The following is a 288,358-nucleotide window of genomic DNA, read 5'->3' as shown; positions in this document are numbered from 1 at the left end:
ATGGACTTTCATTTTCATCATCTGAAGACACTAATATTAGGCTACACTGCATTTATCGCGAATAATCCATAAACACGTGAAAAGCTCAGTTTCGCGAAGATTCGTGCCAATTATTCCATATACTCTATACGTACAATGTACCACAATGACGACTTTAACCTGTCGCATCTTAATCTCAAATATGTAGCCGTGAAATATCAGGACCTACCATCGTCCTACAAATACATAATATCCACTTAAAAGTGTCTCGATGATTAATTACATCCAATTAATTATCACATGCTTCCAATGCACATGTTCACATTAAATTCTCACATAGAATTCGGACTCAATATCCCGATGACACGTTGTCTCAGACACGAGGTACAAGTAGAAGTTCAAATACAAGGAAAATATAGAAAATACGGACGAAATAATCCTCTTCCTGTACGAATCTAAGATGTGCCCGTCCTAGCTAGTCATCGAACACGAGACACCCCAGGGGTGCTCAGTTCGGTGGCTGTAGGCTTATAAAATAAATGAATGTGGCAGGATTATCATAGGGTTCATCAAATGAGTGCGTTCCAAGTAGAAAACAAATATGACACTTTTATTCAATTTAATGCAGTATTGGCCATCCTGAAATCTATGATTATGATTATGATCGTTACGTTAAGGAATTTTATCTGGCTCTTGATGTAACAAACCTAGGCACACACAAATGGGATGGTACACGGCAGTTGTTTCCCTGACATTCTAACAGAGTATTTACATTGTAAAAAAAAATTTTTTTTATCGTCTTCAAAGTTATTAAGTTATTTGTTTAAAGTTGAATTAAAAATTTTCATTCAGAAAAATGAGGTCTGGGCCAAGCCTTCATCGATAATCTGGAAAAAATGCAGTAATTGTAAGAACGAATTTAGTAAAGAAATAACCAAGATTCAAAAAGTTAACACTTATGACAAAATAATAAAATTTACAGTCGTTATCTTAACGATAAAATGAAAAGTTGAATTTGCCTTGGTTTTCTCTAAGTTAATCCGAGACGTCGGATATACCTGTTCACGTCGTCTCACATCTCCTTTCGTGAGAATTTGTATTGAACGTTAAGTATTTGACCAATGATTAAACTAAATAAAACGCCTCTCGGGCTTGCAAACGTAAATAAATGGGGATAATACCATCCATGTGGAGGTCCTGTCCACTATCAATCGATAATATCAGTGTCACATGTTTCAGAATAGAACACATAAAAGAATAACCCTCTAAATACTAATAAATCACTACTTCTACAGCTAACTACGGAAATTGGTAAGAAGACTGTGAGTACTAAGAAGAAAATATCTACATTATGTACATGTCGACGAGTGTCGATCAACCGCTTTACTCTCCTATTAACAAATTTATTGAGTCACAGCAAGATTGAGTTATCACATGAGAGTAAAATTTACATCAACGAATGAGCTGGTATAATCACGAATCAGACATTATTTAGATATTTCGTCGAAGACTTGTTCTTTAGACCTAAGGCCTTCTCGAACATTCCTCTGTACCTTGAGATTGAAATTACTGGATTACTTGAGAAAATTTGGGATATTCCCACGAATTAAAAGTACATCGATAAACATGGACTTTCATTTTCATCATCTGAAGACACTAATATTAGGCTACACTGCATTTATCGCGAATAATCCATAAACACGTGAAAAGCTCAGTTTCGCGAAGATTCGTGCCAATTATTCCATATACTCTATACGTACAATGTACCACAATGACGACTTTAACCTGTCGCATCTTAATCTCAAATATGTAGCCGTGAAATATCAGGACCTACCATCGTCCTACAAATACATAATATCCACTTAAAAGTGTCTCGATGATTAATTACATCCAATTAATTATCACATGCTTCCAATGCACATGTTCACATTAAATTCTCACATAGAATTCGGACTCAATATCCCGATGACACGTTGTCTCAGACACGAGGTACAAGTAGAAGTTCAAATACAAGGAAAATATAGAAAATACGGACGAAATATCCTACCATTAAATCCATCAAACATAAACTAATTCATATTCGTGACGAAATTTACTCAATAAGCAAAGATGGTGTCGATAACACATGGATAACTCTATCAGAACCCTCACTGTCAAATTCATGGCCACATGGTCATTAAATAATCACCTGTGTCAGTTTTATGACGTATTCGAGCAAATAAATTGCCATAAAAAAGTGTCAAAATAGCTTACTGAGAAAAAGAAAAGGATAGAACAAAACTACATAGAACAGATATAAATGAGACGTAATCGACTTAACTTATAGATGAATCTTCATGTCTGGAAGTCTGGGTTCTCAATCAGCCATGCCAGGAAAAAAGAATCTGCATCCCGGCGCCGCCAACGATGGTCAAAGGTTTAGAACCTCATGGTGAAGCACTGATAATCCATGAAGTGAGATTCCGTCCTCTTCTGGAATTTATTCACGTCCACGTCTTCCGCGTCCACTCGTAAGAAAGCTGAAACTTACACAAAATGTTTTAGAGTAGGCTCCAAGCACACACGTAACAGTATTTTAGAAATGACACGTACTTTAAGGGATTAATGTCTGCACATTCGGCGTCTGATCACAGCACTGTTCTAAATTATATCCAATTTTCAGACGTGTAGAGCACAGGAGTGAAGCGACGTTCCACGCTGAGCGACTGAAGGTGATAGTCCAAGACACGCCAGAGGGTGTGTGAGAACGAGTATTCGTATCACATGACTTAAATATCATGACTGGTGCACCTGCACGGAAGTAAAGTCAATTGAGGGGCTAAATTCTTCTACTGTAGTAATCTACAACTTCATCACCATCTTAGCCACAAGGTCGTGCAAATTATTCCATAATTTCAGTTTTTAATTTATATCCTCCAAATGTGCTATTCTTTTATCCAGTTTATTTTACTTTAGTCCTTGAGCCTTCCGTAAATTATGCACGTCGCCACCAAAGATATTACAAGTATTTCATTCATATCATTCCTCGCAATTATAAGTGACACGCGCTGGCCTCCTTCTTCCAGTCACCAACCTTCATTTTTTTATTTTTATTCCGTTAGCCAGTCAGCCGCTCTCTGCACAAAAAAACTCGTTCTCGCCCCTGTGCAAGGTCGCGCGCACCCCATCTCGCCGACACGCAGACACAAGCCGCACCAACACCTGTTCTTTCATTTGTGGCCTGACGGTCACAATACCACGCTTTACATCAATAACTGCAGGATAAAACAGTAAATATATGGATAGATTTTTACCGAACAGACGGTATGGTTGCAAAATGTTTTAGAGACTTCGGGCTGTCTTAAGGCAGCGGTTCCAAACAGGTAGCAGGTAGCAGTGAGCTCGCAATTGCGATCAACAGTATTCTGTAAGAAGGAAGTCAGCTCCCGGACTAAACTGTATTTACATTGGTCTGTTTTCAGATCAAATTTGCTTTATGGGAGTGAAAGCTGGGTGGACTCAGGTTATCTTATCCATAAGCTAGAAGTAATAGACACGAAAGTAGCGAGAATGATCGCTGGTACAAACAGGGGTGAGAACAATGGCAGGAGGATGCTTGGAATGAGGAAATAAAGGCTAAGCCAGGAATGAACTCGATGGATGAAGCTGTACGCATAAACCGACTTCGGTGGTGGGATCATGTGAGGCGAATGATGGAGGATAGGTTACCTAGGAAAATAATGAACTCTGTTATGGAGGATAAGAGAAGTAGAGGGAGACCAAGACGACGACGGTTAGACTCAGTTTCCAACGATTTAAAGATAATTTATAGAACTAAACAATGCCACCGAACTAGTTACAAATAGAGGATTGTGGCGGCGATTAGTAAATTTACAGAGGCTTGCAGACTGAACGCTGAAAGGCATAACAGTCTATAATGAAGTATTTATGTAACCAGAATATTCTAGCCTTCTTAATAAAGCGTTTTGTTTTATATGCCAACACGAGATTATATAATTAAACATTACTCTGGTCCCATATTTCAAAGGATCATATTCTTGTGCAATAACCGTTTGTTTGAACAGGTGGCACAAGATTTAAATTGGTCTTATTTATTTATTTATTTATTTATTTATTTATTTATTTATTTATTTATTTATTTATTTATTTATTTAATATATTAACAGTTTGAACCCTATTGTACATAGCTTCAATCAGTTATTTTAATTATTGGTCCTTGACACAAAATTAGGAAACTACATTATTGAAGATGTGGTGAATGAACTCAAGGAACTGTTTGTAGCAGCAGGATGTCCTAAACAGGTGGTATAACGTCTTTGAAAAGTTCCATATTACAATTGTGTAGATGGCATTCAAGTTCGAATCTTGTTCTTCCAAACATGGCACAGTCGAACAAACAGTAAATGGTCCACTGTTTGTGACGATCCACAAAAGCACGAGTAATCGCTTGCTATGTTAATTTTGAAGCGTTCAATGTAGCACTTTTATTTGTGCATATTAATGATACAATAAAATAATACAATGTGAGTAGCTAGAATAAAGGGGATTTAAAACTGGTAAAGGTGGGATAGTATGATGAATGTATAAGTAACGGGTGCTAGAGGGAGGAGGGTTAAATACGTTATTTATAGCCCTGATTTGCAAAATATATTAGAGACTTCGGGCTGTCTTAAGGCAGCGGTTCCAAACAGGTAGCAGATGCACTGCATAAGATGAACATGAACCAGAGAATGATAGTTGTTAACATAGTTTCTGGCAAGACATTAGTTAGCTTATTCAAAAATCCTACAACTGGTGATTATGTTTTGCAGAGCACACTAATCATGTGATGATCGCACTTATGATATTGATTCAAATCTTCACCCAGATACTTAAACACATTTATCACGGTACGCCTTTGCTGGCGGGATTTAGTGTTTACAGTGCACTATGTCTTCTGGTATGAGCTAGAATAAATGTGTTACTTTCATTGAAATGTCTCAGTCTCATCCTTGGCTTTGACAATATGAATGTGACCGAGGTATGAGCGATTCTAGTAATACCGTTCCTTATGCAGCCAGTCCCTGTTATGAACGGTGTGAAAATATTGCTCATAGTGTCGGTTGGTGCATGCATTTCAGTGGGCTTGGCAGACTGATATGTAATAGCAACTTCTGGCTCAGTGAGGAAAGCAACAGGAAACTACCTCACTCCTCATTTCCTAGTATGCTTCTTCAGTGACACCTAGGCTATCTATGACAGCTGTTAGTGGACCTGTAGAGGATCAAACCAGCCTTCGGCCTGAATACCCAACATACACACCGAGGATATTTTTGATGCGGAGATAAAAGTGATTTGTGTGCTGTAGGAAAAGAAGTCAGCATACTCAGTTTTACTGCCATTAATATACATCATATTCGAGGACAAACATTTTCCTAGCAATCTTATTAATTTTTGCATAACTATTAGTAACTTTTCGGCAGTATCACTACAATATATATGTATCATGGGCATAAAGGACAGCTTTATTCTATAAATATATGTTTCTAAAGTCATTAGTGTAAATCATAAAGAAGATGAGAGATAACATTGGTCACTGACGGTCTCAACGAACAATATTAAGACCATTACTGTTACAGCCCTAAGAGGTGTGGTTAGCGCAAGGAATTAATTACTGGACTTTTACTAGACGATCGAGGTTCGAATCCTGGTGATCCCTACAGTGGAATTTTTACCTGAAAAATCACATTGTGTCAGGAAGATCATCCCACCTTAAAACTCCAGACAAATCCAAAAGGAGCCCCAGCGACCCAGGAAATGGCTCGGATAAACAGAAGGAAGTTTTGTTAATCACTGTCCCAAACCAGCAAGGATACGCGCCGTATTTTCTTTCCAAGCAAATTATGAACGGATTTTTCTGCCAGCTCTTCAGTTATATTACTCCTGTTTAATTCAAATGATGAGTTAATACATAATATTATGCATTTCCTGATTTCTTATACATTTTCGAAATGAAGATTATATAATGCTACACTTTTAATTTTATATACTATAAAGCCCATAGGGTGGAAGAGGGGACGGTTTGATTAGCTTAATGGCTTATATTTATTATTATTATTATTATTATTATTATTATTATTATTATTATTATTATTATTATTATTACCGTGATCGTTAAGGCATGAAGTCTATATGATTTGGCACCGTAGTTAGTCAGTTCGAGTCCCGTTGGTCGTTTTTTTTATTTTTTTATTTTCCTTTACGTCGCGCCGACACAGGTAGGTCTTATGGCGTCGATGGGATAGGATAGATCTAGGAGTGGGAAGGAAGCGACCATGGCCTTAATTAAGGTACACTTCCCTGGTGTGAAAATGGGAAACCACGGAAAACCATCTTCAGGGCTGCCGATAATGGGGTTCGAACACCCTATCTCCTGAATGCAAGCTTACAGCTGCTCGACCATATCCGCACGGCCAATGCACTCGATGAAAAACTTTTCACCATCAGAATGTAAGCCGACTGTGTAGGAGAGGTGGTGATATAGTCTACAATAATTTATAATCACTAGATGTCGTCTAGCGTGCCAAAAGCCTGGATACATTTCTGTAAACCTCTCTGGAGTGTTCATGTGGAGTGAGTGCATATGATGCTGTTGATGGTGATTCATCCGTCGTATGGAGACGTTAAGCCTTGAGCACACCCCTTGGTGCTATTCGACAGGAGCAGGCTACGTGCCGTCACCGGGGTTCGCCATTTCCTTTCCTGCTATCATATATCACGTCATTCATTTCAACTCATCGACTCTTCTGATGAGGTTGACAGTCAGGGAGAGCATCCGATCGTAAAAATTGGCTACGAAGATTCGTCTCACCCAACCCCGTAGAGAAACGGAACAAGGGTTGGACACACACACACATTATTATTATTATTATTATTATTATTATTATTATTATTATTATTATTATTATTATTATTATTATTATTATTATTATTATTATAGCGAAACAAGTTTTGCTCAAGATCTAACTACTATTGTAAATGCAAAATTTGCAATGGGCCAAATATAGGTACTTACAAAAGCAAAACTGTCCCTGTAAAAGTCATGAATGACTGGGCGAGTTGGCCGTGCGGTTAGGGGCGCGCGGCTGTGAGCTTGCATCCGGGAGAGAGTAGTTCGAACCCCACTGTCGGCAGCCCTGAAGATGATTTTCAGTGGTTTCCCATTTTCACAGCAGGCAAATGCTGGGGCTGTATCTTAATGAAGGCCACGGCCGCTTCCTTCCCACTCCTAGGCCTTTCCTATCTCATCGTCGTCTAAGACCTATCTGTGTTGGTGCGACGTAAAACAAATAGCAAAAGAAAAGTCATGAATGCCTTTGGAGGAGTGATATGTACGTAATCTTGTCGCTAAGTGGGATAATTGCCTTTGCTCATGAGACCTAGTGTTCATAGCGCACTATCTTCTGTTATGGCTAGAAACAAAAAATGTTAATTTCATTCAGCCCGTCTCAGCCTTATCCTTCGCTTCAATATGAAAATGACTGAGGTATGAGTGATGCTAGTAATCCCATTCCTTATACAGCAAGTCCTTGCTATGAATGGTGTTGAAATGTTGCACATAGGGTCGGTTGGTGCGTGTCAGTGGACTTGGCAGACTGATATGCAATAACAACGTCTGGCACGGCGAAAAAAGCAACGGGAAACTATCTCACTCCTCATTTCCCTTGTTCACTTCTTCAGCGACCCTTAGGCTATCAATGACAGCTGATGGTGGAGCTGTTGAGGATCCAACCAGCGTTTGGGCTGAGTACTCAACATACACATTCTCATTTTTGTTGTAGGCTGAGTGAACCTCAGAGCCATGTGCCTCTTCAGAAGCAGAAGTCTCGTTTCTAAACGTGTCGACTTTCTGGCAGGGAATCGAATCCACGCTCTGAACTGAGGATGCTTCTGCAGTCTCGTCTATACTTTATACTTACAGATACAGGAAATGCGTTCAATAGCAAACCAAGCTGGGCGTCTAGTGTTGAGGAAAGCAGTTCTTGGTGCATCTTAAAAATGCTGAGAATCTCTAGGGAATAGCGGCAAAAGAACTACGCTCTCAAACCGAACTGGGCATCCCTGGTGGAGAGAAGCGGCTTTGTTCCAGATCGGACCTCTGTTGTTTATGCAAAAATTCACATCTTGGTTAAATCTGTACAAGCAGGCTGAAAATAGCCGCTTACACTGGACGAGACCTACAGGAGGGTCACGTGGGCTGTGAACCACTTAGTGTAGGAACTCTAATGTATCCGCGCTAACCGGACTGTTGTTAGAAGGCAGGAATCTTCTCTTTTTAGGTAAGTGTCTCTTAAGAGGGAAATAATCTTAGCATGTGTCCGTCGCCTTCTCTTCATTCTAATTACATTTTATCGAGTGCACTTTAACGCGTAATCTGTGACGTCAGTCGGTGCAAGTTCAGTGTCTACCACGGTTCTGCTTAATCTCATTTTGACAAGCCACGCCTTAATCAGGGCAACTCGTAGTTGATTTCTACATGTTGGCATCACTTGCATTAATATGTTCGGTTCTTCAACATCATTTTCCGTAAGATCAGTACAGTCAATGATGAGATAATAATAATTATCATAAAAACGAACTATTTACGAACATTATATCGAGTACAAGTCTGTACTGAGTAAGTGTACTCGATAGCATGTTTGCTGTTAGAATGCTATTTTATTATTTTTATCACTTTTTATTGTTTCACAAAATCTATTTATGTATCGTAGTCCAAGCATTCATCTCCTTTTTTTGGCAATAGATAAGAGCAGCATTTGTTCGGTATTTCTGTTGTAGAATTAACTAATGTGCTATCGTTTTACGTAGTTGGTAGTTTCTATTAAAATTACTTCGGCTAATAAAATTGTGGTGAAAATTTCACGATCAGTATGAATGTATCTGGAGTCCGATATTTCCCATCCGAAACAACGGCAGGTGGCAGTGACGGATCTTAAATCCCAAATACATTTATTGTGAAGAAAAATGAGTTAATGATCCTGATTTATTCATTTCATTGGGCTTCAGACGTCCTTCATTCATTCGTTTATTGATGTCCTAAATGTCGATGCAACTATGGTTCTCTATCTGCACCTTCTGATACTCGTTTTATCATCTTGAAACTTTCACCGCTGAAGTCTCTTGCAGCTGACTTCCAAATACTTTTCACTTTCAGGGGATGACAGGAGGTTGCGTACAAAAAGATGGTTTAAAGAATTAATGATTTAATAATAATAATAATAATAATAATAATAATATGTTATTGGCTTTACTTCCCACTAACTACTTTTTTCGGAGACGCCAAAGTGCCGGAATTTTTTCTAGCAGGAGTTCTTCTACGTGCCAGTAAATCTACCGACATGAGGCTGACGTATTAGAGCACCTTCAGATACCACCGGACTGACCCAGGATCGAACCAGCCAAGTTGGGGATCAGAAGGCCAGCGCCTCAACCGTCTGAACCACTCAGCCCGGAAAATTAACGGTTTAAAAAGACAAACGTCCGCCTCTGTGCTGTAGTGGTTAGTGTGATTAGCTGCCATCCCCAGAGGCCCGGGTTCGTTTCCCGGCTCTGCCACGAAATTTGAAAAGTGGTACGAGGGCTGGAACGGGGTCCAATCAGCCTCGTGAGGTCAACTGAGTAGAGGGGGGTTCGATTTCCTCCTCCGCCATCCTCGAAGTGATTTTCCCTGGTTTCCTACTTCTCCTCCAGGAAAATGCAGAGATGGTACCTGACTTACGGCCACGGCCGCCTCCTTCCCCCTTCCTTGTCTATCCCTTCCAATCTTCCCATCCCCCACAATGCCCCTGCTCAGCATAATAGGTGAGGCCGCCTGGGCGAGGTACTGGTCTTCCTCCCCAGTTGTATCCCAAGACCCAGAGTCTCACAATCCAGGACACTGCCCTTGAGGCGGAAGAGGTGGGATCTCTCGCTGAGTTCGAGGGAAAAGCCAACCCTAGAGAGTAAAGAGATTAAGAAGAAGAAGAAGAAGAAAAGACAAACAATAAGGGCAGAAATTAACAGCGAGAGAACACGGGCAGATTTGTTAAAGTAAGTAAAAATATAGTAAGCTTCATTTTCTAGTGGTTTAACGTCGCCCTAACACATCAAACGATTTTGGCGACACACGGATCGAAAAGGGCTAGGATAGGGAAGGTAGCGGCCGTGGTATGTTATTAAGAGCCCCAGCATTCGCCTGGTGTCAAAATGGGAATGCACGAAAAACCATGTTCAGGTCTGCCGACGGTGGGATTCGAACCCATCATCTCTCGAATGCAAGCTCACAGTTACGCGACCCTCACTACACGGCCAACTCGCTCAGAAATATGACAGGCAAGACTGACACGTTCACTTTAAGAAAATGAGAGGGATGGTAGTAATAATAATAATAATAATGATGATAATAATAATAATAATAATAATAATAATAATAATAATAATAATAATAATAATAATAATAATAATAATAATAATAATAATAATGTCCGCCTCTGTGGTGTAGTGGTTAGTGTGATTAGCTGCCACCAACGGAGGCCCGGGTTCGATTCCCGGCTCTGCCACAAAATTTGAAAAGTGGTACGAGGGCTGGAACGGGGTTCACTCAGCCTCGGGAGGTCAACTGAGTATAGGTAGGTTTGATTCCCACCTCAGCCATTCTGGAAGTGGTTTTCCGTGGTTTCCCACTTCTCATCCAGGCAAATGCCGGGATGGTACCTAACTTAAGGCCACGGCCGATTCCTTCCCTCTTCCTTATCTATCCCTTCTAATCTTCCCATCCCCCCGCAAGGCCCCTGTTCAGCATAGCAGGTGTGGCCGCCTGGGCGAGGTACTGGTCATCCTCCCCAGTTGTATCCTCCGGCCCAAAGTCTGAAGCTCCATGATACTGCCCTTGAGGTGGTAGAGGTGGAATCCCTCGCTGAGTCCGAGGGAAAAACCAACCCTGGAGGATAAACGGATTAAGAAATAATAATAATAATAATAATAATAATAATAATAATAATAATAATAATAATAATAATAATAATAATAATAATAATAATAATAATCGCATGGCCTCTGCTACCGTGTGCAGACATTTCAATTTGACGCCATCTGGCTCTCTGCTTGTCAATTTCGACGTTCCGTTTTACTCTAGGCTCACTAGATGGCGGACCGAGTAAACCGAAACTCTCTTGGGCGGCTGTGGCTGAGATTTAATTAATTTTGTCACCAGAGATCTTTTATATGCTGACATCATACGACATGGAGTGTCGAATGGACTTATCTCCACCTTTCAAAATTCCGACTGCCTCTGCCGTGTTTGAACCCGCTATCTTGCGATCCGGAGGCCGACATTCTTCCACTGACCCACAGAGGCAGCTTGAGATGGATAATTTGTTGGTTGATAGGAGCATATAAGAATAAAAACCGTAAGAAAAGAGCATAAGGAAAACTAATGAATTTTATGTAATACAGATGTGGAAATGACATACGGACTAAGACTGAAAAGAAACAAGGAAAACATACAGAAGAGAAAAGGATAGGCTATGTAAAAACTGAAAATGAGCTTGAATTTTACTATCCTATTTTACTATTTTACTAAACAAAGAATGCTGGAAACGAGAGAGAACAGCAATAGTATGTAATGTGGGAAAAGAAATCTAAGGAAGGTGAAAACAGAGAAGATGCATGTGACTGGCACTAAGGGTATACATGAGAAAATATCCTAGACTTAGTTAAGGTGTAGGAAGTATCTGAAAAATCTAAGTTTGATTAATTATTGGAGATACCCTTCGGGTAATTATTGGGCGGAGGGGGGGGGGGCATGATTAACATGAACACAGCCATGTGAAATGAGGAACAACTAATGCAAACATTCCTATGTAATAACAATATTCATAAACAGAACAATGATAGAGCTTGTTTCTCAAATACATTTTTGAACGAGTCTTACAGTATGTCGGAGTTTTCGATAATATTCACAAGTAAATAGAAAAACAGAACTTGATTCATTAATAAATATTTTGAAGGAATGTTTTAGGCACAAAGCTATAAAAATAATCTTCTTCTCCTTTATCTGTTTACCCTCCAGGGTCGGATTTTCCTCGGGCTCAGCGAGGGATCCCACCTCTACCACCTCTACCGCCTCAAGGGCAGTGCCCTGGAGCTTCAGACTCTGGGTCGGAGGATACAACTGGGGAGGATGACCAGTACCTCGCCCAGGCGGCCTCACCTGCTATACTGAACAGGGGCCTTGCTGGGGGATGGGAAGATTGGAAGGGATAGACAAGGAAGAGGGAAGGAAGCGGCCGTGGCCTTAAGTTAGGTACCATCCCGACATTTGCCTGGAAGTAAAATGGGAAACCACGGAAAACCACTTCCAGGATGGCTGATGAGGCAATCGAACTCACCTCTACTCAGTTGACCTCCCGAGGCTGAGTGGACCCCGTTCCAGCCCTCGTACCACATTTCAAATTTCGTGGCAGAGCCGGGAATCGAATCCGTGCCTCCGGGGGTGACAGCTAATCACACTAACCAGAGGCGGACAAAAAAATCACAAGTAAAAAAATTAGAACTTGCTTCATAAATACATTTTCTTAATAAATGTTCTTAAAACTCTACCACCAGATGCACCGCCTGAACAGTCTCCATTGGGAAATATAGTTCTCTGAAGGAATGCCGGCTTTCTAATCTAATTTCTTGATATAAAACCATCTACAAACGTCACCAGATTTAACGCCATAGCAGCCTCCGAAACTAGCAAGCTCCACGTTTTACGGGGAGTTACCATCTGGGAGGATTTTTTTTTTCGAGTGGGGGTAAAATGGCACTCTGCTCCCTAAGACTATTTTTGGAGGCAGAACATACCTTGCCCCCCCACCACCCACCCCCCCACCCCCCTCCCCAAGTCGGCACCACTGCCCACTTTCCATTTCCTCTACCAACTACTCTCCTTCTTTAATTTCCTTACTAGATCTAGAGTAGTTTTTTGTTCTGTCCAGCTCGTTCATGCCATTTTCCACCATATCATCATTTCTGTTGCTTCGAAACGGGTTTTCTTCCAATTTTCGTAGTGTCCGGTTTTCGCTTCCACAGAGTAGTGTGCACCAAACGAACAATTCTGCAAGCTATTTTCTAAACTCTATACTGATATGCTTAATATCTTTCTCCTTTTCCCACAATCCGGTAGGGCCCGAGTGCAATCCGTTGAGCATAAGTTGGCTCGACCCAGTATTACGGCTGGGTGCCCTTCCTAACGCTAACCCTATGTGAAGGAATGTATTCAACTATTACGTGTTTCTATGGCTGTTGACACTGTGATGTGCCATGTGCAAATACAGAGAAGTGTGTTAACACGAACACTCAATGTGCGAGTCAGAGAAATTAACCAGATTAATCGGGGGGAGGGGGCTGTCGGTCGGTCGGTCGGTCGGTCGGTCCCCACAATCAGGACCCACTGATATAAAACGTATTTTATTTTCCACATTTCCAGTTTCAGTGCCTGTTTTTACATATTTGGGGAAAATTCACATATATTTACATACTGAAATTTAACATTTTCTTTTAAATATCTTCCATATTTTACGGTTCCAGAGGTAGTCTTCCCAGAAAAAAATTAAAATTTATTTAACTAGCATCTGTATTCAAAGCTTCATTGTGGTCAATGCTATGAAATATGGAAAGAAAGTTCTGCTCTATGTACATTCTTTTCTTTCTTGTTGGCTTTGGTCTTGTCACTCAATCCGATGTGACACGTATCAAAAAGGTTACACTTACACTCTTGTTGTGTGTCTTGCCTTTTATTTCAATTCCTATTTTTGTGACTTTCATGTTTGAAAACAATAGATATTTTAACTGTAGGCTACTCTTTGTATAAGTATTCAAATTTGTGAATGCATAGATATCCATCACATTATTGTTCACCTTTTTAAATTACACTGACTGACAGAGCAAATGCAACACCAAGAAGGAGTGGTCAGAACTTTATGCCAATTGCAGGGTAGACTGACGTCACTGAGGTATGCTCATGGTGTGAAATGCGCCGCTGTGCTGCGCACGTAGCGAACGATAAATGGGACACGGCGTTGGCGAAGGCCCACTTCGTACCGTGATTTCTCAGCCGACAGTCATTGTAGAACGTGTTGTCGTGTGCCACAGGACACGTGTATAGCTAAGAATGCCAGGCCGCCGTCAACGGAGGCATTTCCAGCAGACAGACGACTTTACGAGGGGTATGGTGATCGGGCTGAGAAGGGCAGGTTGGTCGCTTCGTCAAATCGCAGCCGATACCCATAGGGATGTGTCCACGGTGCAGCGCCTGTGGCGAAGATGGTTGGCGCAGGGACATGTGGCACGTGCGAGGGGTCCAGGCGCAGCCCGAGTGACGTCAGCACGCGAGGATCGGCGCATCCGCCGCCAAGCAGTGGCAGCCCCGCATGCCACGTCAACCGCCATTCTTCAGCATGTGCAAGACACCCTGGCTGTTCCAATATCGACCAGAACAATTTCCCGTCGATTGGTTGAAGGAGGCCTGCGCTCCCGGCGTCCGCTCAGAAGACTACCATTGACTCCACAGCATAGACGTGCACGCCTGGCATGGTGCCGGGCTAGAGCGACTTGGTTGAGGGAATGGCGGAACGTCGTGTTCTCCGATGAGTCACGCTTCTGTTCTGTCAGTGATAGTCACCGCAGACGAGTGTGGCGTCGGCGTGGAGAAAGGTCAAATCCGGCAGTAACTATGGAGCGCCCTATCGGTAGACAACGCGGCATCATGGTTTGGGGCGCTATTGCGTATGATTCCACGTCACCTCTAGTGCGTATTCAAGGCACGTTAAATGCCCACCGCTACGTGCAGCATGTGCTGCGGCCGGTGGCACTCCCGTACCTTCAGGGGCTGCCCAATGCTCTGTTTCAGCAGGATAATGCCCGCCCACACACTGCTCGCATCTCCCAACAGGCTCTACGAGGTGTACAGATGCTTCCGTGGCCAGCGTACTCTCCGGATCTCTCACCAATCGAACACGTGTGGGATCTCATTGGACGCCGTTTGCAAACTCTGCCCCAGCCTCGTACGGACGACCAACTGTGGCAAATGGTTGACAGAGAATGGAGAACCATCCCTCAGGACACCATCCGCACTCTTATTGACTCTGTACCTCGACGTGTTTCTGCGTGCATCGCCGCTCGCGGCGGTCCTACATCCTACTGAGTCGATGCCGTGCGCATTGTGTAACCTGCATATCGGTTTGAAATAAACATCAATTATTCATCCGTGCCGTCTCTGTTTTTTCCCCAACTTTCATCCCTTTCGAACCACTCCTCCTTGGTGTTGCATTGTCACTGTCAGTCAGTGTAAAAATTAGGCCATATTTCACTCCATATTTTGCATTTGTTAGCCCATACGTATGATTTAGCCATTTTATTACATATAAATCCTACCCTGGGTAATAATATTTGGTAAATAAATCAGTTCTGATCTCTAAACAAAATGAAATTATAATTTTGTCGGTGTTCTCCAATTATAATATATTATAATACAATAATTATATTATTATTATTATTATTATTATTATTATTATTATTATTATTATTATATGATCTCAGCAACCGTATGTGGTCATTTTAATTTGACGTCATTCAGGCTGCCTGCCTGAAAGTTTTGACGTTCCGGTTTACTCTACCAGATAGCAGGAAAACCGTACCGGTACTCTATTGAGCGACTTATGGCCGAGCTTTTTTTTTTTCGAGTAAATATCAAATATATCACCAGAAATCTTTACATATCAACATCATATGGCATGGAGTATCGAATGGATTTATTTCCTCCCTTCAAACATCCTACTACCTTAGCCAGGTTTGAGCCTGCTATCTTGCATTCCGGAGACCGACACTCAACCACTGATCCACGGAAGTAGCTACTGGTAGAGAAGTAAATAAAGTCAATAAAGGCGACTTGTTATATAACTGACAAACAACCTTTGTTACTTTTAATTAAGCTTTTGTCAGTTATTTAAACAAATCACCCTTTCCTTTCCTTTTCTTTCTTTCTTTCTTTCTTTCTTTCTTTCTTAGTCTGTTTACCGTCCAGTGTTAGTTTTTTCCCCGGACTCAGCAAGGGATTCCATCTCTACCGTCTCTAGGGTAGTGTCCTGGAGCGTGAGACATTTGATTGGGATAGAACCGGGAAGGAGGACCAGTACATCGTCCAGGCGGCCTCACCTGTTATGTTGAACAGGGACCTTGTTGGGGGGATAGGAGGACTGGAAGGGACAGGCAAGAAAGAGGGAAGGAAGCGGCCGTGGACTTAAGTTAGGTACTATCCCGGCATTTCCCTGGAGAAGAAGCGGAAAACTACGGAAAACCACTTCGTGGATGGTTGGGGCGGGAATCGAACCCCTTCTACTCATTAGACCTCCCGAGGCTGGAATCGAACCCGAACCTTCAGGGGTGGCAGTTAATCACACTAACCACTACAATAATTATTGCTTTTATAATCTAAATTGATCACTTGTCATTTGGAGACTGCCGCTTGACTGAAGAGATGACGTGTAGAACTCACCACAATGTGATGTAAACGTGAAGTCGTTTGATGGCGGAGTGCCCACCAACAGGACATGGGCACTCCTCCAGTCGCTCCCCACGCACATTGTTAATTAACTGCAAAGGTCTAACAGCGGGTCATGTTATAACATGGTCGAGCCAGACAGTTGTATAGCAAACAGGTGTACATGCGCTAAATAGCCCTTGTTTTAACTGTACGACTTGCAGAACAGTGGTAACTTGTAGCTACCGTAGCATCTAGAGTGTGGAAGAAGAAATGAGGCGTTGAGTATACAAAAGGATATTTTGCGGGGTTCTTTCTTTCATTCTGATGACTTGGCCCTCTTCTTCATAACCACGTATTTCACACTTGGTCCTCATACATTTTCTTGCTGTTGAGGATCCAACCAGCCTTCAGGCTAAGGACTGAACATACGCATACATACCTTTTTACCCTCCAGGGTTGGTTTTTCTCTCGGACTCAGCAAGGCATTCCACCTCTACCACCCCGTCCGGCTCCATGGCTTAATGGTTAGCATGCTGGCCTTTCGTCACAGGGGTCCCGGGTTCGATTCCCGGCAGGGTCTGGAATTTAGACCATCATTGGTTAATTTCGCTGGCACTGGGGCTGTGTGTACAGTATGTGTCGTCTTCATAATCATTTCATCCTCATCATGATGCGCAGGTCGCCTACGGGTGTCAGTTCAAAAGACCTGCACCTGGCGAGCCGAACATGTCCTCAGACACTCCCGGCACTAAAAGCCATACGCCATTTCATTTCTACCACCCCAAGAGAGTGTCCTGGAGCATGAGATATTTGGTCGGGGATACAACTGGGCAGGAGGACCAGTACATCGCCCAGGTGGCCTTACTTGCTATGCTGAACAGGGACATTGTGGGGGCAGGGGGGGATGGGGAGATTGCAAGGGATGGGCAAGGAAGAGCGAACGAAGCGGCCGCGGCCTTAACTTAGGTGACTAAGAAAACGGAAAACCACTTCGAGCGTGGCTGAGGTGGAAATCGAACCCCCTCTACTCAGATAACCTCCCGAGGCGGAGTAGACCCCGTTCCAGTTCTCGTACCACTTTTCAAATTTCGTGGCAGAGCCGGGAATTGAACCCGAACCTCCAGGGGTGGTAGTTAATCACAATAAACACTACACCACAGAGAAGGACGATTACCTTTTAACTTCATCAAATGAAAGTCAAACAGTATCAGGTTTTCTACCAGTCGCATTGAACTATTCAGCTCAACGTACCCAAAGGCCAAAGTACAACAAATAGCATTCTGCCACTAAAATTCATGAACTGCTCCTGCTCCCTGCTTCACAGCCTACACCACTGTAGAGAGAGCAAACGAATATCGATATATCGGAAATATCGATGTTTTGAGATGGATATATCGATATATCGACATCGATTTTTGAGGTCCGATATATTGTCGATATCGATATTTTGTGCCCAATATATCGATATTTCTGTCTAATTTAATACTTTTGGCTACGATTTTATTATTTTTCAGACCTTTTCAATATTTGCACGCTACAGTTAGGAAATTTGAATTATCATTTCTCAGTTCACTTCGGTGAATCCAGTAATAAATGAAATGGCGTATGGCTTTTAGTGCCGGGAGATCCCAGGACGGGTTCGGCTCGCCAGGTGCAGGTCTTTTGATTTGACACCCGTAGGCGACCTGCGCGTCGTGATGAGGACGAAATGATGATGAAGACAACACATACACCCAGCCCCCGTGCCAGGGAAATTGACCAATGATGGTTAAAATTCCCGACCCTGCCGGGAATCGAACCCGGGACCCCTGTGACCAAAGACCAGCACGCTAACCATTTAGTCATGGAGCCGGAGAATACAGTGATAATATCACAACTCATTCATCGTGCATACCTTGTATGCATAGCTTTAAATGTTAGTTAAGCAATACTTGAGCATTATAGCGACCTGTCCCATCAGAGAGACTGTTTTCAAAGGCCGGTAACACCATCAGGGAAAAGAGAAACTGATTAAATGGCAAACTGTTCTTTCTAAATGGCTTACCTAACAGGTATTGGAAATTGACCGAAGATCATTATCATGGTTCTTTCACGAACAAATGGAATTGCAGTGCTGAGGAAGAAGTTGAGAAGAAAATGTTTTATTATTTTATAGAGCTCTCAGAATTATCAGATATAGACCCTACTTCGTACACAAATTATACGTTTGTAGTTTTTTCATATGGTTTTTAGCTCCTTAGTAGACACCTTACATATACTGTTTTCCCATGTGTTACGGAGTTATCCGTGGTAGGCGGAGGTGAAAGAAGGTGCGGGCTGGAATGGGTCTAACTACAAGTGCGAAAGATGAATTTAAAAGTTAAATAAAAGTTATATTTTCAATAGACAACAAGAGTTAACAAAATTGTACATAGAATTTGAAAACTTAACAAGTCAACGACAAGCCAAAATCAGGTACAAGGAAATCACACTGTTTAGGGGGTTATTACAAGATCTTGGCTTCGAGCCCCAAGTATAATTTCTGAGCTCTCAGCTCACAAACACAAAATACCAAAGGGCAGAAAACCCTTAATTACATGGAGCATTAGCTCCCGACTTTACATCTCAAGCCTCGCTAAGGCACTTTTACCACAACACCATAAAGAGCTGACCAGCTCTCGATCTTTCAAGCCTATTTAAGAGGCCATAAACTAACTTTACACTAACTGCCCTCAAGGCACACTTACAGCGAAACAGGGGTATCTTGTACCCAACCTACAGGGCCTTCGCATGAAGAAAAAGAAAAAAACAACAGGTTAAGTTACTGGCCCAAAGTACAGAGAGAACTGGAGGCGTGAACTTGCACTCCTAAATACACATTTTAAAACCTAAGTGGCGCTAGGCCGATCACACAGGGGCTAATCCCAATCTATGGAGGTGACTAGTATACAAGATAAATTTAACACATTAAGAAGGAAGAGAAAAACGGTTATGAAAACATAGTCACCTCAAATTCAAAATGAAGAGGAGCTCGAGAGGGTAAAGCACTCTCTATCCCCGAATTAAAGTTCAAGAAAACTGAAGTTTACCAGGAAAAGGGTTTACATGTTTAATAGGTTACATATTAAAGGTTTTGAACCCTCCCCGAGAGTTAGACTGCTGTGCTAGCAAGTAATAAAGATGCTAAAAGGCCATTACCTTGTTGAAGATCTGCTGTCTGAAGAACGAGGAGCTTCCCGCCCCCTGCTACATATTCACACACTGAGTTAGATGTTATACTAGTGGCCCAGAGACAAGAAAATCAGCAGTTTTATACCCTCGTGGAAAATTCGAGACCTCTGAAGAATGAGTAGCCACACCCCCTCAACTTTTTTGGATAGCTTAGAGCTACATATCCATATCGAAGAAGACATACATGATTGGCTGAGAATTAATTAAAGAAATTCGCTGTTGGCTAAGTTCAAACCTGGCGGAAGGAAGGATTAATATTGCCAACCCAAAAATAAAAGAACAAAATTTAGTAAAGACAACAACTTTTGAATACAAAATTTCTTCAAGAAGGTTCATTCCTTTGCACCAGAGTGCATGATCATAGTTTTTGGTAGAGACATCTGTTAGAGAATGTCCACACTTCTTGATCAATGATAAACAAAAACACATCAAAATTCACACAAAGCCATCTTCGGAGAAACTGTTGAGTTAATACAGTTTTTTAAAGTTCAGGCTTTCTCCTGTAGAGGAGTTTCAATTGGCGCAATATTTGAACTAGCGGCGTGGAGGTGTACCGCCCGGTACAATATGTATCATAACTTCTTTTGGCTGTAAATGTTTTTATACTATGTCATTGTAGTGAAAAAGTCATGTTACTTGGTCATTGTTTTAAACTTGTTTTCTGATGTGTGTCAAGATTTATTAAACCTAATAAATCCTTTAATCAGTGTGTTAAATGTAAAACTAGACTTACAATAATGGATAATAGTACCAATATTTTAAAAACATGTATATATCGGCGATGTATCGATATTTTGAAGACCGATATTTCAATTACATCGATATTTTAATACCGATGTATCGAAAAACCGATATATCAATACTTTGAAAAGCTTTGCTCACTATACACCAGCATTTGGAAGGGGATGGATGTACAGTACACATTCTGCAGGGGATTACACCATTCTGAAGGGGGTTCCCTTCTAATAGGAATTCCCATTTCGGAGGAGATTTGTCAAGGTATAGTTCGTTACTCATTGGGTTAATGTGAGCAGACTATTGAGTGATTTAAATGGGCTAATTCTGCAGTAACATAAAACAGTTAAGTTCTAGCAGTAATTAGAATTACATATCGCTAAAAATAACCAGATGGTTAATTTAAATAATGCTCGCTAACGCAATCATACACAGCTAAAATTCCCAGTCCGGCCGTGAATGGAACACGAGGCCCTCTAAACGAAAGGTCACTGCACTTAACGTTCAACCAGAGCGCCAGACTAGGGTATACAGTAATATTCTGGGAGAGATTTTCGTAAGCAAAATCGACTAGAATCAATGGAATTATAGAATTTCGATCTCAATATCATACAAATCGGATAACCCTTTCCCATCTGACCCACACAATCGTGAAAACTAGACTTTAAAAAGTATAGTGCACTAACGAGTAGCTTTTACGGGGTCATCCCGGACTGCAATTACTGCGAATGTTCGCAGAATATGTTTCTATTGTTTCTATTATTATAGTTGGGCAGCAGGTGCCAGACATAGAATTTGTCGATAAAAAAGTAGAACCAAAACTCGCTGTGTAAACTGTAATGTCAACCTGCAACTCTCCAACGAAAACAACCGTTTAAAATGTTCATCACACGCGTGTAGTATTAAGAAATGGCCTGCTAGAACCAGGTTAAAAAGAACACGACAGGATACTTTTCATATATTTATTTATTTACTTATTCATTTATTTTTAATCCGTTAACCCTCCAGGGTTGTTTCTTTTCTCTCGGACTCAGCGAGGGATTCAACCTCTACCACCTCAAGGGCAGTGTTCTGGAGTGAGACATTTGGTGGGAGATACAGCTGGGGAGGAGGATACAGAGGCAGATATTTTTCATATGAATGCCTCCAATAATGTTTAGAAGTGTCAGCACTAAAATTTGTTGTCAGTGGAATTCCCTCCCCCAAGTATTAAAATTATTAATATATTTCATCCTTTTGTGTCAGATAATGGGAATCTTGCTCAATGAATACGCAACAAGCAGGACTGTGCTGGTACCTTTCCGGAACACGTATGGCCGGCAGATTTTAAAAAAAGTATTTTTGTCTCTTCCGAACATTGTACTGTTGATCGCAACTGCGAACTCACTGCATTAGCTTTGCTGCACCTTAATTCAATCTCACATACTATACTACTGTCCTGAGAGAATACACACCCTAAATACTTGAAATGATCTACCTGTTCCAGCTTTGTATTCCCTACCTGGCATTCAATTCTCTTAGGTGTCTTACCTACTGTTATCACTGTAGTCTTGCAAAGGCTAACTTTCATATCATACTCATTGCACCATTTTCCAAGTTCCAAGATATTAGACTCTGGGTTTCAGCACAATCTACCATTACGACCAAGTCGATGCAGTTTTTAAAGAAAAAGATCAGCTAAATGTTTTTCAAATGGAAAAAGAATAGGACTTGCACACGGTTGTGGATGAGACTTTGAGAGGGACGAAATATGCTTTTTCGGATTTGTACTGGAGGTAGTCTATGTTATATCACATGGACAGGTAATTCTATTCCAAACATACTCTAAGCATGACGCCATTGATAGTGGTATACGGCAAGAGTTAATGAGTAAATTCTCTGCTTCATCATTTCCAGGAAAACATGGATGAGACGTTAGAAGAAGAAGGTCCGTTCCAGGTGGAGCATTCTGACACTCTTGGAAGGTAAGGATTGCCCGTTTTAGTCAAGATTGTATTCTGTTGCTCGTACCATTGTCGATAAGCATATCTCCTACGTGTGCATGATATAAGCTCAGATGTAGTATTTTACAGTCCCGAATATCCCAATAGTAACTGACTCCAGCTGAGCCTAGTACTGAAAGGACACAATATTTTTTTTCTTAAGTACAGTAACTAACACAAGGAGAGCCAATTATCTCCGAAACGCATGCGCAGTGATAATTTCATAGGGAGACAGCTAGGGATATTCACTTTGTTGCGAGGGGCAATAGCGGCGATTAGGCAATAAATAAATAAATAATAAATAAATAAATAAATAAATAAATAAATAAATAAATAAATAAATAAATAAATAAATAAATAAATAAATAAATAACTGGTACCCTTCCTCACAGCACATGAAAATTCTCGACTCCTTGTTATGGTTCTATACAAATCTGTTAGCCGCAACAAACAACATTTCGTGCGTGTTTCCACTTTGTGAATGAAACATATTTTTATTCCACTTTAGCCGGCTGGAACTCGGAATTATTAAAAAAAAAAGAAGAAGCAATATGTACAAGCCCCGTTGTCTTATCAGCTAATATTTCCTTTATTTTCTTCTTCTTTGTCGTTTAGGCCTACTGAGGACCACGGGGCTCGTATCTACTCTTGGGTAAAGTTGTTGCTTTCTTCTTCTTCCAATACTCCTTCATTTGCTGACTATGAGCCAGCTTTCTCTCCTCAGTCCACTTAGTTCCTGTAGTCTTCTTACTTGTAAGGGACGTTGGGAAAACTCCGTGTCGGATGGCTTGACGGAACAGTAGTCGGTCATGACTTTGTCCCGGTGGGATATCTAGTTGTTCCATATCTGACTTAACTGACGTGATCCATTTGTTCTTAGAAGCCTTGCCTCTTCCTGTTTCTGTGAATATCCTTTTGGTGAGTCTTTCGGAATCCAGACGGGCCAAGTGTCCATAAAAGGTCAGGCGCCTTTTCCTTATAGACGTGACGATGTCCTCCTGGTGTTCATACAGTTCATTATTATGGCGGATTCTGTAAGTGCCTCCTTCCTCTCTGATTGGTCCTAATATCCTCCTCAGGATCTTCCTCTCTTTTAACTCCAGCTTTCTGAGTGGGCCCTTCCTAGCCATTACAAGGCACTCAGAAGCATACAGAACAGATGGTTTGACTACCGAGTTGTAGTGTCTGAGCTTGAGGTTCTTGGAGAGGCACTTAGATGAATAGATACGGTACTACGACACGAGTGATAAGCCCTTTCAAACTTGGTACATCTGGCATCTATGGCTGGGTTCTCGCTCTGATTCGCAGAGATCCATTCTCCCAAGTACTTAACCGCAGGTACTTTTCGTATGGTAGCGTCTGTGAGAGGAATTGTAGAAGGGGCCTCCTTGATATTGGTCATAAATTCAGTCTTCTGGATGCTGATTTTCAGACCAGTCTTAACTGCTACACAATAAAGACTCTGTAAGTTGTAGGTAGCCTCCTCTATATTGTTTGCCAGTAGAATGAGGTCATCGTCAAAGGCTAGGCACGGGACAATGAGATTGTCTCTCTTGTACCCAAGCTTCAGTCCAGCTCCCGGTGGTAGCATAGTTCTCCATTCTCTAATGATCTTTTCCAGGACACAGTTGAAGAGAATGCAGGAGAGACCATCACCCTGTCTAACTCCTGTTCTGATTGGAAAGCTTTCAGATAGTTCACCTCTGAACCTGACCTTGGACGTCGTGTTCCTCAGAGTGGCTTGAATCAATCGTAGGGTCTTCCCATCCAGACCAAGTTCCCATAGTATGGAGAAAAGGGTGTCTCTGTCCACAGAGTCATAAGCTTTCTGAAAATCTACTAGGACCACCACCCAGGGATGTCCACCTCGGCTTTTGTAATTGAGAACTGTCTTAAGATTGTGTATCTGTTCTGGACAAGATCTAGTCTTACGGAAACCAGCTTGGTATTCACCTAACTGTGAGTCTAGCTGTGTGGTGACTCTATTAAGCAGGGCTACAGAGAGGATCTTGTAGGTAATTTGTAACAAGGAAATACCTCTATAATTGTTGAGATCTGTCTTACTTCCCTTCTTGTGGAGGGGGTGAATCACGGCAGACGTCCATCCTTCGGGTAGGGACTCTGTTGTCCATATGTCCTTTATGATTTGATGGATGCTCTCCAAAGACTGGTCATCTGCATGTTTCCACATCTCGGCAACTATGCCGTCTTCACCTGAAGCCTTGTTGTTCTTGAGACCAGCGATGATGTCCTTTATTTCTTCTCTCGTAGGTGGTTGAGAATCAGGGTTCCTGTGTGAAGGCTCATGGAAAATAAGCTTTTCTTTAGGTTCCTCTGCGTTTAGTAGCTTCTGGAAATAATCTGCAAGAGTTTTGGTGCAGTCTTTATTGTTCAGTTGAAGTTTTCCATCTGGCCCGTGGAGGATGAGGGTAGGAGCTGTGTACTGGGTCGTTTGCTTCTTAAGTCCTTTGTACAGGTCTCTTGAGTTGTTTCTCTGAAAATTATTTTCAGCCTCTTGCATTAGGCTCCTGAGGTAATTTCTCTTGGCACTGCGGATGGTGTTAGCTGTAGCTTTTCTTTGCATGAGGAAGGCTTCATAATTGGCTTCAGTTTTATGTTGGTTCCACCTAGTCCAGGCTTTACGCCTTTCTTCTATAGCCTCATCACACTTTGAACTCCACCATGGGTGTTTGCCTTTGGTTGATGAGGCAGGGATAGTTTCTTGAGCGGCATCCAGCAACGCCTTTTGTAAGGCAGGCCATCCTTCTTTCTCTGTATTCTTCCTGAGGGTATCCTGAAAATCACAATCCTCATCGTGCAGTCGCAGAGTGTTGAACCTGGGTATCTTACGACTACTTTGGAGAATTGGTATTTTTCTAAAGGGTTGCATATTAATCTTAACAAGTGAAAGGTAGTGATCAGAATCTATGTTGGCTCCTCGTAATACCTTGACGTTCTGTATGTCTGTATGATGTTGCCGTGACTCAGGCGGCAACACGCCGGCCTCTCACCGCTGGGTTCCATGGTCACTCCATATTAGATTTGTGCTGGACAGAGCGGAGGTGGGACAGGTTTTTCTCCGGTTACTCCGGTTTTCCCTGTCATATTTCATTCCAGCAACACTCTCCAATGTCATTTCATTTCACCTGTCAGTCATTAACCATTCCCCCAGAGGAGTGCGACAAGCTTCCGTAGCCGGCACAATTCCCATCCTCGCCGCTAGATGGGGCTTCATTTATTACATTCCTGGCTCGGTTAAATGACTGGAAACAGGCTGTGGATTTTCATTATCATAGTTATTAGCGGAAATACGCACAAAATGTCGTTCGTCGCGGCTAACCGATTTGTATAGAGTCATAGCAAGTAGTGGAGAATTTGCATGTGCTGTAAGGAAGGATACCATGTTGTTGTTTTTCTTCTTTTTTTTCTGCGAAGGTCATGGACGCTGAGGTATGATTCACCTACTTGATTCACGCGCATTCGTCAGTCTGGCAGTCTCTTTAGTGTCTGTTACTTTTTTTTTTTTTTTTTTAATCACTACTGATCTGCATTTAGGGCAGTCGCCCAGGTGGCAGATTTCCTATCTGTTGTTTTCCTAGCCTTTTCTTAAATGATTGCAAAGAAATTGGAAATGTATTGAACATTTCCAATTAGTGTGTAGTCAAATGCTGAATGATTTTTAACTCTATATAATTGTAATACGTGAGTAATATTGTTCCTTTGGTGAAAGTTTTATTGTATAACTAGCAAGATATCCGTGCTTCGCTACGGTATTATACTGAAATTTATAATTTAATGCTTATTGTTTTAGATATATAATCCGCGAAAATTCGCGATCTGACTCGTTTTCTGCGAGAATCCACCAAAATTCCCGATCTGACTCGTTTTCTATTATTTTACAACACGTTTCCTCCCATTTTTCAATCTTCCTTTCCAGCAATCGATTTCGTACTTCCCGCGCTATGCTCAGGTATTCCTCCTGGTCAGTCGGATTCGTAAATCTTTGCCATCTTTTCCTTTAATCATTTTTAATATGGATAAAATCCTTCAGGAGATCCGGCGTGGTGTCATATTGGGTGCCTTGGCGGCACTGAACCCGCGGCCGGACTGTATTCTTAGGCATTACCCGTCCAGGAGCCGTTACCAGCGCGGTCCGAACATTTGACGACGGTCCGGAACATTATTATTATTATTATTATTATTATTATTACTATTATGTCTTGCTAGAATGGCTGATGACAGGGAAAACCGGAGTATCCGGGGAAAAACCTGTCCTGCCTCCGTTTTGTCCAGCACGAATGTCACATGGAGTGACCGGGATTTGAACCACGGAACCCAGCTGTGAGAGGCCGGCGCGCTGCCGCCTGAGCAACGGAGGATCCTTATAAGTACATTAATAACAGTAAAATCAATTGGTCTCACCTCCTTTTACACCCCACCGCCGTTAAGTTTATTTACCGCCACCCCCCCCCCCCCCCAAAAAAAATTAAAAGAAGGCTTGTTTATTTATGTTTAAGGGAGATTCCAAACACCAATGTTCACGTCTATTACCTTCAGTTTTGAGATATAAGTTTCCCCATAAAAGTAATTTACTTTTTTCACTTCATTTCACAGTACTCCCCCCCCCCCCCCTAAGTGAACTTTCCCACAAAAAATACTTGTTTCTTTAATAGTAAAGGATCTTCTAAATACCAATTATCACGACTCTAACTTCTTCAGTTTTTGATTCATGTGTCCTCATGAAAGGAATTCAACTCCTTTACACTCCCGCCCTCCAAGATGGTTTCCCGCCCAAAACCCCGTTTTTCTTTGTTTTTAAAGGAGATCCAAATGCGAATTTTCACGTCTGTAACAACTTTAGTTTTTATTAGATGTATGTATTCTCATACAATTAAGCCAATTAATTTTTCAATTCTTTCACACACACACACACACACACACACACACACACACCGCTTCATAGGAATTTAAGAGAATACGTGTTTCTTTACTTTTAAAGCAGATTGAAAATATCAAATTTCACGTCTGTAACATCTTCATTTTTGATATATCAGTAGCCTAATTAAAAGACTTCAACACCATTTTCAGTCACTTTTACCCCCCACCACCACCACCAACACCACCACCACCACCACCACCACCACCCAAGTGATATTTCCGAAAACTAAAAATACACGTTTCTTTATGTTTTATAGAGATAAAAAATACCATTCTTCACTTCTGTAACATGTTAATTTTTTTTAGATATACTGTAAAAATTCTCATTTAAAAATTTCACCCCTTTTGAGTTCCCCTTAAGTGAAGTTTCCAAAAACAAATCACCTATGTTTCTTTACATTTACAGGAGATTCCAAACACCCACATTTTACGTCTGTAACATTTTACGTTTCCGAGATATTCTGTAGATATAGTCTTTCAAAAAATTCACCCCAATTTGTCACTCCTGTTTAACCGCCATTAATTGGATTTTCCAAAAACTAAAAAATACGTGTTTCTTTATTTTTAAAGGAGATCCCATATACAAATTTTCAGTTCTGTAATATCTTTCGTTTCTGACATATATGTATCCTCATTAAAGGCATGCAACCCATTTTTCACCCTTTTACACCCCTCCTATTGGGATTTACAGGAAACAAAAAAAAACGTGTTCCTTTATTTTTAGAGGAGATTCTAACTACCAATTTTTACATCTGTAAATTTTAAAGTTTTAAGATGTAGACACACTCATTTTAAAAAATTCACCCCCCTTTTCACCCCCCAATATTTGGATTTTCCAAAAACGAAAAAATACGCGTTTCTTTACTTTTAAAGTAGATCACAAATACCAATTTTCAGGTCTGTAATATCTTCAGGTTCTGAAATATAAGTAGCCTCGTTAAAGGCATTCAACTCATTATTCACCCTTTTACACCCTTCCTATTGGGATTTTCCGAAAACAAAAAATACGTGTTTCTTTATTTTCAAAGGAGATTCTAAATACCAATTTTCACATCTATAACCTTTAAAAGTTTTGAGATATAGATACACTCATTTTAAAATATTACCCCCTTTTCACCCCCTTCCCTTAATTGGATTTTCCAGAAACAAAAAAATACGTGTTTCTTTATTTTTAAAGGAGATCAAAAACACCGATTTTCAGGTCTGTAATATCTACAGTTTCTGAGATATAAGTAGCCTCATTAAAGGCATTCAACCCTTTTTCCACCCCTTTTCACTCTTCCTATTGCGATTTTCCGAAAACAAAAAAATACGTGTTTCTTTATTTTTAATGAAGATACTAAATACCAGTTTTTACATCTGCAAACTTTAAAAGTGTGGAGATATAGATTCACTCATTTTAAAAATTCACCCCCTTTTCACCCTCTCATTAATTGGATTTTCCAAAAACAAAAAAATACGTGTTTCTTTATTTTTAAAAGAGATCAAAATTACCAATTTTCATGTCTGTAATATCTTCAGTTTCTGAGATATAAGTACCGGTATCCTGATTGAAGGCATTCAACTCATTTTTCCCTATTTTCACCCTTTTTCACCCCTCCTATTGGGGTTTTCAGAAAAAAAAGATACGTGTATCGTTATTTTAAAAGAAGATTCTAAATACCAATTTTTACATCTGTAAACTTTTAAAGTTTTGAGATATAGATACACTCTTTTTAAAATTTCAACCCCCTTTTCACCCCCTTAGCGACGGAATATCGAAAAATCCTCTCTTAGCGAGCACCTACATCTTAATATGAATATATTCCCAAAACTTCATTTCTTTATGTCCAGTAGTTTTGTCTCGGCGATGATGAATCAGTCAGTCAGTCAGTCAGTCAGTCAGGACAAGTTATTATATATATATAGATGTTGAATCAAAATCTCAAAAACTACCATTATTACCGAACTTAAGTTGGAAAACTGTCAAACTTTATCTCTCTGTCAAAATTTGCTCAGAGGGCATCAAAAAACTTACCATTTTGTAGCTTTTTTTCTTTCGGTTTCCATGTGTATACCCCCCGCCCGCTATATCCCACAAACCCGGGTAATTTTTTGTTGCCTACATTCCCCCCTCCCCACTTCTAATTCCCAATCGCCGCTACTGGTGAGGGGTCTTCCGGCACTACACTTCAGGGATAAGTCTATAGAGACTCCTATGTTTCTTGCTTTGAATTTTTGGTGATGTTTTCTTCTTGGAGCTTCCAGATCTCGGTGATAATACCATCTTCTCCTGCTGCTCTGTTATTTTTCGTTTGTTTTATGATTTCCTCTATCTCTTCTATTGTGGGTGGATTAGAATCGGGTTGGATGTAGTTTTTGAAATGTTAGTTTCTTGCAATTGAGAAGTTTATCAAAGTAATGTTTGAGAATTTTACAGTTTCCTTTCGTGTTTGTTTCCAGGGATCCATCTGTTGTTCGGAAGCAGAGGCCAGGAGGTTGATAGCCCTTAATATTTTCTTTGAAAGTTCTCTAAAAATTTATTGTGTTATTTCTCTTGAAACCTTCCTCAATTTCTTTTGGTCTGTTGTTGTCGTATGCTCGTTTTTCTCTTCTGATTTCCTTCGATGATTGTTTCTGAACTAAGTGAAATTTCTTCCATGTTTCTGATGTTCTGTTACTGCTGAACTTCTCCCAACGGCTTGATCACAAATTACGTTCCACCATCTACGTTTTCGTTTTCTAGGAGGTTGTCCGCAGCGCATTGCCTTCTGAACTGTCTTCGCAAGATCTGTCCAAGTGCCTGTTAAATGCCTATGAATTTCTTCAACTTTTTTTTTTTTTTTTTACGTCGCTTCAACGATTTTATCCCTGTTTATCTTCAAGTTTTCCGGATCAGGTTTGACTATTTTGTTTTGCGCTGTCTTTTTCTGTCTTGGGATTGGCCAAATCTTAACTTGTAGTAAATAATGATCAGACTGGAAGAATCCTTTACACGTTCTGACATTTAAAATTTCCCGCGTATTTTTCTTGGAAATGGCCACATGATCAATCTGGAATTCTCCCCGCACTGTGTTGGGTGCTTTCCATGTTGTAAGTTTTCGTCTTGGCTGTAGTGTTTATTGTGATTAATTACCACCCCTGGAGGTTCGGGTTCAATTCCCGGCTCTGCCACGAAATTTGAAAAGTGGTACGAGAACTGGAGCGGGGTCTACTCCGCCTCGGGAGGTTATCTGAGTAGAGGGGGTTCGATTTCCACCTCAGCCACCCTCGAAGTGGTTTTCCGTTTTCTTAGTCACCTAAGTTAAGGCCGCGGTCGCTTCGTTCCCTCTTCCTTGCCCATCCCCCCTGCCCCCACAATGTCCCTGTTCAGCATAGCAAGTGATTGTGATTTAATATATTCTAGTGAGTACGTTAATATAAAAATACAGATGCTTATAAAATGTACTGCATGATTTTTTCCTATTCCATAAAAAATAATGGCAGAAAAGTTAAAATGTCCGATACCTCCAGACATTCCCCTAATAATAATAATAATAATAATAATAATAATAATAATAATAATAATAATAATAATAATAATAATAATAATAATAATAATGGCGGAGGTAGACAGTCGTCTGTAGATTTGGTGCATCGTACCTCTATTTGTGGATGGGAACTGTACTGTATTTGTGCCTTCCTGACAGTGTTTGTGACGATGTGGCATGTGTTGAGTGTAAGTTGATGTTATCTGATGGATCTGAGATCATTTAGTGTTGGGTTTTGGTACAAATGTTTTGTACCTTTTGTGCCCTGAGTGTCAGCCATCTTGCTTTGCCGACAGTCCATAGACAACAATACTTAGAGAGAAACTCGAGACGGACTTATTCTAGCTCGTTGGTATACTATATTTGCCCTAAGTGTCAGCCATCTTGTTTTACTTGCAATCCCAGCCATGGAAACCATGAAGAAGACAGGCACTCTACATCACTCACCAGCGTTGCATTGTCATGGAATTTAAACGTCTCGGTGCCATTATAATGGACGTAATGATTTGATAATGCATTCATCCGCATTCATATGGTCAATGTTCTGTCAAATTTATTGTAGTGTAACTTTATCAAGACCAAGATTTGCATTGTAGTGTAGATTTTATCGAGCATTTTTCTACGTATATTATTATTATTCAACATCAAGACTCAGCACACATTCGCACAAACAAAAATGGGGTACACCTCATAAAATATTATCAAAATTTTAACCCCGAAATTAAATCAACGCAATTGCAAAAGCCAAGACGAAAACCTACAACATGGAAAGCACCCAACACAGTGCGGGGATAATTCCAGATTGATCACGTGGCCATTTCCAAGAAAAATACGCGGGAAATTTTAAATGTCAGAACGTGTAAAGGATTCTTCCAGTCTGATCATTATTTACTACAAGTTAAGATTTGGCCAATCCCAAGACAGAAAAAGACAGCGCAAAACAACATCGTCAAACCTGATCCGGAAAACTTGAAGATAAACAGGGATAAAATCGTTGAAGCGACGTAAACATACATACATACATACATACATACATACATACATACATACATACATACATACATACATACATACATACATAGATTCATTATCATTATCGACTGTTATGCCTTTCAGCGTTCAGTCTGCAAGCCTCTTGAATTTACTAAACGTCGCCAAAATCCTCGATTTGCAACTAGTGTTGTGGCCTCATTTAGTTCGATACCTCTTATCTTTAAATCGTTAGAAACCGAGTCTAACCATCGTCGTCTTGGTCTACCTCTACTTCTCTTACCCTCCATAACAGAGACCATTATTCTCCTAGGTAACCTATCCTACTCCATTCGCCTCACATGACCACACCACCGAAGCCGGTTTATGCGTACAGCTTCATCCATCGTGTTCATTCCTAAATTAGCCTTTATCTCCTCATTCCGAGTACCCTCCTGCCATTGTTCCCACCTGTTTGTACCAGCAATCATTCTTGCTACTTTCATGTCTGTTACTTCTAACTTATGAATAAGATATCCTGAGTCCACCCAGCTTTCGCTCCCGTAAAGCAAAGTTGATCTGAAAACAGACCGATGTAAAGATAGTTTTGTCTGGGAGCTCACTTCCTTCTTAGAGAATACTGTTGATCGCAACTGCGAGCTCACTGCATTAGCTTTACGACATCTTGATTCAATCTCACTTATATTATCAACCTGAGAGAACACACAACCTAAATACTTGAAATTATCGACCTGTTCTAGCTTTGTATCACCAATCTGACATTCAATTCTGCTGAATTTCTTACCTACTGACATCAATTTAGTCTTCGAGAGGCTAATTTTAATACCATACTCATTGCACCTATTTTCAAGTTCCAAGATATTAGACTACAGGCTTTCGGCACAATCTGCCATTAAGACCAAGTCGTCAGCATAGGCCAGACTGCTTACTACATTTCCACCTACCTGAATCCCTCCCTGCCATTTTATCTTTCAGCAGATGATCCATGTAAACTACGAACAGTAAAGGTGAAAGATTACAGCCTTGTCTATCCCCTGTAAGTACCCTGAACCAAGAACTCATTCTACCATCAATTCTCACTGAAGCCCAATTGTCAACATAAATGCCTTTGATTGCTTTTAATAATCTACCTTTAATTCCATAGTCCCCCAGTATGGCGAACATCTTTTCCCTCGGTACCCTGTCATATGCTTTCTCTAGATCTACGAAACATAAACACAACTGCCTATTCCTCTCGTAGCATTTTTCAATTACCTGGCGCATACTGAAAATCAGATCCTGACAGCCTCTCTGTGGTCTGAAACCACACTGGGTTTCATCCAACTTCCTCTCAACTACTGATCGCACCCTCCCTTCCAAGATGCCAGTGAATACTTTGCCTGGTATACTAATCAATGAGATACCTCGATAGTTGTTGCAATCCTTCCTGTTCCCTTGCTTATAGATAGGTGCAATTACTGCTTTTGCCCAATCTGAAGGTACCTTACCAACACTCCATGCCAATTTTACTAGTCTATGAAGCCATTTCATCCCTGCCTTCCCACTATACTTCACCATTTCAGGTCTAATTTCATCTATTCCTGCTGCCTTATGAAAATGGAGTTTATTTACCATACTTTCCATTTCCTCAAGGATAATTTTACCAACATCATTTTCCTCCTCCCCATGAGCTTGGCTGTTCACAAAACCACCAGGATGATTTCCTTTTACAATGAGAAGATGTTCAAAATATTCCATCCACCTCTCCAGTGATTCCCTGGGATCTATTATGAGTTCACCTGAATTACTCAAAACACTGTTCATTTCCTTTTTCCCTCCCTTCCTAAGATTCTTTATTACTGTCCAGAAAGGTTTCCCTGCTGCTTGACCTAGCCTTTCCAGGTTGTTACCAAAATCTTCCCATGACTTCTTTTTGGATTCAACAACTATTTGTTTTGCTCTGTTTCTTTCATCTACATACCAATCCTTGTCTGCCTCGGCCCTTGTTTGGAGCCATTTCTGATAAGCCTTCTTTTTACCTTTATTAGCTGCTCTCACTTCATCATTCCACCAAGATGTTCGCCTTTTCCCATCTTTACACACAGTTGTTCCTAGGCATTCCCTTGCTGTTTCTACTACAGCTTCCCTGTATGCCACCCATTCACTTTCTATATCCTGAACATGCTTACTGTCTACTGTTCGAAACTTCTCACTAATCATATCCATGTACTTCTGTCTAATTTCCTCGTCCTGGAGATTTTCTACCCTTATTCGTTTGCAGACAGATTTCACTTTCTCTACCCTAGGCCTAGAGATACTTAGTTCACTACAGATCAAATAGTGGTCTGCATCATCGAAAAATCCCCGGAAAACTCGTACATTCCTAACAGATTTCCTGAATTCGAAATCTGTTAAGATATAGTCTATTATGGATCTGGTACCCCTAGCCTCCCATGTGTAGCGGTGAATAGCCTTATGCTTGAAGAATGTATTCGTAACAGCTAAACCCATACTAGCACAGAAGTTCAGCAAACACTTCCCATTCCCATTAGCTTCCATATCTTCCCCACATTTACCAATCACCCTTTCGTATCCTTCAGTTCTATTCCCAACTCTCGCATTGAAATCGCCCATTAGCACTATTCTATCCTTGCTGTTGACCCTGACCACGATGTCACTCAATGCTTCATAAAACTTGTCAACATCCTCATCTGCACCCTCACATGGTGAATACACGGACACAATTCTAGTCCTAATTCCTCCAACTGACAAATCTATCCATATCATTCGCTCATTAACATGCCTAACAGAAATTATGTTGCGTGCAATGGTATTCCTGATAAAGAGCCCTACCCCAGACTCTGCCCTTCCCTTTCTAACACCCGTCAAGTACACTTTATAATCTCCTATCTCTTCCTCGTTATCTCCCCTTACTCGAATACCACTTACAACTAGCATATCCAGTTGCATCCTCTTTGCTGACTCAGCCAGTTCTGCTTTCTTTCTTCCATAAGCTCCATTAATATTGATAGCTCCCCATCGAATTCCATTTCGTTCGCCAAGTTGTTGCCAAGGAGTCCCTCGCCTGTCAAATGGGAGTGGGACTCCGTTACTCCCATAGGTCCGAGGCTTGCTTAAAATGTTCTGAGCTCGGTAAATTCATGGAGCAGGATGCTATCCTACTTGCACATAGTCCAAGTGAGGATCTCTCCTCTAATGGGTTATGGACCACGGTGGATTGTATAGTCCTAGCCGCGTGAGCACAAAGAGGACCAGGACTCAGAATATGTCCGAGATGCCCACTCCCATTCCATAGCAACTGGTATCCCGACTCTCAGGACCACTTACTAGGCTACTCAGCCGTTGCCCATGGTTCACGAACTAGGACGTGACTACAGTAACCCACAAACATGATCCATGACGTAAAGCAAATAGCAAACAAAAAAATCGTTGAAGAAATTCATAGGCATTCAACAGACACTTGGACAGATCTTGCGAAGACAGTTCAGAAGGCAATGCGCTGGGGACAACCTCCTAGAAAACGAAAACATAGATGGTGGAACGTAATTTGTGATCAAGCCATTGGGAGAAGTTCAGCAGTAACAGAACATCAGAAACATGGAAGGAATTTCACTTAGTTCAGAAACAATCATCGAAGGAAATCAGAAGAGAAAAACGAGCATACGACAACAACAGACCAAAAGAAATTGAGGAAGGTTTCAAGAGAAATAACACAATAAAATTTACAGAACTTTCAAAGAAAATATTAAGGGCTATCAACCTCCTGGCCACTGCTTCCGAAGAACAGATGGATCCCTGGTAACAAACACGAAAGGAAACTGTAAAATTCTCAAATATTACTTTGATAAACTTCTCAATTGCAAGAAACTAACATTTCAAAAACTACATCCAACCCCGATTCTAATCCACCCACAATAGAAGAGATAGAGGAAATCATAAAACAAACGAAAAATAACAGAGCAGCAGCAGAAGATGGTATTATCGCCGAGATCTGGAAGCTCCAAGAAGAAAACATCACCAAAAAATCCATAAGATTATCACAGAAATTTGTGTCAGAAAAAGTGTCAGAGGAATGGAAATGTGCATTAATCCATCCATTACATAAAAAGGGTGATAATTCTGATCCAAATAATTACAGAGATATTTCGCTGGTACCAGTTACGTACAAAATTTTATCTAAAGTGCTATTAAACAGGCTAGAACCACAAGCAGATCCACAAATAGGGGAATACCAGACAGGCTTCAGAAAATGATCATGTATAGAACAGATCTGGAATTTGAGAACACTTTTGAAAGTCAGACATGCAAGAAACACTGTTGTTACCTTTGTGGACTTTGAAAAAGCGTTCGACTCCATAGACAGACAGAGGCTCTTTGACGTACTGGAAGAATATGGCGTTTACATAAAAACCAGAGCACTTATACAACAGACGCTTACAGACACCACCTCCAAGATCAAGTTCATGGGAGAAATTTCGGAACCCTTCCAGATACATACAGGTGTCCGACAAGGAGACAGGCTCTCACCAATCTTGTTCAACATGGTGTTAGACCAAATTATCAAGCAGTGGGAGGAACAAGTTAACAGAATACAGCTGGGAAGAACACGTGAAACAAAAACAATCATAAAATGTCTGGCATTTGCAGATGACATAGCCATACTCAGCAATAATACAGAGGAGGCAAAGGAAGCACTGGGACGCTTGCATGAAATAGCTGTCGAAACAAGTCTACAGATATATTACGAGAAGATCCAATACATGGAACGGCAGAACAACAATGTGCACACCATGCATACTGTATATGGATTCTTAAAAACAGTCGAAAATTTAAATATTCGGGGGAATACATACAAATAGGAGGATCAAACAAGACGTCTAACATAGAACGAAGGGAAAGCCTCCAGAAAGTATACAAACTCACATGGTCACATTATAATAACAGCACATCAAGACAGGCCAAACTTAGACACTACAAAACAGTCGTACTACCAGAAGCATTGTATGCGTCAGATACGACCACAATTTGAGCATCAGGCATCATAGACAGAACAAATAAAACGTAAAATTCTCAGGAATATTTGGACCAATACACAGAGATGGCATATGGATGAAACTACCTACCGAAAAGCTGTACCACCACACTGACAGACTCACAGACATGATCAGGAAACTGTTCAAGCAAGAAAACAAATTGGTATCATGAAATAGAGGAAGACTTAAGGCAGGTGGGGATCAACAGGCAAATGATAGGAGACAGAAAAGAATTCAAAAACAAAATTAGGAATACAACATTTATAGTAAATGAGAAGAATAAGAAGAAGACAGGAGCATTGTGGACAGAACAAAAGAAACAGGAGCACAGCCAAAGGATGAAGGGAATTTGGGAAGAGAAGAGGAAGAAGGAAAAGAAGTGAAAATTGTGTCATCATGAGATATTCGAGTTCAAACACTATTCAAAAGGGCGAAAATTATATGAATGAATAATAATAATAATAATAGACGTAAACAACTTCATAGCCACACCTCACAAGTAATAATAATAATAATAATAATAATAATAATAATAATAATAATAATAATAATAATAATAATAATAATAATAATAATAATAATAATAATAATAATAATAATAATAATAATAATAACACCTACTAATCGAGCTCGATATTATCAATTTTTACCCATGAGTTTAGAGAATTGTTTCCAAGTTATACTAATCCATTACACACTTGCATCAGCTGTTAATAGTTTACTTCATCTGACATTTATGATATCTAAAATCGGGACTTCTGGCATCCCGAGGGAAAGTTAACCGGGACATGGAACTTCATCGGGTAACCCCGGACAGTTGTTCACCTAGGAGAGACTCAGGTATACTGCCAATGACACTTTTATAGCCCATCAGTGTTTTAGGCCCACCTTTATAGCACAGTATGTACATTAGACTAGAATTGGAGAAGGCGGCTTAGTCTTATCATACTGCAGAATTAAAACGGATAATCCGTGAAAGACTAGTCCGCCTGGTGGTCATGATCGTTACGGCGTCAAGTATATACAATCTGAGACTGTGGTTACCCGGTTCGAGTTCTGTTGGTCGAAAACATTTTCCTATCAGAATGTTGGCCGGCAGGGTAGGCGAGGTGGTGGTGAACAATTTCTAATCACTAGATTGCGTACCTAAAGCATGGATTCAATTCCAAAGCTCTCCGCAGTGTTCATATGAAGTGAGGGCATATGACGCTGATGGTGATTAATCCGTCGGATGGATACATTAAGCCTTTAGCAGAGCCGCTGGTGCTACTCGGCAGGAATAGGCTAAGTAGCGGCACCGGCTTTCGCCGTCTCCCTTCCTACTACTACATATTACGTCATTCATTTCATCTCATTAAACTCCTGTGATGAGGTTGACGCTAAGAAGGGCATCCAGGCGTAAAAACTCGCTACGAAGATTCATTTAACTTCATACCCGATCCCGTAGAGAAACAGGACAAGGCTTGGACACGCAGAATATGTAATAATAATAATAATAATAATAATAATAATAATAATAATAATAATAATAATAATAATAATAATAATAATAATAATAATAATAATACCATTACTGACAACCAAAGGGCAGCCAGGTCCGACAGAATGAAGGAGTTCTGGGAGCGGAAGAAGAAGCTGAAAATATGACTCTTTTTAATACTATTAGATTTTAATGTATATGACTGATTAAACTATGTAAAATAATAATAATAATACTAATAATAATAATAGTTATTGACTTTACGTCCCACTTATTACTTTTACGGTTTTCAGAGACGCCGAGGTGCCGGAATTTAGTCCCGCGGGAGTTCTTTTACTTCTACCGACACGAGGCTGACGTATTTGAGCACGATTAGATGCCACCGGACTGAGCCAGGATCGAAACTGCCAAGTTGGGGTCAGAAGGCCAACACCACAACCCGTCTCAGGCTCTCAGCCCGGCCACGGTCTGTGAAAGACTGTTTCATGACTTTCATGACCACTTTCATGATTCAGTCCTGATCAGAAGTCGATTTGGCAATAACAACCCATTCTATATTCCCGGAAACCATTCCAATACTGTACTGACATTTCGGCACTGCACTGATGTTTTGGCACACAATTGGCTACTTTCCTAGGTTTACCCGTACGTCCCATTAATAAAAGTTCTCTCCTCATATCGCTAGTCACGTTATCATAGGACTATTACGACTTACGAGCTTAATCTCATGTCAGCCTGATGTAATTCCTGCAAGCTTCGAGATAAGATAACACGTAAGCAAGCTGTACTCCGACATGACGTCTCGTATATCGTGTGCTGTAACAGCCTATTTAGAGAGCTGAGTAATCACAAGAAGATGCTGATGACACCGAACAAGATTTGCTCTTTGGTCGTGAGATAAACAGTATTTTTCCCTCAGCATTATACAGTTTTCAAAGAGTATTGCCTATCTGGAACTATTTGCATCAAATTTAATGTTTTAAAATTTCATTTGGAGCCAATGTTGGTCAAATATATTAGTTATAATTATGCCCCGAATCAACACCTTCTCGGGCCCTCGGCAGGAACGGAATTATGAAGTCCCCTTGTCATATTTCCTAATGTTTAGTAATAATATTAATGTTTGTTTGTTCGCCCAACCATTGTCCCGTTTCTCTACGAGGTAGGGTAGGAGGTGAGATGAATCTGCCGTGGCGGGTCGGGTTTTTGTGACCGGATGCCCTTCCTGACGTCAACCTCATCAGATGAGTTAATGAGATGAAACGAATGACGTAATATATTATAGTAGGAAGGGAGAGGGTGAAACCCGGTGCCGGTACATAGCCTACTCCTGTCGAATAGCACCAAAAGGTATGCTCAAGGCACAAAGTCACCATCCGAGTGACGAATCACCATTAACAGCGTCATATGCCCTCACTCCATATGAGTACTGAGGAGAGGTTTGGAATGTAATCCAGTCCTTTGGCACGCAATCTACTAAAGGTTCTATTAGTGATTAGAAATTGTTTAGCACCACCTCCCCTACCCAGCCAGCCAACATTGTGAGGTGAATTTTCGAACAACGGGACTCGAACCGGCTAACCACGTTGTCAGACCGTTTAGACTTCAACGCCTCAACGATCATAGCCACCAGTCGGGCTTTTAATAATAATAATTGTGTATTGAAGGAAGTTGTTCGCGAATGGGAAGAACAACATTCCAATAAAGGCGTATTAGCAATACTGTCCAGAAACAAGGAACAGATAAATATACTCAAGAAACAAGCAGGAATGGCAGAGCTCCGGATTTCCTTTGAGAAAACAAAGTTCATAACAAACATCGAAACTTCACCCCATCACCTAAAGACTAGGTGTGGTAGGATTGAGAGAGTTGAGAACTTTAGATACCTCGGTGAGATTGTCCAAAATGAAAACATGTGAAAGCCAAGCCAACAGCAGGCGAGAAAATGTGGCCACTGCTTTTCGTATAACTCACTACCTCTATAAGAAGAAAACTATCGCATTACAGGCGAAGATCAGACAATACAACACTGTGAACGGGATTTCTACATGCCAGTGAGTGCCTCTGAATGACTGGGAAGGCTGGTGTAAAGGCCCCCATACATGATCAAACAATTTGCGCAACAAAGGGTTTGTGCAACGTCCTGTTTGTGCAAACTTTGGAACATACACGTTGCAATGGTTTGTGCAAACTTTGGAACATACACGTTGCAATGGTTTGTGCAAACCTCAGTTCATTTTTGAAATTTAAATGCTTACATTTTCATTAATTTTCTCCATTTCTATATCATCTTCATCGACATTGTGGATGTTCCCTGCATTTGAGTCTGCTGGTCCCTCAGAAAATCTATATCGGTGGAATATCATAAATTGGGTGCATACACATCTTTACTTCCTGGACCGAATTTTTTGCTGCTATTGAGTTTCTTAAGTTATCCACGGTAGGAAGTACTGTACGAAGGGTATTAATTTCGATACGCACTAGGGGCCTATCTGTTTTGGGATCTATCTCCTTCACCAGTTTCTCATACACCGCATCCTTCATATTCCTATTTTTATACATCTCACTCTTCACTTTCCACAGTTCAGGCAACTCGCAATAAACTGAGATGAACTCTCGCCAGAATTTTTTATTAACGTTTTTTGTTGACGCCATATTAAACCGGACTCGGGTAAATACAGAAAAGGTCTTCACACGGTCAACTGTCGTCAAACACTGCCATAGATGTTCAAACCGCTTGTCAAGCAGAGAGTGTTGCGCAAATTATTTCGGTCTCTCCCGATTTGTTTCATACAGTTGTTGCAGTTAGTCAATGCGTGTCATACAACATCAAAATGTTTGTGCAAACACTTTGTTGCGCAAATTACTTGATCGTATATGGGGCCTCAAGAGACGCTGAGAAGGTTGAGGGAAAAATTATTCGCAAGATAAATGATCCAAAAATTGTAAATGGGCATTGTAAGAGGACATGAAGAGCTGTACAGAGAAAAATGAACGACTGTTGGAGACTATTAGGAAAAGAAGACTGACATTCTATGGACACCTCTTCAGAGTGGATGGAAAGTGATTGTCAAAACAAATCTTTCAGACATTTGATAGTATACGTAAAGTTTCTGACGAGTGGTTCCAGGAGGTGAGGAAGGACTTCAACAGGCTGGACTAAGACGAAAAGACATCTCAAATCGAGCACAGTACCGGTTACAAATCAACAACTTCTAAGGCTTCCATGAAGAACAAAAGCAGAGCAATGGTTGAACGACGGAAAGATGGCAGTCTGCAATCAATACAATCAATCACTACTGATCTGCATTTAGGGCAGTCGCCCAAGTGGCAGATTCCCTATTTGTTGTTTTCCTAGCCTTTTCTTAAATGATTGCAAAGAAATTGGAAATTTATTGAACATCTCCCTTGGTAAGTTATTCCAATCCCTAACTCCCCTTCCTATAAACGAATATTTGCCCCCAATTTATCCTCTTGGACAGGGAAAGAAAGCAGAGATTCTGGGTTGCAAAAAAAAAAAAAAAAAGTCTTCCCAAAATGTGTAACCGTTTTTTAACGTGGTCGTTATTGGTTGTGTGTTGTTGAATATGAAGAGGAAAGTGTTGGGACAAACAGAAACACAGTCCCCGAGCTATAAGAATTAATCATATGTGATTAAAACCCCCAGACCCAGCTGGTAATCGAACCCGGAACCCTATGGATCAAAGGCCTCAATGCTGATAATTCAGCCAAAGAGTCGGACTGAAAATTGACTTTATTCTTAATATATTTTTCCTTTCATTTCTGTTTCTTTTTTTAATTTTAAAAATATTCGAAGGATATTATTTGCCTTTTTTATAACTTACCAAAGGTTTTTCGTACTGCATTTTATGTGTACGAGTGTTTTCCTTGTACAATGGTTAGTGTTTTTCTTTATTTTTTTCTTTTTTTTTTTTTTACAGCAAATGTCAAAACATCGACAGTTTTTACTCGGGAACCGCGGAAAGACTGTTATTAGTCAGGGGAGCCATGGGTTCGATTAATAATGCAATGCTTTCTTTTTTCAGGGAGTTAAGGTGCCGGTACTCACCATGTTGGTGCCTATTAGAGCAACTTCCACACTTTTAACACACACTCCGATATACCTTCGTCGTCACCATCCACTCCTTTCTCTCGCAGAAGTTTGTTGTTGTTGTTGTTGTTGTTGTTGATGTTGTTGTTGTTGTTGTTGTTGTTGATGTTGTTGATGTTGTTGTTGTTGTTGTTGTTGTTATTGTTATTATTGTTGTTGTTGTTGGAAAGTGTCCAACGATCTGGCCAGTCACTATCAGACTCTATTTCCTTTTGACCCCGAGAATCTTCGGTCTTTGTTTTGTGATCCTCTTCACAACATGTATTTTCTGTACTAGTTTTGTGTTTTAGAGGATCACAAGTAGATTTGACAGTTTCTACTTCTTCAGTCTTCCTTATTTTGCTCACTGATTAAAAGTAACTACTTATTTTACCCATTCTTAACAATATTTGCACTGATTTAAGTTAGTGTAGACTTATTCAAAACTCGCATGAACATCTGAATGTTGCAGACCGGATATAGAACTGATAGTCTGAAATTGGGAAAAACTGGAAAGTAAACACAACTTCGTGTTTCGGCTCCGTTAACAAAGTATGAAGCCTATGAAGTATGTAAGGATGGTACCAACTTGTGAGAATCACAACTGAAAATTCAATTCGTAAAAACAGTACCGTCTGCTGGAATATGTATAATAAATTGCTCTATCAATGAATTGCGGTTCTTAAAAAGAATGACACTGCCACGCCCACCAGTACATATAAAAAGAAACTTGAATTTTCTGAGGTAGAATTTATTGACGAAGAAGCAAGTATAAATAAGTTAGATTATGTTCTGGTGGACTTGGACAGGACTCTGGTAATGATGATTATAAAGCAGGCTGTTTTAGGTGCTGACTTAACTGAATGTGTTATTGAACATTGTGGCTTAATTTGAACTCAATTTCTGAAAATTGGCTTTTTATTTTCACGTGTTTTACCTGATATCTCAGAAACTATATCAGATAAACATGCATTGGGCCTAATCGCCTGTTATGTTTAAATACATACTGTACTATAATATACTATATCAGATAAACAGTTCATTGTTTGCAGATAGTTAATTTGTGTCACGACCTAGAAAGGAGTATTTCCCCTTGCTTAGTTTCTAACATAGATATATGTTTAATGGCATTTTAAATTAATAATTTGAGCTTATAAGAAAATGAATATACAGTATTTACAATTGTTCATTCAAACCAATCTGTTCTACTACAGTATTTATGGAAAGAGTGTGTTTAGCAGTAGTAAGACTTTCCAAGTTCTAACCTTAATAACTCCTGAGGTAATGAGGTAGGTTTTTCTATCTTTTCTGCCAAATGAACATTGTCAAGACAGGGCTTCCCGACACCCTTTGATTTAATTTCCAATTTTATATTTATTTGGAAGATTATTTTCCTGACCCCAGGCATGTATGTAATGATTTTGTACCGGTTGCAAATCCTACTCTCCTTCTTGTGCAGGTATCTGACAGCCAAAAGCGACCTGAAACCTGGCGAGGTACTGCTGAAGGAAAAGCCCCTCGTCCTCGGACCAAGGATAGGATCCACTCCACTTTGTTTGAGCTGCTATGTTCCGCTACCAGTTCCAGTGTCAATCTGCTCACAGTGTAAAGTAGCTCCTGTTTGTGGAGCGGTTTGTGAACGTTGCGGAGACCACTCCGAGGCTGAGTGTGAGGCTTTTCGGCGCGGCACCGCTTTCGACTTGACGGCTTACTGGCAAGTGGTTATGCCGTTAAGATGTCTTCTGCTGCGACGAGCAGGTAAACCTGCCTGGGACAACCTCATCAGCCTTGAATCCCACATTGAAGAGCGTCGTAACCTGCCTATCTGGATGGAACACCAGTTCAATGTTGTACAGGTAAGATACAAATGTTGCGTTGCATGAAACCACAGTCTAATTATTTGGTAGTGAAGCATAATTTGCAAGACACCAGTGACTGGTATGAAAGTTGGACAGTATACGTAGTTGGATATGCGACTACCGCACAGTGGCTAGAAAGAATGTCCATCGTCATTTACATGGTGCCTGCGACAGCAAAACAGACGATGGTGGACGAACTGGCGTCCAGCTCAATCTTGCCAAAATGTCCGAGTAGGGAGAAGGTTTAATTTAAAAGGCAGTCAGATATTTTGTTTTTTGTATTGTGTGAGGAATTGTTGGCATTGTTGTTCGAGGAGAGAAAGGGAAAGGGACAAAGAATGTGCGTACGGTACGAGACCGGATTCATAAAAGGAACGCTGGGACCTTCCGCAAGTATCGTAAGAGAGCTATATTATCAACATCAGAAGGAGTAGTTATGATTAAGCTTTAACCAGCCCAATTTGAGGAATTATTTAGTTTAACGATGCCAGTTACCACACTCTCTGATTTTGAGATTCACGATTTATTGCCAACAAGTGAAGGCAGAGATTACGTTTGCTTTCCTAGCTTCAGGAACCAATTTTTGAATGCTTTCAGTGTTTTTTCGTGTCTCCAAATCCTCAATCAATTGTAATTCCTGCTCTGTGTGATGGCATCCACTACGTCATAAAGGATTTCACGAAAGTTAAGTAATCTCAAATACTGTTGAAAGTTAAGGGTGTTTGTACGAGGCCAGTCACTAGTTTGGGCTTCGGGATCAGTGGTGAGGGGGACGACAGTTGCCAGTCAATTCAAACATGTTTGATTTTTGCACAGCAGACAGTGTGACTTTATCAGTTTTCTAAAGCCACATATAGCAGATAAAACATGAAAACATAATGGTATAACGTTCACTGCGAGTGAAATCGTAAGCTGGTTAGATTATTATTATATTACCGAGCTCGATAGCTGCAGTCGCTTCAGTGCGGCCAGTATCCAGTATTCGGGAGATAGTGGGTTCGAATCCCACTGTCGGCAGCCCTGAAAATGGTTTTCCGTAGTTTCCCATTTTCACACCAGGCAAATGCTGGGGCTGTACCTTAATTAAGGCCATGGCCGTTTCCTTCCCACTCCTAGCCCTTTCCTCTCCCATCGTCGCCATAAAACCTACCTGTGTCGGTGCGACGTAAAGCAAATTGCAAAGATTATTATCGCATGGTACAATCGCAAAACGGGACCAGACTGAAGCTGTGTAGACTGCCCAGGAAACAGCAGTGACAGAAGCATGTTGCCAACTTAGCGTTTTTCCCACTAAATCTAGCTTATTTCATCCAACATTTAGCGGCAAAAGAGCAATATTCCCGCCGTAGCTTTTTCCCTGCTAAATCTGGCTTATTTCATCCGACGTGCCTCATGTGATTTGGCATTTTGGTCCCGCCAGTACGAACCCTCTCTCTCCCTCCCTCTCTCCTTGTATGATGTGGTATCAACAGTGAAACTAGTTATGATCATGGTACGTGGTGCACTACTGGTCCAGCGGGAGCATGGAATGTGCCTTTATGATGTAATATTATGACATCCCTTCTCATACTTCAGTTTTACTATCGTCTCATGACCCCACAAAACTTCCTTTCTTGTGCCAGCCTCCTTGCTTTTGTCTATCTTATCCTACCTCCTTTGGTCAACTCTTGGTCTTTCCGACCCCGGCGGTATTTGGTCATGAGGCCTGTCACGCCCTTCGTGGCCCATGTCTTTCTTTGGCCGATATCTTCATTTCTCAAAGTGTAGAACCCCTTCCATTTTCACTCTGATTAGCGTTTTATAGAGAATGGTTGCCCAGTTGTACTTCCTCTTAAAACAATAATCACCACCACAAACACTTTTCGGGACTAGCTCAGTGTACGAAATTAAATATCCATGGTTTGCGGTTGTAGTAGTCTGCTAATTGAACATTACAAAGAGCAATTTCATTCCCTACCCGGTGAGCAGTTCTATAAATATTTGGCTTAGTTTTTAACTTTTTCTAGTTCTGATTTAGCTTTTCCTAGCGTATATTGGATGATGATCTAGCTTAGTAAATGAAAACAGGGTTGGCAACACTGGGAAGCCCATCGTACCTCGAACGGGAAGTTGATGTGTTTACAGTACGGGAACCTTTTCTTAATACAAGGTCTTATGGGGGTGAGGAGTAAGGAGGGAGCTCTCCCGGTTCCGGTTATACTGCCAACTGAATGGAAATGAAATCTGGATTGAATCGATAGTATGATCGATCGATGGGAATTTTCTGAAACTTTTATTATCCTAAGCCAACAGCTGTGTCACACACACATTATATGACATTATACAACTTTTGTCGATGCGAATCTTGTTCCTAGCATGAGCATGAGAGCATAAACTGTGTTGCAGGACTGAGATATTGTGTGAAGAGTTCACAATTTTTCCCAAGAAGTAGATTACATTTAATCCGTGTAGGCCAGGGCCTTCCAGGGTGCATGCACCAGTGCATTGCACTGTGCACGGTATAAAAGACTACTTCGCTTGGTTGACCAGAGTACAGACCCCCCACTCCTCGATTTGGAGCAATAGCGCTGTCTCTCTCTTTCCCCATGCCTGTCTCGCTCGCTCCGCCTGTCTCCATCTTCCTCACTTGCTCCGTAGCGCTCCAAATCCGAGCCGAGTTGAACCGAGCTTAGCCGAGTAGCCCAGAGACGAAGCGTTGGTCCGAGCCGAGCCGAGGGGGACCGATGCACTGGGCACGGGAACTCGGCACCTCAGTTTGCACGCGTGAGATTTTGGGCGTTTGAGAGGCCCTGGTGTAGGCAATACTTGTATTTCTTTGCTCATTTGGTTATGCGACCTCCCATTCTTTCGTGTACGTGTGAATATCAGTGCTTTCATGTATTTGGAGCGAGTGAAATGGGTCATAATATCGTACTATAAAACACGTTTTGTGACTGGGCGACACGTAAAGAGCCCATAACTTTCCAGAAGAAAGAAGAAAAGAACAGTAGTATCGTCTTGTAGTGTGTCGTACTAACTTCGACATGGTTTTCAGGTAAGCGTCCAAAGTGTAACTTCATTGCATCAGCCAAATAGTTGCATTATATTCTTTATACAACTTCGAAGTTAAAATTATTTCGCAGTGATGTTTGAATGAAGTGATAGTGGGTACCTTGAATCCTACTGAAACCAATACGAACTGCTTGCAAAAAATCTGCGTGAACAATAGAATATTATTTTTACAGAATGGCTCCTGACATTTCACATCCTGGTGTCTTTGACGTATGGATGGGGCAATCGTCAACAACGTGATCTGAGGTGATATTAGCGTATGTGACTGTTGCGTTAGGTTTTGTTGAATTGCCTAAAAGTCCATCAAACAAGACGTTTCTCTGCAAATTGAATGTTAAATGGAGAATAGTAGAAAGACATCGCGAACGTATTTTAAAGGATAATGCGTTATGACTACAACACAAATTAACTTTTCCCGATAATGTGGTGCAATCCGTGCCTGGTCCCTCAAGTACTGCAGCAGGTCTAATCAGAAACTGGTAGGTCGGAGAAGGCGTTTGAAGATTGTGCTCCAAAAGTGCAAACACGAAAACATAAATTTCAGTCGGCTTGTATTGGGGAGCTATAGGCGGCCAGCGCAGCTACACTAAAAAGAAACGCAGGAAAACGCTATTCTGCAACGATCGTTCAAGAGCTGTCTAATGCTTCTCCCATGTGGGGGGGTACCACGATCAAAAAAGCCCGAAACTCATCCCACGCGCCGTCGAGCGAATTTATCAACGGATCAACCTTTGGCTCTAATGGTTGATCCGAATCTTCCGACAAATCAGTACAAAGTTTTGCGTAATCAGGCGAAACAAGAAAACTGCAATATTCCAATAAGGTCAAACAAGCGAAGCAACTATGCGGCTTTGTGAAGCTCATGATGATGTCCTACAAACCTTGTCCGATGATAACAATACGAGTACTGTGGTTAGGTAGGTACCGATAGAAATTTTTGGATGAAAAGTCCACAGATGAAACATTGTTCAGTATTTCTCTTGTACCTATACTGTTGTAAGAGACGACTAAAAGGGGCCCCAGGGGATATGAACTTGGGAGCGTGAGTTGGCGATCAAGGGGTCCGTAGCTGAGTCCTGGCATTCCTTACACATACTTGTGCCAGGCTACTGACTTTCATCTATCCTGTCCGACCTCCCTTGATCAATTCTTTTTCTTTCCCGATCCCGACGGTATTAGAGCACTCAAGGCCTAGGGAGTCTTTCATTTTCACGCCCTTCGTGGCCCTTGTCTTCCTTTAGCCGATACCTTCATTTTTCGAAGTGTCGGATCCATTCCATTTTTCTCTCTGAGTAGTGTTGTATAGAGGATGGTTGCCTCGTTGTACTTCCTCATAAAACAATAATCACCACCACCACCACTTCGTGCCGCACCCCGGCCCTTGTGGTGCGGGCAGTACGCGCTGCAGCCATAGACAAAAGCTTCTCGAAGGGTCCATTGTCCTCATGACTGAGATTGGACTGGATGTGCAAAGATAGGCCGCGAAGCGGTACATTGTTTCCTTTACAGGTTACATTTAGTAGTCTTTTCATTGTGCGTAGGTTGGTAACCGAATGTATTTGTACTGAATGCTGGGAATGACGTCATATCCCATTACATGTCAGCCAAAGAGAATGCTAGTGGGTGCTTGAGCAATGGAGAATGGCGCGTACTACATTCAATTAGGTTATAAAAGTAAATGTTCTGAGGGGTTGGCGGGTGGGTCCCTGGCTGTCGCAATGGACAAATCTCTCCTCTACAAGATATCCCACATAAGATTCGCATCGTTTCAACTCCATTAGTATGCTATAGCACTTCCGCAGTACGTTCCAAATTTCTACCAGAACCATATTCATTACACACTATGTAAAAAATGTAATTTGCTTGAGGATGTTTTGGATGAACTGCTGTAAAAGATCCTCACTGGAGAAAAGACTATTTTTATGAAAAAAGTGGTTACGCCGATTACAAGTCAAGGGAGACTGGAAGAGATTTTTCTCTAAAGTTGTTCTGTGGACCTTTAGTCCAGTCAAGTTAAACATGAAAAGGGGGTCGTGCTTGCAAAAGGTCCAGTCGTTCTGAATTTTGTATATGTTGTTAGGACCTAAACCAATATTAAAAAACCAGATTTGCAATTTCCAAAGTGCTGTGCGAGCGGCGGTGTACCCAAAAAACCATGAAATTTTCGGACTTTTTTCAGGTTTTGCTCAATATCTTAGTGAAGGAAGGGTCTGGTTTTTTATTATTGGTTTAGGTCCTAACAACATATAAAAAATTCAGAACGACTGGACCTTTTGCAAGCACGGATGTACATCTTAACAAAATATTTGTGTAGATGTCAATGTGGAACTAATGAGTTTGATGTAGTGACCGAGTAGAATGCTTCTTCTTAATAATCGTATTAAATTAATTCTTTCAAAGAATTTTGTATACATATTATTAATGCCAATACGGAACAGAAAAATAAGTTTATAAGTTGTAAGATCATAAATACGCCGAAACAAGAAGCTGGCAACACGAATGACGGCAATACAGCACGAAAGGTTTTTAGGAATGCTGAAATATCAGCCGAGAAAACTGGAGTAACTATAGAAGTAGTAAAGAGATTGTGTGTGACATTAGAATGCCTGAATAGCGGTTTCTCAGTTGACGTTTACAAATTTGCTGAATACACTCGGGGTACTTTAGAATTATACTTGAGAGTGGTGGTGGTGATTACTGTTTTAAGAGGAAGTACAACTAGGCAACCATCCTGTATATAACACTAATCCGAGAGAAAAAATGGAAGGGATCCTACACTTCGAAAAATGTAGATATCTGTCAAAGAAAGACAAGGGCCACAAAGGGTGTGAAAATGAAAGACTCGCTAGTACCGTCGGGGTCGAAAGAGAACAAGAGTTGACTAAGAGTGGTCGGATAGGATCGATGAAAGTGATGAGCCTGGCACAACTAATTGGTAGTAATGCCAGGACTCAGGTAAGGGCTCCGTGGTCGCCAGCCCACGCTCTCAAGTTAAGACCCTTTGGATCCCCTTTTAGTCGTCTCTTACGACGTACAGGAGATACCGTGGGTGTTGTTCTACCGCCCCCACCCACAGAGGGATTATACTTGAGAGACTATTCTTGGTACACTATGCCCGTAAGTGTTCATAACGTATCATTCGGTGGTAGAGATATCGTAGCCAGTAGTTTTTTTCCAGTCAGTCTGATGTTAATCTGCAAAGGGAGAAACGTTTTCGGCTAGGTCAGTAGCGATGTTCATATGGCAACAACCGAGTGAGGAAAGCTGTCACCCATTAATAGTCTCACCTCGTACTAGTAAACTCGTCAGCGTTAGCAATATTTATATTACAGAGATCTGTATAGCTCAAGAGTTTATAACGATGCATCAACACCACTAAAATACGCAGAACGCGTGCGCTGAAAAACATAAGAAGTGACGGCATCGGAGGAGGACGTGGGTGGACCAAGAACTTATCTACCCACCCCGAATGCAATACCAAACATTTATACATGGATACTAAGTGAAATAATGAAGTTCTTTCTTTAAATGTCGCCGGCCACGCGGTGCAGGTATATGGTGCCTCCCTCTTACCCGAATGCCTCAGGTTCGATTCCCGGCCGGGTCAGGTTTTTTACCTGTATCTGGGGGCTGGTTCGAGGTCCACTCAGCCTACGTGATTACAACTGAGGAGCTATCTGGCGGTGAGGTGGCGGCCCCGGTCTAGAAAGCCAAGAATAACGGCCGAGAAGATTCGCCGTGCTGACCACACGACACCTCATAATCTGCAGGGGTTCGTGCTGAGCAGCGGTCGTTTGTTAGGCCATAGCCCTTCGGGGCTGTTATATAGGTGTTGATGGTACCCAACTTAAGGCCACAGCCGCTTCCTTCCTCTTCCTTTCTTTGTCTGGAGGACAAGTGGGAAACCACGGAAAACCACTTCCAGGATGGCTGAGGAGGGAATCGAAGCCCCTCTACTCAGTTGACCTCCCGAGGCTGAGTGGACCCCGCTCCAGCCCTCGTACCACTTCAAATTTCTTGGCAGAGGCGGGAATCGAACCCGGGCCTCCGGGGGGTGGCAGCTAATCATGCTAACCACTATTCCACAGGGGCTGACTAATGTTATAATTAATTGGTGAGAAGTAGCTTGGCGCCTCGGATTTGTTTAGCTGACGACGACGTTCTATTTTTCAAAGTTACACAAACCGAGTGAGTTGGCTACGTAGATTGGGTCACGTAGATGTGAGCTTGCATTCGGGAGATAATGAGTTCGACCGCACTGTAGGCAACCCTGAATATGGGTTTCCGTGGTTTCCCATTTTCATCCTATGCTGTACCCTAATTTAAGCCTAACTTACACTATGCCACTCTATGCATTTGTGGTGAAGTTTGCATTGGGCAGACCTCAAGATCGGTTTCTACATGCATCAAAGAACATGACAGATGCATTCGACTTTAACCAAATAGATCGGCATTAACGGATCATGCCTTGTCAGTCGCCACGACGTCATATTCAGAGATACCGAAGTACTGATCCTAGTGAAACATAATTTTTCTAGGATTGTAAGACAAGCATTAGAAATACGAAACCCTCATCGTAATTCCAATGGAGATGTAAGTTACATCCTTAGCATGGCTTGGTTCCCGGTAATTGCTTCGCTTAGAGATCAACAATCTGGCTTCGAATATTCGAATAGTCCGCAGCACAGAGAGCACATCTTGACGACCAGTGCTATTTCGTTCGTCAGTTGTCTTGATGAAGATTGATATAGGTCAAACGCAATATTAAACTCTCTCTGTGCATCAGTGGTAGAGTGTTGGTCCCCGATCCGAAGATAACGGGTTCAAACCCGGCGGAGGTAGTCGGATACTTGAAGGGCGGATAAAAGTTCTTTCAAAACACCACGTCGTACGACGTCGGCATGTAAAACATCTCTGGTGACACATTTAGTGTTTAACCGACAAAATTCATTAAAATTCAGCTATAGACGCCCAAGAGAGATTCGGTTTAATAAATAATGTTATTAGCTTTACGTCCCAATAACTACTTTTACACTTTTCGGAGACGCCAAGGTGCTGGAATTTAGTCCCACAGGAGTTATCTTACGTGCCAGTAAATCTACCGACATGGGGCTGATGTATTTGAGCATCTCCAAATACCACCGGACTGAGCTAGGATAGAACCTGCCAAATTGGGGTCAGAAGACCAGTTCCTCAACCGTCTGAGCCACTCAGCCCGGCGACTTAGATTCGGTTTGCTCTGCCGTCTAGTAGGCCTAGAGTAAAACGGAACTTCGAAATTGACGAGCAAACAGACAGATGGCGTCCAATTAAAATGCTTTCACACTGTAGTTGAGATTATTATTATTATTATTATTATTATTATTATTATTATTATTATTATTATTATTATTATTATTATTATTTATAGAAACATTGACGCCTTCTCTTTCATATTTTGAGGAATTTCTTCCACACGATGTAGCCCAAAAATAATATGTGAAAGCTTTAAATATTTGCGTGAACTGTATACTTTATTTAACACTATTTAAACCACGCATGTGCAATACATAGGGTAACGTTTACATATACAAGAAATTAAACATAAACGTTCAGGTCATTTTTAACAACTACAAATCGTACGTATATATCTATGCTCAGAGCGATATATTATCGGAGAAAATTATAATCTACTTAGGCTAGAACTTAACATAGTTCATATTACACAATATACTGTATGCAAAAACAAAAAACAAAATCCACGAAATGACCACAGCATTGTGCATACAGTTTGTGTTGAAATAAGAAAGTCATATTTTAATCATTCTGAATCAGTGGTATTAGACTGTTCTCGATCTTCTTTCTTTCTTTCTTTCTTTCTTTCTTTCTTTCTTAATCTGCTTACCCTCCAAGGGTTGGCTTTTCCCTCGGACTCAGCGAGGGACCCCACCTCTACCGCCTCAAGGGCAATGTCCTGGAGAGTGAGACATTGGGTCGGGGGATACAACTGGGGAGGATGACCAGTACCTCGCCCAGGCGGCCTCACCTGCTATGCTGAACAGGGGCCTGGGTGGGAGATGGGAAGATTGGAAGGGATAGACAAGGAAGAGGGAAGGAAGCGGCTGTGGCCTTAAGTTGGGTACCATCCCGGCATTTGCCTGGAGGAGAAGTGGGAAACCACGGAACACCACTTCCAGGATGGCTGAGGTGGGAATCGAACCCACCTCTACTCAGTTGACCTCCCGAGGCTGAGTGGTCCCCGTTCCAGCCCTCGTACCACTTTTCAAATTTTCGTGGCAGAGCCGGGAATCGAACCCGGGCCTCCGGGGGTGGCAGCTAATCACACTAACCACTACACCACAGAGGCGGACCTCGATCTTCTTACGTGTGTATTTTCTTCTCATAACTTCAAGCTTCCTATTATTTATATTGTTGTTATTTTGTTGTGTGCTAATTTGTTACAATTAGTGGTTGTTAATTTTGTACTTAGTGCTGTGAATTCCAATGTGGTGATGGGATAATCGAATATAGACTAAAATGATCGCTTATTCGATTACTTCATTTTATTAGATGATTCGTTTGAATTTCCAATCGAATGAATGGTGAATGTTTTCGAAATAATCGAATGGAAAGTAATATTAATGTTGTCATGAACTCATCGATCTCATCATAGGGAAATTAAAATGACCTATATCCATTCCCTTACAGGAGTAGGACGAATGGTCTCTGATTGTATGTATGTTCAGTCTTCAGCCCTAAGGCTGGTTGGATCCTCAACAGCTCTGCCATCAGCTGTCATAGATGGCCTAGGCATCACTGAAGAGGCGTACTAGGGAAATGAGGAGTGAGGTAGTTTCCCGTTGCTTTCCTCACCGAGCCAGAAGTTGCTATTACATATCAGTCTGCCAAGCCCACTGAAATGCATGCACCAACTGACCCTATGAGCAACATTTTCACACCATTCATAACAGGGACTGGCTGCACAAGGAATGGCATTACTAGCATCGCTCATACCTCAGTCACTTTCATTTTGTCTAAACCAAGGATAAGACAGAGACAGATCAATGAAAGTAACAAAATTGCTCTACCCCATACCAGAAGACATAGTGCACTGTAAACACTAGGTCCTGCTAGCAAAGGTCTCTGATAAGCCTTCCGAAAATAATAACTCATGCTCCACACGTATGAATGAGTCATGCATTTAGAAGCCATTAATTAAAATGCATAAATTAATATATTGCACCACGCGCCCACGCTGTTTCGCGAAGCGCAATGCTGGTATTGACTACTTGGCTCACCAAATTCATCAAGTCGTAAATTAAAATTCGTCAGAATTTTCTCTAAAATATGGCGAAGTCACCATCTTTGAAATTATGTCGTTAAATGACTTCAAAAAGATTCCAAATAGCTAATGATGATGATAAATAATCTCGTGTGGCTATTTCTAGCCAGACCTGATGAGGGTAGGCGGCATCTGCCATGTGTAGGTAATTGTGTGTTGTTGTGGTAGAGGATAGTGTTATGTGTGATGTGTGAGGTGTAGGGATGATGGGACAGCACAAGCACTCGGTCCCCGAGCCAAGGGAATTCATCATTTAAAGTTAACATCTCCGACTCGGACGGGAATAGAACCCGGGACCCTCTGGACCAAAGGCCAGTACGCTAACCATTTAGCCATGGAACTGGACTAAGTCGTGTCCTCATCCCGAGGTGGTGCAGCTCTTTTCAGGTACACTCCCAATGGAGGTGAACTGCATGTACCATTTCCACCACATGCCAGCCCTCCTGCCATTCTTAAATTTCTGGCAGTACCGGGAATCGAACCCGGGCCCCCGAGGACTGCAGCTAATAACACTGACCGTTACGCTACGGAGGTGGACATGACGATGATGATATTTTTTTATAGTGGTTCTTTCCCCAGCCACGAAAATGTGTAAATGGCCAATATAGATTGCGTACGAAAAGCCTGGATTCAATTCCAAACCTCTCCTCAGTGTTCATTTGGAGTGAGGGCATATGACGCTGTTGATGGTGATTCATCCGTCAGATGGGGGCATAAAGCCTTGATCAGACCCCTTGATGTTATTCGACAGGAGTAAGCCATGTGCTGACACCGGGTTTCACCCTCTCTTTACCTACTGTCATATATCACGTCATTCATATCATGTTATTAATTGCTCTGATGAGGTTGACGTCAGGAAAGGCATTCGGTCGTGGACACTCGCTACGAAGAATCATCTCACTTCATACTCGATTCCGAAGATGAACAGGACAATGGTTGGACAACAACAACAAAGACAATTAATCAGTGGTGTGCGGTAAACATATTCATTACCCCAGCTGCAAAAAAGTTTTGTAAATATAAACAATCGTAGCCCCAGTACACTCTCTAAAGTCAACATTACCATTTTATAATGCTTCATTTTTCGTGGAAAGTTCTACCGGAGAAAGATCTTTCAAGAACATTTTCAACCACACGCTCGCACATACTTCCAAATTGATATTTACGGCAGTGACGACACCATCATAACTTAATCTATAGCCGATTTTAAACAATGTACTTACAGTTTCATCCGGTGCCGCTTCGTGATAGTACAGTAATTGTTTTCGCAAAAATACACTGGGACTAACTGTTTGTTTTTTACTTAAAAAGTCTAATCTAAACTAATCAGCAAAAGTTAACTGGTATTTTACCGTCGTTGAAGTTTTATAGTTAAACTCGCATTACGTGCATCAACGACAAACGAGAGAAAATATTTGTCACGACGTATAACACACGTTATATTCACGAAGAATGCCACAGAACTCGCGAAACCTTCACCTATAATCCAAGAGGAACACTACAAAAATTCACAGACAATCATTCACGTTTAACTCTGTGTTCATGCTGAGCAACCTAAATATGTTTCCGCGTCTATCGAAACACATACTCGACTAGTGCCATTAATGAATTGCTCGAAAAAACTGTATTCATGCCGAAACCCAAGACTAAAATATATTCTTCTATATTACAATTGATTTCATATACTGGCTCTATTTTTATTAGCGACACGATGTGCAAGTGGCTATACTGTTAAGATGTTGATATTTTTCTTGCAATCTTTAGTGTGTGGTGCTGAAGACTTCGAGTGTCAAGTATTAAAACTAACACCCCTTACCTAAGCTAGCTGGCCTGTCACCGTAAATTGCTGTCGGGGTAGGGGCACAGCTCCACCTCGAGGAAGCTTCAAGTGCATGTCACCCAAGCGACCTTAAATTTCGCTGGGGGTAGCTCTCTATCGCGCCGGCAAGGAAACCCAGCTCGTTGGTGAAGCTGAACAGCGCTAGTGCGAGCAGATTGCCGAGACAGCTGTACTTGGCTTGGCTTAGATGTTTGCAATTTTTTAAGCATTATAAAAAGCGTTGTAAGGAATAATTAGAAAATGTTAATACAAAGTTCTTTACCCCAGCAATTAAGCTTTCATAATAGGATGGAAAATAAATTTATGCCTCTTAACCCGGCAATAGTCGCGCCTTTGGCGCATCTTAATGTGGTCGCGGTGGGTCACTATGACCCACAAATTGTTACTTGATTTGCTTTACATAACATATTATTTTCTATAAAATCTCTTCTAGGATGTCAATTAACGGTGTTTTATAATACAAAAATGCGCATACCTTTATTTACATCTTTATAATACAGATACAAATTTATTTTTGAAAAAATCAATACAAAAAATAAACGTGTTTCAGAAATTCACAAGATTTACTCGGATATAGAAAAAACACTAAAATATTACACTGGATGTATTCTAGGATAATATAGACAATACTTAAGTTCGTTTTCAAATGGACATCATACTAAAATTTTCAATGTATTTTAATAGTAAAGTACAATTTTAAAAACATGCCATGTGGGGAGTTTTACAATTATTTATTACAAGAAAACAATTCATCTGTGCTGTCGAAATTGGATGCAGTCGATAAGTATTAGCAAAAAGTAGCTATAACTTCAGCACCTTCATCAACATAACAATAATAAGGTATGCAATACTAAACTTTGTATTTAAAAGTTAAAATTCCATTTATCCTCTATTTTTAGGAAAAGTCCTCCTTTTACAACCTGTGACAATAAAGTTCGCTGAATAGTCCTGTATTATCAACATAGATGAATAATGCACGACAGTGACCTTACTGTCCTTCGAAATAGTCCCCTCCCATAACTATGCACTGCTGAGATCGGCGATACATGTCCTGGAAACTTTGCAAGAAGGCTTCCTTTGGGATGGTGTTCAAAAGGTCGTTTTCTCAGGTAGAAATTCCTTGTTGATAATGCCTTGACTATCGAAAAAGGTGATGAACATCGTTTTGATGTGTAACTTTTCGGTTCTGACCGTTTTCCGCCGAGGGGATCCCGGAGAACGCCATTCCATGCTTTGCCGTTTCGTTTCAGGGTCGTACCTGAGACAGCAGATTTAATCCTCGGTGACGATACAGTTCAAGAAATTTGGTGTCGCGCCCGCCACTTCGACAAAATCCTGTGAAGCCTCTAAACGTGCCTGCTTCTGATCGTCAGTCAAGTGATGTGGCACAAGACGAGAACACATTTTCCCCTTCCCTAACTTCTGGGTGACGATTTGTCGCACGGATTCACGGTTAATCTGCAGTTCATCCGCTATCATACGCACAGTTAATCGCCGATCGTTCGTGATTAATGTCCTCACCTTCTCAATGTTTTCGTCACTGTTGGCGGTCGCCGGTCTTCCGCTACAGGGGTTGTCAGAAACACTTTCCCGGCCTCCTCGAAAACGGGCGAACCAGTCGTACACACACTTCAAGGACAGTGCTTGATCTTCATAAACACGTACCAGCATCGCATGCGTTTCTTTCTGCCTCTTGCCAAGCTTAAAACAAAACTGTACATTGATCTTTTGGTCGTTCATGTTCCTGTTCGCAGTTCAGAACCAACGCCCTAAACACGCACTGTGTCAAACAGGTCTTACACGGCACACACATGATGCTCAACTGAACAACGTTGGGAGCAGGTGGGCAAAACCTGCTGCTACGCAGGTGCAGCGTTGCGTGTCGCCAGTGTTACCGAATCGACCGTTCTGACTTCATTCACCGAGCTTTATTGTCACAGGTTGTATTAAGAGTCTGTCCTCCATTTGAAAATTTAGAGTTGGTCACCCTACCCCGGCCGGTTACACATTGGGACGCAGGCGAGGCAGCTAAAGCAGCGCAGCGCAGAGCAGATTTTTGTAATCCATACAATTTATTGTGTCATCGCAAGTTGAGAGGCAGGGCAGGGCAGTTCTGTACCTAGGCTACTTCCACCTACTCCACCCAGTGTTCGGTACAGTGTTTCCTGCGCACGTGTCACGTAGTTTGTTGAGAAACAGGAGAAAATTATAACAGTCGTTCGGTCTCACGATGTTTTATACGATGTGAACAATGTGGACTGCAGTGCAATTTCAATTTTCCGTCATGTCTGTTTGTCTGTCTGTGAAAATGAAAATCCACACAGCCTGTTTCCAGTCATTCGACCGGGTCAGGAATGGAATGAATGAAGACCCCATCTAGCGGCGAGGATGGGAAATGTGCCGGCTGCCGAAGCCTGTCGCACTCCTCTGGGGCAATGATTAATGAAATGAAATTATATTGGAGAGTGTTGCTGGAATGAAAGACGACAGGGGAAACCGGAGTATCCGGAGAAAAACCTGTCCTGCCTCCACTTTGTCCAGCACAAATCTCACATGGAGTGACCGGGACTTGAACCACGGTATTCAGCGGTGAGAGGCCAGCGCGCTGCCGCCAGAGCCACGGAAGCTACTGTCTGTCTGTATCACGAGAAATTAGCTGAACAGAATTTAATGAAAATCGGTACGTAAAATATTGAACTACAGTAAAGTCTATACATTTTATTCACGCTGGGTGAAATGGTGTAAAGTTTAATTCGCAAATGTATATCTTATTGGTGGTCCTACTGATAAGTACCTCCCAACAAAAGTTACAGAGAATACAATTCCCGATCATTTATATCGTATACCTTACCAACTATGATGTTGTTTGTCCAACCCTTGTCCCGTTTCCCTACGGGGTCGGGTATGAGGTGAGATGAATTTGTCGTGGCGGTTTTTTATGACCGGATGCCCTTCCTGACGTCAACCTCATCAGAGGAGTTAATGAGAGATGAAATGAATGACGTGAAATATGATAGTAGGGAGAGGGTGAAAACCGGTGCCGGCACATAGCCTACTCCTGTCGAATAGCACCAAGGGGTCTGCTCAAGGCTTAACGTCCCCATCCGACGGACGAATCACCATCAACAGCGTCATATCCCCTCACTCCATATGAGCACTGCGGAGAGGTTTGGAATTTAATCCAGGCTTTTGGCACGCAATCTAGTGATTAGAAATTGTATACCACCACCTCCCCTACCCTGCCGGCCAACATTCTGATGGTGAAAATTTTTTCGACCAACGGGACTCGAACCGACTAACCTCGGTGTTAGACCGTTTTTAGACTTCAGCGCCTTAACGATCATGGCCACCAGGTGGGCTACCTTACCAACTATGATAACAAAGATATTTATAAATTTAGACTTTTATTGCTTAGTCCATTCCGAAGTCGAACATCGCTAACATGGAAATAATGTTCAATCGTGTTAACTGGCGAAGGTGGTGGTTTACGTCGTGATCTTCTTAAGGTGAAAACCGCGTGGTCATCAGCCCATATCAACATGGGAAATTGTGAAGATAACTATCAACATGATAAACAAAATCCTGAAGGAACGAACGCTTGAAAAATAAGACAAGAGGGAGTCATGAAAGACGGACTCGCTTCGCATTGAATAATCTGACATCACAGAGTGGAAGGAAACCTTCTTCTTCTTCTTCTTCTTCTTCTTCTTCTTCTTCTTCTTCTTCCTAATCTGTTTACCCTCCAGAATCGGTTTTTCCCTCGGACTCAACGAGGGAGCCCACCTCTATCACTTCAAGGGCAGTGTCCTGGAGCGTGAGACATTGGGTCGGGGGATGAAACTGGGGAGAATGACCAGAACCTCGCCCAGGCGGCCTCACCTGCTATGCTGAACAGGGGCCTTGTTGGGGGATGGGAAGATTGGAAGGGATAGACAAGGAAGAGGGAAGGAAGCGGCCTTGGTCTTAAGTTAGGTACTATCCCGGCATTTGCATGGAGGAGAAGTGGGAAACCACGGAAAACTACTTCCAGGATGGCTGAGGTGGGAATCGAGCCCATCTCTACTCATTTGACCTCACGAGGCTGAGTGAACGCCGTTGCAGCCCTCGTCCCACTTTTCAAATTTTGTGGCAGAGCCGGGAATCGAACCCGGGCCTCCGGGGTTGGCAGCTAATCACACTAACCACTACACAACAGAGGCGGGCAACATTGTTCCTTCTTTCTGAAATCCGACGAGACACTGCGTCTCAATGTGCGCCTGGCTTAGGCCTATAGCCTACAATACGTGAATATAAAACTACTCACTAAATAGAAAATTTTACAGCATTAACTTAACTAAGCCTCCGTGGCTCAGATGGCAGCGCGTCGGCCTCTCACCGCTGGATACCATGGTTCAAATCCCGGTCACTCCATGATAGTTTTGTGCTGGACAAAGCGGAGGCGGGACAGGTTTTTCTCCGGGTACTCCGGTTATCCCTGTCATCTTCCATTCCAGCAACACTCTCCATTATCATTTCATAGCATTTATCACTCATTAATAAATCATCTTGGGAGTGGCGACCCCATTGTAATGACAGTAATAACAGCCTATATTTGTTTCATTCATCACATCCCTGACCCGGTCAATGACTGGAAAACAGGTTGTCGGTTTTCATTTTCAACTTAACTAAATTCTGTACATTTTACTGACAAAATGCTGTAGCCTCCGTGGCTCAGACGGCAGCGCGTCGGCCTCTCACCGCTGGATACCATGGTTCAAATCGCGGTCACTCCATGTGAGATTTGCGCTGGACAAAGCGGAGGCGGGACAGGTTTTTCTCCGGGTACTCCGGTTATCCCTGTCATCTTCCATTCCAGCAACACTCTCCATTATCATTTCATAGCATTTATCACTCATTAATAAATCATCTTGGGAGTGGCGACCCCATTGTAATGACAGTAATAACAGCCTATATTTGTTTCATTCATCACATCCCTGACCCGGTCAATGACTGGAAAACAGGTTGTCGGTTTTCATTTTCAACTTAACTAAATTCTGTACATTTTACTGACAAAATGCTGTAGCCTCCGTGGCTCAGGTGGCAGTGCGTCGACCTCTCACCGCTGGGTTCCGTGGTTCAAATCCCGGCCACTCCATATGAGATTTGAGCTGGAAAAAGCGGAGGCGGGACAGGTTTTTCCTGTCATCTTTCATTTCACCAACACTCTCCACTATCATTTCATTCCATCTGTCAGTCATTAATCATTGCCCCAGAGGAGTGTGACAGGCTTCGGCAGCCGGCACGATTCCTATCCCTGCCGCAAGATGGGGCTTCATTCATTCCATCTCTGACCCGGTCACTGACTGGAAAACAGGTTGTAGGTTTTTTCTTACTGACAAAATGCTCTTTATATGTATTGCCTGTAGGTACTCAGAGAGCAAGGATTACTCCAGGACGACGAAGACGACGAGCTGCTACAGAAGTTGTGTGGCATACTGGATGTGAACAGTTTCGAGGTGAGAACTCCCGCTGGAACCGAGCAACTTCGAGGCATATATTCCAAGGCATCTCTCCTAGCACATGACTGCGTCCCCAACATTCACCTGTCTGTGGATGAAAAATTTGCGATGACCATTCGTGCCAGTGTGGCCATTCCGAAAGGAAATGGTCTTTTCTTCAGTTACACCAGTGCTTTACAGGTAAGAATAATATATTTGTACAGGGAATGTGTATTATAATAATAATAATAATAATAATAATAATAATGCCGAGAAAAATGGCTCAGATGGTAGAGAGCTGGCCTTATGATCACGGATTGGTTGTTTCGCTCCCAGTCCGGTCTAGCTTTATTTGAAGGTGATCAAATAAGCCCGCCTCGTGTCGCCAGATCTACCCAGGGGCGTAACGTACATCATACGGGCCCGCCTGATAAAATAAAATTTCGGGCACCCTCAAATAAAATGTATAACCTATAAATAATATACATTTAGTTGCAGATAGAAGTAATTCAATATGTTGTCAAGTTATACTGTCAACCTCCCAATGTCATCACCCATGACGTTACACAGCCGGGGGGATCCTGGACTTATACCACTTTAATTACGGGACTGTAGTTTCAGTTTTTCAGTAACTATACTCTGTAGTCGATACGGAAGTCTCAGTTGTAATAATTTATTCGATTACAACACCAAAAACTGTATAGGGGTTGAACAGTATTTTCTGTACGGTTCAACCCGAAAGAAGAATTAAATAAGTCAAAAACTCTTCAAATAAAGTTTGAAATCCGCCAGTGCCGGTCCCGAGCCCGGGGCTTCATCTCGCAAGTGATGAGGAAGGAGGAGGGGGAGGAGTAACACCTCGTAAAAAAACCAGGGTTCATCTGGCTCCGGATGATAGCACCCTGTAAGGGCCCCGGTCTGGGTTACAGACGAAGAAGGCGATCAACAGCTTTCACAGAAATAGAATACCCTCAATAACCTCAATGGTGTTGAAGGTGAAGAATAATCTATCCCCGACAGTTGAGCTACAATCCAGACACATCTGCTGGAAAGGAGCAACCCTAAGGCTTACAACTTTAGTGGTATCATGAGCTGACCCTGGTCGGCTCCCCCAACAACTCCCATTAACTCGCATGATGGAAACATTTCTTACGGAAACTACTCCAGGTGGCAGCCTCAAGAGGAAATCCACCACTGCTACAAGCAGTGCATTTGGGCCATCGGATTCTGGAGAGCCCAAACCACCATGCATAGATGAGTCGGAGCATCTAGGAAACCCATTGCCATCAGACACATCCAGACTGAATACAACAAAATTAAAACCTAAACGGAAACACTTTTTTGGCACGCTGAACATAAATTCACTCCTAAAAACAGGAAAACTTAAACAACTTACAGACGTAATGGACCAGCAAAATATTCTGATCATGGCACTTCAAGAAACAAGATTCATGGATGACATCGCGATGGAATCAAGCAACTATAGAATCCTGAAAGGCAAGGTTGGCATAAGGATCATGAAGAATATGCCACACTTAGGAACAGCATTTGTAATCAATAAAAAGATTCTAAATTCGGTTATAGACTTCCAGTCTCCAAATGGAAGGCTCTCACTACTAACCATTAAGTGTGCAAAGAAAATATACACCCTCATTAATGCTCATGCGCCAATTAATGACGACAATCGAACTAACCCACAAAAGGTAGATGATTTTTGGGAAGAATTAGAATTGGTGACATCAGAAATTCCTGATAATCATGTGAAAATACTACTTGGGGATTTCTACGCACAGGCAGGACGAGAAAAAGTCTACAAGAGAATAGTGGGGGATTTCCCAGCTCATAGAAGAACCAACAGAAATGGGCAAAGACTTATAGAGTTCTGTAGGAACTTTAATTTAAAACTGATGTCCACTCATTTCAAGAAGCTTCCTAGGAAACAAACGACGTGGGCATCACCAAACAAACTATTAGGAGAATATCAAATTGATCACGTTGCAATCTCCCATAGAAGTCAAAAAGAAATCATGAATGTTAAAGTTAAGAAAGGAGCCCACATAGAAACAGATCACTATTTAACAATCATCAAGATAAAGTTTATTCCCAGCAGCAAGAAGAAACGCACAAACAACAGAGTACTAAGATTCGACACTCAAAAGCTGAAACAGAACAGCAACAAGTACCAAGAACTGACGAACATTGAAACAACTGAATGGAAGCAAATGCAGCAGACCATGATAGGAGCAGCCAAAGAAACAGCATTACTCAAGAAAACACGAAAACATCCATGGTGGAATGAAAGATGTGAACAGGCAATATCACTCAGACTACAAAGATGGAAGAAGTGGTACTCATCAAAGAAAGAGGAAGATTACAACAGCTTCAAAGAACAAAGAAAATCAACAACAAAAATCATAAGAGGAGAAAAAAGAAAATTTGAGAAAGAACAACTGGCTGCAATAGAACAAAACTTCCAAAAGAATAACACGAGGGACTTTTACAAGACATTTAAGAGGAGTCTTTCTAAATACCAACCACCGAGCTTGTGTTTCAAGAAAGAGTATGGCACCATCGCAACAAACAATGAAGAAAGTTGCCAACTGTTAGCAGAATACTTTAAACAGCTACTTAACTGCCCAGTTCCAGAGGAGAAGCTCGCCACAGAACATACTCAACAGAACCCAGACTCCACACCGCCAGATGAAACAGAAATCACAAATCTAATCAAGAAGCTTAAGAACAACAAAGCAGCTGGTGAAGACTCAATAACGAGTGAACTATGGAAGCATGTGAGCCCCCAAATGATCAAGAACCTATGCCAGTTAATGCAAGAAATCTGGAACACTTGTAAGATTCCTGATGATTGGAAATTAGCCTTAATACACCCACTACACAAGAAAGGGGACAGAACAGATGTCAGCAATTACAGAGGCATCTCACTCCTTCAAGAGACATACAAGATACTATCTATGGCATTGCTATCAAGATTAGAACAACAAGTTGAACACAAAATCGGCGAATACCAGGGAGGCTTTCGGAAGGGACGATCATGTGTGGAACAAATTTGGAACCTTAAGACAATACTGAAGGACAGAGTTGCCAGGGGCAAGAAGTATGTAGCAGTTTTTGTTGACTTTCGAAAAGCATATGATTCAGTTGATAGGAGCACATTGTTTAACATCCTTAGAGAAATGGGTACAGATAACAAGACATTACAACTAATAAAGGAGACCTTAACAAACACATACTCAAAGGTTAAGTTTATGGGAGAGATATCTGAACCCTTTGAAATCAAGACAGGTGTAAGGCAAGGAGATTGCCTATCCCCACTGCTGTTCAATTGTGTCCTGGATAAAGTCATCAAAGAATGGGAAAAAGAACTCGCAGAAAAAGGCATTAAAGACCAAATATGGATAGGATACAAGAAAGAGAACATCACTATCAACTGCTTAGCATTTGCTGACGATCTTGTACTGTTATCAGAAAATATTGAATCGGCGATAATACAAGTTAACACTTTAAAAGAGGTAGAAATGAAAACTGGCCTGCAGATATCATTTGAAAAGACACATTTCATGACCAACATTAAGGAAGCCCCAAGATACATAGTAACAACAAACAATGATAAGATAGATAAAGTTGTTAAATTCAAATACCTTGGTGAGATTATACAACCTAATGGGCTTGATAAAGAAGCAAACCGCGAGAGAGCCAGAAAAATGGAGCTTGCATTCCACCTTACAAAAAACACATATAACAAGAAAGCGATCTCTATTAGGACAAAACCACCCCACTATCAGGCAGTAATTCAACCAGAGTGCTTATATGCTTCAGAATGCCTGGGATTAACAACCAGGAAAGACATTGAAGAAATAGAGAAGAAGGAAAGAAAGATTCTAAGAAAAATCCTCGGTCCAAAGAAATGTACGGACACATATCGATTACGCAGTAACAAAGAAATATATAAAACATGCAGTAGGATTTCAGATGTCATTCGAAAGCGAAGAGTTAAATTTTTTGGACATATTTCAAGAATGCCTGATAACAGACTTGCCAAGAAAATCTTTAACCACTTCAATAAGCCCAATAGGAAAGGCAGCTCTTATGAAAAATGGTTTGTTAACACGAAGAAGGATTTGCAAGAAATGAACATCACACATCAAGACATCCACAATAGAACCACCTTCAGAAACAAGTTACACACATTTAAGGGTTTCCTAGAGCCAGAAACAGCGACCAAAAAGAAACAACAATGGACGGCTGAAAGAAAAGAAGCAGCAAGCAGGAGGATGAAGGAGTACTGGCGCCAAAGAAAGTTTAAATCATGAGGAGTTATTTACGTGGTCCACAGCTGGCCAAAATCGATAGAAGAAGAAGAAAGTTTGAAAGGTGTCCTGACATTTCGTACCATGGACATTCCGTACCACTTGATTTTTGAGGACATTTCGTACCACTTAGGTCGTTATCTACCTGCGAACAGTTTTCCCGCAATCCCCAAATATTTACGTCAAAACAATCCGTACCTCTTGATGTCAAATTGGAATTCAATTTCCACGCCAGCGGGCGTAATGAGCCTGACAGACACACTTTAGAAATCAGAAACAAAACATTTGCTGAAGAAAACTTCTATATTAATTTTATAATGTGCCTTTAAACTATACTTATCACTTATGTTTACGTAAATATTATAATAAGAAAGTCGGTTTTTGAAGTATAAATCCTGAAACAGAACAGTGCAGTAGAAATATATATCGTGTTAGAGCGTAATTTGCCTGACGAGCATTAACAAAGATAATATTACCAGTATTGTGAATATTTATAAACTACTGCAACTATTGACAAGTAAAATAAAATATTCTGATGAACTGGCCGATATGGGATTGAAAGTCACGCGGAAACGGGAATCTACTGAAAGGTGGAAGTCCCCGCTAATGATGAATACGAGATACGAATTAACACGTGTACCACAGGTGTACCAGTCCGATCAGTTGCGCCCAGCGGAAGGTTAATATCAGTAGTGGTCACACCGTGCGGAAGCTTCTGCGCCAGTAGTGGACAATGGATATACAAATAAATGCATTCATTAGGATATCAATTTTACTTCGCAATACTTCCCACTCTTTCAAGTGGTACGGAATGTCCTCTCCTAAAAATGTTAAAGTCATTAGCTGACACTTCGCAGGTAATCAGCCGGTTAAGTGGTACGAAATGTCCGGTGGTACGAAATGTTCGTGGTACGAAATGTCCTATAACCGTTTGAAAAACATCAAACCAAACCGCACAACTAATAAGTCCATTGTATTATTAATTTCGCGGAAAGAGACCTCGTTCGAAAATGAGTTGACTGATTGTTACTACACCAACTTCTTATTGGCATTACGTATTGTTGTCGAATTTGTACATAATACGATCTCAGGTGTACTGCACATCAAGAAAGTATCATTTTCCAATCTAAAGTGTGGTATTTTGGTATCAATTTTTATTGCTATAATTATTTTTAATAAATTTGCTGCAGGTCTTTTATGAGGAACGTGTCGCAGTGTTGTGAGAGACGGCGAGCTGTACTGTGTTATACTCAACACAATGATTGCTGTTAGATGCAACCAAATGGCAATTTCTCTGCGTGCAAATTGTAAGAACGAATTATTTCGACTGATTTTACAAAACCACCCGGACCATTTCCGTGCAGAACGACATTACGCTAAATGTACATATTGTAACTCGTTGATAATAATAACAAATAAAATCGTGAATAAAAATATAAAATTACTCAAAAACTTAATAAAATTAGTAAGCATAATTAACCGAAATGTCCGTAGTATGGGCGCCAGAGTTCACCAGAATGGATCCCTCGAATTTAGATAAGAGCATGATAGACTTTATATCCCAGGGCGTGTACATAATGCTGCGTACTGGTACATCTGCTGCAGGCCTTACCTAACCTCCTGAAAACGACTAATACGGTAGGAACTGCACCTAGGTTTATCAATAACACTGATTCTAAATTAGCTAACTATATTCTGAACAAATTCCGTGCATGAGCACCTCATCAACATACAACATTATACATATAATACACACATAAAATATTGCTGGAAGACTCCATATTTACAACAACAACAACAACAATAATAATGAAAATCGTGGGAAAACGAAAGCGAGAACTAAGCTACCATTTGCAGATAGTCCGATGAACAATGTACATGTATGAAGATAAATACCCTTCACTGTCTCTATATCAATTCGACTTACCGATTCTCATAATCGGCAGTTATCACTTCACACAGATACTGTACCTTGTACTACTGTGTTCACATATTTTAACACTTGTAAAGATATATACACACGTCTGTCGATCCTCAACATATAAATTTATGGAAAGTCTGAGATAGCTTTCACCAACATATAATGCTAGGCCGCCACAAGTGCTACAATACTTAATGCGCAAGCACTCTCCACAATCAACCACTTTCCACAAACATAACACGACTACGCTCCACGAACGTTTGAAGTCCAGTCCATTGCAGCCGTGTCACTCCAGTACCGTGTATCAGCACCACTTCCTTCCCGTACAGTGCGTCAGTTGTAGTTGTAGTTGTCTTCCTTCTCGTTCCTTCACAATCACCTCTACAATCACCCTTACAATGTTTCTTACAATCTCCCATACAATGTGCCGGTTGCCGCCGTATGATCAACCTTTATAGACATCAACATCCCCCTCCTTTCAGATGAGACGTCTGGATTGGTGCTTGCCAGCCAATCATGAGTGATCTCAAATCAAGACCAAGCCCTGAACTACTTCTTCCTCCCAAGACAATAACAAACACTCGGGAGTTTTCATGAATCACCAAACTTTCCCTGGTACAACAACAAGCTCATCTCATCAGGCTGGGATATACATGACAAATGGAATTTCCTGACACAAGTACATCACAACAGACACTGGGGTAGCCAGATGACTCATTCAAATTACCAGAGTTATTACAGCAATGTTTTCCCACTGGTGCAAAACAAATTACTCATACCTACATATGTGGATATCTTCCAGCTTACCAATATAAATGGCAAAATATACAAATGAAATACTAATAATAATAATAATAATAAATCGAATACTGACAATAATATCTCTAACTTCTACATATAATTCAGGGGTGTGATATATGTACTATCACATAACGCCCCCTTGGTGAATCGATGATATCACATATTATGATTCACCATCAAACAGAACTTCTTACATAACCTTATAATGACATAACTGAACACATAATTTACAGTAATAATGATATATACATTGCGTCTACTGCATTGTATTCGCACACACGAAATACAATTTGTCCAAACAATAATAATAATAATATGGCTATATACACACAACTCTGATTGTTTCATATACCATTGAATACAATCCCTTCTTACTACTGTACACATAACTCATAAATGATAATATATACATCGGAGGTGCAGATCCTATCTCTTATATCTGCGAAGGCTATAGATATTAAATGTCCCAAGGACCTTATTTTCAGCGGTTAGGAGCCTATAAGCACACTTGCCTATTCTACTGTCCACAGTATACGGACCCTGATATAAATGAAAAAAACTATACATAAGCTTAACATTGGCATCGATAGACGAGGAATGCGTACCGCAATAAAACTAACTACTTCTAGAATACACTCTATCTCACACACAAAGATTCGTACCATCCAGTCACACAAGAATCATACAAACTTACATTCGGAACATAGAAATCCCAATTTCTGAAATGCGCGGGAATCTCACCACGTTTACACTTCCACAAACTCATAATTAATGCAAGCAAACAGATCACATACTTTTTCACACATTCCACACCGATATCATACAGCACGTTATTCAAATCTTTCACACATCTCTCAGAATTAAATAAAACATTACACACACGCTTGGATGGACTTTCTTTCATCTCACACACACTTCCATTCTCACACACGCTCACTCTATTACTGGAATTCTTACCATAATACACTTTGAAATTGCTATCATTACTACTTAATGACCTAACAATTAATCCATCTTCACCACCTTCCATATCAGCTTCTACTTGCACCACCTTCATGCCAACAACACTGCTACTTTCGACTCTCTTATCAGAAGTTTCATTAATCTCAAAGTCACCATTTTCACACATAATGGACCTAACTTTACTCTCCTCACGTACACTTAAATCAACAAAAACATCCTCATGATGTATACTCCGTGAACACTCTTCACTCACAAAACAACCTTCATCAACTTCACAAAAACTTCACTTTCAATTTCAGAAACTTCCACAAGATTATCGATCGCAACACCGCTATTACCATCACCACTAGCACAAAGTAAGTCATCCGACACAGCTTTCTTACCTTCATCACGCCCCCTATACACAAAATCTCCCGGAACACAAAACACATGGTCATACAATAATTCCTCTTTCACGTCTACCTTGTAACTTACCTGTTTCATCACGTGAATAGGAATTTCGGTATCGGACTGCCTATCTGACCCAACTAAGAAGTCCGATTCCGGTTTAAATTACTTGACGTGGACTGTTCACTGTTATCATTTCTCGGCACTTGATCTGGAGGTCTTTGATCCGTACGCCCCCTACTTTCTGATTCCCCTTGATTAGGACTTCTGCCAAAATATTCCTGGTGATTAACTCCCTGATTAGACTGTCTGTTTCCCCTTCCGGAATTACCACCCTGATTCCCTTGCCTAGAATGACTGAAATTCTGATTATTCCTATCTCCCCCTAGCTGATTACCTTGTCTCCCATTATCTCCGTAATTCCTACCTTCACTTTGCCTAGTCCTCCCCTGCCCTTCCAAAGCATCAAACCTCTCTAACAGCTGCTCTAATTCCTTGATCGTAACAATATTCTGCATACATGCAGCTAATCCGACCTTCTCAGGAAAATGCCTCAACATCTGGCGGACTGTATCTCTTTCCGATGCTAGACCTTCAATATTCTGGCTGATCAGAACATGCGCCAAGAAATACTCCGTCATAGATACACCTTCCTGAGGTTTATACTTGCCAAATAGCACGCGATCTCTTTCCCTTCCCTGAATAGCTTCACTCCAAAATTTAGAACTAAATTTCTCCCTAAATTCCTCCAAACTCGAAATACCCTGTCTGTAAACTTGAAACCAGGATCTCGCTTCACCAACAAATGCAATATCCAACATCTCATCAACCATACTCCAATCAATCAAACCATCGTCAAGATTCTTGGAAAACCGTTTCTCCACCGTTTTCAAGAATTCCATCGGATTAAACTGCCGACCATTAAACTTGGGTAATTCAGAGTCCTTCGTACAAGATACGTATCTATTACATATGCTGCTACCTACTTGGATTTGACTGATCTCCTGCCTTAACTTTACATGACATGCTTTAATTCCTTCTTCCACTACCATTCTGGCATTTCCTTCTACTGACTTGAGGTCTTTCTCCAATTTCTCAGTCTTTTCATCTATTCGCTTCGCTAAAACATTCTGGCTGGTTTTAATTCTATCTATTTCTTCGACTTTATCTTCCACTATTTTTATTCTCTTATCACATTCCTTGCTGTTTTCAACAAATTCCTTCCTAACAACATTAAATCGGCATTCGATTTTCTCAGTCAATTCCAAGCGTTGAGTTTCTACCTTATTATTGACTTCCTGAATTTCCCTGCTTTGATGGTCAAACTTCTGGTTCAATTCATCTATTCTGCCATTCACAGCACTGCTTAAACTATCAATTTTACTAGACAAATCAACACTCACTGAATTTAATTCCTTACTCTGATTCTCAATCTTACTAGACAGTTCCGTACTAACTGAATTTAATTCACTATTAATACTGTATATTTCATTGCTTAAAAAACTCAATTCACTCTTCAACTCTTTACTCTGACTATCAATCTTATTGGACAATTCAACATTATTATTGTCTATTTTACTGGACAGTTCAACACTCACTGAATTTAATTCCTTACTCTGACTATCAATTTTACTAGACAATTCAACCTTCAACTCTTCATTCTTCCTATCCATTTTACTGGATAATTCATCACTCTTACTGGACAATTCATTAAATAGTGATTTAATCATACTAAAAGTTAAAACCTCCCCTTGAACCGTTTCCTTAACAACCCCTACATTCTGAGTTTGAGACGGGTTACTGGATTCCTCACCGATCGTTGCAAATTGATCTTTCCTACTATCAGCCATTTTGCTACTCTCACTTAAATTAGATAAACTCAATGTGGTGGAATTCTTTTGACTTCTCTTATCCTGATTCTTAGTACCAGCAACTTTCAAAACCTCTCTACTTCTCAACTTTATAATACTGGACTCGCTACAACATTTCTTCATACTCCAAAATACACATGAAACATATAAAACACTTCACTGACATAGTTTGCAGAATTCCAACCACACCTGACAAGTGTACCTACGCTTATAAGCCTAACAGATGTACCAATCATTCAGCCACACGTTGGGAAGCCAATTGTAACTCGTTGATAATAATAACAAATAAAATCGTGAATAAAAATATAAAATTACTCAAAAACTTAATAAAATTAGTAAGCATAATTAACCGAAATGTCCGTAGTATGGGCGCCAGAGTTCACCAGAATGGATCCCTCGAATTTAGATAAGAGCATGATAGACTTTATATCCCAGGGCGTGTACATAATGCTGCGTACTGGTACATCTGCTGCAGGCCTTACCTAACCTCCTGAAAACGACTAATACGGTAGGAACTGCACCTAGGTTTATCAATAACACTGATTCTAAATTAGCTAACTATATTCTGAACAAATTCCGTGCATGAGCACCTCATCAACATACAACATTATACATATAATACACACATAAAATATTGCTGGAAGACTCCATATTTACAACAACAACAACAACAATAATAATGAAAATCGTGGGAAAACGAAAGCGAGAACTAAGCTACCATTTGCAGATAGTCCGATGAACAATGTACATGTATGAAGATAAATACCCTTCACTGTCTCTATATCAATTCGACTTACCGATTCTCATAATCGGCAGTTATCACTTCACACAGATACTGTACCTTGTACTACTGTGTTCACATATTTTAACACTTGTAAAGATATATACACACGTCTGTCGATCCTCAACATATAAATTTATGGAAAGTCTGAGATAGCTTTCACCAACATATAATGCTAGGCCGCCACAAGTGCTACAATACTTAATGCGCAAGCACTCTCCACAATCAACCACTTTCCACAAACATAACACGACTACGCTCCACGAACGTTTGAAGTCCAGTCCATTGCAGCCGTGTCACTCCAGTACCGTGTATCAGCACCACTTCCTTCCCGTACAGTGCGTCAGTTGTAGTTGTAGTTGTCTTCCTTCTCGTTCCTTCACAATCACCTCTACAATCACCCTTACAATGTTTCTTACAATCTCCCATACAATGTGCCGGTTGCCGCCGTATGATCAACCTTTATAGACATCAACATCCCCCTCCTTTCAGATGAGACGTCTGGATTGGTGCTTGCCAGCCAATCATGAGTGATCTCAAATCAAGACCAAGCCCTGAACTACTTCTTCCTCCCAAGACAATAACAAACACTCGGGAGTTTTCATGAATCACCAAACTTTCCCTGGTACAACAACAAGCTCATCTCATCAGGCTGGGATATACATGACAAATGGAATTTCCTGACACAAGTACATCACAACAGACACTGGGGTAGCCAGATGACTCATTCAAATTACCAGAGTTATTACAGCAATGTTTTCCCACTGGTGCAAAACAAATTACTCATACCTACATATGTGGATATCTTCCAGCTTACCAATATAAATGGCAAAATATACAAATGAAATACTAATAATAATAATAATAATAAATCGAATACTGACAATAATATCTCTAACTTCTACATATAATTCAGGGGTGTGATATATGTACTATCACAATATGTTATTTTACGAGGAGTCTGCATTGCAGGCCCTGCAGTCCCTAACGTTACTCCATTGGATCTACCATCATGTAAAAGAACACTTCCGGGACAAAATTCCGGCACCTCGACGTCTCTGGAAACCGTAAGACTAGACTAGGAAGTGGGACGTACCACCAATAACATATTATTATTATTATTATTATTATTATTATTATTATTATTATTATTATTATTATTATTATTTCTTTTTCTCAATCCGTTTACCCTCCAGGGTTGGTTTTCCCCTAAGACTCAGCGAGGGATCCTACCTCTACCGTCTCAAGGGGAGTATCCTGGAGCGTGAGACTTTGGGTCGGGGCTTACAACGGGAAGGAGGACCAGTACCTTACCCAGGCGGCCTCACCTATGCTGAACAGGGCCTTGTTGGGGGCGATGAGAAGTTCGGAAGAGATAGACAAGGAAGAGGGAAGGAAGCGGCCGTGGCCTAAATTAGGTACCATCCCGGCATTTGCCTGGAGGAAAAGTGGAAAACCACGGAAAACCACTTCGAGAATGACTGAGGTGAAAATCAAACCCTCTCTGTTCAATTGACCTCCCGAGGCTGAGTGGACCCCGTTCCAGCCCTCGTACCACTTTTCAAGTTTCGTGGCAGAGCCGGGAATGAACCCAGGCTTTCGGGAGTGGCAGCTAATCACACATTAACCACTACACCACAGAGGCGGACGTATTATTATTATTATTATTATTATTATTATTATTATTATTATTATTATTATTATTATAGTTTATGGCTCTTACCCGGAGGCCTCGGGTTCGATTCCCGGCCAGCTCAGGGATTTTACCTGGACCTGAGAGTGGGTTCGAGGTCCACTCAGCCTACGTGATTAGAATTGAGGAGCTATCTGACGGTGAGATAGCGGCTCCGGTCTCGAAAGCCAAGAATCACGGCCGAGAGGATTCGTCGTGCTGACGACACGGCATCTCGCAATCTGCAGGCCTTCGGGCTGAGCAGCAGTCGCTTGATAGGCCAAGGCCCTTTAAAGGGCTGTAGTGCCATTTGGAGGGCGGGGGGGGGGTTGTGGCTTTTAGTGCCAGAAGTGCCCGAGGACATATTCGGCTCACCTGACGCAGGTCTTTCTACCTGATGCCCACGGGGAACCGGCTCTTCTGGGTGCGAGATGATGATAATAAGGCAGGGGAAGGGTGAAATCCAGTGTCAGCACATAGTCTACTCCAGTCGTATAACACCAAGGGGTCTACTCAAGACTTGACGTCGCCATCCGACGGACGAATCGCCATCAACAGCGCCATATGCCCTCACTCCCTATGAATACTGCGGAAAGATTTGTAATTGAATCCAGGCTTTTGTATACCACCACATCTCCTACCCTGCTGGCCAACCATTATGATGGTGAGCATTTTGTTCCTACCTTTGTACTGAGTTCCTCACTGCTGGAACAGCATCTTCCGAGGTAGACGTATCAGTCTTTAAGATCCTGTTGCACGGCTCATCCGGTTGCCGGACTACCAGTGTGAGAAAATATGAAGTGTGCCGTGCACGCTGTTCGTGTTCGTGAGCTGCAGACTGCAGAACAACGTGCGAATGCTGCACTTAACGCTGTTCAGATGCAGGCTGAACAAAGCCTCCGTAGCTCAGACGGCAGCGCGTCGGCCTCTCACCGCTGGATACTGAACCCTTTTGGTCCATATTTAGGGATATCTACCTTTCTTACCTATCAGCAAAGTTCATGAGATCTGTCTCTTGGGTCGTATCGGGTTCTTCGTCACTTGCTGAGGTAAAGGTAGGGTTCCAGTAATTCTAATCTATCTACTTTGAATGAAAGGTCTGTTTAAAAGATTTCAATTTATTAAGGAAATTCTGAAGTATTCTGATATCTCAACGATATTACTGAAATTACACGTGTCCACTGGACACCGCAATCATTTTATACATATAAGGTTAGAACACTGGTGAGCCTTTGACGTGTCTGCCTGATGGGCATTCTTACTAGAAACCATTGTCTCATTTTTTATTAAAGAAAGGAAAGTCTGGAAATCCTTAAATTCGGCTTCCATGTGAGACCACATGTACCATCATAGTGATTCGTTATGGTCCGTCCAATCGGTGTGTGCCACACAGTGGTTATACAACATGGACCCTTAATTGAATCGATGTGACCTGCGTCTATGCCACGGACCGACATCTAAACTTCTAAGTTACTTTAAAGTCATTGTAGATGATGACCGCAAGAAAAATGATGCTACAGTGGCATATGGCCCTAATCTAAGTCACTGAGGTTGATGACCCCCTGACCATCCAAGTTTCTAGGCTGAAGGCTAAACATAATTAAGTTACATCGGTTGATGACCAAAGTTTCCACTTTACTATCCCCAGCACATTCACTGCTCAATCAATCAAAGTTAAATAATTACAACAATAGCAATGCTCACAAACTTTGTGGCAGTAAAATCCATTTCCTTCGGATATGTCCCCTTAATCGTTACTTTACCATTTAAATATTCCCCAGAAAACAAACTAAGATTTCCAGAATGCATCTCCAAGTTATTCGCTTGATTAAAGTTATTTCAAAATGCGGTTTCACTGAATTTAATAATTAAATAAATTTAAAAGATTTAATGAAATCTTAAAGAACAACAATTTCTATCTCCGCGGACTCTGGTTTCTTCACAAATTCCTACGCAGCTGTGATGTAAATTCAATCCTGTGACGTTTATCTGGCTGGAAAAGAATTGTTACATAATTCATGTCCAGTTATATATCTTGTCTCATGATCTCACACTTTAAATCTAATCTAATCCTAGCCATTATTAACACTTGGATATCCTAATAATCTACGTACAAACCAAAAGCAACTCGCCATATAATTACGATGTCATATCTCGTCATAACATTGTTATAAAGTTTGCGCACCCCTCACAGACAAACCATAATCACAACCATCGCTCCATATTTTGGACAACCCTGAATTTGGTTACTCTCGTTCATTATACTCTAAGTTCGTGGTTTCAACTGTTCATTACGTCCCCAATTAAACACATTTACAGTATTCCACAACACTCAGGTTATTACCGGATGAAAATTTCACCTAAATCCAACATTTTAACGTTCTCCCCGGCCGAGAAATACAATCTCAATTCCACGCGTGTCCCGTTAACTTACGGTGAACCCCTCTATCAGCTGCCGGCGTTTCACCCTAGTCCGCTTGGCAGTGACATGTAACACCTGTTTCATTCTACCTGACTGGCTTCTCAAAATGCTCCCTTTTAAACTCCGCCGACATAATTAAACAAATACGATATTCTAACCAACAAAAAGCACAGATTATGCTTCAAGATGCCCACAATAAATATACGCGTCGCAAATTAATACCGCTATGGATTTCTATATATTTCTTTCCATTCCCAACATTATAAAATATTCCTCGGGCTTCCATGTCCCGGCTTCAATGACAGGTCTCAGCCTGATTCACAAATCTCATCTTGACTCACACGACAACTAACCTCTGTTTCCCAACTCCACAACTATCACAGACAAAGAACTGGAATAAGATCCTTACTAGAATTCATGACGTCTAATACTCACAATGCATCAATAATGAATAACTTCCCATAAAATGATATCGTATTTCAATAACTTGATTTTCACGAAAATGACTGAAACATTCTACTAGATCTTTTTTTATTGTCAGTCAGACACAGTTTAAAATGGGCCTAGAAAACGTTTCTCTCCGTGACCAAATTCATCACACTAGATTCTCACCCGACAGCGCGCTTCCACTCGATTGAAAATGAGTAACCATGGATTTCTATATTATTTACGTCAAAATTACAGACAGAAAATTTTACGTCGAATGAACATCTTAATTTAACATCACAAAATATAGGCAATAAACACACGGAAATGACGATCTACATTGGACGTGATATCACTTCGAAACCCTATTCAATAACTTTTTCAAAATCATACGGCACTCGCAAGACTTCAAAAATTTTATACAAATGGAAAATAAAACAAATGACTCTTTTAGTCGTATTCTAACATTTACAAAAACTTAATAGGGGTGACCACTGCGTCGTATATCCCCATTCAAATACACATTTAGAGATCATGAAACAAGATATAATAGGTAGTAAGATGGAAAGTCACATACCTTATGTAGTTACGCAAGTGTTCGTCATAGGGCTCATCTGCGACCCTGGCATTTTTATTTAGCCATTTTTACATTCGTGGCTTTACAGATCATTATTATATTTCTTCAGGTTTCCTGGAATAAAGCATAAAAAAGAAATGCCCTTCACTTTTTTTCCTTTGAGCGCACACGATGGACTGTAATTACTTCCGCACACGAACTACTTTAATTATCACAGGAGAATTTTATTCAGTACTTTGACCGTCCTATCTGGTACAATTATTTCCACTCAAGAAAACTCTCCACAGGGAGTCAAGACCCCAGCCACAATGGCTAAAATCTGCGGTTGAACTTAGTCTACTTTTGTTGTTTGATTTCACAGAGCAGCTCACACTTTATCGTCCGCTTCGTACCATAAAATGCAGGAGAAGGCGACTTCGTCATGGCGTCCCTTCATATTTATAGCAGTTACCCCCTCTCTTCGGGCATCTCCCTTTGCTGCCAAGAAAATTTCTATAAATTTTCTGACTTAACTAAACTGTAATTACAAGAGTTTTGAAAGTGACTACATACTTGCTACATTTCTGGCGGTAGTGTTCATGGACCTTAAAAATTTATACGTGTTCGATTTGTGGGATAAATGACCTCCTTTGATAGGCACTATATTTTGACTTGGCTTGGGGCACGCCATGTACACGCGCTTTGAAATAGTTCACAAAAATGACTTAAGATTCTTCCGCCGTTGACACGTGCGGCGCCGGGTTGAGTGGCTCAGACGGTTAAGGCGCTGGCCTTCTAACCCCAACTTGGCAGGTTCGATCCTGGCTCAGTCCGGTGGTATTTGAAGGTGCTCAAATACGACAGCCCCGTGCCAGTAGATTTACTGGCACGTAAAAGAACTCCTGCGGGACTAAATTCCGGCACCCCGGCGTCTCCGAAGACCTTAAAAAAGTAGTTAGTGGGACGTAAAACAAATAACATTATTATTATGACACGTGCGGCTGACGTCACGTATCCCAGAGCGTGGGACCGAAGGTAATCACCCCCTCGTCACGTGTCAAATCCATGCTATCAAGAATCGAACTTCTAATTAAATTGTCACTTTATGCATAATATTCTTAGGGCACAAAGGTCATGGGTTCAATACCGTGGTTAGAATCCCCGTCACTCCATGTGAGATTTGTGCTGGACAAAGCGGAGGCGGGACAGGTTTTCCTCCGGGTACTCCAGTTTTCCCTGTCATCTTTCATTCCAGCAACACTCTCCATTATCATTTCGTAGCGTTTATCAATTATTACTAAATCACCTTGGGAGTGACGACCCCATTGTAATAATAGCCTGTATATGGTTCATTCATTACATCCCTGACCCGGTCAAAGACTGGAGAACAGGTTGTAGGTTTTCATTTTCAGATGCAGGCTGAAACTACTCAGAACCTCGGAGACGTACGGTGCCGTACCGTACGTCCTTGCATTGAGACTCATGACAAACGTTCTGAGTACGATAACGAGGCTACTATGATTGACCAGGAATATTATGCCGTGCTCTTTTCTAATACTATACAATGCATATCGTATTTTTATTAAGGCTGAGGCAACACTTACGTGATTTCACGCTGCGGTACTGCGTGTTTTTCACGCAGCTGGGCAGCCTGAGAGGTGGGTGGCCACACTTGCATGTTTGCACGGCGTGATTGTATTAGTGTGCTGTATATTGAAAAGAAGCAAAGCATCGCCATTACTCTGCATATGGAAGGAATTCCATTAAATAATATTTCTAGCTGCTTTACGTCGCACCGACACAGATAGGTCTTATGTCGACGATGAGACAGGGGAGGGCTAGGAGTGGGAAGGAAGCGGCCGTGGCCTTAATTAAAGTACAGCCCCAGCATTCGCTTGGTGTGAAAATGGGAAACCACGGAAAACCATTTTCAGGGCTGCCGACAGTGGGGTTCGAACCTACTATCTCCAGAATACTGGATACTGGCCGCACTTAAGCGACTGCAGCTATCGAGCTCGGTAATTAAATAATAACACCCTTGTTGCGTCATGTGCTGCGTTGGTTGTTCGTCGTCGTCCAAAGAGAATATTGGATCTATCCTATAATAAGTGACAGGTCATCAAATGGGCAATTTGAGCTCCTACACAATACACTAAAAGACAACCAAGATATTTTTCTTTGAGTATTACTGAATGTCCGTGACCTCATTTGAAATGCCTTTCTGTTTGTTGAAAAATGATATCAGCAAAATAAGCACAACGTCTCCCCCAACACAGCGCCCGTTATTAATAACCACGCATCTCTCTTCATTTCTCTTTTTTAATTCTTAATCCTTTGTATCGTAAAGACACGGGCACTTTTGCACCTCCATAATTGTTAATTCACTGTCTGTCCGACTCGTTGGCTGAATGGTCAGCGTACTGGCCTTCGGTCCAGAGGGTCCCGGTTCAATTCCCGGTTGGGTCGGGGATTTTAACCTTCATTGGTTAATTCCAATGTGCCGGGGGCTGGTTGTTTGCGTTGTCCCCAACATCCCTGCAACTCACACACCACACATAACACTATCCTCCACCACAATAACACGCAGTTACCTACACATGGCAGATGCCGCCCACCCTCATCGGAGGGTCTGCCTTACAAGGGCTGCACTCGGCTAGAAATAGTCACACGAAATTATTTCTATAATTCACTGTCTAATTCCATTCTACAAAGTGAGAGCAGGCTACAAAACTAACGTGCAGTATTCAGACAAGAGCACAATACCGCAGCGCCTTCTTCCCGCAAATATGGCCAGGCACTGAACGGAAAAACACGCAAACAAAATAATAATAATAATGTTAATAATGTTATTTGTTTTACGTCCCACTAACTACTTTTTAAGGTCTTCGGAGATGCCGAGGTGCCGGAATTTAGTCCCGCAGGAGTTCTTTTACGTGCCAGTAAATCTACCGACACGAGGCTGTCGTATTTGAGCACCTTCAAATACCACCGGACTGAGCCAGGATCGAACCTGCCAAGTTGGGGTTAGAAGGACAGCGCCTTAACCGTCTGAGCCACTCAGCCCGGCGCAAACAAAATGGACCTCAGCCCATTCTGGAGCAGGCGACCTTGAAGACGCCTCGTCTCTTGTCCCACCGCGGAAAATCACGCTGTGTGTGGCGGTCCCGTCCAAGTTAGTACTGTGCATTTTACTGAGCTCGATAGCTGCAGTCGCTTAAGTGCGGCCAGTATCCAGTAATCGAGAGATGGTGGGTTCGAGCCCCACTGTCGGCAGCCCTGAAGATGGTTTTCCGTGGTTTCCCATTTTCACACCAGGCAAATGCTGGGGCTATTACCTTAATTAAGGCCACGGCCGCTTCCTTCCAATTCCTAAGCATTTCCTATCCCATCGTCGCCATAAGACTTACATGTGTCGGTGCAACGTAAAGCAAATAGCAAAAAAATAAAAAATAAAAAAGTACTGTGCATTTTTGACGCGAGATTTCACGAAGTAATGCAGCACTGACTTTAATTGGGACTGGCTACACTTGCGGGAAGAAGACGCTACGGGACAAGGGAGACAAGGTGCGTCTTCAAGGTTGTCCGCTCGAGAATGGGCCGGGATCCATCTTCTTTGCGTGTTTCCCGCTCTCCCGCTCAGCAGTGCCTGGCTACACTTGCGGGAAGAAGACGCTGCAGTTTTATCGTGCTCTAGTTCGTGTTTAAAACTTAGGAGACCGAGCTCGATAGCTGCAGTCGCTTAAGTGCGGCCAGTATCCAGTATTCGGGAGATAGTAGGTTCGAACCCCACTGTCGGCAGCCCTGAAAATGGTTTTCCGTGGTTTCCCATTTTCACACCAGGCAAATGCTGGGGCTGTACCTTAATTAAGGCCACAGCCGCTTCCTTCCCACTCCTAGCCCTTCCCTGTCCCATCGTCGCCATAAGATCTATCTGTGTCGGTGCGACGTAAAGCAACTAGCAAAAAAAAAAAAAAAAACTTAGGAGAATGTTAGACAGTGAACTGATAATTTTGGAGGTACAAAAGTATCCGTGCCTTTACGACACAAAGGACAAAGACTTCAAAAACAGGAAAATGAAAAGAGATGCGTGGTTAACAGTAACGGGCGCTGTTTTGGGGGAGACGTGTGTAGGAGCACAAATTGTCCACTTGATGACCTGTCACTTAATATAGGATGGATCCAATAGTTTCTTTGACGCCGACGACGACGAAGAACAACCAACGCAACACATAACGCAACAACGGAGTTATTATTTAAAAATGGAATGCTTTCCACATGCAGAGCAATGGCGATGTGTTGCTACTCACAATATACAAAACACTAATAAAATCACTCCGTACAAACACGCAAGTGTGTCCACGTGTCTTCGTCAAGCTGCGTGAAAAACACGCAGGAATCCAGCGTGAACAAACCGCAAGTGTGGCCACCCAACTCGCAGGTCGTCCAGCTGCGTGAAAAACACATAGTCCCGCTGCGGGAAAACGTGCAAGTGTGGCCGTGGCCTAAAAGGCGTATGATATCCGGATCTTTTCGGACAGGGAACATAATCCAGAGTTAGTCTCTGTTATTTGGAATCATGCTGTATGTCTTCCACCTTCCTTTCCAGAATCAGAGCAGAGTTAAGTGTAGAAATGTATTCATATTTTCATATTCCATGGTACATAAAATGTGCTGTTTTTATGTTGCAGAACACTATAGACAGACAAGAGCACCTGAGCGAGGGCAAGTACTTCCATTGCTTGTGTACGCGCTGTATGGACCCTACTGAGATGGGGACACACCTCAGTTCCTTGCAGTGTGTGCGCTGTAAACTGGCGCTGATGGTTCCCAGGGAGGGGGCAATATGGACTTGCGAGGAGTGTGGACATTCTGTAGGAGCCATGATGGTGGCCAGCGCAGTCGCTCGAGGGAGAGAACGACTGGAAGATGTAGATCGAGGGAATCCTCGCGAGTTAGAGATTTTACTACATAGCTTGCAACGCAGTTTTGCGCAGCACCATGCCATTTGTCTGGAAATCAAGCAACTTCTAGTCGCCCTGTACAGAGACATTGTTTCACGTGAACCACGACCACAACGTAAGATGCTGATACGTAAAGCAGAGCTGTGCCGCGAACTGCTTCCAGTGCTTGGCATTCTAGAGCCGGGAATCTCCAGACTCACAGGTACGTGAGTAGGACGGTTATTTTTATGTTTTATTTCTTGGTGTCAATAAGAATATATGCAGCCATTATTATCTAGTTCTAGGAATAAAGTGCACCAAAAATGAAACAATCTAACATTTGTCACGAGTTGAGAAGGGTATTCCTGCGATCAGTTAGCGACGATAGGGAATTAGAAATGGGAGGGACAAAAACATGTATAGACACAATAAGTACCTGGGTCTGCGGGATATAGCGGTGGCGGGGGGAGGAGGGTAGACATCAATCATTTTTTTTAAGCTAGAAAATGGTAGGTTTTTCATACTCTCCGAGAGAATTTCGATAGAGACGTAAAAACTGGCAGTCTACTAACTTAAGAAGTGCGTTAATAATAATAATAATACTATACAATAAAACTTTCACCGAGCTCGATAGCTGCAGTCGCTTAAGTGCGGCCAGTATCCAGTATTCGGGAGATAGTAGGTTCGAACCCCACTATCGGCAGCCCTGAAAATAGTTTTCCGTGGTTTCCCATTTTCATACCAGGCAAATGCTGGGGCTGTACCTTAATTAAGGCCATGGCCGCTTCTTTCCCACTCCTAGCCATTCCCTGTCCCATCGTCGCCATAAGACCTATCTGTGTCGGTGCGACGTAAAGCAACTAGCAACTAGCAAAAAAAAAAAAAGAAAGAAACCTTTCACCGAAGGAACAATAATTACGCACGGATTGCAATTAAATAGAAGCACGGCGTGATTATACAATTAAACATAATTTAGTATTTTACTACACATTAACAAAACAACAGACAACGGAACAGACACACAGATTGAGTGAGACTGTCAGACTGACAAATGCGCGCGGCAAGCAGGTGACCTGAGCAGAAATACAGTATGTACCTATTCTATTCGCACGGGTTGTTTGCTTTAGTACTTCAATGCACTGCCAGAAAATAATAAACTGAAAAGAATTTTATTCACTGCACATATATTCAACAAAGCCTTTAGAAAACATATATCTACTGTATCTGTTTGTAATCATGTTAACAAAACATACAGCTTCTAATCAAGAAAAGCGTGCCCATAATCTTGTATCTTTCCTATTCGTACAAGCAAATTGAACACTTGAAATAAACAAAAAGATAAAGGGTTCCTGGAACATGTTAGTGTCTAGTGGAATGTCCCTAGCCTTTATAACTGTCTGACATCGTCGCCGCATAGAATTACACTAATTTCTTGCACATGTCCGGGCTGATTTTCTGCCATTCCTAAAGAATTACACCTCTAAGTTCCTGCTTCGTACGCACACGTTGCCTACGGAGATTACTTTTCAACGTAGCCCAAAGATGTTCGATGGGATTTAAAGCCGGAGACTGAGTAGGTGTTCTAAGCTGCTTAGGAATGTTCCAGACCAACCATGCCTTATTAATATCAGCAGTGTGTTATGGGTCATTATCATACTGGAAAATATAAACAGGTGGCATCCCCATATTTTCGTCACTCTGCTTCACGCTTTCCCTCAGGATTGCATTATAGCCCACCTTGTTCATTATTCTGTTAATTCAATGTATGTTACTCATACCTCTAGCTGACATACAGCCCCAAAGCATTACAGACCCACCATCGTATTTTACAGTTGGGAGTGTATTCGCCACATCATTATCCGTACCAATTTTTCTCCATGTTCTGTGGATGCCATCTGACCCAAATAGGTTCATTTTTGTCTCATCAGACCAGATAACATCATTCCAGATTTCGTTCTCCTTATTTATATGCTCCTTAGCGAATGCCAATCTAAGCCGTCTGTTTTTTTTTTTTCTACTTACATACGGCCTTTGCCGAGGGATTCTTCCATAGTACCCATGCCGATACAGGATCCGACAGATGATGGAGTCTGATCTTCTTTCCAGTTCGTTCCTCCGTGAGTTGCCTCAATACTGGTGCACTTAATTTGGAATCTGACTTAATCAGCCGAACAAAAAACCGTTCTTCCCTTTCAGTTAAACATTTTCTCTTGGGTTTCCTTGGCGTGTTCTTGATAGTGCCTTTGTATTTAAATGTATCAACCACATATTGCACCGTAGAATGTGATTTATTGACCAGCTGTCCAACCTTTTGTAATGAAAATCCTTTAAGTGCCAGTTTAAGTATAGTGTCCTTAAGCTCCCGACTTAAATCTGCACTCCTACCGATGTTCACCACAGATACACTAAGAAGGAGAGTAACGTACTTGACCAGTCGTATGCGGTCACTGAGACTTTTCCGTGCATCGCAACCAAACGGTGGGCATCATCCTGTCCATGTGTACGAATACAACTGGTACACCCATTTGTCGATGCCGGCACATTCATATCAAATCTTCTCGCCTGTGTGTAAATACTTAAGTATGGTTTTCACCAACAAAATATCATTGACAAACCATGTTTTTACCCGCAAAGTACGTTTTATTTCTATTTTTCAGTCGTTAATGTGAATATACGAGATTTGATAAGAAACTGAAGCCTGTACGAATAACACAGCCACATACTGTATACTTCTATTACCATTCGTCACAGAACATGCTACACAATGCTCCGCCGGGCTCCATTAACTTACTGTGGCGCTGTACAATTCGGTTAGCCGCAACGAACGACGTTTTGTGCGTACTTCCGCTAAGTATTTTTCGTAATGATTAAAGAAATTAAAGCAAATAATTAGCTTAAAAGACAACAGGTTTTGTATAAGTTGCTCATTTTAAATTTATAATTCCTAGCTACAGACGGCTAAAATGGAATGAAAATTTTAATTCTTTTCTCCCCTAATCGCCGCCACTGCCTGCGATACACATTGGAAATCGCTTCGAACAATTTTCCAGTCATACTATGAAACGTAACCTACAGAGCTCAGCTGCGTATGCCTGGGCACAGACAGTGCCGGATTTATAAACCAGAGGGTGCCGAAATTTGGACGGTGCTAAGTTCGTCAAAACGTTGTAATTTATTGTTGCTGTTCTAAGTATTAAGGCATAATACGGTATGTGCCAAAATATACAGTACTCATTTTCGCGCAGAGCGCATGCGCACGCCTGAGCGTCTGCGTGTTGTTACATCGCCGTGATGAATTGTTAGTTGTGTAAATAACGTTGTACTCTGTGTTTGGAAGTGACAATGAGTCTCGCGACGTAGGAAAAAATGTTTATAGTAGAGTATTATTTTCGCTCGTACGGAAACGGTTATCAAGGTGGGCCGAGTTTAAAGTTAGCGGCGGAACAATATCGTGAATACTTCAATAAGCCAGCACCTAGCAACACAGTTATGCTGTCTATGTTTAAAAATTTCGTCGTACGGGTAGTATATTGTGTCAACGCAAGGGAAGGTCTGGTAGGCCAGTAACTGTGTCCAAAAAACGAAAATCATGGACGTGTCCTCAATCAGGTGTTGCAGTCTCCAAAGCGAAGTCTTCGGCGAACAGCCCTGAAATTAAACATCAGCCCTACGTCACTTCGACGATTGTTTTAAAGACATAGGTGGATTTCCGTACCAAATACAGGTGGGGCAACGATTGACGGAGCACGATGGGCACACCAGGGTGGAATATTGTGCACGATTTTTGGCCATGGTGTACGAGGATCCAGATTTCTTTTTCAACGTGTGGTTCTCCGACGAAAGTCACGTTCATTTGGACGGCTTTATCAATCGCCAAATAACTCGCTTTCTTGGTTTCGAGAGGCAAGACACTATAGTCCAGAAACCGCTACATAGTGTGCGTGTGACGATTTGGTGTGCAGTGTCAGGAAACGGTGTGCTAGGTACGTACTTCATAGAGAATGATGATGGTGCACCTCTTACTCTTAACCAGGAACGCTATAGGAACATGGTGATCAGTCCATTTATTCAGGATCTAAGAAGGTTTTGTCGTGCCAGGAACATGCAGATGAATAGACAGTGGTTCCAACAAGACGGGGCGACCTGCCACACCGCTCGACAGACCATGGCTATGCTGCAAGAAACCTTTCCAGGACGAGTAATTTCCCGCGCGGCTGAGTTTCCCTACCCATCACATTCCCCCGATCTCAAACCACCTGATGCTTACGTGTGGGGAATGTTAAAGGAGCAAATTTTCAATTGTCCAGATCCACCCAAAACTATGCCTGCATTACGTCAGAAGATCGTCTCGTTCTTGGGAACTCTGCAGCAACCTGTGTTCCAGAATATGTTGGAAAATCTGCGTGATCGTTATGAACACTGCCTACAGCGCAATGGAGCACATTTTGAACATTTTCACTATCATCTCGATAAGTAAGGTAATGACAATAAGACTAACATAATTTCCAGTACTGTATATTTTGGCACATACTGTATTTTAATGTCAATTTATTAACTTCCGAATTGAAATTAAATAGTTGTTATATTTTATAAATAAATAATAAAATAATTATCCATCACTCTCATATTGTTAAAGTGCCGGCCCCGCGGTGTAGGGGTAGCGTAACTGCCTCTTACCCGGAGGCCGCGGGTTCGGTTGTCCGCCATGTGTGGAAATTTTACCTGTATCTGAGGGCTGGTTTGAGGTCCACTCGACCTACGTGCAGACAACTGAGGAGCTACAGTGAGTTGACGACCCCGGTCTAGAAAGCCAAGAATAACGGCCGAGAGGATCCGTCGTGCTGACCACACGACACCTCATAATCTGCAGGCTTTCGGGCTGAACAGCGGTCGCTTGGTAGGCCAAGGCCCTTTCGGCGCTGTTGCGCCATGGGATTTGGTTTTTTACATCATATTATTAAAAGTTTTCACATATTTTAAAATTATAATTTTGAACACCATTAAAAAGAACAGCTAACCGCATGGATCCAGAATAATTTACAAGTTATTTTAATAATACCGGTAATTTAAAGTTAGAGGAAAGTTCTTAATGGAAGTGTTTAAAATTCGTCCTTTAAATTTAGAAATATGGTGATGTAAAATACTCAGGACAATGTCGTGCAGAAAGCTCGTAGACAAACCCCGTTCTACCCGTTTCTTCACTCTTTCAATATAATACCGGTCTCGTGATACTACAAATTAAGTACCGTATACTTGTGTATAAGCCAACGGCCGTAGCCGTGTTGAAACACCGGATCCCGTGAGATTTCCGAAGTTAAACAACATTGGGCGTGGTCAGGAGTTGGATGGGCTGCCACGCGCTGTTGGTGGGGGGTAAGGGAATGGAGAAGTGGAAAGGAACTGGCCACCCTACCGCACGTAAACTCCGGCTCAGGAACACCTCTGCGGAGGTTCGGACCTGCCTTCGGGCAGAATAACCCTTACCTTACTACTTGTGTATATTTAAAGTCTGTGTTTGTATTTCTACAGAGCGAAAAATTTGCGTCAAATTAAACAGAGCAGTAAAAGACCAATCGGGCAATAGGGCGTTTAATAATGAAACTTAGAATTATTATAATATGTAATTATTTTTATAAAATATAATCAATGGCAATATTTTAAAAAGTATAATACTAATATGTTCACCTCTGTGGTGTAGTGTCACCCCCGGAGGCCCGGGTTCGATTCCCGGCTCTGCCGCGAAATTTGAAAAGTGGTACGAGGGCTGGAATGGGGTTCACTCAGCCTCGGGAGGTCAACTGAGTAGAGGTGGGTTCAATTCCCACCTCAGCCATACTCGGAAGTGGTTTTCTGTGGTTTCCCACTTCTCCTCCAGGCAAATACCGGGATGGTACCTAACTTAAGGCCACGGCCGCTTCCTTCCCTCTTCCTTTCCTGTCCCTTCCAATCTTCCCATCCCTCCACAAGACCCCTGTTCAGCATAGTAGGTGAGGCCGCCTGGGGGAGGTACTGGTCCTCCCTCCCATTTTATCCCCCGCCCCAAAGTCTCGCGTTCCAGGACACTGCCCTTGTGGCGGTAGAGGTGAGATCCCTCGCTGAGTCCGAGCGAAAAACATACCCTGGAGGGTAAACAGATTAAGAAAGAAAGAAGGAAATAATACTAATATTATAGTGTATGTATGTTTGAATAACCCGCGTTTCTTCCATTTAGTACACTAACTTTGTTGTGGAGCTGTCGCGGACAATCACACGCTAATACATCCCTTCATTGCCTTTTCCTTTACAAGAGTTTTTAAGTTCCACCGACCCAGTTACGTCGTTTGGCGACGATGGGAAAGGAAAGAGCTCTAGGACTGTGAACGAAGCGACCGTGGCCTGTATAGCGCCAGCAATTGCTTGGTGTGAAAATGAGAAACCACAGTAAATCATCTTCAGGGCTGCCGACAGTGGGGGTTCGAACGCACCACCTCCCGAATGCAATCTCACGACTACATGACCCAAAGTAAGCCAACTCGATCGTCGTTCTACTGCTATCCTTTAGGCTTCACTTCTTATACAACAGGAGAAGGCACCACAATGGGCTGTGCGTCAAGCATCATAAATCCGTGTCTGAGTACAGAACTGCTAGGCAGAGGGGCGGTTGAGGCGTTGGCCTTCTGACCCCAGCTTGGCAGGTTCGATCCTGGCTCAGTCCGGTGGTATTTGAAGGTGCTCAAATGCGTCAGCTTCGTGCAATGGCATGTAAAAGAACTCCTGCGGGACGAAATTCAGGCATCTCGGCGTCTCCGAAAACAGTAAAAGTACTTAGTGGGATATAAAGCAAATGCCATTATGAGTACAGAACTTGAATTGTACTAACTCAGGTATTTGCTGTGTGTTCGTTCCCTTCTCTTAAGCATGTGAAGAGACGTTCGTATGCAAGTGACTTAAACTTGTACTAGAAATGTCAATAATCCAGCCATGAACAGCATGGTACAAGCGCTGCACCACAGTTCTCAGACAACGCGGCGCACTGCGGCCGTTCCTCCTCTCTCAGTACTTGGAGGGTTTCTGGAATACGGCCAGCACTGTTAATCTCGGTTTGACCGAAGTTCAAGGATTTGAAGTAAGCACGAGAAAAAATAATAGCACTGTCACTATAAACTACGTTCTCGATCAAAAAAAGAATCATACGAGTTATGTAACTTTGAGATGATACTTTCCCCATGCCTGGGTATTGCTTGTAATTTTACAATAACATAAAATATTCGCCAAATATTAGGCGTAAATTGTGATTTTACTGATTCTACTTTGCCTTGAACTTGAAATAAATAAATAAATAAATAAATAAATAAATAAATAAATAAATGTCCGCAATTTGGGCACCAGAATTCACCAAAATTTCGATCTTTAGACTTAAGAATTTAGATAGCGCATGATAATTTTCTCTTCTATCTCAGGGCGCGTACATGAGGATGTGTATTGGAACATTCCCTATGGGCCTTACCTTACCCACTGAAAACGGTCATGCAGGTGGAAACTGCACGTGGGTTCTCCAAGAACTCCTCCACACTACTTTATAAATAATCTATATCCTGATATAACCGTAATCCGTGCATGGGCTCTTCATTGAGATACAAGCAGAATATGGATTAAGTATTCAATTCAGTATTGATCTTAAATTTGGATGTCATATTGAGTATGTAGTTAACCAGTACTATAGGAATTTGTGTTTCATATTTTGAAATTCTTTACATTTCCAACGTACAATGTTATTAATATACACTCAATAAACATTAAGAAATACTGGAAGATTCTCTCTATATAGAACAAAATGGTCCTTTAATAAAAGCATTTACCGAGCTCGAGAGCTGCAGTCGCGTAAGTGCAGCCAGTATCCAGTATTCGGGAGATCGTGGGTTCGAACCCCACTGTCGGCAGCCCTGAAGATGGTTTTCCGTGGTTTCCCATTTTCACACCAGGCAAATGCTGGGGCTGTACCTTAATTAAGGCCACGGCCGCTTCCTACCCCTTTCTGCCTCATCGTCGCCATAAGACCTATCCGTGTCGGTGCGACGTAAAGCAAAAAAAAAAAAAAAAAAGGATATTTGGGAACTACAGCAAGAAATGAATTGCCATTTGTAGCGAGTCAAATGATAAATGAAAATTACATATAGATCTAATGTATATTATTAGGCATAACGTATATTATTTATTTAATGATGAACATAACAGGCTTTCGTCCAGTTACAATGTTCACAATATACAAACAAGGACTTCGTTACTAAACGTTAATTAAATACACACAAATAAACATACGAGCTGAAGAATATGAACTACACAATTTAAATATGAAGATTCCAAACAAGTACAACTTGGTAGTACAATACAAAATATACAGCTACAAAAATAAATTATTATTACGGCGGTGCATAATACAAAGTAATGCATTTAGTTATGAAGTTAATAGAATAATCTAACAAGAGAGAGTACGAAATAAGCATGTCACAGTATGCAAAATAATATTCTGAGAAGAGAATTAGAATGTTTAACTTAGAGGTAATACCAAAAATGGGGATTCAAATAGAAGAAGAGAAATTTAACAGTACAGTGTAGACATAGGGAATCAAACACAACTAGAAGAATGAAATCAGATATGTATACAATACGGAAATAAGCTTAGACAGCACCAGTAAATGGTTTATAGGAATGCATCACATCCCAATTCAAAGCTGATTTGATTCATAGAAAAATTAATATCCACGTTAAATGTATTTAATTTATTATAAAGATTTAGAATTATATTAAGAGGAGAATTCTTATAGGCTTCTATGTGGCATTTCCTAATGTAAAATAAAATCTTGAACCTGCCAGCACTTTGAGGAATGTAAACTGGTATACATCCGAATGACTCTTCGTCATTAAGTTTACTATTCAATATTTTATCGAAAACTAGAAAATATAACTCTGTTGAGAGTAGAGCAGTCAGGTACGTAGATTATAGATACAGCATATAATTAGTTTATCGTCGTAGTTCTGTTAGTCTGCACGTATTTTTTTTTCTTTCGATAGTCAATATTAATATCCACTTCAGTAGTCGGACATAAGGAGGAACTGAGGATAACTACTGTGATGACCTCTGTGGGGCGGGTGTCATACTTCCTTGATAGCACGTCCGAGAAGTTTCATTTCTTACAGTTCTATTTCTAACACACTTTTCAGGCCATTCTTTCTCTGTTCAATTTCTAAATTCAAAATATTAAATTTTGATTAATGATTTTCCGGACTATTATTTATTTGTGACTTTACTTCTTATTTTCATGCTATAGGCCTATTCCGTTTTGTGAACAGCATGTATAGAAAATTAAGATTAAAATAGTCTATACAATATCCTCTCCCGGATTTGTTTTTCCGAAATTATGGGAGATGGGTATTATCTTATCTTAAATCTCCCGTTAACACTATGGTTCTGAGCTTTTCTATAACCTACCAGTGTAAATACATTTAGCCTTCTTTATTTGATTGAATATTAAAGAATACTGCAGTTAAGAACAGTGATGTTAAATTTTATTTACCGAATATCATAGGGATAGACAAAATTATCCATACATAGATTTTATTACCATCCATTGATACCAACATTTTACAACAGAAATTCTTTACATCAACTGAACATGTGTCATTTTGTCGATTCACCGCACGTTTCTTCTCTCTTGTCAAATAGTCCATACCACCAAATACGGTGAGGGTGTCTTTCCTTCTTCACCTAAACCAGGAAGCTCTCGTGGAGGTGATGGCCCCTCCCCGCCATCACCCGTGGCGACCATCCAGAAAGTCGATGCGCTTTGTCGCCCCCGGAATCCTTTCGGACGCGCACCTCATCCCGCATATTTGTTAATATCCCCGAAGTTTCAGTCGTTTCCGACACTCGGGACTGAATCCCCAAACAGAGGAAACCCCTGTTCTGAGGAGCAGTACCTCGTGTCGAATTCGACTGTCACCCCGACGATGTTAACAAGTACAGTGGGGTAGTACCAACTGCGATCGCAGCAGGCTTCCCCGTAGCGATGGCCCCTCCCCGCCATCACCCGTGGCAACCAACCAGAGAGTCAGCACGCTTGATCGCCCCCGGAATCCTTACGGACGCGTGCTGGGTGAACGGGGAATAGCGACATCTTTTCTTATCCTTCTTATATTAACTGAATGCGGACTGCACAGTAAGCGACCTGTTCAACAATAGTATGTTTCTGTCGTGTCTTATTGTTGACTGTGCACCGAATGTGTTGCAACTGTAGAGCAGAATGAAGGCTTCTCCCAATCCTATCATTTCCTACCAGATCATAAAATTATGTTACACTAAGAATTAAGGTCGTAAGAAAAAGAACTGAGTTTCTCTCCTATATTGTATTGGCGGGTTTTTGAATTGGGCGGTGAAGCGTATGCCCTCGCATTCAGTTCTCGACACATATTCCTATCACGATATCAAATACTGTAGTAGTAAAAACTCGTGTCCTCATCCCGAGGTGGCGCAGCTCTTTTCAGGCACACCCCCATTGGAGGTGAGCTGCATGTACCATTTCAACTACATACCAGCCCTCCTGCCAGTCTTAAATTCCTGACAGTACCGGGAATCGAACCCGGGCCCCCGAGGACGGCAGCTAATAACACTAACCGTTACGCTACGGAGGCGGACACTGTAGTAGTGTTTCCACCTCAGTCCTGGAGATGGTGCATCACGCTCAATGATCAGTGATTACTACGTGTCGCATGTATTACAAGCTGACACTTTCTCATATATTAATACGATTTGTGACAATAATGAGATTTATACGTTTCCTTAGAAACAAGTCCGACATGTCAAGTTTTCAAAAACTGAACCGTAATATTATTTCCAGTTATTCAGTGCGCTTCCTTCGTGATATACAGGCCGTATCGAGGCTTTCATCCACCCGAGAATCCACATGCATGTCCCATGAAATCTAAATACTACCTTACATAGCTACATAAAATCTTCCCCTCTCATCTTATATCAGAAGCAATCATAAATAACATGTTCATTTTAACGTAATTTTAATATAATACTAGGAAATGTACCCGTGCTTCGCTACGGGATTCTACATTGTATACGGATATCGAAGGAAATTACTCTACATGAAGAGAATAAGAATTTTTAAATTGCATGTCTCTTGGCGTTATCCGAGAAAAAGCATAGGGAGCTCCGCAGACGTTGTATGCAATGTAAAGTGCGACTTGCGGAGTTGTGATGATAACGACAGGTCCACTTGTCTACCGCAATTCACTATACGTAACGTCAGTCACATTTTGATGGGTAAATTTGTTTATAACCGGGGACACCCTTCCAAGGGGGCACCTATGCCTAATGATAAAGAGAATCAGGTAAAAGAGTTTTGAAAAAATTGCACGCTCCCTTGCCTTCTGCTAGTCAAATCGAGAAGGGAATTATTCATTACAATGGTACACAGGCGTTGCAGGAAGACCCCATTCCTACTGCCATTTAAAGTCGGTGTGGGGAGTACTGATTACAACAGCAGACGCCCTCCTGCTGACAGTCACTATTGATTTGTAAACTGTTAATTACAATGTCAGACTCACCCCATCTAGATCGCTACAAATCGACTTAAATGAATAAATGCAGACCGACGTACGGAATTACATGCATGTTCACCTTCATTTACAGAATAACTGCTGCTAAACGGTGCATCATATCGAAAAACGGATTGTACGAAAAGACGCCTCTGGCCTCATTTAGCGATCTAAATGGTTGGCCCTATGATATTTCCTCGTATCTCATCTATTGAAAGGTAAAATTGTTTTACAAACGTTGCATAGGGTGAAATTTGCATAAGGTTTTCACACAGTGAGTTACTTTTCAGATACTTATGCGACAGCTTCAAACCTAGAATATGGCTCACATATGGCTACTGGGTGGCCCAATATTCGTGTAGAATTTGATAATCCCAACTTGCCTATAAGTGAATCAAATCATCAATTATACGTGTACAAAGTGCAAAATTTACGTAAATCCAGAAATATAGCCAAATTTAACTTATAAGGGACAGAGATACGACAAAAAGTCACCAAAGTTGTAGATCACTCCAAATTGAACGGGGATTGTGCCATCCGTTTTGTGATACGACTTACTGTTTAGCCACCAAATACCCCGAAAGGAAGGTCTGCACCGTCATTAAAATTGCCTCCATATTTCGATATTTTTCGGGGGTATTTTTTTTATACATCCCGTAAATTTTCCGTCGGTTACAGGCAAAGGGCTATAATTTTGCCAAATTTCTATTTTCTAACTCGTCTGAGAGATTGTGCTGCCATCTTGATATGGGGAGGGGGTTAAAAATTAGGACTTTCAGGTAACTTTTAAGCCCAGGAAACCTATAGGTTATCGTTTTGGATAAATATCACAGACTCTGTTCTTATGGAGATTTGAAACTCAAAATGTGTCCCCCTCAATGAATTTTGAAAATTTTAGATTTTTCTAGGGATCCTGAAGTCGTCAACTTGTCTGGTACCAAGCTTCAAGATTCTAAGATGCCTAGAATGGTCTCATTAACTCACGTCTGTTTTCATGTTTATGCCTCAACTGACTACAATTTATTAATATGGATTATATTTCACCAGCTTTCCTAGTGGTTCTAGGGGCGTCTTACTAAACAGTATGCTTTACAGGTAGTAAGTCATACTTGAAAATCATACTGGAACATACACACGTTCATTATCTCGGTCATTTTTGACAATTTACTTTCTCACCCCCTATGCCAAAGTTGGACTTCAAAAATTCGGAATGTTACTATTCATCTCAGCGACCCGGAAAACTATGGATTCGGCAGTATATTCGATGATGATGATAATAATAATAATAATAATAATAATAATAATAATAATAATAATAATAATAATATAATACTTATAATAATAAAATAATAATAGTAATAATAATATACTTATTATAATAATATAATAATTATTATATTATTATTATTATTATTATTATTATTATTATTATTATTATTATTATTATTATATCTCAATGCCCCTCCCCCACCAAAAAGGGGGCTAAACTTGGACTTTTAAAAATCGTGAGTGTTAGTATTCATCTCAGCGACCCCGAAAACTATGGATTCGACACTTTTTCGATTATTTTTATATCTCAATCCCCCTAGCCCCCCACCACAAAGGGGGATGAACTTAGACTTATAAAATATTCGGAGTCTCACTATTCATCTCAGCGACCCCGACAACTATGGATTCAACACTATTTTCGATAATTTTTATATATCACTCTCCCATTGCCCTCCACCACGAAGTGGGCTGAACTTTTTAAAAAAAATCCGGAGTATCACTATTCATCTCAGCGACCCCGAAAAGAATGGATTCGACACTACATTCGATTATTTTTATATTTCAGCCACCTCGCCCCCCGCCCCCCCTCCCTGAGGGTTCCTGGGGTGTCTTACCAACCCGTGGATTTGACACTATTTCTATTACTTTTATATATTACGCCCCCATCGACCCCCACCCCAAAGGGGGCTGAACTTGGACATTAAAAAATTCCGGAGTGCCACTATTCATTTCAACTAGCCCGAAAAGTATAGATTTGACGCTACTTTCGATGATTTTAATATCTCACCCCCTCGTCGCCCCCCCCGGCCTTAAGGGTTCCGGGGCTGTCTTACCCCCACGTGGTTTGTCTCCTGATACTAAAAATCCGGAGTGTACAATTCACCTCGGCGACCCCAAAAATTATGTATTCGACATTATTTTCTTTTAATTTTATATATCACTCCCCCCTCGCCCCTCACCCATTAGGGAGCTGAACTTTGACTTTTAAAAAATCGAGAGTGTCATTGTTCATCTCAGCGACCCCGAAAACTGTGGATTCGACACATTTTTCGATTATTTTTATACATTGACTCCCTGAACCTCACCCCTAAGGGAGCTACGGATGGCATACCTCCACAGTGCTCGTCTCCAGATAGTAAGTCATAAGCGTACAAAGTTTGGTTGAAATTGCTCCTGTGGTTTGGGAGGAGATGTGTCATTTACACACACACATACATCCATTTTTATATATATATAGACTAGCAAATGTACCCGTGCTTCGCTACGATAATCTACATTGTATACGGATATCGAAGTAAATTACTGTACATGAAGTGAATAAGAATTTTTACATTGCATGTCTCTTGACGTTATCCAAGAAACAGCATAGGGAGGTCGCAGACGTTTTCAATGTAAAGTGCGAGTTGCGGAGTTGTGATGATAATGACAGGTCCACTTGTATACCGCAATTCACTATGCGTAACGTCAGTCACATTTTGATGGGTAATTTTTTAATAATGGGGGGCACCCTTGCAAGGGGACACCTATTCCTAATGATAAAGAGAATCAGCTAAAAGAGTTTTGAAAAAATGCACGCTCCCTTGCCGTCTGCTAGCCAAATCGAGAAGGAAATTATTCATTACAATGGCACATAGGCGTTGGAGGAGGACCCCATTCCTACTGCCAGTTAAAGTCGATGTGGGGAGTACTGCTTACAACAGCAGACGTCCTCCAGCTGACAGTCACTATTGATTTGTAAAGTATTAATTACAATGTCAGACACACCCCTTTCTACATCGCTACACATCGACTTCAGTGAATAAACGTAGATCGACATACGGAAGTGTATGCATGTTCACCTTCATTTACAGAATAACTGCTGCTAAACGGCGCACGATATCGAAAAGCGGATTGTACGGTAAGACGTCTCTGGCCTCATTTAGCGATCTAAATCGCTGGCCCTATGATATTTCCTCGTATCACATCTATTTAAAGGTAGGATTGTTTTACAAACGTTGAATAGGTTGAAATTTGTGTAAGATTTTCACACAGTGAATTACTTTTCACATACTTATGCGACAGCTTCAAACATAGATTTTTTTTTTCTAGGGGCTTTACGTCGCGCCGACACAGATAGGTCTTATGGCGACGATGGGATAGGAAAGGCCTAGGAGTTGGAAGGAAGCGGCCGTGGCCTTAATTAAGGTACAGCCCCAGCATTTGCCTGGTGTGAAAATGGGAAACCACGGAAAACCATTTTCAGGGCTGCCGATAGTGGGATTCGAACCTACTATCTCCCGGATGCAAGCTCACAGCCGCGCGCCTCTACACGTACGGCCAACTCGCCCGGTAACATAGAATTTGGCTCACATATATGGCTACTGGGTGGGCCAATATTCGTGTAGAATTTGATGATCCCTTCTTTCCTATAAGTGAACCAAACCATCAATTATACGTGTACAAAGTGGAAAATTTAGGTAAATCCAGAAATACAGCCAAATTTAACGTACAAAAAAAGCTATAATTTTGCCAAATTTCAATTTTCTAACTCGTCTGGAAGATTGTGCCGCCATCTTCTTATGGAGGAGGGGGTTAAAATTAAGACTTTCAGGAAACCTTTAAGCCCATGAAACCTATAAGTTATCGTTCTGGATAAATATCGCCGAGTGTGTTCTTATACAGATTTGAAACTCCCAGCGTGTCCCCTCAGAGAATTTTGAGAATTTTAGATTTTTCTAGGGATCCTGAAGTCATCAGCTTGTCTGGTACCAAGTTTTTAAGTTTCTAAGTTTCCTAGAATGGTCTCATTAATTCACGTCTGTTTTCATTTTTAAGCCTTAGTTTATTTATATATAGTACAATATAAAGAGATCGCTCCAAACTGACTTTCATTCATTAATATGGAACATATTTCACCCGCTTCCCTAGTGGTTCTAGGGGCATCTTACTCCCAAAGTATGTTTTCCAGGTAGTAAGTCATACTTGAAAGTCATACTGAAACATACACACGTCCACTATCTCGGTCATTTTTGACAATTTATTTTCTCACCTTCTCACCCCATATGCCGAAGGGGGATGAATTTGACTTAAAAATCCGGAATGTTACTATTCATTTCAGCGACCCGGCAGTATATTCGATTATTTTTATATCTTACTCCATCCTCACCCACCCTAAAGGGGAGTGTTAGTATTCGTCTCAGCGACACCGATAACTATGGATTCGACACTATTTTCGATTATTTTTATGTCTCAATCCCCCTCGCCCCCCACCACAAAGGGGGATGAACTTGGACTTATAAAATATCCGGAGGCTCACTAATCATCTCAGCGACCCCGACAACTCTGGATTCGACACTATTTTCGATTATTTTTATGTATCACTCTCCCATCGCTCCCCACCACGAAGAGGGCTGGACTTTGAAAAATTCCGGAGTGTCACTATTCATCTCAGCTACCCCAAAACATATAGATTTGACGCTACTTTCGATGATTTTTATATCTCAGCCCCCTCGCCCCCTGCCCCTAAGGGTTCCTGGGGTATCCTACCCCCACGTGGTTTGTCTCCTGCTACTAATAATTCGAAATGTACAATTCCCCCCGGCGACCCCGAAAACTATGTGTTCAACACTATTTTCAATTAATTTTATATATCACAACCCCTCGCCCCCCAACCCAAAGGGGATGAACTTGGACTTATAAAATATCCGGAGTATCACTAATCATCTCAGCGACCCCGACAACTCTGGATTCGACACTATTTTCTATTATTTGTATATATCACTCTCCCATCGCCCCCACCACGAAGGGGGCTGAACTCGGACTTTAAAAAATTCCGGACTGTCACTTTTCATCTCAACGACCCCGAAAAGTATGGATTCGATACTACTTTCGATGATTTTTATATCTCAGCCCCCTCGCCAACCCTCCCCCCCCCCCTCTTAAGGGTTCCTAGGGTGTATTACCCCCACATGGTTTGCCTCCTGATACTAAAAATCTGGAGTTTCACTATTCATCTCAGTGACCCCAAAAACTATGTATTCGATACTATTTTCTATTATTTCTATATATCACTCTCCCATCGCCCCCCACCAAGAAGGGGGCTGAACTTGGACTTTAAAAAATTCGGAAGTGTCACTATTCATCTCAGCGACCCCGAAAAGTATGAATTCGACATTACTTTCGATGATTTTATATCTCAGCCCCGTCACCCCTCTGACCCTACGGGTTCCTGGGGTGTATTACCCCCACGTGTTTTGTCTCCTGATACTAAAAATCTGTTGTGTCACTATTCATCTCAGCGACGCCGAAAACTATGGATTCGACACTGTTTTATATTATTTTTATATATTACCCCCATCGCCCCCACCCCGAAGGGGCTGAACTTGGACATCCAAAATTCCGGAGTGTCACTATTCATTTCAGCGAGCCCGACAAGTATGGATTCGACACTACTTTCGATGATTTTAATATCTCACCCCCTCGCCCCCGGCTCCTAAGGGTTCCTGGGCTGTCTTACCCCTACATGGTTTGTCTCCTGATACTAAAAAGCCGGAGTGTACAATTCACCTCGGCGACTCCGAAAAGTATGTATTCGACACTATTTTCTTTTAATTTTATATATCAATCCCCCTCGCCCCCACCCCAAAGGGGGATGAACTTGGACTTCCGGAGTGTCACTATCCATCTCAGCGACCCAGAAAAATATGGATTCGTCACTATTTTCGTTAATTTGTATATCTGACCCCCTCGCCCCCCCGCCCCTAATGGTTCCTGTGCTGTCTTACCCCCACGTGGTTTATCTCCTGACATTAAAAATCCGGAGTGTACAATTCATTCCGGCGACCCCGAAAACTATGTATTCGACACTATTCCCCTTTAATTTTATATATCTCTCCCTCCTCGTCCCCCACCCCAAAAGGGGGCTCAATTTGGACTTTAAAAAAATCCAGAGTGTCACTATTCATCTCAGCGACACCGAAAAGTATGGATTTGACACTATTTTCGTTAATTTGTATATCTGACCCCACTCCCCACCCGTAAGGGTTCCTGGGCTGTCTTACCCCCACGACGTTTGTCTCCTGATACTAAAAAGCCGGAGTGTACAATTCAACCTCGGAGACCCCGAAAACTATGTACTCGACACTATTTTCGTTTAATTTTATATATATCATTCCCCCGTCGCCCCGTATCCAAAACGGAGCTGAACTTTGACTTTTAAAAAATCGGGAGTGTCACTGTTCATCTCAGTGACCCCGAAAACTGTAGATTTGACCACTTTTTAATTATTTTTATACCTTGCCCCCATGACTCCCCACTCCTAAGGGAGCTACGGAGGGCTTACCCCCACAGTGCTCATCTCCTGATAGTAAGTCATAAGTGTACCAAGTTTGGTTGAAATTGCTCCAGTGGTTTAGGAGGAGATGTGTCATTTACACACATACATACATCCATTTATATATATAGTAAGATACCTTGTCCCCCATGATCCCCCACTCCTAAGGGAGCTACGGATGGCTTACCCCCACAGTGCTCATCTCCTGATAGTAAGTCATAAGTGTACCAAGTTTGGTTGAAATTGCTCCAGTGGTTTAGGAGGAGATGTGTCATTTACCGTCATACATACATTTATATATAGTAAGATACCTTGCCCACCATGACCCCCCACTCCTAAGGGAGCTACGGATGGCTTACCCCCATAGTAAGTCATAAGTGTACCAAGTTTGGTTGAAATTGCTCCAGTGGTTTAGGAGGAGATGTGTCATTTACACACATACATACATTTATATATAGTAAGATAACATCATACAGTTTTTGTTCCAAAGTTTTAATACCAAAGTGTGATAACTTTGCGGAGTAGGACTAAAATCTCGGGTACACTGTGTCCAGTACATATACTTGAAGAATGCTTTTGTACTCTATCAGTTTATTTGATGTTCTTACTTCAGATAACAGAATCATATTCTACTTCCGATCTTGCTAATGAGTTGTATAATACGAATAACGTTGTACGTTTAGATTTAAGGAATTTAAAGAATTAAAATATTTAAAGAATTTAAAGAATTTTGAAACATGAAACCCAAATTCTTATAGGCCTGATTAACTACGTACTCAATATGACCTCCAAATTTAAGATCAATATTGAATTGAATACTTAAGTCCGTCTTTTGCTTGACATCACTCAAGATCCACTGATTGGCTGATGACCTTCGATGTTAGGTCCCTTTACACAACAAGCAAGCAAACAACAAGACCCACTGATGTGATAAGCATACCCAATGTGCTGGCGACATCTTGTAAAAGACATTTCAACACATTTATTTACATTGAATGATAGGCTAATTTATTTTTTAGTCTACAATGATATAGCATTTATTCTTTTTTAAAGTCTTACATCAGTGGTTTTAAGTGAAGAAAATGCACTCAAAATAAATGGACCATTGTCCGACCCGCGTGCTATCTCTCACGCACCCATACACTTGTCGCTCTTCAACTGAGCAAGAGCTTTTATCAGCCATGGTAACACAGCAACTGAACAGACAATCTCTCAACTCGAAAGGCAACACTAGTCAATTGCCAACAAAGTGTAGCACAATTCTACTGTAATTTAGGATTTTAGATGTTTCTTATGTGACTTTTTTAATCTGCAGCCAATGCTGTCAGAAAGAAACATATCCATTATACGACCCGTTAAGTTTTTGCCGGGACAACAGAACCGGCACTAAAAGAAGGGACACGTTAAAGACGGGACGTATAGGCACCTTAAATTAAAATTGTAAGTCAGGATTTATAGTACGGTATATTTTAGTAGTAATAGTCGATGGATGCAGAGTAGGCTCCGGCCTGCAAGTGGCCACAGCTGGTCCGTGGTCCGACAGCTCTGCACTACGATCGACTAACTGAGCAGGGGAGGGGTGACTACGGCTCTACCATGGCTCTACGCCTCTGCATTCGGGAAACGGAAAGGAGGTGGTCCCTACCACTGGCTGTCCTGAGAATTGTTTTCCATGATTTTCCATTCTCTTGCACTAGGGCACGGCCACTGCCTCACCCACCTTACTTTCTTCACACATCACATCACCGCTACAAATTTCCCTGGCCGGAGAGACGGCGTTAACGTCTACGAGGCCCGTCGTGCCCCGTCTGGGTACGGATTGAACCACCCACCCTAGTAGTAAAAGTCAGCCGGGGTAATGGTAATAACTTCCCTCTGTGGGTGGAGACGGTAGGATACATCCACGGTACCTCTGACTGTCATAAGAGGTGACTAAAAGAGGCCCCAGGGGATCTTAACTTGGGAGCATGGTTTGGCGATCAAGGGGCCCTTACTGAGTCCTGGCATTGTTTCCACTAACTTGTGCCAGGCTCCCCTCTTTCATCTAACCTCCCCGACCTCCGTTGGTCAACTCTTGTTCTTTTCCGAACCTTGTAGGTATTAGAGCACTCGAAGCCTAGGGTGTCTTTCATGTTCACGCCCTTCGTGACCCTTGTCTTTCTTTGATCGATACCTTCATTTTTCGAAATGTTGGATCCCTTCCATTTTGCCCCCTGGTTAGTGTTAATAGAGGATGGTTGCCTAGTTGTACTTCCTTTTAAAACAATGGTCACCACCATCACCTCTTCTTCTTCTTCTTCTTTTCCTGCCGCTTTTCCCACACCTGTGGGGTCGCGGGTGCGAACTGTGTCGCACATGTGGATTTGGCCCTGTTTTACGGCCGGATGCCCTTCCTGATGCCAACCCTCTATGGAGGGATGTAAGCACTATTGCGTGTTTCTGTGGTGGTTGGTAGTGTAGTATGTTGTCTGAAGATGATGAGGAGAGTGTTGGGACGGACATATACACCCAGTCCCCGAGCCAGAAGAATTAATCAGAAGCGATTAAAATCCCCGACCCGGCCGGGAATCGAACCCGGGACCCTCTGAACCGAAGGCCAGTACGCTGACCATTCAGCCAACGAGTCGGACGGTCACCACCATCACCACCTTGGTAATAACACATCGGCGGATGCAGAGTCGGCTTCGGCCGTGGCTCTACAGCTCTGCATTCGGGAGACGGAGAGGAGCTGCTCCCCACCGTTTGCTGTCCTGAGAATGTTTCCGCGTGGTTTCCCACTCTACTACACTAAGGTGAATGCCGAGACAGTTCTTATTCCAGGCCACGGTCGCACCCACCTTACCTTCTGAAAATACATACAAAAAGGTGCAAAAAAAGTTGTTGATGAAATCACTTTATTGATGTTTAAACCAGATACATGAACTTTCTTTGTCCTATTTACTGGATTCTAATAATTAATACAATCGCTATACTGGATTACACACAATATTTCAATGTTTTTGACAGTAAGTCGCTGCCACTTCGAGTTTAATCAAAGTTGCAAACTTTTTCACATCTGGAAATTATTAATTATTAATTCAAATTTGCCTTCGGCAATTCCATAAATGTTGTCCCTAACACTAATCAGATAAAAAAATAGAAGGGAAAAGGTGGAAAAATATAGTAATCTCACAAAAAGGTGCAAAAGGTGCAACAAATTGTGTTTATTTCGCTTTATTTCATGTCCCCAAATACATACATTGATCTATCTGTATGAAAATAGCTATATTTTTGGAAAGGAGCTTCATCTTGAAATCCTGTTACTAATAATAACGTGTGCCTCGTAATCCATTCCAGATTTAACCGAAGTTATTATGTGTAAGAAATCATTTAATCAGTTTCGTGCTACTTAGATCATTTCTTCTATTCTCCCTCTTTTATATGTACTCTCATTTCATTGCCTGTTGAAAAGTATATGGTTCTATTCTCAATACCCCAATCACTCCTCTTTCAACTTCCTGCTCCTGTCATAAAATAATGAAAAGCTCCCTTATTTTATACCGTCAATTATATTCTCTTTCTTTTCTCTAGGAATCACCTTGTACGAGCTACAGACTCCCCTGGTCCTACTGGCGACTCGCGAATTTCAAAGTGGAGATATCAAACCTATACAGTTACTGGAGCGATTACGAGAAGCTGAAACTTTCTTACGCGATGCAATCAGCCATCTCCTTTACGAACCTGCTCGTTCTCCAGAGGGCCAACTCGCTCGAGTAGCACTCAATGAGCTCCGCGCTCTTCGGCAGAATATCCAGACAGTTCATCAAAGTATTACCAAATGAGGGCTCAAAGTTGATCACCGTCCGAGCGCTGCAACAGAACATCCATGCAGTGTACCAGAGTGCCAGCATGAATTTACTCTGGTATTTCCAAGGGACGGCTGAGGTAGAACATTTGAACGGTTTACCAGGGATTATCACAATCTTACTGTAGTCTGAAGAACTGAGATGGTGTTATTAGAACGTTACTGAAGTCTGAAGGACTGATAAGGTGTCATCTGAGGCTCATGAGTCGACCGCTGCAGCAGAGAAGCTATTGAGTGAACCAGAGCATCAGCAAGAATATATAGTGGTATCACCAACTGAGAAATGCGGCAGAACTTTTTGACAATGTACCGGACTATTAACAACACTGACTGAGAGCTGTGTAGAACATCTAAACATTATACCATAGTGTCAGTAAGAGATTACTGTAGTATACCACCGAGGAAGGAAATCTAGAGAGCATCAGAATGTCAGCAAAAGCTTATTGTCTTACCACCAACTGAGATCATCTACGACCGTACTTGAATACCAGAGAGAGTTCGTGTCTTTGTCATTGAATCGAGCGCTGTGGCGGTGTATCCTAACAATGTATTAAAGAGTCAGTAAGAGTTTGCTGTTTTACCACCAGTCAAGAGCTACGTCAGATGATCTAGACAGTTGCCAGAATGTCAGAATGAGCTCTCCGTGGTATCACCAACCAAGAGGACGAAAATCTAAACAACATATCAGAGTGTCTGTGACAGCTTGCTGTTTGATCATCAAGTGAGAACTGTGGCAATATATCCAGGCAGTGTCTCAGAATGTTCGCAAGAATTTGCTCTTGAACCACCAACCAAGAACTGTGAAAAAAGATCCATGAATTTATCAGAGAGTCAGCAAAAGCTGCTTGTTCTTCTAACAACCGAGATCTACGGCAAATTATTTATCAAGTGAACCAGAGGATCAAAGGTATCGTAGATTAAGATTAGCGATGGCCATCCAGATAGTGCACCATATCAACAAAAGTTTACAGTTGCACCACCAACTCAGAGTTGTGACAAGACACGTAGACAGTGTAGCACAACTCCAACAGGGCTTTACTGTGGTTTCATAAACTGAGAGTTTCATAAGAACATCGAAACTATGTGCCAGATTGTCGACAGGAATTCACTGCGATTTCATAGATCGGGTGTTGTGGCAAAACATCTATAACATCTAAGCTGGGCATCAGGGTGTCAACAGCACTTAGATCGCTGTTCTACAAACGACGGAATAGTGCAGTAGAACATTCAGGCAATGCAACAGTGTGTTCGCAGAAGCTCCCTGTTCTGTCATCGGCTGATGGTCGGGGAGTAACATCCGCATATCGTGCCAGTGTCTGAAGGAAATTGCTGTACTGTCAGCGATCAAGAGTTGCAGCAGAACATTCAAGGCGTGTACCAGAGTGTTGGCAAGAGACCTCTGAGGTGTAACGGACTGAGAGCCGCGTGATAGTATTCATACAGTGTACACATTCAGACTGTGCACTTGCCCATTCCACTTCTCCTGCGCACTACTTGAGCGTAAAGCATTTGCCACGATACGAGACGCTGGCGTTTAAATTTCCGATTGAACACTTTAGGCACTGGGTTCACCATTGACCTTCTGCTGTTATCAATAAATTATTGTAGTCTAAAACAAATCGTACTACTATATTCAGGAAATAAATATTTCAATTGTATAATTTTTTATAAACCCTAAGTTGTTTTATAATATAAAACAAATAAATTGAAATCTGAGAATTGTGCAATTAAATTTTAGTAAGCGAGAATTCTTTTGATTTCCTGGCCAGAAAATTATGTGAAAAAGATGTAGGAAATTTCACTAACTTAGGCCGTTCTCATGCACCAGCACATGAAACAGTATTTTCAATTTCCATTATTAATCTTGAGTTGGTTTATTTTTCAATATACTGGTATATTGAACAATGATGATCATGATTGTTTAACATGGCTTATACAACGACGTCATCAGTCCCTGACTTCTGCTATTAAAACGATATTGAATTAAGGAGTTCTGATAGCTTTGAGGTGAGCTGACAGGAGGATCCTGCGAATATAAGATTCGTACAATAGTAGTTTAAAATCCGTAAGCTTAAAAACATTTAGGGCCTAACAATATGAAGTAAGGAAGTGCCTTCTAGCAGTTACAGGCACGTCTGTGACCGATAACCTGTTGTAGTGCACGTCTACGTTTTGAGGCAGACACGTATTTAGCACCGTCCCCGCACTGCGCATCACTCATTTCCTACCCCAGCATTGCCACAGCCAAGTACACAGCCAGCTGCCGGGATCTATACCAGAGTATTTAAAAGAGTCCGGCGTACTTCTAGTGACCGAGAGGTGTGGCGGGTTATCAAAACCGTGTTGCACAGGATCACCACTAGTTCACTGTGTACGACTACTGCTTAATAGATAAACTATGTAAACAAAGTCTCCCCAATCATGTTAGAAACGTCAGGAGTTTATCATCCAACACACACACTACAATGTTTATTAAATGATACCTTGAGATGAATGTATCATATATGCCGGTTAACATCCTGTGACGCATCCACGATTGTACGCATGAGACAAAACTCGGGCCTCGCCGGTGAAAATGTTCCGTTATTGGTTAACGTCATAATAATAAGCAGAACCAAAACAGTCTAAATACTGTAACTCAGATATGACATTGGGAAAAATATCTTAATACAGAACCATTATTACGAACAGGTCATTTTCAACATGTATTCCATTGATTCCTTTTGCATACACCCTAATAGAGCGTCTTTTTTCCTTTTTCTTTTTTTAGCTCGTTCCGCAGCACCACTCAGAGCACGGCACGGCTGGCGCAATGACACTCTATCGCCAGCCGGTAAAATGAGCGCTTTTCCTCCCCACTACTCACGGCAATTCACGCTTATAGAAATCCATTTCTAGTGAAACTATTAGTATAAAACCTACCTGGTAATACATTTTATGTTCAAAATGTTGTCCCTCAGCTGTCAAACACACATGACACCTCGTAAATAGGTTTGCAGACACTCGTCGAATCTCAGCCCTTGTGATGTTCGAAATAACTTGTGCAATGTTCTATTGTAGTTCCTCCCTTGTGTGAGGGTTGTTCACATACACTTTTCCATTCAGCGTCCAGCTCCATGGCTAAATGGTTAGCGTGCTGGCCTTTGGCCACAGGGGTCCCAGGTTCGATTCCCGGCAGGGTCGGGAATTTTAACCATAATTGGTTAATTCTGCTAGCACGGGGACTGGGGGTATGTGTCGTCTTCATCACCATTTCATCCTCATCACGACGCGCAGGTCGCCTACGGAGTCAAATCAAAAGACCTGCATCTGGCGAGCCAAATTTGTCCTCGGACACTCCCGGCAGTAAAAGTCATACGCCATTTCCATTTCCATTTTTCCCTTCAGCATCCCCCACAGGTAAAAATCACAGGGATTTAAATCAGAAGATAATTAACCACGGGATCTTCAAAAACTTCCCGTATTACCTCCATAGACCGATTAACAGTGTGTGCCGTCGACTTATCTTGCATAAAGTAACCATTACTCCTTTCTTCTTCCGTCAGCTCTTGAAGGAATGGTCTGAGAATGAGGTCTATATATCGATCAGCATTTATTGTTTCACTGAAAAATATAGGCCTTACAATTCTGCGAGCATTTATTGCGTACCAAACTCCTAGTCTTTACATCATATAGTGGATGCACATGCAGCTGCTGGGGATTTTCCGCACACCAGTAGCGATTGTTTTGACTATTTACAAAGCCACTTAAGTGTAGTCATGCTCCGTCAATATAAAATAAATGTTCTGGGTCAACATACCCATCGTGAACTGACTGAAGCAACCAGTTACAATACAGCACAGTAGATAAACAGGATGGTTCGGCTGCCTCCGCCTCCGCAGGCTCCCAGGGGCCCGTTCCTCCGCAGCTACCCGAGGGGTCTTCCGAGGGGCCTTCGGAGGGGCCGAGGGGCCCGCTCCTCCTCCCGCGGGAAATTTCAATTGGTAAACAAAGCCACGTGCTTTTTAACAGCTGTCATCGACAACAACGCATCGCTAACCTCACTGCTGCCATCTTGACGGGCCTAAACCTCAGTGCTGCCAACTAAAACTCACTAGCGCGAGATTTGAATCAGTAAACAAAGCCACGTGCTTTTTTTTGAATGCCCCGTGTTTTTGACAGCTATCATCGACAACAACGCATCGCTAACCTCAGTGCTGCCATCTTGACGGACCTAAACCTCAGTGCTACCAACTAAACATTACTAGCGCGGGATATGAATGGGTAAACAAATCCACGTGATTTTTTGACAGCAGTCATCCGCCATCTTGCATCGCTAACATTAGTGCTGCCCTCTTTACGGCACTGCTGGTAATTCCGTCAACTGTCATCCACCATCTTGCATCGCAAACCTCAGTGCTGCACTCTTTAGCTACTTACCTTTGAAATGTAGTGGAGGGCAATTTGAAAAATTATATTTGACAGCAGCCATCTTTAATTAACAGAGCACCGTGCTGCCCACTTTAGCCACATAGCTTTGAAATGGGGTGGTGGGTAATTCCACGTGACAGATGTTATCCGCCATCTTGCATCGCAAACCTTAGTGCTGCACTCTTTACGACACTGCTGGTAATTCCGTCAGCTGTCATCCACCATCTTGTATCGCAAACCTCATTGCTGCACTATTTAGCTACTTACCTTTGAAAAGTGGTGGCGGTAATTTCAACTTGCTTTACAAACCCAGGTGCTTTTTTGACAGCAGCCATCTTTAATCAAGAGAGCATAGTGCTGCCCTCTTTAGCTCTCTTGTTTGGAAACAAACCTACGTGCTTTTTGACAAGCAGCCATCCTTAATCGACAGAGCACCGTGATGCACTCTTTAGCTACTTACCTTTGAGGTAGGCAATTTGAAAAATTCTATTTGAAAAGCTGCCATCTTTAATCAACAGAGAACCGTGCTGCTATATGTATCGTAGTAGTAGGTAATTTCTACGTAACAGCTGCCATCTTGCATCGCTAACCTTAGTGCTGCCCTCTTTAGCTACTTGAAATGTGGTGGCGGCAATTTGAAAAATTCCACGTGCTCTTGTTTGGAAACAAACCTACGTGCTTTTTGACAGCTGTCATCCGCCAACTTTAATCAACAGAGCACCGTGCTCCTATCTTGCGGGCAATTCCGTCAGCTGTCATCCGCCATCATGCATCGCTCACCTCAGTGCTGCTATCTTTACGGTACTAAACCTTATCGTGGTGGTGGTGGGAAATTTAAAATCTACATGCTTTTTTGACAGCTGTCATTCGCCACCTATATTCATGAGAGCACCGTGCTGCTATCTTGCGGGTAATTCTGTCCACTGTCATCCGCCATCTTTAATCAACAAAGCATCGTGCTGCTATCTTTAGCTACATACATTTAACATATGGTGGCGGGTAATTTGAAAAATTTCCGTTAGCTATCATCCGCCATCTTTAATCAACAGAGCCTCGTGCTGCTATCTTTAGCTACATACATTTAACATGTGGTGGCGGCAAATTGAAATTATATCCAGATGCCATCTTTAATCAACAGAGCACCGTGCTGTTATCCCTTTGAATTGTGGTGACGGATAATTTGAAATTCCGTTAGCTATCATCTACTTTAATGTATTTGCGAACCTAACCTCTCATCTACCATCTTGAAGGACACCATACAACAAGATGCCCCTCCCGAAGCTAATTACTACTTAAAGGTCACTACACAAGATGGCTGTGGCTGTTAAGGCTACCTTCTCTACCACCACCTCCTCCTCCTCTACCTCCTCCTCTGTCAAGGCATAGCTTTATCGAACATGCATCGCGAAGGCAATAGTGTGCAGCGATAACATTATTGTGCATATTTAGATTTGCGGATTACAAAAGAAACCTAACAAGACTAAAATCGATGTTGTTAACTTCAACATGTGATTAGAACATTGATTGATGTGTTGAGAACACTAACTAGAACCGAACACGGTACAACATGTGTTTAGAACATGTCAGGGGATACCTTTGTTCTAAGAAGATTAGATTGAAACATAACAAGACGAGAATCGATCAATGTTGTTAACTCCAACATGTGATTAGAACATTGATTTGTTCAGATCACTAAACAAGTGATCAAGACTAGAAACGAACACTGTACTCGATACAACATGTGTTTAGAACATGTCAGGGGATACCTTTGTTCTAAGAAGATCAGATTGAAACATAACAAGACTAGAATCGAACACTGTGCTCGATACAACATGTGATTAGAACATTAAATCAGATTGAAACATAACAAGACTAGAATCGAACACTGCACTCGCTGTTGTTAACCTCAACATGTGATCAGAACATTAATTGATGTGTTCAAAACACTAAATTAGTGATCAAGACTAGAATCGAACACTGTACTTGATACAACATGTGTTTAGAACATGTCAGGGGATACCTTTGTTCTAAGAAGATCAGATTGAAACATAGCAAGAATAGAATCGAACACTGTACTCGATACAACATATGAACAGAACATCGACTTATGTGTTTAGAACATGTCTGGGGCATACCTTTGTTCTAAGGGAAAAAATAATAAGACTAGAATTCTGAACAGCTTGTGTAAGATAGCGATTGTTATAACCTCTTTTTCCTCTTCCTGCTCTGTCAAGGCATAGCTTTATCGAACATACAACGCGATCTTATGCATATCACGTAGCTAACTCGCTCAGTAAACGATATAGCAACACTTCAATGATTTGCCTAGTGCGAAAATAAAAAACACACTGTGCACATACTGCGTAGCTAACTCGCTCAGTGAACGATATAGCAACCCTTTAATGATTTGCCTAGTACGAAAATAAAAACACACAGTGCACATATTCCGTAGCTAACTTGCTCAGTAAACGATACAGCACCACTTCAATGACTTGCCTAGTGCGAAAATCAAGAAAACATACTGTGTAGCTAAGTCGCTCAGTAAACGATATAGCAACACTTCAATAATTTGCCTAATGCGAAAATCAAAAACACACTATGCACATACTATGTAGCTAACTCGCTCAGTAAACGATATAGCAACACTTCAATGATTTGCCTAATGCGAAAATAAATACACACTATGCACATATCGCGTAGCTAACTCGCTCATCAAACGATATAACTTCAATGATTTGCCTAGTACGAAAATAAAAAAACTTTTACACATATCGCGTAGCTAACTTGCTCAGTAAACGATATAGCAACACTTCAATGACTTGCCTAGTGCGAAAATCGAAAAACCATACTGCGTAGCTAACTCGCTCAGTAAACGATATAGCAACACTTCAAATGATTTGCCTTGTCTTGTGCGAAAAAACCATACTGCGTAGCTAACTCGCTTAGTAGACGATATAACAACACTTCAATAATTTCCCTAGTGCGAAAATAAAAAACACACTATGCACATACTGTGTAGCTAACTCGCTCAGTAAACGATATAGCAACACTTCAATGATTTGCCTAGTACGAAAATAAAAAACACACTATTCCCATATCGCGTAACTACCTCGCTCAGTAAACGATATAACGTCAATGATTTGCCTAGAACGAAAATCAAAAACACGCTGTGCACATATCGCGTAGCTATCTCGCTCAGTAAACGATATAACTTCAATGATTTGCCTAGTGTGAAAAATAAAAACCATACTGCGTAGCTAACTCGCTCACCGCACTGCTAAGTTGCTCAGTAATTGCAAATACACTGATATATGTTATGCGAAAATCAAGAAAGCACACTGCGTAGCCAACTCGCTCGGTCACTCGCTTAGTAATTGCAGCACGACTAGAACACTGATACACGTTACTCTTTTTTCGAAACACACACACACACACACGGACAAGAATGTTGCGAGATACCACATACTTACATGTTTAAAAAATGGGGGGATGAAAAATCATAAATTATATGTACGCATGTTGTTTCCTCCAAGTTGTAAGACGAAATAGACGCAGTACTGTGAGTTTTTGCTATGGCAGGCGAACAGAAGTGACATGTTATCTCAGAAAAAAATACGCATGACCTTGTCCCATGCATACACGCAAGTCAGACAATGATGGATACCGCGATTCAAATCCTGGCAACTTATGCCGTCAGGAAGGGCATCCGGCCAGATCCTTATCTTTCATTTAATTACACGTTGTGACGAACGCGCAGGAAAGTGCTAGCTACCCTGCCTAGCATTTGCTATCTTCAAGGCTACCGACCATAGGGGTTCGAACCCGCTATCTTTTTGATTCATCTGTCGGATGGGGACGATAAGCCATGTGCAGGCTTCTTCGGCAGGAGTAGGCTATATGCCGGCACCGGGTTTTACCCTCACCCTACTGTCGTATATTACATTATTTAGCAGTTTCGAATAACTAGAGGGTGTGCAAAATGCCAGCATTAAATTCTATAAGAGTAAGGGTATATAAGGCTGTTGATGGGGTCGTTAAGCCTTGTGCAGGCTCCTTCAACAGGAGTAGCCCATGTGCCGGCACCGTGCAGGCTTCTTAATGCTATTAGATAGCAGTAGGCTATGTGCTGGCACTGGGTTTTACCCTCTTCGGACAATCATAATATTATATCTCGGGAACTTACACCAGCTAAATGCTAAAAGGAATTACCTACACGTCCAAGAAAATGCTCTTTGAGTTACAAGTGCCTTATCATACACACAGTGTCCTCGCTGATTGTCGAAGGTTACAGCAGCCGGAAGTCAAGTGTACAATTTCAGACAACGCATGCATTCCTTACCTTACTCTAGCTGACTCTGTATCATACACAGATACAACTTCAAAGATAGTGTTCTAAGCGGCTTATGCAGAACAAGAATCGAACCTGCTAAGTTAACAACAAAAGATGTAACCCAGTGCGAGCACATAGCCTGCTCTTCAAGCTTAACGCCCGAACTACACTGTAAATGTTAGGAGCTCCTGTTTTACAGCTGGATGCGGTTCCTAACGTAACAGGACCGGGATTAAAAATCTGTTTTACAGCCAGGTCCCCTTCCTGACGCAAGATTTTAAATATCGAGGATCTGTTTTACAACCGGATGCCCTTCCTAACGAAAAACTAGGATTTTAAATAGCAGTATCTAGCCTCTTACATCATACACTATTGTTTTACGGTCGGTTGCCCTTCCTGACGTCAAAGAACTGGGATTAAGAATATGTTTTGCAACTAGATACCCTTTTTAACGCGAGAATCGGGGTTTTACAGCTAAATGCCCTTCTTGGTGCAAGAACTAAGATTTTAAATCGCTGTATCTGGTGTCTCACATCACGAACTATTGTTTTACGACTGGTTACCCTACCTTTTAACGCGAGAATCGGGGTTTTACAGCTGGATGCTCTTCTTAGATTTTAAATCGAAGTATCTAGCGTCTTTCATCATATGCCATTGTTTTACAGCTGGTTACCCTTCCTGACGTCAAAGGACCGGGATGAAGAATCTGTTTTACAACTAGATACCATCTTTTAACGCGAGAATCGGCGTTTTAGAGTTAGATGCTTTTCTTGATGCAAGAACTCTTAAATCGCAATATCTAGTGTCTCACATCACGAACTATGGTTTTACGACTGGTTACCCTTCCTGACGTCAAAGGACCGGGATCAAGAATCTGTTTTACAACCAAATACCCTTTTTAACACGAGAATCGGGGCTTTACAGCTGGATGCTCTTCTTGGATTTTTAAATCGCAGTATCTAGCATCTTACATCATAAGCCCTTGTTTTACAGCCGGTTACCCTTCCTGACGTCAAAGGACCGGGATCAAGCATCTGTTTTACAACTAGCTACCCTTCTTAACGCGAGAATCGGGGTTTTACAGCTAGATGCTCTTCTTGGTGCAAGAACTAAGATTTTAAATCGCAGTATCTAGTGCCTCACACCACGAACCATTGTTTTACGACTGGTTGCCCTTCCTGACGCAAAACAAGATTTTAGATAGAAGTATCTAGCCTCTTATATCATACACTATTGTTTTAGGTCCGGTTGCCCTTCCTGACGTCAAAGGACTGGGATCAAGAATCTGTTTTACAACCAGATGCCCTTTTAACGCGAGAATCGGGGTTTTACAGCTCGATGCTCTTTTCGGTGCAAGAACTAAAACCTTAAATCGCAGCATCTAGCGTCTTACATCATAAGCCATTGTTTTACGGCTGTTTACTCTTCCTGACGTCAAAGGACCGGGGTCAAGAATCTGTTTTACAACCAAATGCCCTTTTAAACACGAGAATCGGGGTTTTACAGCTAGATGCTTTTCTTGGAGCAAGAACTAAGATTTTAAATCGCAGTATCTAGTGTATCACATCACGAGCTATTGTTTTACAGTTAGATGTTCCTTTTGACGCGAGGACTGGGGTTAAGAATATGTTTTACAGTCGGATACTCTTTTTGATGCGAGAAATAAGATTTTAAATTGCAGTATCTTGTGTCTCACATCACGAACAATTGCTTAACGGCTAGATGCCCTTCTTGATATATAAACTATGATTTTAAGTCGCAATAATCTGTTTTACAGCTAGATGCTTTTCTTGACGCAAGAACTATGATTTTAAATCGCAGTAACTAGCCTTTTACATCATACACCATGGTTTTACGGACGGTTGCCCTTCCTAACATTAGAGGACTAGGATTTTAATCGCAGTGTACGCGATATGAAGTAAGACAAATCTGTTGTAGCGGGTTTTATAACTAGATGTCTTAGTAAAATCCGGTGCCGGCATATAGCCTACTCCCGCCGAAGAAGCCTGCACATGGCTTAACGACCCCATCCGACAGATGAATCACCATCAACATCTTGTACCCGCAATCATTCCCGCTACTTCGGGAGATAGCGGGTTCGAACCCCTACTGTCGGTAGCCCTGAAGATTGCAAATGTTAGGTGGGGTAGCTAGCCCTTTCCTGCGGGATCGTCACAACGTGTAATTACATGAAACAAAAGGATCTGGCCGGATGCCCTTCCTGACGGCATACGTTACCAGGATATGAATCGCGGTATCCATCATTGTCTGATTTGCATGTATGCATGGGACAAGGTCATGCGTATTTTTTTCTGAGATAACATGCCACTTCTGTTCGCCTGCCATAGCAAAAACTCACAGTACTGCGTCTATTTCGTCTTACAACTTGGAGGAGACAATATGCGTACATATAATTTATGATTTTTCATCCCCATTTTTTAAACATGTAAGTATGTAGTATCTCGCAACACTCTTGTCCGTGTGTGTGTGAGTGTTTCGAAAAAACGAGTAAAATGTATCAGTGTTCTAGTCGTGTTGCAATTACTAAGCGAGTGACCGAAGGAGTTGGCTACGCAGTGTGCTTTCTTGATTTTCGCATAACATATATCAGTGTATTTGCAATTACTGAGCAACTTAGCAGTGCGGTGAGCGAGTTAGCTACGCAGTATGGTTTTTGATTTTCACACTAGGCAAATCATTGAAGTTATATCGTTTACTGAGTGAGTTAGCTACGCGAAATGTGCACAGTGTGTTTTTGATTTTCGTTCTAGGCAAATCATTGAAGTTATATCGTTTACTGAGCGAGGAGGCTACGCGATATGTGAATAGTGTGTTTTTTATTTTCCTACTAGGCAAATAATTGAAGTGCTGCTATATCGTTTACTAAGCGAGTTAGCTACGCAGTATGGTTTTTCGATTTTCGCACCAGACAAGGCAAATCATTTGAAGTGTTGTTATATCGTTTACTGAGCGAGTTAGCTACGCAGTATGGTTTTTCGATTTCCTCAAGAGGCAAGTCATTGAAGTGATGCTATATCGTTTGCTGAGCAAGTTAGCTACGCGATATGTGCACTGTGTGTTTTTGATTTTCGTACTAGGCAAATCATTGAAGTTATATCGTTTAATGAGCGAGGTAGCTACGCGATGTGTGAATAGTGTGTTTTTTTATTTTCGTACTAGGCAAATCATTGAAGTGTTGCTATATCGTGTACTGAGTGAGTTAGCTACACAGTATGTGCATAGTGTTTTTTTTCGCATTAGGCAAATCATTGAAGTGTTGTTATATCGTTTACTAAGCGAGTTAGCTACGCAGTATAGTTTTTTTGATTTTCGCACAAGACAAGGCATATCATTTGAGGTGTTGCTATATCGCTTACTGAGCGAGTTGGCTACGCAGCATGTTTTTTGATTTTCGCACTAGGCAAGTCATTGAAGTGTTGCTGTATCGTTTACTGAGCAAGTTAGCTACGCGATATGTGCACTGTGTGTTTTTTATTTTCGTACTAGGCAAATCATTGAAGTGTTGCTATATCGTTCACTGAGCGAGTTAGCTACGCAGTATGTGCACAGTGTGTTTTTATTTTCGCACTAGGCAAATCATTGAAGTGTTGCTATATCGTTTACTGAGCGAGTTAGCTACGTGATATGTATAAGATCGCGTTGTATGTTCGATAAAGCTATGCCTTGACAGAGCAGGAAGAGGAAAAGAGGTTATAACAATCGCTACCTTACGCAAGCTGTTCAGAAATCTAGTCTTATTATTTTTTCTCTTAGAACAAAGGTATACCCCAGACATGTTCTAAACACATCAATCGATGTTCTGTTCATATGTTGTATCGAGTACAGTGTTCGATTCTATTCTTGCTATGTTTCAATCTGATCTTCTTAGAACAAAGGTATCCCCTGACATGTTCTAAACACATGTTGTATCGAGTACAGTGTTCGATTCTAATCTTGATCACTAATTTAGTGTTTTGAACACATCAATTAATGTTCTGATCACATGTTGAGGTTAACAACATCGAGTGCAGTGTTCGATTCTAGTCTTGTTATGTTTCAATCTGATTTAATGTTCTAATCACATGTTGTATCGTGTGCAGTGTTCGATTCGAGTCTTGTTATGTTTCAATCTGATCTTCTTAGGACAAAGGTATCCCCTGACATGTTCTAAACACATGTTGTATCGAGTACAGTGTTCGTTTCTAGTCTCGATCACTTGTTTAGTGATCTGAACAAATCAATCAATGTTCTAATCACATGTTGGAGTTAACAACATCGATCGATTCTGGTCTTGTTATGTTTCAATCTAATCTTCTTAGAACAAAGGTATCCCCTGACATGTTCTAAACACATGTTGTACCGTGTTCGGTTCTAGTTAGTGTTCTTAACACATCAATCAATGTTCTAATCACATGTTGAAGTTAACAACATCGATTTTAGTCTTGTTAGGTTTCTTTTGTAATCCGAAAATCTAAATATGTACAATAATGTTATCGCTGCACACTATTGCCTTCGCGATGCATGTTCGATAAAGCTATGCCTTGACAGAGGAGGAGGTGGTAGAGGAGATAGCCATAATAGCCACCGCCATCTTGTGTAGTAACCTCTAAGTAGTAATTACCGTCGGGGGGGCATCTTGTTGTATGGTCTCTTTCAAGATGGTAGATGAGAGGTTAGGTTCGCAAATGCATTAAACTTGATGATAGCTAACGGAATTTCAAATTATCGGTCACCACAATTCAAAGGGATAGCAGCACGGTGCTCTGTTGATTAAAGATGGCATCTGGATATAATTTCAAATTGCCGCCACCACATGTTAAATGTATGTAGCTAAAGAAAGCAGCACGATGCTCTGTTGATTAAAGATGGCGGATGACATCTAACGGAAGTTTTTCAAATTATCCGCCACCACGTGTTAAATTTATGTAGCTAAAGATGGCGCCACAATGCTTTGTTGATTAAAGAAGGCGGATGACAGTGGACGGAATTACCCGCAAGATAGCAGCACGGTGCACTCATGAATAAAGATGGCGGATGACAGCTGTCAAAAAAGCATGTAGATTTTAAATTTCCCACCACCACCACGATAAGGTTTAGTACCGTAAAGATAGCAGCACTGAGGTAAGCGATGCATGATGGCGGATAACAGCTGAAGGAATTGCCCGCAAGATAGGAGCACGGTGCTCTGTTGATTAAAGTTGGCGGATGACAGCTGCCAAAAAAGCACGTAGGTTTGTTTCCAAACAAGAGCACGTGGAATTTTTCAAATTGCCGCCACCACATTTCAAGTAGCTAAAGAGGGCAGCACTAAGGTTAGCAGTAGTATAACACAGGGATTCTGCGGCCGCCACCGCCACCGGGCTCCCAGAGGCCACCTCCACCACCACCACAGCCAGAGGCCTCCCAGATGCCTCCTCCACCACCACCACAGCCAGAGGCCTCCCAGAGGCCTCCTCCACCACCCGCGGGAAATTTGAATTTGTAAACAAAGCCACGTGCTCTTTGACAGCTGTCATCGACAACAACGCATCGCTAACCTCAGCACTGACATCTTGACGGGCCTAAACCTCAGTAGTGCCAACTTAACCTAACTAGCTCGAGATAAACAAAGCCACGTGTTTTTTGACAGCCACGTGCTTTCTGACAGACAACAACTCATCGCTAACCTCAGTACTGCCATCTTGACGGGCCTAAACCTCAGTAGTACCAACTTAACCTAACTAGCGCGTAGTAAACAAAGCCACGTGCTTTTTGGGAACTACGTACTTTTTTGACAGCTGTCATCCGCCATCTTTAAACTACAGAGCACTGTGCTGCCCTCTTTATCGTAGTAGATATAAAATTCGTCACCTGTCATCGGCAGTGCTGCCATCTTGGCGGGCCTAAACCTTAGTGCTACCAACTTAACCTAACTAGCGCGTGGTAAACAAAGCCACGTGCATTTTGACAGCCACGTGCTTTTTGACAGCTGTCATCCGCCATCTTTAAACCACAGAGCACTGTGCTGCCCTCTTTATCGTAGTAGACGTAAATTCGTCACCTGTCATCGGCAGTGCTGCCATCTTGGCGGGCCTAAACCTTAGCGCTACCAACTTAACCTCACTAGCGTGAGATAAACAAATCCACGTGCTTTTTTGACAGCTGTCATCCGCCATCTTTAATCTATAGAGCACAGTGCTGCCCTCTTTAGCAACTTACCTTTGAAATGTGGTGGCGGATAATTTGAAAAATGCTTTTGACAGCAGCCATCTTTAATCTAGAGAGCACCGTGCTGCCCTCTTTAGCTAGATACCTTTGAAATGTGGTGGCAGGCAATTCCACATAACAGCAGCCATCTTTAATCAAGAGAACACCGTGCTGCCCTCTATGTGGTGGCGGCAAATTCTACATGCTCTTGTTTGGAAACAAACTCACGCGCTTTTTTGACAGCCGTCATCCGCCATCTTTAATCAACAGAGCACAGTGCTGCACTCTTTAGCTAGATACCTTTGAAATGTGGTGGCGGCAATTTGAAAAATTCTATGTGCTCTTGTTTGGAAACAAAGCCACGTGCTTTTTTGACAGCTGTCACCCGCCATCTTTAATCAATAGAGCACTGTGCTGCTATCATGCGGACAATTTCGACAGCTGTCATCCGCCATCCTTAATCCACAGAACACCGTGCTGCCCTCTTTATGACATGTAGTAGCGGGCAATTTGAAAAGTTCTGTTAGCTGTCATCCGCCATCTTTAATCAAGAGTGCACCGTGCTGCCATCTTTAGCTAGCTACCTTTGAAATGTGGTGGCGGCAAATTGAAAAATTCCACGTGCTCCTGTTTAGTAAACAAACTCACGCGCTTTTTTGTCAGCTGTCATCCGCCATCTTACATCGCAAACCTCAGTGATACACTCTTTAGTTGAAATATGGTGGCGGATAATTTAAAAAAGAGAAATTCTACAGCAGCCATCTCTCGACGCTAATTGCACAAGATGGTGGCTATACACGACTCCTTAAAGGTGCTTATGCAAGATGGCCGCTATACATAGGTTCTTATGAGACTCCCTTGGGATGCTTGCGCAAGATGGCGGTTATACATGGCTCCTTATGATAATCCCTAGGGATGCTTGCGCAAGATGGCGGTTGCTCTTATGAGGCGGCTTAAGGGTCCTTGCACAAGATGGCTAGAGACGCCCTAAGGATGCTTGCGCAAGATGGCGGATACAAGATGGCGGCTATACACGTCTCCTTATGAGACGCCTTAAGGGTGCTTGCGCAAGATGGCTGCTGCTCTTATGAAGAAAGCTAGCTTAGAGGCTAACGTGTCGTGCTAGTTCGATTCATTAAATTTGGGGCTTAAATGCAAAATGTTAAATATCTCGAAAACGGTGCATCGTAGAGCAAAACCTGGTACCTAGGTTTGCAGTATCAGGAACAAGAAAAAAAAGAGTCTAATGATGAGGTCGACGGTTCGATCCCTACTTAGGCCCTTTGGCATTGGCAGCTATCTAATTCTACATGATGGGGGCTATACATAGCTTCTTATGAGGCAGCTTAAGAGCACTTGCACAAGATGGCTGCTGCTCTTATGAGACGCCCTAGGGGTGCTTGCGCAAGATAGCAGCGACAAGACGGTGACTATACACAGCTCCTTATGATACGGTCTAGAGGTGCTCACACAAGATGGTGGCTGCTCTGATGAAGAAAGCTAGGATTGCATCGTGCAGGTATCTTTACAGCACTAAACCTCATACCTTTGAAATGTGGTGGCGGGTAATTTGAAAAATTCTACGTGCTTTTTCTTAACAGCAGCTATCTTTAAACAATAGCGGCTATACATAAGCTGTTAAGGCCTCCTCTTATGTCAAGGCATAGCTCTATCGAACAAGTTTAAACCTGCATCGGGATAGCTAGAGTAAGCACGTGCTGCAGTGATGACGTCATTATGCATGTTTAGACTTGCAAATCACTAAAGAAACATAACAAGACTAGAATCGAGCACTGCACTCTCTGCCGTTAACTTTATCATGTGATCGGAACATTGATTGAAGTGTTTAGAACACTAAATAAGTGATCAAGACTATAATAGAACACTGTACTCGATACAACATGTGTTTAGAACATGTCAGGGGATACCTTTGTTCTAAGAAGATTAGATTACCGCACATTCCTTGTAGGGCTAATAGGCTAAAGGGCTAATGGGCTAAAGGGCTAAAGGGCTAATGGGTTAAAGGACTAATGGGCTAGAGGGCTAGGGTGCCTCTCCTCTCTTTATCCGGGCTTGAGACCGGCTCTACAACTAGAGGCGGAGTTAACACCCTAAGGAAGGGAGAATGTTGGGAAATAATCTATACGAATATAGCTACTCGATCGACTATATACTACAGATGGATGACTTAGGTGAGGGTAAGCGCTTACTTAATAATACCTACATACGTATTTCATACTCTATTTCAAAAATATCTTCTTTGTACTGTGTGTAACTAGCATCATGATAGGCTCTTAGCAGTTGTAAACGTTTTACGAGTACGTTGGGGTCTTTACAGTAGCTTATATCTACATAGGGTAACAGAGGCTTGTTGTGAACTTTGAGTCTATATGCAGACAGTTGATGTGCAGGGACTTGTTTTGATGTAATACGTGCTTCAGCAGTAGCGTTTCTAGGTACAAACTTAACTTGTTTCGATAGCGATGAAGCGTTAAAATTTCCTTCTTCTTTACCTTGCATCTCTTCTTGAGATGTTTGCACTGCGACAGAACGTGTAGTAGGCTTAGGAAATGAAGTAAAATCATCAAGCTGTAATGGCAATGAATTTTCATCTTCTTCTACTTTCCCTTTACTACTGTTTTGATCAACATCATTATCCTTATTATCATAATCATGATCTTGCCTCTCTTTATCTTGAAGTTTGTGCTTAGTAACAGAACTTGCAGCAGGCCTAGACAACAAGGGAGAATTAAAAATCTCTCGCAGAGGTGTACTTTTCAAACATAAATCAGTGTTCGCTGGAATATGGTTGAGCTCTTTGTATTTTGTTCCCGATGAAGCTACATTACACGCGGCTTCATGACGTTGAGCGTTGTATGCGTTCTTGAACTCTCTTCTACAATGTTTGCATTGAAAAATTGCCCTACATGATATCTCATGACGTCTCCTGTGATAGCTTCGGGAAAATGCTTTTCCACACTCTTCGCAAATATACCTAGACATAGGTTTTTCCATGACGGACTTTTATCTTCTGCTAACAGATTCTTCTTTAAATCTACTCGACATTTGTTACTCTCTACTTCGATGATGCGAACAGCTTATCGTTTAACAGTAAACTAACACAAAAGCGTATAACCAAGCTAGCAACAGTAAGGTTTAAGCCCATCAAGATGGCAAGAGTGAGGTTTGCGACGTTCTGCTGTTGGATTTTAAATTCCGCGCTATAACATGCATAAGGTGGCAGCCTTGAGGTTTACCGCCGTAAAGATGGCAGCAGTGAGGTTAGCGACGCTCTATTGTCCTTCAAAGTGAGGTTAGGGTTCGTCAAGAAGACAGCTGTCAAAAAAGCACGTGGCTTGGTTTACCAAACAAGAGCACGTGGCTGTGACGTCACGGTTACGCGGTATGCTACGTCAGCATGCGAAGTTGAAAAATCCTCGCCTACGCAGTTAATTTTCTGCTATGTTCGCAAGATTTTTTACAGATAGTTATTCTTTATGCTTTTAGTTCGTGCACATACGTTATGTTAAGATAGCAGCACATGTACAAGCGATGGTCGCACGCTCGCGTAGAAGATGTATACATTATCAAAAGGTGATATGTACACGCTTGTAAACCTTGCTATTCTTACTGCTACTATGTTCGCAAGATTTTCAAACATCGCTATTCTTTGTGCTTTAAGTTCATTCGCATAGGTCATGCTAAAATAGCAGCGCAAACACATGTGAACCTTGTACATCCTAGCAGGATGTGTTTAGTACGATAGTTGATGCATGCAAAATCGATAGGTGTTGTTTACAGACTTTGAAACTGAACTATTCTTCGTGCTTTAAATCCGTGCACATAGGTTATGATAAGATAGCAGCAAACTCTTGTGGGAGAAGTTTTGTACTCTAGTTGTTGCATGTACAATCGATAGGCAATGCGTACACGCTTTTAAAACATTGCTATTCTTACTGCTGCTGCTATGTTCACAAGTTTTTTATACATCGCTATTCTTTATGCTTTAAGTTCATGCGTATAAGTTATACTAAGTTAGCAGCATACTTATAAGGTTGTTGCACGCTCTACTGGAAAATGTTTAGTAAGAAAGACGATGCATGCAAAATCGATAGGTGATGTGTACATGCTTTGAACTTGGCTATTCTTTGTGCTTTAAGTTCGTGCACATAGGTTATGTTAAGATTGCAGCGTGCACAAGCAATGATCGCACGCTCTAGTAGATGAAGTTTAGTACAAGAGTTAATGCGTGCAAAATTGACAGGTGTTGTGTACACGCTATTCTTTGTGCTTTAAGTTCACGCACATAGGTAGCAGCACACAATTGCGAACGTTGTACACTCTAGCGGTAGCAGTTTAGTACTATAGTCGATGCTTGCAAAATCGATAGGTGATGTGTACACGCTTTGAACTTGGCTATTCTTTGTGCTTTAACTTTATACACATACGTTAGCAATACACATATGCGATCGTTGTACACTCTGGTGGTAAAAAATAGTCTATGCATGCAAAATCAATAGGTGATGTGTACACGCTGTTAAACATCGTTATTTTTTGTGCTTTAAGTTCGTGCGTATAGGCTATGCTAAGATAGGAGTACAATCTAGCGGAAGAAGTTCAGGGTGATGTGCACGCGCTTTGAAACATGGTTATTCTTTGTACTGTAAGTTTATGCACATAGGTTATGCTAATATAGCAGCACAATCTAGAGGAAGAAGTTTAGTACGAGAGTCGATGCTTGCAAAATCGATAAGTAATATGTACACGCTTTGAAACATGGCTATTCTTTGTACTTTAAGTTCGTGCGTATAGGTTATGCTAAGGTAGCAGCACAATCTACAGGAAGAATTTTAGTACGATAGCCGATGCATGCAAAATCGATAGATGATGTGTACACGCTGTGAAACATGGCTATTCTTTGTACTTTAAGTTTGTGCGTATAGGTTATGCTAAGATAGCAGTATAATCTAGTGGAAGAAGTTTAGTACGATAGCTGATGCATGCAAATCGATAGGTAATGTGTACACGCTATGGAACATGGCTATTCTTTGTACTTCAAGTTCGTGCGTATAGGTTATGCTAAGATAACAGCACAGTCTAGTAGAGGAAGTTTAGTGTGATAGTTGATGTATGCAAAATCGATAGGTGATGTGTACACGCTGTGAACTCAGCTATTCTTTGTAGTTTAAGTTCATGCGTACAGGTTATGCTAACATAGCAGCACAATCTAACGGATGAAGTTTAGTATGATAGTCGATTCATGTAAAATCAATAGGTAATGTGTACACGCTTTGAAACATGGCTATTCTTTGTACTTTTAAGTTCATGTGTATAAGTTATGCTAAGATACCAGCACAATCTAGGGGAAGAAGTTCAGTACGAGATTCGATGAATGCAAAATCAATAAGTAATGTGTACACGCTTTGAAACATGGCTATTCTTTGTACTTTAAGTTCATGTGTATAAGTTATGCTAAGATAGCAGCACAATCTAGCGGATGAAGTTTAGTATGATAGTCGATGCATGCAAAATCGATAGGTGATGTGCACACGCTTTGAAACATAGGTATTCTTTGTACCATAAGGTCATGCGTATAGGTTATGCTAAGATAGCAGCACAATCTAGCGGAAGAAGTTTAGTACGAGAGTCGATGCATGCAAAATCGATAGGTAATGTGTACACGCTTTGAAACATGGCTATTATTTATACTTTAAGTTCATACGTATAGGTTATGCTAAGATAGCAGCACGATCTAGCGGAAGAAGATTAGTGCGATATTTGATGCATGTAAAATCGATAGGTGATGTCTACACGCTTTAAACATGGCTATTCATACTGCTGCTCTGTTCCTAAGATTTTTAAACATAGCTAATCCTAATGCTGCTCTTAACGACGTAGAGCTAAGGATTGATTACGTGACCGTGACGTCACGACCACGTGCTCTTATTTGGTAAACCAAGCCACGTGCTTTTTTGACAGCTGTCTTCTTGACGAACCCTAACCTCACTTTGAAGGACAATAGAGCGTCGCTAACCTCACTGCTGCCATCTTTACGGCGGTAAACCTCAAGGCTGCCACCTTATGCATGTTATAGCGCGGAATTTAAAATCCAACAGCAGAACGTCGCTAACCTCACTCTTGCCATCTTGATGGGCTTAAACCTTACTGTTGCTACCTTGGTTATACGCTTTTGTGTTAGTTTACTGTTAATCGCTAAGCTGTTCGCATCATCGAAGTAGAGAGTAACAAATGTCGAGTAGATTTAAAGAAGAATCTGTTAGCAGAAGATAAAAGTCCGTCATGGAAAAACCTATGTCTAGGTATATTTGCGAAGAGTGTGGAAAAGCATTTTCCCGAAGCTATCACAGGAGACGTCATGAGATATCATGTAGGACAATTTTTCAATGCAAACATTGTAGAAGAGAGTTCAAGAACGCATACAACGCTCAACAACATGAAGCCGCGTGTAATGTAGCTTCATCGGGAACAAAATACAAAGAGCTCAACCATATTCCAGCGAACACTGATTTATGTTTGAAAAGTACACCTCTGCGAGAGATTTTTAATTCTCCCTTGTTGTCTAGGCCTGCTGCAAGTTCTGTTACTAAGCACAAACTTCAAGATAAAGAGAGGCAAGATCATGATTATGATAATAAGGATAATGATGTTGATCAAAACAGTAGTAAAGGGAAAGTAGAAGAAGAAGAAAATTCATTGCCATTACAGCTTGATGATTTTACTTCATTTCCTAAGCCTACTACACGTTCCGTCGCAATGCAAACATCTCAAGAAGAGATGCAAGGTAAATAAGAAGGAAATTTTAACGCTTCATCGCTATCGAAACAAGTTAAGTTTGTACCTAGAAACGCTACTGCTGAAGCACGTATTACATCAAAACAAGTCCCTGCACATCAACTGTCTGCATATAGACTCAAAGTTCACAACAAGCCTCTGTTACCCTACGTAGATATAAGCTACTGTAAAGACCCCAACGTACTCGTAAAACTTTTACAACTGCTAAGAGCCTATCATGATGCTGGTTACACACAGTACAAAGAAGATATTTTTGAAATAGAGTATGAATTACGTCGTGTAGGTATTATTAAGTAAGCGCTTACCCTCACCTAAGTTATCCATCTGTAGTATATAGTCGATCGAGTAGCTATATTCGTATAGATTATTTCCCAACATTCTCCCTTCCTTAGGGTGTTAACTCCGCCTCTAGTTGTAGAGCCGGTCTCAAGCCCGGATAAAGAGAGGAGAGGCACCCTAGCCCTCTAGCCCATTAGCCCTTTAGCCCATTAGCCCTTTAGCCCTTTAGCCCATTAGCCCTTTAGCCTATTAGCCCTACAAGGAATGTGCGGTAATCTAATCTTCTTAGAACTAAGGTATCCCCTGACATGTTCTAAACACATGTTGTATCGAGTACAGTGTTCTATTATAGTCTTGATCACTTATTTAGTGTTCTAAACACTTCAATCAATGTTCCGATCACATGATAAAGTTAACGGCAGAGAGTGCAGTGCTCGATTCTAGTCTTGTTATGTTTCTTTAGTGATTTGCAAGTCTAAACATGCATAATGACGTCATCACTGCAGCACGTGCTTACTCTAGCTATCCCGATGCAGGTTTAAACTTGTTCGATAGAGCTATGCCTTGACATAAGAGGAGGCCTTAACAGCTTATGTATAGCCGCTATTGTTTAAAGATAGCTGCTGTTAAGAAAAAGCACGTAGAATTTTTCAAATTACCCGCCACCACATTTCAAAGGTATGAGGTTTAGTGCTGTAAAGATACCTGCACGATGCAAACCTAGCTTTCTTCATCAGAGCAGCCACCATCTTGTGTGAGCACCTCTAGACCGTATCATAAGGAGCTGTGTATAGTCACCGTCTTGTCGCTGCTACCTTGCGCAAGCACCCCTAGGGCGTCTCATAAGAGCAGCAGCCATCTTGTGCAAGCGCTCTTAAGCTGCCTCATAAGAAGCTATGTATAGCCCCCATCTTGTAGAATTAGATAGCTGCCAATGCCAAAGGGCCTAAGTAGGGATCGAACCGTCGATCTCATCATTAGACTATGTTTTTTTCTTGTTCCTGATACTGCAAACCTAGGTACCAGGTTTTGCTCTACGATGCACCGTTTTCGAGATATTTAACATTTTGCATTTAAGCCCCAAATTTAATTAATCGAGCCTGCACGGCACGTTGTACTCTCTACCATAGCTAAATCTGATCATGTTACGAAGACTTGCTTCAATACAAGCTAAAACAGAGCGAATGCCAAAGGGCCTAAGTAGGTACCGAACCGTTGATCTCATCATTAGACTATGTTTTTCTTGTTCCTCGTACTGCGAACCGAGGTACTGGGCAGAAAATTTTTTGTCCGTTTTGCTCTACGATGCACCGCTTTCGAGATATTTAACATTTTGCATTTAAGCCCCAAATTTAATGAATCGAACTAGCACGACACGTTAGCCTCTAAGCTAGCTTTCTTCATAAGAGCAGCAGCCATCTTGCGCAAGCACCCTTAAGGCGTCTCATAAGGAGACGTGTATAGCCGCCATCTTGTGTCCGCAATCTTGCGCAAGCATCCTTAGGGCGTCTCTAGCCATCTTGTGCAAGGACCCTTAAGCCGCCTCATAAGAGCAACCGCCATCTTGCGCAAGCATCCCTAGGGCATATCATAAGGAGCCATGTATAACCGCCATCTTGCGCAAGCATCCCTAGGGCGTCTCATAAGAACCTATGTATAGCGGCCATCTTGCATAAGCACCTTTAAGGAGTCATGTATAGCCACCATCTTGTGCAATTAGCGTCGAGAGATGGCTGCTGTAGAATTTCTCTTTTTTAAATTATCCGCCACCATATTTCAACTAAAGAGTGTAGCACTGAGGTTTGCGATGTAAGATGGCGGATGACAGCTGACAAAAAAGCGCGTGAGTTTGTTTACTAAACAGGAGCACGTGGAATTTTTCAATTTGCCGCCACCACATTTCAAAGGTAGCTAGCTAAAGATGGCAGCACGGTGCACTCTTGATTAAAGATGGCGGATGACAGCTAACAGAACTTTTCAAATTGCCCGCTACTACATGTCATAAAGAGGGCAGCACGGTGTTCTTTGGATTAAAGATGGCGGATGACAGCTGTCGAAATTGTCCGCATGATAGCAGCACAGTGCTCTATTGATTAAAGATGGCGGATGACAGCTGTCAAAAAGCACGTGGCTTTGTTTCCAAACAAGAGCACATAGAATTTTTCAAATTGCCGCCACCACATTTCAAAGGTATCTAGCTAAAGAGTGCAGCACTGTGCTCTGTTGATTAAAGATGGCGGATGACGGCTGTCAAAAAAGCGCGTGAGTTTGTTTCCAAACAAGAGCATGTAGAATTTGCCGCCACCACATAGAGGGCAGCACGGTGCTCTCTTGATTAAAGATGGCTGCTGTTATGTGGAATTGCCTGCCACCACATTTCAAAGGTATCTAGCTAAAGAGGGCAGCACGGTGCTCTCTAGATTAAAGATGGCTGCTGTCAAAAGCATTTTTCAAATTATCCGCCACCACATTTCAAAGGTAAGTAGCTAAAGAGGGCAGCACTGTGCTCTATAGATTAAAGATGGCGGATGACAGCTGTCAAAAAAGCACGTGGATTTGTTTATCTCACGCTAGTGAGGTTAAGTTGGTAGCACTAAGGTTTAAGCCCGCCAAGATGGCAGCACTGCCGATGACAGGTGACTAATTTACATCTACTACGATAAAGAGGGCAGCACAGTGCTCTGTGGTTTAAAGATGGCGGATGACAGCTGTCAAAAAAGCACGTGGCTTTCAAAAAGCACGTGGCTTTGTTTACCACGCGCTAGTTAGGTTAAGTTGGTAGCACTAAGGTTTAGGCCCGCCAAGTTGGCAGCACTGCCGATGACAGGTGACGAATTTTACATCTACTACGATAAAGAGGGCAGCACAGTGCTCTGTAGTTTAAAGATGGCGGATGACAGCTGTCAAAAAAGCACGTAGTTGTCAAAAAGCACGTGGCTTTGTTTACTACACGCTAGTTAGGTTAAGTTGGTACTACTGAGGTTTAGGCCCGTCAAGATGGCAGTACTGAGGTTAGCGATGCGTTGTCGTCTGTCAAAAAGCACGTCGCTGTCAAAAAACACGTGGCTTTGTTTATCTCGAGCTAGTTAGGTTAAGTTGGCACTACTGAGGTTTAGGCCCGTCAAGATGGCAGTACTGAGGTTAGCGATGCGTTGTTGTCGATGACAGCTGTCAAAAAGCACGTGGCTTTGTTAACAAATTCAAATTTCCCGCGGGTGGTGGAGGAGGCCTCTGGGAGGCCTCTGGCTGTGGTGGTGGTGGAGGAGGCATCTGGGAGGCCTCTGGCTGTGGTGGTGGTGGAGGTGGCCTCTGGGAGCCCGGTGGCGGTGGCGGCCGCAGAATCCCTGTATTATACTACTGTTAGCGATGCAAGATGGCAGCTGTTACGTAGAAATTACCTACTACTACGATACATATCGCAGCACGGTTCTCTGTTGATTAAAGATGGCAGCTTTTCAAATAGAATTTTTTAAATTGCCTACCTCAAAGCTAAGTAGCCAAAGAGTGCATCACGGTGCTCTGTCGATTAAGGATGGCTGCTTGTCAAAAAAGCACGTAGGTTTGTTTCCAAACAAGTGAGCTAAAGAGGGCAGCACTATGCTCTCTTGATTAAAGATGGCTGCTGTCAAAAAAGCACCTGGGTTTGTAAAGCAAGTTGAAATTACCGCCACCACTTTTCAGAGGTAAGTAGTTAAACAGTGCAGCTCTGAGGTTTGCGATACAAGATGGTGGATGACAGCTGACGGAATTACCAGCAGTGTCGTAAAGAGTGCAGCACTAAGGTTTGCGATGCAAGATGGCGGATAACATCTGTCACGTGGAATTACCCACCACCCCATTTCAAAGCTATGTGGCTAAAGTGGGCAGCACGGTGCTCTGTTAATTAAAGATGGCTGCTGTCAAATATAATTTTTCAAATTGCCCTCCACTACATTTCAAATGTAAGTAACTAAAGAGTGCAGCACTGAGGTTTGCGATGTAAGATGGTGGATGACAGTTGACAGAATTACCAGCAGTGCCGTAAAGAGGGCAGCACTAATGTTAGCGATGCAAGATGGCGGATGACTGCTGTCAAAAAAGCAAGTGGATTTGTTTACCAATTCATATCTCGCGCTAGTAAGGTTTAGTTGGTAGCACTGATGTTTAGGCCCGTTAAAATAGCAGCACTGAGGTTAGCGATGCGTTTTTCTCGATGATAGGTGTCAAAAATCACGTGGATTTGGTTACCCATTCAAATCTCGCGCTGGTGAGGTTTAGTTGGTAACACTGAGGTTTAGGCCCGTCAAGATAGCAGCACTGAGGTTAGCGATGCGTTGTTGTCGATGATAGCTGTCAAAAAGCACGTGGCAGTCAAAAAAGCACGTGGCTTTGTTTACTGATTCAAATCTCGCGCTAGTGAGGTTTAATTGGCAGCACTGAGGTTTAGGCCCGTCAAGATGGCAGCACTGAGGTTAGCGATGCGTTGTTGTAGGTGACAGCTGTCAAAAAGCACGTGGTTTTGTTTACCAATTCAAATTCCCCGCGGGAGGACGAGCGGGCCCCTCGGTCCCTCCCAAGGCCCCTCGGAAGGCCACTCGGGTAGCTGCGGAGGAGCGGGCCCGTGAGAGCCTGCGGAGGCGGAGGCGTCCGAACCATCCAGTTTATCTAATCCGAACCCTAGTAAAACTCTCAGGTCTTCTTAAATATTGGGTAGGGATGGGTGTGTACGGTTTTGCTTTTAACAGTTTTGTTGCTTTGTGGCAGAAGATAATGACATATAAGCTTGTACGGCGCGACGCGACAGGGATTTTGTTGGAGTTCTTTCCAAGAGACCTCCTATTTCTTCAAGCTTTTCCTTTGTTAAAACGGTTCGTCTCCTGCGTGGTTCTTGTTGAGAATTGACCCGTTGGGGCGGAACTTCTTTACTAATTTACGTTACCGTACTCCTATGGGGAGGGAGGATACCAGAAAATTCGCGAATGAATCGAATGCGGCACTCTCTATAAGAAGAATGCTTCGCATAGCACAACACAATGCTTCATGACCGGCTAAGATGATCTAATGCAGTACGGTAACAATAACAATTGCTTCACAGCAATAGTTTAGTCTAAGATCTGTCGTACTGGTTGCGTGTTCAATGTGTTCGCTTTAAAATAGCGTCGTTTCTGTACGAATATTAAAGTAATCGTGTGTTTAACGAGTGATGTATACAGTAGAACAGCGTGAATATATCTCTCGGCAAATGAGTCACCCGGCCGCGCTATGTCACAATACAGTAAACAGGGTCACCAAAGTTGGTTCATTAACCTGCCTGGTGTCTGGTTTGGTTAGGTCTGGCGTGTGACAAAGACTGCTTGAAGTTGCAGATACGGTACGTTTCCTTCACGAGAAAATTAATTGAATTCCTCTCACTTTCACTTCGATAGCTCTGGTACACACTCTACAACGAACAAATTGCTTTATTAACCCGTGGCTTATTAAAAGTCGATGAAATTAATTTGATCGCTAGTTGCTGTAAACACGTCTAGGAATGAGTCGTCGCATCCCACACACCCCATGACAATTTCAAACTGGGCAGTTTTCTTGTTTACACCGAATGTGTGCAGCCCTGTGGCCAGACATGCTGTGAGCTCTATCGGGGACGATAGGGAACTTGCCTTCATCACAGCCGGCTAATACAGGGAGAATATTTTAAGTGTTCCGACTTTTTTCTCGCATGCCGTGGGAAGTCCCGAGCGAGCGCCATATGGCTTCTGTCAACACGGCGAGATAAGAAGTGTTCACTGCAATGCACAGCTGTTTAGCACTCTGTCCCTCAGTCAGTTAGAAAATATTTGACTTTTAAGGTGTGTTGTGAGGTTATTATCACGATAGTTAAATACACTATAGAGCAAAGAATATTTTTGGTCGAGTGTTATTTGCACAAGAAGAAGAAACCAATTAAATGGTGCCTTCGAAAATTCCGTAGACAATTTCCCGGTGCGACAGTACCATCAAAACGTTACGTGCATCAGCTCGTTTACAAGTGGCGTATTACTGGTTCCGTAGACAATAAGAAAAAGAAGTGAAGGAGAACAGCTCTCACACAAGAGAGGTTAGAAGATATACAGGAAGGACTTCAGGTCAGTCCACATACGTCGCTTTGGAGATTAGCTCAGGAAAGTGGTATTTCACCTTCTTCAGCACGTAATGCAACAAAAATGTTACGTTTACGATCTTAGCGGACTCATTCAATCCATAACATACTGCCTACAGATTTCAATGCAAGAATACGATTTTCCAATTGGCTAATAAATAGTGTCCACGACGGTGTTGTGGATTTGAACTTTCCTTTTATGAGCGACGAAGCCTGGTTTCATTTGAGTGGATATGTCAATTCACAGAACAATAGAATCTGGGATACAGACAACCCGCACATCATTTTACAGCCGAGCCCTCTGCACGATGTGAAGGTGGGTGTGTGGTGCGCTATCAGTGCCAGAGGAATTATCGGTCCGATCTTTTTTCAGGACACGATTACTTCTTACCGTTATATTCACAACATTCTAGAACCATTTTTTGCTGAACTGGCTGAAGAAGAGAAAATGTACGGCTATTTCCAGCAGGATAGTGCAACGGCCAATAGGCGCGTAGCTCTATGCGACGGTTACGGGAAATGTTCGACGATGATCAGATCATCAGTAAAGGCTTATGGCCCCCTCGTTCGCATGATTTAAGCACATGTGATTTTTATCTATGGGAAAATCTTAAAGGAAAAGTTTACAGGAATAATCCTCAAACTGCAGAAGAATTAAAAACTGAAATTAGGAACATTGTGCGTTCTATCAGTGTCCATGAACTACAAACTGTGTTTCGAAATCTCATTACAAGATGTGAAGCTTGCATTGCAGCTGAAGGAGATCACTTTCAGCATCGTCTGTAAATACTGGTGAGTTCAGTTTAATTTCCTAGTTGATTTATTTATGTGTTTATATATTTATTTATTACTGGTGAATTCAGTTTAATTTCCTAGTTGATTTATTTGTTTATTCATTTACTTATTTGTCCAGAGCATCTATGTAGCCGGCGAGTTCAGTTTCGGTTAGTTTCTATAGGCGTAATCATGCCGCTTCTTTGAGCCGACTATGCCTGCTTGTCATGGCGGGCACTGCGCTCGCTGTCTCCGCTTCCCAGCGCGCCTAATCCTCGGCACTCCGCTCTGTATTTTCAAATTAATCACCCTGTAGTAACACATGTATTAATTTAGTGCAGGGGGTGTCCGAGGACATGTTCGGCTTCGGCTCGCCTGCTGCAGGGCTTTCTATTTGACTCCCCTAGGCGACCTGCGGGTCTGGATTTGGGATGATGATGATGTAGAGTGAAAGTGAAACCGGATGTCGGCACGTAGCCTACTCCTGTCGTATAAAACCAAGGAGTCTACTCAAAGCTTTACGTCCCAATCCGAGGGACGAATCACCATCAATAGTGTCATATGTCCTCACTCCATACATGCACTGTGGAAAGGTTTGGAATTGAATCCAGGATTTTGGCACACAATCTAATGATTACAAATTGTATACCGCGATCTTTCCTACCCTTCCGTCCAATGTTCTGAAGGTGAAAATGTTTTCGATCAACGGGACTCGAACCGGCTAACCACGTTGTCAGTTCATATAGACTTTAACGCCTTAACGGTCACGGCTACCAAGCGGACTCACATTTGCACAGGTTCGATGTCAATTCTTCTATACCCTACTTCTTAGGGTGGGTTGGTAGATTCATGGTAAGCTACCCACTGCTACTTCACATCATGTTTATATGCATTTACAGTTTCCTAAACGTGCGAACCCGCAATCGAATCGCTACCCAATACCTACATGTTTAATGGTCATTTTTATATGAGATAAAAGTATAAAACATTAAAATAATTATGAAGTCACCTACAGAAATCTTGATTTTTACTTCCTTCTAGAATAGCCCTGCTGTGATGTAAGCTGCCTCATCTGGTGTAGATTTCATGAACTGGAAGGTTTATACGTCTACCTGCTGTGTGGAGGTAACAATAATAGAGATGTTCTTCATCACATATTTTTCAGAAAACAAGAAACCGTATATTAAAAAATAAAACATATTTATATAGGAAATATAGTGACAAAGCGAAAGATCTGAACCATTTGACTTAAGTTACATTAATACCACGGGCGTATCCTTGAATGCAAGGCATTCATTGAATGCGTTATGATAACGCAAAGAACTGTCTGATTTTAGGTTGGCTCAAGTCAAATATTAACGATTTTAATTCTCAGAAGTTCAAAAGTTCCGCACAACTGTTAGGGCCCCATACACGCCCAGACTTAGTCAGAGGTAAGTCTGCGCAAACCAGTCTCTCCAGACATGTCTCTGTGTGTATGGCCGATAAGTCTGCCGACAAAAAGTCTGCAGGCGTCTCTGACATTCTGGTGCTGCTTGAATTCAGTCGGAGACTTCGTGACGAAAGCGTTTTCTCAGAGCTGCGGCAGAAAATGTAAACGTGGTGACCTACAAAATAATATGAAACTGCAATATCTTTTTTGCGCGTCCTCTTCGTGCAGAACGCTACATTATGTCAAAGTAACAACTCATCTTCCATACCGATTATCTAATTAAGATCAATCCGTATACATTTTTCAACCATCCATAACATCCAGATGCAATTAGTCGTACTCTGAAAATCGTTCATTACTAGTGAGTTCATTCATTGTGTTCTTTGCTGATTAGTGAGTTCATTCTGTGTGTGCTGTTCCTGTGCAATTCGTTGTTATCGGTGTTTTATTGTATTTTTGCATATGTGGTGTTAGGTTGAGTCTAAAACGGATAGAATTGTAAATCTGCTTGAAAAGTAATTTACTGGCCATTCGTTTCATGAAAAGAATCAAATAGTTAAAACCGGGAGACCTCTCCTTTCCCTCGCAAATTAAAAACAGAAAACAAAAATTGTGTTCGCACGTTCAATGCAGAAACTTACAGTAAAATTGTTTGGTTCTGCGGCTCTGAGTCACTAAAACAAATTATTCTGTTGGCCTTAACTTATTGTTTGTTGCTGAAAATTTCCCTCGGAACAGCAAGAAACGTGGATATGCAAATCTAAACAATCTGCACACTGCTATTGCGAGGCACGAGAAATCAGATTGTCATATCCACGCATGGATATCCTTAGATACCTTTTGTAAAACTACGATAGATTTTTTAGTTGGATAAGCATAAGTAAGAAAATGTTCTAAGGCACAACGAAGCCGTTAAGAAAAATAGGGAAATTCTGAAACGGATGACTGCGGTGACATGCTTTCTGGGGAAGCAAGAGTTACCATTTCGTGGGCACAATGAGGCTAGTGAATCCAACAACATTAAACTAATTAAATTGTTACCCGAGTTTGATTAAAAATTAGACAGTCGTTTCACAACAGCGAGTGTATTTACAGAACACTCTCCACTCATTCAGAACGATTTAATTCTAAGCAATTGCACCGTAATGACCGCTGAAATAAAGATTCAGGTTGGGGAAGTTAAATTCATAGGAATTATGGCCGATGAGACTATACTGGAAAAGATGAGGTGTAAGGTAGTTGTCAATACTTTCGTCAGTAAACCAGACATGAGTGACCTATGAGTGTTACCACAACATCCAGATGCAATTAGTCGTATTCTGAAAATAGTTCATTATTCACCACCACCCACACCTCAACATCTCCCATTCTGTTTCAGCCATAAACGAGACTGAGACTTCAGTGAAAGCCACATTTTGCCTTGACCTGTGTCAACAGACAATAGCCACAGCCTAATATCAGAAGTACTCCTTGTAACTGAACCCAAAAGTTTGGAGAAATTGCCTTGGAAGAAGTAACTTTTGATTTGAATTCTCTTTGACTGAATTACATAAAAATTCTTGAAAACTGATTTAAACTTTTATTAGCCAATATGAATCATCTTCAAGTTGTAATACAAAAATTAAAATTGTAGAATTATCTGACTTAATGATATCATAATAAAATATTTTGTACATTCGTACATATCATGAAGGTAAGTTACCGGAACTTTCGTAGATTGACTAAATCTTCACCCCAATGTCAGTTTGAAGACAGCCACCGATGTCCTAATCTTCATTTCTATGCTCACTATCCAAATGATAAATAATTTATTGTTTTATACAGGTAAGAAGACCGCTGGATTATCACTGTCTCGATTATCCGCTAACCTATCCTAGACCCCCCCAAACTGTGCCGTCAGAAGTTTTGCAACATCTGCTTCATTTTCGTTCTAAATTATATGATTAAGTGTAAGCTGCCTCAAAACGATCTGCCACATATGAGCAGGCTTCTTCCTCTTGTAAACAGATACTCTTTTCTATATTCATCACTATATTTTTCTTACTTGTAACATCTGTGACCTTTCGCATCAACATTTTCTGTAATTTTATACACTCTGATATACTGTATTTTAGCTCAGGAAATCAATCGTGACTTTCAAAAGTATTTTTATCCACAAAAGACTTTGTTCATATAGATGTGAGTTATTGTCAAGCACATTAACAGATCTGACTTCGTTGTAAATTTCTTAGAATTTCTTTCCGGAAAATATTCTCGACACGGCCAAACATCCTGGTTGTGGGCAGAAATCTACACTATGTGTTTGACAGGAAAGTAAAAAGAAAATGAATCTCTTTAGTTGTTGTATCATCCACGTACAAAAACGCAAGCTGCAAGTGTGGATCAGTTTCTATGTGCTACGCACCGCTTATCACTGAAACATCGTCATCTTAACAAATGTAGTTGTAAAATGCATTTGCTCTATTTTTTTCTCTGACATCAATTGACTTTTTCCTTGGAATCTGGAAACTGCCCGTTTAATTTTATTATTAAGTTATGCATCACATGTGCATTAAAATGAATAACGTATTCACAAAAACAATCTTCCGAACATGACAACATGGACTTTGAACGTGTCTTGATTTTCAATCATACACTTTTCGTTGTAAGCGGCATGCAGCCTTCTTATGCTAAGAGAGCAGTGAAAATAAAATTCTTTTGACCTTTTTTGTTACAGTGGCCGTCGGATTCCTTACACTTCTTAATAATTCGTCGACATTTTCTCTTTACTTGGGAGTCATTTCCTGTCACCACCCCTCTTATCGTCTATAAGGTGAACCGCGTGAAAATGATTTTGTGAAGATTTGACACAGTCTCTTATGTCTAGCTTCAGTGATGGTGTTATTCATGCACACGGAAATGTTTCCACATCAAACAGTTGTTACAAATCATATCATGGCCCCTTCAGCCTTTTAGAGTTGTTTTCATTAAGATTGTTTGGCCTATGTTCCTCAGCTGCTTTGTTTTTAATCAAAGATACACTAGGAGGTCCTGACATGGTTGTTTTGGAACATTGTTAAGTTTAGGGTATATGTTTGGAAATATCTAGGATTCATGCCTTCATTTATGAAGTCTGGCACCTTTTCCATTTTTCCCTCTGATTAGTATTAATAGAGAACGGTTGGCTAGTTGTACTTCCTCTTAAAACAATAATCACCACGTGGTGCAAATTCCAGTGCCTCTACCTATACTGGTGTGCACAGTGCCAGTGCCAAACGCCTCACCGTGCCAAAACACCGGTGCCGCGGCACTGTCAGTGCCACAATGACTACTTATTCACTGGATTCGTATAAAAAACGTTTATACTTCATGTATTAACAAAAAAAGGAACTACACATAGATATACCGTAATTTGTATTAATATTTACGTGCAAAATACTACAAGATATCCCTCAAATAAGTTTTCCATTCACATTCAAGAACAGTATTTTTTTCACTTTATTCACTGAGAGTCTGTTTCGTCTGTTAGCCAAAATTTACATGCAAAATACTAAAAAATAACCCTCAAATAAATTTTCCATTCACATTCAAGAACAGTACTTCTTCACCTTATTCGCTGACAGTCTGTTAGTGAAAATTTGACCAGCTTTCGAAAACAAACCTTCGGCAGGCGCGGATGTTGTTACAACACAGAACTTTCGGACAGCCAAATAGTAAATGTTGGGGTACTGAAGCTTTCTTACCAACGACCATTTTAATGGATCTTCCTGCCTAGCTAATTAGGGGTTTTCTAGGTACGACGAAGTATATGGCGTTTTAACCCTGTTATCGTCGATTTGAAAGATATACAAGATTTACAAATACCTCACACTGCTATATAGACCTACTAGTTTCTATCATCTGGAGTGAAATAGCTCCACAAAGGGTTAGATTTTCGTCTGTCTGCCATTGACACGGAATTCAAGACAATCGATAATATAACGAAAGAGAATAAAGCATAGCGTGGCACGGTTCGACAGCACTTGGAAGGACGGGGTGACCAGTAGGTACGGTAGAAACGATCTGTCCTGGCGCACTGCCACTGACACCGGCACGGATCTGAGAACCATTGGCCTGCACTTGCCGTACCGTTGGCACGAGGCAGTCACGTGGCGACACACAATAGTGCTTCGTTCGGCAACAGTGCCAGGCGCCAGTGCCCGCCATACTGTTCGATGTACTCATGAAAAGCAGACTTGATTGATGTGTGTTCTTGTCCTTACTAACGGTATAAATAAACTTATCACAGATTTATTTTTATGGCAGTGACAGTGGCACTGATTCATTTTAAATCGTAGCACCGTGCCTACCGTGCCGTCTCTGGCACTGGTGTCAAAGCATGGTGCCAGTGCCTTCCTTACATCACTAACCACAACACACTCGAGTCTCGACAGTGTGTCTCTCAGTGGTCATGTCAACGTCTCTGTCTGCTTGCAAACAAGGAAGTAACGCAATGCATTCTCATAAGCACGTGGCTGTTTTTTGGGTAGTAGGCAGAGACACATCGAGCCGCTATTGTGCGGTATCCTTTCGGATACCGTTCGAGTTTACATTCACTCTTATTTCTTTCAAACAGCTTTACAAGTTCCTACTGACATCATAATTCTAACCTCCGTCTCGAAACATAACAAACAAAACGGACGACCAGACAGAAGTTCTGGTAACAAGTTATTGGCTGAAGGAAGAAAATACCATTCGTTAGAAATCAGGCTATGGAGTAAACTCTTTTAATTGAAACTGTGATTTTCAACCTTAATCAGTCAGAAGCCCTGGTAACAAGTGATAGGCCGAGGGGGGAAAAATAATTTCGTTAAATATCAGGCTATGGAGTAAACTCTTTTGATGGTGACTGTGTTTTTTCAGTCTTAAACCACCTCTTGAATGAAAATAATGTTCAGTCATGTTATCACTTGAAAACCGTTGGTTAAACATCATTACCTAGATTTGAATTTTTTCGAGGACCAGTGATAGGTTCACCATTGAGAAGTGAAAAGTATTCCCTAACTACAAAAGTATTTTCAAAAAGGTATATGCACACTGTGTTTTATGGTTGACTTCAAAATAGTCACGATGTATACGCCTTATCCACTTTTCTCTTAATGTTTTATTCCTCGGGAAACTTAAAAATAGTTGTGTGAGAGGCATTGCTGTAGTTCGACTTCAAACCTGGTAGAGAACACGAGCAACCCTTTTCAAAACAAACGCATTCTCACATTACTGCGTATCATTAGAGATCCTAAATGTTCACTGACTTTTATAAATACACTAGCGCGTTTACACTACACAAAAAGAACAAATATTTCTCAACAATTGTCAGGAGGTCGGTATAATAACACCTACGGCATCCTCTGCCTGTTGTAAGAGGTGACTAAAAGGGACCCAAGGGGCTGTTAACTTGGTAGCATGGACTGGCGAACACGGGGCCCTCAGCTGAGTCCTGGCATTGCTTCCTCTTACTTTCACCAGCCTCCTCACTTTCATCTACCCTATCCGACCTCCCTTGGTCAACTCTTGTTATTTTCCGACTCCGACCGTATTGGATCACTCGAGGCCTAGGGAGTATTCCATTTCCTTTGTTATATCTTCCACGTTGGCGGAAAACAGTGCACATTTGCCATCTCTAGAACGAATAAAGATAAATTCAAGTTTGCAGTTTATAAACGGTTTCCTGTAGTCCTCAAATAAACCGCAAAGAAAACGCAGTGGGGTGATTGTATGGAACAGCTTTGTAGTTGGGTGAGCAATATTCGCTTCGTTTGGTGGTGTAGTAATTGTGGGAAAATAAACGGCATTTTGAAGTGCTAGGATTTCATTTTTAGAATAAGAGGCGAAAGTTTTTCTAGCACTAGTCGTTCCTACAATCCGAGTTCTTTCAATTTCCTTCCCATTTAATTCAATACGAATTGCATCGAAGAGATTAGTTTTGATCGGAGACGGCTGTAGTTGAATCTGTATTCTCTGTGTTTGATCTAAAAATATCACCTTTTATGTGAACATCGGCTTCAGAAGGTAAAAAAACATGCTCTTGGTTGTGTAAAGGAACTCGAATTTCAGAGTTGTTTTCATATTTGTAAATCAACCAAATAGAATATCGGAGGATACAGAGTCAGCAGTAGATCAAGTTGTACTTAATGAGGAAATGTGGAATTATGAAATAAAAGTTTATGAAGGTTTTTCAGATCATTTTGCTCAAATCGTGCATCTAAATTTTAGAGTAATAGGAAACCGTAATTTAAAAATTAACAATGTGATTTACAGGGAAACTATAATGTGTCATATTTTAACCAGTTATTGGCCAATGAAACTTGGGAGAGTGTATATAGAAATAACTCAACTAATGAGGCCTTCAGTGAGTTTTTGTGGTTGTTAAACTCTTTATTATCAAGTGGCAATACCAGTCAAAAGGGTAATTGTAAAGAATTATAAGAATGGGTGGATTACATCAGAAATTAGAAATTCAAGTAGACGATTAAGGTTTTTAAGGAAATGTGTGGAAGAGAGTAACACCTCATCTGAATTGGAGGATTATTATAGGAAATATAAGAACATATATCGAGAAGTTTTGAAGCCTGCCAAAAGATAGCATAATGAGAATGAGATAAAAATTCTAAAAAGCAGGTGTAAATGTATGTGGAAATTTATAAAAAGGTGAAAGGTACTTTAGTTCCATTAAAAATAACATTACTCTTACGAATGCAGGGAAAGAAGTCAGTGATTCAGAAGAAGTTGCAGCAATATTTAGTAACTATTTTCTAGAAACAGTTTTGAGGTTAACAGAAAATTTTCAAAAATCAATGACAAGAACAACCTTGAATACAGTTCACAGGAATATATCATCCATGTTTCGTACTTCTGTGACTGAGCAAGAGATAGAGAAGATAATAACACAGATGGGTAAAAAGAAGTCTTCTGGTTTAGATGGTTATTCAAACCACCTTATTAAATGATGTTACCAATACATAATCAAGCCTCTCTGTTATTTGATAAATTTGTCACTAACGTCTGGTAAATTTCCAGACAAATTCAAGGTAACCAAAGTTGTTCCAATACATAAAAAGGGTAGTGAAGAAGATGCTGGCAACTATAGGCCTGTCTGCCTTCCCTCTGTATGCTCCAAAATACAGGAAAGAAGTATGTACGATAGACTGTTATCATTCTTAGAGAAGCATAATATATTAGCTGGTTGCCAAAACGGCTTTCGTAAAAATAGATCAACTACCACAGCATTCATTAACTTTAATGAACGGATATATGACACACCAGATGCGAAGGGTGCATGTTTAGGTATTTTCTTAGACTTAACAAAAACTTTTGATATAATTGACCACAGCTTGCTTTTAGAAAGGTTATACATGTATAGAGTTCGGGGAATGACGTATAACTGGTTCAAATCATGTTTATGGGATAGAAGACAGACTGTTGAAATATCATATACCGGTACTGTATTCCTGTACCAGAAACATAGAACATAGTGTTCCACAGGGGTCAGTTTTAGGACCATTATTACTTTTAGTATTTATTAATGATATCGTTCAAATTGTCGATGATATTCAAGGAGTGCAATTAACTTTGTTTGCAGATGATATTACTGTGTTTGTAAGTGATGAAGTTCTGAAAGGTTAGTATTGAAGGTAGGCAATATAGTGAGTATTATCCTGAGCTGGCTTGAAGATAATAAATTAATTTTAAGTAAACAGAAAACTTCTGTGATTAGATTTCACCATAAGGTTAATCTAAATATGGAAATTAATCCAATATCATTTGGAGAGACCATAGTTGAGTAGTCATCATCAACAAATTTTCTTGGCTTGTGGATGGATGTATCATTAACCTGGGAAAAATATACAGAGTTTATAGGGAAAAAGCTTAGTAGAATTTATTTCATGATATTATCTTTGAAAAATAGTTTTAATTTAGAGGCTTGCCGAATAATGTATTTTACATATGTCCATCCCATACTAACCTATGGAAACATTTACTGGGAGAATTCACGATATAGAGAAGTCATCTTTAAGTTAAAAAAGAAAATAATTAGAGGAATCGCCGGTGTCGGCAGGAGGACAAGCTGCGAGAATTACTTTAAACTTCATTTTATTTTACCATTGGCTAGCCTTTATATTTTCCATACACTGGTATATATATGAAGGAGAATGTAAACAGTTTTACAATAAACTCCGATGTATATAGGTATAATACTAGAAATAGACACAGTCAGCACATAGAACCAACAAAACTGAGCTATATGAATCAAGTTTGAGTTATGCAGGAGTACATTTATTTAATAAATTGCCAGACTACATTAAGCATATAAAACCATGTTCAAAATTTACGAAAAGATTATTCAGATTATTTCTAACCATTGTTTTTATTCTATTGAAGAATACTTAGCTCCTGAAAATTAAAGTATGTATCACTTTTTTTAATCTGTGCCTCTTTACCACATTGTATATTTCTCTTTATTTCTCATGGCATGTATGTTAATGTTTTATCCCTTGTTAATGTAAATATGATTACTGACGTGACCCATATCACTTTATGATCAGTTGGATGAAATACAATACAATTCAGTTTCGTGCCCGCATATAGATGATAGCTCCATACTTCCCGTCTGGCTACGCCGTAATCAAATACAACTTTGTCTATTACGTTAAACATAATTCTTCTTGATATTACCTTGATTACACACGAAAAGAGAATAAAGTAGTTTCTGAAGGAGAAACAGAATTTATAGTGGTCGTTAGCCTAGCGACAGCAAAAACTTTATTATTTGCAGTTAAAGTTTTCTTGTAGCGTACACAATGAGATTGTTTTTTCAACTTGGCGCAAAATTTTACTACTCTCTCTGGTTTCACTTTTAATCCTCGCTTTATTGGCCGGTTGTTATAAATGATGTTGCTGCTCAACTCTACCTTAATCGAATGCTAGTACATGAATGTACGCTTTATGTTATACACGATTATTGTATTTTCACTGGACGAGTAATTAACTCTACTGTAACATTCGTATTTTGTAAGTCGATTGGGTTTTCGAACTGATCTTCGAGTACGATATATATGTGTTGAATAACACTAGTGTTTACCGGTCATCATCTTTGATCACAAACTCACCTGGCAACGACATATCACAATGCTACGTCAAAAAGTTGATGGATTTATCAAAATTCTTAAAACTGTAGTTCGTCGTAACTGGGGCGCCGACCCCAATACTGCTCTTTCCTTATACAAAGCATCTATACGCTCAAATTTTTATTATTCAGCTCACATAATAGACATCGCTTCAGTTACCTCGCTTATTCCACTCAATACCCTTCAATTTCAAGCTTTACGCCTTTGTATTGGAGCACTTAAGACTACCCCAACCAATGCATTATTAGTGGAAACGAGTGATCCCACTTGTGATAAGGCGTTTACTGCTCTCACAAAAATATCTGATTAAAAGGCTTGCCTTTTCATCTTCCCCTTTAATTCCAAAGCTACAACTCTTACATGACTACTATCAACAATGTCCGCCTAAATCGGGACGCGTGCCAGCTATGTATACTGCATATACCATTATCAACAGATTCTGCACTTCGATACTTAGAACTCCTTCCATACCCACGAATTGTACTTACACTACACACCCACAATAATTTTCTCTCATGCATCTTTATTAACAGGATAGTCAGCTATCGCTGATCGCTCCTACCACATGTCAAAAAATGCGCATATCTCCCTCTGATATCGGTGTAGACTTTTACACAGATGGGGCAAAACACTCCCAAGGAGTTGGTGCTGCTTTTGTTATTAGAGATTCCAACACAATTGAACGTTTTCAACTTCCGACTACTTTCTCCATCTTTTCTGCAGAGCTATTTGCCATTCAACAAGCATTAATTTACATACAACAACATTCCTTGCCAAAAGCCACCATTTATACCGACGCTAAAAGTGTATTACAGGCACTATCCTCTGTTACTCAATCCTTAAATTTATATATTTATACTGTTATATCCCTACTGTATCACCTTGAACAAAATGGCATATATATTACACTCGTATGGATACCGGGACATTCCAATATTATTGGTAATGATCTAGCGGACACTGCTGCTAAAGAAGCTAGTAGACTCCCCACAACCCCTCTCACAGTAGCTATACCCCCTCTTGAATTCTACCCCAGTCTTAAGGACACCGCCTTCAGCTCCTGGCAAGATGGCTGGAATCAAACTGCGCGTTCTAGAGGCACATATTATTATCAACTACAACCACATATTACCACAAAACCCTGGTTTGCCAAAGGTTCATACACACGTCGACATATCACTAACATAATTCGATTACGTTTCAATCATTCCCTTACGCCGCAATACAAGTTTCGTTTTCATTTAGTTAATCAGCCTAACTGTGTATGTGGTGAACTGGAAGGGGATAGTAACCATCTATTTTTTCAATGTCCTGTCTATTCTGCACCCTGGCGTAAGCTACTCGCTAGCCTGACACGAATGAAAATTCCTTTTCCTACAAGTCTTACTTGTCTATTAGTTGATCCCTCATCTGATATCATTGTAGTTCTCAATCAATTTATAGACGATGCTCATTTGATCCTATAATCATTCCACGCTTATGGTAATTTAATTAATTATTTTACTGGTATATACATTTATTCACTCATTTTCATTTGATCTTAGTTTTCTTTTGGCTCCCGTTATACTTCACTTTAGTCGCTACTGTTTGTCTCGCTACTTTCCACAGCTACAGTCTTTTGTTACTCCCGTTACTCGAGCTCCAAACATTATTATACGTAATTCCGGTACATTCGTCTTTCACCAACTAAATCAGAGCATTGCGCATTACTGTTTTTAGGTTAGTACTCTCATTTCTGCACTAAATTCTTTGGTCTATACCTCAACTCCTCCATATTCCTTCAATTAATACTCCTATTAGCATTATTTTTTCCTTTCTCCCTACTACATTATTCCTAAGTGTTTGTCTATCCCAATTGTAGGCCCGGTGTTGTGTTTGAGTAGTAGACAAGTCGCCAAGACAGGCCACTTCGGCGTGAAGTTTAGTACCTTTGTGTCCCTGTGTTTTTTCTGTGTCACACACCCTTTTTCCCCCCTTCTCAACTGCTTTACATTGTTACGTTCCATACGAGAATTTACATGACATTTCCGCAGCTCGATCATATTTACTGGTGCTCCATATATTTTGCTCTCTCCACAAGTTTATACCTATCTTTATTGCGTTCTGTTCTGGCTTCCATCTTTGAATCCAGTGCAAATTTTCGGTTGTATGTGAACAGTGAACCCTTAGACTGCTTTCAAAGACATAAGTTTTTCAACCCTTTATAATATGTGCAAAATGCACTTATCCTATGTTTTTTGGACTCTATTTGGCGTGTGATCTCCTTTTCATACGCATAGTGGCTCGACGACAGTAAAAAAGTCCATAAGTATCAAGGAGAAGAAGAGGAAGAAGAAGAAGAAGATGTTTACCGGTCGTTGACGGTTGAACTACAATAGGATAGCGTGCTGGAACAAGCGGTTTAAAATTGTATAAAGAATGTGTTTGTTTACCGTTATGATATGAATCTGAACCAACACGAGATTTCAACATAAGCGAATCGAGTTTACGTTATTAATTTTAATAATCTCCCCTAAAATATGCAATTTCTTATCTTCATATTTTTGACGTGAAAATCCTAACAAATCTGCAATTGAGTTGGAAACATCAAAGTGTACGTCTAGGTTTGAAAACATTGTACAACGAAGAGAGGTCTTTTGATAATAGAAATAAGTTTAGTATCTCCCTCTCGCTCTAGATGGTCATTCACCTCTTCGAGAATAGGGAAGTTGTTAATTATTGCTTCTTGAAGTATAGCTCCTACTTTTGAAAAGGTGTAACTACCTTCAGGTAATTGGATTACAATTGTTTGGTCTCCCTTCATTTTAATACCATTTTACCAAGGTGTATTTCATCCAGTTGAGATTGATGGTTAGCATATTTCTCATATACATTCAAAAGATAACCTAAGCTAGTACCAACACCGTTAGGTACATTGAAATCAATGGCAAACGGAGAATGCATAGTAGGTTGGTTGTTAATAGTTGATATAAAAAACTAGGTTTTGGAGTGTACTCTTGCAGAAATAGTTTCACATTTTTAATAGTTAGCAAACTTTCTATTTTTGCAACGAGATCCTCGAATTCATAAATACCTTCTAATACACTCAAATATTTTTATTATTCAAATATATAGCAGATTTATTATTCTTATTAGTGACATTTCGAATACTATTAGATGTAAATAGTGGGACAAGTCATGTTTCATAGAAAGAAGCTCTATTTAAGTGAATTGGGGTTTCTAATACTACATCAATCTTCGAGCCTTTACCCTCGAGTGTGAACCGTTTATCATAAGGCATCGTGAACACTGAATACAAATCCTAAGCGCGTCCTTTATTTATACAGAATAAAATTGTAAACAGATGTCCACAAATTGAATTAAAAGTTTGATAAGAATGAAAATTATAGCGAATGTAACTGTTTCTTAAATATTCTAATACCTCTTTAGGGGGACGTAAATTACTAAAACTATCGAAGTAGTAAACATATGCACCTTGTTTACTTAACGCAGCCCAGTGCGAACCAGATTTACTTATCGGATCTAAATACAAAATACACTCTCATTTTATGAGGAATTTTCGGTAACGTATCTCGCATAAGCACACCTCTGAAGAAAGGAATTTTAGACGAAATGCGTAACGATACAGATCTATGTTAGTTACAGCTCTATTCGGCAAGTCTTCCATTACCTTTTGTATGCAGGAGGATTTAATTAAATGTCCCTTCCTTTGTTTCGAGTAGAAAGCCCTTTACCATGTATTGCTTCTAGCATTCGATTGTGTCCCTTCATTTCTTTTAATTCCCCCTGTGCGGCTTTCGCCATGTTTACAGCCGAAGCTATGCCTGCAGCTCCACTTGCCAGACTGCCCAAGCCCGACAAGGCTACAAATATTGGAAGAGTGGAAGAAAATCACCTTTCATTTTTACGGCATGCTGTCTTTTTCAGTTTTTAACGTTCTGTTCGGTGTTTTGATTTTCTTCTTCGTCTACAGCCACCTACTTTAGTTTTCGCTTTCATAATAACCGTAACTGCTAGTGCAACTGCTCTTTCTCCCAATGATGCGTCCTGAGAGTTTACACGAGACCAAGCCATAGAGGCTAGGATTTCATCTGCTTCTTTTTTCTGTTCTGATCTTTGCATGTAGCATAAGCGATATCGTGTTCTTTACATTCCTTATCTAATAGGCTTTTTCGTTGATCACCAGGCTTAAGTCGTTTTTGTAACTTTATCCCAGGCCCTCAAAATTCATACCCTGGTAAGTGCAATTCTACAGGCAAATTATCTATGGCTTTATGAGGAAATTTGCCTATTATTTCTCCTTTCCCTACTCTTTTACATGGAGCTGCATGAACGTTGAGTCTTCGACGCACCATACTCAAATGTGAGCTCTTGCTAATTAAATTGTACACAATGTAAAACTGTTGCATATTAAAATATATTTTAGAAGGTAGGTAAGATATATAAGAGATATATTTTGTGCTCCCCTCATTTTACTTAATCATGGCGCACATTACTCTTCCGTTAAATTTAAAATCAGAGGTAGATCGGATAAGAAATTTCGCTAGATGGCATGTATCGTGTATGGACCCAGTAAGTTTAGCTAAAACTGGATTCTATTACACGGGATACCTAGACGCAGTTAGATATATTTTCTGCGAATCGAATTATTTTCGTGGGAAAAAGATGATAATCCATTAACAGAACACAGAAAATGGTCACCTTCGTGATGGTATATGAGGGTGTGTGTTGACAACGTACCATTACATCTCAATAACACAGCTGCTGTTGATACTGGGTGTAGTGTGATGTATGTACCATATTGGAATAGATAAGTGAAACAAAGGTTAAAAGTTCGTGTTTATTTGGAAACCTACAATAATTTCATAATCAAAAACCACTCTACGTGTTGCTCCTGTGCACTCGATATGAAAGAAGAGTGATGGTAAAATCAGTGAAATAATCATTTCTGGGGAATCGAATTGTTTTCATGGGAAAAAGATGATAATCCATTTACAGAACAGAGAAAATGGTCACCTTCGTGCCGGTATATGAGGGGGTGTGTTGCCAACATCCCATTAGGTCTCTATAACACAACTGCTTGTCCAGCACTTCTTAATATTGTGTGTAGTGTGATGTATGTACCATATTGGAATAGATAAGTGACGAGTATGAACGAAACAAAAAGCACAATTACAAAGAAAAATAACCATAGTAAACTTTGCCGGACACAATACGCGGTATTATATGCGGCCGTCGAATGCAGGGTAGACCAATTTTATCATTAATTTCTTATTGAAACCAAATGGGTTACGATTTGACAATGTATTCGTTTACTAAAAACTTTATTGCAAAATAAATATTGAACTAGAGAAGCTTTTAAAATATATTAAAGAAATAAAAAGCGAGTTTTACTCTGGTCATGAGCAAGCAATACCGCCAGAAAAAGCTCTAAGAAATTCTGTTTTTATTTTTGACGATGTAGCAAGCGACAAACAGCAGCACATGAAAAACTACTTTAGTATTGGCCGACACTATATCGTAGATGTTTTACTTATGTCAAAGCTATTCCTGCAATCCTAAACATCTTATTAGAGACAAGGGTAATGTAATTATTCTGTTCAAACAAGATGCACAAAACCTCCGTCATGTTTATGATGGTCATGTGAACACCGATATGAGTTACAACCAGTTCACTGATTTATGTTATCGTTGTTGCTCGCACTCGAAATTCAGCTTTCTCGTTATCGGTAAGGATAGCGAAATAAGAAATGGTTGATATCGAAATGGATTCTATATATTTATGGGATATAAATACTATAGTGAATGCATCAACGAACTCATTTTCGATTTGTTGAGTAGAGAAAGGACATCACGATGTTATCAAACAACAGAACTAGTAACGTGTATGTAACCCAACCATCATCAAGACATGATATTGCTACTAAATCATATGTGGATGAAAAATTACGTAACAGCAATATCTGACGGAAACTTAAGTATTCAAGGTAAACGGTTAAAGAACGGTGCAATCCTATTAACGTGGAATATGCTTGTAATTAAATTTACGTGTTAAAAACCGTCAAGGACAGTATTAATAAACAAGACATACAACGTGACATTTTAGATCTTAAAAATGAAATAAATGACATATGTGAATTACATGAAGATTCAGTTAATTTTAAGAACAAAAGGCTGAACGGAATAGCTCAAGCGATAAATGGAAACGAAGCAGTTTCACTTAACACAATGCGCACGCGCACTAATAATGTGCAGAGAAATTTAGAGAAACCAGTGAACGACGTTTCAGCACGCACAAAATATGTTGACTCGCTTATACGTGATATCGTGGAAGATCACCTTCCGTCGTCTGACAATAAACTCATCATGAACAACAAGAGAATATCAGGTGTAGCAGATCCTAAAAGAGGAACAAGATGCAATATCCCTTTTATTTTTAGAAAAACACGCAGACGGTAGACTACTTCAATTGAATGACGATGAAAAAATAGATATGTAAAATAAACGAGTAAGAAACATCAGCAAACCTATTCATTCGACCGACGCGATCAATGAAGTATACCTGGAAAAATATTCAGCAGCCCGAGAATAACTCGAAAAACTGAAGAATGAAATAAGCAATCAACATAAACTCAACGCTAATGTAGGTGGCACCTTGAGCATGGAAAACAAGCGAATTACTAAATCACATAGTCGGTTAAATGAGAAGGATGATGCAAATAAAATGTTTGTAGAACAGTATGCGGCTGCGCGGGGAGAAGTTGACGAGTTGAAACTTGTCGTATCTAAACTTCAGAAAAATCTACCAGTAGAATTTAACGGAAATTAAATATGAAGAATAAACGAATTATAAATACTGATTCTGCTATCCACGAACAAAATGTTGTTTACAAACAGTATTTAGAAACGTTTGCTACAGCAAAAGAAGAGTTTGAAGTGATGAAGAACGAACAACAAAATAAATCAAGAAAAGTTATTTTTCAAATTAACAGTCTACCATCAAATTAATCACCGATATATATGCTACAAAATAGTCGTCTTATGTATAAGCTTCCCTAGACAGGTACAGTAACACAGTTAAAATTTTCACCTAGTTCTCTGGTATATGCGATGATTAATCATGTGAATGATCCAATCGAATTAGAAGAAGGTGCAACAATTGCTGTAAAGGAAGGTGATGAAATTCTGTTCTGCCTAAAAATTCCAGAGCAATGGAATACTAACGATCTCCCGCTCGATATACTCTTTGAAAATACTACATATGAGTAAAACAAAACAGTTGGAAAAATGCAGGCAAACATTAAGGCAAAAGGTCGTGTAAAGTATAAATGAGCCAAATTAACAAAAGTTGTAAATAAATATAAACAAATAACTGAACCATTAAATAAACTGCAGCTGCTTACAGTTGACTCGAGTGGACTAAATTCAAAGAAAAATCGAAAATGAAATAGTTATATAAGTGATGAAGAAAAATCTGAAGAAGACGCTCTGGAAAGAAAGGAAACAACTCTCCTACAAAATTATCTTAACCCACAACTAAGACGCAAAGTTGATAGAATATCTGGGATACGAGTAGTTAATGGAGAACGCTATTTAGGGAGTAAAAAGTACTGTTTCACGATAACAATATCATAATTGACAAGTACAACTATCCTTTAACCGAAGGTATCTTTGAATTACAATTTCAGAAAGATCCAGACGCAAACTTGTATGATGATAACGATCTGGCAGCATACGGTCATGTATTAAATTACACTAACGTGCACAGAGAACAGTATGACGCAGGCAAGCAAATGAGAGGGACGAAGTCGCTCAAATTTCAAAGATGCAAGAGTGAAAAAGGAAGGAACACACCAAAATTTGTAAGTGTACTCAAATACAAACACGCAGGAAGCGGAACAAAATTAGCTAAGTGGAAAATTAACAAAGCAATAAGATAGAATTAGTTCATTGGAACGATCCAAACAATCTAGTAGAGAGACTGAAAAAGTTAATATCATCTAGAACGGCAGGTCACTCGTCACACAAAACGAAACCTTGTCAATCGAAGAACTGCGAAAATCGGGTTTTATTGAATAAAATAACACTGCGTGGTGGGACGAACTTCCATTAGCAAAGGGATTTAAAGTGGTTAGATTATCCAAGGATATATCAGTAGTCTACGAAATTGAATGTGAGAACAGAAGGAGCAATTGGCAACAACTAGCTATAGAACATAATTCGATTTAAGAAACGAATAGACGACACAGAACGAATTCTTTTACCCATGCTTTATGAACAAAGTCAGAGAAGAAATAGCGAAAGAACTCCACACTCCACTGCGAAAGAAATTTGAAAGACGGAGTGTAATCAGCAAGGCGAAATATGATCTTCACCAGGCTGATCTTGTTGATGTCTCTGTTTTCGAAAGTTATAGTAGATATAAATACTTGTTGACTGTGATTGTTGTTTATTCAAAGTATGCGTGGGCAGTTCCACTTAAAACAAAAACAGAAAAGAAGCAGTAGAAAATCTGGAACGTATTTATTCATAATGTAAACGCTTTCCGAAACATCTTCAAACTGACAGAGGAAAATAATTTTATAATGAGATTTTTCAGCAGTGGATTACAAAAAGAAAAATTAAATACAATTCGACAGGGAACAGCTTGAAAGCAAGCGTAGTTGAACGCTTCAATCGAACACTGAAGCAGTAGATGTGGCAGAAATTCTCTGCATGTGGTTCTTACCACTGACTTCGTATGCTACCAAAACTATTAGACGAAAATAATAATCGAAAAATCGTACGATTGGTATGAAACCTATAGAAGTCACAAATGATCCTCAACAACTTGCAGCTGTGTACAGATTATGAGAAATGAAGAAAAGGATATCTCCTTATCCATCAAAATTTAAAGTAGGTGACATAGTACGACTAAGTAAAATTAAGCGAGTTTTCACAAAAGGGCTATACTCCAATTGGAGTAATGAATTATTTACTGCAAGAAAAGTAAAATAAACATTACCGAGAACGTACTTGCTTCACGACTATCAAAATAAACCAATATATGGAGTGTTCTATGAACAAGAACTGAAGAAGACAAAACATCCTAGAATATACCTACATTGTTGATAACATTTTACGCAGAAGAAGCAACAAAGTCTTAGCATCCTGCTTGGGATTCGATGCCACTCATAATTAATGGATTCCGAAGGAATATGTATTCTAAAATATCGGCGGTAATTACACTAATATAATATTAATTATGTACACTTCTGCTCTATTGTCTACTACTAGATTTACCTGCTTATCTCTCCATAGTTGCAGAATTCTCGCTCTCTCCAGAAACAATGGTGTTTGTTTTGTTGCTGTCGACGTACGCGATTTACCCCAATCAAGGAAATATTTACGTCTCAACTATACATAATTCATTCGAAACATTTATGTAACATATATTATAATAAATTATATATGAAAATATAGAAATAACCTTATATTTTTATCCTAGATTAGATTTCCTTCCTTCTTTCCTTCCTAAGAAGAAAGAAAGAAAGAAAGAAAGAAAGAAAGAAAGAAAGAAAGAAAGAAAGAAAGAAAGAAAGAAAGAAAGAAATATATAATACATACGGCCATGCTCGCTTCCTTCCTACTCCAATACCTATCTTTGTTGGTGCGACGTAAAAAATATCCTAGATTAGTTTACCTTCCTTCCTAAGAATAAGAAAGTAAACAAAACTTATTTTCATTCGCCTATAAGGGTGCGAATAAATTAAATTCTCCTCCTCCTCCTCCTCCTTATTCTTCTACTTCCTCCTCTTCTTCCTCTTCTGATTCCACTATATCGAAAAGAAAATTAATGTAGAATTAAATACGCTTACCCTTCCCCACAATAGATATTTTCTTAATATGAAAAAATTATAACACACCAACATTTTCTTCTTCCTCTTCGAAGTCCCGAATGCTCTCTCCTAATTTTATCAGGATGGCATTGCAGGAGAAGTAATTAAACTTCTGCAGAAAGTAGAGTGGGAAATGTGGACTGTCACGCTCTGAAATAATATAGGAGTAAAACTAACGAATAGGTGGTATTCTTCGTTAGTTAATTCTCGCATATAATTTACAACAGCGCGTACAAACGCGCCCTCCACTTCGCTAATGTTTCGGAGCTCACACTGCTCTTTCAACGGCAAAATCTCATTCAATCCCACCAGCTTCTCGAAGAGAGATTTTTGAAGATCGGACATGGTGCAGAGCCCTTATGGACAAACTTTGTCGTAATTTCAACAAACGAATCGCACTTTATATATACGTTCTAACGGCGTACACGTCAAGTTTCTCCACACACCAAGAAAATGCTGAGGCTGTACCTTACGTGGGGACCTCAGTCTCTTCCATCCTGTGCCTTTCCTATCGCCATAAGACATATCCGTGTCGGTACGACGTATAAAACAAATTGGCAAAATACGTTGACAATGCAATTATCCAACATGAAGACTTACGGCTGGATGCCGTTCTCCTGACACCAACATGAACAATTTGAGAGCTAATCAAGATCATAAATGATTATAGGTAAGTACGTTGGAAAAAATCTGTAAATAAAGAATTGTAAGAAATGACTACTTATTTACACTCAATAGATTTTATCCCCACTCGGAGAGCGGGATTGGTGAAGCACGGTTAGCCTGCTCGCTCTCACATTAGCCTTCAGTAAAGGATATAAAACAAGAAACATACCGGTAACACGTGTAGTTAACCTTCCGCACATCCATAGCCTGCCAGTGGGGGGCCCTCGCAGGAGGAGCTGGCGCAGAAGCTGAGGTGATCCAGAATCCCCAAAACTTACCCTACTGATTTTTATTGAAAAAATATATTAAAATGTATTAAACTTCATTTTTTAAATGTATGAATTTGTATTGCCACATTCCAATATAATTGTTAATTATCTCCAGTGTACTGTCAATATTGTCGTAACAACATATAGATAGATAGATAGATAGATAGATAGATAGATAGATAGATAGATAGATAGATAGATAGATAGATAGATAGATAGATAGATAGATATGGCTCCACACGTAGGTCTGTGAAGACCCTTTGTGTCCCAAAAACGGGTTTGCCTAGTCCAGCCCTAGTGCTCCTCTAAAGGATACCACAGTGTCCGGATGTTGGCATTCCTGATGTCTTCCAGGCTCACAAAATGTGAACCAAGATATCGATGTCTAGTGCTTGCAAGAGCCTCGCACTGACTCAATACATGCGCGGAGGACTCTTCCTCCCTACCGCATCTTCTACACATCGGATCCTGACTGATTTTCATGATGTGTAGGTGTCTCTGTAAGGTATTGTGGCCTGTCAACAGTCCGACTACCATTCGCATTCTGGTCTTATTCAAATTTATCAGGACCATTTTATAACTTTGGCTGGGCCCTTTGATACGTTCAGATGCCTGCCTTGCTATGGTTAACCTCTTCCAAATGTCTAAGTGGGACTGGGTTGTCCACTGGGATATTACCAGTTTCACACTTCGGAGTGACACTCCTAGGAAGGGCTCTGGACCTATGAAAGGACCTTTTGAGCCTTGTTTCGCTAGTTTGTCAGCTTCTTCATTTCGACTGATCCTTGTGTGCCTAGGGACCATAATAGGGTAACTGAGCTAAGTTCACACAGCTGATCTAACATCCTTTGGCACTACCATACCATTTTTGATGTTGTTCTAACTGCGCATAATGCTTTTAACCCTGCCTGGTAATCACTGCAAATGGTGATGCATCTTCTATATGTCCAGGCATGTTCCATACATATACAGCACAGGCCAGTATTGCATATACTTCGTCCTGGAAAACAGTAGCATATTTACCCATGGGAAGGGAGAGCCTTGTCATAGGCCCGCAGACCCCGGCGCCTGTGCCCGTCTCTGTCCGCGAGCCATCTGTGTACCATGTACAGCCCCCAGACCTAAGACGGCCCCCAGCATCCGCGGCCCACTCCTCCCTTGTGGGTATCACCATTGTGAACTTATAATTCAGATTAAAACTAGGCTTCATCAGGTCCCCGATCATCATTTTCGTAGGGCAGGTCTGGTGAAGCCTTGTAAGAACTGAAGCATGTCCTCTGTTCGGATTCTTGAAGGACCATCCTCCGAGTGGCCAGAGACGGTAAGCACTCATTGCTGCTATTTCCTTAACATATAAATGTAAGGGGGCAAGACATAGGATGGCCTCCATTGCACATAATTATTCCTAGACACGCAAGTCTTTGGACACTGTTTAACTTGGTGGTCACAGTTTTACTTTCCGAACCTCGCCACCAGACTAAAGATGCGAAGGTGATCGTGGGCCGTACAATAGAAATATAGAGCCACTGTACCACCCTAGGTCCTAGGCCCCAAGTCTTTCCGACGGCCCTGCGACAGGCCCACATAATCTTGCGAACCTTGTCCACCTTATAGTCTATATGTTTCTTCCAACTCAGTCTTGCCTCGAGGATTACCCCTAGGTACTTAACTGAGGTTGTCTTAACTGATTTTTTCCCAAATAGGAAAGGCTCTGACAGTCCGTCTAGCCTCCTCCTCCTCCTCCTCCTCCTCCTCCTGGTAAATACCATGAGCTCCGTCTTGTCGGGATTAACCGACAAGTCCGTGTCGTGGCACCATTTTTCCACCCTACGTAGGGAGCTCTGTACGAGCTCTGAAACCGTACTGGGGAAATTTCCCACCACCATCAGGCTAATGTCATCTGCATAGCCTTGGGCATAAATTCCTCCAACATTTAACCTGGTAAGTAGTTCATCCACTACCAGACATAATGTTGGTGATAATACTTCTCCCTGTGGACACCCCCTGTCTATATTAGCTCTCAACATTACTGCGTTGAGGGTAAACAGAACTTGACGGCCCTGCACTGAGGCCATAATCCATTTTATGAGCATCCTGCTCACTCCTCTTCTCTCTAGACTAAGTTCTATGGAGCCCAAAGATGTGTAGTTAAAGGCCCCTTCTATATCTAGGAATACCACCATAGCAAGTTGTTGCTGATCCAAGGCGCTCTGCAATCTGGAAACCAGCTGGTGTGGTGCCGTCTCAGCCGACTTCCCTGGTTGGTATGCATGTTGATGAGGATGCAGGGGACAGTCTCTTAATACTTTCTCCCTGATATGTCTATCCACCAGTCTTTCCAAAGTCTTAAGAAGAAAAGAAATTAGACTAATGGGTCTATACTCCTTTGGCACAGCCCAGAGCAAAGTGCAGCGTCCACCAAAGTTCCAGTCTCATCCATGACTGTGACAATATGGAAGCTGCTGGGGTATGAGTGGTGCTAAGTAATGACATTTGGAGCACAAATTGTGTCTGAGTGTTATGAAAGGTGTTGCTCATAGGATCAGTCGTGCTGTAGTGGCACCTTCTGGTCTAGTGCGGAAAACAATGGCAAACTACCTCACTCCTCATCTTGCCTAGTACGCCTCATTTGGCCTCTGCCATTGGTTTTGTGGTTTTCCTATAACTGCATAGAATTTAGTGGTGCTATTTGAGGATACAACCAGCCTCTGGGCTGATGACCTAACAGACAGACAATCCTTAGGTCAAGTATATGAAGACCTTCCGGGTTTAGGTATATACACTACCTTCGCCTGACGCCAGAAGGAGTACACTTACCCCATAGTGAGACAGGCTCTACAAATTCTGACCAGGTATGGTTAAGGACCGCGCCCGCTTCCTGAAGAAGTGCTGAGAAGATCCCATCCATTCCTGGGCTTTTATAAGGGGCAAAAAATTCTAATGCCCACTTCACCCTTCTTGGGTAACAATCTCTGTGGCTTCCTTCCAACAACTTCTATCGGGTCTGAAGGATCCGCTCGATTCTAATTCCCTCTTCGTGACTACTGAACCTGGAAAGTGGGAATCAAGCAATAAGCTCAGGGTCTCCCCCTCTGTGGATGCATGTCCTCCCGAAGGTGACTCCAATCAGCCCAGCCTTGGCCTTCCATCCAAGGTTAGAATTTTATGAAGCCTTGCCGCTTCATGTTGACTCTCAATGGAGTCACAAATCAGTCTCCAAGATTTCTTAGAAGTCTTTATGACTTCTGACTTGTACTTTCTTTGTGATTCTTTGTAAGAATCTAAACTTTCTAGTTCTTGAAGTTCCCTGTATTTATTCCAGAGCCTTCGTGTGTTTCTCGTCCGGTGTTCAAGATAAGTGTTCCACTTGAAGCTTTCTGTTACTCTTTTTGCCTTAACAACTGGGCAGTCTAATTCATAAGAGGTAACTAGTGTCTGTGTGAGAAAGCTCACACTGAGCTCCAGCTCCTCCTTGTTCTTGATTATATTTGAGTGTTCTCCTTCCAGTCTCCTCCTCACGTCCTCCCTAAAGGACGTCCAATTGGTTCGTCTAGGATTTCTGCAAGATGGGATCTCGAAGGAGCCCTCTATATGAAACACAATGTGTCTGTGATCTGACAAGGAAGGCTCTAAAGAAACTTTCCAGTCTTTAAATTCCTGTATGATTCCCACGGAACCCAGGGTAAGATCCATGATCCCCTCACTCCTATTACTGATGAAGGTAGGGGTATCACCTATGTTCATAATCTCAAGATCAGTTGTACATAGAAATTCTATGAAATTATCTCCCCTTCGGTTTGTGTATTTGCTTCCCCAAATGCTGTGATGAGCATTGGCATCACATCCTACTATGAGGTTAAGTTCGTGTTTCCTACAGTATATCACCAGTCTCTTGAACTCCTCCGGCGTGGGTGGAGAGTCAGAGTCTCCTGAGAAACAGACAACCAGGTCTCTTGGCTGTCCGCCCTCTTCATATCTCACTAGGACTGCTACAAGGTCTCTAGTAATGAAGCCCGGTATAGGCCAAGCGTTAAGATCCTTAACTAGTATACATGCTCTAGGCTTCTCCTCCGGTACTCCACTGAATAGGGTGAAGCCTGCACATTTTAGTCCCATGATATGCCCCTGTCTAAGCCAGGGTTCTTGTATCAGGGCGACCGAAAACCAATCTTTCTGGATACTTCTTATAAGTACCCTAGAGGCCACTATACAATGTTGTATGTTTGCTTGTATGAAAGTAATCATTCCTTACCTTCATGCAATGCATTACCTTATGCGGTCTCCGGAACGTGCAGCTCCGTCTCCCGCGATGAATCCTGAGGCTTGGCTGGCCCCGGCTACTGTCCAGGCTCCCGCTCTTTGCCCCTGCTGGTCTCAGTGTTGTCTGTGGTGGGGTTGGTCCTCTGCTTGTCGCGTTTGCCCTCCACCAGGGTGAAAGTAGCAACATGCACCCCGCAGAAGATCTTCTTCCCCACCACTTTTTCCACATCTCTGGAGTCCATGCTGACCACAAGGCGGACACCGCTCTTCTCCTCCTTGCGGTCGTAGATTCTCCAGCTGTTGGTATTTAGGCTATGGTTCTGGCGTGCCATTCTACCCAAAAGGACACCGTTGTCCTTTGGTTGTCCTGGCATCCAGACCATGATTCTCTTATAGGAGATGAGTCTATCCATGCCCACAATTGTGAGCCTGGATCCTTCCGACGGCTGCATATCTGTAACAAGACTAGAAACTCATGCTACAGTCTCGTTATTCTCTGCAATAATGATGGCCGGACCTCTCGACAGATAGCAGTCCAGGAACTGAGGCTTAGTGGGCCCCTGCTCCGGAAGCTCATTTATCAGATTGGTGATAGCCTCCTCTACAGGCTCCACCTGTTTTTCAGTTAGTTGCTAGTCAGGATATACTACAGGCACTATGGCCATCCTGAGCCCAGCTTTAGCTATCCTGGCATACTCCACCTTGGGCCTTTTGTGGGCTTGCCGGTCTTCTTCTGAGGTTGCCCCCGACAGGAATCGTTTACCCACTCGCGTCTTGGTGGAGTCTTCTGTGCCCTAGAAGCAGAGCCCTTTTCAGGGTTCCGCCTCTTGTGCCCATTGGACCCCCCGCAGTCGTCGTTGTCACGGCAGTAGAAGGCCTCTCAGCTCCAGGAGTTAGGCCCTCTTTGGCCTGCTCCCGGGCCTTTAAAGCCTTCTTGTACCTCCTATTCTCAGCGCCGGAGCACTGTTTCTTCTTCTTCTGAACTAGAAGATTGCCCACCTCTAAAGTGAGCTCTCTTACTGTCGAGGTCGTACTATCCGAGGGTATCTCCGAAGAGTCCCCATCGATTGTTGTCGAGCTGGTGTTTCTCTCGGAGGCCCCAGAGGAGCTCTCCGGTTTTTGGGTGGCTACGGTACTCATGTAGGTCCCACGAGTAGCTAGGGAAATATAATGTCCGCCCAGGCAGAGCCCCGCATACCCGGGTAAGGCTACTTACTTCGAGAGGGCACCAAGTATCTCGAAGGCTCCGTTCAAGACACATCTCCCATGTGCCATGCACCCCATCAGCACGGGTCGCGTTACACCTTAGGGTTGGGTGGTGCTTTAGTTTCCTCCTCCTTGTATACCGAATGGTTACCCAATAGGGCTCCATTCGGCATCGCAAGAGAGAAGTTACTAGTCCCGCTCACCACGCAAAGGATCTTCAATTGAAGAGGGTAACCGAGGTTAACCCCTACAATTGTAGAAGCACACACGAGGGGGCGTAACAACATATATTGAGAATATTAAACATTCTTATAATTAATTGAAAAGCCGTTACTGTAAAGAGCAATATCTCCTTCGAGCCCTTTGGGATAACACTCAGAATAAATAAATAAATAAATAAATAAATAAATAAATTCTTGGTTACGTGAATGATGTTGATCCACGAAATATTACTGTAATGTTTGTCACAAATGGAAGATAGTAATTGCTTTTACGCAAATAAAGTCTCAAATCCCAGGTTGATTAAGTAATAATACGAAATATTTTATTTTAGAGAATACATATTTTACTGCCTTACAACAACTATTTCTGCTACGTCGCAGCGCTTCCGTAAGTGTTTTGTTTGTCCAACACTGTCGTCTGTGATGTCTTTGCTCACTGAAGTTCTTTGGTGTCGTTTTATTGATTTTTCTCAGTCGATGTAATTTGATGGGCTGTCACTTCATGTGCATTAACTGATTCATTAAACGATTTATTGGTCCACGGATCATGCTATTTTCCTTTTAATATATATATGTATTGGTGCAGGGATCATGCTATTTTTCAACAAAATACCCGCACTCCCATTCGCTAGAAAGAGAGCTCGTTGGTGCCAGCCCTGGACCTCAAGAAAGAAACAAAAGACGGCGCAAGCAGCGGAATGCAAAACCATGGACTCTTATTTACAGCCAGTAAATACGTATACATATTTCTTGCTAGTAACGACGGTATTTCTTAATCAACCTGGGATTTGAGACTTTACTTGAGTAAATCAATGATTACCTTTCGTTTGTGACAAATATTACAGTGATATTTCGTGGATCGACATCGTTCACGTAGGCTAACCTAAATTCTTATATCGATATGAGTACTTTTACAAATATTAGTTCTAAATTCAATAAGGAATTGAAATTCAGTACGAACCAGAAAATGCCACGCTAAGGCTTCTTGCTACGGTGGTGCCGGCCAGTGCCGGTTATTCATCGTTTTGGCTTGTTCAGGTCGTTGCCTACGAGATAGCAACGTTCAGGTGCACCGTAGTCCGTAGGTCATACAATACCACAGGTTGACACCAGGGTTGCCAATCTAATAGGCAGAAACTTTAAATTTTAAATTAGTTAATCTTGAGACAAATTTAGTGGAAGGGAGAACGGCACTTTTTATAGTAGAACATTGCTCGGTTCAAGTGGTTGACCATTTTAGCGAGTTTTGTAAAATAAATTTTCCCGATAGCAAAGGAATTAATAATTTGAAGTTGCATCGTACAAAATGCACTGCTATCATACAAAACGTGTTAGCTCCTCATTTTGAAAATGATTTGGTACGGTAGATGATTTACGTGAAAGTGAAAACGGTTATCGTTTGTTGTTGGATGAAACGAATGATATTTCAGTTACCAAGTTACTAGGCATTGTTATAAGATACTATTCAAAAAGTAATAGAGATATTGCCGTGACATATATACAGTTAGTAGAATTGTCAGAATGTACAGCTGATGCTATAGTTGAGGCTTTGAAGAAATGTCTGTGTAATAAAGGTTTGGATTTGACTAAATTACAAGCAATAGAAACAGATAATGCGTCTGTTATGGTAGGCGTAAAGCATGGCATTTATGTAAAGTTAAAGGCTGAAGTGCTAGATCTACAATTAATCAGATGCGTTCGTCACTCTCTACAATTGGCAGTTTCACATGCATCAGGATGTTTGCCGAGGAACTTAGATTTCCTCATAAGGGTACGTTACAATTGGTTTTTACAATCATCTTTACGGCAGGTAGTATACAAAGAAAGAAAGAACTATACGAGACAATAAATTAAGGTGACTCTCCCTTGAAATTCGTATAGTTAAGCCAAATTCGGTGTTTGTCCATCGAAAGTGCAGTGACAAGAATAATGCAACAGTGGACCGAGTTAAAAACTCACTTTGAAATTGCTTGTCTTAAAGATCGCTGTTATTCAGCCGATATTGTATATATTCAACGTATAGCGACCCTCAGAATTACTTGTGCTTGTCTTTTCTGAAGCCAATTTTGGGTGAAGTGCAGACCGTAAATAAGAAGTTCGAAAGTCAAAACCAAGATCCTGCAAAATTATTAGGTGACCTAATCCTTCTCATTAAGTCATTATGCACCAAGGTTCTACTACCCATTGTCAAAGTATATGTCCTGAAAACAGAAATTAATAATCATCTGGACACAAAGCCCTACCTAGGTTATGATTTCGAAACTAAAGTATCATCGTCCTCCCTTTCTGAAGACCAACAGAAACAACTACGCGATAGATGCGTGCAATTCATTGTTGAACTTATCCAACAATTGAGGTAAATATTACCTGAAAATACAGGAGTCCTAGAAAAAATGTCTCTTTTTTCACCTGAAAATTGTTTAAGGCCTTTTAAATGACAAATTATTGATATACCGTAGCACATCTCTTTAATGCTGACAATAATGTTATTGCGGCAGTAGGAAATCAGTGTAGAAAACTGCATCATAACCAGTGGATTTAAGTTAAGGACACTGTGAAATTATGGGCAGAAGTTGATTTGTATAGGGATTCAACTGGTGAAAACCCTTTCCGGGAACTTGCAAATTTAGCTAGTACCGGTATCGATTCTCGTACTTCAGCCAATATAGATAAATAAAAATAAACTGAGAAATAGAATGTGATTTTTCAAACTCTCCATTCGGTCATGTGTGTAATATTTGAAGTGAATAGGGGAGGGAAATGCTGCTATACATATGATCTACCGAAAGAAGTACTGCAGAAAATAGGCACATTATTAATAGAGTCATACTGTACGGTACCATACATCTATCCAAGTCAAGTATTATATACAGTATACCCTCAACTTGTACAGATCAACCGTAAATAAATATAGTACAGTTTTTTAATTTGTGTATATAGTCGCAATTAAATAGACTTATGTTAGGATTACGATAACTGATAAAACGCAGTGAAAATTTTATTATTATAATTATAATAGTGCTAGTGTTTTAGCGTGACTTGTATTCAATTGATCATATGGCTAAAATATAGGCTAGATCTTCACAAGAGGACACCATTAGAGTTACTATAAACTTCAGAGTCAGAACAGCACAACTGAAAGAAGGTAAGAGTAATTTCAATGCCTTATCTTACTGAATCTGTAGAATTTGTAGAGTTTTCAAATCCAGATCTGGTGATTTCTGGTGTTTCAAATCAATATTTGGTGATAATGATTATCTAGGAGTTGGCAAACCTGGTTGACACAGGTGCACAGGTGATTGGGAGTCCGTAAGGCCGGTGGGATGTTACATTGCGTGAATGCTTATGTATTTATATTGATGTGAAACTGTGTTGAGTTTGCTAATGTACGTAGTGTACTTTTATTTTACATCTTGAAAATCGCAGGACGGAAGTAAGTATAGGTTAGGCATTTAACTTGAATTCCAGAAGCCGTGTAACACGTTAGAGGTTAAGTAGCTTGTTTACCAAACGGATTCTGGAATCTTGCCTGTTATGTGGTTCAGGAACATGATACTTTCTTTATCTTCTAATATTTTTTGTGGTTTAGAAATGTTAACATGAAATCTGATACTCTCTTTGCATTTTGGTTTGTTTAACTCTTGTTTAGATTTGATAGAGCATTTTATATTAATATTATATCTTGCAAAAGTGCCATGATAATCCTTTTGATTAATTGTATTTCAATAGGTGTAATTCACAGTTGTATCCTCTTCAATGGCAATGGCTGAGATAGCAGGACTGTTATTGGCATCTCTGATGGGAGGGATGATGGTCATTTTGAATTTCTCATTCCATAAAGTGGAAGAAGGTCACGTGGGTGTCTACTACAGGGTAAGCTTATAAATCATATTATTTGGTTTTCTGCACTTCAGCATTAGACACTAGGCCTTTACTCTAGTATATAGTCATGGTAGAATCTAAATATGTTGAATCATATAAAAATAATGTTTGATGATACCTGAAGTAGCATAGAGAAGAGATCCTTCCTCATTGCTGGCATGGACTAACCCACCCGCCCCAAAAATTCTTCTTATTTATATAGATTAATTAAAACCAAGACAGCCTCATACTACTGATTGCCCCATTTTCTTTGTTCCTATTGGCCAGCTGTGATCAGTTTGGCAAATGCAATATTCATATTGTCTCCAATAGAGCATGCATGATGTGGGGCCACATGGTTACAACATTTTCTGAAAATAAGGAAAGAGCGACATTTCAACCTGACATGACGTTGATCAATAAAGCGTGCGTCGGATAACTTTACGCTTTGTCTCTAGATGATGCTAGAGGCCCATTAGCCACTTTGCAACCCTAAGTGGGGGGTCTACACCCCTAGACCCCCTTTGCTTGCCCCCAGCCCATTGGTGGTAGAAATTCAGTATGTGCAGCATAAGTTTTATAGCATCGGAAGGGATTTGAAATGTTACAAATCTTATGTGGAATACCTTGTAGAGGAGAGATGTGTTCACTGCGACAGCCAGGGACCCACCCACCATCCTCACGAAGTACATTTACTTTTACAACGTAATATAATTTATCACATGCCATTATTCATTGCTCAAGCGCACTGTAGCATTCCTATTGGCTGAGATACAATCGGATATGACATCATTCCCAGCAGTCCAGTGAAATGCATTCCCTTATCAACCCGTGCACAATAAAAACACCACTAAATGCAATGTGTAATGAAACAATGTACACCGAGCTTGATAGCTGCAGTCGCTTAAGTGCGGCCAGTATCCAGTAGTCGGGAGATAGTGGGTTCGAGCCCCACTGTCGGCAGCCCTGAAAATGGTTTTGTGTGGTTTCCCATTTTCACACCAGGCAAATGCCGGGTAGTGATGGGACATTCAATTCATTTTACTGAATCGATTCATTTGATTCCGTTAACGTTACTGAATCGATACAGTGATCCGATTCACGGCTCATTGGTCACCGCTCCTACTGCATCTGTGTAGTATGTGCTGGTAAGACAGCAGCAACAGCTTTCAGTGCTCACAGCTGCCATCTGGTCTTCATACTATGAACTCCTTTCTTAGAAAAAATGCTAGTTACTTTAATACATCGAAGGTTTCCGGCAACGCAGGGTGGGAAAGGTTAGGATTAGGAAGGTAGCAGCCATGGCCTGAATTAAGGTACAGTCCCAGCATTTCCTGGTGTGAAAATGGGAAAACTACGGAAAACCATCTTAACGGCTGCCGACGGTGGGATTCGAACCCACCATCCCCCGAATGCAAGTGCATACCCACACGATATTAACCGCACGACAACTCCTCAGTCATTTTTGAAAATATGTATTTTTCTATCAGCTGAGGATTTTTTTTATCGTTATATTTTGTATAGGCTACTTGAGATGTACAGTAGCCCGCTGGTTTTCTGATTCAACACACTGTTATTGCGTCTGTCCACATATGATTGAAGTCTTGTGCAACGATGTGACATATGAACTGAGAGAATACTGAGCCGTTCTTCCCAATATCAAACAGGTACTTTTGAGTGGTCATGAGCATGACTCTTAGTCATAGGGCAGGCTACAGTCGAATTTAATTGTCAAATGTCAACTAAGTTATAATACTAAGATTCATTATACTAATAAATAGTTTAACCTAATAGCCTACCTACTTACTAGCTACTTCAGAATTATGTTGTGACTACCTTTTTAACACTGCAAATAAATCCATCTATTATTTAAACCTCCCTGTAAGAAGAGGACAGTCAATGCAAATGGGTATTATTTTCAAATGAGCTGAGCTCGAGAGTCCATTATAGCATACGATTCTTTCAGTGTAGCATGGCTCACTGTATGTCTCGCTGCAGTGAGCCGATAAGGAGCTGCGTATCTTGTGTCTGACTGAGCCGTGCTCGTTCATGATTCTTTCGGTGTGCCATGGCTCACTGTATGTCTCGCTGCAGCGGAAGCTCGGCTCTCCGCGTGTCCAGTGAGCCAATAAGGAGCCATGTGTACCTTGTGTCTCACTGAGCCGCGCTCGTTCACGATTCTTTCGATGTGCCATGATTCACTGTCTCGCTGCAGCGGGAGCTCAGCTCCCTGTCAACGTCCAGTGAGTCCGCCATTCAGCACTGTCCGCTGGGAGTAAGCTGAATCGTATGCCGTGAGCTCGCCTTTCCTGTGAATCAATTCACTCGGACACTTCAGTGAATCGATACACTGCTTCGAATCATGCATTCAGTAGCCAACACTAATGCCGGGGCTGTACCTTAACTAAGGCCACGGCCGTTTCCTTCCACTTCCTTGGCCTTTCCTATCCCATCGTCGCCATAAGACCTATCTGTGTCGGTGCGACGTAAAGAAAAAAATAGCAAGAAACAATGTGCAATACAGACCAATAGCTTTGTGGCTAGCATGCATGATAAATTACTTCAGCTTTTTGAATGCGCTGCTCTCACCGTACAGAATGTTAGAGGCCTAATAGCTGCTTCGCGGCCCTTGCTTGATCCCAGTCCAATGGTTTTGTCACTAGCCTATCCTAACCAATGCTGACCAATGGTTTGGTCACTGGCCGGACCTAACCAATCCAGACCAGTGGCTTTGTCACTAGCTGTCACAAGTTCGTAACCTCAAAAGTTGGCAGCCTTGTGCACCGCTTTATCACGTCTACAGTGAGAAAGAAACAAATTATGGTGCAATCGCACGTAGATGTGTGCGCTGAAAAAGTGCTGCAGTAACTGATCTTTTGCCCCAATGGTCTTGTCACTAGCTGGACATAACCTATCCAGATCAATATTTTGTAGCTATAATCTATGTATAATGCCGACATTGGGAAGCCTGTGAGCTTGTTGGAGCCGCTGCAGTTGAATCTGTAACCTGTACTTCACAAACCTGGTAACAGAGGTTTACTGCGCTGATTATTTTTAAACAGCTCTTGTATACTCTAGTTGCCAGATCTCACTGTAAGGCAATTGACATTCAGGGAAAATGTTTGGAAATCCTTCATAACCTAGGATGACGAGAACACGCACGCACATTAATGGTGTTCCGACATAAACAATCAACACTGCCCCACTCCAGTACTGAAAAGGAGAGGGGAGAGCAAAGGGATAGTGTTGAAGGCCACTCCAGTACTGAAAAGGAGGGGAAGGGAGTGAACAGGTAGTGCTGAATACACAGTGTGTGTATTCCAGCGTTATACTGTAACATTGTAATAAGATGGCTCCTTTCCTATCACAGGTGAATCAAGGCCGTATTATTGGCATGTGGGAGGCTCACATGGTCCCCCAAGCAATACCATGCAGTCTTAAGACAGTTTGGAGATGGATAGAAATATGGCAAGAAAGAGGTGAAGAAGGATTGATAGACCCGATATAACGCAGCTACAAAATATTCCTAACCAGTATAAAATACTTTTCGGTTAAAAACCTCCTTTACCTCTTAATACTGTAATTATCAGAGTAGGTTACTTTTTAACTTTTTTAAATGTTAAAATGCTATTTGTTCGGGGCGTCGACCTATAGAGTTTTTTTGCCCCTACTTGCACAATATATGAACCTGCATGTAATTGGAATTGCGGAAGTGTTGAGTGTTGAATGTGAGAAACGTTAAGGACGACACAAACATGCAGTCCCCAGGCCAGGGATATAATCATTTGCAATTAAAACCCCCTGACCCGGCCGGGAATCGAACCCGGGGTGGCCGGACGCGTTGACCCGTACACCGCGAGGCCGGACGAGTAGGTAACCTAATGCTGTACTTCAATATATCCGCCACTGTGCCCATTTCGATCACAACGAAGTCTTGTAGCGGGCTGACTGCATGCAGTCCATGCAGCAATGCGTTAAGCGAGAAGGCGAGTCATTGTGCCTTCGACACTACCCCTTCACTCCCTTCCACCATGTTTTGTACTGGATTGGCCTTCAACACTACCCCTTCACTCTCTCCCCTTCTTTTCAGTACTGGAGTGGGGCAGTGTTGATTGTTTATGTCGGGACACCATTAATGTGCACGTCTATACCAGCAAAGAAGTTTCATTATAAAAGTGCTACAGTAGTATTCTGGATCCTTGTTGTCACCTGCAATTTCAGACAGATTAATAAGTAAAATAACTGTACTGTACAGTACCGTACCTACATACTCGTGTATCACATGTATTCTGAAAGATTCAATTTGTTGGTGAAAATCCCTATTATTTCTTCAATATCATTAGTGTATAAGTGTGTTCAAAATACTGCATATTCCCAAGGTACCGGTATGGCATAAATAGGCTCGGATTTCTCTGATGTCATATTTTTATCCTGTCCGACTCGTTGGCCGAATGGTCAGCGTACTGGCCTTCGGTTCAGAGGGGTCCCGGGTTCGATTCCCGGCCGGGTCGGGGATTTTAACCTTCATTGGTTAATTCCAATGGCCTGGGGGCTGGGTGTTTGTGCTGTCCCCAACATCCCTGCAACTCACACACCACACATAACACTATCCTCCACCACAATAACACGCAGTTACTTACACATGGCAGATTCCGCCCACCCTCATCGGAGGGTCTGCCTTACAAGGGCTGCAATCGGCTAGAAATAGCCACACGAAATTAAATTTAAAATATTTTTATCCTGCTCTCTTTTTACAAACTTACGTTTAAACACATTTCTTGCTTTTGTATAAATGATGGCATGGTTGTTAATGCATATTTCATTATATTTTATCAAGTTAATTTTGACAAAAAGAATTGTATAAGAGCATTTTTCTTTTTTCATTTTATAGTTTGAGCCATTCCAACACTATCCAAATACAATATATTGCGTTAATAATGCCTAGTGATCATGTTTGTGTTTGGTTATTCTGGATTTCCTCTCCTTAGAATGAAGTTTGAAGGTAATAAAAATAATTTAACAGAAGATAAAATAACCAATCTCATGTTAAAAACCTGTGTTGAAAGTTTAGTGCCATATATTGTGGAAATTATTAACCGTTCAATTCTCAGTGGCAAAATACCTCAATTACTCAAATGTGCCAGAATTGTACCTATATTTAAATCCGGAGAGAATACAGATCCATCCAATTACAGGCAAATTAGTATATTATTTGCCATTGGAAAACTCATAGAAATGGTACTAAAAATTAGATTGTAAGTTTTCTGTGTAAAACTAATTCTTCTTCTTAAGACGTCGTCTCCAAACGGAGGTAGACGATCCACACGGCCAGCTCCGATCTTGACGTTGCAGCCATGCCATGTGGATTTATTGGAATATCTCTCAGGGTCTTTAATGCAGTAGTTTCCCGTTGCCTTCTGCATCCTAATGCCGTTGACCAAACTGGTTCCTCCACGTTTGGGAACAATTTCTTGTCCCCAGGACAATAGAGTGCCCTTACCCATACCCGCTCATCCACTCTCAAAGAGACTGTTGGCACTTGGTATAGGGGATCTCCTTATACCGGGAGATAATCTGTCCCTTCATTCGTTAGCCGCCTGCATATAAAATATTATTTTTATATGCAGTCGTTGCCCCCTCTCTACCGCGGGGAGGTGAATGTCAGGATTTTGCCGTCATTGAAACAAGGACCAAATGGTTCTTTAGAGAGGTAAAACTAATTACTTTTCAATAATCAATATGGGTTTCTCCCAAATAGAGGATAATGCCAAATTTGATACAGTAATAGATGTTCAAAAGACCTTAGATGAAAATAAATTAGCAGCAAGGCTACTCGTAGATCATAAAAAATCATTTGATTTGGTTGACCACAAAATACTTCTGAACAAGTTAAAAATAGCAGGAATTAGGGGTTTAGCACACAAATGGCTCCAAAATTATTTATCAAACCGAACACAGTATGTGATGATTAATGATATTAAAAGTTCTAAGCAACAAACAAAAACGAGTGTACCGCAGGGCTCAATACTAGGTCCTATTCTATTTTTGATTTATAATGACATACAATCTTTAACACTAAAGGGAAAATGTAAATTATTTGCCGATGATATCTTAACCTTTTTGGTCCAGCGTCGTGGTGACCTCGATGTCATGGTTTATTGTAACTGGTCCACCGTCGAGGTGACACAGTATGTTTCGTTCTGTTTAAGAAGTTATTTATTGAAGTTCTATGGACCTGATTGAGGTCGATCGATATCCCTGAAGTTTCCAGAGCAAATTTTTGTGCACCAAGAAAGCTGTTCTGTTATTTTCATGGAAATAATACAAGATATATGTAGCCGTGTATCGTTATGGTTACCTACAGCCTTTCAGCTGTGTAGTAGCAGAGTTGCTATGGTAACCATTGTGTCACTGGCTCTGCTGGTGAAAACCCCTTCGCCCTGTGCCTCACCGGGCATGTGCATTCTTCTGATCTCCCAACAATACACTTGTTGAACATTATTAGTATTAGTTATCAGTACGATAGTGTTGGGCAGTGGATATTTCTAGTTGAGACATTTCTCCTAAAGAAATCATATGATAGGACCGTTTGCAAATTTAAGTGTCTGCGATCTTTATTTTTTGGGAACTTTAAAACAGAAACTGTACAAGAACAATCCACATATTCTTGAAACCCTGGAGAATGGAATCAGGTGACTGATATATGAAATTTCAGAGGCAGAGGTACAAGTGTTTCTGAACTTTTTTATGCTAATGCAGTGTTTGTATCGAGAATGATAGACATAATTTTCAACGGTTGCTTTGATGATAGGTAAGATCTATATTGGTGTTCAGCTTCTTTCATTATTAACTCTTAACAAATAATTAGGCCTGGCATAATGAAACTGAACACATACCTGCACTGCTACAGCTTATTACATGTTATAAAGCCTAAAAAAGTGGTAAAATCCTAAAGGTAGGATTCTGACACTCCTATATCTTTCAAAATATCTAATTGTAACTAAATAAGAAAGCCCAGATCCATTTGAGCCCAGCTATTGGCAAGGGTGCTCTACAAAATTATGCCTGCATGACGTTCCACATTTTTCACAATCGTATACCGAGGCTTCAGTTTCCATATTACTCCACAAAAGCAGCGACCTTGACCATGTCTTTAGGAAGACATATTTTTCTTTGTTTGTGATATCGCTTTTATTTTGGTAGAGAAAAAATACATATACTATCGCATTAGGAGAAATAACAGACAAATTCAATTAAGCCATTTTATTAGAACTTCAAAATTTATATGAAAAGTTTTAGTCTCAGACCAAATGATTTCAGAATGACCATAGACAGTGCTCCATTGACATTTTACCATGATTTTATCAAATGTTTTCCATTTTCACATTATATGTACCAATAGTTTAAGTAAGAAGGTTACAAGGCAAATTTTCTAGCTTCTTTTTTAATATTATGTGTAATATTTGTCACTGCTACAGCTTTCTGGTGAGTCTAGCAACGGACTGCGGGAAATCTGTTCTCCGACATCCCCTGCATGGTACAGTAACTTCGCTGCTTCTTCCTGTAGTAATGCCATTCCTCTGTTGGAGATCCAATCTGCCTTCAGGTTGAAAACCTAATGTCCATATAACTAACCTTTCCATAACTTTCGTTTAGCAGATTTTCCAGCTGATCAAAAGGTTACTTATGATTTCAAAGAGTAATCCTAATTACTTACCTGTAGCTTTTTTTTTCTTTCTTTCTTTCTTTCTTTCTTTCTTTCTTTCTTTCTTTCATTGGAGTAATTACATACACAAACCAAGGAGAAACAGAACACTGTAAACTTGCAAAAGTCCTGAAGATGGTTTTCCATGATTTTCCCATTTTCACACTAGGCAGAGGCAGATGCTGAGGCTGCACTCACGACTGCTTCCTTCCCAATCCTAGCCCTTCCCTATCCTACCATCACGATAAACCTGAGTTCCTGCAGCAAGGTTAAACTGGTAGTGAAAAAACCCTAACATTAGGCCTGTTGATTTAAGCAAGGATTGCTTGAAATTTTGTGTTATACTTTTATAGAAAAAAGACTTTTTTACAATCAGTATTGTGTGCATCACTTCTAGCACATTTACTGTACATCGCAATCCCTTCACCAATTTTAAGAAATAGAAAAGGAGTGCATATGCATGTTGAACAATTCTTAGTATATTGTTACAAATAAAACTCAGTCTATTTTATTATTCTAATTTATTTCAGGATGGCCCAATAAATGCACACACATATACACACAATTTTATTCGGCAGTGAAGGACCACACTCACCAATTGCTGTCAATTTACAAGTCTCTCTTCCTTATGGTACAGCAGGTGGTCCTAACCTAACCCCATGGCACAACAGCCCGGGGGGCGCCATGGCTTACCAAGCGACTGTTGCTCAGCCCGAAGGCCTGCAGATTATGAGGTGTCGTATGGTCAGCATGACAAATCCTCATGGGCGTTATTCTTGGCTTTCTAAATCGGGGCGCCATCTCACTGTCTGATAGTTCCTCAGTTGTAATCACGTAGCCTGAGTGGACCTCGAACCAGCCCTCAGATCAGGTAAAAATCCCTGACCTGGCCAGGTATTGAACCCGGGGCCTCTGGGTAAGAGGCAGGCACACTAACCCTACAGCGAGGGGCTGGCACAGCAGGTGATCTGGCCCGTTGCTATTACCTGGGAACGGTTAATCCTTACTTTCACTTCCCCAAGTCCACTCACCTCATACAGCAGCTGTGTGTAGACTGTATAGACTGCTGGATTTGAACATAGTGCTACTGGCTACACAACTAATGATGATTATTCCTTGGTTCGACTCCAGAGATAGTCCTGTAATTCACACAGTCGTATGCAGTGAACAAGTAAACAGCAACAGCTTAACAGTATTTAACAGCAGGACAATACAACAGCGAATATTAGCACAGGTCCAATTACCCTCACACTCACGGTAGCTGTCTCAATCGCTGACTCACGGCGGTCCTCAATCCACACAAGTACACACACGGTATTCTAAGGCAGTACACAGTCTTCTGTCCTGTATGTCATCTGCAGTCCAGCTACTCGCTTGACACTGACACACTAAACCACCACTCCTCGTTCAGACCTTGGGTGGGATGCTAGCGACAGCCAACACCTCTGTTGCCCTCAGCCCAGCCACCGAGCACCAACACACTGGGTCTCGCACTGACTCACCACAGAGTCCAATAATGATCCCGAGTCCAACACTAACATCACTGTCCGCAGCTAGCCTCCCTTTCTACAGCTCGGGCGACGTGCACCAGAATATTCATGATGTGGCCAGAGACAGAATCTTCTTGTTGCATCTCCTAGAAACTCACAAGTAAGCCAGCTGACGAAAACAATACACGGAAATGTCAGCTATGCCCTCCAGGCCGACTGGGAGCCGCCTGGTCGGCTGACTCGCTATTCTCTTCCAAGAACTACCGAAAGGGACTACCACAGGGCTGGTACTTAACAATATTTATTATCAGTGGCACCTAAAGATTCTTAATGAAAGCTGGAATTAAAGGAGGGGAAGCAAGAGCCAGGGCAATTTCCAGCAGAGGATTATTTTCACCAACACACTACGAAAAGCTTCATAAATCACCCAGTTTTTAATGTAATTATTTATTTAATTAATTTAGCATATGGCACATTACAATATTAATAAAATTAATGTAATTATAGGAATAGAAATGATTACAAGTTACTACTGCAAATTATTACAAAGAAATATCCACTTGAGATATATAGTATATTGCATCATTTGTTGCATTCAGTTCAGGGAAGCATTCTTGACAGGATCTTAGGGTGCACTTCTTGACGACATGACTGATGGTTTGCCTGTCATTCCCACAATCACACTCTGAAGTAGGTACCTTACCCTAACTGAAGAGCATGTAAGCGTATCTACCATGGCTTGTGTGGATCCTGTTTGTAGTTATCCAAACCTTGTGAGACAAATCATAACCAGATGATTTCTCCACAATGCATTTGAATGTTCTGCAGTCAAGTGCGTTGATTATTAATTCTTTTTTCCTCTCTTCCTTTATTTATTTTAAAATCAAAGCCTGAGTTACACAGAGGATTGGCTGATACCAGTGGAAGTTGCTGTACTGCAGCCTATGTCTATTAAGATTTGCCATATCCATGTGACATGGGATTTGAGAGAAGTGCACGATGTTGTGGTATTCTCAATTTAAAGTCTGTTCTCTTTAAAGGTGTGGTGGCAATACGTGACTGTATCAGAAGCCAGTAGGAAGGGATAGACTTCAATACACCAGTTGCTATCCTCATTGCCGTGTTTAGTTGGAGGTCAACCGAACCTAAGGAGGGACTATTCAGCCATATGGGGACACATTATTCTGTCACAGAGTATTCCATACAAAGGGTGGAGCCTCTTAGTGTTGAGGCTGAGGATCCCAGTGTTTCAAGATGATATTCCTTATATTTATTTCAGCTGCAGTTTTAGTGAAGTATTACTTAAATGACAGGGTCTGTCCAAGATGACTCCTAAATATGTCATGCGTAAGTACAGTATTTTCAAATCATATTCCTAGTTCTGTGTTGGCAAATTGTTATTAAGATGTAAACAGGATACTTCTTTCTTTGAGGGACTAAGCTGTAGTCTCCATTCCCGAAATTACTCATGACAGACAACTCTTTAGTTAGCATGGTTTCATTGACCTCCCTAGTTTGATGCTAGGGGGGTCTGCATATCCATCGTTGACGTGCTTGCAGGCATATCAGCGATAATGAGACAAGAACAAAGCCTTGTGGGTGTCTATTGCTAATTTTCCTCAATCGACTCATGGTGTTAACCTAGGGTGACTTGAAAAGTTCTATTGCTCAATGTGTCATTTATGAGGGTTGTCATCTTGAGGAAGGGAAATTGAAAAAAGAAATTCATAGATTAGCCCCTGCCACCAATCTGTATCATATATAGTGGTAAGGTCAGTGAAAGCAACTGCTGTTGTGAGTTTATTTTGGAACCTGGCTTCAATTACATTGTCAGGGAAAGAACCTGGTAGCTGCAGCTCCTATGTGGTTGAAATCTTGCATGCTCAATCGTCATTGCTTCAAGTATTGCAGGGCTAGTTCTGTTGTAGATCCACCTTTCAACAAGCTTATAAACTATACTTGATAGTGTGATGGGATGGTAACTCTGAGGGCAATCGCCATCTTTTCCAGGTTTCAGAATGGCTATAATTTTGGCTCTTTACAGTGGATTTGTTAAGAAGCCAACTTGGATTGGAGAAAAGCAATGAAAGCTATCTCACGGCATAACCACCTTGCTAGATTTTGACCCGTCCACTGACTGCATAGTGTTCCACATATAGATCTCCACACTACCCACTGACTGCATAGCTTTGCGCATATAGATCCCCACACCACGTACAATTTTATTGATCATCTCATATTTAGAAATGCATCCAATTTTAAATTGTAAAACTGCATCATAAACATCAAAATGCAGAGTCTTTATCTGAACAAAAGTAGTCTTGGGGAGCCTCAACCGTATCATGTCAATTACACACTTGGATTTTGAGTTTTACTATGAAGGCACTTTTTTTAACAATTCACTTCTGGAAGATCTCTAAACACTGGTTGTAACTCATCAGTAATGGAAGCTGGCAAACTGTGTTTGTGCTCGTAAAGTTTGCCAGTTTCTAACCCTCTGTTGTACTTGCGCTAGTATTCACTTCCATTGAGACACAATCCATGTTGCAGATTCTCATGTGTTGATGCCATATAAAAGAATAGGGCCTAAACAGCGTGCTGTACTTCTTCAACACTAGGTCTTGTACCAAATGGCCAAACCATAATAGTCTTGGAGGCATTTTATGGCATCATCTGTAAGCCTTTTTCTTTCAGGTCTCTTTCCATCTGACAGTTTACTTCCCTTTTGGCTTTCTTTGAGCCTTTGCAGTCATGTACCATCTGTATCTGGACATGACTTATGCATTCCATTTCTGTTATTATGTCATCTCCATATTGTTTCAGGTCCTCAGCAACTCTGAATGATTTAGAGTCTCCATCACATTGGTTGTTGACATATTTTACCTTGTGACATGAGTGAACACTGGAACAGTTCCCTCACACCTGCCACCACCATAGTACCATTTGAATGAAAGCAATTGACGTCTCAGTTGTCTGCTTCTCCTTATTTCTTTCCACATACATGCAGTATCTAGACATAATTGCCACATTTATGATTTATGACCTTAACCATGTCTCCACACTTGTGGTGGTTACAACACCATTCAGGAAAATGTGTCCTCTCTTCTACCAGGTACCATCAAATGTGACAATCAAATTTTAATCCCACACTCTTCACTGTCTCTTCAAATGCTTCATTCATAGATTTCAAGGTGATAATTTCAACTACAGAAACAGATGCCAGTTACATACTAGGAAGGTGAGACCAAATTCATGATACCACACAGGTGTTTTTCTCACTCTAATTGACCGTAAGTTGTACACCAGTCTAGCATTGATGGTGTGCACTTTGGTTGTTTGTTTCTTTCCTACTGCATTCTTAATTTCAACACAGGATGAGCGAAACTCCACAGTTTTGAAGCAGTTATCACATGTCAACGTAATCTGAGTTGCAAGACCTACATGATTCCCTACAGAAAAAGACCACACTCTTTGCATGGTTTACAAACGACACTTCACAAAAATGTCATGAGAATCCTCATGTCAGATGTTTCGTTCATATCTCCTTTTGAATCTTTGAAGAATGTTTTATATTTTGCTTCTGATGATTTCAGCTTCTTTTCAGAAGAGCTGATATGAGGCCTTGATTCACATGACAAATTATGTGGTGATCAACTCTTGAGGTTAGGAGTTTCCCCAACACTCTGATTTTTCCCCACATGGTTCCTTTTCTTGAACACTTTCAGAGTACTTCTGGGCATGACGTCCATAAAAGCAGACAAGACAAGGTGAAAACTATGCCTTTATGTTAATGAAATAACACAAACAAGCCAAGAAGTATTAATCGTTCCCTCTGAAACCAAACACTGAGGCTGAAAATAACAAAATTGAGCACTTAGCTGGTACGCTGCAGCCAACTGTGACAAAGAAATGCATGCCACGTTCAATTATGAATAGTTGGAAAATAAAGAGAAGTTTTTGCAGTCAAACCATGTCCCCTCAGCTGACATCAGTCACTGTATGTTGGAATTTAGAACACTTAGGAATGAGATATTACGAATGTAAAGATACCGTTTGAAATATAAAGTCCACAAATAAATTACTCGTAAAAAGCTATTTTGAAATTTTAGGTATTCCCACTCCCCATATACAATGCTGAGGACCTTGCATCCTACCTGTGGTGATGCCATATATCTGTAGAATAGGATGAAGTGGAACAATGGAAAGAAACACTCCCTCATAACTGGTATATTCTTGTAGTAGTTAGTGCCAAATGGCATTAACTGCTGACAGGCTTCTTTTGAATTGACATTACCGTATGATTTGCAAGGCAAATTTGACATCCTGTTTTCTCCAACAGGTTGTATTATCATAATTAACTGCAGGTGCGCTCCATCCACTCCATTCATTCAACTATTCATTTATTTATGGAGGGTCCTGATAAGAAATGAATGCATCAAAAGAACAGTGACTAACTCTGTATGTTTTAGTCAAGCCAATACTTCGTGCCATATGAGAATATTCCCAAATTGAGTATCAGTATATGAAACTGACGCTAAATTGTCACTTTATTCCACCCATTCAATGCATAGTGCTCCACAGAAAATTTCACTGTGTTAGACTTCACTTGCGCCAGGCCAGAAGATTTTTACTTCATACATCAACTGTAATGGGAAATAGCTTCTCATTTAACAGTTATATTTTTTTATTGTTTGGAAAGATACTGTAGCTATGGACATGATATGTGTACAGATATGTTTTAGAGATTGTTTGTTCAAATAATATACTTCGGTTTGTTTTCTGTACATAATAAACTGTGATAAAAATCATGTTGCTGTTTTACTCTTCATAATTACTTTTCTTTAATTTCTATTTGTGGTTCTATAAATGTTCACAGGGAGGTGCTTTACTTGGTAATCTCAGTGACCCAGGCTTTCACATGATGGTTCCATTCATCACAAGCTTTAGAGCTGTTCAGGTAAGTACCACGTAATGCCAGCCACAGTTAAGCTGCATTGGATGTTGATTCACATTTCAGATTTAGATCACCCCAGATGATGAGGTGGTCACATCATGTGTTGAAGGTTGCAGGATTGAATCATTTCACAGTTTCCGTGTATCGCTGGGCTGAGTGGCTCAGACGGTTGAGACACCGGCCTTCTGACCCCAACTTGACAGGTTCTTTCCTAGTTAAGTCTGGTGGTATCTGAAGGTGCTCAGATTTACTGGTACGTAAAAGAACTCCCACGGGACAAATTTCCGGCACCTCAGCACCTCTGAAAACCATAAAAGTAGTTTGTGGGACGTAAAGCAAATCACAATACCTATTGCTTTTAGTACAGCGAATGCTTAAGAACATGTTCGGCTCTCCTGGTGCAGTTCTTTCTATTTGACACCCACGGGCGACCTGTGCACGTGGATGATGATGATGATGATGATGATGATGATGATGATGAGGTAGGAAAGGGTGAAACCCACTATCGGCACATAGCCTCCCCCTATTGAATAACACCAAGGGGTCACTCAAGGCTTAATATCTCCATACGATGGATGAATCACAATCAACAAAGTTATATGCTCTCTGTTTTTTAAATTTGCTTTACGTCGCACCGGCGCAGATGGTGATGATGGGATAGGAAAGGCCTAGTAGTGGGAAGGAAGTGGCCATGGCCATAATTAAGATGCAGCCCCAACATTTGCTTGATGTGAAAATTGTAAACCACGGAAAACCAACTTCAGGGCTGCCGGCAGTGGGGTTCGAATCCACTATCTCCCCAGATGCAAGCTCACAACTGCACACCCCTAACTGCACAACCAACTCGCCCGGTCATGTGCTCTCACTCCACATGAACACTGCAGAGAGGTTTGGAATTTAATCCAGGCTTTTGGCACGCAATCTAGTGATTAGAAGTTGTATACCACCACCTACCCTTCCGGCCAACATTCTGATCTGAAATTTTTTCTATGAACAGGACTCGAACCAGCTATATGGTGTCAGACTATGTGTACTTGACGCCTTAACAATCATGGCCATCAGGCGGGCATTCTGCAGTAGGTTGAGCAACTATGATGTGGTCCATGTAGACTGGGTTAGGAAGTGACGAAAGTACACTAATAAACCTCGTTAATTCAAAGTCGTTGGGACACAAAAATCAGACTTCCAATTACGTGATTTCGAATTAACCGTCAACTCGTAATTCAGAAATGCCAACCCTTGCCACGTCACAAAGTATTCTAAGGCCCATTAATGCATGCAGTCACCTTGATTCACAGTTTAAGCCTTTCAAATACCGTGGAAAATACTGTTTCCGAAATGTATTCAAAAAGGTGCCTTTAGATTATTCAAATAATGCACTTGGATAAATCAGGCAAACATAATCTCATGCAACAAAAGAAAAAAAACCTACACGATTCAAAGATGAGGACAAATTATGCTGGCTTCCCTGTGCATTCCCATACTGTTTGCATTTTTTATATGCCTTGTACTTGCACGGAGGGTGTCCGACGCCTTTAAAACATCATGGCTTATCAAACCTTCCTATAACGAGTGGAGGAAGTCTCGCTTCTGTGTTCATTGCAACACAGTACAACGACCCCCACCCTTGTACAATTTCCCGACTGGCACTACTCTCCTTTAAAACCATAAGTCCGTTTGGATGCGACATTAAAACAAATAATACAGTTTCATTCCTCCCTCTTGCCATTCTGGTCTGCCATTATGTTCGTCCTTTTCTTGTTCCTGTCCCTGTATAAGCAACTTGATTTGACACTTTTTTTAAATACTTATATTATCCTGTTGGGATTATTTTCTCCTTTTTTGTTTGTCCTGTGTTCCTAATCTTTTACCACCTGTATTTTTCTTTCTTATGCGTCTTCCATTTTCCTGTATTTATCTGGCTTTTTTTTTTCCTTTTCCTACACTTCATGTTTTACAATCTTGGTTTATAACCTGATGTTTTTATTCCACCTAATCAATACATATATGATTACGAATAGGACTAGTTTCGACCATATGACTTGGTCATCTTCAGCTATTCATTTATACAAGTTAAAAAAAATAAGGACACTATTATTAAAATAAAATGGGGTTTGTAAATCCTGAACTAAAAGTATAGATACATTGTGAAATACTTTAGCCCACATTAAAATTCTTGGATTTTCACTTGACACTAGTCTTCTGAAGTACTGAAAATAGACTAATTTATAAAACTTGTTAGGAACGTTCCAATTGTGTACAAGTTGCATCATACAAAATAACAAATGTTTTTAAAATAATCTAAAGGTTATGTTCAAATTACAGGCAAAACAACCTAGTATTGCTTGTTGAAATGTTCAGACACAGCAGTTAAAATTGGACTGTGAAGAAATTATTTCATCTAGAACACATTAAATCTTATGAGAGTAACATGTACTGTATATCACTATATCCATAGTATAAAATCTGATATATGTAGTTCATAAAACAGCTAAGTAGTCGTGATGATCATCCATCAAATAAAATGTTTGAAGGATATCCTGATGTTCTTAAAGTGAGTTTCCATCCATCTTTACTAAAGGGTGTTAAATGGGGATATCTAAAAGAAGAAGAATAGAAAAAAATATTTACTAATCAATGCTAAGAGAGACACAGGCAAAAACTTTGTAAACAAATAATGGAACGTCGAGCTTACCCATCGAGACCGCTGTGTGATATCTGGCCTGTCTGTCAAAGACACACTAACTCTTACCGGTAGATTGTAAAACATGAGTTACATCTACCAATACAGGCAAAAATGAAAATTATTGCTTACACTTTTCGTACACTTCCAGCATCAAGACTGAAGATCTGTCAAGATGGACCTCAATGAGTGTTAATCCCCTTCTCCCCCTCCTGTTGAAGCTGGGAAGCAGAAACAGGCTTGTTGGGAGCTGAAAAATTAATGAAGAAGAGCTGGGAATGATGAGGAGAGTGCCCATCTGTTTGAAAACGGCAGTTTATGAAGATGTGGAGATTGTCCTTGTCCTTTTATGTTTTCTTGTTTGTTTTTGTCTTTTTTGTGTCTATATCTCCTCTTTCTGTTGCTCCCTGTGCCATTATGTTTGTCCTGTTTCATGTTCCTTTTCTTGTTCCCATCTTTCTATATGTGACTTAATTTGACACTTGTTTATTTCCAACACTTGAAGTAAACAACACTGTTACTTTAGTCGCTTCTTTACACACAAAATAGTAATTCAGAGATAGTCAACCACGAATGCAATTCCATAAACACATATATGCGTGCACAGTACTTAAAAAGGTTCAGAGTGCTTAACCTGTTGTGTGTTGGATTCTTAGATAGGGCCGTGCATGCTTAGTGCTGGATTTTTTGGCTTACCCTTAAATGCCTATTTAAAGAAATCTGTCTGTATTGTTATACAAGAAAGTTCAAAATTTTCTAGTTCTGGGGCTACTGGGGAATCAAATTATCATTTGACATACCTGGGTTCGATGCAATGCACAAAAACACTCCCTCAGACCAGGCACAAAAACTTCTCTCCCTCCTCCCTAGCACTTTATCATCACTATCACTTTACAAAATTTCCTTAACACCCCCCACATCACTTTCACCATGATCAAGATCGGCATCTGAATTAAGCTCTTCCAAAAATGAAATTACCATCGTAACATTTTTTTTTTTTTTTGCTAGTGGCTTTACGCCACACCGACACAGATAAGACTTACGGATAGGGAAGGCTAGGAGTTGGAAGGAAGCGACCATGGCGTTAATTAAGGTACTGCCCCAGCATTTGCCTGGTGTGAAAATGGGAAACCATGGAAAACCATTTTCAGGGCTGCCGACAGTGGGATTCGAACCCACTATCTCCTGGATGCAAGTTCACAGCCGCGCGTCCCTAATCGCACGACCAGCTCCCCCGGTCGTAACAATTCTAGTTTGACTCTAGATGGAATGATATAGAAAGGGTAAAGGAATTTCGCTACTTAGAAAGTATGGTAAGCCAGGATGGGGGTGCTGTTAGAGATGTGGTGAGTCATATAAATAAAGCCAAAGGAGCTTTTGCACAATTACGCTCAATAAGGAGATCCCCTCACATTCATCTAAAAACGAAGCTAATTATATTACTGTATGGAAGTGAGACCTGGAAAGTGACCAAGGACTTTATCACAAGGTTATAGACTTTTATAAATCGTTGTTTGAGGTACACTATGAGAATTTTGTGGCCAAAGACCATCTCAAACAAAGACCTTTGGGAGGCCACAAGTCAGAGTCCCATACAGGACCAGATAATGAGAAGAAAATGGAGGTGGATTGGATACACCCTGAGAAGACCAAAAGAAAGTATCACAAGGCAGGCATTGAGCAGGAATCCACAAGGTAGTCGCAGGCAAGGCAGACCGAGGATTACCTGGAAGTGAACCGTAGACGGGGAGATTGCCGGAATTAACAAGACATGGAGGGAGGTGAAAGCATTGGTGGCAGATAGAACAAGCTGGAAAAATTTCGTCAAGGCCCTATGTTCTACCTGGAATTAAAGGAAATAATTAGTAAGTCAAAAATGAAATAATTTCCTTGGAGTTCATACTACGGTTACACGTAAAAGCCATGATGCAGACCAGAGCATTTACATGTAGGTAACAAAGGATAAACATATTTATTCCACCGTCATCTGTTCATAAATAAAACTAAGCAGTTGAAAAATGTAGCCAAGAGCAGCAGCATACAAGTCTGTTACAGATAAATTGAGTTTATTCAGTGGCAACATTGCAAGCACAGCATTCAAATCTAGTTGACTGCATTGGCAGACTACTTGGCGCAGATCAAGTAAACTCGATCGTGGCAGTGAAATGGTTAATGTATCTGTAGACAGTAGATTTTCTGTTAGGCTATGTTCAAGAATTTTCTTATGTGTAACTGTTGCTCTGATGTCTTTTTAAATCAGTATAAGTGATTGAAAGAAACACACCAAAAACAAAACAAGTCATATATAGAAAGAGCATGAATGAGAACATACAGTAGGGTAACCACATTGATGTCCGACTCGTTGGCTGAACGGTCAGCGTACTGGCCTTCGGTTCAGAGGGTCCCGGGTTCGATTCCCGGCCGGGTCGGGGGTTTTAACCTTAATTGGTTAATTCCATTGGCACAGGGCTGGATGTATGTGTTGTCTTCATCATCACTTCATCCTCATCACGATGCGCAGGTCGCCTACGGGAGTCAAATAGAAAGACCTGCACCTGGCGAGCCGAACCCGTCCTGGGATATCCCGGCACTAAAAGCCATACGACATTTCATTTACCACATTGATAGGTCAGTTTGGGAATAGAGAGTAACAGAAGAAAGAGACAAGGACAAGTTTTGTATTTTAATACACTGTCGCCTTTGTGTAAATTGGCTCTCTCCTCATCTGTCCCAATTCCACGAACCTGCTACGCAGGCGTAGCAGGGGGAGAGGTGATACTCCCACGTGGCGCGTCCCAGGTGGCGGATAGGGGGGTCCTAACCGGTTTGCCGGCGGACTTGAGGGAAATAAAATACCTCTCGCGGACCAAACACACTACCCCCTGCGGGTGGGGGGCGCACACGTAGAATACACCCGCGGTATCCCCTGCCTGTCGTAAGAGGCGGCTAAAAGGGGCGACCAAGGGCTGACTGAATTAGAACCATGAAACTAATTTTGAATCGTACCATCACGCGGGGAACACCATAGGTTGCCTGTACTTGCGAGTAGTACCACTAAATTCGGTACGAAATAGGTTTGTGATTAGTAGCAGTAAAAGCCTGGCCTGGTGGATTCCAGTACCCGTGCGTCGTACCCATGTGTGCAACACCGCGGGTCTGGGCGTAGCCTGTGAGTTGTACCACTATATGAGCAGCACCGTGGGTCTGCGTTGCCTGTGATTAGTACCCACTATGTGAGGAACACCACGGGAATACCGGCGCCCGTGTTTAGTACACCTAGGTGGGGAACCTTCTCGGTTTGCAATGACTCTGAGTTGGGCCATTGTGTGAGACACACCATAGGTCTGCGTTACTTGTACGTATTGCAATACTTGTGAGTAGTACCATCTTTTGTGGAATACCGTGAGTCTTCGCTACTTCTGATTAATACCCCAACATGACACATACCATGGTTCTGTTTTACTCGTGACATGTACCATTCTGTGGGGCCTTAGACGTGGATTTTGCACCCCCTTTAGACACCAAGCATCATTGTGCTTTATAAGTGGTTCCTTGGTCGGTAATAATGTTATTTTCGATCTGTATTGAGTCCAATCCACTGGTTCTTGTTTGTTTGTTTTGTGTTTTGTTTAGTTCCTGTCCATCCATTCATTCTTCATGCCATATTTTATTTTTATTTTGGTCAGTGGATGCCTTTGCAATTTTTGTTCTTTCATTTCGTACCATTAGGGGCCGATGACCTTTGATGTTCGGCTCCTTAAAAAACAAGCATCATCATCATCATCTGTCCCAATTCTTTTACATCCATTTCTTCTTGGCCCCCAATGAACTTACTTTTGCTTCCTTGCTACTTCAGAAGGGCTTCTGTTTTTTTATCTGACTTATCCTGCCAGGATAGGTAAATAAATTAATATACTGGTTATTTTTCCTTTCTTCTTGTTTTGATACCTGTACTGTAGATACTTGAGGGATAAGGTGTCTTTTTTGGTATTGGTCTTTGCTATTTATGGCCACCTTCTCTCTTACCTCTTACCTTCATCAAGTTCTTTTTTATTAATTACAGGTACAATGATGACCTGAAGTTAATAGCTTAAATATGTAATATTCTGACGGTCTGAGAAAATATTCTGTGTTATCAGACAACATTTTAACAATAAAACTCTAAGATGATTGTTCTCCCTGTTTGCTATTTCTATTTCAGGTCACATTACAGACTGATGAAGTAACGAATGTACCCTGTGGGACTAGTGGAGGGGTTATGATTTATTTTGATCGTATTGAAGTTGTTAACCTTCTCAGTCCTGAAAGTGGTAAGTTTTCTTTTGTTTTTAAACTTTCTCGCCTGATATTAGTTAATACTATAGAAAGGCCAAGCTAGATTTTTGTAGCCATAAAGACTTCAATGCTTTGAAATTCTAAGAGGATAATCGTAGCTTGCTTGGTGCCATTGTTGAATATACTGCTACTGGTAGTGTTTTGATCCTAGCTGCGAGTTGATTTCATCATTATGTATGGATATTTACGAGAGCAAACTGCCCTTAAGTGACATGAGAATTGGTTATCCAAGGATTAACTGAGTCAAGCTTGTACATTAATTTTTAGTGTATACTTTGTACACAGAAATATGGTATAGGGCTGCGTGTAGGAAATAAAATTGGACCACTTCAAAGAAATTATATAAAACTTATCAATAACACATACATATATATCCATACCTGAGAGGCAAAAGGGCGTATGACCATATTTTTTTTTTTGTATGTGTGTTCCTGAGTTACGGCCATTTTTGTATTCGGTATAATCGACTGCATCTATGGAATAAAGGCGGTTGTCCTGTTGCCGTTCCCTGTGGATTTAGAGTGTGTCATATAGGCAGTAGGACAGAAAAGGCGCATGTGGGACGTCCACCTTTTGCAGAAAACGTTTTAGTGCTGCAAGGTCGCATGTGGAACATCCGCCTTTTTTTTCTTCTTCTAAGTAATTTATCCGTGGGAAGAAAGAGTCAATAGACATTCGCCTTATGTCTACTTTATTGATGTTCAATAATGAAATCATCATCATCATCATCATCATCATCTGGAGCAGTTTCCAACCACAGACTGGCTATGCTTGGAACGTAAGCCTCTCCATCGTTTTCTGTCCATCCACCACTTCTATTCTCTCACTCTTCAACTCCATTTCTAACATCTTTCTTGGTATCCTTTCTTCTCCCATTCTCTTAACATGTCCATACAACTGCAGCCTTGATTTTTGTATCTTTTCCTGTAGGGATACCTCATTTACCATCTCCCAAACTCTCTCATTTCTTACTCTGTCCATTCTTGTTAAACCTACTTGACACCTTTGAAACTTCATTTCCACTGCTTGTATTCTACTTTTATCGCTCACCTTCATCACCCACGTTTCTGATCCATATGTCAGAATCAGCACAAAATAAGTCGCGGACAGTAGAATCAGACCCACACCCGTAATTACGGGTAGTAAAGGAAGTGAATTGGACAGGGATCGTACAACAAGGTATCCAACCTGATATGTTTATGAATACAATTCTTAATTCAACCAACAGCAAATACACCCTTTACACTTAGAAAAGGATAAACAAGAGGATCAGCCTTTTTAGTACAGCACAAAGTGACGAGGAAGAAAACTAGAAGTCAAGTAAAGAAGTAGCATATTTCAGCAAAAACATTTCATCAGGATCACACCACCATTTTTTAGTTTTTTAAATCAGCAGGTGATTTTATTAAGCCTTCGGGACCTAAAGTGATACCAAAGACATTTTAGCTCATAGATAGTATTTTAATTCATTTTAAAGTTTAACATCCTTAACAACTGCCCCCCCCTGTCGCACACTACTTCTCCCCCTCCCCTGCAGCCGGTCGGACTGAAATTTGCAACAAACAAAGGAGCAGAAGACCGTCAATTTCCATCGAGAGAGTCGTGAAGGTTGAGCAAATTAAGCGTGAAGATCGGCGGATCACCCTGGATGATCTCTGCACTTTGGTTCCTGAGGTTTCCAGAAGCGCTGCTCACAGAATTTTAACAGAAAAGTTGAAATACGGGAAGGTGTGTGCAAGATGGGTGCCAGCACTGACAACGAGGTGAAAGATGAGGTTCACAACTTGCTGAACAGCATGGCGGCGAGCTGGTATGACATGGGCATATAAAAACTGTAACAGCATCTACAAAAACACATTGACCGAAATGGTGATTATGTAGAAGAATAGCTAAATGTTCAAGCTGTAAAATGATGTAAACCATTGTATAAATAAACAGGTCTATGGGCCGATTGCAAAAACGGCATTTAGACGATGTCTACGGTTAAACAATGCCTAAGTATGGCTGCCGCATTGCAGAGACGTTATTTATCACTTAGACACTGTTCAACCGGTCATGTTTAAACACTGCCGAGAGCACTGTTTAACCTCAAATGACAGGAGTGAATCACAATCAGAGGTTATGTACCGTGAAATATGTAATTTGTATTATCATGTTGAGACGATTCCGGGAAGAAAGGTTAGTCCGACGGCCTCTCTGTGGGTCACCCGCTGCTAAATCGCAGCAATTCGTTTGACATGCACGGGGAGATAATCAAAAAATAAGGTTCCGCTTTACGAGAGACTTGTTTCTTGAGACTGACAAAGTAATAATAATAATAATAATAACGTAAATGTTTCCACCTTTTCAATACTACAATATATTCACAAAATTACAAAATTATACGGTACTAGTTTCGACCCATCTAGGGGTCATCATCAGCCGTATTGGAGCAAAGATCATTTGTGGCGAAATCCTAAGACAATATTATTTTAAAGAATAACAAGTGAAATGAGATGTTATGGTAATAGTTAATAATACAAGGAATATACATACTAAGAGGTTTTTAACAAAGAATAAAGTATAAATGGGGTGTTGTAAAAATTATAATCATGGAAATCAGTAAGTTCTTGTATTGAAATGAAATATGGCTTAGGAAGAGGGCTTAAGGTGGGGCTGAAGGGTGCGGGAGAAAGTGTAATTGTCTTGGAAAAGTACCTTTGATTAAATTTAGGATTGAGTTTAGGTTGGCTGCATTATTGTTTCTGAGGAAAGTGATAAATAGATCGAAGAGTGTGTTGGGTTTCTCTGAGATTTCATTGAGATTGTGACTGGCATTAAAGTATTGGTCTAGGTGTATGTAGTAATTTTCCATTATGTTCAGTAAAGGGCCCTTGTTTGCTAATACGAGGATGTCCATGTCTTGTTCAATATTGGTGAAATTATGGTTATAATCTTGCATGTGTTGGCCGATGGCTGAAAACTTGTTGTATTTTATTGCGTTAGTGTGCTCGTAGTATCTGATAATGAAGTTTCTCCCGGTTTGCCCGATGTAGGTTTTTTTACAGGTGGTACATTTGATCCTATAAACTCCTGATTTTAAAAAACTGCTGGTCTTGTTGATGTGTGAAGTATTGTATAAAACATTCATGTTCTTATTGTTGGTTTTGAAGGCTATTTTAACGCCTTGTTTCTTAAAGATGTTGGTTAACTTGTAGATATCATTGTTGAACGTGAAGGTGGAAAATGTTAGAGGTTTGGTTATTTCTTTTTTGAGGGTAGTTTTTGGGCGATGTTTGTGTTTATTGATTATCCTTTCTATAAAATGATTGCTGAAGCCGTTGAATTTTGCGATTCCGCGGATTGTGTTGAGTTCGTTTTTTAGATCTTTATTGGACATAGGTATGCTGAAGGCTCGGTGAACTAGGCTGTTGTATGTGGCTCGTTTGTGGGACTGGGGGTGCACTGAATCTTGGCGAATGGTGGAGGCTGTTTGAGTGGGTTTTCTGAAAATTTTATAACTGAAAGAATCTGAGTTTCTAGTGATGGTTAAATCTAGAAAGTTGATTTTTTGATTTGATTCGGATTCTAGTGTGAATTTGATATGAGGATCAATATTGTTGAGTCTTAAGAGGGTGGTGGGTGCGTTAATTGATTTCTCATTCATGATTACAAAGACATCGTCGACATATCTGGCCCAAAAGAGAATGTTTTCGAATTCGTTGTCAATTTTGGTGTATTCGAGGAAGTCCAGGTATATTTCTGCTAAGATACCTGAGGCCGGTGACCCCATTGCCAAACCATTTTGTTGATATATGACATTGTCAAAAGTGAAGAAGTTATTGTTGATGATAAGTTTTAAAATTGTGATAAAGTCTTGTATCTCTAGTTTGCTTAAGTGGCTGTTTTTGTTTAAATTGTTTATAATTATCGGAATTAATTTTGATACTTGTATGCTTGGGTACATGTTTACAATATCGAAAGAGTGGATGGAGTGATCCGGTTGCAAATTGAACTTGTTTAGTTTTTCTACTAGCTCAGATGTGTTTTTAATAGACTTTTTGGATAAGAATTGATAATTTTTTCTTAAGAAACATTGGATGAATTGTGATATTCTGTATAAGGGGCTTGGTCTATAGTTGATAATTGGCCGGATGGGAATTCCGGTTTTGTGAATTTTGGGAAGAGCTTTAGCAGTGGGGAGTCCTGGGTTCATATGTATGACTTTGGATTTTTCCTGTTCGGTAAATAAAAATGAAGTGTTTTTAAGAGTTTAAGTAGTTTTTGAATTTTTTGGGTGGGGTCTTTTTTGATTATGGAAAATGAGCTGTCTGTGAAAAAATTTTTTGTTTTTTCAATATATACTTTTTTATCCATGATAACTGTTGCATTGCCTTTGTCAGCTTTGGTTACGATGAGTTCGTTGTCTTTAATTTTCTTCTTGAGGGCGTATATGCGCTTTTGTTCAGCAATTTTTTCTTTATTATTGAGGTTATTTGCGGGGTTGGTTAAATTGTGGAGGATATCAGTCAGTTTCCTTTTAACATCGGTTCTAACCTCATTTTGCGTGTCTTCCGGCATTTTGCTGATGGCTAGCTCTGATTCTGTGATCATAGTAGCGGCTATGTTGAGGCTGTTCAAGTTTGGCCAGTTGTGTTTCAGTCCTTTGGATAAAGTTAAGTGTTCACTTTCACTTAAGGGCGTGTTAGATAGATTTACAACAGCTGGATGAAACTGCGTACGATCGAACATGTTACTATTGGAGTTTCTAGTTTGTTGGTTATGTAGTTGGCAGTTTTTTAGCCTGTTGAGTTTATTCTCCAAATTTGACTGTTTTTTGGCTAGTTCGTAGAATAATTTGTTCTCTACTTCTTGATAGAATAGTGTCCATTGTGCGTTTGAAAGTAGTTTAGTCGCTGCGAGGTGAGTGTCGTATAATTTCTGATTCAAAAAATATTTCTTCCTGTACAAGAATTTAATTTCGTCTCTTAACCATATTTTGTTTGTTTTGTTTTGAGTTTTGATGGTTTGAGGTGAAGTCCGATGTTTCTTTTTATTGCTTCTTAGAAAATTAGGTGTCAAGTTAAGTGATATACATTGCTTTAGGAAATCGATGTCTTTGCGTAATTTGGCTATCTTTAATTTTAGGCCTAGATATTGAAAGGCTTTCTGTTTTGCCTGGTAAGCTACATCATTGATGGTTATGAATTTCATGTTTTTGGTCCGTATTGAACTGAGAATAATATATAAGTAATAATAATAATAACGTAAATGTTTCCACCTTTTCAATACTACAATATATTCACAAAATTACAAAATTATACGGTACTAGTTTCGACCCATCTAGGGGTCATCATCAGCCGTATTGGAGCAAAGATCATTTGTGGCGAAATCCTAAGACAATATTATTTTAAAGAATAACAAGTGAAATGAGATGTTATGGTAATAGTTAATAATACAAGGAATATACATACTAAGAGGTTTTTAACAAAGAATAAAGTATAAATGGGGTGTTGTAAAAATTATAATCATGGAAATCAGTAAGTTCTTGTATTGAAATGAAATATGGCTTAGTTTATAGGATCAAATGTACCACCTGTAAAAAAACCTACATCGGGCAAACCGGGAGAAACTTCATTATCAGATACCACGAGCACACTAACGCAATAAAATACAACAAGTTTTCAGCCATCGGCCAACACATGCAAGATTATAACCATAATTTCACCAATATTGAACAAGACATGGACATCCTCGTATTAGCAAACAAGGGCCCTTTACTGAACATAATGGAAAATTACTACATACACCTAGACCAATACTTTAATGCCAGTCACAATCTCAATGAAATCTCAGAGAAACCCAACACACTCTTCGATCTATTTATCACTTTCCTCAGAAACAATAATGCAGCCAACCTAAACTCAATCCTAAATTTAATCAAAGGTACTTTTCCAAGACAATTACACTTTCTCCCGCACCCTTCAGCCCCACCTTAAGCCCTCTTCCTAAGCCATATTTCATTTCAATACAAGAACTTACTGATTTCCATGATTATAATTTTTACAACACCCCATTTATACTTTATTCTTTGTTAAAAACCTCTTAGTATGTATATTCCTTGTATTATTAACTATTACCATAACATCTCATTTCACTTGTTATTCTTTAAAATAATATTGTCTTAGGATTTCGCCACAAATGATCTTTGCTCCAATACGGCTGATGATGACCCCTAGATGGGTCGAAACTAGTACCGTATAATTTTGTAATTTTGTGAATATATTGTAGTATTGAAAAGGTGGAAACATTTACGTTATTATTATTATTACTTATATATTATTCTCAGTTCAATACGGACCAAAAACATGAAATTCATAACCATCACTGACAAAGTGACAGTCCGGTAACTGTCAACTTGAGTACAATTCTTGGCAATCGATATATTTTATTATATACATGGGGTAATTTCCATGGATTTATAGGTCATTTCGACTACATACATATCACAATTACGTGTCCCGATCGTCTGAGGGCTGTCACATACATCAACCGGGAGAGATTCACTTATATTTACTGCCAAGTAAACACACATAATAGTGAAAACTAAAAAGTAAGTTGTATGGGATTTTTATATATATAATCGCACAGGTTTTTGGCATCTATCAGATAGGAAAAGGCAAGTGGTGGTGATTATCGTTTAAAGAGGACTGGGGAAGAAGAGCCGTGGCCATAATAATAGCCCTAGTATTTGCTTGGTGTAAAAATAGGGAAAGTACGGAAAACAATCTTCACGGCTGTCGATGATGCGTTTCGAATCTACGATCTCCAGAATGCAAGCTACATCTATATGGCCCGTACAACACACTTGGTTACACATTACTATTGCTTCATCTTCCCTTCGTCGAAGCTACCATATTTATGAGTATATTAACAACATTATAATGAAAGCTACACTTCTCCGTACCGTGGTGTGTTGCTTTAGTGTCGATAATATTATGAGATTTAATTTGCACCGAAAGCGATACTCTTATCTGTGGGCAAGTCATGCTCAGCCATATTTGAGTAATGTGTAGAAAGACAAACAGCTGACTGGCGTTCGGCGCGCGCACCGACGAATTTCATTGGTTGCGACAAGCAAAGAGTTGCATGAAAGATACTTCTGTCTCCATTTTCAAACCAAAATTGAAACTTTAAGGGATGTCTAGTTAAACATCGACTGAACATTGTTTATGCAATGGAAGATCGTGAATGATTTAGACGTTGTTTAGGTAGACGATGTCTAAGGCTTAAAACTAGTCATCGTTTCTGCAATCGGCCCTATGTATTTATTAAAAAACAGGAGACCTTATTTTGGGGATTACCTTTGTAAACAATAGCACCAGTTACTCCACATATTTAAAATAAGCAATAGCATCAGTTACTTCACATATTTAGAATAAACAATAGCACCAGTTACTTCACATATTTAGAATAAACAATAGCACCAGTTACTGCACATATTTAAAATAAGCAATAGCATCAGTTACTCCACATATTTAAAATATTACTCCACATATTTAGAATAAACAATAGCACCAGTTACTCCACATATTTAGAATAAACAATAGCACCAGTTACTCCACATATTTAAAATAAACAATAGCACCAGTTACTCCACATATTTAGAATAAACAATAGCACCAGTTACTTCACATATTTAAAATAAACAATAGCACCAGTTACTCCACATATTTAGAATAAACAATAGCACCAGTTACTTCACATATTTAGAATAAACAATAGCACTAGTTACTCCACATATTTAAAATAAGCAATAGCATCAGTTACTCCACATATTTAAAATATTACTCCACATATTTAGAATAAACAATAGCACCAGTTACTCCACATATTTAAAATAAACAATAGCACCAGTTACTTCACATATTTAGAATAAACAATAGCACCAGTTACTGCACATATTTAAAATAAGCAATAGCATCAGTTACTCCACATATTTTGAATAAACAATAGCACCAGTAACTCCACATATTTAAAATAAACAATAGCACCAGTTACTCCACATATTTAGAATAAACAATAGCACCAGTTACTTCACATATTTATAATAAACAATAGCACCAGTTACTCCACATATTTAAAATAAGCGATAGCATCAGTTACTCCAAATATTTAAAACTAGCTGATGTACCCGTGCTTCGCAACGGGATTCTCAGAAAGACTGACTTTGTGGTTTTCTTAACCTGAAGTCAACATAGGTCATTACAAAAACGTAAGTACGAATGTAGCGATTAAAAGCAATGCTATCATATAAAATACTCGATCAAATGGAAAGCCGCATGTTTTATCACTTTTAACGAACAGTGCTGCGGTTAGATTGCGGTGCCAATCTAATAGTCCAAAGTTCCAGAGCTGGGATGACCAGGCCGCAGATTGCCATGAACACTCATCTGCCATTATTCCGCTAAATATACACACTGTTCATTCCAATCAGTGCCTCAGAGTAGGGATTGAATAGCCCGAATGCTATGATGATCCAGTGTGTTACGTACCAGTAGTATCAGAAAATTTATAAACCAGGGGAATGTCATGCTAAAGAAGAAAGTTATCTAACTCCCCAGCTACTTCCCATCAATATTCAGGCAGGCTGTTACACTCTGTACGACTGGGCGAGTTGACCGTGTTGTTAGCGGTGCGCAGCTGTGAGCTTGCATCCGAGAGATAGTGGATTCGAACCCCATTGTCGGCAGCGCTGATGATGGTATTCCGTGGTTTCCCACTTTCACACCATTCAAATGCTGGGCCTGTACTTTAATTAAGGCCTAAGGCACTCCTAGCCCTTTCCTATCCCATCGTCGCCATAAAACTATCTATGTCGGTGCGACGTAAATCAAATAAAAAATACTCTGTACGCAGCAGTAATCCTATCTACCGGAGATGAAGGGCAACAGATGACACAAAGCACATCATGACAAACAATGGTCAATGTAATGTTAATGTTGATCAATGTTATGAGCTTTCTATATTGTAGGCCTTCACATTTAGTTTTCTTTCGACTCTGTGATTTGTAAAATATTTTATACCATAAACTGTAGTTTCTTATTCTCCGACTTTACTTACTGATTTTCATTTCTGTTTACCCATTTCTGGTTACTCGGCGCTGATATGGACTTAGTAACAAAAATCCAAAATCATGAATATCTTTGTGATCATAGCCAGTACGGTAACGATGTATAAGACATGAATAATAGGAAATTTAATACTATATAACCCTAGTTATGTAGCATTCATCGATTACACACCTCTAATAAGAAATATTTGAGAATTACAATTTAGGCCTTCCCCTAAACTACCATTTCACTCAGCGTGAATAAAATAATTTACAGCCTAGACTATAGCGACTTATTTCCTGACTTTGCATACCGATTTTCATCAAGATAAGACTACTAATAACAACAATATTTGAGAATTTATATTTTAGGCCTTCCCCTAAACTACCATTTTTCTCAGCGTGAATACAATTATTGATAGCCTAGATTGTAGCAACTTATTCCCCAACTTTGCATACCCATTTTCTTTAAAATACGGCCACTAATAACATAAATAGTTGAGAATTCAATTTAGGCCTTCCCCTAAACTACCATTTCACTCAGCGTGAGTAAAATGATTTATAGCCTAGATTGTAGAGGCTCATCCCCCGACTTCACATACCGATTTTCATTAGACTGCTAATAACATAAATAGTTGAGAATTCAATTTTAGGCCTTCCCCTAAACTACCATTTCACTCAGCGTGAGTAAAATGATTTATAGCCTAGATTGTAGAGGCTCATCCCCTGACTTCACATACCGATTTTCATAAAATTCTCTTCAACCGTTTTCTCGTGATGCGTGTACATACATACAGACAGACAGAAATTACGGAAAAGTAAAAAGTGCATTTTCTTGTTACTATAGACATGACCGATACAGAAATACCATTATTTTCAAATTCTGAGCAATGTACAGACAAAACTCTTATTTTATATATATATAGATATTACTCCACATAACCACCTCGTCACTGAATAAACAATAACACCAGTTGCACAGTCCATCATTTACTCCACATATTTAAAATAAGCAGTAGCACAGTGTGAAGTGTGCTTATTTTTGTGAACGTTATTATAGTTTCCTGTGTTACGGGAATATAAAAGACCTGCATTATCGCATGCAAATTAGTGTGAAAACAACAGTGAAATACTGTAAGCCACAAGAAGTTAAAAGTTACATCAGATTTTGGTATTTGAACGTACACAAAATGAATAGTTTTTCAAGAGGAAAGATGATATTGCAACTTGCTCTGAAGCAAGCACATAAAGTGAGAGGTAAATATATTTGTTTCTTACTGAAGAGTTCCGTATTAGCCTACATTTTCTTACTGACTATGCTTTGTGGAGTTTCGCACTAATCACCAACTTCGATGTATAGAATGAAGTAATACTAACTTCAACTGAATAAAATTAGAGCCCATTAAAGTTTGCTGTACTCTTAGTAACTTAATCATAGTTACTATTACTGTTTTAGTGCTATTTATCAACATTAAACTTAACTCCTAAATTTCCACTACAAATATCGCATATTGCTAACATAAAAATATAATATTGTCAGGTGAAGAGACACTGGATGGCAAGCGTTTACATGAGAAACCTGTGGATGAAAAGCATATGGAAGACTTGCAGGATGACATTGCATCAGACTTTCTCTGACTTGGACCTAAATTATGAACCTGAAGGCAGTGAAAGTGGTTGGCTTACTGTAGACAGTTTGATTTTTGTAGCCACAACATAATGCCAATTATAATAATTATTAATATTATTACCATAAAGTTTATTTTAATTTCAGAATGTCAAAATAACTCAACAGAGGTATGTGAGTTACCTGTAACTAACAGAAAAGTAAAAGGAGTAGTATATCATGGGAGAAAAAGGATCTGAGACCCCTCAAGTTCGAAAAGAAAGTGCTATAAAAATAGTTGATTGGGGCATCTTATAAGTCAGTGAAGGGTGGGAAGTCCCAGCACGCACATTTAAGCCTCCATGTAAGTGTACCACGTGATTGGGCTCAGTTCATTAGAACATGCCAGGTAAAGAAGCTGCTAGTAGTCCATGAAATTCAATGTAGTGATTTCAAATATTTCACATCTTTAACTGAAACATCTGGATCCCCTTTCACAAATCGCAAGAAATCTACTACTGGTGAAATGTTCCTAATCTCTAATGTTGTATGGCTTAAAGTTTCAGCTGACAAACCTGGAATTATTGCCTACAAGACATCCTTTGACACTTGTTTTCAAGAAATTGATATCAGAAGACATAGGAGAAATGCTCTGTTACGAAAGGGAATTCCGACCGTACAAAGCGGACCCAAACCCATTCAGCAAAATACACGGACCTTCAAACGTTAACTCAGTGTATTCCACGACAGTACAGTGCATTTTACAGTGACCTCCCTCATGGAGAAGTAGAAGACTAATATCCTGCTGATGAGTGATACTTCTACAGATATAAATGGAAATTCTCTGGAGAACATTTCATGTGGGAAAAAGTAATTTTTAATAATTGTCTTACACAGAACTTCAGTGACAAAATTCATGTGTAAAAAAAAGTTGTGAAGATTGTCTTAATGTGATAATTATTATAACGTTTTGTGTGTGCTGTATTATGTTTTTCTTGTTTGTTTAGCCACAGAACAGGTATAAATTGACTTTACACACAGTTATTTACGTATTAACTTACTTTTACAGCATCCAGAAGTTTAATAAGGAATTAAGAAAAAAGGCGTAAGTCCATTTTCACTGTTTTCCCAAGAAAATTTAGATTGGAATATACGAATATGAATTTATTTCACATCTACATAAATATGATATGCAAAATAAATATATATAACACATTAACAATTCTACTGCATTTGTATAACGAGCAATTGACATAAATGTGCAGCTAGTTACTGTTTTTAACGTATACTGTAAAATTAACAAAATGGACATAAGCCCTTTTTCTTCTCAGGTACGGATATCTAAAGCAGATACAATCATAACTTTAATGTAGTCTATATCCATTCGATATATACAAAAACTTACTGTAAGATTACAAAACTAAATTTATTAATAGATGTCATTTTGAAAATTAAACATTTTGCAAGGATTGAAATACAACAAATATGTTTCTGTCTTTAATTGCAAAACTTTACTGTAGGCTACTCACATCAGAGTCTAAAGAAACTGGACCATGCAGTGTGCTTTGTGGGACGATTTCTGTAGGTTTGTTTCAACAAGCAGTTTGTGTACAGTTTCGTACCAATTCATGGACTGATGTAAGCGCATGCGCGATCTATGTAGCTTACTCGTAGGGAAACGGCTAAACAGCAGGCTGTTGGAAAGGTTCATGAACGGTCAAGAAAAACTACAATGCACATGCGTTCACGATTACGCGGGAGATTTGTGGTCAGCACATCTGAGGATAAATAAACAGTTCTTGTTCCTCTCTCCTTGTTAATGCTCCTAGAACATTTCATTATCATAGTGAGGCAAGAGAGAAAGGAAATTTTGGTTACTAAAGTATTTATTTCACTACATGTAACTTATATAATTTAAACATAATTGCAAACAAGTAAAAAATAACAACTTCCCTAAATAATGATCAATTTCTGATTTTGGGATGTTGAAACGTATCTCCAGATCATTTTCACAGGAGACTGAGTTCATAAAATCATCAGAATTGCCTTCATTATCATCATGTATCATTCTTGTTATTATCTAGTGTCTGGTACATTGTTTGTGTGTAGTGAAATATGACTTTTTAATTGTATAATAACGCCGTACTTCTATTTAATTGTAATAGTATTTGTAACATGTCATCTGCCCCTGCCAGATGATGATGACCGATCAGCTGTTCACTGCTATGGACCACAGTGCACAGCTTACAGTTATTTTGGTGTACTGCGCATTTCACTGACGAACAGTTCTTGTTCTGGACCACGAACTGCTTTGCCAGTCAGCAAACTGGTTCATGAACGGCCCACAGTCTGTTGGAACAACCGAGTCCGCGTTTGAGTTTGAAGTTTGTTAGAACATTCTTTCCTTACCGCATGCGCTAGACAGTTTGCAAACTGTTCCTGTTCGTGTTGGAACAAACCTTATGACATCAGTGGGCATCACATTCAGTGCTGAGGAGACAGAGTTCACAGAGTCTGTCATGGGCCATACCATTTCTTAGGTAGTTCTTTATAAGCTTGAGTTTTGCAAATGGCAGTTTTATGGAAGAAACAGCAACAGGGATAATTATGCCTAAAATATTATACATATGTTGTGTTGATACTGCAACGATCCTCGGCAAATTATTTTTCTGCATCATATCGGGCGATCAGTCAAATGCTCCGGCCATTTCCCCTATTATGTCTGTCATGTCTTCGGTTCGAATGAACAGATCAATGCAATAAATATGTGATGCTAAAATGTCGGCAGCTATCCAAGTTTGCATACGTCGTGTAGAGTTTAACTTATTATGTCAAAATCATTTCAACCAACGTAGTAATTCCATCTCTTCAACTCATTGCAATCGTCAAAATATTCTCTAAGTTGCTACGCGACACCTCTCAGGGATTTTTATTATGCATCACCAACAAAAATATATATATATATTTTACGTAGGGTTCAACCGGGAACCCATTTCTTCGTACTTAAGATTCACCCACAAATTATTCGTCCGGCAATGGCAATTCTCAATTACTATCTAAAAATCAGTCTTTCAATAGCACATTAATCATGCAAGTTCAATCTAAACTTATCTGCTAACTCAAATAATTTATCCTCAGTAATATCCTTTTTTTTATAAATTTGAATTTTATTCATGATCATGAATTAATAGAAGAAAAGAGAAAAAGAAAAAATATATATATAACTTTCTATAACAAATATTCATCATGCTTTCCTTGAAATATTATATCGCCTCATGAAAAACAAAGTCAAGTTTGCCTACTTTCATAAATTGTAGCTGTTAAATGAATTAAATTAGTTAATCAAATCAGATGATTGAATAAATGAAAGCAGTTACATGCATTGAATAAATTAGATAAATCAAACAAAATAAACTTGATTTCAATTCTGAATACACTTATTTTCAGTCCCGATATCATTTTCATCTTCATGTATCTTGTAAAATTTTTTTATAACATCGGCAATGTCAGCCAAGTTCCAAAGCAATAGCTCTATTCAGCTATATTAATTATCTTCCATTAAAAAATATATATATATCAATCATTTTATCATGTCATTAATATGTAAATGTAACCATCTAGTATTCTAATATCTCCAGTAGGTACTATATAATAGCAATGATATACTATCAATCGATGTCACTGACGTGCCTCAAATTCGCATCCGGGTCCGAATAATATTTCATAACATCCCAAGGAATACAGCTGGTGACGTATTTCATTTGCTTATGGCAGAGAATAAAATTTAAGAAGACATTTCTCCCTTTAAAATATGGCTCCATCCATAAATATCAAATAACATTCATTACCCCGTTTAAAATTTTCCAAGAAGACATCAAGTTTTATCCTTACTTATACTTTATTTATAGATTGTATTTTGAAGACAGTTTCAGTTAGCCTACCACTACACTATGTTACGTCACGTCGTATAATCACATATATCTAACCCAAAAGTATCACATTTCATTCTAACAGTCGTGCTGCACATATCAAATAATATTAATGGTTAGTAACAAGTCATAATTACTACCAACAACTTTCAAATATGGATATACCCTTCCATATATCATTTGGAAATATCATAATATCACGCCATGCTCAAATTCACATGTATCTCAACGAATACTCATATCTATATTCTCTACAACATATTTCTCATAACCTTATCTACCAATCACTTTCCCCGCGACAAAGCATTTCAACATACCACACTGAAACTACGGCGTTGCATAGTTGGGTTAGTTTTCAGTCATATCACCAAATGTTTGCGTTACTATGAAAAAAAAAAAATACATATTTGAATAACGTGAGCTCATATTTACTCACATGTAATTGTGGTGAATCGGCAACCAAGTCTTAATAACACGTAAACTATTATCTTCTTTCTGTTTTACGCTTAAAGTTTACCGTATTAAATACGTCGTTTCATTTTAGCACGAGAAAAAATTCACCTTAAATCTCTGCATATATGATTGTAAACATTCCTACGTATTGGCATTGATTATACATTATTGAAGAATACCTACGTCCACACGTATCAATGAACCACATTAAACTCTTTGCGAAGATATGGCCGATTGGAATTTTCTCTCGAAGACATGAATAACAACTTTCGCACTACAAGTTCACAGCTTAATTTATATATTACTTCTAACATTTCTAACTACTACCAATAAAAAAAATATCGGAACTTAGCTGTCATTTGCCGATGTTACTAGACTGGGCTAGGTTTCCATGTGATCATCCAGGGCTGGCACTGGACATCTACTGCGTCATGATTATGCATTGGAATGCATGTTTGGGATAGCAGGCTCGGGATAGCAGCATCGGCAGGGTGGCTTCCGTCAGCTTGTCAGATCCATCTCTAGTTTGGCTCTTCATGATGACGGCGATGAGTACATGCGACAGAGTATTGAACATTGTCATTAGGATGAGGGACATAGTCTTCTGCAATATATTATTCAAGATCTAATTCGTAACTTTTTCTACAAGTAATCCAAATCAGAACTTCAACGATAGAATCTAGTGACAAGACTTTAAGAATATAATCTAGTCAGTTCTCAGTTTCACTGTCGTTAATATCTTCAGTGTATATATATTATTATCTCGTTTAATGCAATACACGAAGTTTGAATTGGAGTTACGGCTACCGACAAAGTGTTTAAACTTCTTCTCTCTTGATTTTAATTATTTAATCTGTTCGGTAAAACGCTAGATTTTGGTGTGATCCTTTAAGATTCGCTTGAAGTACTAATTCTTTAGCTAAATCTTTCTTCTTCTGTATACGACGGTTCCTTCAGCGTAAAAAATCTCGTCCCGTTGCAGTGAACATTTTTTTATTGTCCAACTCGATTTTTTTAACAATCCCAAAAGCATTCTATTCTTTTTTTATCACGGCCGCATGGATTCTGCCGCTCCGCACGTCTAACTCCCGAAACCATGGCCTGTCTGCATCGCCAAATTAGCATTTTTCTCCGACATGTTACGGCTTCTTTGACTTTCTGCACCCGTATTTTATTATTTTGATAACCACGGCCCCTTTGATTCATTGTGTCCGTATATATATATATTTTTTTTAATGTATAGCCCAACCAAGTGAATCTTCTCGTGTGCAGGGCAAATTCTAACGCCGTATGACCACGTTTATCTCGTTATCAGGACGATGAAAACGGTACAATACCGGTTTTCAGTGGTTTCACAGCAGATGTTGAAAATGTTTGCCACGACTTTCCAAGCATAAGGTTACATGTTTGCACTTATCAAAAACTTTCACCATTATACACAATATTCACAAAATTTGTTATGGCTACTTTTAATTCCTCAGTTGTTCTGGGAGAAGATGGGTAAACTGAGGACTCGGCAGTACCCCAGGAAAAAGGTCAGGAGGTGACAAATTGGGATTACGTGGTGGCCGGAGCCCTCGTGAAATTATTTGTTCCCCAAATATAAAAATCGTGTTTTGCGGTTTGGGTCATGTAGCTATCAGTTTACATTTGGGAGATGGTGGGTTCTAACCAGACTGTCAGCAGCCATGAAGATGGTTTTCTGTGGTTTCCCATTTTCACATCAGGCAAATGTTGGGGCTGTACAGTCATTAAGACCACTGTTGCTTCCTTCCCACTCTTAGCTCTTTCCTAACCCATCGTCACCATAAGGCCTATCTGTGTCGATGCAACATAAAGCAGATCGGGGAGGGAAAAAAATAGCATGGGATAATTGTTGGTATGAGCTGCAGCTTCATCTTGTTGGAAGAACGAGCCCATAATTTCTGTTTCATTCAGTTCTGCAATGAACGGGGGGCAAGATTTCATTACAGTAAACTTCTGAATCTATTGTGCTGTTAAAAAATACATATCGGCCCAATCATTTGTGAACTTGAAATTGCAATCCACACAACAATTCTTTGAGTTTAAAGTCTTGTTTCATGAATTGCATGTATATTTTTAGATATACAGAGTCGGGCATTTTCACTGTTTATGCAACCTGTTTAATGAAACCAAGCTTCGTTGGTAAAAATGTTGCCTTAACACTTTCTTTCCATGATGAGTAACAAACCGCTGAAACCACTCAGAATAAAATTTACTCTTCTCTGCATCCGCCAACTTCAACTCGAGAATGACAGAATATTTATACGGATAAAGATTTAGCTTCCTTCTTGCTGTTCTATCTGCTGTGACGACAGCTTCACCAGTTTACTGTGCCAATTTCCCTGTGGACTTAGATGGACTTTCAACTTTTTTCGCTCGCGTGTCGACAACAGGTCGACAGCCGCCGTTTAGCGCTAACACTTGTGTGTTGAACTCTGGTCGACACACGGTTTTGCATCGCATATCTACTCTGTGGAGTACATTACGACTTCTATTTATTATTCAATGAGTGCTGCTACCTTCTGGACACTGCAAGAACAAATTAAAGACAACTTCTTTTAGAATGCGAAGGCAACATTACTCTGTTTCCTTGGTAATGTATATACTCAATGGAAAGCGAATTTGGGAAAATGGCAGCCCCCTCTACAATTTCGACTGAATTTATGGACATTGGCCACGAAAGTGATGAAATTTTTGAGGCAAGTAATGTTGCAGAAAGTGATCTGAATGATGATAATAATAATAATAATAATGACAGTGATGCGTGTGATGTTGGGGGAGGTTATAATGTGTTGCCGCGACCCGGACCTCACTGGCAGGTACAAAATTCCAACACTGCTTGGAGATCATGGACTACAGGTGATGTAGGCCTGTCTAAATTCTCTTTTAGGTCAATAAGGGGATTTGTAAGCCATGGCATTTGGCCTGTTATAAAGTTGTAATAAATAAGTTTATTGTAATTTTTTAAAATCCTTACTCCCCAGGGGTTCTTTACCGGTCAAATACGCACTCGGATGCGGCCGGCATTATTGCACTCGTCTAAAGGTTAAGGTAACAAACAGTAAATGTCATAGGGTGGGTCTTGGAAATCATCCCTTGAAAAGGAATGTCACGTTGAGCACCAATGCAAGGTCTCCAGTTGTTGTTGGTGGTGGTGTTTTTGTTATTCCCAGCTGTTCTTTGTATCAAAACTCCATCCTCGTTTCCACTTTGAGAGTCACTTTCAGCACCTTCTGAATGGTCACTATTTTGCTTGGTTCAAAGTCACTGCAGCTACGTTCTTCATCGATATAATCATTATCCGACTTGTTCAATAAATAATCCAGATTATCTGCACCAAGTCTTTTGCTGTTTGGTTTACTCAAAGATTTGAAGATAGTAATGGACAAACTAACCCACACAAATGAAAACTAACAGTACTTCACACACAAACAACCCGCGATATAGGCAGTGACTTTATCAGCTTTCAAAGTTCTCCTGACATACCCATGTGGGGTTAGACCTAAACAGGAATTGACTAATGAATGGGTTCGCACAGTTCTCGGTTTTAGCAAACTTATGACCCAATACGAGTATTCTCACATACCCAAGTGGGGTCACTTGGCACTCATAGTGTTAAATGAACCTGATTATACTTATTACAAGTAATAAATTTCATCTTGATCCGTGATGGAGTTGTTATATATAACTAGAGCCCAGATTTCCATGCACTATCAAATCTCAAAATATGCATGCATTCATGCACTATCATATAGCGAAACATGCACTATCAAAACATTGTACAAAAATTACCGTAATTTCTCTAAATTGTCTTGATCTAAGCTCATCCGTTTATCTGTCAGCACATTCTTCAACCGAGATTTCCACTTCCGGAGGTGCATATGGCCCTGAGGTTCACTCAGCCTTTACCTTCCACTCCTCCAAGGGCCTTCATGGTCTGTACGGAGGTGACTTTGTCTTTGATATTCTTCAACAAAGAAAATGATTTTTCAACATCACAAGAAGTGACAGATGCTTACTTAAATGAAGACATTTGGAGCAAAGTGAGGTCAAATTGTACATCTTTTGCATTTTCACCACAATACATTTTTTATAAGCTTGACGAATTGAAAATCAGAATTTGAACGAATTAATTTGTTCAACCTATCTCTAGCTGCCGCAGCTACTTCTCCATGCGATGATTGGAGACACTTTTGAATGTCCTCAATAACTGGTAACGATTGCCTGTTGCGATAACAAAGATGAGTGAGTGTTCCGGGTAGGACATTCCAGGATAACAACGGAAGAGGATTCAATGCAAAACCAGAGTTTGTAAACTGCCATCTCAGTAACGCGGCATCAAAGAAGTGTGATACAAGTTTTGTTTTGTTCGTCTAACATAGAGGAAAAAATGAGCTGTCAATTAGTAAAGCACAATTTACGATTCAATTTATAGCAATGTACAACTGTAAAACTGGGACACCTTATTCCTAAGAATTAGAGATCGACGTGGAGCCTTCCAACTTACGTCATTGTTTACTCAAGCAACAAACAAGAAAGTGTTTGGTTAATTGGATTATAGGACCTCTACTGTATGTAGGCTACCGTCACATAGGATGCCAGGAATGCATTTCTCCGTCTCTCAGTAATAGACATACTGTAACGAGGAAAAGTTGTCCCAAATTCTGCAAACTAACATTCAGAAAGTGCACTATCATGTAAGTTAACAATATATATGTGCCAAAGTCAGAAGAAGAGTAATATTATGCAATATTAAACGTCCAAATATTTGCTATTAAATCCAAAATCTTTCAAATATGCATTGTGTTGTTTGAGTCATCAGTCAATAGACTGGTTTGATGCAGCTCTCCATGCCACCCTATCCTGTGCTAACCTTTTCATTTCTACGTAACTATTGCATCCTACATCTGCTCTAATCTGTTTGTCATATTCATACCTTGGTCTACCCCTACCGTTCTTGCCACCTACACTTCCTTCAAAAACCAACCGAACAAGTCCTGGGTGTCTTAAGATGTGTCCTATCATTCTATCTCTTCTTCTCGTCAAATTTAGCCAAATCGCTCTCCTCTCACCAATTCGATTCAGTATCTCTTCATTCGTTATTCGATCTATCCATCTCACCTTCAGCATTCTTCTATACCACCACATTTCAAAAGCTTCTATTCTCTTTCTTTCTGAGCTAGTTATCGTCCATGTTTCACTTCCATACAATGCCACGCTCCACACAAAAGTCTTCAAAAACATCTTTCTAATTCCGATATCAATGTTTGAAGTGAGCAAATTTCTTTTCTTAAGAAAGCTCTTCCTTGCTTGTGCTAGTCTGCATTTTATGTCCTCCTTACTTCTGCCATCGTTGGTTATTTTACTACCCAAGTAACAATATTCATCTACTTCCTTTAAGACTTCATTTCCTAATCTAATATTTCCTACATCACGTGCCTTCGTTCGACTGCACTCCATTACTTTTGTTTTGGACTTATTTATTTTCATCTTGTACTCCTTACCTAAGACTTCATCCATACCATTCAGCAACTTCTCGAGATCTTCTGCAGTCTCAGATAAAATAACAATATCATCGGCAAATCTCAAGGTTTTGATTTCCTCTCCTTGGACTGTGATTCCCTTTCCAAATTTCTCTTTGATTTCCTTTACTGCCTGTTCTATGTAAACATTGAAAAGGAGAGGGGACAAACTGCAGCCTTGCCTCACTCCTTTCTGGATTGCTGCTTCTTTTTCAAAGCCCTCGATTCTTATCACTGCAGACTGATTTTTATACAGGTTGTAGATAATTCTTCGTTCTCGGTATCTGATCCCTATCATCTTCAGAATCATAAACAGCCTGGTCCAATCAACATTATCGAATGCCTTTTCTAGATCTACGAATGCCATGTACGTGGGCTTGTCCTTCTTGATTCGATCCTCTAAGATCAGACGTAAAGTCAGGATTGCTTCACGTGTTCCTACATTTCTTCTGAAGCCAAATTGATCTTCCCCCAACTCAGCTTCAACTTGTTTTTCCATTCTTCTGTAAATAATACGTGTTAAAATTTTGCAGGCATGAGATACTAAACTAATAGTGCGGTAGTTTTCACACCTGTCAGCACCGGCTTTCTTGGGAATAGGTATAACAACATTCTGCCGAAAATCGGATGGGACTTCTCCTGTCTCATACATCTTGCACACTAAATGAAATAACCTTACCATGCTGGTTTCTCCTAAGGCATCCAGTAATTCAGAGGGAATATTATCAATTCCAGGTGCCTTGTTCCTATTTAGGTCACTCACAGCTCTGTCAAATTCTGACCTCAAAATTGGGTCTCCCATTTCATCAGCATCAACAGCCTCTTCATGTTCCAGAACCAAATTATCTACATCGTTACCTTGATACAACTGTTGGATATGCTCCTGCCATCTTTCTGCTTTGTCTTCTTTCCCTAGAAGTGGCTTTCCATCTGAGCTCTTAATATTCATGCACCTAGATTTCCTTTCTCCAAAGGTTTCCTTGATTTTTCAGTATGCAGCATCTACCTTTCCCAGGACCATACAGCCTTCGACATCCTTGCACTTCTCCTTCAGCCATTCTTCCTTAGCTACCTTGCACTTTCTATCCACTTGATTCTTTAATCGCCTGTATTCTTTTCTGCCCTCTTCATTTCTAGCATTCTTGTATTTTCGTCGTTCATCAATCAGGTCTAGTATCTCCTGAGTTATCCACTGATTCTTAGTTGATCTTTTCTACCTTCCTAACATTTCTTCAGCAGCCCTACTGACTTCATTTTTCATGACTCTCCACTCTTCCTCTACTGTGTTTCTTTCGGCCTTTTCATTTAGTCCTAAATATGCATTATGCATGAATTTTCTCCTAAAAGGACCAAAACACGCAAACATGCACAGAAAAGGAACGGTTATTTGGAATTATTAAGCCATAAAACGAATATTTGCAAAGTTTGAGGAGTGTAACTAGCTTATTTAAAAACATGCATTTGCATGGAAATCCAGGCTCTATATATAACAAACTCCAGCTTGTACTTTTGGGAAGTTCCTCTTTTCCAGCACTTTAAAATCTTATAATTGTTTTAGATCACAGTAACATTCATTTATTTAAATTTTTTGTTTTGTTTTTTGGTACATGTTTCGTTTTCCATGGAAAACATCAGCCGTCATCTTGAATGATAGTTATAATATACACAAAAACACTTGTAACTTAGGTAAAACTCAGTATTAAAAACAACTTGTCCTTGATTAAATAAAAGGTTAAATGTATAAAGAGTCGTTTTTCTCCTTCGTTGTCATTGTTTGGCACTTCTTGATGTAAAAAATGTGTTCTTGAAAAGTCGCTTAAAAGCTATCCTAAAATAAAGGGATCTTAAAGATTCTTAATAAATAATACTATACAAGGTGTACCAAAACTCGACAGCAAAAATTTAGGAATGGGTTCCTCACATAGAGAGAAGAAAAAAAAAGGTTATGACAACATGGGTCCGGAAATGTATTTATTCAAAATTGTGACACAAATTAATGTTAGTAATTTACATGTCCTGTTTGCTGGAAAAAAATTGAGACACCGGTTACAATTGTTACATAAGTAATCATGTGAATGAACTGGTGTGAGTCTTAAAATACCTTAGCTCTCACACATGATATCCGATCATCTTTCAGCTTAGCCATTTACAATAACACGCCTGTGGTTTTTAGTCTGATTAACACATCTGGTATCTGTGATTAGTGATTGTGGTTTGCAGTATGCTTACGTAAGTAAGTATCCGTAGTTGTATGTGATTTGGTGCGTGGTGTCTGTTTTTGTGGTTAACAGTAATTGTGGTTTGCAGGCCACTCTGAAGTGCCCATGTACACGAACGCAGAGCATGCATTACATGTAGGCCTATAGTTTGGTGGATGGTAATGCATTGAAGGCACGTCGCTTGTATCAGGAACGATACCCAAGGTGCAGACTGCCGGACCGAAAGACATTTGAAGGAATCCATCACCACCTCTGTGAACACAGGAGTTTCACACGTCCACCAGGAACCAGGGGACAGTCAAGCAGTAAAACCGTTGAGGAGGAGGAAGCTGTACTCAACACAGTGGATCAAAGTCCTGGAATCAGCACTAGGAGGTTGGGCTTGCAGAGGAATAGGCTGTACATGACGATCTGGAGACTGCTACGAAAAAACCTGTTGTACCCGTATCATCTGCAGTATGTACAAGCTTTGCCTCCTGCGGATTATTCTGTAAGAGTAACGTTCTGCCGGAGGTTCCTACAACAATGTTGCATGGCGCCTAACTTCGCAGCTTCTGTGTTGTTCACAGATGAAGCAACATTCACAGAGACGGAATACAGAATGTCCATAATAAACACGTGGAGTGATACAAATCCTCATAAAGTCGTCAAATTTTCTCATCAACAGAGGTTCGCCATTGACATCTGGGCAGGCATTGTTGGTGATTCCTTGTTGGGACCCTATGTTCTTCCTATTAGGCTTACTGGACAGAGCTACACAAATTTGTTACCTACTGCATTGCCTGATTACTTGAAAGACATGCCGCTTGCATGCCGTCGATAAATGTCCAATAACAGACCAACTATATTGGTATTATAAATGTTTTTCATGCATGATGGTGCTCCTGCACATTTCAGACTGCCTGCCCGCAGGTACCTGAATACCCATTTTCCTGAGTGCTGGCTAGGTAGAGGAGGACCGATTGCTTGGCCACCACGCTCTCCTGACTTGAGCCCCCTGGACTTTTACCTGTGGGGACATGTTCTCTCGTGTATGCAACTCCTGTTCCTGATGAAGCAATTTTTCATGAGCGCATTGTGACAACCTGTCAGGCATTATGCACTACACCAGTCATTTTTGATAGTGTGCGTAACGTTTCTGGACCCATATTGTCATAATTTTTTTTTTTTTTTTTTTTTTTTTCCCCCCTATGTGAGGAATTCATTCCTAAAGTTTTGCCGTCGAGTTTTGGTACACCCTGTATAATAATAAATGATACTTCCCATTCCAGCGTCAGGTTGTGCATTCTGAATATTCTTTTCAACTTTCTATTATTAATGATTAACCACACCCGGGCAACTGGATTGGGACATTGATGATGATTATTAATGATTCATTTAAGGTACACCTGAACAAAGAAATCAATCTGTAAAATATTAGTATGTAATGGTATGTATAATGTGTTTGTATGTATTGTACTATAGAATAATAAACTGAAGTTGTGTTCAGCATCACTCATAAAACTGTTTATATGTCTGTTTTCTTGGATTAGTGCCCTTTCGTAATTACAATCCCCAGAGTAAAAGCATAATGTTAATATGCATCACATGACCAAATTTTTACTTGGTCAGTTGATGTGAAATAGAAACAACACCAAATCCCTGATTTTGCAGCCATCTCCTGGTTTGACCAGGAGTCTTGTAGGTACATGCCCTAGCATGTTTTTCTTCATTTATGCTAGCTTTTATTTTTTATTTTTCCTAATGTGAGCCTCTATCCTGCAAAAATTGATTGGAGCAGCACCGAAGAAAAGTCAGTGTTGGAAAACGGTGTAAACTTTTACCATTCTCAGGACAGCTGACGGTGGGGTTCAAACCTACATGTCTCCTGAATGCAGAGCTTGCCTCCATAGCTGTAGAGCAGGGCCTTTCAGGGTGCATGCGCCGTGCAGTGCATGGGTGCAAGGTGCAGGAGACGACTTCACTAGGTTGACCAGTGTGCAAACTCCCACTCCACTTCCCCTAAACCTGTCTCACCTGTTCGGCCTGTCTTCGCCTTCTCCACCTTCCCCGCTGATCCTCCCTTCACTGCGAAATGTTTATGTGCAGTGAGCGGGGACACTGTTGTATGGGACAATGTTACCGGTGTTAAAACACTCTTCTTTCAATTTGGTTTGAGCAGACAATTTATCTTCTCTAGCTCTTCTTTTCCTTTATCTTTGCAATGATACCAGTTATGCCTCGAACAAGGTACCGGGTGACAGCAATTTGAGAGCCTTCTTTAAATTACAATCAGGAATAGGCCTACTCGCACGCAATCTAGTTTTTGTACAATTAAAAACAGGAAAAATACCTTTCACATATGCATGTGGAACCAAATATAGAAATAATCTTAGCTGCTTCTCGATGCAGCTTAGGAAATTCTTCCTTCGACAAATTCTCGTAGAATTTGAGCTAAGCCTTTGTATTGGAAAATCTTTTTGATTAACTTATCACATAATTATTGTCCCACGGATTAAGCATTTGGCTTTATCGTCACGATTGACAAAGAAATACGAAAGTTCCCAGTTCGATTGAAATGGACTTTCGGAAGTCTTTGCTTTCTTTGAAACAGGTTGCTCCAGTATTATGTTGTTGTCTTGCGCTTATCTATTTCACTGATAAACAAGCCGTCTATCGCCGAACGCTTCGTCGCTCTCAGCGCACTACACCATCCAAGTCGAAACGATGCACAGTGCACGGAGTCTTTGCGCCTCGATATGCACGCCAGAGATTTTGAGCGTTCGAGAGGCCCTGCTCTAGAGCATTGACACACGTGGCTACTCTGTTCGGTTCCAGATATGTACATAATACCTAAATAATAATTAAATATATTTTAGTGTGTAATAGATCAGAATGGACAAGTACCTGCAGCAGGAAATAGATCATAAATCTTATAAATATCAATTAAGTATCAGATTTCAGAGATGAGTTTGAACTTTTTGATGCTAGTGTGTGTTTCATATAACAGTTAATTACTTGCAAGGAAGATCTGAGTAGAGTGCTGGTCATTTTATCCTGTAGAAAATAGCCATAAAGATTAAACCTACTGAATGTTTTGCATAACTTGTTTTGATCTTGCAGTCTCCTTGCTGGTCTCAACAGTTATAGCTGACGATTTTTTGCAGTTTGTTTAAAAGTGTGTTAGGCTTTTATAATAGAGGATGCATCAAGAGATTGGTGTGCCTATACTCTATTTATGCAATGATTTTCTTTTTCCCTTTATTTTGGGTGTGGTCGGTCGGTATAGGAGTCATTGGGCCCTGTAGTATTGTTTGAGTTACTGCATTAATCATAATTGCAGCATCTCTTTGTAATGTGTCTTGCAAGGTTAAGGCAATTTCACATTGAATGTGCACTTCCATAGCGGACTGCACACTCTGCCATCCTATGTATTCATGAGTAATTTCTTAGATCTTTAAAAACTGTAAAAGGAGGTAGTAGGACATAAAACCAGTAATAATATTATTATTATTATTATTATTATTATTATTATTATTATTATTATTATTATTATTATTATTATTATTATTATTATTATTATTATTATTATTATATTTTCTTTTTGACATAGCTGGGTGATGTTCTCTCTGGTTTTTAAAGTATAGGCCATAATCTCTTCCTTCTCAATCCTAGCTTTGTGATAGTGGTTTAATATTGCTCTAACGCATATATGTCTCCTCTGTTGGTGTGTGAGCATTGATAAAGGTGACATGACACATGGGTTTTCAGTAATACATAGGATTTCCTTTTATTAGTAAATTTAATTTTTTTCACCACACAAGCTATCTTGTCCTGAATTACTGTACATTCATGTTTATGCACACATCCACTGTAGATTACCATGAAATCATCATCTTAGTATATACAACCACCCAGTCATCTTGTCTCTTCTAGTTTACATCTTTTAATTTTTGAAACCACAGTCTGGACACTTCAAAAATTCCAGGACCCAAAAGTGAAGCTCCCAATTCATAATCCTTGCTTCCCTCAAACTTTGTCTTTCTTTGTGTTTGTTCATATGAGGCAATTTTATGCTTCGTAACAAGAATGTTTTTATGGGATGAGGCTGTTAACCCAACGCCCAACCTGCATCCAAACTTCAAACTCATTGTTGCATTGTCCAATTGTAATACTGACTGAGCCTCACCTCAACAGCCCCTCACTTGCACTCCACTTTTAAATAATGAAGACCCATCTATTGACACAAGATCAGTCAATTACATGATATTGTACTTTTAAACAATGAACTATAGCTTACTATTTGTAATAAAAGCCTGTCAGTTATACATTAAATTACTAATACCCCTACAGTCTTATCAATATTATATTGTACTTTTAAACAATGAACATTAAACTACTATCATCTCAAAAGTCCATCACTTAAATGGCAGTCCAAATGTTAGGCTGAAGAACAAATACAGTACAAAGGAAGAGAATATTTACCAAGTGGAAGGGAAGTTACAGGGTAAATGGTGTGGTGCAAAGAGAAGGAGTGAGTGAGAAAACTAAACGTTTTTTTTCACTTCCGCACGACCATTGCCAGGCAACTGCTGCCGCAATGACTGCCAGGAATTGCACGCTAGCGCCTCTGCTGGGCTGAGATCTGAACTAAAATTACCGGGCGGGCAGGGGCGGGTGAATTTAAATTGTTTAGCTTTTAGGGTCCTGAGATTCTCATCTTCCCTCCCTCCACACTTTTATATATATATATATATTTTTTTTTTTTTTTTTTTTTCCCTTCTGAAATACGTCATTCTCAACAATGATATGCTTGAAGGTTGACCTGTGCTGCTTTATAATTTTTTTGCTCGGAAAAAAGCAGCCTACCTGGCTGTGCTGCTGTATTAGTGTTATAATTTTATTTTTACTAACTCACAAAGCCATGAATGAAGGGAGTGACCAGAAGGTGAGTGGGATTGGCAGTCCTTATTTCAGATTAAGAACTATGACAGAAATAGACACCAACATCACCTCAGACGTCAGTCCTCTTTAACAATATACACCTATATACACAGTCAGTAGTATCAAGATATATCAATTACACAGGAAAGGAAATATACATACAATGAAAGAAAGAAGGAAAGAAAGAAAGAAAAGAGGAAAGCCATATACAGACAGTAACCAAAATGATTAAAGGAAACTCATATGCTTATGAGGGATTTTATAGGATACATGGGAAAATTGAAATAAAACATGATCTTTTGATTTATGAAGCTATATTCTACCTACTATCCACAGTATAAAAATTGTGTAGAAATTTCCACAAAAGTTTTAGTGATCACAGTATATCTTATTCATTAACTTACATTCAGTAGTGTTAATCATCAATTAATATTCATCAGATAGAAAACAATACAACACAAATACAAAATCATTCATTTATGAAAAAAAGACTGGAACTATCAAGTTACAACGAAATGCCTTTTTCTCTTTTTGCAGTCTAATGTTGCACTAACACATCATATGTTTTCAGCAACACCATTTGGTATTTTCTCAAGGAACTTACTATATGATACATCCATCAGTCTGTCAAATGAGGCACCTGGGGCTACACACTGAGAAATATTGAGATTTGTACTTCTTTCATATCTGCTAGAGAATAGTGTTTGAAGAAACCAACACATGATGGCACATACTCTCTTCCCAAATATTGCACCAAAACACATTATTTAATCAATCATCTGCATTTAGATGATAAACAATGTCAAGCTATAAAATTGTATGCATTCCTTGTACTTATTGTTATGCACTATTTACATTACTTAAAAATGTTCTATGTTCCCCTTTTACTAGCCTCTTACAACATGCAGGCTGTACAAACAATGCATCCTTTCAGTCTATCCGCAGGGGAGGAAAGAAATATGTAGCATCATTATCTACGTACAACAATGAGGCAGCTGATCCAGCACAAAACATTCCCATGCCACGTCACAAGATAGCTCCACCTATTAAGATCTACGTCCAAGGAATTGGTTGCTAATTTACATACAGTATTATGAACAATATGCTGCTACCTTCCGTGACATTACCATGTGCAGGGGACTTATCTGTGACCTAGACGAAACGCCAGTCAAAGACAGTGAAAACTCACTTCAGAGAGTGCCATTTGTACCCACTGTATATCAAAGGCAGAAACCTGTGTCAGTGGTTGCAGAGTAGGCTGATCCGTGGTCCGACAGCACTGCACTCTGACTGGTCAACCGACTCACAAGTCTTCTACTTGTTCAACAAGTTTTTATTACGTGTCATTGTTTTTATTGTAGATTTCATAGGGTTTTATATTACGCACAATTTAAGGTCTATCACGAGCTTTATATAATTTTCCGTTTCTTTGTACAGCTGAAGATGACGCAAAAATGCGTCGAAACTAGTACCGTATATAATTAGTAATGTTGTAATTACATCTATATAACATTATTATTGTATTGAATAGGTGAACATTAAAAGTTTATTTATTGTAATTCTCGGTTCAATACGGACAAAAAATGAAATTTCTTACGTTAACTTTTTTACATTTCACATAAATTTATAATAATGATGTGTGGTCTCTGGGGAGGTCTGGTACAGGTCTAGAGTTGACGCCGTATAGGTGACCTGCATGTCTGTGAGGATGAGGCCCTACATAAGATGGAGTCTAATGCCCGTCCCCGAGCCATAGAAATTTACTAATGAAAGTTAAAATCTTTGACCCGGCCGGAAACCGAACCCTGGATCCCTTGGATCAAAAGCCAGCATGCTAATCATTTATGCATGCAGGGGGGTGACATAAAATTAAAGTAGGTGCTGGTATATTGCCCACTGCTCGTTAAAAGAAACTGTCAGTTGGAAGTACTGAGGCTTAGTTCTGTTATGCGGCCAGAAGGCAGCATTTACTTGAATAAGGAATTTTATTTAGAGATATTAACCCATTCCAGTCTGGGCCTTAATATCCCTTACAAACGTTCTGGACTGGGCATTTTTAAGGATTTTTAAAACATTATATCTCTGTACCTGTAGGAGATTTTTGCATGATTCTTTTTCCTTTGTGCTTGTTTGAGCATATAGTTTTGAAAAACGCTGTTTGTATCATGTCAACTATCACTTGAGATTTTAAAATTGTTTATATCTATACCATGTTATGCGAATGGAGAAAAGGTCTGACTGATAACTAAGCAAGAACAGTTTTCTGAAATATTGTTATATTTGCCCTATTTTGCTAATATATAATGTGCATTGCAATTACAAAACAACAACAATAATGAGTACGATATAAAAAAAATAATTTTTCAACAATAGTAATAATTACAATAACGAAAATGGCTCTTATGAAATTTTATTTTAACTGATAAATTTTGTCAAAAGTTACTCAAATGTAAAATTATTGTTCCATTTACTGCAAAAGACTTCTGAGAAAGGGGAAAATACAGTCTTCTAAACAGATAACTTTACTAATATGTAGACAATCTTACGTATTCACGCAAATATGAAATATGCGGGAACATGCGCTAGGCCGTAAAACGAACTCTAATCATAATGACATGTAAGAAGTTGTTTCGAATTCATATGTCAATAATATGTTCATTTGCGCATAAACTTATAATATATCATAAAATATCGAAAATATCACTTTCGTCAAGCACATGTTTGCCACGAGAAGCCATGTCTTAGAGCTCACTGAGTGACATCTACTGATGCATGTTGATCGAAAATATCGTAAATTCTCTGACTTAGACATACAACACTGCCATCTGCTTAAATACTCTCATATCTAATACATGAAGAAACACGATGTAACCATCAGAATGCATACATAGCTCATTCTCGATTTTTTTTGTGAATTGTCAAACCTTACTACGGGCTATGCCGGTGCGGCCTGAATGTAATTTCGGCCGCTGCGAGCTATGCTCACAGTTAGACCGGAAAAAGTTAAAGAACAAGACAGTTAATTCACTCATTTAGTTTCAACACTTGGAGATTCCTTTGGAAAAGAGTCATATTTCTATTTTTCATAAGAGTTCATCTTTTCGCTTATTTCAATAGACACACTTAAATGGAAAAATATTATTCATGACGCATTCGATTATTCTGTGCGATATAACTGAATGATATCTGAAACTCATTTGATTATTTAAACTGATTTTTCATTCGATTATTTAAATAATCGGATGGAAGTTATTCGATTATTAAAAGTATTCCATTATCCCATCACTAATAGGGTGAACATTTATCCATTCAAAGAAGAACTGGCCCTGCTCATGAGTTTTGAGACTGGCCCAGGTAGAGAAACCTGTTCTTATTAACTATCTTCCTGGAAATCGTGAGTTTTGAAACTCGTGTGTTTTGAGACGACACACTGCTGCATACAAAGTATAACAGCCTCCTGAATATTGATGGGAAATAGCTGGGGGAATTAGATAACTTTCTTCTTTAGCATGCCATTCTTCTGGGGTAACATTAAGAGCTACATAATTTAATACAATCTTACCCACAGTGCAGGATACACTACTTAACCTTGAATTCTGTATATAGTGTAGAATTCTGTAGCAAAGCACGGGTACATCAGCTAGTAAACATATATAAACATACCCCTTATGTCATCACCTTGTTGAATCATGAATGCCTTTGGACATAACATAATTATAGGTACTGAAGTTTGTACAACTATTACCATCACATCAAATGAATGAGTTACCAACATCACAAAATTGTCCGGCTCCATGGCTAAATGGTTAGTGAGCTGGCCTTTGGTCACAGGGGTCCCAGGTTCGATTCCTGGCAGGGTCGCGAATTTTAACCATAATTGGTTAATTTTGCTGGCACGGGGGCTGGGTGTATGTGTCGTCTTCATCGTTTCATCCTCATCACGACGCGCAGGTCGCCTACGGGCTTCAATTCAAAAGACCTGCATCTGGCGAGCTGAACTCGTCCTTGGACACTCCCGGCACTAAAATCCATACGCAGTTTCATCACAAAATTCACAAATATTAATTAAGTTACTTGGACATTGAATATATACCGGTACATACTTTTGAATATATACCAATACATACTTCTGTAGAGGAGCATGGGCTTATACATTGCAAATAAGAGAGGAGAGAGCATAACATATTTCCTGTATTCTGATGAGAAATTGTTTTGAAAATACAAAATTTTCAGTGAAATGTCCTTTGGTAGAAATGGATGCTTAACCAAAACTATGGCTTCTTTACAGAATCATCCACAAAATATCACACCGCACTTCCACTCCGTTATTTGATCATTATCACACAATTCTACAGAAATGATGAGCACATATAAAAGAACAGACTATGAGGTTAGTAAACTACATGGTATAAAGGTTCACTGTTCTGGAAAATAAGTCCACATTACAGTTTTTCAGTTCCCATTTAGCAGATATGCTTAATGCTAGACTTAATTTCTGTATAATAATTATAATAATACAGGTCTCGTGCAGTTTAAATAGTTGGATTATACAACAACTGTATGGCAGTCATTTATAGAAGTCATTATGAATGCAGTTAAGACAAGAGTCTGAAACTTGCAAATGTTAGGCATAGTTTGAATTACAACACTGGATCATATTCAATACTGAACATGAACTGAACATACTTGTTTTCCACCTTTATGAACAATTATAATGATGTAATAGTGTCTGAATTTTTTGGATATGGGTTTTATATGGCACCAACTCATGGCGACAATGGGATGGGCCTGAGAAGGAAGCAACTCTGGCCTTAATTAAGGTATAGCCTTAGTATCTGCCTGCCTATTGTGAAGAAGGGAAACCATCTTCAAGGTTGCCAACAGTGGTATTTGAACCCACCAATGCCCTAGCGCAATCTCTCACATATGTGACCACACTGCATAGCGTACTTGCTGGGTGTTTTGTAATACAAAATTATAAATACATTAATATCCAATCATTAGGATTTTACAAATTGAAATTGTTGAATTTGAAGTCTTCAATAATATTTAACGCATACATCCTGAATGAATTTGGGCATATACCGGGCGAGTTGGCCGTGCGCGTAGAGGCGTGCGGCTGTGAGCTTGCATCCGGGAGATAGTAGGTTCGAATCCCACTATCGGCAGCCCTGAAGATGGTTTTCCGTGGTTTCCCATTTTCACACCAGGCAAATGCTGGGGCTGTACCTTACTTAAGGCCACGGCCGCTTCCTTCCCACTCCTAGGCCTTTCCTATCCAATCGTCGCCATAAGACCCATCTGTGTCGGTGCGACGTAAAGCCCCTAGCAAAAAGAATTTGGGCATATGTAATTATAGGTACCAACGTTTGTACAATTGTTTCCATCATGTGATATGAATGACTTACTGTACCATCACAAAATTCAGAAACATTAATTTCTTGGAAACTGAACAGATACTGTTGTGTAGGAGGACATGCTTGTAAACTGCAAATAGGGGAAGAGAGAGCATAATTCTGACTCTGATGAGAAAAATGTTTCTGAAATATTAAATTTTCAGTGAAACATCCATTGGTGGAAATGGAGGCTTAACCAAAACTGTTGGATCTCTTACACATGTTAATGTAAACATGGGCTATCAATGCGATCTTGCATGGGAACTTGTCATTTTCCATATTCACAGTAGAATAAACTGTCGTTAGATTTTCATAATCATTTCTACTATTTCCTGCATAGTGTAAGGATCTAATGAAAGGATGAGGTAACTCCAGCCCTCTTTACTTAAGACACTCCTTTGTTTTGCTATCGATGTGTTGTTCCATTTCTTGAAGTAGAAACACACATCGAAAGTGGATAAAATCTTTAAATGTTAGCTACTGTAATAATAATGTTACTGTTTTTATGTCCCACTAACCAATATTTGATGGTTTTCGGAGACGCCAAGGTGCCATAATTTTATCCCGCAGGAGTTCTTTCACGTATCAGTAAATCTACAGACACGGCTGACATATTTGAGCACCTTCAAATACCACCGGACTGAGTCAGGACTGAATCTGCCAAATTGGGGTTGGAAGACCTCATCTGAGCCACTCAGCCTGGCAGGAGATATTGTTATCTTTCTCATATTCTCCTCTCCCTTTTTTATGAGCAATGTAATGAACACACATCATTTACACATCTGGCCTAAGCTCTCTAACTAGAACAGTGATAGAAACTGTGTATGCTGCAGAATTGGTTCTATGAGAAAAGATATTCCAGATCTCAAGCCCACTGCATAGAAGGAAATTCTTCGCAACGGAAGTATTTCTACTATTCAGATTACACGTTGAACCAAAAATTCTGTAGTTCCTTAAGACAGGGAAGAAATGTGTTTCCGACAGTGGAACTTTATAAGCAAGAAAGAATACAATCTGCAGACCACAAAGGAAGAATGAAAGAGGCAGAATACCAGCATGTGTTGAGTTATACAGTAGGCAGAAGTTTCAGTAAGATATGGCTATCACCGTTTAGACAGAGTTTTAAATGATTCATTTCCCTCACCTATATTCCATTTATACACTGACATGTAAACTGAACATTAACAACATCAGCATATATACACCAATACCAATTAGTAAACCGAGCTCGATAGCTGCAGTCGCTTAAGTGCAGCCAGTATTCGGGAGATAGTAGATTCGAACCCCACTGTCGGCAGCCCTGAAGATGGTTTTCCATGGTTTCTCATTTTCACACCAGGCAAATGCTGGGGCTGTACCTTAATTAAGGCCACGGCCGCTTCCTTCCCACTCCTAGCCCTTCCCTGTCCCATCGTCGCCATAAGACCTATCTGTTTCAGTGCGACGTAAAGCAACTAGCAAAAAAAAAAAGTTAGTAAAGTAACAGTCAAGAGGCTGAAGAGAATAAGAAATTTCCTCAATAGTTCTTCATAAGTTGAAGAGAATAAGAAATTTCCTCAATGGTTCTTCATAACAACTCTTTACAATTAATAACATCTACTCAGGCAGGAAAGATTTATTTCTAAGGGACATATATCACTGTCAGCATAGAAGAGTAATGACTTATTAAAAGTTCAATCCATTTCACTAATGGATTTCATTTTTCAACATGATGATGAAGCTGTAAAGAGTTCCATAAGGGCAGAATTGACATGACAGTATTATCGTAATCAATACTAGCAATATAATGAAAAAGAAGGTGGTTTCTTCAGCTCCTCAGCAGAAGAAATATTACTTTAAATCTACTTTCTGTGTTATAACTTCCTAACTTTATTTACCACTTAGCAACTGAAGCTTTCCAGCCGCGTTAAAAATCATCCCATTTTAACTCCAGCCATGCGTCTTGGTAGGTGAGCTGGGTACCAGCTTATGAGCCCAACTTAGCACACGGGGGTGAAACACTGGCAACCAGGAATGAGTTAGCTGGAAGATTTATAATATCCAATAACGGACCATTTATATTGGTATTATAAATTTACTCACTCGGGACAAATATTTCAGGTTCCCTATGGGAATCAACATCTATATCATCTGATGACCAAGCAGGCATCAATTTTTGGTAATGAGACAAAGTCTCTCGTAGTGCATTGGCACTGCCAGTGGCTCCAAGTAGCCTACACAGTGGCCTCCACGGTATGCACTAGCCATGCGTCTTGGTAGATGTGCTGGTACCAGCTGATGAGCCCAACTTAGCACATGGGGCGAAACGCTGGCAAGCAGGAATGAGTTAGCTGGAAGATTTATAATGTCCAATAACGGACCATTTATATTGGTATTATAAATTTACTCATTCGGGACAAATATTTCAGGTTCCCTATGCGAATCAACATTTGTATCATTATCAGGGGTTCCGGCCGACTTTGATAGCAGCGAAGCGTGCTGTGGAATGAAGTGGTGTTACAATTCCACTGCATTCTAGTCCCAAACAGAAACGGGGATAGATCACTCAGGAGATCATCACCATCAACCATGCAGTTCCCCTTCTCCCCGTGACTGGAATTGAGAAAATGATTGACGATGCTGGCCTTTAATGCTGGTACATACTGCCAGCAGGTAGGATTGGTGTTCTGACACCCACGCTGTTGAATGACGCGGAAAAGATTTTCAAGGGGATCTTGGTTCAGATTCAGAACGCAAAGTTTCTGAACACCCTTATCCCGTGAATGCTTTCTCCACAGCATTTGAACAGCATGAATGTCATTAATCCAACCTTCTTTAACTTAGTTATTTGAATTTCCAAAATCCCATTTCGATATCTTTCAAATAATTTCCCACCAAAATTTTGAATGAGCCAAATTCTTAGAAAGGCAGCATTACAACATTTTGCCATCTTCGGGGAATTCTGTATAGCCATTAAAGCTATAACAGAGCTGGTCCATGACACCACAAAACTCCCTGAGATATTTGGTATCTTCTTCGAGAATTCATTCCACTGTCTCTGGCTTGGACATCCAACAGTGATTCAATAGCAGCTGCCACTGCACGACTAAATACTTGGGCTGCCAATTTCACACATATGGCCCTATAACTAGAGCTTTGCACGAATGCGGATACCCGCATACAAACTGAATGGCAGTGCAGATAATTTTGCTGATAATTTATAAATAATGACGTTTATTGATTTTCACTCAGGTATACTCTTATTTTCCATGGTGATTGGGGGAATGGTGATGTAAAAGAGCCTTGAGACCATAAAGCCGTAAATCTGACCTGAGCCTACCTGGCTCCTGCCCACAATTAATGGAAGAAAGGAACAAAGGTCAGTGCGTCAGTAGTTGTCACAAGAGAAAATCCCTCATAAACCTGTGACTGTAGAGGCTGTGGGCTGAATGTGGTCTTTTGTGAGCCTGTGACAAAAGCGGAACGTCCTCTGTGAGTCATATTTGAACAATCTGACTAGATGTTTTCATTCCGCTTTTTTCCCAGGTTCATAAAACACTCCAAACCGCTTTCTTCCCAGGTTCATAAAACACTCCATGGCGAAGGTTATTTCTAATCGTCTTCAGAAGGTGGGGTGGATCAAAGGTTATAACAATCGCCTTCCCTCCCACTATGAAGAGTGGACTAGGACGGTCAGAGAGAGTCTCACTGCACAGCTCTCATATTGCCCTGGTCCCACATAGTTGCCACAATTTCAAAGCCAGTTTTCTGCAAAGCATGAATGACCTCCTTATCAAAACTTTGAGTTTCTCGGTGGGTACAGTGCCTCTGCAGAAAAAGTATGCAACAGGTTGCTTCCGTTTTCTGAGATGACCTCTAACCATGAACACCAAGGCATGATCGGCAAATCTGTTGGTACGTCCTAGGTGTCCATAGTCTTTGTACCCATCAATTTAATCCAAAGTCACATGGTAATGGGACAAAGAAACTTCGTTAAACATGAGGGAACAAACTTTTTGATCACTAGCCTACTCATAGTTCTGACTCAAGATTCTAACTCTTTGAAGAAAGCCTTGCCAATGCCTATAGGAAAAGAAAAGAAATTAGGCATTTTGGTAAGGGTTCAACAGTATCACTATTGTCAGTAGTAGTAGTAGTAGAACAGTATTACTACAAGTGATAGTGACAGTGGTAGAAGTAGTAGCAGTAGCAGCAAGAGTGGAGGTGGTGGGAGCGGCATTAGCAGCAGCACTCGTAGCAGCTGAAAGACCTGGCCAAGGACCAGACTCCTGTTGAGGCACATCTATATGAAAAAAAAATCACTAAGTATGGTATGAATTTTTTCCTCCCCTATTACAGTAAATGCAGGGTATTGATTTTCAAATCTCGTTACATCATCGTTCATTCATAAACATGTATGGTTCTTATGGCCCCCCTGTGGTTCTTAAGGTAGGAAGAACAGGAAGAAAATTACATTGAGCGTGTTGTCCACCTAAATTTGTTAAGCACTTGACTGTATTGAGGGATATTAAAGGACTGTTTTTGCTCTGTTCATGTTTGGTTGAAATTAATGAAGAAAATCTTACTGTTATTGCAAATTTAATATTCACTGACTCCAAAAGAAGAGGAGGACAAAAACAGTTATTAATTATTTTTTAGTGGAGAAAATAAACAGCTAATGGATGTAACAGCACTACCAGAGAGTAGTGCTGGCAAAATTGAAAATAGGTAAAATTGTGAGAGTAAAAGAAATCGCTCACTCACTCCATAGGCTTCTGCGGGACGGGAAGTTCCCGTGCCGATTTCACAATCCTCTTCCATCCTGTCGATCTTCCGCCTGCTCTTCCCAGTTATCAATTTGGAGGGTCCAGCATACCTTGTTGATCTCCTTCGTCCAGGTGCTTCAGGATATTCTTGAAGGTCTTTTACCATTAAGAGATCCCTTGTATTGATTTGCTGGTGCTCTGTTATCCTACATCCTCAGTACATGTCCAGCCCTGCGCAGTCTGTTGAATTCTGTCACACCTATTACAGTGTGTTGTTGAGAGTGGGTGTAAATCTCTTCTGCCAGCTTTGAGAGATAGGATCAAACCATGGGCCAAATATTTTTCTATACATTTTATTCTCAAAGACTTGCAACTGCTGCTGCTGATCTTTCTTGATTATACTCCATGTCTCGTAACCATACTGAAGTACTGGTCCAATGATTGTATTGTAGATAATAATTTTTTCATTCCTTGTTAAAAATTGGAGCCTAATATAGGGCTCATAGAAAAAATGCCTTATTTGCATTCTTAATTGTATCTTGGTGTTCCTGTTGCCTTCGGTTTTGCTCATCATTTAATACACCAAGGAATTTAAACTCCTCTACTCTTTTAAATATATATTTCCTAATCTTCAAAGGCAATCTGTCAACCTCTTCATGATTCGGACTCTGTACAACCATGTAATGTGTCTTTTTATCATCTATCCCGGAAGCCAATTTTTGCTCCCATTTCCTCTAGTTCCGCAAATAACTGCCTAATTTTTAATTCGTTGCGGCCAATAAGAACAATATCATCCACATATGCAAGGACTTTTATGTTGTCTCCCCAATATGATGTCAGCAGGTACAAGAGCTAATTTCCTGATAATCTTCTCTAGTGCAATGTTATTCTGGAAAGAACTTAATTTCTGCCCTTGAGAAAAACACAGCTAACATTACCATCCATAAACAGTTTGCACATGTTCATTTTATGGGAAAGCCAAACTCCTTCATGATGTTCCACAGCCCTTCTCTATGGATTGAGTCATATGCCTTATGCAGAAAACTATAAAGAGATAATGAGCTGACTCCTTGTGTTCCCACACCTTATCATTAATAGTCTTAATTGCAAATATGTTGTCTGTAGTAGATCTGTTACTACGAAAACCGTTAGATAGTCCCCAATAACATTTTTAGCAAATGGTTTTAAATGCTGTAAAAGAATAAAAGACAGAATTTTGTAGGTCATGTTTACTAGAGATATACCACAATAATTTTGAAGTTCATCCTTATCCCCTCCTTTACGAATTGTGACAATAAGTGATTCCTGCCATTCTTTTGGAATAACTTCATCATGCCATATTCTTAGAATGTTCTTATATACGTATTTATGTAATCTTTCTCCACCATCTTTAATAAGCTCAACAGGAATGTTGTCACTACCAGAAGCTTTATTGTTATTTAAACATATAATACTTTGTAATACCTCTTGATATGATGGCTCTGGTATTTGTTCTTCTGATGGGGAACTATAACTACAGGTTTCTGGATCATCAAAATTCAGCAAGGAATCGAAGTATTGCTTACAGTAATTTAATAATTTGTCCTGATCAGCAATTAAATTTCCAGACTTATATCTCATAATACTCGATCTTGGTTGAAATCCTTTTTTAATTGTGTTGACAGTTCCATACATCTTGCAGATGTTCCTGTTTCTGTAGTCATCACGGATTGATTCTATTTGTTGTCTCAGGTAGACTTTTTTTCTTTCTAGGAATTAATTTACTACATTCTTTCTGTTTTCCTCTGTATAGTTCCTCAACATCTACATTCTTATTAGGCTGCAGCCACGTTTTACGCCATATTGCTACTTCATTAATTGCATCTTGATGTGCCTCATCGAACAATTTTCTTTTTCTTACTAACACCTTTTGGTATCACTTTCATTGCTACTGTTGTCATGATTTGTTTCACGTTATTCCACATTCGTTCACAAACTATGTCATTTATTTCATCCAATATCTTCTGTAGGATCTTCTCCCAGAATATCAAATCTGTTTGCAATTTCCACATTATACTTTAATTTTTCATCCTCCTGCTTCAGTTTCTCAGTGTCAACTTTGCATCTTTCCTCAGTCTGTGACTTACAAGAAGTTTTCAATGTAATTTTAACAGAAGCAATTATCATATTGTGATCAGATCCTATCTCAGCTCCTCTGTAAGCTCCAATATCAGTTATGGAGAGTTTCTATGCCTGTTATCAATTAGTGCATGATCTATCTGATTCTGATCTATCTCTCTGAGAAATAAGACAGAAGAAAATTAAAGTATGGAAATTAAAAGATACAAACTCAAGAGGAATTAAAACAGCACATCCCTATATCAGAAATAGAAAGTGTAGAAGAAAAATGGACCAAATTTAAATACACGTTTGTAAGCTGTACAGAGAAGATTTGTGGCAGAACTTAGGCAAGTGTGAAGGAAAAGGAGACACCTTGGTGGAATGAAAAGGTGAAGGAAGTTGTTAAAAGAAAAAAGTATGGCAAGAATGGAATAGAGATAGGAAAGAAGTAAGATTAAGTATCAGGGAATTAAAAGTAAGTGTAAAAAAAGTTGTAAATAAGGAAAAGAAAATATCTTGTGAGAGATTCACACAAGAGTTGGGAAAGGATGTAAATGGTGGGAAAACAAGTGATGGAAGAGAGTGGAAATGTAATAACAGACCCAGAGGAGATAAAGAATAGATGGAAAGATTATTTCAGTAAACTCCTGAATGTGAGAAAGGATGCAGAAGATAGTGTAGTGGTAAATGAGGATGATCCAGAAATCGAGAGTGATATTGCAATGGCAGAGGTGGAAATGGCTGTTAAAACAAATAAAAATAGGAAAATCAGCAGGGATGGATGAAATATATGTGGAAATGATCAAGGCAGCAGGACCTATTGGTCTATATTAGTTATATAGACTGCTAAGCCGTGCGTGTTCGTGAAGTTCTGTATGATACAAGCCACGAAGCCATTGTTGCAGGTGCTGAAGCGAAGGCGATGTGGGAGAAACTGAGACATTCGCTGAGAGATGCTCTCAGAAGACAGCAAAAAGACATTAAAAGTGGAGCACTGGCTGAATCTGTAACATACCGTTTCAAACACAAACTCGATATCGGAATCCGATTCTGAACTCAAGTCTATTAACATAGCAGCAGTATTCGCCATCTCTGCCAGAGCTGAAGTTCTGTGGTAAACTGCGTACTGAAACTGTGATCCAACTTGTGACGATTGTCGCCGTGACTCACTCTGCTGTGAAGAATTCGACGTGAGTCACCCTGCGTCACCTCACGGACCTGCGTCTCGTTTTGCGGCCAGCCTTAAGGGTGGACAGTTCTTATGGAGCAGGTACAGAGAGAAATAATAGTTGTGCTTAAAATTCAACTTATTCATTACTATGAATTGATGTGTAATGTTTCCTCTTATTCCTGCTTGAAATATTTGTATCATAGATAAATTATTAAAGCAAAATATTTCATGAGATGATTGTCTTTCGTCTTAATGTTTGAAAACACTTCATCGTAAATTAATGGAAATGAGTACCTTTCATTTAAAATTGGAAATTCAATATATCAGAGTTATTTCCTACAGTCTTTTTAAATAACTTTAACATAAATATAATTTTCACTTCAAAATAAATATTTCTTCACTTCCAAAGTTTATGAAAATTTTTCCTACAGTCTTTCTAAGTATTGAAATTTAATACTTTGAAAATAACACAAAATCATCGTTGGCTGAACGGTCAGCGTACTGGCCTTCGGTTCAGAGGGTCCCGGGTTCGATTCCCGGCCAGGTCGGGGATTAATTCCAATGGCACGGGGGCTGGGTGTATGTGTTGTCTTCATCATCATTTCATCCTCATCATGACGCGCAGGTCGCCTACGGGTGTCAAATAGAAAGACCTACATCTGGCGAGCCGAACCCGTCCTGGGATATATGCCATACGACATTTCATTTCAATTTGGTTTATGAAGTTCTTTCCTACAGTCTTTCTTCTAAGTATTGAAATTTAACACTTTGAAAATGACCCAAAATCAATCTGGTTTCCAATGAGCATGTCTGTATAACTGCCAACATAATCACTGACTTTATCATTCCACTTAAGAGAAAGTTAGTCTGGTGGAATTTTATGCACTTGTCCTGAAAAATGGTTTTAATTGCATATCATATCACCTGTATTCACTGGAACTCAGGACCGCAATATAGATAGATGCTGGTCAGCGAACAGCAAGTTGATACCATAGGCAACCGATGTTGTGAAGTCGTCTCCATGGCACCACGTTCCACTACACACGTTGAAACCACATTCCATACTCCTCGTAGACACGTCCCACGTCGACTCGATATAGCAGCCGGTAGATATGATGATTTAAAAAATAGGCACTCGTCATGGTTTCATGCATTACCGTGTGGTATAGCGAATACATGAAAGTTCAACTGACTAGAATTGCTTAGTAGTGTCCTGTTCAGAATAACTTGTATTTGCATATCATAAAATGGGCACGGTATTTTGTTAAGTGCATTTATTCACCATTCTTAATACTGGCAGCAAAATTACGAAAGCTCATTTAATTGGAACCATTGTTCATACTGAAAACACAGTTGTAACATAATTACAGGTATTACACACAAAGAAAAAAAAGATTCATTCACTATAGAAAAGTTTTCTAAACCGTGAATGTTCATATGTTCCAATGCTTAGAATGCTATGGAATGTCTAATGCGACACTGTCTTATTCACTTGCGATGAATGTTTTAATCTTATTTAAAGTTAAATAAACTTTAAACTGAATACGCGTCTTCAAGCACTTTTATGGAGTTATTTGTTTTAATAGACTGAATATTTATGCAGTTCACTAGAAAATTGCATTAATGTGCACACGCTTCACTAATGTTCCTAGTTAAACTAACTCTGATGTGAATACAAGCTCTGACCCTTCCCTTCCAATCGAGTTGAAATTCAAATTATTATTTCACAATATAAGTTATTGTCACACATCCTCAATACTCTTAGAATTACAAGAAGACTAAGTTTGTATCTGAATGGTTGAAAAGTTTCTAAGTCCAAGAAGTAACACTTTAAAGTAAGTCTGTTGGTGATAATTACGGTAGAGTTCCCGCTTATGAACTTCCTCACGACGACTAAGTTCGGGCCTCGGCAGAGACACTCACATATGACAGCGTGTTCTCCCTTCTGCTGCGAGTTGTGAACTGTCTTTACTTGGAAAACCCTTGTCCTTTTATACAATTCTGCTAGGTCTGACTCAACCTCCTCATGGCAGAATTGATTTCCTTTAAGTTCAAATTACTTGCAAATCTCTAGGCTGATTTATTTGAAACTCGAATATATTGGCTTTCAAATGATGGGCTACAATATGACATATTTCGTTATTCAATATCTTATCTGGATCAATAGTAAAATGTGTTCTAGTCATTTCCAGGCTATCACGCGTTGTACACGTGATCGGTGCGTCATAGCAGGTCAGCTTCCTTGCGTAGAGCTCATGACGTAGTCAACCTTGCTTGCTGAACGCAAGTCTTGACCGTGGCGTGGCAATGCTTCGCGCTGAATTAAATTATGTTCCAGACTGCTGATGGTTCCTGGTACACAGTATTTAAGAAAGTTGACAGGAATGTATGTGACAATTATCGAGGAATTACACTGTTGTCACAAGTAGTCAAATTGAAGAGAATAATTGAAGGATGAGAGGAAGGGTGGAAAGAAATGTACAAGAAGAGTGGTATGGCTTCAACAGGGCAGGTCAACTATAAACTTTATATTTACCATGAGATTACTGATGTAAGAACAGTGGGAATATGGGAAAGATCTGGTGATAGTATTCCTTGATCTAAAGAAGACATATCATAGTGTTAATAGAGAAAAGGTGTGGAAAACCCTGGAAAGAAAAGGATGTGGAAGGTAATCAAGGAAACTAGTGAAAGCAGTGTGTCAGAATTGTTTCAGTTGTGTCCAGACTCCAGTGGGGAGAAGAGATTTGTTTAGAAATCAAACTGGACTAAGACAGGGAAGTGTATTGTCTCCACTTATGTTTATAATGGTTATTATGGATGAAATTCAAAAGGAAACAAAGGCAAGATATGGAGGGAATACAAAAATATTATTGTTTGCAGATGACATACAGTAGTGATCTGGGGAGTCAACAGTACAGGTGTGCAAATCCAACTAGAGACTCTAAACGACAATATTGGAAAAAAAAAAAATGGTATGAAAATCAGTGTAGAGAAGAGCAAAACAGTGGTGATGACAAGAGGAGAAAGAGAACCAACCGACAACCCCACGGTGCAACAGCGCCAAAGGGCCATGGCCTACCAAGCTGCTCAGCCCGACGGCCTGCAGATTATGAGATGTCGTGTGGTCAGTACAACAAATCCTCTCGGCCATTATTCTTTGCTTTCTAGACCAGGGCTGCCATCTCACTGTCAGATAGCTCCTCAATTGTAATCACGTAGGCTGAGTGGACAGGAAATTAGTATCAGGGAACAAAACCTTGAGGTTGTTGAATACTTCAAATATTTGGGAAGTGAAATAATGCAAGATGCAAGGTTGAATAAGGAGATCAGCAAAAGGAAACAAATGGGAAGTACATTCTACCAGAATGTGTAGGAACCTGGTGTGGAACAGAGAAGTTCCTATGAAATGTAAAGAGAGAATGTACAAGTTGTACTATACCTCTATATTAACGTATCCATCTGAGACTTGGAGTCTGACAGCAAGAAATGAGAGTAAAATTCAGGCCATTGAGATGAAGTTCCTAAGGAATACGGTATGAAAGACGAGGAGTGACAAGAGTAAGAAATGTTGAGGTCAGAAAAGAAATAGGGGTAGAAAAACTGAGTGATAGGATGAAGAAGAATAAATTGAGATGGTTTGGACATGTTACGAGGATGGAGGAGGGAAGGATACTAAAACAAGAGTTGGAGGCTAAGATAGAAGGAAAGAGGTTAAGAGCAAGATGGTTGGACTCTGTCAAGAACAGTATAAGAAAAAGAGGACTGGACTGAAATACAATTACTGAAGAGGAGTGGTGGAAGGAGAGGCTTCGGTGGAGAATTGCCATCTAGTGTTGGCTACTGAATGCATGATTCGAAGCAGTGTATCGATGCATTCAAGTGTCCGAGTGAATCGATTCACAGGAACGGCGAGCTCACGGCACACGATTCAACTTACTCCCAGCGGACAGTGCTGAGTGGCGCACTCACTGGACATTGACGGGGAGCGGAGCTTCCGCTGCAGCGAGACAGTGAATCATGGCACATCGAAAGAATCGTGAACGAGCGCGGCACATGATACACACGGCTCCTTATCGGCTCACTGGACACGCGGAGAGCCGAGCTTCCACTGCAGCGAGACATACAGTGAGCCATGCTACACTGAAAGAATCGTATGCTATAATGGACTCTCGATCTCAGCTCATTTGAAAATAATACCCATTTGCATTCACTGTCCTCTTCTTACAGGGAGGTTTAAATAATAGATGGATTTATTTGCAGTGTTAAAAAGGTAGTCACAACATAATTCTGAAGTAGCTAGTAAGTAAGTAGGCTATTAGGTTATACTATTTATTAGTTTAATGAATCTTATATTATAACTTAGTTGACATTTGACAATTAAACTCGACTCTAGCCTGCCCTATGACTATGAGTCATGCTCATGACCACTCAAAAGTACCTGTTTTATATTGGGAAGAACGGCTCAGTATTCTCTCAGTTCATATGTCACATCGTTGCACAAGACTTCAATCATATGTGGACAGACGTAATAACAGTATGTTGAATCAGAAAACCAGCGGGCTACTGTACATCTCGGGTAGCCTATACAAAATATGACGATTTAGAAAAATCCTCAGCTGATAGAAAAATACTTTTAAAAAAGGCTGAGCGAGTTGTCGTGCGGTTAATATCGCGTGGCTATGCGCTTGCATCCGGGGGATGGTGGGTTCGAATCCCACCGTCGGCAGCCGTTGAGATGGTTTTTCCGTAGTTTCCCCATTTTCACACCAGGAAATGTGGGACTGTACCTTAATTCAGGCCATGGCTGCTACCTTTCTAATCCTAACCTTTCCCACCCTGCGTCGCCGGAAATCTTCGATGTATTAGAGTAACTAGCATTTTTTCTAAGAAAGGAGTTCATAGTATGAAGACCAGATGGCAGCTGCGAGCACTGAATGCTGTTGCTGCTGTCTTACCAGCACATACTACACAGATGCAATAGGAGCGGTGACCAATGAGCCGTGAATCGGATCACTGTATCGATTTAGTAACGTGAACGGAATCAAATGAATCGAATGTCCCATCACTATTGCCATCAACTCCCCAACCTACCAAGTTGGGGTCAGAAGGCCAGCGCCTCAACCGTCTGAGCCACTCAGCCTAGTGGAAAAACATGGATAATCGGAGAGAATGTTCTAAAGGGTTCTAAATGACAAAATTGTTTAAAAAATATACAGTAATTGTTGATTAAAACATAATTTCTTAAAATTTATACTGAATACTTTTTACTTCATAATCATTTTCATTTCCCCTGAATTAATTTAATTAGGTTGTTTCTTCTTCATGTGTAATACTGTTACCGTATGTTTTCTCTTTACGGTAGTTTATAAACTCATTTACTCAAAGTCAGTTTCGGCAAACTGAAGAGCCTAACAGTTACTAAAAAAAATTAGCAGCTGTTCTTTCATTGTTGCTTCAGCGAGCATAATGATATGTTTGTGCTGTCATACCACCAAAACCGGGCGAGTTGGTCGTGTGGTTAGAGGTGCACGGCTGTGAGCTTGCATCCGGGAGATAGTGGGTTCGAATCCCACTGTCGGCAGTCCTGAAGATGGTTTTCCTTGGTTTCCCATTTTCACAACAGGCAAATGCTGGAGCTGTACATTAATTAAGGCCACAGCCGCTTCCTTCCAACTCCTAGGTCTTTCTTATCACATCGTCGCCATAAGACCTATCTGTGTCGGTGCGACGTAAAGCCACTAGCAAAAAAGAAAATTTAAAAAATAGCATACCACCAAGTGAACAGCAGTGAAATGAAATAAACTGTGGTGATGTCATCTTAGCGTACATTGTACGCCAATATGTCCTGTCATGTAAGTCATATTTCCTTCACTTTTATTTTGTTACTTTTTAAACACAGGGTAATATAATATGTATCTGGCATGCTCTTGTCATTCTGTCTACCTGTTAACTTTTCATCCTGGAGGCTGGTTGAATCCTCAAATAGCACCATCAAATATTATGTGGTCTTAGGTAAACCACAAGAACCAATGGTGGTGCCATAATTGAAGCAGGTAAGGCGTGATGAATGAGGTGGTTTTCTATTGCTTTCACCATTGAGCTAGAAAACAATATTGGGGCATTTTTGCTGTTTTCAACTATGTACAATTCTGGAACTGTTGACAAAGAGATAAACTAGAGATAACCTTGAGTTATCCTTTAAATTACTCAGATATCCTTAAGTAGAGCTTTTGGTCCAGCAGCACGATGTATATACTATTTAGCTGCAGCTATACCATGCTGCCCAGGCTGCACCACGGGGAGGCTGGAAGAGTCGACATAGTGGGAGGTATGCATGTAATGTTTAGTCCACACCAAAGTTAATAAACAATGTTAACGAAACAAAGTTAATAAACAATGTTAATGAAAACATTTCTCAACATGATGATAAACTTTTGTTAACAACTTTCTTCAACATTTTGTCCACACCAAAATAGCCGTTTGTGAGGTTACAATTGATAGGGTCAGGAAGAAGAAAATACAACTGCAGCTTTTATTATTTTAGCGAGTACAATTAGAGAAAAACGCAGATGTGAAGTGTAGCAAAGAAAAATACTGGAAAGGCAAGTAGAATTAAGTTTGGAAAGAATACTTATGTCAGTGCCTTTAATTCATGATGCAGCTGGCTTTCAAAATTCCCTTGAATTTCAGTTCTTGTTGACAGTAATTGGGTCTGAAATTGCAAATAATGATACAGATTATCAGAAAGCCAGTACCACTAATGACAGGCTATTTTTTTATAGATAGGTTATAACTTTAAAGATTCCTAGCAACTGGTGACATTTCACTTCTATACCGGTACCTATTTGTCTAGAGTTTCAGTTATTGTGTGTCTGAGGTGTTTGAAGCTTTCTACAACAATATGAAGGAATTGGTAGAGGTACGAAATAAAGAAAATCTTCATTTAGCCTGCCTAGTTAGGATGGTATTATTTTGATGATATACAAGCAATTATGGGGGGGGGGGGTAGCAATTATGGGGGTGGTGGTTAGGTTATTCAGCGAGGAGTGAAACTGGAAATGAAACCACATTAGAACACAGCTAAAAGAATATCATACAGAATTAAAGGTACTGTGTATTAGAATTTTCGCTTGTGATTTGATAGTCAATTTTTAGAGGGAATTAGAAATCATTGTATTCCATGCTACGAATCTGCACGCTCTAATTGTGTCCTTGCACATGTGCGAACTGAAATGTTAACAAAAACACAAAATATTAATGAAAAGTTTTATTCACAAAAGTTAAATTTGATTTATCAACATGCTCAAAAAGTTATCAAACACACTATTTTGTTTATTAACATACAAAAATGTTCATGAACATTGTTCATTATTGTAACTGTGTTTATTAAGAAAGTTAACAAAAACATTTTGGTGTGGATGCACCTTTACACCTAACAAGAAGATGGCGATTGGTGCTATTCTGTGCCCTGACGGTTATAACAAGATTCAATGTACAAATCATCTCCCTCACTAATTAAGCCAGTTGAAGAAAGAAGGGAAGGATTTTATTGAAGACATATCATTTTCCCTTATTAAGTCTTAGCATATGAGGTGAGCTAAATTCCTAATGATACTCATCAGTCTACAGCCGCAGCAACAGAGTGATGTAATGAAAGTTTAATTTATCATTGGTTAATTTAACATTAATTTAGCTCATAAATATTTACCTTGGTAGCATAGAAATGTTAATTCCTGACATGTGTACAAAGTACGCCGCTTTCGCTCATGTTACGATAAACCGAGCACCCTGTCGAGGATTAAATGTCTCCTATTACAAAGTTAGATACATGGTTGACAAGCCAAGTGACCTGAACATCTGTAGGGATTCTTTTGAAGCTTACGTCAGTAAGTATTTCAAAGTGATAATTAACTGTCCTGGAAACAATTTTGATGTAAGTGGAAGATAGAAGGAAAATATGAGTAGAAAGGCAAAGAGCGTAATGCATTTGAAACTTGGTAATAAGTGACTTCATTTGTATGTAATAAATACACTCATGTTCATGAAAAACTGAACACCTTGAAAGACTAAAGATAGGAAGTTCATATTCACAGGACATGATCATTAGTATGTTCTGCAGAAACAATTAGCATTTCTGTCACCTACGTTCAGCATGTGTCCTGTTGCCTAGTACACACTGGGGCCTCCATGGGCACTGATAACTTGTTCCATGCGTGATGGCATCGATGTGTATAAGACGTGAATGGCGCCCTGGGGTATAGCCATCCATGCTGCGTTCAGCTGTTTCCACAGTTCATTTTTGGTGGTTGGCATTGAGTCACAGCACCGCAACCATAGTTTCACCCTGTCCCACACATTTTCGATTGGCAACAAATCCGGTGATCAGGCGGGCAAGGGCAACAGTCTGGCATCCTGTGACAACAAGAAGGCACATGTTCATGTAGCAACATGTGTTTGTGCATTGTCCTGCTGAAATATGGCATCTGCGGTGTTGTGCAGAAAGGGTATGGCTACGGGTCACGGTATATCATTCACATTGGTCGAACTGGTCACAGTACCCTGACACACAGCAACTGTGATTTGTGGTTGTACTCAATAGCACCTCACACCATAAGGCCTTGAGTTGGCGCTGTATGTCTTGTGCGAGTGCAGTCAGTATGACGCCTGTCCTTCTGTCTGCAGTGAACCAAAATGCAGCCATCATTTTCAAACAAACAGAACCTGGATTCGTCCGAGAACACTATCTGCTTCCATTCCTGTCCCCAGTAATGTCATTCCATACACCATTGCAGTCTAGCATGTTTATGCACATTAGTCAAAGGTATGCGGAGAAGTGGATGATGCACTAGTAACCCAGACCATAATAAATGGCGACCAACTGTCACTCCTGATAGTGTACACTGTGTTATACTCTTCCACTGTTATGCCAGAGCCGAGGAGGACGCAGATCTGTCCTGCAGTGCCATTTGGATGAGGTGTCAACCTTCTCGGGAGGTGGGGATGTCTAGGTGGTGCGGCCAGACCTATTTCATCGTGTTCTATGGCCTTCTGTGAACCATTCTGTACACGCCCGTTATTATTATTTAACGTATATTGCAACAGTTGACAGTCGAGTATGTACAAGTTCTTAATAGGCACAAAAAAAAAAAAAAAAAATTGACTCTCTGTACATACAAAATGTATACATACATATATACAAACTCCACATTAAAAAGGTTAATGTGGGAGGGTCCATCAGTCTCTTATAGATGAATGTCCAGCTTTTCCAGCCAAGAGAGTGCCTCAGGGGTCACTCCAGTGAATGTCCTCGATGGAACCAGCAAAAGCTTGCAGAGGGCAGTCCTTCAGAATGTGCAGCATGGTTTGCACTTCAGCACTACAGTCACAAGCTCCACTCCACTGATGCAGAGCAGAAGCACTTCTTCCTACTCCACAGCGTATCCTGTTGTGTGTGGTCCAAGTGGAGCGAGGAAGGTTGAACCCAGGCAACTTTGTAGTTGGATGCCTGATGTTGACAATGCCATGAGGGTGTGATTGAGACCATTCGTGTTTTCATATTTTATCAGGCTTGAAATATGAATTAACTAATTCCTTTACCGTCTTCCAGGCAGGTTTCCGTGACTTGAATCTCATTACGGCATTTTCATCTGTATCCTGATGTGTTGGGTGGTCACTGTTCTTCACTATCCTGGTCCACAGTCTAACAAGGGCGCTTTGCCGTCTTATGTGAGGAGGCTGAATGTTGCAATGTACCGGATATAATTCTCATTGTGTGGTGCAGTTGGACAGGCAGACTATTGTGGGGAGCTATTGAGCCATACAGAGGAGCAATATTCATCTGGTGAATATACTATTGCTAGAGCAGTTGTTTGTAGTGTGCATGCATCTGCGCCCCTTGAAGTACCAGCTAGTCTACTCAGCAAGTTGTTACGGCTTTAAAGATTAGCAGCCAGTTTCTCAAGATGGCATCGATAGGTTAAGGACCTGTCTAAAGTTATACCAAGATATTTTGGGTTGGTATTACACTGCAGTGTGTGGTTTCCAAACCTGATCATAGGTTGATAGTTTACCAGCCTGTTATTTAGGTGGAACATAGCTACCTCTGTCTTTAGTGGACTAGGTTTCAGGCGCCATTTTTTGAAATAATCACCCATCTTGTCAAGGTCTTGGGATAGAATGTCTTCTGCCTCATTGAAGTCTGTTGTTTGTATGGTGAGGTTGATATTGTCTGCATAAATGAACTTGCGAGATACGCTTTCTGGGAGATCATGTATGTATAAGAGAATGGGAGACAAGACTGCTCCCTGTGGCAAGCCATTATTAACTTTATGGAATCTGCTATGGACATGTTCTGCATGAATTCGGAAAAGTCTGTTACTGAGCGTATTTTTTATCACGGTGAAAATTTTAAGATATGGTATAGTCCTGATGAGTTTCAGGAGAAGGCCTTCTTTCCAAACGGTGTCATAAGCAGCCGTGAGATCAAGGAAAACAGATGGATTTTTCATTTTCCTCTCGAATCCTGCTTCAAGGAAGAAAGTCAAGCAAGAACCTAATCGCCGCAGTCTCAACCATGCCAGAAACCAGCTTGCTGAAGTGGAATAAGGTGTTCAATTGCAGAAGATATTCTATTGAGGATCAGTCTTTCTAGAAGCTTACATGTAACACTTAGTAGAGATATGGGTCTATAGCTTCGAGGTGATTTGGGATCCTTGCCTGGCTTCAAGATAGCAATAATTTTAGCTGTTTCGAATAGAGGAGGCAGGCGACCCAATTGCAGAACATCACTGAAGAAAGAAGCAAGCCAACGTTTGGTTGCTGGACCACAGTTCTTTATAAGTTCAGGGTATATGCCATCAAGTCCTGCAGCTTTACCATTTCTGAGTGTATCCAAACCTTTTTGTACCTCTTCTGGAGAAAATGGACTTTTATACTGGTCATTTGGCTGGGTGTCTTATTTTCTCTGCCTTAGTTCCGATTTAACCTGCTTGGTGGATTTCTTATCCCCTGAAATCTGCGATGTTGAGACAAGGTGATTAGCTATGGTTTCCACATTAATTGAGGAGTGATTTCTTGATGGTGTGGAAGTTGGATCGAGCTTGCGGATGAGAGACCATGCTTTTCTGCTGGATTGCGTGAAGTTGAGCTCCCTTACAGTTGTTATCCACTTCTCTCTTCTAGCATTATCCAAGGATTTGAGGAGTTCGATTGCTTTCTCTTGACTACATTCTTCCTCATATTCAGCGGACAAGCGACTGGTTTCCTCATTCCAACGTGGAATGTAATTCTTCCGAGGTTCTTTTTGCGGCAGATTTTATTAGTCCAACAGACCTACCGTAATTTTCTGAAGTTGGAGATATCCATCTAATATTGGCATCTGTGTGCAATGCATAAGCATTCCAATCAGCTTTTTGAAAGTTCCAGCGAGGTTTAGGTATAGACCTAATGACAGGTATCTGCAGGCCAATTTGGTAAATTATGGGTCTATGTTGAAATTTTTCAGTGCCTGCCTGTGTACTGGGGAAGTTGTCATGAGATTGGAAGAAACAAAACAGAGATCGGGTGAATAGTCTTTATTCCAATGGCCAGAGTGGAACGTCCCTATGTCCATAGCATTGTAGACTAGCCTAAGGCCTCTCTTGTCCATCCATTCAAGCAGTCTGTCACCATTCTCATCACACTCATCATATCCCCATAAACTGTGGTGGCTGTTGAAGTCTCCAATGATTATGTTATTTTCTGTAGGTACCAGCACCATGGGATCTGGCCATTTGACTTAGGTGGCTTATATACGTTTGTTATCACAACATTCTGCACCTGTATAGATGAGGAGAAGAAAGTTTGATTCACAGCATTTCCAATTACATCATAGTTCACTATATCTTTCCTGACCAAAGTGGCAATGCCATATTTAGGATGATTTACAGCTGTTGCTAATTGGTATTCAGGAATGTTACCCCTGCAGTTCAGTTGAAGGTCATCTTCTGTATGAGTTTCCTGAAGCACAACTGCATCCATGGAGTGATCCAGAAGGATTTTAGATAAGTATTCACTTTTTGCCCTACTGATTCCTTCGATGTTAACTGAGAGCCGAAGGTTCGGGCCTGGAAATGCGAGTGCTCAGAAGGACTGTTTTTATTATTATTTAAGTTGATTTCTCGATTGTCATAACCGTGAGGCCCTGTAGGGCAGTACGGCAGCATCTTAGTGTTGTTATTGCTCTATTAGCACCACCCAGAGGACACGTGTAGGGTACTTTAAGGTTAAATCTACGGGCGTTGAGCAACGGTGTACACACCTGTTACACTGCCGACACACTTCATCCCACACGAGCAGCAATTTCCCAGATGGATGCATCATGTTCTCTCATGCCATAAATGCGCCCTCTTTCAAACTCACTCATTTGACGGTACGGTTCTCACATACATCTGCGAGGCATCCTGCACGACTGCTCAATTCACACTAATCCATTACCTTAGATTTATAGCGACAACGAGAGCCGCAGGCACATTTTACCAGTCGGTGGTGGTGCGCCAAGATATCGATGCGGACCTTGAACCTGAGGGCCAACATCGTTAAAATGCTAATCATTTCTTCAGAGCATACTAATGCACATGTCCTGTGAATATGGACTTCTTATCTCTAGTCTTTCAAGGTGTTCTGGTTTTTATGAACGCGCGAGTGTATAAGAAACATGTTAATATGAAATGTTGGGTACAAAATGTCAGTGGTACAATACGAAAATTCTTTATTCAATAAACACTCCAACTGCACTATAGATACCACTTAAATTTCTGTTACTTCGCAGGTTGAACATATAATATCTCGGAATACTTCCATTGGGTAATATCTACACTATGTACAGAATCTATATTGCCAGTACACATTTATGTATTGAGAGTTTATCAGACCAGACAGCAATCTGATTATGCCTATTTACACTATTTACAAGATTTTGAGTTACCAGGTCACAAACTAAAGAATAAGAGTTTGTGATCTAAAGCACAGAGTATTGAAGTATAACATCCTATGAGAATACTGCTGTCAACATTGATTCTAGACATGTGAAAGCTAAGTGTTTATACAACAGCTCGCTTATTACGACAAAGTCTTTGAAAAAAAAAAAAAAAAAAAAAATTCTATTCCATGTAAACCAGGCCTTTCCAAATCGAGCACTTAGTGCTGGGGCACACCAGCACTGCACTCAGCAGCACCGTTCCCCTCCTTCCCCATCTACTCCACGCAGTACATTGTATTTTACATCAAGAACAATTATGTGCAAAAAACTTTCGCTACTTTAAATCTGTTATGGATACTGTGTCAAAATGTGTAAATTTCTGCAGAAATCAAGTTTTGAACCATCGGCAGTTCCAAAAAAATTTTAAAAGATCTCGGGGCAGAATGTAGCGACATTCCCTTTTATTGTATTGTGCGCTGGTTAAGTTGCGTGAAAGTGCTAATAACCTTCTTTGCAATAATTGAAGAAATTGCTCTGTTCATGGAGATGAAAGGTTCTTCACAACCAACTTTGTGGAATAAACAATGGGTAGCTGATCTCTCTTTCTTGGCGGACGTAACGTCTTGTTTGAATGATTTAAATATTTAATTGCAAGGGAGAAACACATTGATTAGCACCATGTGTGAAATAATTAAGGCTTTCAAAATGCAGTGTTTGTTATTGAAAACTCAGCTTGAAGCCGGAAATTTTGACGCTTTTACTTCATTAAAATCATTACATTTGTCTTCTTACCAAAATCTTAGAGAATATCAGACGTCGTTACAGATTTTGCACTCTGGCACCTCAACTTGAAATATTTATGACCCCATTTTCAGCGCGTCCTGAAAATCACCATCATATTTCCAAACAGGGCTGATAAAACTACAGTGCAATGCAATCCTAAAGGACAAGTACTACCACTACAATGGTGATTTAATTTCCTTTTACGAAGGTGTTCATCCACAAGAATTTCTGAGGCTTCATGCTCTTGCCTTAAAATTTACGTCAATGTTTGATACAACTTATGCATGCGAACAGATGTTTTCAATTCTGAATTTAAACAAATGTAGAACTAGGACTTCTCCGTCTGATGTTGCCTTAGAGGCTGTGCTTAGAATTTCTACTGCCAAATCGATTGTACTCAATATTGGTAAATTAGTTGCCGCAAAACGATGTCAACAATCGACTTAAATGCTAAATGTACATTAAGGCAAACGCAAATTATATACAGAATACATTGTTTGTTTATGTGTTCACAGAATTGTCATAAATTATATTGTTTTCATAAGCTGTGCGCTGACTTGACGACCTGTGGTTGTGCCTCTGCCACTTCCCCTCCTTCCGCTACCACCTCACCGGGGCTACAGCACAGCACCGGGGCTGCTGCCGGGGCCATGAGAGCACCTCAGTTGCAATCGCATGATGTAGACGATGGGCACGTCCTAATGTGAGACCTCTCAGTTATCTTCAGTCCACCTGTTCTTGACACATTCATAATAGGGAGTGTCCCTACATGTCTGAAATTCAGTGTAGTAAACCCCTGGATGACGATCTGCCTTCTTCTGTTGGTTCTCCTCCGTAAATATTTGTTGAGCGGTGACATCAGCACAGCTGTCCGCTTGCCAGCCGGATCTCGCTGTCACAAACTGGAATATTCCTCATGAAGTGCCCCAGTTTCTAATTGGGCACCACAATATAAAACATCAGTTGTCACCAATATACGTAGGCAAGTCAGTAAGTATCTGCAATTTTGCTCTGATTGACTTTAGGTTGGCTCTATAGCATAGTTTGCTCACCAGCCGCTAGATGGTACTGTTGTCTACGTCTGTGGTAAATATCAGCATTATCAGATCACTACAGCTTGCGCTATTGTGGCGTAAATGGCCGTGCCACTCTCTGTTTGCACCAAAGAAGAACAGCGTTCCATAATCCGATTTTTGTGGTCTGAGAACCATGGCTAATGTGCATATGATTTGCCACGTCATCAACAGTCGCTCATCTCTTATTCAGGATCCTATCACGCACTTGTTCAATATTGGCATCCGTTATGGCTGCAGATGGACACCCGGATCTTTCCTCATCCTTCACACTCGTGCGACCCCTTTTGAACTGTTCAGTCCACTGGTAAACACTTCACTGGGGCAAAACATTGTCCCCGTATTGTCCTGAAAGTCTTCTGTGAATTTCTGCTCCTGGTACACCCTCAGTCCACAAAAACAGATTACAGAACGCTGTTCTTCCTTGGTGCAAACAGAGAATGGCATAAGGAGGAGGAGAGGAGGAAGAAGGAGATTTTAGGACCCTCCTGTATAGCATTCTCTTCTTGTTCTTCCGCCTTCCTTAAGGAGAAGAAAAAAAGAAGTTAACGAAGAAGTGGAAGGAAAGAAGAAGAAGAGGAAGGATATATCCTGTGTTATTGTCTCCATTCTGTAATCACAGCTTCTCTTTTCTGAACTGTTAATAAAACATGTACAGTGGTGTTTAGTTATTCTCCCAGAGGCTGGCTGAATCCTCAGGCGAAGTTAGTTTTTCATTTTTAAGATCCAGAGAATGTGATAGCACGTATAATTCTCGTTTGAATGTTTATGAAGAAGTTATTGCATATTTCAAACTTTCATGCTTAATTATTATGATTATTCAATTATTTTAATAAATATTTCCAAGGTGTGGAGTCGGATTTGCTCAGCATTAGTAAAGCCAACTTTACAGTTACTGGGTTTGCCGCACCATACTGCGAGATGTCACAACCATCGCTGTTCGCACTCAACTCAATGTGCGTGGCAGATTAGTTGGGACTAACAAGAATGTTACACACTGCTTGCATTGCATTGTTACTGGTTACCTTTAATTTAGGAACCGTAATAAAATGAACCAGTATGAATTGAGAAGCATCGTTTCAAATCGTATTAAGTGCACAGATTATAATTTTACAGGAAGTTAAAAAACGTTTTACTTCCTAACCAAATAAGACATGTCAAAATTCTAAACGGCAAAATCTAGGTATTCAGGTTATGTTCCCGAATAAGTCATGATTCAAATCATTTATCAATACATGAAGGCATCATTCTAATTATAAAATTTTACTTTATACATTTTGAACCAATTCACTGAACAAAATATGTTTTGATACAACCTTTTATTCGCATAATGCGATTTGAACCGTTCATTTGATTCCAAAGATTTTTATTGACTTTATTGTTAGCTATGGCACATCACGCACAGTAAATTAAGTTATTATTAACACATTGTTAATGCTATATGGATGTTCACAGTCTTTCAAGTAATCCTTCTTCCTCATGCAAACCGTGACAGTCGTCATCATGAGTCAGCCTACCAGTATCTGACATTGAACCGATGTTTAGTGCTGAAACATAAAATTGTAAACTGTCGAACTCCTTCCAGTTGTATCCAAATCTGGCTCTCAGCAGGTTCTCGTCATTCAGTTTATCGATTACGGGAGGTTCATGTACCTGGCCCAGCCTTATGCCTCATTTCAGAAGGGTTATGAATCGCTTTGAGGGGTCATCAAACCTGTTCGTTGGTTCCATCTTTACTGTAACGTGGTACTGACCACTTTTCTCTGTTTTCTTCAGAATTACCGTCGTCATTTCTTTAATCCCATCCAATTTTTTAAAGTGCTTGGCAAGGATCTTATACCCCTTATAACCCATTCTTTTCCTAGATGTTTTACAGTCCCCACAGACTGACAGATCTCTCGGTATTCCTTTGGAGTAACGATGTCAGAGCACTTACGAAGAAACTTTTCTACAACACCAAAAACCCTGTCTGTGGGTAAAAATGAATGTCCTCTGACAGGAAAGATGACAACACTCATGGAAATGTTAGCGGGTGCTTTGGTTTGTAGCCATTAAACTAGAGCATGGATAACATGCATGTTCTTGTTTTGGCCTACACATCTGTCTGCGAACAGCCTGATACAGGTGATCGATTTATCAAAATGTACCTCATCTAAATACGAAGTAGCGGCTGATGACACCTTGTTTGGCCCTCTTCCAGCCTCAGTCTCATTCCATACATAAAATTTTGGATTCTGAATACTGACACGAATAGAACGCTTTGCCAACTGATAATTTAGGAAGTGGTTGTACCCGTTGTAAATCAAAGCAGAAGGACATTTGTCAACAGATTGTTCCCTCATAAGTTTGTGAAAACCCTGTGAGCGAATTTTATCTGCTCCCAAATCAGCTAGTAAACGGTTCTTTTTCGCACTATCTTTTTCAGGTTTAATCTGAAAGAGCATTCGAGCGCAGTAACTATAAGCATCCGTGGGTGGTGTCCCAAACCCAGTGTTGAACTGTGTACGGAAAATATTCTGGAAGAACCACTTTTTCACTTTCAGGTCCGCGGAAACGCTCTCCTCCGTGGTGATGGAAAGTGAACGGGCATGCAGGCAATACCACACTGTCAAGTACGATATAAAAATAGCAGGAACAGCCAACAAAAGAGCGGCATAAATGCAGGCTGGGAAACATTATCATGAACATAGTGCGTTTTGAACCGTTTGCCGTGATGCACATAATACGATTTGTTCCGAATCATGTTTTTCAGCACTGAATTCCTATGGGAAGGAATATGAAATGACCCGGTCTAACTCAAGAGTGTTAAAGAGCATATCCTAATTGGCGGGAAACCGCATCAAAACATATTCTGACCTCGACTGCATTTAATACGTTTTGAAACTATGCTCTCCGATTGTTAATTTAACATACTCTCCTTCAGATATTCAGCCTGAGTTGACATATAGTGGTATTTGGACATATTCCACCTAACATGAAAGAGAGGGCCGAGAGCCCTAACTTTGCTGCTTGTAAAAGCATAAGTAAATAAATATTACTATTCAGAGGATTTTTTGACTGTTTGTTTGCTATGGTATCACACCCTGTAAAAGAGTAAAGATTGTTGAGTGAAAAATATGGAGTTCAGCGTACGGAAGATAGCAGGTGCAGTTGGAGTTGTGAAATTCATAGTTTCAAGGACTGTGAAGTTACATGAAAACACAGAGGTTGTGAACATGACAAGAAGAGGGCAATGTGGGCAAAAGAGAAAAACTACAACCAGGGACGATGCCTTATCTGAAGAATCAGCATCATGAGCCTGAAGAAGACAAGCAGTGACATCAGAAGAGACGTATCTTGCTACCACCGTGCGCCATTGTCTTTGGAGTCTAGTTGCCATGTACATTGCCCTGTCAGGAAACAGCTCTTGGCACCCTTGTGAAGAAAAGAAAAGCTGTCCTGGATGAAAAATTACAAGGGCTGGACTGTGGAACAGTGGAGTGAAATGGATTTGTTTTTTCCCGACTAGACACATTTTGAAGTTCGTGGCTACACGTGTGATTTTATTCAGCTCTCACCTTGAAACCTCTTTGACCTGGCCACAGTGAAGAAGCACCCAAACACCCACTAGAATTGATGTTTAGGGATTGTTCACAGCTTCCAGACTGGAGATCTTTCACCCCATTGAAAGAATGAAGAATAACAAAATGTATATTAAAGTATTACTTACTGATTCCAAAAATGTGTAGGTGATTTCCTGACCGTGATATGGCTTCCTCCCACAGCTTCAAACTCACCAAGTCCTTCACCAATAAAAAGTTGACAGCATTGGACTGGCCAGGGTATTCACCAGACTGAACCCCATAGACAATTTGTGGGCCCTTGTCAAGGCTCGGATTTGTAGGTTGAACATAACCACCATATTAAGATGATCAAAAGTTTCATCCAAGTCTGTCATCATAACCCAGAAGTAAAGGATGTGTGCAAAATCTCTTTCATTCAATATGTATGAGGATAAAAAAGTTATTAAAGTGGAAGGAGGTCACATTTCTTACAATGTAAAATACATGTTCATATTATAATATTTTGCTTTTGTCTAATTTTCTTGTTGGTTGCAAATAATTTGCAAAACACTGTACTGCTGTCCGGTATTGCCGTTGTAAAGTATTTGATGTAAGTGATAGACTGTTGTAGTAAAAAACCTCGTGTCCTCATCCTGAGGTGGTGCAGCTCTTTTCAGGCACACCCCTAATGGAGGGGAGCTGCATGTACCATTTCAACCACATACCAGCCATTCTTAAATTTTTGGCAGTACCAGGAATCGAACTCGGGCCCCCTTGGATGGCAGCTAATAACACTAACCGTTATGCTGCGGAGGTGGACACTGTTGTAGTGATAGTAGTTTTTATATTTATTATTCAAAAGCATATTGCAGATGGGCTGTTATTATAATAGCAGGTTCATTATTTAAAAGTGCAATAAATAATAATATTATTATTATTATTATTATTATTATTATTATTATTATTATTATTATTATTATTATTATTATTATCTTTAATACTTAAAAATCTTTTTTTGTCTTTCAGTGTATGATGTCGTAAAGAACTATACTGCTGATTATGACAGAACACTTATATTCAACAAAGTTCACCATGAGCTAAATCAGTTCTGCAGTGCTCACAGCTTACAAGAGGTACTGTAATACTGTATATTGATTCCTACCATTCACTTAGTGTGCCCTTGTACAGGGTTGTATGTAAAGTCTACAACCTGAGGGCTGGTTAAGTCCTCAACAGATCCATCATCAACTGCCACAGATAGCCTAGATGTCACTGAAGAGGTGTACTGTGGAAATGAGGAGTGAGGTAGTTTCCCATTGTCTTTGCCACTGAGCCAGAAGGTGTTGTTACATATTAGTTTGCTAAGCCCACTGAAATTCATGCACCATCCAATCCTCTGAACCATTCATCACAGGGTCTGGCTCTGTTGAAAATGTTAACTAACAACACTCATATCTGAGTCACTTTCATATTTTCAAAGCCAAGACTGAGAAGACCCTTGAAAGTCTCTTTTTTTCTTCCTTCAGTCTGCTTTATGTCGCACTAATACAGAAAGGTCTTATGTTGACAATGGGATAGGAAAAGGCTAGGAGTGGGAAGGAAGCGGCCGTGGTCTTAGTTAAGATACAGACCCAGCATTTGCCTGGTGTGAAAATGGGAAATCATGGAGAAACCATCTTCAGGGCTGACGACAATGAGATTTGAACTGACTGTCTCCCAAATGCAAGCTGATTGGTATGCGACTCAAACCACATGGCTACTTGCTCGGTAAATTTGTCTAGCCCAGACCAGAAAAGACAGTGTATTGTGCACCCTGTATCTCACTAAAGCTGGATTTGGGCTGTGTATCAGTCTAGTGAAATGCAGTCCATACTATTGGATTGGGCTGGACTAGATACGATATAATTCAAGCTGGAGTATAGTTTCTATATCTTTAGTTCAGTTATTTAGAATTGTAAACAGAAGATATATTAACAGTGATAAAGTATATAGATCCAATTAAGAATAGGATCACAATTCCAGTTTTGTGTACATAGATTTATTAGAAGGCAAAAAATAGCCTTGAGAGATGTTGTAGAATGAACATTTAATATACAGAGGAGGTTAATCTAGAAAAGATTAACAAATACAAACCAACTATCCCTTACTACAAATCCAAATACCACCTTCAGGAAATTGAAATAATAGGGATAATGGTCGGAGCACGCGGTACCATACCTCGTCACTTGGTCGCCACATGGAAGCGATTCCAACTCCCAATGAAGCTCATCCCGGAAATCGCGACCCTCGTCCTCCGAGCCTCCATCAAGATCATGAGGCACCACCTCCACAGCTAATTTTGAATGTTCTTTTATTAATACATATGTACATAAAATTGATATGTTTTACCTTGTTCTTAGCGGCAGCCTGTAAATACAGGAGGTCTTTCCAAAATAAATGGAAATTATATATACAAGATATTCAATATTTTTTGATATTTCCCCATGAATGTAACCTTGGTTGAATGGTCAGTGTATTGGCCTTTGATTCAGAAGGACCGTGATTTAATTCTCGTAAAATGTTATTGGTTTTACATACCACAAGCTTCTTTACAATTTCTAGAGATACCGAGGTGCTGAGAATATTGTCTCTGAGTTATTTTGTTGTTGTTTGGACTCCATAGACTGGTTTGTTGCAGCTCTACATGCCACTCCATCGTATTGTAACCTTTTCATTTCTATGTAACTACTATATCCTACATCTGCTCTAATCCGTTTGTCACATTCATACTTTGGTCTAGCCGTGCCGTTTTTACTGCCTACATTTCCCTCAAAAACTAACTGAACAAGGCCTGTGTGTCTTAAGATGTGCCCTATCATTCTGTCTGATCTTCTGGTCAAATTTTGCCAAATCATTCTCCTCTTCAATTATGATTTGATCTACCCATCTCACCATCAGTATTCTTCTGTAACACCACATTTCAAAAGCTTCTATTCTCTTTATTTCTGAGCTAATTATCATCCATGTTTCACTTCCTTACAGTGCCACTCTCCAGACGGAAGTCTTCAAAAAAGTCTAATTCCTATATCACTCTTTGAAATAAGCAAATTTATTTTCTTACAAAAGACCTTCCTTGCTTGTGATGGTCTGCATTTTATGTCCTCCGTACTTCTGCCATCATTAGTTATTCTGCTACCCAAGTAACAATATTTGTATACTTTAAGAGTTCATTTTTCTAAATCTAATATTTCCTGCATCAGTAGCCTCCCTGACTCAGGCGGCAGCACACCAGCCTCTAACCGTTGGATACCGTGGTTCAAATTCCGGTTACTCCATGTGAGATTTGTGCTGGACAAAGCGGAGGCGGGACAGGTTTTTCTCCGGGTACTCCGGTTTTCCCTGTCATCTTTCATTCCAGCAACACACTCCACTATAATTTCATTTCATCTGTCAGTCGTTAATCATTGCCCCAGAGGAGTGCGACAGGCCTCAGAAGCTGGCACAATTCTTATCCTCGTCACAAGTTTGGGGCTTCATTCATCCCATCCCTGACCTGATCATTGTCTGGAAAACAGGTTGTAGGGTTTCATCATCATTTCCTGCATCACCAGACTTCATGTGACTGCACTTCGTTGCCTTTGTTTTTGGATGTATTTATTTTCTTGTACTCCTTCTCCAAGACATGTCCATACCATTCAGCAATTTCTCCAGATCTTCTTGCATACTCGGATAGAATAACAATACATCGGCAAATCTCGGGGTTTTAATTTCCTCTCCTTGGATTGCGATTCCTTTTCCAAATTCCTCTTTGATTTCCTTTATTGCCAGTTATATGTAAACATTGAAAAGGAGAGGGGACATTCTACATTGAAGATAATTCTTCTTTCTTGATATCTGATCCCGATCACCTTCACAATCTCAAGAGCTTGGTCCAATCAACATTATCGAATGCGTTTTCTAGATCTATGAATGCCATGTACGTACGCTTATCTTTCTTAATTCGATCCTGTAAGATCAGATATAAAGTCAGCATTCCTTCATGTGTTCCTACATTTCTTCTGAAGCCAAACTGATCTTCTCACAACTCCGCTTCAACTTGTCTTTCCATTCTGGCTGATGACCTAGATGTTATGCCCCTTTAAACAACAAGGAACAACAAGCTCTTTCCATTCTTCTGTAAATAATACGTGTTAAAATTTTGCATGTGTGAGATACTAAACTAATGGTGCAGTAGTTTTTGCACTTGTCAGCACCTGATTTCGTGGGAATAGGTAAAATAACACTCTATCTCAAATCGGATAGCACTTCTATTGTATCATACATCTTGCACGCTAAATGGAATTACCTTTCCATGCTGGTTTCTCCTAAGGTGACAGTAATTCTGAGAGTATGTCATCAATTCCAGGTACCTTGTTCCTATTTATGTCCCTCAAAGCTCTGTTGAATTCTGACCTCAAAATTGGGTCTCCCATTTCATCAGCATCAACAGCTTCTTGTTCCAGAAACTTATCTATTTCTTTTCCTTCTTGCAATTGTTTAATATGTTGGTACCATTTTTCTGCCTTCTCTTTCTTTCCCTAGATGTGGTTTTCCATCTGAGCTCTTAATGTTCATATACATATTTTTCCTTTGTCCAAAGGTTTCCTTGATTTTTCTGTATGCAGCATCTGTCTTTCCTACAACCATACAATCTTCAACATCCTTCCACTTCTCCTCCAGCCATTCTTCCTTAGCTGACTTGCACTTTCTGTCTACTGGTATTTCATTCTTTAATCGCCTGTATTCATTTCTGCCCTCCTTGTTCCTCCATTCTTGTATTTTCACCATTAGTCTGGTCTAATATCTCCCGAGTTATCCACTTATTCTTACTTGATCTTACCTTTCTTCCTAACTTTTCTTCAACAGACCTACTGATGTCATTCTTCACAACTGTCCACTCTTCATCAATTGTGTTTCATTCAGTCTTTGTGCAGCATATTCCTCAAAACATTCGCTCACACTTTTCTTTCAACTTTTCTTTCCCATCTTCTTGCAGCCCAAGAGACACACACATGATGACAGGCATACAGAACAAGTCCTCAGCTCCAACAGGCGGACACTCCAACAGACTAATACACTCGGCTCAGGCTGTAACCCCCACTCAGATTGACTGCACTCTTTGCACCGTCTCGGCTCGACTAATTCACATTGAACTCACAAGCCAACCATACCCGCAGGTCGTTCCTGACTTGTATACACCTGGGCTATTAGTTCCAGAATAGTCCGGAGTTTGGATGCATCCAGAAACCTTGCGAGGTGGAAGACTCCAGGTTAATTGTTCTCGTAATTTCCATTTGATAGCCGCACCACCACGTGCATATAGAGAGGGGGCCGGCCATTGCACTTAAGCTCAACCCTGGGTGGTGCGGCTTGAAGGGGCAGACGGGTCCAGTGGTGATGTCAAGGCTTACGCGCATTGGGGTGTCAGCAACTGACCCCCAAACAAGTTTTTTTTACTGAAAGTTTTTTAATGCCTTTGTGACTTTAATTGCTGTTTTGTACACATTCTCACAAAAATCAGCTTTCGGGGACATTTCATTGTTGAGTTATAGCGATTGTTACCAGTAAATGTGAATATGGGATTTCTTCCCTTGAAGTTAATCCAAGCTATTTAAAAATGCAAACATTTCTAGAGAAATTAAAAATATGTGCTTCAAGATTTTATGATCACAAATATAAAGATAGGAACTTTCCACCTAATCAATACATTTATTTATTATAAGATACTTTATTTGTACATAACAGTACTGGTTTCGACCCTGTGTATGGGTCATCTTCAGCTGCTGAAGAACCTTTGTCTTCATAAAAGCAACATATAATATTAAAACATTACTTATGCTAATTACAAATGACTAATGCTAAATTACAATGTGTTGAAGTAATAAAATATGCTTAAAAGAATAGTTTGAAAGTCTATAATGTTCACCAGTTTGTTATGACACTGATCTTGATGTCACTTATATACTCATTCATTCAATTGCAGTGTTACAATGTTGACACACTTATTTTAAATTAAAAAGTCTTAATGCTGAGTTAAAAGGTACTGTATTTTATAAAATCTGCATCAAGAGGAGGTTTGATAATAAATAATCATGTATCTTGACAAGCTTGTGCGATGAGACAGGTGCGAGTCGCATGTTTTGAACAATAAATTTAAGATCTTCTTATGCTTGGCTCAGGGACAAGTTGTTGGGTTTGATGTCCCATTAACTAAGGTGCGAATGTTCCCCTCTTCATAATCGCATTCTGTTGGACTGCGTCAGATAATTTGCTGTCTTGGCCTGTCAGCGTGTGCTTGTCGGGAGCACGTCGTACATTGAAGAGGGGAACATTCGCACCTTAGTTAATGGGACATCAAACCCAACAACTGAGCCAAGCATAAGAAGATCTTAAATTTATTGTTCAAAACGCGCGACTCGTGCCTGCCTCATTGCACAAGCTCATCAAGATACATGATTATTTTTCACCTAACCTCCTATTGACACAGATTTTATAAAATACAATACCTTTTAACTCAGCATGAAGACATTTTTAATTTGAAATAAGTGTGTCAACATTGTAACACTACAATTGAATGAATGAGTGTATGAGTAAACATCAAGATCAGTGTCATAAAGAACTGGTAAATATTTTAAACTTTCAAACTACTCTTTCAAGCATATTTTATTACCACAACACATCATTGTAATTTAGCATTAGTCATTCATAATTCGTGTAAGTAATGTTTTAATATTATATATTGTTTTTATTAAGACGAAGGTTCTTCAGCTGTTAAAGATGACCCTTACATAGGGTCGAAACCGGTACTGTTATGTAAAAATATTTTAAGTACCTTATAATAAATAAGTGTATTGATTAGGTGGAAAGTTCCTATCTTTATATTTGCAATCATAAAACTTTGAAGCACATATTTTTAATAACTTTTTCTCTAGAAATGTTTGCATTTTTAAATAGCTTGGATTAATTGAAAACTTCAAGGGAACAAATCCAATATTCACATTTACTAGTAACAATCGCTATAACTCAACAATGAAATGTCCCCGAAAGCTGATTTTTGTGAGTGTATACATCACAGCAATTAAAGTCACAAAGGCATTTAAAAAAATTCCAGTAAGAAAAACTTGTTTGGTGGTCAGTTGCTGACACCCCACCATTCTTATATTTACCACTGTGTTCTGTGACAAAAATGAGTAATCTACGAGTGACTGCCAGAACACACAACAGTTATAGGGCTGGTTTTGAAGTTCACGTGATTCTGTATGTGAAAGAAATTGGGAATCGAGCTACGGAGAGAGAATATGGTGTACATATTTGATAGTGGTGAAAACATGATGATGATGATGATGATGATGATGATGATGATGATGATGATGCTTGTTGTTTTAAAAGGGCCTAATATCTAGGTCATCGGCCCAATGTGGTGAAAACAAAAGGAGTTATTAATAGCCATGAAAGAATTCAGAGCAGCCATGGTAAGAGTTCTTGTAATCCGTTTAAAGTGACAAACTTTTCTATTATACAAAAAATTGTGATCATTGGAATCAATATGCATAATGAAGCTAATAGATTGTAAAATCAAAGTTTTATTGCATTGCAAAAATTGTGCAAGTAAATAAAGCATTTGCCCTTGTAGTGATATGTTTTCTGAACACTCAGATTTGATAAAATCCATTTCTGTCTAGCTACTGTTCAAAGTGCCATTTAACTTGATCCTTAATTGGTTATATTTGGGCATTGTTTCAGGTGTACATTGATCTTTTTGATCAAATTGATGAGAACTTGAAAGTTGCTCTGCAGAAGGATTTGAACGAAATGGCTCCTGGTCTGTTTATCCAAGCTGTCCGTGTTACAAAACCAAAAATACCTGAAGCAATTCGTAAAAACTATGAACTTATGTAAGTACTGTCATTTAGGTAAAAAATTATACTTTCTCATTGAAATGTAATTCATAGAAAATTTGCTGTGTAGGGAAGCAGAAAAAACTAAGTTGCTGATATCAACTCAACATCAAAAACTGGTGGAAAAAGATGCAGAGACAGAGCGAAAGAAGGCCATTATTGAAGCTGAGAAAGAAGCTTTGGTTTCTAAGATTCAATTTGATCAGAAAATTATGGAAAAAGAATCATTTCAGAGGATGTCACAAATTGAAGGTATGTTAGTTATTTCTTCATTTTCATTATATCCCCACTTTTTAGGTTTTTTAAATATCTATGAACTAGTGGTTTATCAAATGATATAATCCTATGTGCTTGCTGCTACAAGAGTGCTCTTTCCTTTAAATCACTATTTGAGCCTCTCTCTCTGGCAAAACTTCATCACCAAGACCTAATGGAGAGGATCAGTTTATATGTCCTCCTACTGAAAGGCATTTGAACAATTGATATTATATTATTGTGCAGATACTTTTTTTTGATCATCAAGGCCTAATGTATAGGATTGTTTCATATGCCCGAGAATGGTTGCTCAGTTGCACTTCCTCTTAAAGCAGTAATCACCACCTGTTTATATGCACTCTGGCTGGCGCTAAAAAAAGTTGAATTTATCCTACCGAGAGGCATTTGAGCAATTGATTGTATAGGTCAATGGTTTTCAACCTTTTCAAGACCATGGCTTCCCTGACCAACAGCAATGATTCTGCGGCTCCCCTGTGGGATACCCAGTGAAAACTTGACATTTACTCTAAGAATCTGAGAAAAAAATATACTAACCAACGTACAAGTAAAAAAACTCGTACAAACGGAGTACAATATGAAAAACCCATTAAGTTATAAAAAATCAGAACAGATAATGTTCTCTTTCTGTTGTTTTTAAAAATTGAAGACTATAACTAAAATGAAAGGAATATTATATAAAGCAAAATATTATGGATAAAGTACATTTTCACTGCAGAAACTTTTATCAGTGTAAACCCTGTGCTTGCTTGCTTGTTACACAGCTTGCCAAATCTTGGCACTAATTGAGATACAACTATAGTCCGAGCATCTTTTAGCGATATTACTTTGTACGGGGCTGAGGAGTAAGAAGGGAGGTCTCCCAGTTCCGGTTATACTGCCAACTGAATGGAAATGAAATCTGAATTGAATCGATAATATGATCGATCGATGTGAATTTTCTAAACATTTATTATCTTACGCCAACAACAGTGTCACACATACATTATTTAACATTATATAACATTTCTCGATGCGAATCGTGTTCCTAGCATGAATTCTGTAGTTTGGCTTTGTTGTGTAAACAACAACAGTACTAGTACGTAAAGTGTACGCCAGATGTTGCACAGCAATGCATAAGCGATTCATAGTTTGTGTTTCAAAGGTTGCCAATACGAATTTCGAAGATAACCGAGGTCGACCGATTCAGCACTAGGGTATGCATGTATCACTGAAAGGTGTGCGTACGGTACTCTCATTTCCTTCTCTACACACAGTCTTGATTTGTACTTAGTTTTTATAATAGCCACTGCTGAAAACCTGCACTCGCAGGGATATGAGGTTGCAAAAGGAATCAGTATCTTCAGTGCTCTCTTGCTCAAGCTTGGAAACTCCTGTCTTACAGAATACCAAAATTTTGGCAATGCAATGCACGGAAAGTTCACTTTCAGTGAAGAATCTGATGAAAGTTCTATCAGTTCTTCCTCTTCTTTTAGTACTGAAGTCCGAAAGAGCATCACTACAGAAAGGATTTTGAACCCACTGATACTTGTCACAGTTTTCAGAAAAGTATGTTTCAAAATAAACACTGAGTTGAGATAAGTGTCCTACAATTATGGAAACAATATCTGTAGTAAAGTCTATTTCATTTTCTGTTATGAAACGCTGGAAGCATGGGAAGTAGTCCATTTCTCCTCCTTCATTGATTTTCCTCTTCTAAAGAAGCAGCTTCTTTTTGAAGGCCAAAACTTTGTCAATAAGTTGAATCAAATGGGTTGCACTTCCTTTCAGAGACTTGTTCAGCGAGTTCAATTTTGTAGAAAGATTACTTAAATATGCAACTTTTGACAGAAAGTCAGTTTCCAGAAAGCACTTAGCACTGGCATGGTTTTCTTCTTCTAGATGAGAATAGATTTCCTGCCTAAGTTCAAAAACGCGCTATAATGCATTTCCTCTGGAAAGCCATTGAGTGCTACTATAAAATATGAGAGAAGTACTCTCAGCCCCCATATCTAGGAACTTTTTACTGAAAAATCGAGCTGTAAGAGGTTGAGTTTTAATGAAGTTCACCATATTTATTGACTTGAATCAAATCAACGCTCAAATGTTCTGAAGCAAATACTTCTCTATGGGTCCAAACTGCATCAGGAGCTTTGCCATGCATGAGTACTTGTAGGCCACTGTAACGGCTCAACATTGAACGGCCACCATCGGTGCACACACCAATACAATGAGTCCAGTCTATTTCATTTTCAACTATGAAGTTGTCCACAATTTAAGACAAATCTTTGCCTGCCATACCTGCACTTACCTCATGATAGAAAAGATCATCTACCATTATGTTTGTTTTATTATCAACAAATTTCACGTAACATACTAAATGAACTTCTCTATTGCAGAGGCCTCATCAAGCTGAAAACTAAAGTCCAACCCCCTCATTTTTTCTATAATCTGTTCATGAAGATCCTCTCCTAAATCTTGAATTTGACTACTGATCATACTGTCATCAACTTGTGAAAATCTTAACAACAAATGTTCCACCTTTACAATACTGTAATCGTCTTCATTAATAAGACTACATTAAACTGTATTGGTGATACATGTTTCGTCCTTCTCATGGGACATCTTCAGTCACACATAACTTCATTGGAAATATGGTAAGGACACATTCAAAAGTGAATAAAACGTCTATGAATCTTGTGACGTGGTGTGACCTTCTTGCTGCCCTTCCCGTGCCGTTCAATTCACATCAAGTGTTGAAGCTAACTGAGTGCAGTCCTTGAAGGTCGTTGAGAACTGACTTGGAGGGGAGGTTGTGGGAAGTTTGATGTTGGGGGCGGGGGGGGAGCAGTGGGGTAATGCATTACTTACGCGCCTTCGTGTAGAGAATTTATCTCCTCGAAAAGTATATTGATTTCTTTCCATATTTCATTTTTGATCAGTGTTTATAAAAATGTTTTCAAAAATATTCAATAGATTCCCTTTCTTACTTAATTAGAGAATTTGAAGGTCTTGCCTTATGTCTGTGAATGTACGAGAAGGGATCAAATATAAACAGGATTTTATTTTTTATTTAAATTCACTTATTGGAAAACACAAGGCAATCACAATTTATTTTTCCACATAGTTTCCTGCTTTGGAAATGCATTTGTCCCAGCGTATGGGCAGCTTTTTGATGCCCTCATCGTAAAAAGAACAGGGTCGTGTCACCAGCCAGTTGTGCACGAAGTCTTCCACACTTGTCATCTTCAAATCGTTGCCCTCTTAGAGCTTCTTTAAGCGGTCCGAACAAATGGAAATCGCAGGGCGATAAGTCCGGACTGTAAGGAGGATGATGAAACCTTGCTGTAAGCCTCTGATAGACCTCCAAACGTTTCAACTTCATATTTTCGGTCAAAAGGCGAGGGACCCATATGTAGCACACTTTATGGAACAGTAGGTCATTTGTGATGATTGCTTGATAGCTCCCATAACTGATTCCAACTTGTTCTGCAATTTCTAATACTGTCACCCGTCAGTCATCAATAATGTCTTTAACCGCACAGATGTTTTCGTCTGTATCAATCAATCAATACTGATCTGCATTTAGGGCAGTCGCCCAGATGGCAGATTCCCTATCTGTTGCTTTCCTAGCCTTTTCCTAAATGATTTCAAAGAAATTGGAAATTTATTGAACATCTCCCTTGGTAAGTTATTCCAATCCCTACCTCCCCTTCCTATAAATGAATATTTTCCCCAGTTTGTCCTCTTGAATTCCAACTTTATCTTCATATTGTGATCCTTCCTACTTTTATAAACGCCATTCAAACTTATTGGTCTACTAATGTCATTCCACGCCATCTCTCCGCTGACAGCTCGGAACATACCACTTATGATGATATATATGCTGATTCCCATAGGGAATCTGAAACATTTGTCCCGAATGAGTGAATTTATAATACCAATATAAATGGTCCGTTATTGGACATTATAAATTTTCCAGCTAACTCATTCCTGGTTGCCAGCGTTTCGCCCTCGTGTGCTAGGGTGGGCTCATCAGTTGGTACCTAGCACACCTACCAATACGCTGGCTAGTGCATACTGCAGAGGCCTCTGCGTAGGCTACTTGCAGCCACCGGCAGTGCCAATGCACTAAGAGACTTTGTCTCATTACCAAAAATTGATGCCTGCTTGGCCATCAGATGATATATATGTTGATTCCCATAGGGAATCTGAAACATTTGTCCCGAATCAGTGAATTTATAATACCAATATAAATGGTCCGTTATTGGACCATTTTTGGTAATGAGACAAAGTCTCTTAGTGCATTGGCACTGCCGGTGGCTGCAAGTAGCCTATGCAGAGGCCTCTACGGTATGCACTAGCCAGCGTATTGGTAGGTGTGCTAGGTACCAACTGATGAGCCCACCCTAGCACACGAGGGCGAAACGCTGGCAACCAGGAATGAGTTAGCTGGAAAATTTATAATGTCCAATAACGGACCATTTATATTGGTATTATTAACATACCCCTTAGTCGAGCAGCTCTTCTTCTTTCTCTCAATTCTTCCCAACCCAAACATTGCAACATTTTTGTAACGCTACTCTTTTGTCGGAAGTCACCCAGAACAAATTGAGCTGCTTTTCTTAGGATTTTTTCCAGTTCTTGAATTAGGTAATCCTGGTGAGGGTCCCATACACTGGAACCATACTCTAGTTGGGGTCTTACCAGAGACTTATATGCACTCTCCTTTACATCCTTACTACAACCCCTAAACACCCTCATAACCATGTGCAGAGATCTGTACCCTTTATTTACAATCCCATTTATGTGATTACCCCAATGAAGATTTTTCCTTATATTAACACCTAGATATTTAAGGAACTTAAGGAACTTTCACCCCATCAACGTAGTAATTAAAACTGTGAGGACTTTTCCTATTTGTGAAACACACAACCTGACTTTTAACCCCGTTTATCAACATACCATTGCCTGCTGTCCATCTCACAACATTTTCGAGGTCACGTTGCAGTTGCTCACAATCTTGTAACTTATCACTCTATAGAGAATAACATCATCCGCAAAAAGCCTTACCTCCGATTCCACTCCGTTACTCATATCATTTATATACAGTATATAAGAAAACATAAAGGTCCAATAATACTGCCTTGAGGAATTCCCCTCTTAATTATTACAGGGTCAGATAAAGCTTCACCTACTCTAATTCTCTGAGATCTATTTTCTAGAAATACAGCAACCCATTCAGTCACTCTCTTGTCTAGTCCAATTGCACTCATTTTTGCCAGTAGTCTCCCATGATCCACCCCATCAAATGCTTTAGACAGGTCAATCGCGATACAGTCCATTTGACCTCCAGAATCCAAGATATCTGCTATATCTTGCTGGAATCCTACAAGTTGAGCTTCAGTGGAATAACCTTTCCTAAAACCGAATTGCCTTCTATCAAACCAGTTATTAATTTCACAAACATGTCTAATATAATCAGAAAGAATGCCTTCCCATAGCTTACATACAATGCATGTCAAACTTACTGGCCTGTAATTTTCAGCTTTATGTCTATCACCCTTTCCTTTATACACAGGAGCTATTATAGCAACTCTCCATTCATCTGGTATAGCTCCTCCGACCAAACAATAATCAAATAAGTACTTCAGATATGGTACTATATCCCAACCCATTGTCTTTAGTATATCCCCAGAAATCTGATCAATTCCAGCCGCTTTTCTAGTTTTCAACTTTTGTATCTTATTGTAAATGTCATTGTTATCATATGTAAATTTTATTACTTCTTTGGCCTTAGTCTCCTCCTCTATCTCGACATTATCCTTGTAACCAACAATCTTTACATACTGCTGACTGAATACTTCTGCCTTTTGAAGATCCTCACATACACACTCCCCTTGTTCATTAATTATTCCTGGAATTTCCTTCTTGGAACCTGTTTCTCCCTTAAAATACCTATACATACCCTTCCATTTTTCACTAAAATTCGTATGACTGCCAATTATGCTTGCCATCATGTTATCCTTAGCTGCCTTCTTTGCTAGATTCAATTTTCTAGTAAGTTCTTTCAATTTCTCCTTACTTCCACAGCCATTTCTAACTCTATTTCTTTCCAGTCTGCACCTCCTTCTTAGTCTCTTTATTTCTCTATTATAATAAGGTGGGTCTTTACCATTCCTCACCACCCTTAATGGTACAAACCTGTTTTCGCATTCCTCAACAATTTCCTTAAACCCATCCCAGAGAATGTTTACATTTTTATTCACCGTTTTCCACCTATCATAGTTACTTTTCAGAAACTGCCTCATGCCTGCTTTATCAGCCATATGGTACTGCCTAACAGTCCTACTTTTAAGACCTTCCTTTCTATCACATTTATTTTGAACTACCACAAAAACAGCTTCATGATCACTAATACCATCTATTACTTCAGTTTCCCTATAGAGCTCATCTGTTTTTATCAGCACGACATCCAGGATATTTTTCCCTCCGGTTGGTTCCATCACTTTCTGAATCAGCTGTCCTTCCCATATTAAATTATTTGCCATTTGTTGGTCATGCTTCCTGTCGTTCGCATTTCCTTCCCAATTGACATCTGGCAAATTCAGATCTCCCGCTACAATCACATTTCTTTCCATGTCGTTTCCCACATAGCTGACTATCCTATCAAATAATTCCGAATCCGCGTCAGTGCTACCCTTTCCCGATCTGTACACTCCAAATATATCAAGTTGCCTATTATCTTTAGAAATGAGCCTTACACCTAGAATTTCATGTGTCTCATCTTTAACTTTTTCGTAGCTTACAAGTTCTTCTTTCACCAGAATGAACACTCCCCCTCCCACCCTTCCTATCCTATCTCTACGATACACACTCCAGTGCCGTGAGAAAATTTCTGCATCCATTATATCATTTCTCAGCCATGATTCAACTCCTATTACAATATCTGGTAAATATATATCTATTAAATCACTTAATTCTATTCCTTTCCTTACAATACTTCTACAGTTCAACACTAACAATTTTATGTCATCCCTACTTGATTTCCAGTTCCCTGTTCCCTTATCACCGCTCCCTAGGCCATCCCGTTTCCCTGAATGTACCTCCCTATTACCCTTCCAAATTAATTTCCTAACTTATACGTACCACTGCGGTTTAAATGAAGGCCATCTGAGCGCAGATCCCTATCTCCTACCCACCCATTAGGATCTAGAAATTTCACTCCCAGTTTCCCACATACCCACTCCATAGTCTCATTTAAATCCCCAATCTCCGAGCTCGATAGCTGCAGTCGCTTAAGTGCGGCCAGTATCCAGTATTCGGGAGATAGTAGGTTCGAACCCCACTGTCGGCAGCCCTGAAGCTGGTTTTCCGTGGTTTCCCTTTTATCACACCAGGCAAATGCTGGGGCTGTACCTTAATTAAGGCCACGGCCGCTTCCTTCCCACTCCTAGCCCCTCCCTGTCCCATCGTCGCCATAAGACCTATCTGTGTCGGCGCGACGTAAAGCAACTAGCAAAAAAAAAAAAAATCCCCAATCACCCTCCAGTCAGTATCCCTTCTACACAGTATTCCACTAATAACAATCTCCACTTTCTTAAACTACACCCGTGCTGCATTTACCAGATCCCACACATCTCCAACTATGTTGGTACTTATATCAGCTTGCCTTACGTTGTTGGTACCAACGTGAAACACTACCACCTTCTCCTTCCCCTCCTCCCTCTCTTCTACTTTCCTCAACATCTGCCTCAACCTAATTCCTGGATAACACTCTACCCTGGTACCCTTTCCTCCACACACTTTCCCCACGTGTCTAACAATGGAATCGCCCATGACCAGAGCCTCAACCCTACCCACCTCATTTGATCCCCTCCCCTCCTGGTCAGCCCTATCATTCCTGATAGCTGCAGGGGCTACTTCCTCCTCCCTTTTCTCCTTCCCATGACCCTGTTCCACCTGTCTTTTCCTATCCTCTACTCTACATTTTCCTTTCCTACCTTTTCCCTTCCTCCTACTTCCACACATCTCAACAGTTCCCTGTCCCTCATCTTCCCTCTGTTGTTCTACCTGGAGTGACTCGTACCGATTTCGCACAGACACCTGTCCTGAATTCTGATCCTGAATAGAGCCCTTAGCCTGCAATCTCCTTCCAACTGAATTACTTGTTACAAAATTTAAATAAATATCACTACTCCCAATTTCTACCAACAAGCACTAAACACCACTATATAAACAGCACTAAATGAATCAGATGTACACAAAATTTAGCTATTTCGATAGGTTTTCACTACTTTATCACTACAATAATGCAAGAGCTCTCTCAACAGCCAACCGTTCTCAAGCGCATCCAACAATGCCTGTAATCCTGGTCCGAGGACGGCGATCGTGTTGCTGATTTTCCACACGTTCTCGTCCTTAAACTTTTTATGCGAGGCAAACACATGCGTCCTTGACAATGTTTGATCACCGAACTGTGCAGTCAGTCTCTGGCATATTTCCGCAGCTGTAACTCCTTCACGAGCAAGAAATTTTATAATTATGTGTTGTACAGTGGAGGGGTGCACCTGTTGCTCTGACATCGCGAGCGTTACTGACGAAACAGAGGGAAATATCTAATAGCACTCTCTCCCCACTCCTGATGGTCCTGCCTAAGCATAGCAGAAGTGCAGGGTCAGTCCTACCAACTGTTGTATGTTCAGGAACAAAAATCCCATTTATATTTGATCGACACCTACGTATGATTGGTATCAAACATATGAGAACCCATTGCCGGGAATCTGCCATATTTCGACGCATTAACATGTTCCTTATACCTCATGGTAAAATTGCAGCCTGTCTGTCCGATGTAACTTGCGGGACATTGCTGGAACTTGGTTTTATTCTTTTGCTAGCGGCTTGACGTTGCACCAACACAGGTAGGTCTTATGGCGACGATGGGATAGAAAGGCCTAGGAGTTGGAAGGAAGCGGCCGTGGCCTTAATTAAGGTGCAGCCCCCAGCATTTGCCTGGTGTGAAAATGGGAAACCACGGAAAACCATGTTCAGGGCTGCCGACAATGGGATTCGAACCCACTATCTCCTGGATGCAAGCACACAGCCGCACGCCCCTAACCACACAACCAACTCGCCCAGTGAAATTTGTTATTGACGTTATTAATAGTTTATTGATTGCAAAAAAGATGAGCATTGTTGTTGGTTTTCTTGAAAAAACTTTCATACTGTATTAAGTTTCTTGAAAACATTTGTAATTTCATAGATTTTACTATGACTGCAGGCAAAAAGGGCATAACTGTCTTCTTTCTTTTTAGTACCTTTAGTTAATGTCGAAAACAATTTCTTCTTGACTTTGCTAATAATTTTGTCCACGAACTGCCTGTTGAACCTGTTACTTTTAGCTATTAAATAAATAGTATCCAATTCATTTTTACAATCTACTTCTGACATGGTATACTATAAACCCTATGAATCATACTATAAAAGGAGGCCCTCGTATGTGCTGCCGGGTGCATGGAATCATGTCTGATTACGTTCAATATTTGAGTGGGTTTTCTAAATATTTTATATCTAAGTTTATTGGAGTCACTACAGTAATATCAAGAAAATTTAATGCTTTATTATTCTCTTTCAAAAGAAAACTTAATCTGTGAATCCATATTATTTAATTGTTCCAATACCTCCTCTCCATTAGTAATGCTGTAATCATTTGTTGTAAACATGTTGTGTACATATCTCAACCAAAATTTTTATTATTTTTATTATTTTATTATTTTATTATTTTATTATTTTCGAGAACATATAAATTTCCGCCATAATCCCCGAAGCCCATGGGGAAGACCTTTCTGTTTATAAATCTGACCATTAAAGGTGAAATAATTATTAGAAGTAACGAACTCCCAAGATATTAATAAAATCCGCTACCTCTTGCCTACTTAAATTACTATATTTGAGTAGATTGTTCTTTATAAGATTTATCGTTGATACCAGAATATTTGGGAACATGTTTTTGACACCAAATGAATACATCTTCTAGTCTGATTGCATGTTTAAATCTTTGGTACAATCACAGAATTCTTTGGAATTCTAAATAGACGTATTACTCTCAAATCTATAATTATTTTTTTTAAGTTGTGTATGAATTAAGATGTCTTGTATATAGGGCTATTTTTGAAATTGATGATAGGTCTTATAGGTATATTCTCTTTATGCACTTTCAGTAGTGCCCTAGCCATGGGGATACCCGGGTTCATATTAATGTTTTGAGACTCCCTTTCATTGAGGATGAAAGTAGATCGTTTAATAAGTTGCTTTAAGTTTCTCTGGATAATGCTGGTCGGGTCTTTTTGTTATAATTTTGAATGAATTCTCTGTAAAAAAAAAAACTTTCGGTTTTCTGTATGTATGATTCTTTACTCGTAATAACCGTAACATTCCCCTTGTCTGCCTAAGTCAAAATCAAATCATTCTCTTTAATTTTCTGTTTCAATAAAATTATTTAGTTGTGATGTGAAGGAACTCCAACTTTGTTATTACTTATTAAATTAGAAAGTTCATAATATTAAATCTAGTCTCAGTTTGGTTCTCGATTGATAATTTCTGTACTGCATTTTCAGCTTCTGTCGTGATTGTGATTGCGTCCTTGAGTTTGAATTGAACAGGCCAATTGAATTTGGGTCCTTTCTCCATAATTTTATTCTTGACAGATACGGCAGATTCTCGGCAATGTGTTCTCATATGGTTGATACCAATCATACATTCACAGACATAAAGCAAGACCTTCAAATTCTCCTATTAAGTAAGAAAGGGAATCTATTGAATATTTTTGAAAATATTTTTAAAAACATTGACCAACCCGGCTTATAATCTGAATGAAATATTGGAATACATCAATATAATTTTCGAGGAGATAATCATTAAATTCTTTACACGAAGGCATATAAATAATGCATTACTCCACACCTCTTCCCCCACAACCTCCCCTCCAAGACAGTTCTCAATGACCTTCGAGGACTGTACTCGGTTAGCTTCAACACTTGATGTGAATTGGACGACACGGAGCGGGCAGGGAGGTGAGTGACCAAATAGGCACACAGTTTACATTCCACATTGAATTTTTTTCATTTTAGTTCATTCATATTTCTTTCCTTTTTAGGCTCATATTGTCAACAACACAGCCAAGTTCAGCTTGCGTCATTCAACATAAATCCACCTTTCTTCAACTCATCACAAGAAGCTATTTTAACGTGGCATGAATATTACACTATTTATTGTACACATTCAAGAACATGTACAATGTGTTCACAGTGACAGGATTATGATTAATTTAATTCGCCTAGCCACTCGTGTTGTGTTATATTTGTGCAATTCCATGCATGTAACGACATTTTAACCTGTGCAATACTGTACATGGACTTCATGGTTCACATCAAGTTCATGTTTATGTTATTTTAAGATTCAAGATTGACAAGATTCATAGACATTTTATTCACTCATTTTAATGTGTCCTTACCATATTTCCAATAATTTCATGTGTGACTGAAGATGTCCCATAAGAAGGACAAAATATGTATCGCCAATATAGTCTAATATAGTCTTATTAATAAAGACAATTACAGTATTGTAAAAGTGGAACATTTGTTGTTAAGATTTTCACAAGTTGATACTTTTTGACAATACGGGCTCAGATGTGGAAAAAAAAAAAAAAAGAAAAGAAAAGAAAAAATCATCATGTGCAATGATCGTAATGTCAGACAAAGGATTGGATAAGGCTGTTTTCCCATGGACTCACCAAACATAGCCGACACCATATCGGTAGCACACGGTAAAATGAGTTCTTCTGCAATCATGTGGGGCTTCTTACATTTAGCTACCCAGTAAGCTACCTTATAGTATGCTAGAAGAGCTTTGTTCGAGATTCTCGCCTGCTTAGAAAATGCCGATTTTTGTTCTTTCATTTCACCGAGTTCTTCTGCAATCATGTGGGGCTTCTTACATTTAGCTACCCGGTAAGCTACCTTATAGTATGCTAGAAGAGCTTTGTTCGAGATTCTCGCCTACTTAGAAAATGCCGATTTTTGTTCTTTCATTTCACTCACCTTTCTAGAGAAATATTCTCCTGGTTTGCCCACGTCAATCTTATGAACACTTTCTAAATGGCACTTCAATTTGCTTGGCAGCGTGCATTCAACAGATAGTAGTTTGAAAAACAAAATGCACTGTGGACGCTCTTCATTGTTCACAAGAGTTCACGTGAAACTAAAATCTAGGTAACCATCATTGTATTTTCTATACTTGCATTTCGTGTCCTCATTACCACTTTCCGTGTTATCCTCAATAAGGTTTTGCTTTTTACTAGGACTTGCCAATTTAAAAAATCTTTCCATAGTTTATAGTCAAACTCACAACACTATAAAAACAACTGAAAACAGATAAATATTAAGATGGTTTGAATTACTAGGGCTCGGATGTTTAAGACCTAAAAGTAGCCTAAATAAGCAGGCAAATATGACCTCAAAACTGACAAAACATGACCTCAAAAGTGACAAAATTAGACGTAAAAATTACAAAATATGACCCGAAAATGTTTAATCAAAATATGGCCATTTTTAAAATAAATCATAAATCGAAATGGCAATTCCTCTGATACATATTTGTTAGCTAAATTATTTATTCTTACTTTAATATTAGTTTTCTGAATATACAGTACATGTGCAGCAATTATTCACAGTCTATTATCCTTGATTCACTTATCAAACTTTTGTGATACCTATAGAGTACTAAGTTCGCTAAGATTATCAATCGCATAACATTTTAAAAGTCAAAACATGTTTGCACTCTGCATTGGTGGTTTGAAATACGAGAAATCACACTTTTTAAAAGTCAAAACATGTTTGCACCCTGCATTGGTGGTTTGAAATACGAGAAAACTAGAGATCAATCTATTTAAAAAAAATGTATTTTGGAACGTTTAAGCGCAGATTTCATTAACATTATTCAAATACGTTAAAGTTTAAATTGAGCACCAAGAAACAAATTAAGTAGATGTCTTTCAATACATTATGGTAGGGCGTCAGAGCCTGTAGTGCAAACTCACATACCCTTTTCATTCTTCTCCACGGGTGAAACTGAAGTGTATGACAAGGTTCATTTTCAAAGCATCAGGCGCGAAAGACCTCCGATTATCACTTAACACCTCCGATTATCACTTAACACATTCTTGTAAGAAGAGATCTACGTCACAAGATGTTATTGGTGCATATTTAAATATTGTTAAATCACTGCTGTCCAGTGTGCACTCTTCTTGAAGTGTACTGGTACCTTCCCCTCTAAGAACATCATTTATCTTGCACACATGGTGAAAACCATCATTTCCATTAATCACATTTTAAAGTTTCTGTTTTACACTGTCACCAGCTAACCATGTGATTGTTGTACTTAAAGTTCAACACTTCTCACAATGTCAATACTTGCCTGAATTTCTAAACCAGCAGATTCTAAATGAATAATTGCACTCTATATAATTCCAAAGTTCAACTTAATATATGCCAGACTTTCTGACAAACTGTTGGAAAACAATTCCTGCACAATCTTGATAGAAGAGGCATCAACTTTGTTGAAGCTGTTAACAATGTTTTTGATAGTGGAGTAGTTTTCGCAATAATACGCGGCAGCATGGAGCCACGTCCCCCACCTAGTAAGAACTGGCTATTGAGGGAGTGGTGTCGAAGGAGCTAACTCCTCAAAAGTCGCAACCCGCAGTGGTACTTTCAAAAAAAAAAATGTTTTAACGTTAGATATTAATTTATTGACTTCAGGAAAATTTCCATGAATTTATTCTGCCACCCTATGCAGAGTATGTGCAAGGCAAGTGACCCACCAAGCTCGGTAGCTGCAGTCGCTTAAGTGCGGCCGGTATCACGTATTCGGGAGATAGTAGGTTCGAACCCCAGTGTCGGCAGCCCTCAAAATGGTTTTCCGTGGTTTCCCATTTTCACACCAGGCAAATGCTGGGGCTGTACCTTAATTAAGGCCACGGCCGCTTCCTTCCCACTCCTAGCTCTTTCCTGCCCCATCGTCGCCATAAGACCTATCTGTGTCGGTGCAACGTAAAACAACTAGCAAGAAAAAGGCAAGTGACGTGAATCATCCTTGGATAAACCAGCTTGAGGCCTTCAGCAGCTTTCACCATGTACGGAGCAGCATCAGTAACAAAGAGAAGAACATTTTCCCACTTAATTTCATCCTTCCACAAAATTTTCAGTGTATTATCAAAAAGAATTGCAATCATTGAATGATTTACTCTCTCCAAAACTTCTGAGGTTAGTAGAAAAATATCCCCAGGGCAATCAGCACGGAGTGTTCCTATAATTATATTCCCTTTATATCTACCTGCACTGTCCGTCGTTTCATCAATAGACATCTAAATCTTATTGTCTGCTACACTGTGTCATGTTGATTTAGAGTATCTTCATAGCAATGCGATAAATTGTTTTTTCACAGTGTTGATTCTGTAGGAACATATTTTTTAGTGTATTTCTCCAGGAAATTCTTGAAATGGAGATTGTTCACCTTGTTTAGAGGAATGTTTGCAGACACCATCATCTCACAAAGTTCCGCTGAAAAATCCGAACATCTGTCCATCGCTGAAGATGTAACAGCCTTATCGAATATCAGTTGCTGCCTCTTCTTATCGACGTGTTGTCGTTTGACATTGTTGCTGTGTTTTGCCATGTTACAGTGTTGTTGCACATTAAAACGTTTTTCAGCCACGACTTTCACTTCGCACAACTTGCAAAATAGAACTAAACCGTTTGTACAGAAATGTTCTTCTCCAAATTCCTTAACAAAGCTTTGTAACTTAACACTAGTAGAAGACTTTTCCTTAGGCATACTGGAATGTGTGCTGGGATACGATTTACTGTAAACTGACGCTTGTGTACGTGAAAGGATGTTGAGTTTCTAATATCTGAACAAAGACAAGTGAGCGATTACCAGAAGTTATTAGCTCACTGCTGGAACGGGTTTTCCAGATTATTTCTGTCTCTACCTGGGAGACTGGGTTGCCGAGTACAGCGGGTTGGTTAGGGTGAGGTCTATGACCTTCATTGTATACAAAGTGTATTCCACTTGTATCAACAGCGTGATACCAAAAAGCAGTTTTGTGAACACCAGTTCGCATTCGGTAAGTTGAAGATGATTTTGCACACCTACAGCTGTCGTCAAACCGCCGAAATATGATGTTTCTACTAAAATAGCTCAAAATATGACCATATGGCAAAAAATACCCAAAATATGCATTTATATGACAAATGAAAATCACTTAATTGTGACGATAATCACCTGATTTGCATCAAAATGCAATCAGACAAGAAATTAGAGACAAAGAAAAAATATGACCTTTCCTAAACATCCGAGCCCTAGTTATTACAGTTCGATTTCTAGGTTATGGATCATGCAGGCTAACCAACAATGAAACTAAACGGCTAGTGATGGCTTATAATTAACGTAACAAGTATTTTTAACTGATTTGCGCTTGTAACGGTTAAAGCATGTAATAGTTACCGGAGATAACTTGTTACTGAAATAACAGTGGCTTGGCAATATTAATGTGAACTCTCACCAATGGTAGCGCGCGGCCATAGTTGACATGCCTTGTACGCCATACAGGTCCTGCAAGGAAGCCTTGCTGAGCTTAACATTGCGCCGAGACCGATATTATTATAGTTGGCATGGTTTAATCCTCATTATGGGGCTCCAATGCATTACCCAAATGCTTAAACTTATTTCCAGACTCACTGAAAAGCGCAGTCTTCTGCATGAGTTTCTTTCTATATTTCTGCTTCATGCACTGGATGATGCCCTCGTCCAGCTGTTGGAGATGACTTGTACACTTTGTGGGAAGAAACATTTCTCAAATAAGATTTATCACTTGGGTGCACGTTCTCAACCTTTAACACATGTTTTTTTTTTTTCAGGGAGGAGCTAGAAAAATAGCTCCGCTTCATCTCCATATATTAATCAAATAATACAGAGTGATCAGATATGCCTTATTCCGCCGCACATGAGAAGGGGTTAGTGTAGTGTGCCATCACGTTTTGTTCCCTCACCCCGGCCTTTGCTTTGTGTGCCCGTGCATATCTGTACTAGCTGACCTTGCTCACATGTCCGATGTTGCAGTCATACGCAAACTGTACTCAAGTGTGCATAAATTTTGTTCAATTCTTAATTCTGTAATCACTCATAAATGGTATTATGGCTCGTGCATTTCAACAGCACAGTGTTATTATGTAGGGTTCATACGTGTTAACTCACTCCGCTTGTGAAATTCAATTCAATTGGCAGATTTCAAGAAAGATTCCTGGGTGTAGATGTTTCAAGTCGTAGAACAGTCTGTGATCTTTATAATAAAGTTGATTCTGTTGATTATGTGAATACCATACCCAGCCCCCTTTTTCAGAGATGCAATTGACTGGGAGTGTGATTTTGCATTTTTTTAAATTTTTTTTTTTAACAGGACTCGACCACTGTTTGTGCTATGATTAATTTCAATAGAGAATTTTGAAAGTGTTTCCACAGAACAGAGTTAGCTAAGTAACTAAGAGTAGCAATAGCAGATATAATATTACTTATTCATGAAAATCAATGTAAATTTTTTTTTTTTTAATTTCCCTTTGAAAATTGAAGTGATCTCTTAATTTTGCTGGTCAGTGTAGTTTTGAGATTTTGATTCAATACTACCACATACAATAAAACTTTTTTTTTTGCTACTTGCTTTACGTCGCACCGACACAGATAGGTCTTATGGCGACGATGGGATGGGAAAGGCCTAGGAGTTGGAAGGAAGCGGCCGTGGCCTTAATTAAGGTACAGCCCCAGCATTTGCCTGGTGTGAAAATGGGAAGCCACGGAAAACCATTTTCAGGGCTGCCGACAGTGGGGCTCAAACCCACGATCTCCCGGATGCAAGCTCACAGCCGCGCGCCTCTACGCGCACGGCCAACTCGCCCGGTAATAAAACTTTCACTAAAAGAACAATTACACATGTATTACAATTAAATAGAAATGTGTTATGATTATACAATTAAAAAAGCCATTTAGTATTTGACTACACACTAAGAAAGTAACAGACACTAGATAGAACTACACATGCGCTCGCACATATTGACTGAGTGAGACTGCCAGACTGAAAAATGCATGCAGCAAGAGGATGAATCGTACCTCATTGTCCATGACTTTGGCAAAAATATACCCCTGCTTCCCTTCCTCACAGCACATGCTAGAAGTGTGAATACTATCTGATGGTACAAACCTGCGCGAAGCCCCGATCTTGAACTGGGGAAGTAGGGGACGGAAGGTAGTGGAGGGTCTAAATATTGCTGAGCTGTTGGGAGCAAAATGAAACCTTGTCACCCTAACGTAATTGCAAGTAACCGATGTGAACCCTTCGGTAGCAACTAGCGAAGTGAATGTTCCTCCCTTCTCAGGCATGTTGCAGCACATGGACTGATTTGCATACAAAACTCATTTAGTGTGCAACTAGGAGTCTCCACTACTTGATGTGGCGCTGTACAAAATGGTTAGCTGCGTCGAATAACATTTTGAGCGTTTCCGCTATGTACATTTTTTATATTTAAAAAAATTAAATGAAAGACAGGTTTTGTATTTTTTTATAATTCTTAGTTTTAGTTGGCTAAAATGGAATACAAATTTGTTTTTTTCTTCGCAGAGTGAGGGGCAACTGTTCCCCCTGATCACCATCACTGGCCATCATTGGTGAAAAAATCACAGGACCAATTTTTCTTTTTGTGAATATGGTTCATTCTGTTACATATGTCGATACAGTACTGTACTAAGCCCCTTTTTCAGAAAATTAGCCAACAGGGAGCATGATTTTGCATTTCCCAACAGGTCTTTGCCACTGCTTATACTGCAAATAATTCCTGAGAGGAATTCACAAAGCGTTCCCTCAGAACAGTGTTATTAGTAGAGATTTGTGGCCCCCTTGGTTCCCCAATTTATCCACCCGTGATTATTATCTGTGGGGTAAATTTTAAAATGTCATGTACAAGATGAACCTGCACACCATACAAGAACTTCAACATAATATTTATCAGGAAATTGCCAAGTTCCTTAACGTGAACTACAGTGAGGTACCAAAAATATGTAGTGAATGAAGGCATGCAGTTCCAATACCTCCTTTCATAATTTGTTTAAGTAATGAACTTCTTAACACATTGAAGACGGCCATATTTGAATGTGGTACTCTCCAGAAATCGCAGGGTTTTTAATGGTTTTTGAAATTTTTTCAATGTTAGGGTAAGCCATGGTTATAACAACTTTTAGAATATTTAGAAAGATGACACTTTCTTCTACACAAAAGTGAGTTTTAATTATCATAATAGTGCAGCAATTTTTAAATATAAATTTATGAAGATAATAAGTTTTACAAACAAAAAAAAATCTGATGCAACTATGTATGCCAGTTTGGTTAATATTTTAAAATCTGTCTAATATTGTGGACACATCTACTGAAATACACTAATACAGATTCTAACCTAATTGGTCAATTGGCACCAGTATCCTTGTTTACGACCAGTAATTTGCTTTCCCACTGTTCGTTGTTTGACGACGGGATTGCATCGAGTTGCTGCAGGTTCTCATATGTACACGGGAAACACCCGCTTTCTTAGGAAGTGGTGTAAGACAGTATTACAGAACCCACTTCAGGAAGCGCTATAAAACTACGTTACACTTCACACAAATTTGAAATTAGCTCATTGTCTACATTTACTTGCCTGAAGTGCCAGAATCATCATGTTTAGTGTGTAATTGTTATCCTCATCCTCATTTTCAGAACTCATGCCTTCCATAAGAACATCTATTATGGATTCGTTGTCGAAATTTCATACACGTGAATTTAGACGTGCTAAATATTCACAAGAATTACACAAACAAGCCTGCCTCTCGAACACACACTCTTCTTGTCCGCATGTACCATACGTACTTTCCTGCCCATTTCACAACTGAGAGTCAATGATGGCGCAGCCCCAGGTTATCAATGCCTTGAAAGAAGAGCTCTCGACTTATGCTCATAACTAGTACATTTTATGCTTATAGAAGCATTCAACAGTATCCTAGAGAAGTCACAGCTCTCTCGAACAGCAGCTTTATTTTTTAGCTACAGTGAAAACATGCTCCGTCAGCAGCAATGAAATAGCGCGCCCATAGTTTCTACGAGGGACGTCACCAATGTGTTAAAATTGTTTGTGTTACTGTTGCACTGATTTCCTGCCTGCTACTGACCTCAACCCACACACGGCAAAACGAGTGCATGCTCGCCCATAGTAAATTCACTGCACGCTGGAATAAACCATATCTGATCACAACAAAATTAAATATTGATTTTGAGAAATTCTGTTTAGTCATTTACCTATGATTTTGTAATAGACCGACAGGCACAAATTGAACTGAAACTACTTTTGACTTTCATATACACAGAGATAAAAATGAAGCAAAAATCTGAGAAGTGTACAGACAAAATTATAATTTTATTTATATAGAGGATTGCAATAAATTACCCACCAACATGTTTTATGGGCACTTAATTTTGTTACCTTCTAGTAAGAAATCTTTCTTACTCTTTGTTTTATCTATTCCAGATGAAATGCATCTTGCAAAGCAGAAGAGCCGAACAGATGCTGAATTCTACCAACTGCAGAGACAAGCTGAAGCTAATAATCTGCTGTTAACTGACAAATATTTAGAACTGAAGAAGTATGAAGCTATTGCCCAAAATAGTAAAATATATTATGGAGCAGAAATTCCAGACATGTTTATTCATGGTGGTTGTGGAAACAATGTGCATGAAGATAAGAAGTCGGCAAAGACTGTTCATAACTAATCTTCTGTTATCGGGACTGAAGTATGATGAGGAAAGCAGTTATTACAGAAATATTTAATGCCTCCAAACCATGGAAGTAAGTGAGATACAGTTGTCTGGCTCAGCTTTGAAACTGATGAACGAGGTATAAGTCATATTATGAAATTTTACAGTTGCTGGTATTTATTGGCCTATGAAATTGCACATCTATTTTTTTTTTTTTTTTTCACTAAAATAATTTGTCATTTGATAGTTATTAATAAGAATACCGATTTATGTATGGCTTGAATGACATTAACTTGAGATATGTGTTACATATGAGAATTAATGTTGATATTTCATATAGTTTTCTATAGGCTACATACAGTTCCTGTGTTAACAAGAAATTGTCTAAGAATTGTTCTGCAGTGTATTCAAATTGGAGTTTGCTCTTCTTGCAGCATTTTTGCAAAGCAAGCAGGAACTTTGATAAGTGTGCCTAACAATTCCCATGTGCTTTCTTAATGTCTCTGTACATATTAAAATCTCTCCAGTGTTCATCAGGTTCTTTATATCATTTTGTAAGATTCTTATCAGAAAGACTAAATGTTCATGGTTTGTGTAAAAAAAAAAAAAAAAAAAAAAAAATGGGATGTCTGTCCAAAGAGAACAGCTGTTTTGATGTGTGTTTATTTCTGCTCATTGATAATGAGCACTTTTCAATTAAATGTTTGCATGTTCTCTGCATATTTTCTCGACAATTGATTTGTATGTTTATTGTTTACTGTACTCACTTCATTTTTACTAACAGTATGAGCACCTTTAGAAAGTATACTGATGAAGCTGGTGGGGGCTTTAAAAAAATCAAACCTGTAGAAGTGCCTTCATTGCTTTTTATGATTATATAATTTGTATTCACTAAAAGTATTATTTTGGTGGAAACTACTATGGGTACCCAGTATTCTGTAAGACTGTATACAAAGCCTAAATCAATAGTAGCATTGAATGCCTTGACAATCTTTAGGTTAAAAAAATTGTTATTGTTAGTAGATAACCTAGCCACCAAGCAGGTGGCCTTAATAATTAATCTGCGATTAGTCGTTCAAGTCCCATTGGTGGAAAATGAAATTTCACCATCAGAATGTTGGCTGGCAGGGAAGAAGAGGTGATAGTATATGATTCCTAATCACCAGAATGCATGTCAGAAGCCTGGGTTCAATTCCGAACCTCTTCATAGTGCTCCTACTACAGAGTGGGAGCATATGACCCCATTGATGGTGATTTGTCCATCAGATGATGATGTTAAGCCTTGAGCAGACAAACACACATACTTGTGTAATTATCCTCACCTCTGAAGCAAGAAGCAACTAACTCCTTGACCAAAGATGGTGTGCACGAATAATGCAAACTGCCCATCATCATCCAAGTGCCTGATATTATAACACACACACAGAGTGGATAACCTTCCTGCTGTTATATTATAAGGTTGAATTTTAATGTTATTCTGTTATTCCATTAGTCTATTATTGTTTGTAGCTGGTCTGTGGAAAGATCATCTTTATTAGAATTATTCAGTTGTTCTTTGTGAAAAGTTTATGAGAATGTTAAAATTATTCTCTCTCACCGAGGCAACCACAGTTCGACTCCCGCCGGCCGATGCATGTGGGATTTTTGAAATGGAAATTCACATTCCTGTGGTTCAGATTCCACATAAAACATAAGGCCCTGTGGTTATGGTTACAGTGTTGATAAAATAGCGAGTTGGCAGTGCAGTTAGGGGCGCGCAGCTGTGAGCTTGCATTCGGGATATAGTGGGTTCGAACTCCGCTGTCGGCTGCCCTGAAGATGGTTTTCCTTGGTTTCCCGTTTTCACACCAGGTAAATGCCGGGGCTGTACCCTTTCCTGTCCCATCGTTGCCATAAGACTTATCTGTGTCAGTATGACTTAAGCCAATTTTTAAAAAAAAGTAATAATGTTGGTAGTCATGTAAATCTAAAATCTTGGGGTTTTCTTCTTTTTGCAAGTTTGTGTTTAATACTTGTTGAACAAATGATGATGATAAACTTGGACGTTCATCCCATTTTCAGTCACAAGATATTTTTATAAGACTGAAGTTGTTGATTATATATTTGATAAAAAGGAAATAAAAATAATAAAATATTGCTCAGGAATTTTTTTTAATGTAGTGGTTTTCCAGCTGTGATAGTCACTTTTATGTGATTGTACAGTGTGTTCTGGTTTGTTGTTAACGTCACATAGGTTTTTTAATTAGAAATTAACTCTGCATAAATTCGGAATTGAATTCAGTGAGTTTTGTTGTTGAAAGTACATAGTTAGAAATGCACTCTGTATGCACCAGTATCATAACAGTTCATTATGTGGATTAATAACCGTACATTATCAATTCTATTACTGTCATTACACGCATAGTAGGGAGGCCCTAAATATTATTTAAGTTATGCTATATGTAGTTTATATAGAAAACAAGAAGCCATGGATGGTCTTGTTGCAATTTAAATGTGCACATGCTTAAATATAATTATATAATATTGTAAAATGATTGGCTTGAAAGATGAGACCATTGCTTGCGATATATTGATTTTAAATATTCTTTATTTTTCTTGTGGGAGGTTTTACTTCTGCATATTAGAAGCCTTGAAATTTTTAACATCCTATACCAGGGATGGCGAACCTTTTCAGACTAGTGTATTCTTCTGAAGTGTCTACTGTGCCTATTGTTATTTTCGTTTGGCCTAGGCAACACTGAACAGGTGTACAAGAGAAATGACGAGTGAGGTAGTTTCCTGTTGCTTTTCTCACCGAGCCAGAAATAGCGCTGTAGGAAGTTTCTTCATGGTCAAAAACTTTATTTGTGGGAGGCTATTCCACTGTTCTAGTATTAAGTTCTCCAGCTTCTGGACAGAGTATTCACCATCAACAGCACACTCGATTTTCATCAATGCTTCAACAAGTTGTACGAATTTGTTCACCCATGTACTGCTTTCTTGAAATTCAGTCAACTCCATTTCTAAACTGTGAATATCTAACCACTCAAAAAATTGTCCGCAATATCAGTCATTTGTGCAATATGAGGTTTTGAAATAAAGTGCGATAGTTTCTCCAAATCTCGAAATTGGGATAATCTCTTTGCAACTATTTCTCTTACAAAATTCAAAACAGTACGCAGTTACTCACTAAGAATAATTACGAGATGCTGGCAACCACAAACAAGCCAAACTTCACAAATTGACTGATGTGGGTGAGCGAATAGCCTGTCGGCCGCATCTGACATTTATCTCACTTGACTTCCGGACGTATCAGTGTTGCCATAATGCACTTCCGAATGGAACTAGAATTTAGATTTTCGGTATTTATTTCTTAAACCTGAAACACTAACTATACAATGTACGAGATATGTTTAGTCTATAGTACAAGACGTACATAAAAACCTTATTATGTGCATGTGGTGTGCCGCCGAAATCGTGGCATAGGTTCGCCATCCCTGTCCTATACCTTACATACATTTTTGTTAAAGGCATTTTTTAAACAAAATCACTACCCTGTGGATAGGGAATTTCACATAAAACTGGAGGTCCATTGGCTATAATAACATCTACAGCCTCAAAACTATGTTGTTTTTGTTAAAGATTTATGTCTTTCAGCATTGAGACTACCAGCAGCTTTGAGTAAACTTAGATAGTTCTATAATGCTCTTCTTCTCTCTCTGCTTCTGTTACTCTCTACAGTTGAGTCCATTAACTTCCTGAATTCTTTCTCCTCCTTCATTCACACCACCTAGCCCCACCCCAAAGTTTTATTCACTGCATTCATTCCTACTTTAGCCTTTATCTCAACAGTAAAAATATTCTCCAAATGTTATCTCTTGGCCATACCATCAACCATTCAAGATAAATCATATCTGTATACAGATTTTTTTCATCTGCTTCAACTTGTACAACAAATTCACTTTCAACCTAAAATTTTTTATTTTTAAAATGTCTTTACTATGGTTTGATTGCAGATTCTCTTGACCTTTATTGTTTGAAGGCAAACAAAAAAGATTCTAGAGGCCCATGCAGAAAATATTTTGTCAGTTTTTTGTTCCTCTTGTAGATTTTACTATTTTTAACTTACTTTAGATATGTCAGAAAAACACATACAAACATATAGTATACCTGCGTGAAATGAATTTAAATGTCTCACTGATTAGAACCATTTATATAACTTGTTCAGCAGATTCATTTAGTCTCAAAAATAACTGTAGTTACTACAGTATATAATTCATGTTCTCTTCAAAATGTTGCAGTAATCACTACTAAGTGTGTGCTACACAAGTATTAATTAAATTTCATTCCTATAATTTTTCTGATAAAAATGCTTTACAATTTTTTTTTAACATACCATAATTTGTCATTTTTGTCCAAAAACTTTAATAGCTATTTTGAAGGTAAAATTCAGTGTTTCATTTAGAATAAAATGTAATACCTAATTAACTTTTATGTGCTAAGAAAACATCATGGATACAGTACACTACATAGCATCTTAAAGTGAATATTGTTCATACTTTGTTGGAGTGCTTCAAATAATAAGGAGAATGCAGACATGCTTAAATAAAGTTGATGTACATATTATATGATGAAACAACAAGCAATGCATCACATATCCATAGGTTATGTATATTTAGATGGAAAACTGTTTCAGAATTTTTTCCTGGCCTTATTTGTAACAAGTTCTCACACCGTTCCCAATCATTTCTCATATCCATAATTATAATGTCTTACTTCTTTCTTCCTGTTTTAATATACTGACAAATAGATACTTATAAATATATTAGCAATTGTATCCCTCTTCATTTTAGGTTGCATAGATATTTTATTTACAGGAAATGTTTCTGATAAAATCACCCTGTGGCAAAATGTATTTTGTGAAGTAATGACTTGAAGGAAAGTTTCATACAGTTGTCTGTACAAAAAGCATTATTCATCTAGGCCCATGCCAGTCAGATATATAATTTTGACCCTAAATTAAAATGGACATTGAAGAATACAGTGTAATAGGAAATTAGAATCTTTCAAAATTTGAAAGGTTTACAGCGGGTAAAATAAGTATTCATACATATATGGTTTCAAACAGCACACAAACAGGAATTAACGGAGAGCGATTTATACTAACACTACAGACGCACTACAGTTTGACGTAATTAATTGTGACGTACAGTGGGTGTACGTACTATATTCCCTGGTTTATGGTACAGTATTGTTTAATGGTACACAAAAAAGTTTTCATACAGTTGTGTATGATTGTGTAAATTTCACCTACTGACGGCTTAAAACAAATCATTCATCGAGAATCCAGTTTAACAGTGAGTATTAGTGCCTGGAACTATGGGTGTACATAGCTGATCATGTGAGTTGAAGACAGTTGTGAAAGAAAAAATAGTTTCCTTATGCCATGAGGGACTTAGTTACCGAAATATTGCTAAGAACTGAACGTCTCGCATGGTACTCTCTCAGTATGTTATGAACATATACAAACGAACAAGATCTACGGTGAATGTGTGAAGATCTGGACATCCTAGAGCTCTAACGGATCGAGAGTCGCGATATGTAGTACAACAAGCACGCAAGAACTCGAGTGTAAGCGCCCGTTTGCTTACTCAAGACATCGCAACAGCAACAGGCAAGGAAGTAACACCTCAGACAATAATGAATTACATTCACGAAGCTGGCTTTAAAGGCAGAGCAGCAAGAAAAAAAAACATTCTTTAATCGCACATATCTCGACAAACCCATGGAATACTGGAAAAAAAATTGTATTCTCGGATGAGAGTAAGTTTAACCTTTTTAGATTTGATTGGCAAAAGTATATGTGGCCTAAACCAAATCAAGTATTTGACCCCAAAAACATTGTACCAACTGTCAAGCATGGTGGAGATCATATGATAGTGTGGGGATGCATGAGCTACGCTGGGGTGGGAGAACTGGTTGTTGTTGAGGGTTATATGACTGCCACAGCATATGTGAACATACTCCGTGATAATTTGCTGGCCAGTGTAGCGAAATTAAATCTTGAGGACTCGTTTGTTTTTCAACAAGACATTTATCCAATGATACAGCTCGTACAACTAAAAATTAGCTGCTGTATAATGTTCGTGAGCAACTTCCAACAACTCCACAATCCCCAGACCTCAAACCCATAGAAAAACTGTGGGCATTGTTGGAGCGGAGAGTAAGAAAACAGATATCCTCTTCAAAAGATTTCATTGATGATCTGAAGAAGGAATGGTCAAAAATTGATGCCGAAACCACATCAAACCTTGTAAGCTCCATGTCACGAAGGCTTCAAGCAGTTATAAATGCCCAGGGAATGCATACAAAGTACTGATTATCAAACTATGCGTATTTGAGGATAGTGTTTCAACGTGTATGAATATCAATTTTGCGAACAGAAAATGATACTCATTTTGTTTTGTTGTAAAGACTGCATAATTTCTATCTATAGGTGGTTCTTCACACTTTATGTAATTCATGTACTAGGGCATGAAGTATTTGTGCTTTTATTAAAGATATGTGGCAAGCTGCACATGCAGTGTATGAATACTTATTTTACCCACTGTAGCTGATCATCCAGTATTTTAAAACTGGAATAATTTTCCCTCTGCCAAGTTGTGTACCAAGAGACAACACTATTTACAATACAGTAGCCTACTGTTTTGTATCATTTCTCAAATCCCCCAAAACTGCTGAAATCCCGGTTATAAGAACACGGTAGCTGGCTAGACCTGTTGTACACCTCTCAGATTATGTCAGATGGTTCTGGAGTGTTACTGGAATTATATTCACTTGACAATCAGAGGTACCAAATAGAAGCTGTCCCTCCTCTGCATTTCCCAGATCATTGCACACTCTTTGCTAAGGTTTCAGCCTGGGATATGGTAGGAAAAGGGTGTTTCATATACCATCTGATTCAGAGAAGGGACCTACTATTTGAAATATCATCATGTCAGTAGCAATAATACATATTATAAACATATTTGCAGATTATGGACAGATGTGTTGCCGGTATTTATTTTGATATAATTATTGGGTCTTCCGACTGTACTTCACTTTTCATTAAATATGTTGATGTTACCATTTCATACTACTTGTTTTCTTCGTATTTTGTTTAAACAATAAGCAGGGTCTGACTCTGAATGAGGAAGCTCTGTAGTGCAAATGATTCTTTCCTTGTGTTCCACCTCCTTGAAGCTAGAAAGTCACAATATAATCTCCTGATTTTTTTTATTTTCTACTTATATTGGTAAAAGATAAAATTTACAGGTTAAAATCAACTATATACTATTCTCCTGTTTAGAGTGTATAATAAGTAACACACAGTTAATTGAGAGGCGAGGTAGGAAAAGGACTACTTATCAAAACAGTGCTTCGGTAAAAATTACATTTTAATTGTTTGGTACAGCCAGACTGAGTGGCTCAGACAATAGAGCAATAGTTTCCAGTGCCCAAGTTGGCGGGTTAAATTATTTCATACTGTAATTTATTGCCAATGTTTTCTATTTCAAATTCTTATTATATTGGGAACAAGCGTCCATGAAACTGCCAATCGCACACAATGGCGGAGGTTGCCATTTGTCGAAGATGCTCTCTTGACAAGCTTTAAAGCCAAAAGAAGACTTTGACAAATATAAGTGGAAAAAAACATAGAGAGTACTTTTTTCACCTCCTTATGCATTCTTGGATACGCTTGCTGAGGAAATTTGCCATAAAACTCGTGCTCCATTGCAGGACAAATGCTAAGATGATGTTGATTGAACTATAATTCTACGAGCTCAAACTACAAGGTACAGTATGTGGAATGTCATCAACTGACACAGAAAATAGTTCAACAAATAAATCAGGAGTGGGCTTGAGCTCTGCAAATTCAATAATCCTTATGGAAGGAACATTCCTCTTTTAAATGTTTAATGACTGTCTTATGTTTTCAATTATAATGGTGTTCCAAGGAATGTTCCTTTAAATTTAAAATGGCAAGGCTATATATGAGACATGTAGCATTTTTAGTATGTGTAATGAATAAATAGTACCGGTCCCGTGGTGTAGGCGTAGCATGCCTGCCTCTCGCCCGGAGGCCCCGGGTTCGATTCCTGGCCAGGTCAGGGATTTTTCTCTCGACCTGAGGGCTGGTTTGAGGTCCACTCAGCCTACGCGATTAGAATTGAGGAGCTATCTGGCGGTGAGATGGCGGCCCTGGTCTCGAAAGCCCAGAATAACGGCCGAGAGGATGTGTCATGCTGACCACACAACCCCTCATAATCTGCAGGCCTTCGGGCTGAGCAGCAGTCACTGGGCAGGCCAAGGCCCTTTCAAGGGCGTTCAGTGCCGTGGGGTTTGTTTTGGTTTGGTTTTTTTGGTAATGAATAAATGTCTCCTCCCACTCCCATTTCAAGTTCGAAGACTCTGCGTTTCTTTTCAAAGTCGCCAAAGGTGAAATGCTACCATCAAGCATACACCTTTCACCCTATCACAAGCACTGAGCAAATGTGAGGTAAGCAAGGGAGACAACGTGAATGAAGAAACCTGAACAGATGCACTTTACACAGTGGTTATGTGGGTGTTAACATTCTCAATAGTAGAACTGTCCAAGCAGCCTTCAGACATATAGAGTGCCACTGGACAAGTAATTGTGTAGTTCACCTTTGCCTTGAGGTACAATGGGATCTTATGGTCATGGAGGACAACTGAGACTTGTTCAAGTGGTAATGTTACAGGCTTAAACATTTAGGTTAACACCATCAGCTGTTAAATAGGAGCCAAGATAATGAACGTTAGAAATCTTGAGAAGCAAGGTAACGTAGATTAAAATAGTACTATCTGGCTGGCTGCCACACTCCAAGTATTCTGTCTTTGTCAGGTTGCACATCAGTCCAAAGTCATCAAGTCTTCCAGTAATTGACTTGTCAACTCCAGTAATCTTCAAGTCTCACTAGTTGGCATGATATTGTTGTTTAGAGCAGCATCCAGGGATGATGATGTGCTTGCAGGCTTACAGACTGTGTCCATGCATGGAATAAAAAGCAATGACAAAGAAGGCAGATCCTTGATGTACATGGACTCAAATTTTAAATAGCTTGGTGATGCCAGTGGCTCAACAGACTGAGCTGGTAGTGATGTAAGGGTGATGCACCTGACAGACATATGCTTCCGATACATCATGAGAACAAAGGGAATACCAAATCAACACATGCCGGCCCCAGTCAAATACTGTTTCCAAATCTAAGAAGTTTGGCGACTTCGATTTCTCCGTCAACAGCCCAGAGGCATGGGTGGCACCTGTTCCCACTCTTCAGAAAGCCATGAGAATTTGTGCTGGTCTTCACAGGACCTTTCCATGTTCCTGTTTGATGTGGATGACACAAGTTCTCTGTACCTCTATAGTGACATCTGGATAATCTATACACATCATTTGCCCACTCTGGTTTATCTAGCTGTTGGTAAAGTTCATGAAAATGCTTGAGTTTGGCAGGTGCACTGGCAGGTTTTGTCAGTCAGTTTGATCTTTAGATGGTTGGCTAAGTCTGTATCAGTCCTACATTGGCACAAACTGTAGAAAGTGGTCTTCTTAAGTTCTATTGCAAGCAGGCCCATTTCATCACTAGCTGTAAGTTCCTCTTCTATAACATTCAGCGGTCATTTTGTCTGGTGGTCACCGTTGCTGTTTGTGGCGAGGTGTGATGAGCACTTCTTAAACCATGTCTTTGCTATCTTCATTTCATATGCTTCAGCATACTCATAAACCATGCACTCCAGCCTTGTTGTGTATACCAAGTATGTATCCACTATGAGCCCTGACAAAACAGTTGAAGTTGCCTTTGATGATAAAGAGCTCTCTAGCATCAAAACAGCAAAATGATTCCCTCTAGGTCCAGTGGTATTTGAACAAATACACCAGCCTAGTGTTGGTAGATTTCCTGGCACTTAAAAGAACTCATGTGGGGCTAAATTCCAGCACAAGTCTCCAAAAACCATAAAAGAGTGGGATGTAAAACCAAACTCAATAACATTCAGACAGACATCCCAGTTGTGGTACATAACATGCAGTGCACAAAGTCTTCCACCCAGTGACGATCCTGTTGCCCTTCAGATGATCGGAGACGTGCTGTACGTTTGCGATGCTCTCTCATGGCTGCTTACAAACTGCATCCAGTACATCATTTCGACCTAACATGTCAAAGTGAAAAGAGCTTATACCCTTCACCAATATTCTAGGCCTTTCCTATGTTTCCACTTAGTTTTGCTGGATGCATATGATCTAAATCTGACATAGTTTGAGTGCTATAGCAAGCTCACGACTGTGATTCCTCAGTGTTCTGATTTTTCTCATTACAAAACAATTAGGCCTTTGATCTTCAATTGCCTTGGTTTGGGACAGGTAGCCTTTGCCCACTTCTCACCTTGACCAGGCAAGGTCTGGGGCTACATAATTTCTGGGAGACTCCTTAGCTGCAAACTTTCAAACTGGTTCCTGTTTTGTACTCGGTACCTAATGACACCACAAAGAAATATGTGACGATTTGTCACATACCTTCCCTGTTACTTTATGCAGGCTTTTGACAAAACTGAGGATCTAAATCGGACAAAGCAAGTTGGCCATGCAGTTAGGGTCGCGCAGTGGTGAGCTTGCATTCGGGAGATGGTGTGTTCGAATCCCAATGTCAGCAGCCCTGAAGATGGTTTTCCGTGCTGCCTTCCCCATTCTTGCATTGCCAAAATCCTTTGAAGTGTTAGTGTGATGTTGATCCATTAGCAATAAATTGAACGGTATATCAGTTGTTGAAATCTCTTAAGGATATGTTGATCCATTTACATACGCACACCTTTTATATCAAACCAATCTTTGAAAGAATCAAAATATGAAACGAAACTTACCAACTGCATTCATCTTTATCTTTTAGTCTCTTCTTTTTCTTTGTATTCATCCAACTTTCTTTTTATCCCTACTTTTCACATCAGTACTGAAGTTCTGTCAAGCACCATAGAATCAATATTGTGTTCACCACTACCACAAAAAGAAGTCCTAATTATGTTTCAAACACCAACAAAATCTCCATGGCAGTAGCATTATTGAAGTACCGTATCTTTTCTCCTATGAGATACAAATTGTACAGTTCACCTATGTAAGGTTAGGTCATTTCCATCAGACAGCCTGACTGTCTTGACAATGCTATAGAGGTAGGTGGAACGTTGACACTCACCCAGAAAACAACTCTCTGCAAATTTAATTTCTGTGTTATGTACCAATACATATGCTTATAAAAATGCTGTGTATTTTTTCTGTATTCATATCATAATCTCTGATAAATTGTCTCGAAATTAATATTGTTCAGGAGGAATTTTTATTTATGTAAACCACTTTCTTAATTTTGTAAAGGATGTATGATGGTAGAGTAAATGCCATTAATAATTGCATTGTACAGTTACACAACTAGGGCTTTCTCATTCCAAGTTCTCTGCAAATTGTTTAAGTTCAAATGAAACATTAATACTTTCTGCTTTGCCAAAGATTCACAGTCATTGTGATGTAAGAAATTCTTTATATCATTATTGTTCACCTTGTGCAAATCTGAATGTAATCAATATTAGTGAATTTATATACCAAAAGAAATGATTTTTCTAATAAAATCTTGTTTGCAGTATAATAATTTTGGCATTTCATTTATACCATTGTTTACCTGTTATTAAAGAACTGTTGTTTGTGAAAGTTCTATGCTCAGAAAGAGACCAAGAAAACTATACCATAATATCATTGCTGTTACATACTCAGAGTACGTGCTTTGTTGAACAGATTGAGAGAAATTCAATTCATGCCCTGCAGTCAACTGAACATTGAGGAGCTGAACATCTTTCTCTCATGTCAACCATCCAGCAGAAACAATTAAAACTGCTATCCAGAGAGGGGATAAGTGTTCCAGTCAAAACCTTAGCTTCATTGATGCTATCTATCTCCAGATGAGAATGTCAGTTTCCTTCTTCGTACATTTTCGTACTGCACAAGTGCTATGTCCAGTCACTTACACACTATAAACTTCATGATGATTCCGTATTGACTGACAAATACTCCTAAGAGAAAAACTATACTGTTCCACCTTTCAATACACTTTAAAAACGACTTTACATTATTGATACATAATGGAAAAACATTTATTTCACAAGTTTCACCATTACATGCTTCAGTTCTTTTGAACCGTCTTCAGCTGGTTATTAGTTGAATTGACAAAACACATTCTTAAAATACCAAAACAATTATACATAAATGAATGATGCGGAAATCAGAAGGTACAATAAAAAAGTCACAAAAAACAGCGTGGCAGTTTAAAATCCACTTGTTAAATATCTAAGTGTTAAATGCACATAAAATGTTTATTTTTATTATGCGATAATTAAAATCTTCTCGTTATGATTCTTATTGCACACTATGTTGTTGCTTAAGTGAAAATGGGGCTGCCTTGTTGCAGTGTTATTGTAATAAAAGTATTAATTGATTGCTTTGATTGACCGATGTACAGTTTGGGTTTGTGGGACTCCTCTTCTTGCTGCAGGTTTTTGACATAGGACGGAGCTTGTATACAGTGTCAGATATGGAACAATCTTGTGAGCTTGAACTGTTGTATTTATTTTTATTTTGTACAGGAGTTCCCATGCCCTTCGGTCCCCCTGAGCGGTTCTGTCCTGCACGCACTTTTACATCATATTGACGTTGGACTGATAGCTTACAGGTGCAACATCAAGGCACGAACAGGCACTCCATGCGATAGAGATGTGGATGCTATGTTGGAGTCTTGGATTGACACAATGGGATCTGTGTCAAATGAGACTGTCTGTCTGCGACTGGGTGTGCCTCTGATCATACAGAATGTGCAGGAAGCACAGCTGAGATGGTATGGACATGTTGTCCAAAGTGCCATGGATTCAACTGCTAACATGGGTTTGAGATTGGACCCTATTGGAAGATGGTCATATGGAAGATCCAAGAAACACAGGTTAGACAGTGATATAGAAGACATGAAAAAAGCCAACATCACACCTGAAGACTCACTTGACTGCAATAAATGGCAATGATATTGCAAATATGCAGACCCTGCGAATGTGCAGGAAGAATGCAAGGAAAGAGAGAATAGAGGTTGAATAGGAAGGATGAAAGTGGGAACCCAAGTACGAATAAGTGAATGCAAAGTCAGACTCTGCTAGGGTAGTCGTCAACTCATATTCGCAAGTCTATAGAGTTCCTGGGGGATCACTCCTTTGAGTCATCTCTTACGACAGGCATGTGATAACATAGATGTATTCTGTGCCCTCATCCACAGGTAATAATTGCTTTCTAAGTATAAATTAAAAGGAAAATTCTTCCCTTTAACAGTTTAGGCAGCTCTTAGTAATATTTACTTTCCATAGGGATTCCCACAGCTGGTTGTTCAAGTGTTATCGGTACCAGCGGCTGAATATTTCTATTCACACACTCCCAATCATTCAGCTACATGTTGTTCTTCATTGCTATCACAGATGATGACACATGAAAATGTGGAACCAATACCAGAGCTGGGAGTGTTGGTTCTCAAGTTATTGGAACTGGTTTTATAGCTGGGACATCCGTAGAGTACGGTACAGGCTTGTCGTAGATGATGTTGACTACCAGTATTGTGGCGTGGCTCTTGGAGATACACATAAAAACGAAGCTTTACTCATGGATTCGGAAGGACTCGTGCATTCCTGCTGGCATATGTCTGTCTCTATGGCCTCCAATTAATGTAGCATACATGTTCTTAAAACCCAACCTCATCTTAATTGGAGAAGGGAGAGGAGAAGAAGAAGCCTACTGTGAAGTCATTGTCGAGTTCTAGTGGTAGCAACAGCAAATTTTACTCTACACACAGAGCAGTTTGGTGGTCTTGTATTCGAAGTAGAGGCTAACAAAATCCCATTAACCTCTGCAGGGTTTATCTCACATGTTTTATAGAATTTTTATTTATAGATCTTGTATGCCAATACATGCTTTGGATACATTTTCCCTTGAATAAATTCACCCATCAATTTTACTCCATAATATTATCCATTATTTCCCCCTGTGGATGGGGGTGCTGTAGAATACATCCAAGGTATTCCCTGCCTGATGTAAGAGATGACAAAATGGGACCAGGGACTCAACTTAGGAGCGTAGGTTGGCGATTACAGTTCCCCTAGCTGAGTGGAGATTGCTTCCACTTTTTTGTGTCAGGCTCCTCATTTTCATCTGTACTATTTGACCTCCCTTGGTCAACTCTTGTTCTCTTCTGACCCTGATGGTATTAGATTTGCATGGCCTATTTTCACACCTTTCCCTTGCCTTTCTTTTGCCGATATTTTCATTCTTCACAGTGTTAGACCTTTTTCCATTTTCCTTCTGATTAGTGTTAATATAGGATGGTTTCCCAGCTGTATTTTCTCTTAATACAATAATAATCCCCTCCACCACTCTGGACCCACTGCACCCTGAAAGTTCTTCAATACTTTATTTAAAAGTACAGGAGAAATAGGCTGTCCTGTTATCAAAGAAAAAGGTGAAGTTGTCAGTGTAAGACTACATTTTGACTAGAAAATATGGGTATATATATGAAGTAATTATATACGTTGGCTGGAAA

The 288,358-nt window shown here is 40.0% G+C and overlaps 2 protein-coding genes across 3 annotated transcripts in view; both read left to right on the top strand.

Annotated features, from left to right (window-relative positions):
- Positions 1-106,847, top strand: part of LOC136857590 (uncharacterized) — a 251,892-nt gene extending 145,045 nt beyond the window's left edge. The window contains exons 9-13 of the mRNA XM_067136372.2: positions 22,364-22,431; positions 43,949-44,345; positions 61,966-62,238; positions 82,851-83,325; positions 104,836-106,847. Coding sequence (XP_066992473.2) covers positions 22,364-22,431; positions 43,949-44,345; positions 61,966-62,238; positions 82,851-83,325; positions 104,836-105,086 — 1,464 coding nt within the window. The 3' untranslated portion in view covers positions 105,087-106,847. The remainder of the gene's footprint in view (positions 1-22,363; positions 22,432-43,948; positions 44,346-61,965; positions 62,239-82,850; positions 83,326-104,835) is intronic.
- Positions 106,848-164,379: 57,532 nt separating this feature from the next.
- LOC136857589 (erlin-1) lies at positions 164,380-280,825 on the top strand. 2 transcript variants are annotated; one of them, XR_011017562.1, is made up of 9 exons: positions 164,380-164,524; positions 164,821-164,964; positions 179,024-179,104; positions 185,986-186,094; positions 246,684-246,790; positions 253,419-253,570; positions 253,644-253,825; positions 273,487-280,603; positions 280,663-280,825. XR_011017562.1 is itself a non-coding variant. In XM_068225245.1 (8 exons), exons 2-8 carry the CDS (start codon positions 164,848-164,850, stop codon positions 273,726-273,728), a joined length of 990 nt encoding a protein of 329 aa, XP_068081346.1. In that variant the 5' UTR covers positions 164,380-164,524; positions 164,821-164,847; the 3' UTR covers positions 273,729-280,825. The 2 variants fall into 2 exon arrangements, 1 of the variants encoding a protein (XP_068081346.1); XM_068225245.1 differs by having other exon boundaries at positions 273,487-280,825.
- Positions 280,826-288,358: the final 7,533 nt, after the last annotated feature.

This window comes from Anabrus simplex, chromosome 1 (genome assembly GCF_040414725.1).
Source record: "Anabrus simplex isolate iqAnaSimp1 chromosome 1, ASM4041472v1, whole genome shotgun sequence".
Classification (NCBI taxonomy): Eukaryota; Metazoa; Arthropoda; class Insecta; order Orthoptera; family Tettigoniidae; genus Anabrus; species Anabrus simplex.
The sequence above is the reverse complement of the archived record's forward strand: the minus strand, read 5'-3'. Positions and strand labels throughout refer to the sequence as shown.

Bases quoted from the DNA above. Each gene is read 5' to 3' on its own strand.
- LOC136857589 (XM_068225245.1), top strand. From the start codon at position 164,848: ATGGCAATGGCTGAGATAGCAGGACTGTTATTGGCATCTCTGATGGGA. The intron at 164,965-179,023 runs GTAAGCTTATAA...AAATGTTCACAG, and splicing joins ACGTGGGTGTCTACTACAGG to GGAGGTGCTTTACTTGGTAA. The intron at 246,791-253,418 runs GTACTGTAATAC...GCATTGTTTCAG, and splicing joins GTGCTCACAGCTTACAAGAG to GTGTACATTGATCTTTTTGA.